General features: G+C 50.6%; 1 protein-coding gene and 4 pseudogenes across 4 annotated transcripts; 1 reads left to right on the forward strand and 4 right to left on the reverse strand.

The window, feature by feature from the left end:
- Positions 1-2,184: 2,184 nt before the first annotated feature.
- Positions 2,185-36,016, reverse strand: LOC147118920 (uncharacterized). 3 transcript variants are annotated; one of them, XM_085984670.1, is made up of 2 exons: positions 35,932-36,016; positions 2,185-2,696 (listed from the first exon to the last, which is right to left on the reverse strand). In XM_085984670.1, the coding sequence occupies exon 2, from the start codon at positions 2,586-2,588 to the stop codon at positions 2,274-2,276; it is 315 nt and encodes a 104-aa protein (XP_085840796.1). In that variant the 5' UTR covers positions 2,589-2,696; positions 35,932-36,016; the 3' UTR covers positions 2,185-2,273. The 3 variants fall into 3 exon arrangements, with proteins under 3 accessions (XP_085840796.1, XP_085840795.1, XP_085840797.1); XM_085984669.1 differs by lacking the exon at positions 35,932-36,016 and adding an exon at positions 35,417-35,708; XM_085984671.1 differs by lacking the exon at positions 35,932-36,016 and adding an exon at positions 21,397-21,607.
- LOC147118921 (uncharacterized) lies at positions 24,151-30,917 on the reverse strand (annotated as a pseudogene).
- An 11,156-nt stretch (positions 36,017-47,172) lies between the features above and the next one.
- Positions 47,173-202,591, forward strand: LOC147118922 (uncharacterized; annotated as a pseudogene).
- Positions 64,905-67,062, reverse strand: LOC147118923 (uncharacterized; annotated as a pseudogene). The gene is made up of 2 exons (XR_015077965.1): positions 66,932-67,062; positions 64,905-66,377 (listed from the first exon to the last, which is right to left on the reverse strand). The product of XR_015077965.1 is annotated as an uncharacterized LOC147118923 (transcript).
- On the reverse strand, positions 112,105-113,519 carry LOC147118924 (uncharacterized; annotated as a pseudogene).
- Positions 202,592-256,903: the final 54,312 nt, after the last annotated feature.

Raw genomic sequence — 256,903 nt, forward strand, 5'->3', positions numbered from 1 at the left:
TGAAACACATACTTTGTTTGTGGCCCAGTGCACTGACACAAAGTTCCTTCACAACTGTAACAATTTTATTACGGTTGCTGTGAAGGCTGCGCTCACTCTGCTCGTACAGCTGGTCTCCAAAGGAGGCAAAACAGGACTAATGCTGCCGAGCTCAGCTCTCCATGTCTTTCCAGTGGCTGAAGGGTCTGTAACCCTGTTAGGGGCGCCCCGGCCACAGGACTCAATATCCACCCCCTCCACCATTGCTGCACTGTGTCTGCAGTGTGTACGGTCTACAAGGTGACCACGGTCAGGCCGTGTGGAGTCAAGGGCCAGGCAGCAGAATGGATGGAAAGATCGCAACAAACTTCCCTTAACTCCAACCCTCTGTTTTCTGTTTTGTATCCATCTTTCCATCCATTCTCTTGCCTGGCCCTTCACTCCACACGGCCTGACCTTGGTCATCTTGTCGATCTTACAGACTGTTATGGATAGCAAGCTGGTTACAAAACAGGAAACAGTAGGGGTTGGGAGTAGCTACTCAGACTAGCAAAAGGTGGGAAGTGGTGTTCCACAGGGATTGGTGCTAGGATCACTGTGGTTCATAAACAATTTGGACTCGGGAATCAGAAGAACAATTTCAAAGTTTGTCGATAACACCAAATTGGTAGAGTTAATACTGAGGAAGACAAAATGCAAGAAGATGTTAATAAATTTCAGAATGGGTGTGTAATTGGCAAATGAATTTCACTATAGATCAGTGTGAGGTGGTGTGTTTTGGTGGGAAGAATAAGGAGGCCACACACTACTTGGACAAGGGGGAGAAATTGGGTTGCTTTGCACCTCCCATGGTATTCAGCGGGAGGTTAGCGGTGGCGGTAACCGGTAGCACCCCGCAGCACTGCACCACCGGCAATGACGTCATCGCCATGCACAGTGCCCGGCTGCAACCTTGGGTTGTGACCCCTGACCTATCAACGGACGATATGTGTCAGGGGTCGTTCTTGCAGCCACGGCGACGCCACTTAGAGGTGGCGGGCGGCAACTTTTTATTTTGGCTGACTGCCAGCACCTGCCCCCTTCCCCTTTCTTCTTCAGGGTGCCGGCCGCGATCGCTCAGCCCGGCGCTCCTCTTGATCCGACACCCCGCTCCCCGGTGGTCCAGCAGGGCCCTGGTGTGCGCAGTGCTAGGCCCCTCCCCTTTAATCAGGGAGGGAGGTCTGCTATGACGTGGTGCTATGTGCCGACAGGCGTGGCGCTGTTACACGAAGTGCCGTGAAATTCACTGGTAGCGTCCCACGAGGGAGGGGAGCGCTTCCAGTAGCACCCCGCCTCCTGCCTGGGGCGCTACCACTGAATTTAATGCACAGGGGCGCTAACTTTTTCGGGGTGCTAAAATTAGCCCCGGCGACGTTAGCGACCCAAAGGGGGTGCAACCGAATTTTCCCCCTAAGAGTCTAAATGGGCTGGAGGAGCAGAGGGATCCAGGGATACAGATACACAAATCACTAAAAGTAGCGACACATAAGGCCATTAAAAGAAAAAGTACTGAGGTACATTCCTAAAGGAGCCTCCTGTTCCGTTCCTAGGAGCTCTGAACCATGGCAGAGAGCGGCTGGGACACATTTCTCACACGCCTCGAGATTAACCCACACGGGGACTTTGCTGTCAGTGAAGAGAGACGAGAAAGACCAAAGTGCCGTTTGCCCCTCTCAGTGTGGCCCTGAAGGACTGTGTCCAGGCTGAAGTTCTGTTCCCGCCGTACGATCCTCCCCCAGATTGTCCTTTCTGAGCTCCAGCCAGGTGATGCTAAACACTCAGGTGGGAAAGACAATAATCTGCAACAATGTGTTTAAAACAAAGTTGGTTTATTTGACATCTATCCAGAATATTAAACTCCAGCCCAGTTACAGGAGTTAATAACATCAGCAGAAACAAAACCCAATTGTCAGAATGATCATGGTTCAGTCCTGGATGTGATTAACAGCAGCAATAACAGCAGAATCCAACCCCTGCAGTCACACATGAACTCGCTGGTGTCTCAGCTGGTGGGATGATTGAGTGAATCCCTTCCCACACACGGAGCAGGTGAACGGTCTCTCCCCAGTGTGAACTCGCTGGTGTCAGCAGGGTGGATGAACGAGTGAATCCCTTCCCACACACACAGCAGGTGAATGGCCTCTCTGCAGTGTGAGTCCGCTGGTGTACAGTGAGTTCAGTTGATCGCTTGAACCCAGTCCCACAGTGAGAGCAGCTGAACGGCCTCTCCCCAGTGTGAACACGTTGATGGCGTGTCAGTTCCCCGGAGCTTTTATAACACTTCCCACAGTCCGAGCATTTAAAAAGTCTCTCATCAGTGTGCGTGCGCTGATGATTCCCTTCCCACACACAGGGCAGGTGAACGACCTCTCCCCAGTGTAAACTCGCTGGTGACTCAGCAGGTTGGATGACTCAGTGAATCCCTTCCCACACACAGAGCAGGTGAACGGCCTCTCCCCGGTGTGAATGCGCTTGTGTCTCGATAGGCCAAAGGATCGGCTGAAGCCTTGTCCACATACAGAACACGTGTACGGTTTCTCCCCGCTGTGAACGGTGCTTCTTGCTTCCATGTTCAGAGGCCGGTGATATTCAGATCCGATGAATCGAGTGACTCTGTCAGATCTTGACGTGATGTGTGGTTTGAGTTTCCTGTCTGCAAATCCTCCTCTACTAATGCCCTGTAAAATTAATATAAGACAGGGAGCGTGAGAGAGAACCCACAAGAAAACAAATGCAGGTTGTGAAATTGAGCTCAATGAATTTGGTCATCTGTGGGGCCAGCCCAAGAAAAAAGTGAGCATGAAAGCTGCCAGATTATCATAAAAACCCAACTGGTTCACTAATGTCCTTCAGGGAAGGGAATCTGCCACCTGGTCTGGGCCTACACAAGACTCTGATCTCTATGGGAGGAGAGAGAGAGAGAGAGAGAGAGGTGGGAGTGGGAGGAGTCGAAGGAAATTAACTTTATACATCTGCAACTCGACCAGAACTTTGACAGAACATCCAAAAGCTGCAACCAGCACCACCTAGAAGGACAAGGGCAGCTGTTGCATGGGAGCACCATCATCTCCAAGTTCCCTTCCATGTCACACATCATCCTGACTTAGACATATTCATTGTTGCTGGGTCAAAATCCTGGAACTCCTCACTGAACAATATTGTGGGAGTACCTTCACCACACAGACTGCAGCAGTTCAAGGCGGCGACTCACCACCCCATTCTCAACGGGAAACTGAGGATTGGCAATATATCCTGCTCTTGCGAGCGACGCCCACATCCCAAGAATGAATTAATCAAGTTTACATCTACAGATTTGTTTTAACAGCCTGCACAGAAATACTTGTTCCAAAAACAATACTCTTTTAAACTGTAGGGACAGTGTCTGTGTAGCAACCTAATCTCCCCTAGAATCCACCTCCCTTGACAGTCCCACATTGGAAATTGTTGAGTCCTCCTGGGCTCAGAAGTGCTGGGGGTTAAACCCAGCAGCTTCTCCTCCATCTCCACTTCAGCTCAAACTGAAGCAATGAAAAGACCTACACTGGCGACCAGGGACCTACCTTCTGTCAGCCTGCAATAAAACTCTTCCCCACAGCCGCTGACTAATGGCGGCCGCAGCACCCACAATTCCCCGCGCCCCAGAAACCGCTCTATCCAACGCACTGATTTCCCCGCTGAGAGTGCGCATGCTCCCCTGGGCCGCAGGCCATTCTGGGAGCCTAGCTCCTGTCCTTTTCCCGAGTCGGACTTGATGGAACCGGCTGAAGAAACTGGGAAGCGGCGGCTCGGATGGGGGAGGCGCTGCACCCTGGGTTTCCTGGTGCCGGGTCCTGGCCGCACGTCCGCCGGGCCCGGCCGCTCTGATTCTGATTGAGTTTTTTGATGAGGTAACAGAGAGGGTTGATGAGGGCAATGCGGTTAACGTGGTGTACCTGGATTTCCAAAAGGCGTTCGACAAGTGCCACATAATAGACTTGCCAGCAGGGTTGAAACCCATGGAATAAAAGGGACAGTGGCAGCATGGATAGGAAATTGGCTAAGTGACAGAAAACAGAGAGTAGTGGTGAACGGTTGTTTTTCGGACTGGAGGAAGGTACACAGTGGTGTTCCCCAGGGGTCGGTACTAGGATCACTGCTTTACTTGATATATATTAATGACTTAGACTTGGGTGTACAGGGAACAGTTTCAAAATTTGCAGATGACACAAAACTTGGAAGTATAGTGAACAGTGAGGAGGATAGTGATAGACTTCAAGAAGACATAGACAGGCTGGTGGAATGGGCGGACACGTGGCAGATTAAATTTAACGCAGAAAAGTGTGAAGTGATACATTTTGGTAGGAAGAATGAGGAGAGGCAATATAAACTAAAGGGTACAATCCTAAAGTGGGTGCATGAACAGAGAGACCTGGGGGTATGTGTGCACAAATCGTTGAAGGTAGCAGGGCAGGTTGAGAAAGTGGTTAAAAAAGCATATGGGATCCTGGGCTTTATAAATAGAGGCACAGAGTCCAAAAGCAAGGAAGTTATGATGAACCTTTATAAAACACTGGTTCGGCCTCAACTGGAGTATTGTGTCCAATTCTGGGCACCGCACTTTATGAAGGATGTGAAGGCCTTAGAGAGGGTGCAGAAAAGATTGACAAGAATGGTTCCAGGGATAAGGGATGAGGGACTTCAGTTACGTGGATAGACTGGAGAAGCTGGGGTTGTTCTCCTTAGAGCAGAGAAGGTTGAGAGGAGATTTGATAGAGGTGTTCAAAATCATAAGGGGTCTGGACAGAGTAGATAGAGAGAAACTGTTCCCATTGGTGGAAGGGTCGAGAACCAGAGGACACAGATTTAAGGGGATTGGCAGAAGAGCCAAAGGCGACATGAGGAAGAACTTTTTTACGCAGCGAGTGGTTAGGATCTGGAATGCACCGCCTGAAAGGGTGGTGGAGGCAGATTCAATCACGGCTTTCAAAAGGGAATTCCATAGAAACATATAAGATAGGAGCAGGAGTAGGCCATTCGGCCCCTCGAGCCTGCTCCGCCATTCACTGCGATCATGGCTGACCATCCAAATTCAGTACCCTGTCCCTACCTTCTCCCCATATCCCTTGATCCCTTTAGCCTTAAGAAATATATCTAACTCCTTCTTGAATATATTTAATGAATTGGCCTCTACTGCCTTCTGTGGTAGAGAATTCCACAGGTTCACCACTCTCTGGGTGAAGAAATTCCTCCTCATCTCTGTCCTAAATGGCTTACCCCTTATCCTTAGACTGTGACCCCTGGTTCTGAACTCCCCCGCCATCGGGAACATCCTTCCTGCATCTAGTCTGTCTAGTCCTGTTAGAATTTTATAAGTTTCAATGAGATCCCCTCTCATTCTTCTAAACTCCAGCGAGTATAAGCCCAATCGACCCAATCTCTCCTCATACTTCATTCCTGCCATCCCAGGTATCAGCCTGGTGAATCTTCGCTGCACTCCTTCCATGGCAAGAACATCCTTCCTCAGATAAGGTGACCAAAACTGCACACAATACTCAAGATGTGGTCTCACCAAGGCCCTGTACAACTGCAGAAAGACATCCTTGTTCCTGTACTCAAACCCTCTCACTACGAAGGCCAACATACCATTAGCTTTCTTAACCGCCTGCTGCACCTGCATGCTTACCTTCAGCGACTGATGCACAAGGACACCCAGGTCTCGTTGCACTTCCCCTTCTCCCAACTACTGCCATTCAGATAATAATCTGCCTTCTTGTTTTTGACACCAAAGTGGATAACCTCACATTTATCCACGTTATATTGCATCTGCCATTTTTCTGCCCAATCACCCAACCTATCCAAATCATACTGGAGTTTCTCGGCATCCTCCTCACAGCACACACGCCCACCCAGCTTTGTGTCGTCTGCAAACTTGGAGATATTACATCTAGTTCCCTCATCCAGATCATTAATATATAGTGTGAATAGCTGGGGTCCTAGCACCGATCCCTGCGGTACCCCACTAGTCACTGCCTGCCACTTGGAAAAAGACCCGTTTATTCCAACTCTTTGCTTTCTGTCTGTCAACCAGTTCTCTATCCAAGTCAATACCTTGCCCCCAATCCCATGTGCCTTAACTTTACACGCCAATCTCTTATGCGGGACCTTATCGAAAGTCTTTTGAAAGTCCAAATACACCACGTCCACTGGTTCTCCCTTATCTATTTCACCAGTTACATCCTCAAAAAATTCCAGTAGATTAGTCAAGCACGATTTACCTTTTGTGAATCCATGTTGACTTTGTCCGATCCTGTCACTGTTTTCCAAGTGCTCTGCTATTACATCTTTTATAATGGACTCTAGCATTTACCCCACTACCGAGGTCAGGCTTACCCGTTTTCTCTCTACCACCTTTTTTGAATAGTGGGGTAACATTAGCTACCCTCCAATCCATGGGTACTGTTCCAGATTCTATCGAATGTTGGAAGATGACCAGCAATGCATCTACTATTTCTAGGGCCACTTCCTTAAGTACCCTAGGATGTAGATTATCAGGCCCTGGGGATTTATCGGCTTTCAATCCCGTCAATTTCTCTAACACCATTTCCCTACAAATACTGATTTCTATCAGTTCCTCCCATTCATTAGACCCGATGTTCCCCGCCATCTCTGGGAGGTTATTTGTGTCCTCCTTTGTGAAGACAGAACCGAAGTATGTATTTAATTGGTCTGCCATTTCTTTGTTCCCCATTATAAATTCCCCTGATTCTGACTGCAAGGGACCTACGCTTGACTTCACCAATCTTTTTTTCTTCACATATCTATAAAAGCTTTTACAGTCAGTTTTTATGTTCCATGCAAGCTTACTCTCATACTCTATTTTCCCCCTCTTAATTAATCCCTTCCTCCTCCTCTGTTGAATCCTAAACTGCTCCCAATCCTCAGGTTTACTGCTTTTTCTGGCCAATTTATATGTCTTCTTCTTGGATCTTATGCTATCTCTAATTTCCCTTTTTAGCCACGGTTGAGTCACCCTTTTTGTTTTATTTTTATGCCAAACAGGGATGAACAAATTCTGTAGTTCATCCATGCGATCTTTGAATGTTTGCCATTGCCTATCCACCGTCAACCCTTTGAGTGACATTCCCCAATCAATCCTACCCAACTCGCGCCTCATACCATCGTAGTTTCCTTTATTTAAATTCAGGACCCTAGTCTCTGAGTCAACTACTTCACTCTCCATCTTAATGAAGAATTCTATCATATTATGATCATTCCGACACAAAGGTCCTCGCACAAGATTGCTAATTAATCCTTTCTCATTACATAATACCCAGTCTAAGATGGCCTGATCTCTAGTTGGTTCCTCGACATATTGGTCCAGGAAACCATCCCGTATACACTCCAGGAATTCCCCCAAAGCTGTAACTCCCCGTCCCACACACTCTCCCTCCTCCCTGTGCTGAAATCCAAACCCATCGCACCATCTCCAACATTTCTTTCCTCCACTCCCAGTTTTCTCCCTCCCTCTACTCTGGTTGGGTTCAGTTCTCCACCCGCTGTGTGCAGACTGAGAATAAAATCAATGAGTCAATGATTGTCTCTCCTGGTCACTGGGACTCTGAAGCCCCGCCCACTCTCTGTTCCTGACCAAGATGGCTGCGCATGCGCCGTGATCCCACCCTGTCCAAGATGGTGGCCAGTGACCCCGCTGACCCGGGCGGTCGGGCCTGTCACCGCGGGGTAAACCCAGGGCCTGTGGTCTCTTATTCGGGGCCGGAGGCCTACACCAGGTGTTTATGAAGCTTTCCAGCCTATCCACGGATCGAATTGCTCCCCGAGCCCAAGATACCCTACTGCCTCCCGGGAGCGTGTCTTCTGACTCACTCCGTCTCTAACACTCGCACTGCGCATGTTCAGAGCACAGCCCGTCCTGCGCCTGCGCACTGGGCTCCTGTAGTCATTGATAGGGCACATTCTGCCACGCGGGGGATTCTGGGTTACTAGGCTGCTGTTGAAAGCGCAATTGGTGAAAAAAATAATTTATTGTCATCCGATTGAGATCGGCCCTTTTTTGACTACCGGTAGGGGTGACATTAAGTAGTCCCACTGTCACCAGACTGGAACAACAGCCGTTTAGGCAAGAGCCCTAGTGCACCACAAATAAAAAACAAACAGTAATAACTATGCAAAAGCAAAATACTGCGGATGCTGGAAATCTGAAATAACAACAGAAAATGCTGGAAATACTCAGCAGGTCAGGCAGCATCCGTGGAGAGAGAAACAGAGTTAACGTTTCAGGTCGATGACCCTTCGTCAGAACTGGAAAAAGTTGGAGATGTAACAGGTTTTAAAGCAAGTGTAGGGGCAGGGAAAGGGGGGAGGGGAGGAAAGAACAAAAGGGAAGGTCTGTGATAGGGTGGACGGCAGGAGAGATTAAGAGACAAAAGGGATGATGGTGCAAGGCAAAAGGAGATGGTAATGGGACAAGTTAAGAAACAAAAGATGACTCTAGATGAAGTGTAAATGGCAATGGCAGGATCATCAACAGCTGCCATGTGAGAGAGAGAAAACATGATGGGGCTGAGGTTATGATCTGAAATTGTTGAACTCGATGTTGAGTCCAGAAGGTTGTAAAGTGTCTAATGGAAAGATGAGGTGCTGTTCCTCGAGCTTCCGTTGAGCTTCATTGGAACAGTGTAAGAGGCCGAGGACGATGAGGTCAGAGTGGGAATGGAGTGGAGAATTAAAGTGACAGGCGACCGGAGGCTCGGGGTCACCCTTACGGACTGAACAGAGGTGTTCCGCAAAGCGGTCATCCAAACTCCATTTGGTCTCCCCAATGTAGAGGAGACCGCATCGTGAGCAGCGAATACAGTATATTAAATTGCAAGAAGTACAAGTAAATCACTGTTTCACCTGGAAAGAGTGGTTGGGGCCCTGGACAGTTGGAAGAGAGGAGGTAAAAGGGCATGTGTTGCATCTCCTGCGCTTGCACGGGATGGTGCCAGGGGAAGGGATGTTGGGGGTGATAGAGAAGTGGACCAGGGTGTTGTGGATGGTGCGGTCCCTTAGGAATGCTGAAAGGGGAGGTGAGGGGGAGATGTGTTTGGTGGTGGGATCACGCTGGAGGTGGTGGAAATGGCGGAGGATGATCCGTTGAATGTGGAGGTTGGTGGGGTGAAAGGTGAGGACAAGGGGAACCCTATCGTGGTTCCGGGAGGGAGGGAGGGGCAGGGGTGAGAGCAGAAGTGCGGGAAATAGAATGGACACGGTCAAGGGCCATTTCAACCATGGTAGAGGGGAATCCTCGGTTGAGGAAAAAGGAAGACATGTCGGAAGCACTGGTATGGAAGGTGGCATCGTCAGAGCAGATGCGGCGGAGATGGAGAAACTGGGAGAATGGAATAGAGTCTTTACAGGAAGCGGGGTGGGAGGAAGTGTAGTCCAGGTAGCTGTGGGAGTCAGTGGGCTTGTAGTATGTAGTATACAGCGACACACACAAATACGACAGAAAGATGGCTAGCAACTTCCCTTAACTCCCTTAACTCCAACCCTCTGATTTTTGTTTTGTAACATCTTTCCATCCATTCTGCTGCCTGGCCCTTCACTCCACACGGCCTGACCTTGGTCATCTTCTAGATCTTACATACTGTTATGGATAGCAAGCTGGTTACAAAACAGAAAACAGAGAGTATGGGTTAGGAGTAGCTACTCAGACTGGCAAAAGGTGGAAAGTGGTGTTTCACAGGCTGGGCCCACTGTTTACATAAACGATTTGTACTCAGGAATCAGAAGAACAATTTCAAAATTTGTTGCTGGCACCAAGTTGGAGGGTAAAGTTAATACTGAGGAAGACTGCGACAAAATACAATATATTAATACCTTTGCAGAACGGGCATGTAATTGGCAAATGAATATCAATATAGATAAGTGTGAGGTGGTGTATTTTGATAGGAAGAATGAGGAGGCCACAAACTACTTGCAACACAAGAGTTTAAATGGGGTAGAGGAGCAAAGGGATCTCGGGTTCCAAATACACAAATCACTAAAAGTAACGACGCAGCTTAATAAGGCCATAAAAGGAGCAAACAATGAACTGGGGTTCTTCTCTAGAGGGATAGAATTGAACAGCAGCGAAGTTATGTTAAACTGGTGCCGAACCTTAGTTAGCCTACACTTGGAGAATTGTGCCCAGTTTTGGTCTCCATATTATAAAAAGTAGAGGCATTGGAGAAGGTGCAAAAAAGATTTGCAAGGATGATCGTAGACCTACAGACCTACAGATGATTGTCCAACAGTTACGAGGTTCTTACTCTCTGTGTGGGCGAGAGCAGGGACTGCAGTGAGGATGAGCAAACTGACCACAGCACCGTGGTACAGGGAGCCTTTCAAGTTGGGGGAGTAAAAAGAAATGTGGTAGTGGTAGGGGACAGTATAGTTAGGAGGATAGACACTGTTCTCTGCAGCCAAGAGTGTGAGTCCCAAAGGCTGTGTTGCCTGCCCAGTGCGAGGGAAAAGGACATCTCCTCTGGGCTGGAGAGGAACTTAGAGTGGGAGGGGAAAGATCCAGTTGTCGTGGTCCATGTAGGTACCAACGACATAGGTAGGACAAAGAAAGAGGTTCTGCTGAGGGAGTATGAGCAGCTAGGGGCTAAATTAAAAAGCAGAACCACAAAGGTAATAATCTCTGGATTACTACCTGAGCCACGTGCAAATTGACATAGGGTAAATAAATCAGAGAGATGAACGAGTGGCTCAAAGATTGGTGTGGGAGAAATGGGTTTCAATTCTTGGGGCACTGGCACCAGTACTGGGATAAGAGGGAGCTGTTCCTTCGGGACAGGTTTCATTTGAACCAGGCTGGGACCAGTGTCCTGGCAAATCGCATAACTAGGGCTGTAGATAGGGCTTTAAACTAAATAGTGGGGAGGAGGGATATGCTGAGTTAAAGAAAAATGCGAAGGCAAAAGTGCAGGGTAGCGATAGGGGTAATGATAACCAGAGTGTGACAGGAAGGGACAGAACGTATACACATAAGAGTGCATCTGAAAGAGGGGTCAGAGTTGGGAAAAATGGTAAAAAGACAAAATTAAAAGCTCTATATCTGAACGCACGCAGCATTCATAACAAGATAGATGAGTTGACAGCAGAAATAGAAATAAATGGGTATGATCTGATAGCCATTACAGAGATGTGGTTGCAAGGTGACCAAGGCTGGGAACTGAATATTCAGGGGTATTTGCCATTTCTTATGGATAGGCAGAAAGGGAAAGGAGGAGTGTAGCTCTGTTAATGAGGGATGAGATCAGTGCAGTAATGAGAAATGATATTGGCCTAGAAGAGCAAGATGTAGAATCAGTTTGGGTGGAGATAAGAAATAATAAGGGTAAGAAGTCACTGGTGGGAGTGGTCTATAGGCCCCGAAACAGTAGCTACACTGTAGGACAGAATATAAATCAAGAAATAATACAGGCTTGTAGGAAAGGTATGGCTATAATCATGGGAGATTTTAATCTTCATATTGATTGGACAAAGCATATTGGCAACGGTAGACTTGAGGAAGCGTTCTTAGAATGTATAAGGGATGGTTTCTTGGAACAATACTGATGTGCCTTCAATAACCACAAAACTAGAAGTTATAGACCTTAACAAGTTGGCTTTTAATCACTAAGATCAGAGCTAACATCTCAACACACTGACTGGCTCACAGGAATGAGTCATACAGATCCTGAGGTCTTTAAGTAAGAGAAGTCAGGGGCAGAGCCAAGAGCCAAGACCTGGAACCTTCCAGGTTAGTCAGGAAAGAGGAAGTGAAACTATACACCGTGTGGGGGAGGGTAATATACATGAGTGCAAAACGGATACAGGCAAGACAAACAGATTTCATTACAAATACGTTATGGAACCAACCAGGGAGAAGACTATTTCAGATCTGGTAATGTGTAACGAGGCTGGATTAATTAATGATCTCAAAGTGAAGGATCCTCTTGGGAAGAGTGATCATAGCATGGTAGAATTTCAAATTCAGTTTGAGGGTGAGAAAGCTAGGTCTCAAACTAGTGTCCTGAACTTAAACAAAGATAATTACAAAGGTATGAAGGCAGACTTGGTTAAAGTGGGCTGGGAAAATATATTCCAGGGTAAGACTGTAGAAAAGCAGTGGCAAACATTTAAGGAGATATTTCATAACTCTCAGCAAAGATATATTCCAGAGAGAAAGAAAGACTCTAAGAGAAGGCTGAACCATCCGTGGCTAACTAAGGAAGTAAAGGATGGTATCAAATTGAAAACCAAAGCATACAATGTTGTGAAGAATAGTGGAAGGCCTAGGATTGGGAAATTTTTTTAAACTAGCAAAGGACGACTAAAGAAATGATAAAGAGAGAGAAGATAGCTTATGAGAGTAAGCTAGCAAGAAATATAAAAACAGACAGTAAGAGCTTCTACAGGTATATAAAAAGGAAGAGAGTAGCTAAAGTAAACATTGGTCCCCTAGAGAATGAGTCTGGGGAATTAATAATGGGAAACAGGGAAATGGCGGAGACTTTGAACAAATATTTTGTATCAGTCTTCATGGTAGAAGACACTAAAAGCATCCCAATAATGGATAGTCAAGGGGCAATTCGGGTGGGGGGGATTTAAAACATCACTATCACTAGAGAGAAAGTACCAGGCAAACTAATGGGACTAAAGGTGGACAAGTCTCCTGGACCCGATGGCCTGCATCCTAGAGTCTTAAAAGAGGTGGCTGCAGAGATAGTGGATGCATTGATTTTGATCTTCATTAAGGAAGTGGTAGCAGGACATTTAAAAAATCATAATATAATCAAGCAGAGTCCGCATGGTTTTATGAAAGGGAAATCACGTTTGACAAATTTGCTGGAGTTCTTTGGGAATGTTACGAGCAGGGAGGATAAAGGGGAACCAGTGAATGTGGTGTATTTGGATTTCCAGAAGGCATTCGACAAGGTGCCACATAAAAGGTTACTGCACACGATAAGAGCTCACGGGGTTGGGGGTAATATATTAGCATGGATAGAGGATTAGCTAACTAACAGAAAACAGAGAGTCGGGATAAATGGGTCTTTTTCAGGTTGGCAAACTGTAACTAATGGGGTGCCACAGGGATCAGTGCTGGGGCCTCAACTATTTACAATCTATATTAATGACTTGGATGAAGGGACCGAGTGTAATGTAGCCAAATTTGCTGATGACACAAATATAGGTGGGAAAGCAAATTGTGTGGAGAATGCAAAGAATCTCCAAATGGATACAGACAGGCTAAGTGAGTGGGCAGGAATGTGGCAGATGGAGTATAATGTGGGAAAATGCGAGGCTATCCACTTTGGTAGGAAAAATAAAAAGGCAAATTATTATTTAAATGGAGAGAGATTACAAAATGCTACAGTACAGAGGGATCTGGGGGACCTTGTACATGAAACGCAAAAAGTTAGCCTGCAGGTACAGCAAGTAATCAGGAAGGCAAATGGAATGTTGGCCTTTATTGCAAGGGGGCTGGAGTATAAAAGTAGGGAAGTCCTGCTACAACTGTACAGGGTATTGGTGAGACCACACCTGGAGTACTGCGTACAGTTTTGATCTCCTTATTTAAGGAAAGATATACTTGCATTGGAGGCAGTTCAGAGAAGGTTCACGAGGTTGATTCTTGAGATGAAAGGGTTGACTTATGAAGAAAGGTTGAGCAGGCTGGGCCTATACTCATTGGAGTTTAGAAGAATGAGAGGGGATCTTATTGAAACATACAAGATACTGAGGGGGCTCGACAAGGTAGATGCAGAGAGGATGTTTCCCCTCGTGGGGGAATCTAGAACTTGGGGACATAATTTCAGAATAAGGGGTCACCCTTTTAAATCGGAATTGAGGAGGAATTTTTCCTCTCAGAGGGTCATGAATCTGTGGAATTTTCTTCCCCAGAGAGCTGTGGAGGCTGGGTCATTGAATATATTTAAGGTGGGGATAGACAGATTTTTGAACGATAAGGGAGTGAAGGGTTATGGGGAGCGGGCAGGGAAATGGAGTTGAAGCCAAGATCAGATCAGCCATGATCTTATTGAATGGCGGAGCAGGCTCGAGGGGCCAAATGACCGACTCCTGCTCCTACATCTTATGTCCTTATGACCCAACAGGATATACTTATCAGGAAAGGCTGAACAAGAATGGCCTCGCCTCTCCCTAACTCGATCATCTTCTCCAGCCCCACAACCATCCGAGTTATCTGCACTTCTCTAATTCAGGCCTTTTGAGCATCCCCGGTTTTAATCGCTCAACCATTGGTGGCCGTGCCTTCAGCTGCCTGGGCCCCAAGCTCTGGAATTCCCTCCCTAAACTGCTCTGCCTCTCTTGAGACTCCTTAAAACCTACCTCTTTGCCCGAGCTTTTGGTCACCTGCCCTAAAACCTCCTTATGTGGCTCGGTGTCAAATTTAAATTTATAACGCCGTGAATCTCCTTGGGTTGTTTTACTGTTAAATGTGCTGTAAAACAACAACAACTTGTATTTATATAGCGTCTTTAACGTAGTAAAATGTTCCAAAGCGCTGCACGGGAATATTTTAAGACAAAAATTTTTACATCGAGCCACATAAGGATAAATTAGGGCAGGTGACCAAAAGCTTATTCAAAGAGGTAGATTTTAAGGAGCATCTTAAAGGAGGAACGAGAGGTGGAGAAGTTTAGAGAGGGAATTCTAGAGCTTCGGGCCTCGACAGCTGAAGGCACGGCCGCCAAAGGTGGAGCGATTAAAATCAGGGATCCTCAAGAGGGCAGAATTAGAGGAGCGCTGATATCTCGGGGCGTTGTGGGGCTGGAGGAGATTAGAGAGATAGAATACAAGTTGTTGTTGTGGTAACTCTGTGACTCTGCCTTCTGCCTCCTGACGTAGTTGGAAAAGCTTTTACTATTATTACCACAATTGTGCACAGTCTTTTCCAAAGATCTCTGAGCCTCTCTAATGGCTGCTTTTGTCTCCCTCAATTGTGGGTGATATTTGTCCCTATTCTCCTATAAACTGAACTCACCTTGATCTGAACTGGGTTCAATGTAAGAGAGTTCGGGGAGTCAGGAATCATTCATCCCGAGACCTATGCTGGCCGGTAAAACCCCAGACGGTTCCTCAGTAAGGATTCCTCTGGTTCCTCGCCATATATTTGTCAGGATACTGAAACCCAGCTTCCTTACCGTCCACTCCTGGAGGCCCCACTCCCCAAGCCTACAACTTTCAGCGGGGTCAGTGTTGGAGTTCCACAGCGGGAGTGATCCCAGAGTAACTGTCGGGATCACACCCCGTGGATGTTCCGGGTCATGTATTTTTAGTTATCCTGGTATCTAACACACACATCAATAAAACAGGGAATTCCTGGAAACACGCTGCAGGTCCTTCTTTATCGGGAGATCAAATGTCTGTTGTATAATTGTACCAGCAGTTAACAGGCTCCTGTGAATTCCTCTCTGCTATTTTAGTGTAGGCTTTAGTCAACTTACTTTAACCAAATTAATGCCTGCCTTAAAATGGTAGACTCAGGACTGTCCCACAAACACGTTAAATCTTCATAGAATAATTGCCAGTCATTTTTAGACTGGAAACATAAACCTGCCATTTCACTTTCAGTCAGGAACAGATCGCAGTTTTACACCAATCTCTGATTTGACAGCACGTTTCCAGCATTCACCGTTGTTCTTCCCGACTCTAAACACAGTTGTAAAGGAGCCTTCTGTTCCGTGCCTAGGAGCTCTGAACCATGGAAGAGAGCGACTGGGACACATTTCTTACAGGCCTCAGGATTAACCCACACGGCGACTTTGCTGTCAGTGAAGAGAGACGAGAAAGACCAAAGTGCCATTTGCCCCTCTCAGTGTGGCCCTGAAGGACTGTGTCCAGGCTGGAGTTCTGTTCCCGCCGTACGACCCTCCCCCAGATTGTCCTTTCTGAGCTCCAGCCAGGTGATACTAAACACTCAGGTGGGAAGGAAGAAAATCTACAACAATGTGTTTAAAACAAAGCTGGTTTATTTGACATTCATCCAGAATATTAAACTTCAGCCCAGGTTATTGACATCAGCAGAAACAAACCCCAACTGTCAGAATGAACATGGTTCAGTCCTGGATGTGATTAACAGCAGCAATAACAGCAGAATCCAACCCCTGCAGTCACTTGTGAACTCGCTGGTGTCTCAGCAGGTTGGATGACTGAGTGAATCCCTTCCCACACACGGAGCAGGTGAATAGTCACTCCCCGGTGTGAGTGCGCCGATGAGTTTTCAGCTCAGACGGGAAATTGAATCCCTTCCCACAGTCCCCACATTTCCACGGTTTCTCCATGGTGCGGGTGTCCTCGTGTCTCTCTAGGTTGGATGATCAATTGAAGCCTCGTCCACACACAGAACACGTGTACGGTTTCTCCCCGCTGTGAATGGGGTGATGTTTTTTCAGGCTGTGTAACTGGTTAAAGCTCTTTCCACAGTCAGTGCACTGGAACACTCTCACTCGGGTGTGTGTGTCTCGGTGCTTTTCCAGTCACACTGATGTTTGAAATCTTTTCTAACAGACAGAACAAACATTTCTCCTTCCACATTCAAAGGCCGATGATATTCAGGTCCTGATGAATGGAGTGACTGTCAGATCTTGATGTGACATTTGGTTTGAGTTTGCGGTGTGTAAATGCTGCCCTTCTCACAGCCTGTAAAAGGAGTTTACAAAAGCCATCACTGAGTCCAGGATAGAAATTGACAAGATTCTCTCCTCCTGGTTCCTGGCCAAGGGGGCCGCGCATGCGCCCTGCTGCCCCGAGCCTCTCAAGATGGCGGCCGTTACCCCGGGCCTGTCACCGGGAGAAAGCTGCCGCCCCGCTCGGGGCAAACGCCCAGCCCGGAGGCTCTTGTTCGGGGCCTGAGGCCCACCCCGGGTGTGTGTGAAGCGGATAATGTTGAGTGTTTTAATAATGGGGCCTGGGGCCGCACTCGGGGTGTGCGCAGCCAGCGTCCCCCCGGTGTTTATTAACCCGCTCCCTCCACCCATCTCTCACCTGCTGCTTCACCCACAGTCGCCACTGCCATCCACGCATGCTCAGCTCACACTGCCCGGGTGATTGACAGGAGCTCCGGACCAATAGGAAGAGCGGGGCGGGGCTGGAGGACCGAGCGGGCGGTTGGTCTTCCGCCCACTAAGGGGCACAATGGACATGATCTTCACCGCATGTCAATTACAAGAGAAATACAGGGAACAGCACCAACAGCTGTACATGGCCTTATTTGATCTCACAAAGGCCTTTGACACTGTCAACCATGAGGGATTATGGAGTGTCCTCCTCAAATTCGGCTGCCCTCAAAAGTTTGTCACCATCCTCTACCTGCTTCACGACGACATGCAAGCCGTGATCCTGACCAACAGTTCCACCACAGACCCAATTCATGTAGGGACCGGGGTCAAGCAAGGCTGTGTCATCGCACCAATGCGCTTCTCGATCTTCCTTGCCGCAATGCTTCATTTGACCTTCAGTAAGCTCCCCACTGGAGTGGAGCTAATTTACAGAACAAACGGGAAACTGTTCAAACTCCGTCGCCTCCAGTCCAGATCCAAGGTCGTCCCATCCTCTCTCGTCGAATTACAGTATGCAGACGACGCTTGCGTCTGCGCTCACTCGGAGGTCGAACTCCAAACCATCGTCAACACCTTGACTGAAGTGTACGAGAGCATGGGCCTTACACTAGACATCCATAAGACAAAGGTCCTCTTCCAACCTGCCCCCGCCACACAGTACTGCCCCCCGGTTATCAAAATCCACGACAAGGCCTTGGACAACGTGGACCACTTTCCATACCTCAGGAGCCTACTGTCAACAAGGGCAGACGTCGATGACGAAGTCCAACACCGCCTTCAGTGTGCCAGTGTAGCCTTCGGTCGCCTGGGGAAGAGAGTGTTTGAAGACCAGGACCTTAAACCCGGCACTAAGCTCATGGTCTACAGAGCAGCAGTGATACCCGCCCTGCTGTATGCCTCAGAGACATGGACCATGTACAGCAGGCACCTCAAAGCACTGGAGAGTTACCACCAATGCTGCCTCCACAAGGTCCTGCAAATCTATTGGCAGGATAGGCGCACCAACGTCAGTGTTCTCGCTCAGGCCAATATCCCCAGCATCGAAGCTTTGACCACGGTCGATCAGCTCCGATGGATGGGTCACATTGTCCGCATGCCCGATACGAGACTCCCAAAACATGCGCTCTACTCGGAGCTCCGGCACGGCAAGAGAGCCCCAGGTGGGCAGAGGAAACACTTCAAGGACACCCTCAAAGCCTCCTTGAAAACGTGCAACATCCCCACCGACACCTGGGAATCCCTGGCCCAAGACCCCACAAAGTGGAGGAGAAGCATCCGGGAAGGCGCCGAACACCTCGAGTCTCTTCGCCGGGAGCAAGCGGAAGCCAAGCACAAACAGCGCAAGGAGCGCACGTCAACCCAAGCTCCCCACCCACCCGCCCCTTCAACCACCGTCTGCCCCACCTGTGACAGAGACTGTAGGTCCCGCATTGGACTCATCAGTCACCTGCAAACTCATTTTTAATGTGGAAGCGTCATCCTCGGTTCCGAGGGACTGCCTAAGAAGAAGCAGCCGCCTCACCCAAAGTCGCCACTGCCGCCCGCACATGCTCGGCTCTCACTGCCCGATTGATTGACGGGAGCTCCGGACCAATAGGAAGAGTGGGGCGGGGCTGGAGGACCGAGTGGGCGGTTGGTCTTCCAGCCAATCGGAGCCTGAGGGGGGCGGGGCTTACGGCACCCAGTGGGCGGGGCTCAGCCTGGAGCTCCCTCATTGGCTGAAACTCTGCATCATTTTCAAAGCTGATTTCTCGCAAACTCCCGGAGAAAACTGGACCTTTCTGTTGTGGCTTTAAACAGATGGAACCCTGTGGTGTGGAGCAAACATTGCAAAATTTGGTAGTGACATGGATTCATTCAGGACAGACAGCAGGGATTATTTCAGGAAATAACACCGTGTAGTGAGAAAGGAAATGCAGTGGATGTTGTGTAGATGGATTGTCTAAAGGTGTTTGATAAGGTGCCGGACAGGAGGCTTGTTGATCAAATTAAGGCTCACGGTATTAAAGGGAGTGGGGCAGCGTGGATAGGAAGTTGGGTAAAGGGCAGAAAACAGAGAGTAGTGGTTAATGGATGTTTTTCAGACTGGAGGGGTGTAAACAGTGGTGTCCCCCAGGGTCAGTGTTGGCACCATTTCTCTTCTCAATATAGAGGAATGATCTGGGCTTGGGTTTAGGGTCAAAAGATCAAAATCTCCAGATGAGACCAAAACAGGGAGCGTGGGGAACTGTGAAAAGCACTACAAGTGACTTCAGTGTGAATACACAGGTTAGTAAATGGGGCATGGAGATGATAGATGACATTTTACACAGAGAAATGTGAGGTCATACATTTTGGGAGGAAGATAATCGTAGGAAATGTACATTAAATGGTAAAATAAAAGCAGCAGAGGAGTAGAACAGTAAAGAGGTGTAAGATTCGAGCTAATGCCTTGTCTTATTCATTAGCAGGTTCAAGAGTCTAGTGTCAGCATCTTTAACACCTCATTAAGAAATAGAAGATGAACAGATTCTCTGTCCTCTACAAATCATCAATTTAAATAAAGGAAACTACGATGGTCTGAGGAGCGAGTTGGGTAGGATTGATTGGGGAATGGCACTCGAAGGGTTGACGGTGGATAGGCAATGGCAAACATTCAAAGACCGAAAGGATGAACTACAGAATTTGTTCATCCCAGTTTGGCATAAAAATAAAACCAAAAAGGTGACTCAACCGTGGCTAAGAAGGGAAATTAGGGATAGCATAAGGTCCAAGGAGAGGGCATATAAATTGGCCAGAAAAAGCAATAATCCTGAGGATTGGGAGCAGTTTAGGATTCAACAAAGGAGGACAAAGGGATTAATTAAGAAGGGGAAAATAGAATATAAGAGTAAGCTTTCAGGGAACATAAAAACTGACTGTAAAAGCTTTTATAGATATGTGAAGAGAAAAAGATTGGTGAAGTCAAGCATAGGTCCCTTGCAGTCAGAATCAGGGGAATTTATAATGGGGAACAAAGAAATGGCAGACCAATTAAATACATATTTTGGTTCTGTCTTCACAAAGGAGGACACAAATAACATCCCAGAGATGCCAGGGAACATAGGGTCTGATGAAAGGGTGGAACTGAAAGAAATCAGTATTTGTAGGGAAATGGTGTTTGGAAAATTGATGGGACTGAAGGCCGATAAATCCCCAGGGCCTGATAATCTACATCCCAGGGTACTTAAGGAAGTGGCCCCAGAAATAGTAGATGCATTGCTGGTCATCTTCCAGAACTCGATAGACTCTGGAACAGTACCCATGGATTGGAGGGTAGCTAATGTTACCCCACTATTCAAAAAAGGTGGTAGAGAAAAAGCAGGGAATTATAGACCGGTAAGCTTGACATCGGTAGTGGGGAAAATGCTAGAGTCCATTATAAAACATGTAATAGCAGACCACTTGGAAAGCAGTGACAGGATCGGACAAAGTCAACATGGAATTACAAAAGGTAAATCATGCTTGACTAATCTACTGGAATTTTTTGAGGATGTAACTGGTAAAATAGATACGGGAGAACCAGTGGATGTGGTGTATTTGGACTTTCAGAAGGCTTTCGATAAGGTCCCGCATAAGAGATTAGCGTGCAAAATTAAGGAACATGGGATTGGGGGCAAGGTATTGACTTGGATCGAGAACTGGTTGGCGGACAGAAAGCAAAGAGTTGGAATAAATGGGTCATTTTCCGAGTGGCAGGCAGTGACTAGTGGGGTACCACAAGGATTGGTCCTAGGACCCCAGCTGTTCACAATATATATTAATGATCTGGACGAGGGAATTGGATGTAATATCTCCAAATTTGCAGACGACACAAAGCTGGGTGGGAGGGTATGCTGCGAGGAGGATGTCGTGAAACTCCAGTACGATTTGGACAGGTTGGGTGATTGGGCAGAAACATGGCAAATGCACTATAATGTGGATAAATGTGAGGTTAGACTGAATGTTAGACTGAAATGAGGAGGAATTTGTTCACCCAGAGAATGGTGAACCTGTGGAATTCTCTGCCATAGAGGGCAGTGGAGGCCAATTCATTAAATATATTCAAGAAGGAGTTAGATATATTTCTTAAGGCCGAAGGGATCAAGGGATATGGGGAGAAGGCAGGGACAGGGTACTGAATTTGGATGATCAGCCATGATCTCATTGAATGTCGGAACAGGCTCGAGGGGCCGAATGGCCTACTCCTATCTTCTATGTTTCTATACCTTACATTGATCCACTATCAGAGTAAACATGCAAGTCCCACGTGTCCACAGTAACTTACACGAGGTCAGCCCGCTGGATGGAACCTCGGGCGCCCTGAGCTTGATCTCCGGTGTCTCCAGTCCCGACTGCCCCCTTACATCAGGATCCCCTCACTTTTATACCCTGCAGTGATCCATCTCTGGCACCGGACTCTTCTTTGTCTTCTCTGCTGGGTTTTGGCAGGAAGTGAGGAAAAGACAGCTGGAATTTCTCTAATCTGTGATTTACAAGGACACATTCCCTGGTTCCCAGCAGTTACTTTTCTTCAGTAATGTTCTCATTATCCCTAAACTACCCTGCCTGCTGTTAATTATGTTATTTCTTATAGTTCCACAATTATAGGTATAAACATCACACAGTATAATCTAGTCTATTCTGTTACTCACTCTGCTTTAAGCATATATTGTGGTTAATAACAGACAAACCCTGTACTTTCCCCTGATCTGATTACGATTCAGTGAATGGAATGTCTTATCAGTGTTGCCATGGCGACCTGTCTGCAGTGAAACACCTGTTTGAGTTTCTAACTCAGACTAAACTTCTCTTTCCCATAATACACATTATATCAGACATTTGATCTCAATGTATTTTAACTATGTTATGTTAATATCTCTAAAATCTACAGGGAGATCAGATACACAAATCTTTAAAAGTTGGAGGACAAGTTTATAAAACGGTTTAAAAATGTTACCCGAGGTTTTTTATAAATGGGGCGTAGAAAACAAAACCATCGGTTCGGCTGCAGTTAGAATAAGTTTTGGGCATCTTACACTAGGAAGGATGTCAAGGCCACAGAGAGGCTGCAGAATAAATTCACTGAGGTTATACCATGGATGAGAGGCTTTAGTTATCAGAGAATCAGAGAATGAAACAGCACAAAAGGCAGCCATTCGGCCCATCATGCTTGTGCCAGCTCTTTGGGAGAGCTATCCAATTAGTCCCACTCCCTTGCTCTTTCCCCATATCCCGGTAAATGTTTTCCCTTCAAATATTTATCCAATTCTCTTTTGAAAGTTACTCTTGAATCTGCTTCCTCCACCCTTTCAGGCAGTGCATTTCAGATCATAATAACTCGCTGGGTAAAGAAATGTTTCCTCATGATGACCTGTCTGCAGTGAAGCGCCTGTTTGAGTTTCTAACTGAGGCGAACTTCTCTTTCCCAGGAGAGACGAGAGAAACTGGGGCACTTCTCATTAGAACAAAGCAGGGTGAGAGGAGATGTGAACGAGGTGTTTAAACTTGATCAACGACACCGACCAAAATATCAGAGACACTCCCTGTCCCTCAGGACCTGTGTCCAGGGGAGAAGCTGATGGGTTTATCAGATCATCTTTGGGTTAAATGTTGTGGTCGTGGAGCTGAGCCCCTAGTGTCAGCATCAAACACTCTCCAGTCGGGTACAGCACGGATTAGATACAGAGTAAACCCATCAGCCGCTCCCCGACACAGATACCGAGGGACAGGGAGTGTCCGGAACAATGACATTTCTCACTCAATAAGGTATAAATTGATCCTGTACCTCTCCCCATTAATCCTGGGCTCCACACGGGGCGAATCCTGCTCCTGTTTCCCTTCCTGTAACAGCACTGAGCTAAACCCAGCCCATAATGAGCAGGGCTCAGGGGGGCTGGTTGCTAGGCACTGCAGTGATGTCATAAAGCAGGGCCATTCAGCCCAGCTGGTCGTCTCCTTGTCCCTTTAAAGGTGGAGAGCCGGGACACCCTGTCTCCAAACACATCCCACCTGTTCATACTGAGAATCCCCGGGGAAGGCCCAAGGCCCAGAGTGTGGAACACAACCAAGGGGGAAAGAGGAGGAGAGAAGGGGAGGTAAATCAAGGAGTCGGGACTGAGGGACACAGAGCTTCAGTTTTAGAGCCTGTAGACTTCAGGAGGGAAAGAGTGAGTTCAGTAGTTTTAGGATCCAGGGAGAGAACAAGGAGCAGATGGGGAGACTGGTGTGGATTCCAGCACAGTGAGGATGTCAGGGGAGGGAGATTGTGTCGGGCCGTGTATTAGGGGTGTAGGAGGTACAAGAGAGGAAAGGTCAGAGGAGCAATTACTGCAGCAGTGCCCATAAATAGTGAGAGAGAGAAGGTGGGGGTTCGAGTGGACCAGGGACAGTCTGTTAAACTCTCTGTTTGCTGTGACCAGTTTTCCTTCAGTTAAAAATGGCCTCCTGTAGCCCAGTGACGCAAACAGCCCATTAAACTCCACCAATGGCCTTTGGTCTGGTGAGGTCTCCCTTTGTGAAACATCGGCTGTTGTTAAAGCTTTTCATTCTGACACGCTCACACTGAGAAATGAGCTGCAGAACTGCCGACACCGTCAGCTTTAAGGAGACATTTCCCTTTGGAGATCGGATTGTCCATTGAGTTTGATTAAATTTATGTTAAAGTAACAAGGCTGCTTTGCCCCGTGACAATAACAGATTATCAGAATATTTCCCATAGGTTAAAATCCAATATTACAGGGCTCACTGCCCTGGAGGGTTGAAATGGACCCTGTGATATAATAGAATTTTCTGTCCGGTCAGACTTGGACATCTTGTAGATCCATCTTTTAACAAGTTGTGGGAACTCAGTTCTCAGATGGATTCCACTCAGTTTGTAACAAATCCTCAATCAGCTCGTCTTATTGTCGAGATATCAAGGACCCGACACACTGCGCGTGTGTGAAACAAAGCTAATTTATTTGACATTGCTACAGATTAAACTCCAGCCCAGTTATAGGGGTTACTAACATCAGCTGAAACAAACCCCAACTGTCAGAATGAACGTGGTTCAGTCCTGGACGTGATTAACAGCAGCAATAACAGCAGAATCCAACCCTGCCGTCACTTGTGAACTCGTTGGTGTGTCAGCAGGTGGTGTGACAGAGTGAATCCCGTCCCACACACGGAGCAGGTGAACGCCCTCTCCCCAGTGTGAACTCACTGGTGTGTCCGCAGGTTGGATGATAGACTGAATCCCTTCCCGCACATGGAGCAGGTGAACGGCCTCTCCCCAGTGAGAGAGTGTGTTGGTGTGTCCGCAGATACTTTGCACTTTCAAGAAGTCAAACAGGCGTTTCACTGCAGACAGGTCGCCATGGCAACACTGATAGGACAGGATATTCCACTGAATCGACTGGTTGGAAACTGTAATCAGGTCAGGAGAAACAACAGTGTCCCGTTATTAACCACAATATAAGCTTAAACCAGAGTAATACATTAAATTATGTGTGATGAAAGGTTCTGACGGAAGGTCAGTGACCTGAACCAACCCTGTTTCTCTCTCCGCAGACGCTGCCTAGCCTGCTGAGGATTTCCAGCATTTTCTCTCTTTATTTCAGATTTCCAGCATCCGCAGTATTTTGCTTTTGTAATTGGATGGATCTTTCAGAGAGCCGCACAGGCACGATGGGCCAAATGGCCTCCTTCTGTGCTGTATCATTCTAGGATTCCGTGTAGTGTCGGTTAATGCAATTTAAGAAGCATCAAAGGGTTTGTGTCAGAATTTAACTGAGTATCGAGCCAACATGTCCAGGTTATGTAAACTGGGCCTGTTCACACTGGAAAGAGAAGGTGGAGAGGTGATAGGATTGCTGTTTTGAGGATTCCAAAAAGGGACTGGATAATGTAGAGCACGACAAGTTATTTCACCCTGTCCAGAACAGTAGAACCAGAGGACACGGCCTGCGCTTGAAGGGGGTAAATTCAAATCCAATCTGTGGAAACAATATTTCAGTGAGTGAGTGGTCAATCTATGGGACAGGCTCCCTAGGGAGACGGTGGAAGCAGTTAGTGTTGATTCATTCCAATGTAAATTGGACCGATTTCATTCATAGAATAAGATTGGAGAATGAAGTAGTTGACTCGGAGACTAGGGTCCTCAATTTAAATAAAGGAAACTATGATGGTCTGAGGAGCGAGTTGGGTAGGATTGATTGGGGAATGGCACTCGAAGGGTTGACGGTGGATAGGCAATGGCAAACATTCAAAGACCAAATGGATGAACTACAGAATTTGTTCATCCCAGTTTGGCATAAAAATAAAACAAAAAAGGTGACCCAACCGTGGCTAAGGGAAATTAGGGACAGCATAAGGTCCAAGGAGAGGGCATATAAATTGGCCAGAAAAAGCAATAATCCTGAGGATTGGGAGCAGTTTAGGATTCAACAAAGGAGGACAAAGGGAAAATAGAATGAGAGTAAGCTTGCAGAGAACATAAAAACTGACTGTAAAAGCTTTTATAGATATGTGAAGAGAAAAAGATTGGTGAAGTCAAGCATAGGTCCCTTGCAGTCAGAATCGGGGGAATTTATAATGGGGAACAAAGAAATGGCAGACCAACTAAATACATATTTTGGTTCTGTCTTCACAAAGGAGGACACAAATAACCTCCCAGAGATGCCGGGGAGCATAGGGTCTGATGAAAGGGTGGAACTGAAAGAAATCAGTACTTGTAGGGAAATGGTGTTAGGAAAATTGATGGGACTGAAGGCCGATAAATCCCCAGGGCCTGATAATCTACATCCCAGGGTAATTAAGGAAGTGGCCCTCGAAATAGTAGATGCATTGCTGGTCATCTTCCAGAACTCGATAGACTCTGGAACGGTACTCATGGATTGGCTGGTAGCTAATGTTACCCCACTATTCAAAAAAGGTGGTAGAGAAAAGGCGGGGAATTATAGACCGGTAAGCTTGACATCGGTAGTGGGGAAAATGCTAGAGTCCATTATAAAAGATGTAATAGCAGAGCACTTGGAAAGCAGTGACTGGATCGGACAAATTCAACATGGATTTACAAGGTAAATCATGCTTGACTAATCTACTGGAATTTTTTGAGGATGTAACTGGTAAAATAGATACGGGAGAACCAGTGGATGTGGTGTATTTGGACTTTCAGAAGGCTTTCGATAAGGTCCCGCATAAGAGATTAGCGTGCAAAATTAAGTCACATGGGATGGGGGGGCAATGTATTGACTTGGATAGAGAACTGGTTGGCGGACAGAAAGCAAAGAGTTGGAATAAACGGGTCATTTTCCGAGTGGCAGGCAGTGACTAGTGGGGTACCGCAAGGATCGGTCCTAGGACCCCAGCTGTTCACAATATATATTAATGATCTGGACGAGGGAATTGGATGTAATATCTCCAAATTTGCAGACGACACAAAGCTGGTGGCGGGGGGGGGGAGGGTATGCTGTGAGGAGGATGTCGTGAAACTCCAGCACGATTTGGACAGGTTGGGTGATTGGGCAGAAACATGGCAAATGCACTATAACATGGATAAATGCGAGGTTATCCACTTTGGTGGCAAAAACAGGAAGGCAGATTATTATTTGAATGGCAATAGATTGGGAGAAGGGGAAGTGCAAAGAGACCTGGGTGTTGTTGTACACCAGTCGCTGAAGGTAAGCATGCAGGTGCAGCAGGCCGTTAAGAAGGCAAATGGTATGTTGGCCTTCGTAGCAAAAGGGTTCAAGTACAAGAACAAGGATGTCTTGCTGCAGTTGTGCAGGGCCTTGGTGAGACCACACCTTGAGTATTGTGTGCAGTTTTGGTCGTCTTACCTGAGGAAGGACGTTCTTGCCATGGAAGGAGTGCAGCGAAGATTCACCAGGCTGATACCTGGGATGGCAGGAATGACGTATGAGGAGAGATTGTGTCGATTGAGCTTATACTCACTGGAGTTTAGAAGATTGAGAGGGGATCTCATCGAAACCTATAAAATTCTGTCAGGCCTGGACAGACTAGATGCAGGAAGGATGTTTCTGATGGCCGGGGAGTCCAACACCAGGGGTCATAGTCTAAGGAGTAAGCCATTTAGGACTGAAATGAGGAGGAATTTCTTCACCCAGAGAGTGGTGAACCTGTGGAATTCTCTGCCACAGAAGGCAGTGGAGGCCAATTCGTTAAATATATTCAAGAAAGAGTTGGATATATTTCTTCAGGCTAAAGGGATCAAGGGATATGGGGAGAAGGCAGGGACAGGGTACTGAATTTGGATGATCAGCCATGATCTCATTGAATGGCGGAGCAGGCTCGAAGGGCCGAATGGCCTACTCCTGCTCCTATCTTCTATGTATCTATGTATCTATGACAGTGTGTGAGTAATTTGAGACATGACGTGTGGTCAGTGTAGAATGCTCGGGAGGAAGAGGTGACTTTGGTCCGATGGCTCCTAAAGCTCTGCACCACTGGGGTTTTCCTCACCTCATGTCTGGGTCTGTTGTAGACTCATTGATAGAGATTGATCGCTGTGATTAGTCAACAATTCCATTATCGTTGTATCGTGGGACTCCCAGGATGGTAGAAGGCCGATTAGATCAGAACCGAAATAATCCAAAGAAAGGAGAAACAGCCCAAAAATGGAGCAGTCAGTAACAGGACATCAATTAGTCTCCTCTTATCATGGAGACATCACAGACTCGACAGAGTGTGTTTGAAACAAAGCTGATTTATTTGACATTTATCCAGAATATTAATAACCCTATAACTGGGCTGGAGTTTAACATCAGCAGAAACAAACCCCAATTGTCAGAATCATCCTGGTTCAGTCCTGGATGTGATTAACAGCAGCAATAACAGTAGAATCCAACCTCTGCAGTCGGTTGTGAACTCGCTGGTGTCTCAGTAAGGAGGATGACTGGGTGAATCCCTTCCCACACACGGAGCAGGTGTACGGCCTCTCACCGGTGTGAACTCGCTGGTGTGTCAGCAGGTTGGATGAATCAGTGAATCCCTTCCCACACATGGAGCAGGTGAATGGCCACTCCCCAGTGTGAACAGGTTGGTGTGCCAACAGGTTATAGGAATCCGTGAATCCCTTCCCACACGTGGAGCAGGTGAACGCCTCTCTCCAGTGTGAACTCGCTGGTGTGTCAGCAGGTAGGATGAATCAGTAAATCTTTTCCCACATATGGAGGTGAATGGGCTCTCCCCAGTGTGAGTGCGTTGGTGTTTCAGCAGACCACTTGTGCTTTTAAAGCTGTTCTCACAGTCAGAACATTCAAAAGGTCTCATCAGTGTGAACATGTCGGTGTTCGGTGAGGTGGGATGACTGAGTGAATCCCTTCCCACACAGTGAGCAGGTGAACGGCCTCTCCCCAGTGTGAACTTGTTGGTGTGTCAACAGATCCTTTGTGCTTTTAAAACTCTTCTCACAGTCAGAACATTTAAAAAGGTCTCTTATCAGTGTGAACTCGCTGGTGTGTGACGAGGGTTGATAAAGCAGTAAATCCCTTCCCACATTCAATGGAGGTGAACAGTCGCTCTCCAGTATGAACTCGCTGGTGTGTATAGAGGCTGGATGACTGAGTGAATCCCTTCCCACACACGGTGCAGGTAAACGGCCTCTCCCCAGTGTGACTGCGTCGATGTGTTTCCAGCTCAGATGGATAATTGAATCCCTTCCCACAGTCCCCACATTTCCAGGGTTTCTCCATGGTGTGGGTGTCCTTGTGTCTCTCCAGGTTGGACGATCAGTTGAAGCCTCGTCTGCACACACAACACGTGTACGGTTTCTCCTCACTGTGAATAATGGGGTGATATTTTTCAGGCTGCGTAACTGGTTAAAGCTCTTTCCACAGTCAGTGCACTGGAACACTCTCACTTGGGTGTGAGAGTCTTGGCGCTTTTCCAGTCACACTGATGTTTGAAATCTTTTCCCACAGACAGAACAGACAAATATTTCTCCTTCCACATTCAAAGGCCGATGATATTCAAAGGCCGATGATATTCAGGTCCTGATGAATGGAGTGACTCTGTCAGATCTTGATGTTTGGTCTGAGTTTGCGGTGTGTAAATGCTGCCCTTTTCACAGCCTGTAAAAGGAGTTTACAAAAGCCATCACTGCGAGTCCAGGATAGAAATTGACAAGATTCTCTCCTCCTGGTTCCTGGCCAAGGGGGCCGCGCATGCGCCCTGCTGCCCCCTAAGCCTCTCAAGATGGCGGCCGTTAACCCGGGCCTGTCACCGGGAGAAAGCCCTGCAACTGCCGCCCCGCTCGGGGCAAACGCCCGGCCCGGAGGCTCTTGTTCGGGGCCTGAGGCCCACCCCGGGTGTTTATAAAGCCTCCCCGCTGGTTCGATTGCTCCCCTGCGCTCCGCCACCTCCTTCCCGCTCCGGAATCTTCTCTCCACCTTCCACCACCATTACCCGACTGGCGGCACTGCGTACGCGCGGGACCCGCCCCGCACCGTGCCCTCCCCGCGCCTGCGCACAGCGACCCTGCAGCATTGATAGGGCCTATTCTCGTGCGGAGTGTTCTGGGTAACATCTACCGCCATTTTAGTCAAAGAATGTGGAGGAAAAGTGAGTGGAATAGCTGAGGTCAGAGATACCTTTGGAGGAGGGAACAAGAGGAGGATGAGCGGTGTGGCACAGAGCTGGAGAATCTACTAAACGGAGTGGCTTGCTAAACAGAGTGGTAAGGGGAATTTGGTGAGAATGGGAATTGGATGCTGAGGGGGAAGGAGGTGCTCAGTAATTTAAACCAGGAGCAACAGTAAATAATAAATAATCGCACCGGAGGACACTGAAAAAGTGACGTTATAATCAACACACAGCAGAGCAAATTAACATAAGTATATCAGTAAGAGCAGCAATATCCCTTTGTGTGTTTAGTCTCTAGTGGTTAGTGTTAAGCTTGACTTAGTAAGAATTTATTAGTGCAAGTAAGTGTAAGTCAAAGGAAAATGAGGTAAGTGTTTAAATTCTAACTGCTTTTAAAGATGCTCATAACTGATAAATAGCAAAGTAATTAATCACAGTTCAAGAAGTAAACTACAGATAACAAAAAATGAATTCATTCATTAATAAAGCCCAGGCAGTGTGTGGGGATTGTAGTATGTGGGAGTTTGTGAACAACGAGACTGTCCCAGACTGCCACATCTGCAGCAAATGTCTCTGCCTCATGACATTCCAGCTCAGAGTCAGTGAGCTGGAGTCCGAGCTAGAGACACTCCGACATATAAAGGGAGGAGCAGGAATTACTGGATAATTTACTCGAGTACAGTCACACACCAGAAGAAAGCACAGGTGCAGGAAGGGGAGAGTGTGACTGTCAGTCAGCCGGGTAAGGGGAATGTAGGAGAAGTAGTGAAGGAAGTCCAGCAGACACTGCGCCTGTCCAACAGGTACAAAGTACTCAATACCTGTGAGGATCAGGAGAAAGACTGGGAAGGACAGCTAGAATGCTGCCCAAGGCACCGTGGAACAGGAGGCTGTCCAAGGGGTGGAGGAGCAGAGTGGAAACATTGTCATATAGGGGATTCTATAATTAGAAGGATAGATAGTAGTCTTTACAGTCAGGATCGAGAGTCCCGGAGGGTGTATTGCTTTTCTGTTGTCAGGTAAGGGATATCTCAAAATGGCTGGAAATGAATCTGGACACCAAATCCAGGGACCCACGTTGAAAGAATTCATGCACAGGCATCTCCCACCCTTTAAAATGAAGTTCGGGACCTGGAACGTCAGGAGCCTCATGGACAGCCCCAACAGTGACAGACCGGAACACCGTACTGCTATCGTTGTCCGGGAGCTCAGTCGTTTCGACATTGCCGCCCTAAGTGAGACCCGGCGGGCAGGGGAAGGCCAGCTCAAGGAGCAAGGTGGTGGCTACACCTTCTTCTGGAAAGGCAAACTTGAAGAAGAACGCCGCCTCCATTGGGTAGGCTTAGCCATAAAAAATGAACTAGTTGGGAGTCTCAGAGACTCTCCTAGCAGTATAAACGTGTGCCTCATGACTCTTCAGCTCACCCTAGCCCGGAAACAGTGTGCTGCGGTCATCAGTGCGTACACCCCAACACTGGAAGCCACAGACAAGACCAAAGAGGAATTCTACTCCAGCCTCGAACAATCCCTGACCCGAGTCCCAACGGGCGACAAGCTGATCCTCCTTGGCGACTTTTAACGCCAGAGTTGGAAAGGACACAGACCTCTGAGGTGGTGTGATCGGCAGAGAGGGGGTAGGGAAAGCCAACTCCAATGGTACCCTCCTCCTGTCGAAATGCTCAGAACATGGCCTTGTCATAACCAACACCTTGTTCCATCAGAGAGACAAGTACAAGGCTTCATGGCCGCACCCTCACTCCAAGCACTGGCATCTGCTGGACTGTGTCATCGTCCGAGCGAGGGACCGCAAGTACGTCCTCATCACCCGTGCCATGACAGGAGCTGATGACTGCTGGACAGACCACCGCCTAATCCGCTCTGTCATTTCCATCAATGTAGCCCCAAAACAGCGGTGGCAACAGAAACAATGCCGCAGGAAAATTAACGCCAGAGCACTCAAAGACCCCGCTAAGAAAGCCCTATTCAGCCTGCGCCTCACAAACAACCTGACGACTCCCAGTGATGCAGAGACACAGTGTCCACAGTGCCTGGTCTCCACTCAAGGCCTCCATAATCAGCACCTGTGAAGAGACGCTCGGTCACTCGACCAGAAAACACCAAGACTGGTTCGAAGAGAACAACCAGGAGATCCAGGAGCTAATAAGCCGCAAGCGCAAGGCATTCCTGATCTGGAAACAGCAACAGAACTCAAGAGCAAGAAAGCAGCTCTGCAGACGCCTGAAGGCTGAGGTCCAACAAAAAACTTGCGACCTAAAGAACAGATGGTGGGTGGAGAAAGCGCAGGAGATCCAGCAGCTAGCCGACAAACATGACGTGCGTGGATTCTTTAGCGCAGTCAAGACCATCTACAGCCCAAGTACCCAAGGCCCTACCCCTCTGCGGGCCAAGAACGGAGAGGTACTCATCAAGGAAAGAGAGGCAGTCAGTGCCCACTGGAAGGAGCACTTCGAAGATCTCCTTAACCACGACTCTGTCTTCGACGCGAGTGTCCTCAACTCCATCCCGCAGCATGCTACCCGCCACCATTTCAGCACAACCCCAGCCCGGCATGAGGTTGAAAAGGCCATCTGACAACTGAAGAACAACAAGGCCTCAGGAGCAGATGGAATCCCCGCCGAGGCACTAAAGCATGGCGGAGAAGCACTACTGGCGTGAATTCATTAACTCATTTCTCTTATCTGGAAGGAGGAGAGCATGCCAGGGGATCTCAGACGCCGTAATTGTGACCATCTTCAAGAAAGGTGACAAGTCCGATTGCGGTAACTACAGAGGAGTTTCCCTGCTGTCTGCCACAGGGAAAGTCATTGCAAGAATCCTCCTCAATCGCCTGCTCCCAGTGGCCAAAGAGCTCCTCCTAGAGTCGCAATGTGGATTCCGCCCACTAAGGGGCACAATGGACATGATCTTCACCGCACGTCAATTACAAGAGAAATGCAAGGAACAGCACCAACTGCTGTACATGGCCTTCTTTGATCTCACAAAGGCCTTCGACACTGTCAATCATGAGGGATTATGGAGTGTCCTCCTCAAATTCGGCTGCCCTCAAAAGTTTGTCACCATCCTCCGCCTGCTTCATGACGACATGCAAGCCATGATCCTGACGAACGGTTCCACCACAGACCCAATTCACGTACGAACCGGGGTCAAGCAAGACTGTGTCATCGCACCAACGCTCTTCATCTTCCTTGCTGCAATGCTCCATCTCACACTCAGTAAGCTCCCCACTGGAGTGGAGCTAATTTACAGAACGGGAAACTGTTCAACCTCCGTCGCCTCCAGTCCAGATCCAAGGCCGTCCCATCCTCTGTCGTCGAATTACAGTATGCAGATGACGCTTGCGTCTATACACACTCCGAGGTCGAGCTCCAAACCATCATCAACACCTTCACCGAAGCGTACGAGAACAAGGGCCTTACACTAAATATCTGGAAGACAAAGGTCCTCTACCAACCTGCCCCCACCACACAGTACTGCCCCCCGGTTATCAAAATCCACGACAAGGTCTCGAACAACGTGGACCACTTTCCATACCTCGGGAGCCTGTCAACAAGGGCAGACGTCGACAACGAAGTCCAACACCGCCTTCAGTGTGCCAGTGCAGCCTTCGGTCGCCTGAGGAAGAGTGTTTGAAGACCAGGATCTCAAACCCAGCACTAAGCTCATGGTCTACAGAGCAGCAGTAATACCCACTCTGCTGTGTGCCTCAGAGACATGGACCATGTACAGCAGGCACCTCAAAGCCACCAACGCTGCCTCCGCAAGATCCTGCAAATCCATTGGCAGGAGAGGCGCACCAACATCAGTGTTCTTGCTCAGGCCAACATCCCCAGCATCGAAGCTTTGACCACGCTCGATCAGCTCCGATGGACGGGTCACATTGTCCGCATGCCCGATACGAGACTCCCAAAACAAGCGCTCCACTCGGAGCTCCGGCACGGCAAGAGAGCCCCAGGTGGGCAGAGGAAACGCTTCAAGGACACCCTCAAAGCCTCCTTGAAAAAGTGCAACATCCCCACCGACACCTGGGAATCCCTGGCCCAAGACCGCACAAAGTGGAGAAGCATCCGGGAAGGCGCCGAACACCTCGAGTCTCTTCACCGGGAGCAAGCGGAAGCCAAGCGCAGGCAGCGCAAGGAGCGCACATCAACCCAAACACCCCACCCACCCGCCCCTTCAACCACCGTCTGCCCCACCTGTGACAGAGACTGTAGGTCCCGCATTGGACTCATCAGTCACCTGCAAACTCATTTTTAATGTGGAAGCAAGTCATCCACGGTTCCGAGGGACTGCCTGAGGAGGAGGAGCAGAGTGGAAACATTGTCGTATAGGGGATTCTATAATTAGAAGGATAGATAGTAGTCTTTAGTCAGGATCGAGAGTCCCGAAGGGTGTGTTGCCTTTCTGTTGTCAGGATAAGGGACATCTCAAAATGGCTGGAAATGAATCTGGACACCAAATCCAGGGACCACTTTCACTGAGACTATAAATGGAAATCAGAGAGCCTCAGTATGGAGAATGGTCATGGTGGTGAAAAGTGCTCCAGTGAGGGTGAAAGGCGGGTAATAGATGAAGATAGGACAGTGGATTCAGATGGTGACAGGTTATTTTCAGAAGCCGTTTTCAGGCAGGCTGATGATTGGGATGTAACCAGCCCAACACCTGGATCCGCCTGTTCTTGTTCCCAAATCCCAAAGTGTATGTATTTTTCTGAGAACTGTAGAGATGTGAAAGGAGAGAAAAATCAGGCTCCAGCCAGAAAGAAGGTTCCTTGAATGAACAATTCATGAGGCTGTTTTGTGACTCGTCTGTGTGAGGTTAAAAAACATGAAATGAAAAAAGATGCATCCAGTGACACCTGTGTTGTTAATAGTGGTTTCTAACCCTAATCACTAATGCCCAAGTCTAACCTCCAAATGACTACCCCCAACCACTAGCCCCAATCCTAACCAATAACCACTAACCCCAACCACTAACCCCAATCCTAACCAATAACCATTAGCCCCAACCACTAACCCCACTCCTAACCAATAACCACTAGCCCCAACCACTAACCCCACTCCTAACCAATAACCACTGGCCCCAACCACTAACCCCAATCCTAACCAATAACCACTAGCCCCAACCACTAACCCCACTCCTAACCACAACCACTAACCCCAACCACTAACCCCAATCCTAACCAATAACCACTAGCCCCAACCACTAACCCCACTCCTAACCACAACCACTAACCCCAATCCTAACCAATAACCAAGAGCCACAAACGCTAACCCCTAAACCTACACCCTAACGCCAGCCCCTAACAAAGGATCATTAACAGGGATCAATAGAGCAGCTAAAGACCTGATAATGGAAGTATTTGAAATAATTATCTCGAAGAAAGAAATAGTGCAAGGTATGTTAGTAACAAGAGATTAAATCAATGAGACCATCAAGCTCAGAAATTACAATTACAAAGATCAGAACCTTTCAAAGGTTATCACGTGCAGTACTTGTGGAAGAGTTTTACTAACTCAAATCCACAAAGGGTAAAATTATACAGATAATAACAGATTTCAAAACTTATGCAAGATTGTTTTTGTTCTATAAAGCTATGGTTCAAAGGAATTGCAGCTGAGTGTACTCTTTTGTGCTAACAAACAAACTGTAACTTAACTTAAAACATTAAAGGAAACTTAATAATTAAATTAACATTTCATTACCTGTGGTGATAAGCACTCCAGTCCCTGCGGTGTGCAGATGAGTTTACTCTTTTGTCGGGACCACAAACAAATAAACTGTAACTTAAAAAAACATTAAATGAAACTTAACAAATTAAATTAAAATTTAGTTGGCCACCCTATGCCTGAGACAAAGAGCCTTGTGTCCAATAAGGGGAATAAAGGCCCAGCCGCCCCGGGCCCGGAACAAGGGACTGGAGAAACTCGCTGCCCTGCGGATCAGACAATCAGCCGGCGCTAGTCCCGCCCCTCGAGCTCCCCGATTGGTTGGAGGACACGCCGCCGCCTCGCTCCCTATTGGTCGGAAGCTCCCGTCAATCAGGCCGTGGGCCCGGGTCACGTGTCCCCGAGGAGATCACGTGCACCTTCCAACTGACGCCGCTTAGTCCGGGGCCTCGCGGACTCTCAGGTTTTTCTATTTCACTTTATTCTCTCCCGATCCACCCCTCCCCCCACCCCGCGCGATTCTCCACCCAATCGGAGCGGGGAAAACTCACTTTGCGTCACCGATCGCGACTCTGGAACTGACACCAAGGCCTTTCCCGGAATGCTTCGCACCGACTCCGTCCGACTGGATCCGAGTGCGCAGGCGTAGCTCCGAGTGGGGGAGGGGGGTTGGTGTCCTCTGAGCATGCGCGGTTGTTGCCCTTGGTGACGGGGAGGGGTCGCTGTGCCGGACTGACCCAAACCGCCGCTCCGTGTGCGCATGCGCGGACTCTCGCTGTCCCCAGTCGGAGCAGGAGTGGCCATTCGGCCCCTCGAGCCTGCTCCACCATTCAATGAGATCATCGCTGATCATCACCTCAACCCCATTCACCGGCCCTATCGCCACATCCCTTGATTCCCTTACTGGTCAGAAATCTATCGACTTCTGTTTTGAATACACCCAATGACTGAGCCTCCACAGCCCTCTGGGGTAGAGAATTCCAAAGATTCACCGCCCTCTGTGTGAAGAAATTTCTTCTCATCTCAGTCCTGAATGGCCAACCCTTTATCCTGAGGCTGTGGCCCCTGGTTCTAGACTCCCCAGCCAAGGGAAACATTCTCCCAGCATCCACCCTATCAAGCCCTGTAATAATTGTGTATGCTTCAATGAGATCCCCTCTCATTCTTCTGAATTCAAGAGAATACAAGCCTATTTACTCAATCTCTTCTCATACAACATAGAAACATAGAAGATAGGAGCAGGAGTGGCCATTCAGCCCCTCGAGCCTGCTCCGCCATTCAATGAGATCATGGCTGATCATCCAAACTCAGTACCCTGTCCCTGCTTTCGCCCCATACCCCTTGATCCCTTTAGCCTTAAGAAATATATCTCACTCCTTCTTGAATATATTTAATGAATTGGCCTCAACTGCCTTCTGTGGTGGAGAATTCCACAGGTTCACCATTTTCTGGGTGAAGAAATTCTTCCTCATCTCTGTCCTAAATGGCTTACCCCTTATCCTTAGACTGTGACCCCTGGTTCTGGACTCCCCCACCATCGGGAACATCCTTCCTGCATCTAGTCTGCCTAGTCCTGTTAGAATTTTATAAGTTTCAATGAAATCCCCTCTCATTCTTCTAAACTCCAGTGAGTATAAGCCCAATCGACCCAATCTCTCCTCATACGTCATTCCTGCCATCCTAGGTGGCAGTGAATCTTCGCTGCACTCCCTCCATGGCCAGAACATCGTTCCTCAGATAAGGCGACCAAAACTGCACACAATACTCAAGGTGTGGTCTCACCAAGCCCTGTACAACTGCAGTAAGACATCCTTGTTCCTGTACTCGAACCCTCTTGTTACGAAGACCAACAGACCATTTGCCTTCTTAACCGTCTGCTACACCTGCATGCTTACCTTCAGTGACTGGTGCACAAGGTCTCACGGTCTCGTTGCACTTCCCCTTCTCCCAATCTATTGCCGTTCAGATAGTAATCTGCCTTCCTGTTTTTGCCACCAATGTGGATAACCTCGCATTTATCCACATTATAGTGCATCTGTGATGCAATCGCCCAATCACCCAACCTGTCCAAATCATACTGGAGTTTCTCGGCATCCTCCTCACAGCACACACGCTCACCCAGCTTTGTGTCATCTGCAAACTTGGGGCTATTACATCTAGTTTCCTAATCTAGATCATTTATATATATTGTGAATAGCTGGGGTCCTAGGACCGATCCCTGCAGTACCCCACTAGTCACTGCCTGCCACTCGGAAAAAGAGCCGTTTATTCCAACTCTTTGCTTCCTGTCTGCCAACCACTTCTCTATCCAAGTCAGTACCTTGCCCCCAATCCCATGTGCCTTAACTTTACATGCTAATCTCTTATGCGGGACCTTATCAAAAGCCTTCCGAAAGTCCAAATACACCACATCCACTGGTTCTCCCTTATCTATTCGACTAGTTACATGCTCAAAAAATTCCAGTAGATTAGTCAAGCACGATTTACCTTTTGTGAATCCATGTTGACTTTGTCCGATCCGGTCACTGTTTTCCAAGTGCTCTGCTATTACATCTTTTATAATGGACTCTAGCATTTTCCCCACTACCAATATCAGGCTTACCGGTCTATAATTCCCCGTTTTCTCTCTACTACCTGACAGTCCTGCCATCCCAGGAATCAATCTCATGAACCTTCATTGCACTCCCTCTATGGCAAGTATATCCTTCCTTAGGTAAGGAGACCAAAATTGTACACAGTACTCCAGGTGTGGTCTCACCAAGGCCCGATATAATTGGAAATAACAACAGCGAATGCTGGAGAAACTCACCAGGTGGAGAGAAATTTGAGTTGATGTTTCGGGTTGAAACCCTTCAAAACTGGAAAGAAAATAAAAAGATCGAAGGCAAAGCTGCGATCAAACAAAAGAAGAAAAGGAGACAATAAAAGGTATGCGAAGCCAGATGAGATGGTAATGGGCTCGTGGAGACAAAAGGCAGCTGAGATTAGGTGTGAGGTGTACTGGCAGGATAAGGACAGCTGCCAGGTGAGAGAGAGAAACAAAAGGAAAGGGGGGGGGGGAGAAAAAAAAGGACCCAAAACAAAGGGGTGGAAAAAATTAAAAGGAAAAAAGTAATAGGGGCCGAGGTTATGATCTGAAATTATTGAACTTGATATTGAGTCCGGAAGGCTGCAGAGTGCCTAATCAGAAGATGAGGTGCTGTTCCTCGAGTTTACGTTGAGCTTCCGTGGAACAATACAAGAGGCCAAGGACGGTGAGGTCCGAGTGGGAATGGAGCGGTGAATTAAAATGACAGGCGACCGGAAGCTCGGGGTCACCCTTACGGACTGAACGGAGGTGTTCCGCAAAGCGGTCACCCAATCTGCGTTTGGTCTCCCCAATGTAGAGGAGACCGCATCGTGAGCAGCGAATACAGTATACTAGATTGCGAGAAGTACAAGTGAATCGCTGTTTCACCTGGAAGGGGTGTTTGGGGACCTGGACAGTGGGAAGGGGGGAGGTATAAGGGCAGGTGTTACATCTCCTGCGCTTGCACGGGAAGGTGCCAGGCGAAGGGGAAGGGCTGTTGGGGGTGATAGAGGAGTGGACTAGGGTGTCACGGAGGGAGCGGTCCCTACGGAATGCTGAAAGGGGAGGGGAGGGGAAGATGTGTTTGGTGGTGGGATCACTTTGGAGGTAGCGGAAATGGCGGAGGATGATCTGTTGAATGTGGAGGCTGGTGGGGTGAAAGGTGAGGACAAGGGGAACCCTATTGTGGTTCCAGGAGGGAGGGGCAGGGGTGAGGGCAGAAGTGCGGGAGATAGAACGGACACGGTCGAGGGCAGTGTCAACCACGGTAGAGGGGAATCCTCGGTTGCGGAAAAAGGAAGACATGTCGGAAGCACTGGTATGGAAGGTGGCATCGTTGGAGCAGATACGGCGGAGGCGGAGAAACTGGGAGAATGGAATAGAGTCCTTACAGGAGGCGGGGTGGGAGGAAGTGTAGTCCAGGTAGCTGTGGGAGTCAGTGGGCTTGTAGTGAATATTGGTCAATAACCTATCCCCAGAGATGGAGACGGAGAAGTCGAGGAAGGGAAGGGAGAAGTCAGAGATGGACCATGTGAAGGTGAGGGAAGGGTGGAAATTGGAGGCAAAGTGAATGAAATTGTCAAGTTCGGGACGAGAGCAGGAAACGGCACCGATACAGTCATCAATGTATCGGCAAAAGAGGTGAGGGAGGGGACCCGAGTAGGACTGGAACAAAGAGTGTTCCACATAGCCCACGAAAAGGCAGGCATAGCTAGGACCCATGCGGGTACCCATGGCAACACCTTTGATTTGGAGGAAATGAGTGGAGTTAAAGGAGAAGTTGTTCAATGTGAGAACAAGTTCAGCCAGGCGGAGGAGGGTGGTGGTGGATGGGGACTGGACGGGCCTCTGTTCAAGGAAGAAGCGGAGCGCCCTCAGGCCATCCTGGTGGGGGATGGAGGTGTAGAGGGATTGTACGTCCATGGTGAAAAGGAGGCGGTTGGGGCCAGGAAACTGGAAACTGTTAAAGTGGCGGAGGGCGTCCGAAGAGTCGCGGATGTAGGTGGGAAGAGACTGGACAAGAGGAGAAAAGATAGAGTCGAGATAGGAAGAGATGAGTTCCGTGGGGCAAGAACAGGCTGAAACGATGGGTCTACCAGGGCAGTCCTGTTTGTGGATCTTGGGAAGGAGGTAGAAGCGGGCTGTGCGGGGTTGGGGAACTATGAGGTTGGTGGCAGCGGGGGGAAGATCTCCAGAGGAGATGATGTCAGTGACAGTCTTGGAAACGGTGGTTTGATGTTCGGTAGTGGGGTCATGGTCCAGGTGGAGGTAGGAGGAGGTGTCGGAGAGTTGTCGTTCAGCTTCCGCTAGGTAGAGGTCTGTACGCCAAACAACAACAGCACCACCCTTGTCAGCAGGTTTAATGACAATGTCGGGTTGGATCTGAGAGAATGGAGTGCTGCAAGTTCAGAGGGAGGTAGGTTGGAGTGAGTGAGGGGAGCAGAGAAATGGAGACGGCCGATGTCGCGGCGGCAGTTAGCGATGAAAAGCTCTAGAGAGGGTAAGAGGCCAGGGGGAGGGGTCCAGGTAGAACGGGAATTCTGAAAGCAGGAGAAAGGGTCAGCCGTGCGGGGGGAAGACTCCTGGCCAGAGAAGTGGGCACGGAGCCGAAGGCGGCGGAAAAAGAGCTCAGCATCGTGCCGAGCTCGAAATTCATTGAGGTGGGGACGTAAGGGGATGAAGCTCAGGCCTTTGCTGAGGACTGATTGTTCGGGGTCAGAGAGGGGAAGTTCAGAGGGGATAGTGAAAACGTGGCAGGGGGTGAGATTGGGAGAAGGGGGGTCAGAGGAAAGTGAAGGGGAAGAAGGTTCCGGAGGGGCGTTGGTGTCCAAGAGTTGATGAAGCTTGCGATCCTTGACATCAGAAAGGAAGAGAAAAAGCTTTTTGTTGAAGCGTCGGATGAGTCGAAGGATGAAATGGAACTGTGGACCCGGACAGCTTTGAGATAGAGTGTGTGGGTGCTGCTGAACAGAGAGGTTGAGAGTGTTCATGTGGCACCGCATGGCGTTGAGTGTGGATCTCAAGATGCGGCAAGAGCAATAGTTCGAGGAACGATGAATATCTTGGAGATATTTGTAATCCTGGGTGGATCTGAAACACGAAGGGTGGAAGTTTAGTTGGAATCCACGTGGAATAAGTCGGAACCGGAGACAGTTGCTGAGGAAAATTATGTGGCTGTGAAACCGAGTCTTGGCAGATACCTGATCAAACACGAGAAGAGGACTGAAAGTAATGAAGATGAACAAGGTTGAAGAGATTCTCTGTTGTTATTTTGGATTTCCAGCATCTGCAGTATTTTGCTATCGTACCTATATAATTGGAGTAAGACTTCTTTAGTCCTGTACTCAAATCCTCTTGTAATGTCGCGGGCTCCTGACTACCAATCAACCAACAGCCAGAAGAGGTCGCTGGTGAGACCAGTGAAGAAAGAAAGACTTGCATTTATAGAGTGCCTTTCACCACTACCGGACATCCTAAAGCGCTTTACAGTCAATTAAGTACTTTTTGAAGTGTAGTCACTGTTGTAATGTAGGAACCGCGGAAGTCAATAATCGCACATCAAGCTCCCACAAACAGCAATGTGATAATGACCAGATAATCTATCTTTTTGTTAAGTTAATTGAGGGATACACATTGGCTAGGACACCGGGGATAACTCCCCTGCTCTTTCCCACATTATAACAGTGACTACACTCCAAAAGTACCTCGTTGGCTGTAAAGCACTTCAAGACGTCTGCTGGTCATGAAAGCACCATATAAATGCAAGCCTATCTTTCTCGAAATAGTGCCATGGGATCTTTTATATCCACCTGAGAGAGCAGACAGGGCCTCAGTTTAACGTCTCATCAAAAAAACAGCAGCTCTGACTGTGCCGCACTCCCTCAGCACTGCACTGGAGTGTCAGCCTAGATTTCTATGCTCCAGTCTCTGGAGTGGGACTTGAACCACAACTTTCTGACTCAGAGGCGAGAGTGCTACCCACTGAGTCACAGCTGACACTAAAGAACAAGCAGTTCTGCCGAACGGTCATCGACCTGAAACGTTAACTCTGTTTCTCTCTCCACAGATGCTGCCTGACCTGCTGAGTATTTCCAGCATTTTCTGTTTTTATTAAAGAAACGAGGGAGTGATTGCTGAGAGGAAGAATGTTGGGTCGTCCTGCACATGCGCACCTCCCTGGTGATATACCTATCAATTCCTCCAATAAAAGGCGAAGAGTTACGAAGGTGACTAAAGGTTTTTATTGACTAAATAACAGAGCCCACTCTCGTGGGTGATCCGATCCAAGCAGGAGGAATACCAGCCAGTCGCTCACCTTTATACCTGGCCTGGTGGGTGGAGCCAAGGCGGAGTCGGCAGTGGTCATCCCAGGTATAGCAGTGTGGCAAGAGGCGACCTCGTACCGTGATACAATAGTGGTCAGTGATACAGTTATAACGAACAGTGGTGAACAGTGCTAACTACTAACAGTGATACGATAGTGAACGTGGTTTACCACATTCACCCCTTGTTTAGAATTAAGTCCGGCGGGGTGAAGTGTACTACCAATTCTGGTAGGTCAGTCTGTCCGGAGGCTTCGTAAGCCTCTCCGATCGCCGCAGCGGTGGTGTTGCCTTATCCGGTGCTGGTGCCTTATCCGGTGTTGATGCTGGTGTTTGCGTGGTCGGCGAGGGCTCGTGGGGTTCCGGCATGCCGTCTACCTGGGCTGAGGTTGGGGGGGGTGGTGGCGGTGTTTCCGGATCGGCTGAGGGTGCGAGGTCTCGTAGGGAGACAGTGTCCTCCCGCCCGTCTGGGTACGCCACGTAGGCGTACTGGGGGTTGGCGTGCAGGAGGTTCACCCTCTCGACCAGGGGGTCCGTTTTATGGGCCCTCACGTGTTTCCGCAGCCAGACCGGCCCCGGGGCGGTCAGCCAGGTTGGTAGAGTGGTTCCCGTAGTCGACTTCCTGGGGAAAACGAACATTCGTTCATGGGGGGTGGTGTTAGTGGCCGTGCAAAGTAATGACCGGATGGAGTGCAGCGCTGTCGGGAGGACTTCTTGCCAGCGGGAGGTTGGGAGGCCCTTAGACTTTAAGGCTAAGAGGACGGCCTTCCATACCGTCGCGTTCTCTCTTTCCACCTGACCGTTACCTCTGGGGTTGTAGCTGGTGGTCCTGCTTGCTGCAATACCTCTCTCTAGGAGGAATTGCCGGAGTTCCTCGCTCATGAAGGAGGAGCCCCGGTCGCTGTGTATATAGTTCGGGAACCCGAACAAGGCGAAGAGGGCATTCAGGCACTTAATGACCGTGCTACTGGTCATGTCGGGGCAGGGGAAGGCAAAGGGGAAACGGGAGTACTCATCAACGATGTTGAGGAAGTACACATTACGGTCAGAGGACGGGAGGGGCCCCTTAAAGTCGATGCTCAGGCGCTCGAAGGGGCGGGTGGCCTTGATCAGGCTTGCTCGGTCCGGCCTATAGAAGTGCGGTTTGCACTCCGCACAGGTCTGGCAGTTCCTGGTCATGGTCCTGACCTCCTCGATGGAGTAGGTCAGGTTGCGGGCCTTAATGAAATGGTAGAGTCTGGTGACTCCAGGGTGGCAGAGCTGGTCGTGGAGGGTCTGAAGCCTATCGATATGCGCGCTGGCGCATGTCATTCGTGAAAGGGCATCAGGGGATTCGTTCAGCTTGCCTGGCCGGTACAAGATCTCATAATCATAGGTGGAGAGCTCGATTCTCCATCTCAAAATCTTGTCATTCTTGATTTTGCCCTTCAGCTTGTTATTAAACATGAAAGCCACCGAACGCTGGTCGGTGAGGAGGGTAAATCGTTTGCCTGCCAGGTAGTGCCTCCAGCGCCGTACTGCCTCCACGATCGCCTGGGCCTCTTTCTCGACCGATGAATGTCGGATCTCGGGGCCCTGTAGGGTCCTTGAGAAGAAGGCCACTGGCCTTCCCTCCTGGTTTAGGGTGGCGGCTAAGGCGAAGTCGGATGCGTCGCTCTCCACCTGGAAGGGGATGGACTCGTCCACTGCGTGCATCGTGGCCTTGGCTATGTCTCCCTTAATGAGGGAGAAGGCCGCGCACGCCTCCTCCGTGAGGGGGAAGGAAGTGGCTTTCAGGAGGGGTCTGGCTTTGTCCGCGTAATTGGGTACCCATTGGGCATAGTAGGCGAAAAGCCCCAGGGTTCTCCTAAGTGCTTTAGGGCAGTGGGGGAGGGGTAGCTCCATGAGGGGGCGCATTCTTTCTGGGTCGGGGCCGATGATTCCGTTCTCCACTACGCAGCCGAGGATGGCAAGGCGCGTGGTGTTAAACACGCATTTCTCCTTATTGCAGGTGAGGTTCAGCCGTTGGGCCGTACGGAGGAATTTCTCCAGATTCGCGTCATGTTCCTGCCGGTCGCGGCCGCAGATAGTGACGTTATCTAGGTAGGGGAATGTAGCCTGCAGTTCGTTCTGGTCAACCATCTGGTCCATCTCCCTTTGGAAGACCGAGACCCCATTAGTGACACCGAAGGGGACCCTAAGGAAGTGGTATAGGCGCCCATTCGCCTCGAAGGCGGTATACTGGCGGTCCTCAGGGTGGATAGGGAGTTGGTGGTAGGCCGACTTCAGGTCGATGGTCGAGAATACTTTATACTGTGCAATCTGATTGACCATGTCAGATATGCGGGGGAGGGGGTATGCGTCCAGCTGGGTATATCTGTTTATGGTCTGGCTGTAGTCGATGACCAGGCGGTTTTTATCGCCGGTCTTTACGACTACGACCTGGGCACGCCAGGGGCTGCTGCTCCCCTCGATAATGCCCTCTTTCAGGAGGCGCCGCACCTCAGAGCTAATGAAGGCTCTGTCCCCGGCGCTATACCGCCTGCTCTTGGTAGCGACGGGTTTGCAGTCAGGGGTAAGGTTAGCAAACAGAGAGGGTGGCGGGACCTTGAGGGTGGAGAGGCTGCAGGTGTTACGCGGTGGGCGGTTTAACGTTTGCTGGTTGTTGACTGTGAGTGGGGGGAGGGGTCCACCGTATGCTAGGGTTATGCTTTGGAGGTGGGATTGGAAGTCCAGCCCTAGTAGGACGGCAGCGCAGAGATGGGGGAGGACGAGGAGTTTAAAGTTTTTATACTCCGTGCCCTTAACCGACAGGGTCACGACACAGTAGCCGCTGATGTCCGTGGCGTGGGACCTCGATGCCATCGAGATTTGGCTGCGCGTTGGTAGGACAGAGAGGGAGTAGTGGCTCACCGTGTCTGGGTGGATGAAGCTCTCCGTGCTTCCGCTGTCGAACAGGCAGGTCGTGGCGTGGCCGTTCACTTTGATGTCCATCATTGACTTGGACAGATGGTGCGGGCGGGCTTGGTCCAGGGTGACGGAAGCTAGTGTGTAGCTGAGCGAGTCGTTGTCATCTGCGGGCGAGGCGGTCGGGCGTGGTGAGTAAAATGGCGTCTCCCACGAGGTAGGGCAAAATGACGGAGAAGATGGCTGCCCCCGTAGCTCACATGAGGCACTATTGGGGTCGGTTGCCTTAATCAAAGATGGCCGCCCCCATGACTCATGTGTGGGGATGCTGGCCTCAGTTGCCCTAAACGAAGATGGCCGCCCCCATAGTTCGCATGCGGCACTGCTGGCCTCTGAGGATCCGCTCCTGCAGGCCTTGGAGAGGTGGCCTTTCTTCAGGCAGGTTTTGCATATGGAGTTCTTGGCTGGGCAGCGCGACCTCGGGTGCTTCTCCTGGCCACAAAAAAAACAGCCGGCGGCCCGATCGCGGATGCCCGATGTCGGGGCCGGTGCCGGGGGTGGCGGGGCCGGTCGGGTCCGGGACGCCGACGCAGAGGTAGGTCCCGGGGGCGGCGCTGGGAAGGGTGCTGTGGTAGGGGTCGGGCCCGAGTCCCAGGGTCGCGAGCAGTACCTGGTGAATGCTTCCTGATCTTGGTGGGCCACTTCCAGGGAGATAGCGAGGGCTTCAGCTTTTTCCATGCTGAGGTCTTTAGCTTCCAGCAGTCTTTGCCGTGAGTACTCGGACCGTAGGCCTTTCAGGAATGCGTCGCGGATATTATCTTCAGTATTTTCGGCTGCCGACACCGATTTAAAGTCACAGTTCCTGGCGAGTGCATATAGCGCCTGTGAGAATTCAGCTACTGATTCTCCTGGCTGTTGCGGCCGTGATCTTAGGAGGTGCCTAGCGTACATGTAGTTTACCGGGGTCCGGTACTTCTGTTTCAGCAGGTTGATGGCGGTCTCGTAGGTAGTCATGTCCTCGATGAGAGTGTATACTCTCGGGCTCAGTTGTGCCTGCAGGACACTTAGTTTGGATGCCTGAGGGACGCTGGATTCTCTCAGGTATGATTCGAAGCAGACCAGCCAGTGTTTAAAGTCTGCGGCTGAGTTTGCTGCTCGTGGGTTCAGGTCCAGGTACGGCGGTCTGAGGGCTCGCAGCCAAGCTGGCTGGTGTGGCTGTGCTCCTGGGAGCTGCGCTGGTGGCTCCTCCGCCGGTTGTGACTCGTTGTCGGACATCATTAAATTTAGTCAATAAAATTGATATACCTATCAATTCCTCCAATAAAAGGCGAAGAGTTACGAAGGTGACTAAAGGTTTTTATTGACTAAATAACAGAGCCCACTCTCGTGGGTGATCCGATCCAAGCAGGAGGAATACCAGCCAGTCGCTCACCTTTATACCTGGCCTGGTGGGTGGAGCCAAGGCGGAGTCGGCAGTGGTCATCCCAGGTATAGCAGTGTGGCAAGAGGCGACCTCGTACCGTGATACAATAGTGGTCAGTGATACAGTTATAACGAACAGTGGTGAACAGTGCTAACTACTAACAGTGATACGATAGTGAACGTGGTTTACCACACCTGGCGGCTGAGGTGAAACACCGACTCGCCCCCGCCTGAGCCCTGCACACGTACCAGATGTTGCGGCTCCGCATGCGCGCCCGGTGTTCCAACCGCGGGGTTTTGTGTGCTGAGCATGCGCGTTGTGGACCGATCGGGACGGGCGTTTGTGGAGCAGGAGGGAGAGCGCGGGGGCCATGAGCACATGCGCGGGACTCAGAGTCAACAGAGCAGTTTCTGGAGCGCGGGGCCTTGTGGGTATTACAGCCGCCATTACCGCCGCCATTACTGTTGATCCTTTCAACCAACCTGTGCAGCAGCTGGGGCCTGAAAATCAGCTTCACTGCCCCTAGGGTCGGAAAGGGGAAAATTAAACAACAGTTTGCCTCTGATCCTTTTCTGATCTCAATTTACAGGGTTATAGAAGTGGAGCAGTTACAGGTGGGAAGCTCGGACCAAACATCACGTCAAGATTTGACAGGGTCGCTCGATTCATCAGGACCTGAATATCATCGGCCTTTGCACATGGAAGGAGAAAGCAGCGATCGCAGCGCTGACAAACCGCACACGTGTTCGGTGTGTGCACGTGCATTCAGCCGATCGCCTGACCTGGCGAGACACGTGCACCGTCACACCAGGGAGAAACCGGGTAAAGGTGGGGACGGCGGGAAGGGATTCAGTTCCCCGTCTGCAATAGAAGTTCAACGGCGCAGTCGCACCAGGGACAGTCCGTTCACCTGCACCGTGTGTGGAAAGGGATTTGTTTGTTCATCCCACCTGCAAGCACACCAGAGAGTTCACACTGGGGAGAGACCCTTTCAGTGTTCTGACTGTGGGAAGAACTTTAAAAGCCCTGGGGAACTGAAGGGACACCAGCTTGTTCACACAGATGAGAAACCATTTCAATGTTCTGACTGTGGGAAGAGCTTTAAAAGCCCCCAGTATCTGAAGCAACACCAGCGAGCTCACACTGATGAGAGGCCGTTCAACTGTCCTGACTGTGGTAAGAGCTTTAAAAACTCCGGGGAGCTGAAGGGACACCAGCGAGTTCACACTAACGAGAGACCCTTTAAATGTTCTGAGTGTGGGAAGAGTTTTAAAATCCCCCGGGAGCTCAAGCAACACCAGCGCCTCCACACTGGGGAGAGGATATTCATCTGTTCTGAATGTGGGAAGGGATTCACTCAGTCATCCAAACTGCAGACACACCAGCTTGTTCACACTGATGAGAGACCCTTTAAATGTTCTGACTGTGGGAAGAGCTTTAAAAGCTCCGGGGCGCTGAAGAGACACCAACACCTACACACTGGGGAGAGGCCGGTCACCTGCTCCGTGTGTGGGAAGGGATTCACTCAGTCATCCCACCTGCTGGCACATCAGCGAGTTCACACTGGGGAGAGGCCGTTCGCCTGCTCCGTGTGTGGGAAGGGATTCGCTCAGCCCTCCAACCTGCTGGTACACCAGCGAGTTCACACTGACGAGAGACCCTTTAAATGTTCTGACTGTGGGAAGAGCTTTAAACGCTCCGGGGAGCTGAAGGGGCACCAGCGAGTTCACACTGGGGAGAGACCCTTTAAATGTTCTGAGTGTGGGAAGAGTTTTAAAAGCCCCCGGGAGCTCAAGCAACACCAGCGCCTCCACACTGGGGAGAGGATATTCATCTGCTCTGAATGTGGGAAGGGATTCACTGAATCATCCCACCTGCTGGTACACCAGCGAGTTCACACTGACGAGAGACCCTTTAAATGTTCTGACTGTGGGAAGAGCTTTAAAAGCTCCCAGGAGCTGAAGCGACACCAACACCTACACACTGAGGAGAGGCCGTTCACCTGCTCCGTGTGTGGGAAGGAATTCACTCATTCATCCAACCTGCTGGCACATCAGCGAGTTCACACTGGAGAGAGACCATTCACCTGCTCCGTGTGTGGGAAGGGATTCACTCATTCATCCCACCTGCTGCCACATCAGCGAGTTCACACTGGAGAGAGACAATTCACCTGCTCCGTGTGTGGAAAGGGATTCACTCAGTCATCCCACCTGCTGGTACATCAGCGAGTTCACACTGACGAGAGACCCTTTAAATGTTCTGGCTGTGGAAAGATCTTTAAAAGCTCCGGGGAGCTGAAGGGACACCAACACCTCCACACTGGAGAGAGACCGTTCACCTGCTCCGTGTGTGGGAAGGGATTCACTCAGTCATCCACCCTCCTGTCACACCAGCTTGTTCACACTGACGAGAGACCCTTTAAATGTTCTGACTGTGGGAAGAGCTTTAAAAGCTCGAAGCGCCTTAAGGGACACCAGCGTGTTCACACTGATCATAGAATCTAACAGCACAGAAGGAGGTGATTCGGCCCATCGTGTCTGTGCCGGCTCTTTGAAAGAGCTGTCCAATTTAGTCCCAAACCCCAGCTTTATCCCCAGAACTCTGCAAACTAGTCCTCTTCAAGTACACGTCCAATTACCGTTTGAAAGTTCCTGTGGAACCTGATTCTAGCATCCTTTCAGATGGTGCGTTCCAGACCTTAACCACCCTCTGTGTGAAAACAATTCTCCTCATTTCCCCTCTAGTTCTTTTAGCAACTATTTTAAATCTGTGACCATTGGTTACCGACCCACTTGCCAGAGTGAACAGTTTCTCCCTACTTGCTCGATCAAAACCCCTCATCATTTTGAACACCTCTATTAGGTCTCCTCTTAACTTTCTCTGCTCTAAGGGGAACAATCCCAGCTTCTCCAATCTCTCCACATAACTGAAGTCCCTCATCCCTGGTACCATCCTGGTCAACCTCCTCTGCACCCTCTCCAAGGCCTTGACATCCTTCCTAAAGTGTGGTGCCCAGAACTGTACACAAGACTCCAGCTGAGGCCAAAACCCTGCAGCTGTACAAAACCCTGGTTAGACCACACCTGGAGTACTGTGAGCAGTTCTGGGCACCACACCTTAGGAAGGATATATTGGCCTTGGAGGGAGTGCAGCGTAGGTTTACCAGAATGATACCCGGACTCCAAGGGTTAAGTTACGGGGAGAGATTACACAAATTAGGGTTGTATTCCCTGGAATTTAGAAGGTTAAGGTGTGATCTGATCGAAGTTTTCAGGATATTAAGGGGAACAGATAGGGTAGATAGAGAGAAACTATTTCCGCTGGTTGGGGACTCTAGGACTGGGGACATAGTCTAAAAATTAGAGCCAGACCTTTCAGGAGTGAAATTAGGAAACACTTCTACACACAAAGGGTGGTAGAAGTTTGGAACTCTCTTCCGCAAACGGCAATTGATGCGAGATCAATTGTTAATTTTAAATCTGAGATTGATAGGTTTTTGTTACCCAAAGGTATTAAGGGATATGGGCCAAAGGCAGGTGTATGGAGTTAGGTCGCAGATCAGTCATGATCTCATTGAATGGTGGAACAGGCTCGAGGGGCTGAATGGCCTCCTCCTGTCCTATGTTCCTAACTAGTGATTTGTAAAGGTTTAGTGTAACTTCCTTGTTTTTGTATTCAATGGCCCTATTTACAAAGCCAAGTATCCCATACGCTTTCTGAACCGCCTCACCAACTTGCCGCGGCACTTTCAAAGATTTGTGAATATGGACCCCCAGGTCCCTCTGCTCTTGCACCCCCTCAAAATAGTCCCATTTAGATTATACGGCCTCTCCCTGTTGTTTCTCCCAAAGTGCATCACTTCACACTTATCCTCATTTAATTTCATCTGCCTTGTGTCTGCTCATTTCACAGTCTGTCTCTGTCCTCCTGAAGTCTGCTACTACTATGCTCACTATTTACTACGTTGCCAAGTTTTGTATCATCCGTAAACTTCAAACTTGTACACCTATACCCAAGTCCAGGTCAGTTATATATAACAAGAAAAGCAATGGTCCTAATACCGACCCCTGGGGGAACCCACTGCATACTTCCCTCCAGTCAGAAAAACATCGCTCAGCACTGCTCACTGTCTCCTCTCCCTTAGACAATTATATACCCAAATTACCATCAGCCCTTTAATTCCCTGTGCTTCTATTTTCCGAGTAAGTCTCTTATGTGGTACTTTATCAAATGCCTTTAGAAAGTCCATATATACAACATCTGCTGCACTACCTTCATCAACCCTCTGTTACTTCATCAAAGAACTCAATCAGGTTAGTCAGACACGATTTACCTTTAACAAATCCATACTGGCGGCCCCTTATTAACCCATGCTTCTCCAAGTGAGAATTAATTTTGTCCTTGACAGTGGTCTCTAGTCGTTCACCCACCACTGACATTAGACTGATTGGCCTTTAGTTACCAGGTTTATCCCTCTCCCCTTTTTTAAACAGGGTGTAACATTTGCAATCCTCCAGTCCTTTGGCACCACTCCCATATATCTGAGGGAGATTGAAAGATTGTGGTCGGAGCTTCTGCTATCTCCACCCTAGCTTCCCTCAGCAATCTAGGATGCATCCCATCTGGACCGGGTGACTTGTTAACTTTGAGTGATGACAACCTATTGAGCACCTCCTTTCTATCCATTTTTATCCAATTTCTCTACTCCCCCCTCCTCTACTGCGACATTAACTTCATCCTCTTCTTTTGTGAAGACAGATGCTAAGTACTCATTCAGTACCTCAGCCACGCCCTCTGCCTCCGTATGATGAGCTCCTATTTGGTCCCTAATCGGCCCCACCATTCCTTTAACTATCCTTTTACTTTTGATACATTTATAAAAGATTTTTGGGTTCCCTTTTACGTTACCCAGTAATCTTTTCTCGTATTCTCCCCCTTGTGGCTCAGTGGGTAGCACACTCGTCTCTGAGACAGAAGGTTGTGGGTTCTAGTCTCACTCCAGGGACTTGAGCACATAAAGCTAGGCTGACACTGCAGTGCAGTGCTGAGGGAATGCTGCACTGTCAGAGGTGCCGTCTTTGTGATGAGACTTTAAACTGAGATCCCGTCTGCCCTCTCAGGTGGATGTAAAAGATCCCATGGCACTATTTTGAAGAAGAGTAGGGGAGTTATCCCCGGTGTCCTGGCCAATATTTATCCCTCAACCAACAGAACAAAAACAGATAATCTGGTTATTATCACATTGCTGTTGGTGGGAGCTTGCTGAGCACAAATTGGCTGCTGCGATTCCCACATTACAACAGTGACTCCACTTCAAAAGTACTTCATTGGCTGTAAAGAGCTTTGAGATGTCCGGTGGTCATGAAAGGCGCTATATAAATGCAAGTCTTTCTTTCATATATCCTTTTTCAATTTCCCCCGCACTCTGTATTCTCCTGGTTTTTGACTGTATTCTGTACCTGATATTTGTCATAAACCTCCTTTTTCTGTTTTATTCTAACCTCTACATCCTTTATCATCCAGGGAGCTCGAGCTTTGGACGCCCCATCTTTCCTCCTTATGGGAATATGCTCGGTTTGTACCCGGTGTCAAATTTTGTTTTATAACGTGAAGCGTGTTGGGACATTTAACTACATTAAAGACGTTATATAAATACAAGTTGTTGTTATTGTCTGAAACTAACAAATTCCACAGAGGAAAAATAACAGTATTTTTTCTCCCAAATATTAAATATTTTGTTCCACGGGGTTTATTTGCTTTTATTCATGAATTTAATAAGTCTCTATTAAAACCTGAGCCAGTGTGTTGTGAGACAAAGAGCCTTGTGTCCAATAAGGGGAATAAAGGCCCACAGCCTCCCCTAGCCCTGGGCCCTGAACAAGGGACTGGAGAAACTCGCTGCCCTGCGGATCAGACAATCAGCCGGCACTAGTCCCGCCCCTTGGGCTCCCCGATTGGTTGGAGGACCCGCCGCCGGCTCGCTCCTCCAGCCAACATACCATTTGCTTTCTTAACCGCCTGCTGCACCTGCATGCTTACCTTCAGCGACTGGTGCACAAGGACACCCAGGTCTCGTTGCACTTCCCCTTCTCCCAATCTATTGCCATACAGGTAATAATCTGCCTTCCTGTTTTTGACACCAAAGTGGATAACCTCGCATTTATCCACGTTATATTGCATCTGCCATGCTTCTGCCCAATCACCCAACCTGTCCAAATCATACTGGAGTTTCTCGGCATCCTCCTCACAGCATACACGCCCACCCAACTTTGTGTTGTCTGCAAACTTGGAGATATTACATCTAGTTCCCTCGTCCAGATCATTAATATATATTGTGAATAGCTGGGGTCCAAGGACTGATCCCTGTGGTACCCCACTAGTCACTGCCTGCCACTCGGAAAAAGACCCGTTTATTCCAACTCTTTGCTTTCTGTCTGCCAACCAGTTCTTTATCCAAGTCAATACCTTGCCCCCAATCCCATGTGCCTTAACTTTACACGCTAATCTCTTATGCGGGACCTTATCGAAAGCCTTTTGAAAGACTTAATCGTCAAATAACTATTTGTTTCAAAATATAAAGCAGTGATTTGAAATGGAAATACTTGCATTTATAGAGAGGCTACTGTAATCTCAGGATGTCCCAAAGCGCTCTACAGCCAATGAATACTTGTGTTGTGTTACAGGGGGTCCGGGGAATTTTTATAACACAGGAGGGGCCTCAGAGCAAAAAGTTTGAGAACCCCGGATCTACCCTGTCCCATCAAACGCTCCCAGGACAGATACAGCACGGGTTAGATACAGAGTAAAGCTCCCTCTAAACTGACCCATCAAACACTCCCAGGGCAGGTACAGCACGGGTTAGATACAGAGTAAAGCTCCCTCTACACTGTCCCATCAAACACTCCCAGGGCAGGTACAGCATGGGTTAGATACAGAGTAAAGCTCCCTCTACACTGACCCATCAAACACTCCCAGGGCAGGTACAGCACGGGTAAGATACAGAGTAAAGCTCCCTCTACACTGTCCCATCAAACACTCCCAGGGCAGGTACAGCACGGGTAAGATACAGAGTAAAGCTCCCTCTACACTGTCCCATCAAACACTCCCAGGGCAGGTACAGCACGGGTAAGATACAGAGTAAAGCTCCCTCTACACTGACCCATCAAACACTCCCAGGGCAGGTACAGCACGGGTAAGATACAGAGTAAAGCTCCCTCTACACTGCCCCATCAAACACTCCCAGGGCAGGTACAGCATGGGTTAGATACAGAGTAAAGCTCCCTCTACACTGTCCCATCAAACACTCCCAGGGCAGGTACAGCACGGGTTAGATACAGAGTAAAACTCCCTCTACACTGTCCCATCAAACACTCCCAGGGCAGGTACAGGGGCATGTTACCAATACCTCCCCTGGATACCAAGGCTTGGAGAGGCACTTTGGATGATATGGATAGCTGGGACATGTACATGAGAGTAACTGAAGGTATGAGAACTGAAATAATCCAGAGTAATGATCGGGTGTTAGCCGTGGCTCAGTTGGAGCACTCTCTCTCTCTCTCTCTCTCTCTCTCCCTCTTGTCTCTGAGTCAGGCGGTTGTGGGATCAAATCCACCTCCAGAGACTTGAGAACACAATCTAGGCCGACACTCCAGTGAGTACTGAGGGAGCGCTGCACTGACAGAGGTGCCGTCTTTGGATGAGATGTTCAAGCGAGGCCCCATCTGCCGTCTCAAGTGGACGTAAAAGATCCCATGATGTTATTTCGAAGAGCAGGGGAGTTCTCCCTGGAGCCCTGGCCAACATTTCTCCCTGAACCAACATCACTAAAACAGTTCATCTGGTCATTATCACATTGTTGTTTGTGGGACCTTGCTGTGCACAAATTGCCTGCTGCATTTGCTACATTACAACAGTGACTGCTCTTCAAAAGTACTTCATTGGCTGTAAAGTGCTTTGGGATGTCCTGAAGTGGTGAAAGGTGCTGTATGAATACAAGTCTTTCTTTAACATAGGAGAAAAGGCCCAAAATGGAACAGTCAGTAATAGGGCATCAATTAGTCTCATCTTAGAGACGCCAAGGACTCGATACAAAGTGTGTTTGAAACAAAGCAGATTTATTTGACTTATTTCTAGAATATTAAACTCCAGCCCAATTAGTGGGGTTATTAACATCAGCAGAAACAAATCGATTCAATCCAGCCCGCCAAGGCCTGGCTTCGAGGCCGAACATCTGCCGCGCCCGACCCCAGCCTGACCCCAGCCCACGTAACGTCAGGAGGCGGGTCATTGTCTCTGAGGCAGCAGGGGAGTCACAACCACAAACAGAAGCGGGCAAATGGAATCTGCCGTTTGCTGCATCAATGTGTCTGGCTCTGTTCCATGGAGGAGCCGGCAGATTTCCAGTTTCACCCACCCCCTGCCCTCGAGCTGCAAGCTCCCTGTCAGTCCTGGTTTAGCGGTTGGAGCTGGATATTGCACAGATTAGGCCCGGCCATCAAAATGGCTGGGTCCTCTCACCGAGGACATTGGACAGGCAGCACCATTGCACCGCTCACCCGATGTCCACCCAGAATGAAAATCAGCCCCAAGAAGTCTAAGCTCAGCAATCTCAGCAATGTCAAACACATCCAAGATCCCCGATCAGCTGCAGGAGAAGGATCGACATTCCATTCTTGCCCATGTGCCAGTTGCAATTGAGCGTTTCTTTGAAATGAGCCTGACTGAATGATCTGATCTGTGGTGTTTAATGGACTTGGGAAGCCAATCATATTTGGAAATATGAAACTGAACCCTGTATTTATTGAAAATATCAAATCTACCTTATTCAGCTGACTGATGCATCTTAATGGCAAGAGCATTGCGATAATAAAGGTTTGCAAATCACAGCTGAATTTGATATTTCCAATAAAATCAACCTCAATGTTTCACAAATCCGAGATGTTCCAAGAGTTTTCAATGCGGAGGACCAGACTGGATGGTGATAAATATTTGGACATCTCCAAGCACACTGCCTGACACTAGATTGTCCTCCACATTACAAGCTGTCTTATCCTCTTCAGCAATGCACATCTTCAAATGAGAGAAAAGGTCGTCGTGTGTCTGGGTTTCTTCCTGCACAATGGACCTCCAGTTTGTTCCCATTTGCTCACTGCATGTGAAGAGATCACTGCTTTGCTGTCAGATCACAGGCCAAATGTCAGAATTAAAGCAATTGTGGTGATAAGAGTAGCTGGAACATTATTAAGGATCAGAACCAAACTATTGTCAGGGGAAATTTGCTTGGGTTGTGTTTGGAAACAGCAGGGGGTGATTTTAACCTCACGCACCCGATGGGAAACTAATGCGATCAGATCAGCCACTTGTTTTACACCCGCCCGATTTCATTTTCGACTGAAATCATTGGAAAGCAAAATCGGGGAAGGTGTAAAACGGGCAGGAAATTCAATCCCGTCAGGTGGAGGAGGTTCAAATTACCCCCCGCATATCTGAACTAGAAGGACAACTACTAAAAATGGCCAAAAAGGACAATAAAGTAACGATGGAAACAGCCTGAGCAGTTCCGCAGCAACACGAATCCTCAAATGGGAAGCTTTCTGCTTTTTAACCTCGTTATGTGGCGTTGCCACATTGTGGAAACACTGTGTGTATGTAGATAAACCTGTATAATCCCCTTTTAACTGCTGTATTCCCCTCCCCCCGCAAGACAGTTGCAAGCTGAGAGGAATAAGGCATGTTCAGACTTGCCTGCTGCTGAGAGAAGGAAAACCAATCAGGTTCCAGCAGGTGACCAATCCGTGAGTCATCACAGGCTCGCGGGCTTTACGAATTCAGTACTGTATTGTGAGAGTTGGAGTAAAGACCTATTTCTTGTAGCTCGCTGTGTTGCCTATTTCTTTACGCAGGAGACTGTAGTCTCCCACATTGGTGACCCCGAATGTCGACGGCCGAAGCCCCCGACTCACGTAGCCCTACAGAGGCCAGCAACGACCCGACGGCAACCAGCAGCAGCCCGATGTCGGCCGGCGCCGCATCCTTGAAGCTCCCCACCTTCTGGGAACACCAAGCACCAGCTTGGTTCGCGCACACGGAGGCCCAATTCACCCTTCGCAGGGTTCAAGATGATGAAGAAAGGTACCTCCACGTAGTCTCAGCACTAGCAAGCTCCACCGCCGCCGAAGTTCTCGACCTGCTGGGGAACCCACCACAGACCGGCAAGTACTCAACCATTAAGGGCCACTTGCTGCAGGCTTACGGCCTGTCTGGGGAGGAGAGGGCCCGTAGGCTTCTTTCACTACCAGGCCTCGGCGACTCTACCCCGACCCAGTTGATGAGCCGGATGCTTGCGCTCCTGGGCTCTGAACCGCAGTGCTTCTTGTTTCGGGCCCTTTTCCTCAGCCTGCTTCCTCAGCAGGTACAGACTGCCCTCGCGGGGTCCCCGATCACGGACTGCGTACAACTGGCAGCCGCCGCGGACAAAGTCTTCGCCGTCGCCCAACTCGGCTGTGCAGCCGCGAGACTCCCCGACACCACCGAGCGCGCGCCGCCACGCCAGGCCGCAGAACTATGCTACTACCACGCGCGTTTTGGCCACAAGGCCCAACGCTGCAGAGCACCCTGCACTTACGATCAAACCAAGATGGCCACCCGGCCCAACACGCCAGCCCCGCGCCGCCGTCTAGGCCCACTCGACCGCACCCCCGCCGCCACGATGGCCATCGGCACCGCAGGTAAACTGCTGTACATAACCGACTCCCTTTCAGGGCGCAGATTCCTTTGCAACACCGGAGCCCAATGCAGCATAATTCCTGCCTCCCAGCTCGACATCCAGGCAGGCTGCAGCGGCCCACCCCTCGTGGCGGCAAATGGCGCAGCCATCGCTACTTTTGGAAAGCGACGGGCCGAGGTTTGTTTCAACGGCCAGCGATTTACATGGGATTTCGTGACGGCCTCCGTGGCACATCCCTTGCTGGGCGCCGATTTTCTTTGCACCCACAGACTCCTGGTCGACGTCCGCGACAGGCGCCTGATCGATGCAGCAACTTTTGCTTCACTGGCCTGCCAGCAGAGCAACAGCCCAGCCCTCGTCGGGTCCTGCTCTGCCCCGGCGGATGACGACTACACCCGCCTACTCGCAGATTTCCCGAGGCTCACACAACCGACCTTCTCAGCCGCGGCAGCCAAGCATGGTGTCGAGCACCACATCGCCACTACGGGACCACCAGTGTTCGCCCGAGCCAGACGCCTGGACCCAGCCAAGATGGCGGTGGCCAAGGAAGAATTCGCCACGATGGAGAAACTGGGCATCATCTGCCGCTCGAACAGCCCCTGGTCGTCCCCCCTCCACATTGTGCCCAAGCCGGGCGGTGGCTGGCGCCCCTGCGGCGACTACAGACAGCTCAATGATGAAACCACGCCTGATAGATACCCCATTCCACACATCCAAGACTTCTCGGCACACCTAGCAGGAAAGTCCGTCTTTTCCAAGGTCGACCTGATTCGCGGCTACCATCAGGTCCCCGTCCACCACGCAGATGTCCAGAAGACGGCGGTCATCACCCCCTTCGGACTGTTCGAGTTCCTGCGCATGCCCTTCGGGCTCAAGAATGCCACACAGGCCTTCCAGCGGCTCATGGATTCCGTCCTACGGGACCTGAGCTTCCTGTTCGTCTATCTGGACGATATCCTCATGGCCAGCACCAGCAAGGCCGAGCACATCGCGCATTTGCGCTCTCTTTTCCAGCGCCTCAGCCAACACGGGCTAATCGTCAACCCGGCCAAATGCCAGTTCGGAGCAGCCCAAATTGACTTTCTCGGCCACAGAATCTCGCCAAGGGGAGCCATTCCCCTACTTTCCAATGTGCAGGCGGTGGCGGACTTTCCCCAGCCCACCTCGGTCAAGGCACTGCAGGAATTTTTGGGGATGGTCAATTTCTATCACCGTTTCGTGCCCAAGGCCGCCTCACTCATGCGCCCCCTCTACGAAGCCACCAGGGGCAAAACGGGCAAAGAGCAACTCACCTGGTCCAGTGAGATGGCGACAGCCTTCCACCAGACCAAAAGCACCTTGGCCAACGCCACACTACTGGCCCACCCCATCCCGGGTGCCAAGACTGCCCTCACCACGGACACCTCGGATCATGCCGTCGGCGCTGTCCAGCAACAGTGGGTCGAAGGTGCGTGGCAGCCACTGGCATTTTTCAGCCGACAGCTGCGCAAGAACGAGCAGGCCTACAGCACGTTCGACAGAGAGCTCCTGGCCCTGTTCCTGGCAATCCGACACTTCCGTTTCCTCCTGGAAGGCCGGCCATTCACCGCATTCGTGGACCACAAGCCGCTCACTTTCGCCATGGCCAAAGTAACCGAACCCTGGTCCGCGCGCCAACAGCGCCAACTCAACTTCATCTCGAAGTTCACCACGGACATCCGCCACGTCGCCGGCAAGGACAATTTGGTGGCCGACTGCCTCTCAAGACCCTCGCTCCACGCAGTGCACCTAGGCGTCGACTACGCCAGCATGGCGAGAGACCAGGCCGCCGACGCGGATATCCAGGCCCTCAGGACGTCAACCACCAGCCTCACTCTGGCCGACATCCACTTCCACGCAGCCGGCACAACCCTCCTGTGCGACATCTCAGTCCCCTCGCCTAGGCCAGTCGTCCCATCCGCCTGGCGCAAGCGAGTTTTCGACATCATCCACGGCCTCTCACATCCAGGGATGCGTGCGTCTCAGAAACTCATGTCCGCCAAGATCGTCTGGCCTGGACTCCACAAGGATGTGAGAGACTGGACCAACACATGTGTGGCGTGTCAGTGCGCTAAGGTCCAGCAGCACACCAAAGCGCCATTGGAGTGTTTCCCGGTGCCCGAGAGGCGTTTCGACCACGTCCACGTCGATCTGGTAGGCCCCTTGCCGCCGTCGCACGGTTTCACACACCTGCTCACGATCGTCGACCGCACCACCAGATGGCCCGAGGTGGTTCCCCTCGCCTCCACCACCATGACCGACGTCGCGCGAGCATTTGTCTCGACATGGGTGGCCCGGTTCAGCGTGCCGACCGACATATCCTCGGACAGAGGCCCCCAGTTCACCTCCCACTTGTGGAATGCCATCACCGCCGGCCTCGGCACCAAGTTGCACAGGACAACAGCCTACCACCCACAGGCCAACGGGCTCTGCGAGCGCTTTCATCATTCCTTGAAAGCCTCCCTCCGCACCAGCCTGGCCGACACCAGCTGGATCGACAAACTACCCTGGGTCCTCCTGGGATTGTGCACCACGCCCAAAGAGGACCTCCGTGCCTCCGCGGCTGAGATGGTCTACGGCCAACCGCTCAGAGTACCAGGCGACTTCCTCCCCCTGACAACGGAGCCATGGTCGGCCACCAGACAGCTTTCCCTGCACCAGGACGCGGCCCAGCAATTCCGTCCAGTGCCCACTTCGCAACACGGCCCGCAGCCGTCCTACGTGCCTCGGGACTTACGACATGCGGAGTTCGTCTTCGTGCGCCGGGATGCGCACAGAGGCCCGCTGCAGGCACCATACACCGGCCCCTTCTCAGTATTGGAGATGGGGGACAAAGCTTTTCTTATCGACGTCGGCGGGAAGCCGGACCTTATTTCAGTAGACCGCCTCAAACCGCCGCACCTGGACCTCAGCTTCCTGTTTCGTCCGGCTCTTCCCCCACGGCGGGGCAGACCTCCCGCATTGGCGGCGGCCCCACAAGAGGACCAAGACACGACATAACCTTACTTCCCGGCCGCCGCCCCACCTTCGCCGGCAGCCAGTCCAGCCAGCCCACCGGCAGACCAGCTGCCAGACCAGCCGACGAACCAACCGGCCGACCTCCCAGACAGCCCTCCTCACACGCCAGATGGCTACTACAGCTGCTACAGCCATTTGGTCAAACCTCCACGGAGACTGACTTTTACAGTTAACGAGGATTCTGGGGGGGCGTATGTGGCATTGCCACATTGGGGAAACACTGTGTGTATGTAGATAAACCTGTATAATCCCCTTTTAACTGCTGTATTCCCCTCCCCCCGCAAGACAGTTGCAAGCTGAGAGGAATAAGGCATGTTCAGACTTGCCTGCTGCTGAGAGAAGGAAAACCAATCAGGTTCCAGCAGGTGTCCAATCCATGAGTCATCACAGGTTCGCGGGCTGTACGAATTCAGTACTGTATTGCGAGAGTTGGAGTAAAGACCTATTTCTTGTAGCTCACTGTGTTGTCTATTTCTTTACGCGGGAGACTGTAGTCTCCCACAATACACTATTTATCTACAAAGTACATCTCTAATTATCATCAACAGCAAGCTGCAATATCACTTATTGGAATATGATTGTTTGACTAAGTAAGAGTTTATCTAAAGAACTACCTGCAGTTATTTTACAAATATTGTATTTTCTTACTTTAAGCAAACCCTTTGAAGTTTTCTTTTGCCTTTTATTTTTTGTTGTGTGTGTTTTTTTCTCTTTAGGTCCCTGCACACAACCAAAGCATTCTCAGCTGAGGGAACAGGTGGGCAGCTTGCTCTGACCCTGCCGTTCTACTGTGACCCGTGGGGTCTCACCCTCCAAATGTACTTCCTTGTGGGGACACACTCACTTTCTGTTGACCCCCCTCTTTCTTCCCGACAGTCCAGTGGAGATTAAGGATTTGCAGTGCGAGGGAGAATGGGCATAAACCCACATCCCACCATTCTTTGGTGCCAGTTGTTGAGCTGGCATGCTGTGCCTGTCTCCATTAATGGCTTCTGATGTTCTTCAGTTTTTTGAAGCAGAAACAGTGTCCACAAAGAGCTACTGGTGCTTCAAAAGACTCGAGCCGCTCGGCCAAACAGCCACGTGGATTTTCAGTACAACATATAATCGATCGATCGATCGATCGCTCACTCATTTCATTCATTTAGTAACGGCACATTCTGTGTATTTAAGATAGTACCTGATGACTAGATGAATTTATGTTGATAAATTATTGGGAGGGTAGAAGTGGTGCGATGCTCAACACTAAGAGTCGGACTGTTTCCGATTACCAATTGAACACATTGCTCTCACCAACGTGCGCGGTTTCTCTCCCAGTGGCAGGAGCTGGTGAGCAGCCTGCACGGGGCCTCGCCATTGCTGCGCCACCGTGCAGCCACGCACCTTAGGGGCAACATTGGTATGCGGCCCTCAACAGCTCACCACAACTTGTTTAGTGGCCCTCCAGCCCAAATCATTGCCCAGCCCTGCCCGAAACCATCTTTAACGGGATTCTGCCTCCTGACGGAGCTGGAAAGATTTTGCCATTATTACCACAATTGTGCACCATCTTCTTTCCCAAAGATCTCTCAGCTTCTCTAATGGCTGCTTTTGTCTCCCTCAACTGTGGGTGATATTTCTCTCTATTCTCCTGTAAACTGAATTTATCTTGATCTGAACTGGGTTCAATGTAAGACAGTTCAGGGAGTCAGGCATCATTCACCCCTAGACCTACGCTGGCCAGTAAAACCCCAGTCATTTCCTTAGTAAGGATTCCTCTGGTTCCTTGCCATATATTTGTCAGGATACCGAAACCCAGCTTTCTTACCGTACACTCCTGGAGGCCCCACTCCCTGAGCCTACAAGCTTCAGCAGGGTCAGTGTTGGAGTTCCACAGCAGGAGTGAATCCAACTGTCAGAATGAACAGGGTTCAGTCCTGGATGTGATTAGCAGCAGCAATAACAGCAAAATCCAACCCCTGCAGTCACTTGTGAACTTGCTGGTGTGTCAGCAGGTTGTATGACCGAGTGAATCCCTTCCCACACTCGGAACAGGTGAACGGCCTCACCCCAGTGTGAGTGCGCTGGTCTCTCAGCAGGATGGAGTTCTCAGTGAATCCCTTCCCACACACTGAGCAGGTGAACGGCCTCTCCCTAGAGTGAACTCGCTGGTGTGACAGCAGGCTGGATTCCTGAATTAATCCCTTCCCACACTGAGCAGGTGAATGGCCTCTCTCCGGTGTGAACTCGCTGGTGTGTCAGTAGGTGGGATGAATTTGTGAATCCCTTCCCACACACGGAGCAGGTGAATGGCCTCTCCCCAGTGTGAACTCGCTGGTGTGTCAGAAGGGTGGTTGCATTTGTGAATCCTTTTCCACACTCAGAGCAGGTGAATGGCCTCTCCCCGGTGTGACTGCGCTTTTCCAGCTCAGACGGGTAATTGAATCCTTTCCCACAGTCCCTACATTTCCAGGGTTTCTCCCCGGTGTGACTGCACTTGTGTTTTGCCAGGCCAGAGGATCGACTGAATCCTCGTCCACACACAGAACACGTGTACGGTTTCTCGCCGCTGTGAATGGTGCTTTTTGCTTCCATGTTATGTCTGATGATATTCAGGTCCCGATGAATTGAGTGACTTGGTCAGATCTTGATGTGATGTTTGAGTTAAATTTCCCATCTACAAATCCTCCCCTTCGAATACCCTGTAAAATGAATATAAAACAGGAAAAAATGGAGCGTGAGAGAGAACCCACAAAAACACAAAGACAGGTTGTAAAATTGAACTCAATGAATCTGGGAATTTGTGGGGCCGGTACTAGAAAAAAAGTCATGATGAAAGCTGCCGGATTGTCATTAAAATCCCAACTGGTTCACTAATGTCCCTCAGGGATATGGGGATCGGTGGGAAAGTCAAGTTGAGGTCGAAGATCAGCCATGACCTTATTGAATGGCAGAGCAGGCTCGAGGGGCCAAATGGCCTACTCCTGCTCCTAATTCTTGTGTTCTTATGGAAGGGAACCTGCCACCCTACCTGTCCCACGACTTCTACTGCCTAGAAGGAAAAGAGCAGCAGGTGCATGGGAACACCATCATCTGCAAGTCACACACATAGAAACATAGAAGATAGGAGCAGGAGTAGGCCATTCGGCCCCTCAAGCCTGCTCCACCATTCGATGAGATCATGGCTGATCATCCAAGCTCAGTACCCCGTACCTGCCTTCTCCCCATATCCCTTGATACCTTTAGCTCTAAGAAATATATCTAACTCCTTCTTGAATATATTTAAAGACTTGGCCTCAACCGTCTTCTGTGGTAGAGAATTCCACAGGTTCACCACTCTCTGGGTGAAGAAATTCTTCCTCATCTCTGTCCTAAATGGCTTACCCCTTATCCTTAGACTATGACCCCTGGTTCTGGACTCTCCGACCATCGGGAACATTCTACCTGCATCTAGTTTGTCCAGACCTGTCAGAATTTTATAAGTTTCGATGAGATCATCCTGACTTAGACATATATCGTCATTCCTTCATTGTCACTGGGTCAAAATCCTGGAACTCCCTCCCTAACAGCACTGTGGGAGTACTTTCACCACACGGACTGGTTCAAGAAGGTGGCTCACCACCACCTTCTCAAGGGCAACTAGGGATGGGTAATAAATATTGGCCTTACCAGTGACGCCCACATCTCAAGAATGAATAAAAACATCTGCATATATAAAATAGATTAAAAGCCTTTACAGAAATACTTGTTCCTCAAACAATACTCTTCTGGGGCAGGTGTCGGGCGGCAACACTTTTTTTTGGCCAACTTCCAGCACCTGCCCCCTTCGCCTTTCTTCTTCGGGGTGGTGGCCGCTATCGCTCAGCCTGGCGCTCCTTTTGATCCGATTCCCCGCTCCCCGGTGGTCCAGCAGGGCCCCGGTGTGTGCAGTGATAGGCCCCTCCCCTTTAATCAGGGAGGGAGGTCTGCTATGACGCGGTGCTATGTGCCGACGGGCGTGGCAGTTGCATGAAGCGCCGCGAAATTCACTGGTAGTGCGTCAAGAGGGAGGGGAGCGCTTCCAGTAGCACCCCGCCTCCTGCTTGGGGCGCTACCACTGAATTTAATGCACAGGGGCGATAACTTTTTCGGGGGGGCTAAAATTAGCCCCGGCGACGTTAGCGACCCAAAGGGGGCGCCACCGAATTTTTCCCCCTAAGAGTCTAAATGGGCTGAAGGAGCAGAGGGATCCAGGGCTACAGATACACAAATCACTAAAAGTAACTACACATGTTAATAAGGTCATTAAAAAAAAAGCACTGAGGTACATTCCGAAAGGAGCCTTCTGTTCCGTGCCTAGGAGCTCTGAACCATGGCAGAGAGCGGCTGTGACACATTTCTTACAGGCCTCGAGATTAACCCGCACGGTGACTTTGCTGTCGGTGAAGAAAGACGAGAAAGACCAAAGTGCCGTTTGCCCCTCTCAGTGTGGCCCTGAAGGACTGTGTCCAGGCTGAAGTTCTGTTCCTGCCGTACGATCCTCCCCCAGATTGTCCTTTCTGAGCTCCAGCCAGGTGGGAAAGACAATAATCTACAACAATGTGTTTAAAACAAAGTTGATTTATTTGACATTTATCCAGAATATTAAACTCCAGCCCAGTTACAGGAGTTATTAACATCAGCAGAAACAAACCCCAACTGTCAGAATGAACATGGTTCAACCTGGATGTGATTAACAGCAGCAATAACAGCAGAATCCAACCCCTGCAGTCACTTGTGAACTCACTGGTGTCTCAGCAGGTTGGATGACCAAGTGAATCCTTTCCCACACTCAGAGCAGCTGAACGGCCTCTCCCCAGTGTGAACTCGCTGGTGTCTCAGCAGGGTGAATGACTGAGTGAATCTCTTACTACACACGGAGCAGGTGAACGTCCTCTTCCCAGTGTGAGTGTGCTGATGTACATTTAGTTCAGATGACTGCCTGAACCCAGTCCCACAGTGAGAGCACCTGAATGGTCTCTCGTCAGTGTGAACACGTTGATGGCATGTCAGTTCCCCGGAACTTTTATAGCACTTCCCACAGTCCGAGCATTTAAAAGGTCTCTCATCAAAGTGAACTCGCTGGTGATTCAGCAGGGTGGATGACTGAGTGAATCCCTTCCCACACTCAGGGCAGGTGAACGGCCTCACCCCAGTGTGAACTCTCTGGTGTCTCAGCAGATGCGTTTTGCTTTTAACTCTCTTCTCACAGTCAGAACATTTAAAAGGTCTCTTATCAGTGTGAACAAGTTGGTGTGCAAGCAGGTGGGATGAACGAGTGAAACACGTCCCACACTCAGAGCAGGTGAATGGCCTCTCCCCAGTGTGAACTCGCTGGTGTGTCTGAAGGTCGGATGACTGAATGAATCCCGTCCCTCACTCGAAGCAGGTGAATGGTCTCTCCACAGTGTGAACTCGCTGGTGTTTCAGCAGGGTGGATGACTGAGTGAATCTCTTCCCACACGCGGAGCAGGTGAATGGCCTGTCTCCAGTGTGAACTCGCTGGTGTACAGTGAGTTCAGATGACCGCCTGAACCCAGTCCCGCAGTGAGAGCAGCTGAACGGTCTCTCCCCAGTGTGAACACGTTGAAGGCACTTCAGTTCCCCAGAACTTTTATAGCACTTCCCGCAGTCCGGGCACTTAAAAGGTCTCTCATCAGTGTGAACTCGCTGGTGATTAAGCAGGTTGGATGGCTGAGTGAATCCCTTCCCACACATGGAACAGGTGAACAATCTCTCCCCAGTGTGAACTCGCTGGTGTCTCAGTAGGTAAGATGAATTAGTGAAACCTTTCCCACACTCAGAGCAGATGAACGGCCTCTCCCCAGTGTGACTGCACTTGTGTGTTGATAGGCCAGAGGATCGGTTGAAGCCTTGTCCACACACAGAACACGTGTATGGTTTCTCCCCACTGTGAACGGTGCTTTTTGCTTCCATAGTCAAAGGCTGATGATATTCAGGTCCTGATGAATCGAGTGACTCTGTCAGATCTTGATGCGGTGTTTGGTTTGAGTTTCCCGTCTGCAAATCCTCCCCTTCTAATACCATGCAAAATGAATTTAAAACAGGAAAAAGGAAGTGAGAGAGAACCCACAAAAAGAGGCAGATTGTGAAATTGAGCTCAATGAATCTGGTAATTTGTGGGGCTGGCACTAGAAAAAAGTGACCATGAAAGCTGCCGGATTGTCATAAAATCCCACTGGTTCACTAGTTCACTGGAACCCACCATCCGGTCTGGGCCTACACAAGAACTCTGGCCTCTATGTGAGGAGAGAGAGGCGCCAGGGGGAGGGGCGAAGGAGAGGGTCTTTATACATCTGCAACTCGACTCAAACTTTGACAGAACCTCCCAAACCCCAGACCTCCACCACCTAGAAGGACAAAGGCAGAAGGTGCATGGGAACACCATCTCCTCCAAGTTCCCCAAGTCACAAACCATCCTGCCTTGGAAATGATGGCCTTGCGAGCGACACACTAAGCCCAAGAATGAATAAAAAATCTGTAGATGTAAAATAGATTAAAACCTCTACAGAAATACTTGGTCCTTAAACAATACTCTTTTACATTGTAGGGACAATGTCTGTTTAACAACCTAATCTCCCTTGACAGTCCCACATTGGAAATTGTTGGGTCCTCCTGGGCTCAGAAGTACTGGGGGTTAAACCCAGCACCTTCTCCTCCATCTCCACTCCAGCTCAAACTGAAGCAACAAAAAGACCTACACAGGCGGCCAGGGAGCGACTTCCGCATCCAGCGCCCGCCCTGATACAAGCCGGCTCTGGATTGGCGGCTCTGCTGTGTCGATCCAGTTGTGGTTTCTCCTGTCCGGTCACTCCCGCGCATGCTCAGCTCACACTGCCTGGGTGATTGACGAGAGCTCCGGACCAATAGGAAGACAGGGGCGGCGGGTCCTCCAACCAATCGGGGAGCCCGAGGGGCGGGACTAGCGCCTGCTGATTGTCTGATCCGCAGGGCAGCGAGTTTCTCCAGTCCCTTGTTCAGGGCCCGGGGCCAGGGGAGGCTGTGGGTCTTTATTCCCTTTATTGGACACAAGGCTCTTTGTCTCACAACACACTGGCTCAGGTTTTAATAGAAACTTTTTAAATTCGTCAATAAAAGCAGATAAACCCCGTGCTTCTGTAGAACAAACCTTTTAATATTTGGGAGTAAAAGTACAAGTTTTTTTCCCTCTGGGGAATTTATTACTAGTTTCAGGAAACAACAATAACCACTTGTATTTATAAAGCGCCTTTAATGTAGTAAAACATCCCAAGGTTCTTCACAGGAGTGTTAGAAAAGGTCAAAGAGATAGGTTTTAAGGAGGGTCTTAAAGAAGGAGAGAGAGGTAGAGAGATGGAGAGGTTTAGGGAAGGAATTCCAGGGCAACTGAAGGCACGGCCACCAATGGTGGAGCGATTAAAATCGGGGATGCTCAAGAGGGCAGAATTAGAGGAGCGCAGATATCTCGGGCCGGGGGGGGGTTGTGGGACTGAAGGCGATTACAGAGATTGGGAGGGGTGAGGCCATGGAGGGATTTGAAAACAAGGTGGAGAATTTTAAGGATGAGACACTTGAGGAAAAGCAGGGTGTGGTGGAGGGTCAAGCCCTTATGGGACAGGGTCATTAATTGTGTTCTGTGACAGTTACTGGGACAGACTGTATCTCCCCCTCTCTTCCACACAGGGGTTTGTGGTAGTTAACGGGAGTGATTCTCCTTGTTCTGTGAGATTGTAATTAAAGAGTCACTACTCTGAGATGGTGAGGAACCGTTAGTGCCACCAGCACCTTCCTTTATTTGACGATCTGTGTGAACTCGCTGGTGACTCAGCAGGTTGGATGAACTCTGAAACCTCTTTGCACAATCAGAACATTTAAAGGGTCTCTCATCGGTTCTGGGGCAGGAGCAATCTGGTTAACAGTGATCACAATATCATTAGGTTTAAAGTAGTTATGGAAAGGAAAACAGTGAATGACCAATGGCAGGCCTTCAAGGCTGAGATAGTTCGGGTACAAACCAAGCATATTCCCATAAGGAGAAAAGATGGGCAAGCCAAAGCTAGAGCTCCCGATGACGAAGGATATCGAGGTTAAAATAAAACAGAAAAAGGTTTACCACAAATGTCAGGTACAGAATACAGTCAAAAACCAGGCAGAATACAGAGAGTGCGGGGGAAATTGAAACAGGATGTAAGAAGGGTAAAGAGACAGTATGAGAAAAGATTAGCGGGTAACATAAAAGAGAACCCAAAAATCTTTTATAAACATATGAAAAGTAAAAGGATAGTTAAAGGAATGGTGGGGCTGATTAGGGACCAAATAGGAGCTCATCATACGGAGGCAGAGGGCGTGGCTGAGGTACTGAATGAGTACTTAGCATCTGTCTTCACAAAAGAACAGGATGAAGTTAATGTCGCAGTAGAGGAGGGGGGAGTAGAGAAATTGGATAAAAATAGATAGAAAGGAGGTGCTAAATAGGTTGTCATCACTCAAAGTTAACAAGTCACCCGGTCCAGATGTGATGCATCCTAGATTGTCGAGGGAAGCTAGGGTGGAGACAGCAGAACCGCCGAGCACAATCTTTCAATCTCCCTCAGATATATGGGAGTGGTGCCAGAGGACTGGAGGATTGCAAATGTTACACCCTGTTTAAAAAAGGGAGAGGGATAAACCTGGTAACTACAAGCCAATCAGTCTAATGTCAGTGGTGGGTGAACGACGAGAGACCATTGTCAAGGACAAAATTAATTCTCACTTGGAGAAACATGGGTTAATAAGGGGCAGCCAGTATGGATTTGTTAAAGGTAAATCGTGTCTGACTAAACTGATTGAGTTCTTTGATGAAGTAACAGAAGGTTGATGAAGGTAGTGCAGTAGATGTTGTATATATGGACTTTCAAAAGGCATTTGATAAAGTACCACACAAGAGACTTACTCGGGGAATAGAATCACGGGGAATTAAAGGGCTGATGGTAATTTGGGTATAATTCGCTAAGGGAGAGGAGGCAGTGAAGCAGTGCTGAGGGATGATTTTCTGACTGGAGGGAAGTATGCAGTGGGGTCCCCCAGGGGTTAGGATTAGGACCATTGCTTTTCTTGTTATATATAACTGACCTGGACTTGGGTATAGGTGTACAAGTTTGAAGTTTACGGATGATACAAAACTTGGCAACGTTGTAAATAGTGAGCATAGTAGTAGCAGACTTCAGAAGGACAGAGACAGACTGTGAAATGAGCAGACACAAGGCAGATGAAATTAAATGAGGATAAGTGTGGTGATGCACTTTGGGAGAAACAACAGGGAGAGGCCGTATAATCTAAATGGGACTATTTTGAGGGGGTGCAAGAGCAGAGGGACCTCGGGGGCCATATTCACAAATCTTTGAAAGTGCCGCGGCAAGTTGGTGAGGCGGTTCAGAAAGCGTATGGGATACTTGGCTTTGTAAATAGTGCCATTGAATACAAAAACAAGGAAGTTACACTAAAACTTTACAAATCACTAGTTAGGAACATAGGACAGGAGGAGGCCATTCAGCCCCTCGAGCCTGTTCTGCCATTCAATGAGATCATGGCTGATCTGTGACCTAACTCCATACACCCGCCTTTGGCCCATATCCCTTAATACCTTTGGTTAACAAAAACCTATCAATCTCAGATTTAAAATTAACAATTGATCTCGCATCAATTGCCGTTTGCGGAAGAGAGTTCCAAACTTCTACCACCTTTTGTGTGTAGAAGTGTTTCCTAATTTCACTCCTGAAATGTCTGGCTCTAATTTTTAGACTATGTCCCCAGTCCTAGAATCCCCAACCAGCGGAAATAGTTTCTCTCTATCTACCCTATCTGTTCCCCTTAATATCCTGAAAACTTCGATCAGATCACACCTTAACCTTCTAAATTCCAGGGAATACAACCCTAATTTGTGTAATCTCTCCCCGTAACTTAACCCTTGAAGTCCGGGTATCATTCTGGTAAACCTACGCTGCACTCCCTCCAAGGCCAATATATCCTTCCTAAGGTGTGGTGCCCAGAACTGCTCACAGTACTCCAGGTGTGGTCTAACCAGGGTTTTGTACAGCTGCAGGGTTTTGGCCTCAGCTGAAGTCTTGTGTACAGTTCTGGGCACCACACTTTAGGAAGGATGTCAAGGCTTTGGAGAGGGTACAGAGGAGGTTGACCAGGATGGTACCAGGGATGAGGGACTTCAGTTATGTGGAGAGATTGGAGAAGTTCGGATTGTTCCCCTTAGAGCAGAGAAAGTTAAGAGGAGACCTAATAGAGGTGTTCAAAATGATGAGGGGTTTTGATCGAGCAAGTAGGGAGAAACTGTTCACTCTGGCAAGTGGGTCGGTAACCAAAGGTCACAGATTTAAAATAGTTGCTAAATGAACTAGAGGGAAATGAGGAGAATTGTTTTCACACAGAGGGTTGTTAAGATCTGGAACGCACCATCTGAAAGGATGCTGGAATCAGGTTCCACAGGAACTTTCAAACGGCAATTGGACGTGTACTTGAAGAGGACTAGTTTGCAGAATTCTGGGGATAAAGCTGGGGTTTGGGTCTAAATTGGACAGCTCTATCAAAGAGCCGGCACAGACACGATGGGCCGGATCACCTCCTTCTGTGCTGTTAGATTCTATGATCAGTGTGAACACGCTGGTGTCTCTTAAGGATGTTAGAGCTTTTAAAACTCTTCCCACAGTCAGAACATTTAAAGGGGTTCGCTCCAGTGTGAACTCGCTGATGTGCCAGCAGGTTGGAGGACCGAGCGAATCCCTTCCCACACACGGAGCAGGTGAACGACCGCTCCCCAGTATGAACTCGCTGGTGTTGCTTGAGCTCCCAGGACCTTTTAAAACTCTTCCCACACTCAGAACATTTAAAGGGTCTCTCGTTAGTGTGAACTCGCTGGTGTCCCTTCAGATCCCCGGAGCTTTTAAAGCTCTTCCCACAGTCAGAACATTTAAAGAATCTCTTGTCAGTGTGAACAAGCTGGTGTCTCTGCAGGTTGGATGACTGAATGAATCCCTTCCCACATTCGGAGCAGGTGAATATCCTCTCCCCAGTGTGGAGGCACTGGTGTGTCTGCAGGTTGGATGACTGAGTGAATCCCTTCCCGCACTCGGAGCAGTATGGAGGAGCTGGTGTCTCTTCAGATCCCTGGAGCATTTAAATCTCTTCCCACAGTCAGAACATTTAAAGGGGTTCTCTTCAGTGTGAACTCGGAGCAGCAGGGAGCAGCGAGGAGGAGCCCGGCTTAAAAACCGGCGGCAGTTGCGAGGCCCGACCACTCGGAGCAGCAGAGAGCAGCGAGGAGGAGCCCGGCTTAAAAACCGGCGGCAGTTGCGAGGCCCGACCACTCGGAGCAGCAGAGAGCAGCGAGGAGGAGCCCGGCTTAAAAACCGGCGGCAGTTGCGAGGCGTACCAAATCAACAGCAGAGGAGAGGGGAAAATAGTAATCAGTGTGTGACGTCACCAGGGAGCAGCTGGTGCAGTCGGGAGAGCAGGAGGCCAGTAACTCTTATATAGGTGGAGCTGTTGCTAAACCCGAAACACTACAGTGTAGTGTCTCCCACCCTTCCACCTCCTCTAACCTTTTAGGGGTTAGGGGAAGTTGAAAAGGTAGGTTCAATTTATTTTATTTCAGGAGCCTAACCTAGGTGGAAAAGGTTCCAGGACAGGAGGCGGCAGTGAAAATACAACACCAGAAAACAGGTAGGTGACTGGTTGGTGAGTACTTTCACAAACTTATTCTAAGTAGAATTCAATAATTAAGCTAAATCGTAGTAAATAAAAGGGTATTGTAAGGGTTAAGTCATGGAAGGGCAGCTCGGACCCGTGTCATGCTCCTCCTGTGCCATGTGGGAAATCAGGGACACTGTCCCTGACAACTATGTGTGCAGGAAGTGTGTCCAGCTGCAGCTCCTAGCGGACCGCATGGCGGCGCTGGAGCTGCGAATGGACTCACTCTGGAGCATACGCGATGCTGAGGATGTTGTGGATAGCACATTCAGTGAGTTGGTCACACCGCAGGTAAAGGCTAGCTCAGACAGTAAATGGGTGACCAAAAGGCAGGGTAAAGGCAGGATGGTAGTGCAGGAGTCACCTGCGGTCATCTCCCTCCAAAACAGGTTTACCGTTTTGGGTACTGTTGGGGGAGATGACTTATCAGGGGAAGGCACCAGCAGCCAGGTTCAGGGCACCATGACTGGCTCTGCTGCACAGAAGGGCGGGAAAAAGAGGGATAGGGCTATAGTGATAGGGGATTCAATTGTAAGGGGGATAGATAGGAGTTTCTGTGGCCGAGACCGAGACTCCAAGATGGTATGTTGCCTCCCTGGTGCAAGGGTCAAGGATGTCTCGGAGCGGGTGCAGAGCATTCTGAAGGGGGAGGGGGATCAGCCAGTTGTCGTGGTACATGTAGGTACCAACGATGTAGGTAAAAAGAGGGAGGAGGTCCTACAAGCTGAATTTAGGGAGTTAGGAGCTAAATTGAAAAGTAGGACCTCAAAGGTAGTAATCTCTGGATTGCTACCAGTGCCACGAGCTAATAAGTTTAGAGAGAGTAAGATAGATAAGCTAAATACGTGGCTTGAGCAGTGGTGCAAGGGAGAGGGATTTAAATTCTTGAGGCATTGGAACCAGTTCTTGGGGAGGAGTGACCTGTACCAAGGGGACGGTCTACACCTGAACTGTGAGGGAGCCGATGTCCTCGGGGTAATATTTTCTAGGGCGGTTCGGGAGGATTTAAACTAATTTGGCAGGGGGATGGGAACCTAGGTAGTGGAAAAGAGGGAAGTCATATGAAGTCAGAAATAGATGGTAGAAAGGTGAGAAGCAATAAGCAAAGGAGAGAAACACAAAGGGCCAAACTAATTCATAATGAGAGTGTGAAAAAAGCAAGCCTGAAGGCTTTGTATCTTAATGCTAGAAGCATTAGGAACAAGGTGGATGAATTAGTTGTGGAAATAGAGGTAAACAAGTATGATTTGATTGGGATTACAGAAACGTGGCTGCAGGGTGGGCAAGGCTGGGAACTTAACATCCAGGGATATACAATATTTAGGAAGGATCGGCAAAAAGGTAGGGGAGGTGGGGTAGCATTGCTGGTAAAGGAGGGGATTAATGCAATGGAAAGGAAGGATATTAACTCGGATGAAACGGAATCTGTATGGGTAGAAATGAGAAATAGCAAGGGGAGGAAAACGTTAGTGGGTGTGATATATAGGCCTCCAAATAGTAATATGGAGGTGAGGGAAGGCATAAAAAGGGAAATTAGAGAAGCGTGCGATAAGAGCACAGCTGTCATCATGGGTGACTTTAATTTACATATTGATTGGACTACCCAAATTAGTAAAAATTCTGAGGAGGAGGAATTCCTGGAATGTTTTCGGGACGGTTATCTGGACCAATATGTCGAGGAGCCGACTCGAGATCAGGCCATTTTAGACTGGGTATTGTGCAATGAGAAGGGACTTATCAACAATCTTCTTGTACGAGGCCCCTTGGGTCAGAGCGATCATAATATGATCGAGCTCTCAGTCGAGATGGAGAGTGAGGAAATTGAATCAGAGACTAAGGTCCAGAACTTAAATAAAGGGAATTACGAGGGTATGAGACGGGAATTGGGTAAGATTGATTGGGTGGTGTTTCTGGGGGGATTGACAGTGGATAGACAATGGCAAGCATTCAAAGATAGAATGGAAGAATTCCAGAACATGTTTATACCGGTTTGGCATAAAAATAAACCTAAAAAGGTGACTCAACCGTGGATAACGAGGGAAATTAGGGACAGCATAAAATCAAAAAAAAGGGCATATCAACTGGCAAAAAAAAGCACCAGACCGGAAGATTGGGGGCAGTACAGGATACAGCAAAAGAGGACAAAGGGATTAATCAGGAAGGGGAAAATAGAATACGAAAGTAAACTTGCAGCAAACATAAAGACAGACTGCAAAAGCTTTTATCGGTATATCAGGAGGAAAAGACTGGTAAAATCCCAAGTCGGTCCCTTGCAGTCCGATTCGGGAGAATATATAATGGAGAATAAGGAAATGGCAGACCAATTAAACTCATACTTTGGTTCTGTATTCACAAAGGAGGACACAAATAACCTCCCAAGAATATCGGCAAACATAGGGACTAATGAGAGGGAGGAGCTGACAGAAATGAGTATCTCTAGGGATATGGTGTTGGGTAAGTTGAGGGGACTGAAGGCCGACAAATCCCCGGGGCCTGATAAACTACATCCTAGGGTACTTAAGGAGGTGGCCCTGGAGATAACAGATGCTCTAAGGATCATCTTCCGGAACTCCATTGACTCGGGAACAGTACCCGTGGATTGGAGGGTAGCTAATGTTACCCCAATATTTAAAAAGGGGGGTAGAGAGAAAGCAGGGAATTATAGACCAGTAAGCCTTACATCGGTTGTGGGCAAAATGCTAGAGTCCATTATTAAGGATAAAATAGCGGAGCACTTGACAAATGGGGAAAGGATCGGACAGAGTCAACATGGATTTACAAAGGGTAAATCGTGTTTGACTAATCTGCTGGAATTTTTTGAGGAAGTAACTGGTAAAATAGATGGGGGAGAGCCAGTGGATGTGGTGTACCTTGACTTCCAGAAAGCCTTCGATAAGGTTCCACACAAAAGATTATCATGCAAAATTAAGGCTCATGGAATTGGGGGCAAAGTATTAACGTGGATAGAGAACTGGCTGGCGGATAGAAAACAGAGAGTTGGAATAAACGGCTCGTTTTCAGAGTGGCAGGCAGTGACCAGCGGGGTGCCGCAAGGATCTGTCCTGGGACCCCAGCTGTTCACAATATATATAAATGATCTGGATCAGGGAATTGGATGCAATATTTCCAAATTCGCTGACGACACTAAACTAGGAGGAGGGGTGGGCTCTGATGAGGATGTCAGGAGGCTACAGTGCGATTTGGACAGGTTGGGGGAATGGGCGGATACGTGGCAGATGCACTATAATGTGGATAAATGCGAGGTTATCCACTTTGGGGGTAAAAACAGGAGGGTAGATTATTATCTAAATGGCAATAGATTGGGAGATGGGGAAGTGCAGAGGGACCTGGGTGTTCTTGTGCACCAGTCACTGAAGGAGAGCATGCAGGTGCAACAGGCGATTAAGAAGGCAAATGGTATGTTGGCCTTCATATCAAGGGGGTTCGAGTATAGGAATAGGGATACCTTACGACAGCTGTACAAGGTGCTGGTGAGACTGCATCTGGAGTATTGTGTACAGTTTTGGTCGCCCCATCTGCGGAAGGATGTTCTTGCCATGGAAAGAGTGCAACGGCGATTCACCAGGCTGATACCTGGAATGGCGGGAATGACCTACGAAGAGAGATTAAATAGTTTGGGCTTGTACTCACTGGAGTTTAGAAGATTGAGAGGGGATCTCATCGAAACATATAAAATTATGGCAGGCCTGGACAGGCTGAATTCAGAGAGAATGTTTCCAATGGCCGGGGAGCACAGAACCAGGGGCCACAGTCTAAAAATAGCGGGCAAATCATTTAAAACAGAGATGAGGAAGAATTTCTTCACTCAAAGAGTGGTGAGCCTGTGGAATTCCCTGCCACAGAGGGCTGTGAAGGCTAATTCAATAAATATTTTCAAGAGAGAATTGGATATATTTCTGAAGGCTAAGGGGATTAAGGGTTACGGAGAAAAGGCGGGGACGGGGTACTGAACTGGTAAGATCAGCTATGATCTCAGACGAAGATCAGCCATGATCTCATTGAATGGCGGAGCAGGCTCGAAGGGCCGAATGGCCTACTCCTGTTCCTATCTCTATGTTTAACTCGCTGATGTGCCAGCAGGTTGGAGGACCGAGCGAATTCCTTCCCACACACGGAGCATGTGAATGGTCTCTCCCCAGTGTGAACTCGCTGGTGTTGCTTGAGTTCCCAGGGGATTTTAAAACTCTTCCCACACTCAGAACATTTAAAGGGTCTCTCATCAGTGTGAACTCGCTGGTGTCCCTTCAGCTCCCCGGGGCTTTTAACACTCTTCCCACAGTCAGGACAGTTAAACGGTCTCTCGTCAGTGTGAACAAGCTGGTGTGTCAGCAGGGTGGTGGACTGAGTGAATCCCTTCCCACATTCGGAGTAGGTGAATGGCCTCTCCGCAGTGTGAGCTCGCTGGTGTCCCTTCAGATCCCCGGATCTTTTAAAGCTCTTCCCACAGTCAGGACAGTTAAATGGCCTCTCATCAGTGTGAGCTCGCTGGTGTCCCTTCAGTTCCCTGGAGCTTTGAAAGCTCTTCCCACAGTCAGAACACCGAAATGGTCTCTCCCCAGTGTGAACTCGCTGGTGTGTTTGCAGGTGGGATGAACAAACAAATCCCTTTCCACACACGGAGCAGGTGAACGGACTGTCCCTGGTGCGACTGCGACATTGAACTTCTATTGCAGATGGGGAACTGAATCCCTTCCTGCCGTCCCCACCTTTACCCGGTTTCTCCCGAGTGTGATGGTGCACGTGTCTCACCAGGTCACGCAATCGGCTGAATCCGCGTCCACACACTGAACACGTGTGCGGTTTGTCATCGCTGCGATCACTGCTTTCTCCTTCCATGTGCAAAGGCCAATGATATTCAGGTCCTGATGAATCCAGCGACTCTGTCAGATCTTGACGTGATGTTTGGTCTGAGCTTCCCGCCTGTAACTGCTCCACTTCTATAACCCTGTAAATTGAGATCAGAAAAGGATCAGAGGCAAACTGTTGTTTAACTTTCCCCTTTCTGACCCTAGGGGCAGTTAAGCTGATTTTCAGGCCCCAGCTGCTGCACAGGTTGGATGAAATGTTCAGTAGTAATGGCGGCTGTAATACCCACAAGCCCCTGCACTCCAGAAAGCGCTCTGTTGACTGAGTCCCTCGCATGTGCTCATGGCACCCTCACTCTCCCTCCTGCTCCACAATCGCCCGTCCCGATCGGTCCGCAACGTGCATGCTCAGTGCACAAAACCCCATGGTTGGAACATCGGGCGCGTATGTGGAGCCGCAACATCTGGTACGTGTGCGCGGCTCAGGTGGGGGCGGGTCGGTGTTTTGCCTCAGCCGCCAGGGAGGTGCACATGCGCAGGACGACTCAACATTCTTCCTGTCAGCAATCACTCCCTCGTTTCTTTATTAAAAACAGAAAATGCTGGAATCAGCAGGTCAGACAGCATCTGTGGAGAGAGAAACAGAGTTAACGTTTCAGTTCAATGACCTGTCGTCAGAACTGCTTGTTCTTTAGTGTCAGCCAGTGGTTCAGTTGGTAGCACTCTCGCCTCTGAGTCAGAAAGTTGTGGGTTCAAGTCCCACTCCAGAGACTTGAGCACAAAAATCTAGGCTGACACTCCAGTACAGTGCTGAGGGAGTGCGGCACTGTCGGAGGTGCCGTCTTTCGGAGGAGACGTTAAACCGAGGCCCTGTCTGCTCTCTCAGGTGGATATAAAGATCCCATGGCACTATTTCCATAAAGATAGGCTTGCATTTATATGGTGCCTTTCATGACCACCGGACGTCTTGAAGTGCTTTACAGCCAATGAAGTGCTTTTGAGGTGTAGTCACTGTTGTAATGTGGGAAAGAGCAGGGGGGTTATCCCCGGTGTCCTAGTCAATGTTTATCCTTCAATCAATGTAACAAAATGATAGATTATCTGGTCATTATCACATTGCTGCTTGTGGGAGCTTGCTGTGCGCTAACTGACTGCGGCATTTCCTACATTACAACAGTGACTACACTTCAAAAGTACTTCATTGGCTTTAAAGCGCTTTGGGACGTCTGGTGGTGGTGAAAGGCGCTATAGAAATGCAAGTAACAACAGGAAATGCTGGAAAAACTCAGCAGGCCAGGCAACATCCGTGGAGAGAAATTAGAGTCAACGTTTCGGGTCTCTAATGTCTCGAGTGCGAGTCATCAAAGCGTGCTGTGAGTTTGGGTAAGTGTGAGAGTTCTTAAATTGTTATTTCTCTTTAAATCATTCTTGATAAGATTGCTTAAGCAGTTTAAGTAAAGGGGAAAAGTTAAATATTTGGGATTCTGTTGGTTTAAGAAGAGTAAAACAAGGTTACACTGCAGTAGGAGTAAATTGGCACAGCAGGCAGTGGAAACCAGCTTTCTAACCAATCAGCAGGGGTGACTCATTTGGCTGTAAACAAACAAACAGTATAAAAAGACCAGTCCTAGTGCGAGCAAGCACTGAGTGTGAGTCAGCAGAGAGTGCTGTGAGTTTGGGGAAGTGTGAGTTAGGGTAAGTGGGGTGTTAGGTGCTCTTTTCAAACTTTAACTCTGTGGGTTGTAGTTAATAAGGCCTTTCTGGTGAAGAGTGACTGTTGGTCAACCATTTAACTGGTGTAACTAGAGGGATTGATTTAATTTAAATCCAATTAATTAAAGGGGATACTAGCATCTAAAATCGGGCAGAGGGTGTCCATAACTAACAATAAAAATTTAATTAATTACATAGAATGGAGCAGGTGATGTGTTACTGTTGCAAGATGTGGGAGCCGGTGAACCCCATTGAGGCTCACGGTGATTACGTCTGTGACAAGTGTCTGCTGCTACAGGAACTCCAGCTCCGTGTTGATGAGCTGGAGTCTGAGCTTCAGACACTGCGACACATCAGGGAGGGGGAGAAGTACCTGGACTCTCTGTATCAGGAGGTGGTCACACCTATCAAGTTAATAAATTCGGATGTAGCCCATGGTCAGGGACAGGACGGTGTGACTACGAGTGAGGCAGGTATGGGGATCCAGGAGGTAGAGCTGGAGGAGCCGCAGCCCTTGCTCTTGTCCAACAGGTTCGAGGTTCTTACTCCCTGTGGGGACAGGAGCAGGGACTGCAGGGAGGATGAGCAACCTTGCCACAACACCGTGGAACGGGGGGCCATTCAAGAGGGGGGAGTAAATAGAAATGTTGTAGTGGTAGGGGATAGTATTATTAGGGGGATAGATAGAGTTCTCTGCAGCCGAGAGCGAGAGTCCCGAAGGCTGTGTTGCCAGGGTTAAGGACATCTCCTCTGGGCTGGAAAGAAACTTGCAGTGGGAGGGGGTGGAGCCAGTTGTCATGGTCCATGTTGGTACAAACGACGTAGGTAGGACTAGGAAGCCAGTTCTGTTAAAGGAGTATGAGCAGCTAGGGGTCAAATTAAAAAACAGAACTTCAAGGGTAATAATCTCTGGATTATTACCTGAGCCACGAGCGAATTTGGCTAGGACAAATAAAATTAGAGAGTTAAATGCGTGGCTCAAAGACTGGTGTGGGAGAAATGGGTTTTGCTTCCTGGGACACTGGCACCAGTACTGGGGCAGGAGGGAGCTGTTCCATTGGGACGGGCTTCACTTGGCCAGTGCTGGGACTAGAGTCCTGGCGGATCACATAACTAGGGCTGTAGAGAGGGCTTTAAACTAACTAGTGGGGGGGAGGTTCCTAGAGAGCAAATAATAAAAATGACAACAGAGATGGTCATAGACTTAGGTAGCAGTGGGGAAATTAAAAACCAGAGCGTGTCAGGAAGGGGCAGAAGGTATGGAGTAAAAGGTAAAGTAATAAAAAGGGCAAAAGCAGGAACTAAGTGTCACAAAACATATTTGAAAGTTCTCTATCTGAATGCACATAGCATTCGTAACAAAATAGATGAGTTAATGGCACAAATAACTACATATGGGTATGATCTAGTGGCCATTACAGAAACATGGCTGCAGGGTGACAATGCCTGGGAATTAAACATACCAGGTTATTTAACAATCAGGAAGGACAGACAGGAAGGAAGGGGAGGTGGGGTGGCTATGTTAATAAAGGAAGGAATCACTGTAATACAGAGAAATGATATTGGGTCAAAAGATCAGGATAATGAAACAGTTTGGGTGGAGGTAAGGAATAATAAGGGGAAAAAAACACTAGTGGGCATAGTCTATAGGCCTCCGAACAGTTGCAACTCTGTTGGATGGAGTATCAATCAGGAAATAGTTGAGGCTTGTAATAAGGGAACATCTATAATTATGGGGGATTTTAACTATCATATTAATTGGACAAATCAAATTGGGCAGGGCTGCCTTGAGGATGAGTTCATTGAGTGTATTAGGGGTGGGTTTCTTGAGCAGTATGTAACTGAACCGACCAGGGGGCAAGCAACCTTAGATCTGGTCCTGTGTAACGAGACAGGATTAATTAAAAATGTCCTAGTAAAGGATCCCCTTGGAATGAGTGACCATAACATGGTTGAATTCCATATTCAATTAGAGGGTGAGAAGGTTGGATCTCAAACAAGCGTGCTAAGCTTGAATAAAGGAGACTATGAAGGTATGAGAGCGGAATTGAGTAGAGTGGATTGGGAAAATAGATTAAAGGGTAAGACGATACATGATCAGTGGTGTACATTTAAGGAGTTATTTTACAACTTCCAAAAAATATATCTTCCACTGAGAAGAAAAGGGTGTAAAAGAAAAGACAGCCATCCGTGGCTAAGTAAAGAAATTAAGGATAGTATTCGACTAAAAACAAGGGCATATAAGGTAGCCAAATCTAGTGGGAGGATAGAGGATTGGGAAAACTTTAAAAGACAGCAAAAAATAACAAAAAGATTGATTAAAAAAGGGAAGATAGATTATGAAAGTAAATTAGCAAAAAATATAAAAACAGATAGTAAGAGTTTTTATAGTTATATAAAAAGAAAAAGGGTGGCTAAAGTTAATGTTGGTCTCTTAGAGGATGGGACCGGGAAATTAATGGTGGGAAATATGGCGATGGGAAAAACACTGAATGAATATTTTGTATCAGTCTTTACAGTAGAGGACACTAAGAATATCCCAACACTGGACAAACAGGGGGCTATAGGGGGGGAGGAGCTAAACACGATCAAAATCACTAAGGATGTGGTACTCGGTAAAATAATGGGACTCAAGGCGGATAAATCACCTGGACCTGATGGCTTACATCCTAGGGTCTTGAGGGAAGTGGCGGTAGGGATTGTGGATGCATTGGTAATAATTTTCCAAAACACCCTGGACTCAGCAAAGGTCCCGGCAGACTGGAAAACTGCTAATGTAACACCCTTATTTAAAAAGGGCAGTAGACAGAAGGCTGGAAACTATAGACCGGTTAGCCTAACATCTGTGGTAGGTAAAATTTTGGAGTCCATTATTAAGGAGACAGTAACAGGACATTTGGATAATCATAATTTAATAGGACAAAGTCAGCATGGTTTTATGAAGGGGAAGTCATGTTTGACAAATTTGCTGGAGTTCTTTGAGGAAGTAACATATAGGGTGGATAAAGGGGAACCAGTGGACGTAGTGTATTTAGACTTCCAAAAGGCATTTGACAAGGTGCCACACAAAAGATTATTGCTTAAGATAAAAAATCACGGGATTGGGGGTAATATTCTGGCATGGATAGAGGATTGGCTATCTAACAGAAGGCAGAGAGTTGGGATAAATGGTTCATTCTCAGACTGGCAATCAGCAACTAGTGGTGTTCCGCAGGGGTCGGTGCTGGGTCCCCAACTCTTTACAATCTATATTAATGATTTGGAGGAGGGGACCGAGTGTAACATATCAAAGTTTGCAGATGATACTAAGATGGGAGGGAAAATAGTGAGTGAGGAGGACATAAAAAACCTGCAAGGGGACATAGACAGGCTAAGTAAGTGGGCAGAGATTTGGCAGATGGAATACAATACTGGAAAGTGTGAGGTTATGCACTTTGGCAGGAAAAATCGTAGAGCAAGTTATTATCTTAATGGCAAGAAACTGGAAAGTACTGAAGTACAAAGGGATCTGGGGGTCCTGGTGCACGAAACTCAAAAGGTTAGTATGCAGGTGCAGCAAGTGATTAAGAAGGCCAATGGAATGTTGGCTTTCATTGCTAGGGGGATAGAATATAAAAGTAGGGAGGTATTGCTTCAGTTGTACAAGGTATTGGTGAGACCGCACCTGGAATACTGCATACAGTTTTGGTGTCCATACTTAAGAAAAGACATACTTGCTCTCGAGCCAGTACAAAGAAGGTTCACTCAGTTAATCCCGGGGATGAGGGGATGGACATATGAGGAGAGGTTGAGTAGATTGGGACTCTACTCATTGGAGTTCAGAAGAATGAGAGGCAATCTTATTGAAACATATAAGATTGTGAAGGGGTTGGATCGGGTGGATGTGGGGAGGATGTTCCCGATGATGGGTGAAACTAGAACTAGGAGGCATAGTCTTAGAATAAGGGGCTGCTCTTTCAAAACTGAGATGAGGAGGAACTACTTCACTCAGAGGGTGGTAGGTCCATGGAATATGCTGCCCCAAAAAGCTGTAGAAGCTACATCATTACATAAATTTAAAACAGAAATAGACAGTTTCCTAGAAGTAAAGGGAATTAAGGGTTACGGGGAGCGGGCAGGAATTTGGACATGAGTCCAGGTTCGGATCGGACATGGCCCTGTGGGTAGCGGAGCGGGCCCAGGGGCCATGTAGCCTGATCCTGCTGCTATTTCGTGTGTCTAATTCTGTTAAGGAGATGGTTCTGTGATAGTAGATTGGCGGTTAGGATCAGATCAGCCATGATCTTATTGAATGGCAGAGCAGGCTTGAGGGGCCGATTGGCCTACTCCTGCTCATATTTCTTATGTTCTTATGTTCTTAAAACCCTTTTGACTCCACACGGCCTGACTGGTCATCTTGTAGACCGTACATACTGCAGACACAGTGCACCAGTGGTGGAGGGGGTGGATATTGAGTCCTGTGGCAGGGGCGCCCCTGGCAGGGTTACATACCCTTCAGCCACTGGAGAGACATGGAGAGCTGAGCTCAGCAGCATTAGTCCTTGTTATAAATCTCATCATCATAAAGAAACTACTCATGAAATAACACTGGACGGCCAGCTGGTGGCGCCGTCCAAGGAGTATAAATACTCGGGCGTGGGTCCAGCTTGCTCAGGTACATTTTGTAAGACAGGATCTAGTGATGTACAACTAGACCTCCATGTTTTGAAACAAGTTGATTAAAGCCTTGCTTTATACTCAAACCAAGTGCGTAGTGAGTTTTATTATGTCAGTCCTGTTTTGCCTCCTTTGGAGACCAGGTGTACGAGCAGAGTGAGCGTAGCCTTCACAGCAACCGCAATAACATTGTTACAGTTGTGAAGGAACTTTGAGTCAGTGCACTGGACCACAAACAAAGTATGTGTGTCGATTATTGTCTGACTGCAACACTGTGACGTTTTAAAGGTGCTATATAAAGGTACGTTGATGTTGGTTTGAGTTTACAGTGTGTATGTGGAACCAGTGGATGTGGTGTATTTGGACTTTCAAAAGGCTTTCGATAAGCTCCCGCATAAGAGATTAGCGTGTAAAGTTAAGGCACATGGGATTGGGGGCAAGGTACTGACTTGGATAGAGAACTGGCTGGCAGACAGAAAGCAAAGAGTTGGAATAAACGGGTCTTTTTCCGAGTGGCAGGCAGTGACTAGTGGGGTACCGCAGGGATCGGTCCTTGGACCCCAGCTATTCACAATGTATATTAATGATCTGGACAAGGGAACTAGATGTAATATCTCCAAGTTTGCAGACGACACAAAGCTGGGTGGGCGTGTGTGCTGTGAGGAGGATGCCGAGAAACTCCAGTATTATTTGGACAGGTTGGGTGATTGGGCAGAGGCATGGCAGATGCAATATAACATGGATAAATGTGAGGTTATCCACTTTGGTGTCAAAACTAGGAAGGCAGATTATTATCTGAATGGCAATAGATTGGGAGAAGGGGAAATGCAACGAGACCTGGGTGTCCTTGTGCACCAGTCGCTGAAGGTAAGCATGCAGGTGCAGCAGGCGGTTAAGAAGGCAAATGGTATGTTGGCCTTTGTAGCGAGAGGGTTTGAGTACAGGAACAAGGATGTCTTGCTGCAGTTGTACAGGGCCTTGGTGAGACCACACCTTGAGTATTGTGTACAGTTTTGGTCACCTTATCTGAGGAAGGATGTTCTTGCCATGGAGGGAGTGCAGCGAAGATTCACCAGACTGATACCTGGGATGGCAGGAATGACGTATGAGGAGAGATTGGGTCGATTGGGCTTATACTCGCTGGAGTTTAGAAGAATGAGAGGGGATCTCATTGAAACTTATAAAATTCTGACAGGACTGGACAGACTAGATGCAGGAAGGATGTTCCCGATGGTCGGGGAGTCCAGAACCAGGGGTCACAGTCTAAGGATAAGGGATAAGCCATTTAGGACAGAAATGAGGAGGAATTTCTTCACCCAGAGAATGGTGAACCTGTGGAATTCGCTACCACAGAAGGCAGTAGAGGCCAATTCATTAAATATATTCAAGAAGGAGTTAGATATATTTCTTAAGGCTAAAGGGATCAAGGGATATGAGAAGGCAGGGACAGGGTACTGAATTTGGAAGATCAGCCATGATCTCATTGAATGGTGGAGCAGGCTCGAGGGGCCAAATGGCCTACTCCTGCTCCTATCTTCTATGTTTCTAAATGCTGCCCTTCTCACAGCCTGTAAAAGGAATTTACAAAAGCCATCACTGTGAGTCCAGGATAGAAATTGACAAGATTCTCTCCTGGTTCCTGGCCAAGGGGGCCGCGCATGCGCCCTGCTGCCCCCTGAGCCTCTCAAGATGGCGGCCATTAACCTGGGCCTGTCACCGGGAGAAAGCCCCGCAGCTACCGGCCCGCTCGGGGCAAATGCCCGGCCCGGAGGCTCTTGTTCGGGGCCTGAGGCCCACCCCGGGTGTTTGTGAAGTAGATAACATTGAGTGTTTTAATAATGGGGCCTGGGGCCGCACTTGAGGTGTGAGCAGCCCGCGTCCCCCCGGGGTTTATTAACCTGCTCCCTCCACCCATCCCTCACCTGCTGCCTCACCCACAGTCGCCACCGCCGCCCGCGCATGCTCAGCTCACACTGCCCGGGTGATTGACGGGAGCTCCGGACCAATAGGAAGAGCGGGGCGGGGCTGGAGGACCGAGCGGGCGGCGGGTCCTCCAACCAATCGGAGTGTATGAAGGGCGGAGCTTGCGGCAACCAGTGGGCAGGGCTCAGCCCGGAGCTCCCTCATTGGCTGAAACTCTACGTCATTTTCAAACCTGATTTCTCTCAAACTCCAGGAGAAAACTGGGCCTTTCTGTTGTGGCTTTAATATAAGACAGTTCGGGGAGTCAGGCATCATTCACCCCGAGACCTACGCTGGCCGGTAAAACCCCAGACGATTCCTCAGTCAGGATTCCTCTGGTTCCTCAGCATTTATTTGTCAGGGTACTGAAGCCCAGCTTTCTTACTGTCCACTCCTGGAGGCCCCACTCCCTGAGCCTACAACCTTCAGCAGGGTCAGTGCTGGAGTTCCACAGCGGGAGTGATCCCAGAGTAACTGTCGGGATCGCACCCCGTGGATGTTCCGGGTCGTGTATTTTTAGTTATCCTGGTGTCTAACACACACACATCAATAAAACAGGGAATTCCTGGAAACACTCTGCAGGTCCTTCTTTATCTGGAGATCAAATGTCTGTTGTATAATTGTACCAGCAGTTAACAGGCTCCTGTGAACTCCTCCCTCTGCTATTTTAATGCAGACTTTAACCAATTTATTTTAAACAGGTGTATTTTAAATGAGTTAGCGCCTGCCTTAAAATAGTAGACTCAGGACTGTCCCACAAACACGTTAAATCTACATAGAATAATTACCAGTCATTTTTAGACTGGAGACTTAAACCTGCCATTTCACTTTCAATCGGGAACAGATCGCAGTTTTACACCAATCTCTGATTTGACAGCACATTTGCAGCATTCACCGTTGTTCTTCCTGACTCTAAACACAGTTGTAAAGGAGCCTTCTGTTCCGTGTCTAGGAGCTCTGAACCATGGAAGGGAGCGGCTGGGACACATCTCTTACAGGCCTCAAGATTAACCCACACAGAGACTTTGCTGTCAGTGAAGAGAGACGAGAAAGACCAAAGTGCAATTTGCCCCTCTCAATGTGGCCCTGAAGGACTGTGTCCAGGCTAAAGTTCTGTTCCTGCCGTACGATCCTCCCCCAGATTGTCCTTTCTGAGCTCCAGCCAGGTGATACTAAACACTCAGGTGGGAAAGACAAAATCTACAACAATGTGTTTAAAACAAAGCTGATTTATTTGACAAATATCAAGAATAATAAACCCCAGCCCAGTTATAGAGTTCATTAACATCAGCAGAAACAAACCCCAACTGTCACAATTAACATGGTTCAGTCCTGGATGTGATTAACAGCAGCAATAACAGCAGAATCCAACCCCTGCAGTCACTTGTGAACTCGCTGGTGTTTCAGCAGGTTGGATGACTGAGTGAATCCCTTCCCACAGACGGAGCAGGTGAATGCCCTCTCCCCAGTGTGAACTCGCTGGTGTCTCAGCAGGTTGGATGACTGAGTGAATCCCTTCCCACACACGGAGCAGGTGACTGGTCTCTCCCCAGTGTGAACTCGCTGGTGCTTCACCAGGTGGGATGACAGAGGGAATCCCTTCCCACACATGGAGCAGGTGAACGGCTTCTCCCTGGTGTGAGTGCATTGGTGTCTCAGCAGACCATTTGCGCTTTTAAAGCTCAGCTCACACTTGGAACATTTACAAGGTTTCTTATCAGAGTGAAGAAGTTGATGTATCAGCAGGTTGGATGATTGAGTGAATCCCCTCCCACACATGGAGCAGGTGAATGGCCTCTCCCCAGTGTGAACTCGCTGGTGTGCCAGCAGGTGAGATGACACAGTGAATCCTTTCCCACACATGGAGCAGGTGAACAGTCTGTCCCCGGTGTGACTGCATCGATGGATTTCCAGCTTGGATGGGTAATTGAATCCCTTCCCACAGTCCCCACATTGCCAGGGTTTTTCCGTGGTGCAGGTGTCCTTGTGCCTCTCCAGGTTGGATGATCAGTTGAAGCCTCGTCCACACACATGTTGGACTGCAAAAATAGGCCTGTGAACCAAAGCCTGAATCCTCTAGTCTTTAAATACATTAACCAAAACTGTAGGGAGGCCTGTAGTACTAGAAATCCTATTTAAAGGATGTTTAGCTTCACTTATTAAGAAATATATGTATTAAAAGCGTACATGTAGCATTTAGGTAGCTGCAAAGCATGATGGGATACTTGACCAGCATATTAACCCTTTTTAACAAAGTACTGTAGAAATTGCAGACCACAGCATATTTGCAAGACTCTTGGTCTCCGTCTTTACTGATCCCAAAACATCTCGGAATGTTGTTATCCATGTTACAGAAGCAGTGTTTAATGCAGCTGGCTTTCTGAGAGATAAGGGAAACTGAACTTCACAGGGAGTCGGCCATTTCTACCTTTGCCTCAAACACCTTATCTCCCTTTGGAATGTCTGCTTAAAACCAAAAGCTGACATTGTTTATAATGAGCTTTTCTCAAGAATTAATGAAGTATTGGTTAGGTATAACAGCATAGGGAGGGAAAGATAAGCCTGGTACGACCTCGCTCGCAGAGATTAGATGGAGCCTGGTACGACCTTGCTCACAGAAGCTAGATGTAAGCCATGTCTAAAAACTATGTTATGTTTAATGTCATAGAAGACTTCAGGGCGGCTCCCAACATTGAGTGACTAATCACGCCAACCAATAAGAGAGGAACTGTAGTGACGTTGTCTGTATGCGTACGCCCACTTTTGTAACCAGTGGGTGTTGCTTATTAAAAGGTATATCAATGCTTGTATGCTGCTTCTCCCTTGAGAGCTAGGTGCGAGTCGGAGGAGGCTTCCTTCTCTCCCTTTGTGCACAAGGCCTCCCGGCCGCTTTCCAATAAACTTTAACTTTGTCAGCAGTTCCGTCTCTCCGTCTGATTTTGCTCTGAAAATTTGAATCTAACACACAGAACATGTGTACGGTTTCTCCCCGCTGTGAATGGTGCGATGTTTTTTCAGGCTGTGTAACTGGTTAAAGCTCTTTCCACAGTCAGTGCACTGGAACACTCTCACTCGTGTGTGGGTGTCTCGATGCTTTTCCAGTCACACTGATGTTTGAAATCTTTTCCCACAGACAGAACAGACAAACATTTCTCCTTCCACATTCAAAGGCCGATGATATTCAGGTCCTGATGAGTCGAGTGACTCCGTCAGATCTTGATGTGATGTTTGGTTTGAGTTTCCTGTCTGCATATCCTCCCCTTCTAACACCCTGTAAAAGGAGTTTACAAATCACTGTAGATAGCAACATAGGAACAGGAGTCGGCCATTCAGCCCCTCAAGCCTGTTCCGCCATTCTATTAGATCATGGCTGGTCTGTATCTTACCTCCATTTACCCACCGCGGTTCTGTAACCTTTAGTACCCTTGCCTAACAAAGATCTAGCACACTCAGTTTTGAAACTATCAATTGACCCTCAGCCTCGACAGCTTTTTTTTTAATTTAAAATTTGAACATTTTATTTACAGTTAATGACATTACAGAGCTCGGGTCTCAGCTCTTTGTACAAAGTCATAAGCCATCATTCCCTGTAAGGCAGCAGTCCCAGTCTCTTCAAGTTGGTGATGTGATCTCCAAGCTTCTTGATCATCTTCACTTGGGGGGGAGAGTTCCAGATTTCCAATACTCTTTGTGTGAAGATGTGCTTCCTGAAAATCACCCCTGAATGGCCGAGCTCTAGTTGGAAGGTTGTGTCCCCTTGTTGTGGACTCTCCCATCAGAGGAAACCGTTTCTCTCTATCTACCCTGTCAACTCCTTTAATCATCTTAAACACCTCAATTAGATCACCCCGTAATCTTCTATATTCAAGGGATACAAGCCCAGTCTGTGCAACTTGTCCTCATAACTTTACATCGAGTTACGGACAGGATAGAAATTCTGAACAGACAGTACTCATTTCCCTGCAACATTCTCCCAGTTACTGTCTGCCCTCCAGTACCTCACCAAGTGGTAATTCTGAGCTGTGAGCCTATACTGAAGGTGCTGCCTGATGGCGGGGTTCGGCCCCAGTCACTGTCTGCCCTCCAGTACCTCACCAAGTGGTAATTCTGAGCTGTGAGCCTATACTGAAGGTGCTGTGTGACGGTGGGGTTCGGCCCCAGTCACTGTCTGCCCTCCAGTACCTCACCAAGTGGTAATTCTGAGCTGTGAGCCTATGCTGAAGGTGCTGTGTGATGGTGGGGTTCGGCCCCAGTCACTGTCTGCCCTCCAGTACCTCACCAAGTGGTAATTCTGAGCTGTGAGCCTATACTGAAGGTGCTGTGTGATGGTGGGGTTCGGCCCCAGTCACTGTCTGCCCTCCAGTACCTCACCAAGTGGTAATTCTGAGCTGTGAGCCTATACTGAAGGTGCTGTGTGATGGTGGGGTTCGGCCCCAGTCACTGTCTGCCCTCCAGAACCTCACCAAGTGGTAATTCTGAGCTGTGAGCCTATACTGAAGGTGCTGTGTGATGGTGGGGTTCGGCCCCAGTCACTGTCTGCCCTCCAGTACATTGCTAATTCTGAGCTTGTGAGCCGATACAGCGAGCTGCCAACATTTCGACCATGGGGAGCAGCACAGCCGCCATCCCTGGCTGATCCTGTCTGGCAAAGCTGAAGCCAATGGTAGCACAGCAACAACAACTTTCATTTACATAGCGCCGATAACGTAGTAAAACCTTCCAAGGAGCTTCACTCGAGCGGAATCAGTCAAAAACTGACAGCGAGACAAAGGAGGAGACTTTAGACAATGTGGAAAATTGCCCAGGTATGTCCTGTCCACAAAAAGCAGGACAAATCCAATCCGGCCAATTACTGTCCCATCACACTACTCTCAATCATCAGCAAAGTCATGGAAGGTGTCATCGACAGTGCTATCAAGCGGCATTTACTCACCAATAACCTGCTCACCGGTGTTCCGTTTGGGTTCCACCACGACCACTCGGCTCCAGACCTCATTACAGCCTTGGTCCAAACATGGGCAAAAGAGCTAAATTTCAGAGGTGAGGTGAGAGTGACTGCCCTTGACACAAGGCAGCATTTGACCGAGTGTGGCATCAAGGAGCCCGAGTATAACTGGAGCCAATGGGAATCAGGCAGAAAACTCTCCACTGGCTGGAGTCACACCGAGCACAAAGGAAGAGAGTGCTTGAAGACCAGGACCTCAAACCCAGCACCAAGCTCATGGTCTACAGAGCAGCAGTGATACCCGCCCTGCTGTATGCCTCAGAAACATGGACCATGTACAGCAGGCACCTCAAAGCACTGGAGAGGTACCACCAACGCTGCCTCCGCAAGATCCTGCAAATCCATTGGCAGGATAGGCGCACCAACGTCAGTGTTCTTGCTCAGGCCAACATCCCCAGCATTGAAGCTTTGACCATGCTCGATCAGCTCCGATGGATGGATCACATTGTCCGCATGCCCGATACGAGACTCCCAAAACAAGTGCTCTACTCGGAGCTTCGGCACGGCAAGAGAGCCCTAGGTGGGCAGAGGAAATGCTTCAAGGACACCCTCAAAGTCTCCTTGAAAAAGTGTAAGATCCCCACCGACACCTGGGAATCCCTGGCCCAAGTCCGCACAAAGTGGAGGAGAAGCATCCAGGAAGGCTCCGAACACCTCGAGTCTCTTCGCCGGAGCAAGCGGAAGCCAAGCGCAGGCAGCGCATGTCAACCCAAGCACCCCACCCACCCGCCCCTTCAACCACTGTCTGCCCCACCTGTGACAGAGACTGTAGGTCTCGCATTGGACTCATCAGTCACCTGCGAACTCATTTTTATTGTGGAAGGAAGTCATCCTCGGTTCCGAGGGACTGCCTAAGAAGAAGAAGAAGAAGAAGAAGTTTCTGCTGAGGTTAATAACCCCTATAACTGGGCTGGATTTTAATATTTTGATACCTGTCAAATAAATCAGCTTTGTTTCAAACACACAGTGTGTCGAGTCCTTCATTTCTCCAAGCAAACAGGAGACTAATTGATGTCCTGTTACCGACTGCTACATTTTTGGGCCTTTTCTCCTTTCTATCTCTAGATTATTTCACTTCTCATACCTTCGGTTACTCTCATGGACAAGTCCCAGCTCCCCATACATTCCAGAGTGCCTCTCCTAGCCTTGGTATCCAGGGAAGGTATCGGTAACACGCCCGGGATCACTAAACACAAAACCCAGTCTGTTAATCACTTTCAGCGACTGGACTTAGCGTGTGCCCCACAGCATCTCTCTCACCTTCGATGTGTGAATAGAGAATCACGCCTGCAAACCTGGTTTTCAATTTAAATGCACTCAGTAAATGTATTGAACAAGAGATGAACAAGTAAACAGATCAGGGCCCAATCCTCCAGCTCTATATTGTAGGCCGATGAGACTCTGTTAAGGTGCCATGTGCTGCTGGACCGCTCTGCATTGTGCCTGTAATGGAAAATGACTGAAGATTTGTCCCAGTGTAACCTTTGCTGTCATGAAATGAGTGTGTCTTTGAATGAGCCTCACGTCCTTGCTCATGTCAGCTGCAATTGTGTAGAAAGGGGATGTGTAAAGAGATGGTCTGTGTATGGAGATGTGAAAGAAGGAAACGGTGTGTGTGTGTGATAGTGACACAGCCTTGTGGTCACAGTCAGAACAATGACAGATATCCTTGTGGTTATGGTTTGGGCAGGGTCAGATCAATAATGTAGTAAACAAGTTAAATATAAATATCACCAGTGTAGTCGCAGCTTGTTAGAACAGACCTGGGGAGAAGCGAGCTCTGAATCCACTGTATTATCCCTGTTCTCCGGGTCGGGTAACTGTACTCTGTCTGTATCTTTGCAGTGCTGTTAATAAAGTCAGTGAAAGACAATCTGTTGCTGTGAGCTTGATCATCTGGTGTCTGAAACCACAAGACTCAAATTTTAAAGTCAACAAGATGAACACCAAACACATCACTGCCCAATACTCCAGCTCTATATTCACAGGAGAAAGTCTGTTATCACACTCCTCGAGTGGACAGAATAAAGAAAGATCCCAACTCAAAGAACCTCCAGAATCATTTGTAAATACGAGGGAGTGGTTGGAGAGTTGGGGTGAGGGGGATTGGAGAGTAGGGGTGAAAGAGGAGTTGGAGTGAGGGGTGTTGGAGAGTAGGGGTGAAAGAGGAGTTGGGGTGAGGGGGGTTGGAGAGTAGGGGTGAAAGAGGAGTTGGGGTGAGGGGGGTTGGAGAGTAGGTGTGAAAGAGGAGTTGGGGTGAGGGGGTTTGGAGAGTAGGGGTGAAAGAGGAGTTGGGGTGAGGGGGGTTGGAGAGTAGGGGTGAAAGAGGAGTTGGGGTGAGGGGGTTGCAGAGTAGGGGTGAAAGAGGAGTTGGGGTGAGGGGGTTGCAGAGTAGGGATGAAAGAGGAGTTGGGGTGAGGGGGGTTGGAGAGTAGGGGTGAAAGAGGAGTTGGGGTGAGGGGGCTGGGGAGTAGAGTTGAAAGGAGTTGGGGTGAGGGGGGTTGGAGAGTAGGGGGTGAAAGAGGAGTTGGGGTGAGGGGGTTGGAGAGTAGGGGTGAAATAGGAGTTGGGGTGAGGGGGGTTGGAGAGTAGGGGTGAAAGAGTAGTTGGAGTGAGGGGGGTTGGAGAGTAGGGGTGAAAGAGGAGTTGGGTGAGGGGGTTGGAGAGTAGGGGTGAAAGAGGAGTTGGGGTGAGGGGGGTTGGAGAGTAGGGGTGAAAGAGGAGTTGGGGTGAGGGGGGTTGGAGAGTAGGGGTGAAAGAGGAGTTGGGGTGAGGGGGGTTGGAGAGTAGGGGTGAAAGAGGAGTTGGGGTGAGGGGGTTGCAGAGTAGGGGTGAAAGAGGAGTTGGGGTGAGGGGGGTTGGAGAGTAGGGGTGAAAGAGGAGTTGGGGTGAGGGGGCTGGGGAGTAGAGTTGAAAGGAGTTGGGGTGAGGGGGGTTGGAGAGTAGGGGGTGAAAGAGGAGTTGGGGTGAGGGGGTTGCAGAGTAGGGGTGAAAGAGGAGTTGGGGAGAGGGGTTGGAGAGTAGGGGTGAAAGAGGAGTTGGGGTGAGGGGGGTTGGAGAGTAGGGGTGAAAGAGGAGTTGGGGTGAGGGGGGTTGGAGAGTAGGGGTGAAAGAGGAGTTGGGGTGAGGGGGTTGGAGAGTAGGGGTGAAAGAGGAGTTGGGGTGAGGGGGGTTGGAGAGTAGGGGTGAAAGAGGAGTTGGGTGAGGGAGTTGGAGAGTGGGGTGAAAGAGGAGTTGGGGTGAGGGGGTTGCAGAGTAGGGGTGAAAGAGGAGTTGGGGAGGGGGGTTGGAGAGTAGGGGTGAAAGAGGAGTTGGGGAGGGGGGTTGGAGAGTAGGGGTGAAAGAGGAGTTGGGGTGAGGGGGTTGCAGAGTAGGGGTGAAAGAGGAGTTGGGGAGAGGGGTTGGAGAGTAGGGGTGAAAGAGGAGTTGGGGTGAGGGGGTTGGAGAGTAGGGGTGAAAGAGGAGTTGGGTGAGGGAGTTGGAGAGTAGGGGTGAACGAGGAGTTGGGGTGAGGGGGGTTGGAGAGTAGGGGTGAAAGAGGAGTTGGGGTGAGGGGGTTGCAGAGTAGGGGTGAAAGAGGAGTTGGGGAGAGGGGTTGGAGAGTAGGGGTGAAAGAGGAGTTGGGGTGAGGGGGTTGGGAATTCGGGGTGAAAGAGGAGTTGGGGTGAGGGGGTTGGAGTGTAGGGGTGAAAGAGGAGTTGGGGTGAGGGAGTTGGAGAGTAGGGGTGAAAGAGAAGTTGGGGTGAGGGGGGTTGGAGAGTAGGGGTGAAAGAGGAGTTGAGGTGAGGGGGGTTGGAGAGTTGGGGTGAGTGGGTTGGAGAGTAGGGGTGAAAGAGGAGTTGGGGTGAGGGGGTTGGAGAGTAGGGGTGAAAGAGGAGTTGGGGTGAGGGGTTGGAGAGTAGGGGTGAAAGAGGAGTTGGGGTGAGGGGTTGGAGAGTAGGGGTGAAAGAGGAGTTGGGGTGAGGGGGGTTGGAGAGTAGGGGTGAAAGAGGAGTTGGGGTGAGGCGGGTTGGAGAGTAGGGGTGAAAGAGGATTTGGGGTGAGGGGGGTTGGAGAGTAGGGGTGAAAGAGGAGTTGGGGTGAGGCGGGTTGGAGAGTAGGGGTGAAAGAGGATTTGGGGTGAGGGGGGTTGGAGAGTAGGGTGAAAGAGGAGTTGGGGTGAGGGGGTTGGAGAGTAGGGGTGAAAGAGGAGTTGGGGTGAGGGGGGTTGGAGAGTAGGGGTGAAAGAGGAGTTGGGGTGAGGGGGGTTGGAGAGGAGGGGGGTTGGAGAGTAGGGGTGAAAGAGGAGTTGGGGTGAGGGGGTTGGAGAGTAGGGGTGAAAGAGGAGTTGGGGTGAGGGGGTTGGAGAGTAGGGGTGAAAGAGGAGTTGGGGTGAGGGGGGTTGGAGAGTAGGGGTGAAAGAGGAGTTGGGGTGAGGGGGGTTGGAGAGTAGGGGTGAAAAAGGAGTTGGGGTGAGGGGGTTGGAGAGTAGGGGTGAAAGAGGAGTTGGGGTGAGGGGGATTGGAGAGTAGGGGTGAAAGAGGAGTTGGGGTGAGGGGGTTAGAGAGTACGGGTGAAAGAGGAGTTGGGGTGAGGGGGGTTGGAGAGTGGGGGTGAAAGAGGAGTTGGGGTGAGCAGGGTTGGAGAGTAGGGGTGAAAGAGGAGTCGGGGTGAGGGCGGTTGGAGAGTAGGGGTGAAAGAGGAGTTGGGGTGAGGGGGGTTGGAGAGTAGGGGTGAAAGAGGAGTTGGGGTGAGGGGGTTGGAGAGTAGGGGTGAAAGAGGAGTTGGGGTGAGGGGGTTGGAGAGTTGGGGTGAAAGAGGAGTTGGGGTGAGGGGTGTTGGTGAGTAGGGGTGAAAGAGGAGTTGGGGTGAGGGGGTTGGAGTGTAGGGGTGAAAGAGGAGTTGGGGTGAGGGAGTTGGAGAGTAGGGGTGAAAGAGAAGTTGGGGTGAGGGGGTTGGAGAGTCGGGGTGAAAGAGGAGTTGGGGTGAGGGGGGTTGGTGAGTAGGGGTGAAAGAGGAGTTGGGGTGAGGGGGTTGGAGTGTAGGAGTGAAAGAGGAGTTGGGGTGAGGGAGTTGGAGAGTAGGGGTGAAAGAGAAGTTGGGGTGAGGGGGGTTGGAGAGTAGGGGTGAAAGAGGAGTTGAGGTGAGGGGGTTGTAGAGTCGGGGTGAAAGAGGAGTTGGGGTGAGGGGGTTGGAGAGTAGGGGTGAAAGAGGAGTTGGGGTGAGGGGGTTGGAGAGTAGGGGTGAAAGAGGAGTTGAGGTGAGGGGGTTTGGAGAGTAGGGGTGAAAGAGGAGTTGGGGTGAGGGGTGTTGGAAAGTAGGGGTGAAAGAGGAGTTGAGGTGAGGAGGGTTGGAGAGTGGGGGTGAAAGAGGAGTTGAGGTGAGGGGGGTTGGAGAGTAGGGGTGAAAGAGGAGTTGGGGTGAGGGGGGTTAGAGAGTAGGGGTGAAAGAGGAGTTGGGGTGAGGAGGGTTGGCGAGTGGGGGTGAAAGAGGAGTTGGGGTGAGGGGGTTGGAGAGTAGGGGTGAAAGAGGAGTTGGGGTGAGGGGGGTTAGAGAGTAGGGGTGAAAGAGGAGTTGGGGTGAGGAGGGTTGGCGAGTGGGGGTGAAAGAGGAGTTGGGGTGAGGGGGTTGGAGAGTAGGGGTGAAAGAGGAGTTGGGGTGAGGGGGGTTGGAGAGTAGGGGTGAAAGAGGAGTTGGGGTGAAGGGGGTTGGAGAGTAGGGGTGAAAGAGGAGTTGGGGTGAGGGGCGTTGGAGAGTAGGGGTGAAAGAGGAGTTGGTGTGAGGGGGTCGGAGAGTAGGAGTGAAAGAGGAGTTGGGGTGAGGGGGGTTGGAGAGTAGGGGTGAAAGAGGAGTTGGGGTGAGGGGGGTTGGAGAGTAGGGGTGAAAGAGGAGTTGTGGTGAAGGGGGGGTTGGAGAGTAGGGGTGAAAGAGGAGTTGGGGTGAGGGGGTTTGAGAGTAGGGGTGAAAGAGGAGTTGGGGTGAGGGGGGTTGGAGAGGGGGTGAAAGAGGAGTTGGGGTGAGGGGGTTTGGAGAGTAGGGGTGAAAGAGGAGTTGGGGTGAGGGGGGTTGGAGAGTAGGGGTGAAAGAGGAGTTGGGGTGAGGGGGGTTGGAGAGTAGGGGTGAAAGAGGAGTTGGGGTGAGGGGGATTGGAGAGTAGGGGTGAAAGGAGTTGGGGTGAGGGGGTTTGGAGAGTAGGGGTGAAAGAGGAGTTGGGCTGAGGGGGGCTGGAGAGTAGGGGTGAAAGAGGAGTTGGGGTGAAGAGTAGGGGTGAAAGAGGAGTTGGGGTGAGGGGGGTTGGAAAGTAGGAGTGAAAGGAGTTTGGGTGAGGGGGGTTGGAGAGTAGGGGTGAAAGAGGAGCTGGGGTGAGGGGGGTTGGAGAGTAGGGGTGAAAGAGGAGTTGGGGTGGGGGGGTTGGAGAGTAGGGGTGAAAGAGGAGTTGGGGTGAGGGGGGCTGGAGAGTAGGGGTGAAAGAGGAGTTGGGGTGAGGGGGGCTGGAGAGTCGGGGTGAAAGAGGAGTTGGGGTGAGGGGGGTTGGAGAGTAGGGGTGAAAGAGGAGTTGGGGTGAGGGGGGTTGGAGTGTCGGGGTGAAAGAGGAGTTGGGGTGAGGGGGGTTGGAGAGTAGGGGTGAAAGAGGAGTTGGGGTGAGGGAGTTGGGGAGTAGGGGTGAATGAGGAGTTGGGGTGAGGGGGATTGGAGAGTAGGGGTGAAAGAGGAGTTGGGGTGAGGGGGTTGCAGAGTAGGGGTGAAAGAGGAGTTGGGGAGAGGGGTTGGAGAGTAGGGGTGAAAGAGGAGTTGGGGAGGGGGGTTGGAGAGTAGGGGTGAAAGGAGTTGGGGTGAGGGGGGTTGGAGAGTAGGGGTGAAAGAGGAGTTGGGTGAGGAAGTTGGAGAGTAGGGGTGAAAGAGGAGTTGGGGTGAGGGGGTTGCAGAGTAGGGGTGAAAGAGGAGTTGGGGAGAGGGGTTGGAGAGTAGGGGTGAAAGAGGAGTTGGGGTGAGGGGGTTGGAGAGTAGGGGTGAAAGAGGAGTTGGGTGAGGGAGTTGGAGAGTAGGGGTGAACGAGGAGTTGGGGTGAGGGGGGTTGGAGAGTAGGGGTGAAAGAGGAGTTGGGGTGAGGGGGTTGCAGAGTAGGGGTGAAAGAGGAGTTGGGGAGAGGGGTTGGAGAGTAGGGGTGAAAGAGGAGTTGGGGTGAGGGGGTTGGGAATTCGGGGTGAAAGAGGAGTTGGGGTGAGGGGGTTGGAGTGTAGGGGTGAAAGAGGAGTTGGGGTGAGGGAGTTGGAGAGTAGGGGTGAAAGAGAAGTTGGGGTGAGGGGGGTTGGAGAGTAGGGGTGAAAGAGGAGTTGAGGTGAGGGGGGTTGGAGAGTTGGGGTGAGTGGGTTGGAGAGTAGGGGTGAAAGAGGAGTTGGGGTGAGGGGGTTGGAGAGTAGGGGTGAAAGAGGAGTTGGGGTGAGGGGTTGGAGAGTAGGGGTGAAAGAGGAGTTGGGGTGAGGGGTTGGAGAGTAGGGGTGAAAGAGGAGTTGGGGTGAGGGGGGTTGGAGAGTAGGGGTGAAAGAGGAGTTGGGGTGAGGCGGGTTGGAGAGTAGGGGTGAAAGAGGATTTGGGGTGAGGGGGGTTGGAGAGTAGGGGTGAAAGAGGAGTTGGGGTGAGGCGGGTTGGAGAGTAGGGGTGAAAGAGGATTTGGGGTGAGGGGGGTTGGAGAGTAGGGTGAAAGAGGAGTTGGGGTGAGGGGGTTGGAGAGTAGGGGTGAAAGAGGAGTTGGGGTGAGGGGGGTTGGAGAGTAGGGGTGAAAGAGGAGTTGGGGTGAGGGGGGTTGGAGAGGAGGGGGGTTGGAGAGTAGGGGTGAAAGAGGAGTTGGGGTGAGGGGGTTGGAGAGTAGGGGTGAAAGAGGAGTTGGGGTGAGGGGGTTGGAGAGTAGGGGTGAAAGAGGAGTTGGGGTGAGGGGGGTTGGAGAGTAGGGGTGAAAGAGGAGTTGGGGTGAGGGGGGTTGGAGAGTAGGGGTGAAAAAGGAGTTGGGGTGAGGGGGTTGGAGAGTAGGGGTGAAAGAGGAGTTGGGGTGAGGGGGATTGGAGAGTAGGGGTGAAAGAGGAGTTGGGGTGAGGGGGTTAGAGAGTACGGGTGAAAGAGGAGTTGGGGTGAGGGGGGGTTGGAGAGTGGGGGTGAAAGAGGAGTTGGGGTGAGCAGGGTTGGAGAGTAGGGGTGAAAGAGGAGTCGGGGTGAGGGCGGTTGGAGAGTAGGGGTGAAAGAGGAGTTGGGGTGAGGGGGGTTGGAGAGTAGGGGTGAAAGAGGAGTTGGGGTGAGGGGGTTGGAGAGTAGGGGTGAAAGAGGAGTTGGGGTGAGGGGGTTGGAGAGTCGGGGTGAAAGAGGAGTTGGGGTGAGGGGTGTTGGTGAGTAGGGGTGATAGAGGAGTTGGGGTGAGGGGGTTGGAGTGTAGGGGTGAAAGAGGAGTTGGGGTGAGGGAGTTGGAGAGTAGGGGTGAAAGAGAAGTTGGGGTGAGGGGGTTGGAGAGTCGGGGTGAAAGAGGAGTTGGGGTGAGGGGGGTTGGTGAGTAGGGGTGAAAGAGGAGTTGGGGTGAGGGGGTTGGAGTGTAGGGGTGAAAGAGGAGTTGGGGTGAGGGAGTTGGAGGGTAGGGGTGAAAGAGAAGTTGGGGTGAGGGGGGTTGGAGAGTAGGGGTGAAAGAGGAGTTGAGGTGAGGGGGTTGTAGAGTCGGGGTGAAAGAGGAGTTGGGGTGAGGGGGTTGGAGAGTAGGGGTGAAAGAGGAGTTGGGGTGAGGGGGTTGGAGAGTAGGGGTGAAAGAGGAGTTGAGGTGAGGGGGTTTGGAGAGTAGGGGTGAAAGAGGAGTTGGGGTGAGGGGTGTTGGAAAGTAGGGGTGAAAGAGGAGTTGAGGTGAGGAGGGTTGGAGAGTGGGGGTGAAAGAGGAGTTGAGGTGAGGGGGTTGGAGAGTAGGGGTGAAAGAGGAGTTGGGGTGAGGGGGGTTAGAGAGTAGGGGTGAAAGAGGAGTTGGGGTGAGGAGGGTTGGCGAGTGGGGGTGAAAGAGGAGTTGGGGTGAGGGGGTTGGAGAGTAGGGGTGAAAGAGGAGTTGGGGTGAGGGGGGTTAGAGAGTAGGGGTGAAAGAGGAGTTGGGGTGAGGAGGGTTGGCGAGTGGGGGTGAAAGAGGAGTTGGGGTGAGGGGGTTGGAGAGTAGGGGTGAAAGAGGAGTTGGGGTGAGGGGGGTTGGAGAGTAGGGGTGAAAGAGGAGTTGGGGTGAAGGGGGTTGGAGAGTAGGGGTGAAAGAGGAGTTGGGGTGAGGGGCGTTGGAGAGTAGGGGTGAAAGAGGAGTTGGTGTGAGGGGGTCGGAGAGTAGGAGTGAAAGAGGAGTTGGGGTGAGGGGGGTTGGAGAGTAGGGGTGAAAGAGGAGTTGGGGTGAGGGGGGTTGGAGAGTAGGGGTGAAAGAGGAGTTGTGGTGAAGGGGGGGTTGGAGAGTAGGGGTGAAAGAGGAGTTGGGGTGAGGGGGTTTGAGAGTAGGGTTGAAAGAGGAGTTGGGGTGAGGGGGGTTGGAGAGGGGGTGAAAGAGGAGTTGGGGTGAGGGGGTTTGGAGAGTAGGGGTGAAAGAGGAGTTGGGGTGAGGGGGGTTGGAGAGTAGGGGTGAAAGAGGAGTTGGGGTGAGGGGGGTTGGAGAGTAGGGGTGAAAGAGGAGTTGGGGTGAGGGGGATTGGAGAGTAGGGGTGAAAGGAGTTGGGGTGAGGGGGTTTGGAGAGTAGGGGTGAAAGAGGAGTTGGGCTGAGGGGGGCTGGAGAGTAGGGGTGAAAGAGGAGTTGGGGTGAAGAGTAGGGGTGAAAGAGGAGTTGGGGTGAGGGGGGTTGGAAAGTAGGAGTGAAAGGAGTTTGGGTGAGGGGGGTTGGAGAGTAGGGGTGAAAGAGGAGTTGGGGTGAGGGGGGTTGGAGAGTAGGGGTGAAAGAGGAGTTGGGGTGGGGGGGTTGGAGAGTAGGGGTGAAAGAGGAGTTGGGGTGAGGGGGGCTGGAGAGTAGGGGTGAAAGAGGAGTTGGGGTGAGGGGGGCTGGAGAGTCGGGGTGAAAGAGGAGTTGGGGTGAGGGGGGTTGGAGAGTAGGGGTGAAAGAGGAGTTGGGGTGAGGGGGGTTGGAGTGTCGGGGTGAAAGAGGAGTTGGGGTGAGGGGGGTTGGAGAGTAGGGGTGAAAGAGGAGTTGGGGTGAGGGAGTTGGGGAGTAGGGGTGAATGAGGAGTTGGGGTGAGGGGGATTGGAGAGTAGGGGTGAAAGAGGAGTTGGGGTGAGGGTGTTGGAGAGTAGGGGTGAAAGAGGCATTGGGGTGAGGGGGGTTGGAGAGTATGGGTGAAAGAGGAGTTGGGGTGAGGGGGGTTGGAGAGTGTAGTGTATGTACCTTTAAGAGGAACTATGTTTTTGAAGTCCTTGTATACTGTAGTACCAGTAGTGACCACTCGGGTATATAAGCCTGTGTAGCGTCTTGTGTTGTTAGTTCACCTCCAGACTTTGTTCAGTAAACACTTGTTAAATCAACTCCTGCATTCCGTGTCTCCATTAACACACGGATCTAACAGTGGCGACGAGTTAGAAATGAACTTACCTGCAATTCGGCAGCACCACAAGGGGATCGAATCCTCAGACGAAGGTCGAAGCCAGAAGCAAGAAAAATAAATAAATAAATAACTCGAAGAAACTCGAAAACGAGGGCCAGGCTTGGTCTCCAGTCTGTGGTTTCCCCAGCTAAACGGGCTGGTGGCAGGTAGTGCACTGATCCTTCCTGGGCTGCGGCGGGCTAGAGCTCGGTCGGGTGGCTCTGCAACGGGGCCGGGCAGCAAGTCGGGAAGCAGAAGCAAAGAGAGAGGGTGGAGCACTCAGGGCGCGGCCGGTGGTGCAAAGCAGGTCGGCATTCGGACCGAGCAGAGGGAGGGGAAAGTCCCAGAGGTTCCACTCCACGACGGGAACGGTTCTCCAAGTAACGGAGAAACCATTGAAGCGATATATAAAATAAATAGAAATACCGCGAAAAGCTGCAGGTCGCAACGGGAACCGCGGAGAACAGCGTTGGCAGCAGCGGCAGCGGCGGGAAAGCGCGGGAGGCGCCATCTTACCTCGGCGGGGAAGAAAGAAAAGCGCGGGAAGTGCCATTTTAGATTTTCAAGATGCCGAAGACTGGCAATATTCCTGCTTTCGATCGTGATATAGAAGATTGGACCACATATGTGGAAAGAGTGGAGGTATATTGCAAGGCGAATGAAGTAGCGGATGATAAAAAGGCATCGGTACTTCTAAATCTGATGGGCGCAAGGACATACGGGCTGTTACGAAACTTGATCACTCCAGCCAAACCGATGGACAAGAATTTTAAGGAGATTGTTGATACCTTACAGGAGCACTTAAACCCAACACTGCTGCTGATAGCGGAACGATTCAAATTCTTCAGGAGGAATCAGCACAAGAATGAAAGTAACGCTGATTACCTCACCGAATTAAGAAAGCTGTCAAAGCACTGCCAATTCGGGGCAGGACTGGCAGATTCTCTACGAGACAAATTCGTCTGCGGTCTCCTAAGCGAAGGAACACAGAAAACACTACTTTCTGAGAAAGATTTGACACTGGACAAGGCTTTCAGTGTGGCTGTATCATACGAAGCAGCAGCAAGAGGAGCTGCAGAGATACAGCAAAAGCCACAGGACTTCGGCACCCATGAAATGACACGGGGTTTCGAGAGATGTTATCGCTGCGGCAGATCCACCCATGACCAGAAGGACTGCTGGTTCAAGGACAAAGCATGCAGGCAATGCGGAAAGATGGGACACATTGCACGTGTATGCAGATCTGGAAAGAAATCCGCTGACAGTAAAAAGGTCAATAAGGAAAAGTACAGAAAGGTACAAATGATGACGGACAGTAGCTCTGAAGACCAGAAGAGCGATAGCGACTCCGGAAACAAGAGACTAAGCTGTCTCAAATTACATAATGTAATTGCCAAAGAAGATTACCAGACCATTTGGGTTACCCTCACGATTGCAGGGTCCCCAGTCAAAATGGAGCTAGATACAGGATCAGCTCTGACCGTCATGAGTCGATGGGATTACGAGCGGCTATTTCCGCATATACCTTTGAAAGACACATCCATTGTCTTGAAGGCATATACGGGGCAGAAAGTATACCCCAGAGGGAAAATAAGGGTGCCTGTTGTATACAACAGCAAGGAAATACAGAAGTTGTATTTATACGTTCTGCAAGATGGTGGTCCACCGTTGTTGGGATGTGAATGGATCAGAAAGATACGTTTAGACTGGCACTCCATTCAGGCACTGACGGTGACCAGTAAGAAAAAAAACGATGATGACGTCATACCTGGACGATTAAAAGAAATCTTAGCTAACGCCAAAGAAGTGTTTCAACAGGAACTAGGAACCCTGAAAGGCGCCACCACCTCAATAGAAGTGGAAGATGCGGCAATTCCCAAGTTTTTTAAGGCAAGGCCGGTGCCATACGCAATTCGTCCAGCCGTCGAGGCAGAGCTGGAGAATTTGGAAAAAGCAGGCGTGTTATCCAAGGTAGATTGGAGCGAGTGGGCAACACCCATTGTCCCGGTCATGAAGAAAACGTTGAATAATGATAAATCTGAAGAACAGAGAAAAGTTCGCATCTGTGGGGACTTCAAGGTGACTGTAAACCCGGTTCTTCACACGGTACAGTATCCTCTTCCGAGGATAGAAGATATTTTCGCCTCACTATCTGGAGGGAAACGTTTCACCAAAATTGACTTAGCACAGGCATGTCTACAGATGGAGGTTGAGGAGGCCTCTAAAAAGTATCTCACGATAAACACACACAAAGGCCTGTACCAGTACAATCGACTGGTTTTCGGAGTGGCATCAGCTCCGGCTATCTGGCAAAGAGCTATGGAGCAAGTCCTGCAAGGGATTCCGGGGACTCAATGCTACCTAGACGACATCCTTGTAACAGGAGAAAACGACAACGAGCACCTTGCCAACTTGGAGCAGTTGCTCACGAGGCTGAGAGAACGGGGCCTACGAGCAAATCGCCCCAAATGCGAATTTTTCCAGAAACAAATATCATATTGTGGCCATGTCATTAACGAAGAAGGGTTGCATAAGTCACCTGAAAAAATTGAAGCGGTCGTAAAGGCCCCAGCGCCTGAAAATGTCTCACAATTAAGGTCGTTCCTGGGATTAGTGAATTACTATCATAAATTTTTACCAAACTTGTCGACGGATCTGCACCTGCTTAATGCACTGCTACAAACGGGAGTAGTTTGGAAATGGAGCGAAGACTGTAAACGTGCCTTCCATAAATGCAAAGGCTTGATCGCGTCCAGGGAAGTGTTGGCTCATTACAACCCATCACTGCCAATCAGACTGGCATGCGATGCATCCCCTTACGGCGTGGGAGCGGTATTATCGCATAGATTCCCCGATGGCTCGGAGCGGCCGATAGCTTTTGCGTCATGCTCATTGAACTCAGCTGAGCATAACTATGCCCAGATCGACAGGGAGGCACTCAGCCTGGTGTGGGGGGTGAAGAAATTCAACCATTACCTACACGGACAAAATTTTACCTTGTTGACTGACCATCAACCTATCGTCTCCATATTCAACCCTAAAAAGGGCGTTCCCATTATGACAGCGCAAAGGCTACAGAGGTGGTCCCTTTTCCTAGGGGCACACCAATATGACATAGAGTACAAAGGAACAAAACAGCATGGGAATGCTGATGGGTTATCGCGCCTACCGTTGCCAACGGTGGAAGAGGCGCCTACAGTGGAGATATTCCACTCGACCATAGTGGAATGTCTACCAGTGACAAATTCTACCATTGAAAAGGAAACGCGAAATGACCCGACTCTCTCACGAGTCTACGATTTAACGGTGACAGGATGGCCAGCACATGGCGAACCACTGTTGCCAGCATTCTTGCAAAGAAGAGAACAGCTGTCAGTGTGCCGAGGAACCTTGATGTGTGGATCCAGAGTGGTGATTCCACCCAAACTCAAGGATAAAGTGCTAAAGGAGCTTCACGAGGGGCATCTGGGTGGAGTGAAAATGAAGAACTTAGCCAGAGCGTTTGTGTGGTGGCCAGGTATCGATGGAGACATCGAAGAAATGACCAAGAGCTGTCTAGGATGCCAGAAGGTCCCAAACGCCCCACCACAAGCCCCTCTACATCCATGGGAGTGGCCCTCATCTCCATGGCAAAGGGTACATATCGACTTTGCTGGTCCATTTATGGACTCAATGTTCTTAATCGCGGTGGATGCACACTCCAAGTGGCCAGAGGTACTAAAGATGTCCTCCACCACCACGGAAAAAACCATCACAGTATTAAGGACCATATTCGCCAGGAATGGGCTGCCTGAACAGATCTGTTCTGATAATGGACTGCAATTTGTATCCGAAGAATTCAGGAAGTTCTTAAAAAACAATGGGGTTAAGCACTACACGTCCGCCCCATACCATCCCGCCACCAATGGATTGGCTGAAAGGTTTGTCCAGACCTTCAAGAAGGCCATAAAGGCCATGGGTAATGAAGACATAAATCTACAACATAAGGTAGATAACTTCTTGTTTGCATACAGGAATGCAACACATGTGGTTACAAACCAAACCCCCGCCATGATGTTTTTCAATAGAAGACTAAGATGCCGGCTGGATTTGGTCAAGCCAAACGTCAGAAGGGACATAGAGAACCGGCAATTTCAAAGCATGAATGAAAGGCCAACTAGAACCTTCCAGATAGGTCAACCAGTTTTGGCCCGGGACTACCGTACCGAGAAATGGCAGCCTGGAACTATTTGCACACGACTAGGACCGCTGATGTATACCGTGGACATTGGAGAAAGCATAATAAGGCGCCATGCTGACCAGATCATAGAGTCATCCGAAAAAGGACAACCTACACCACAACTCTATATGCCTAGTGATGAAGCAGATATACCCATAGTATCTACCTCCGATCCAGTGATACTGGAACCAGATGAACCCGACACTAGCATTGAAGCCGAATCGACCTTGCCAAAAGAACCTACTACACCACCGAGGCGTTATCCGGACCGAGTCAGGGAGCCTCCAGAGAGACTGAATTTGTAATTGATTAACTTCAGCAAATGTGTATATTATTGTTCTTGTAAAAATGTTATTTAATGACTACTTAAAATGTTATGTACTATTTATCTAAAAGGGGAGGAATTGTAGTGTATGTACCTTTAAGAGGAACTATGTTTTTGAAGCCCTTGTATACTGTAGTACCAGTAGTGACCACTCGGGTATATAAGCCTGTGTAGCATCTTGTGTTGTTAGTTCACCTGCAGACTTTGTATAGTAAACACTTGTTAAATCAACTCCTGCATTCCGTGTCTCCATTAACACACGGATCTAAGAGAGTAGGGGTGAAAGAGGAGTTGGGGTGAGGGGGTTGGAGAGTAGGGGTGAAAGGAGTTGGGGTGAGGGGGGTTGGAGAGTAGGGGTGAAAGAGGAGTTGGGGTGAGGGGGTTGGAGAGTAGGGGTGAAAGAGGAGTTGGGGTGAGGGGTGTTGGAGAGTAGGGGTGAAAGAGGAGGTGGGGTGAGGGGGGTTGGAAGATATGTGTGAAAGAGAACTTGGCCTTAAGCTCTGGAATTCCCTCCCTAAAACTCTCTGCCTCTCCCTCTTTCTCTCGTCCTTTAAGATGCTCCTTAAAACCTACCTCTTTGATAAAGCTTTTGGTCATCTTTCCTGCTATCCCCTTCTGTGGCTCGGTGTCAAACATGTTTTCTTTACATTGCTCTTGTTGAGTGCCTTGGGACCTTTTATTACTGTAATGTGCTATAAAAATGTAAGTTGTTGCTGATATCAAATCCACAAATCCACCCCAAATCCACTTACACAGTAATACCAAATCCAGGGACCAATTACAGTGTGACATCAAATCCAGGGTCCACTTATACAAAGACACCAAATCCAGGGACTACTTAAATTGAGACACCAAATCCAGGATTACTTACACTGTGACAAAAACATCCGGGACCACTTACAGTGTGACACCAAATCAAGGGACAATTTACAGTATGACACCAAATCTACGAGGCCACTTATACAATGATACCTAATTGAGTAAACATTTACACTGAGACACCAAATCTAGGATCACTTACACTGTGACAGAAACATCTGGGACCACTTACACTCTGACACCAAATCCAGGGGCCATTAACACTATGACACCAAACCCAGGGACCATTTACACTCTGACACCAAACTCAGACTAGATTTATGATGGGACAACAAACCCAGGGACTATTTGCACTGCGACACTAAATTCAGGGACCACAAGTACAATCCCAGGGTTGGAATCCACATGTACAGTCCCAGGGTTAGAATCCCCATGTACAGTCCCAGGGTTAGAATCCCCATGTACAGTCCCAGGGTTAGAATCCCCATGTACAGTCCCAGGGTTAGAATCTCCACGTACAGTCCCAGGGTTAGAATCCCCATGTACATTCCCAGGGTTAGAATCCCCATGTACAGTCCCAGGGTTAGAATCCCCATGTACAGTCCCAGGGTTAGAATCCCCATGTACAGTCCCAGGGTTAGAATCCCCATGTACAGTCCCAGGGTTAGAATCCCCATGTACAGTCCCAGGGTTAGAATCCCCATGTACAGTCTCAGGGTTAGAATCCCCATGTACAGTCCCAGGGTTAGAATCCCCATGTACAGTCCCAGGATTAGAATCCCCATGTACAGTCCCAGGGTTAGAATCCCCATGTACAGTCCCAGGGTTAGAATCCCCATGTACAGTCCCAGGGTTAGAATCCCCATGTACAGTCCCAGGGTTAGAATCCCCATGTACAGTCCCAGGGTTAGAATCTCCATGTACAGTCCCAGGGTTAGAATCCCCATGTACAGTCCCAGGGTTAGAATCTCCACGTACAGTCCCAGGGTTAGAATCCCCATGTACAGTCCCAGGGTTAGAATCCCCATGCACAGTCCCAGGGTTAGAATCCCCATGTACAGTCCCAGGGTGAGAATCCCCATGTACAGTCCCAGGGCTGGAATCCCCATGTACAGTCCCAGGGTTAGAATCCCCATGTACAGTCCCAGGGTTAGAAACCCCACGTACAGTCCCAGGGTTAGAATCCCCATGTACAGTTCCAGGGTTAGAATCCCCATGTACAGTCCCAGGGTTCGAATCCCCATGTACAGTCCCAGGGTTAGAATCCCCATGTACAGTCCCGGGGTTAGAATCCCCATGTACAGTCCCAGGGTTAGAATCCCCATGTACAGTCCCAGGGTTAGAATCCCCATGTACAATCCCAGGGTTAGAATCACCATGTACAGTCCCAGGGTTAGAATCCCCATGTACAGTCCCAGGGTTAGAATCCCCATGTACAGTCCCAGGGTTGGAATCCCCATGTACAGTCCCAGCTTTAGAATCCCCATGTACAGTCCCAGGGTTAGAATCCCCATGTACAGTCCCGGGGTTAGAATCCCCATGTACAGTCCCAGGGTTAGAATCCCCATGTACAGACCCAGCGTTAGAATCCCCATGTACAGTCCCAGGGTTAGAATCCCCATGTACAGTCCCAGGGTTAGAATCTCCACGTACAGTCCCAGGGATAGAATCCCCATGTACAGTACCAGGGTTAGAATCCCCATGTACAGTCCCAGGGTTAGAATCCCCACGTACAGTCCCAGGGTTAGAATCCCCATGTACAGTCCCAGGGTTAGAATCCCCATGTACAGTCCCAGGGTTAGAATCCCCATGTACAGTCCCAGGTTTAGAATCCCCATGTACAGTCCCAGGGTTAGAATCCCCATGTACAGTCCCAGGGTTGGAATCCCCATGTACAGTCCCAGGGTTAAAATCCCCATGTACAGTCCCAGGGTTAGAATCCCCATGTACAGTCCCAGGGTTAGAATCCCCATGTACAGTCCCAGGGTTAGAATCCCCATGTACAGTCCCAGGGGTAGAATCCCCAGGTACAGTCCCAGGGTTAGAATCCCCAGGTACAGTCCCAGGGTCAGAATCCCCATGTACAGTCCCAGGGTTAGAATCCCCATGTACAGACCCAGGGTTAGAATCCCCATGTACAGTTCCAGGGTTCGAATCCCCATGTACAGTCCCAGGGTTAGAATCCCCATATACAGTCCCAGGGTTAGAAACCCCACGTACAGTCCCAGGGTTAGAATCCCCACGTACAGTCCCAGGGTTAGAATCCCCATGTACAGTCCCAGGGTTCGAATCCCCATGTACAGTCCCAGGGTTAGAATCCCCATGTACAGTCCCGGGGTTAGAATCCCCATGTACAGTCCCAGGGTTAGAATCCCCATGTACAGTCCCAGGGTTAGAATCCCCATGTACAATCCCAGGGTTAGAATCCCCATGTACAGTCCCAGGGTTAGAATCCCCATGTACAGTCCCAGGGTTAGAATCCCCATGTACAGTCCCAGGGTTAGAATCCCCATGTACAGTCCCAGGGTTAGAATCCCCATCTACAGTCCCAGGGTTAGAATCCCCATGTACAGTCCCAGGGTTAGAATCCCCATGTACAGTCCCAGGGTTGGAATCCCCATGTACAGTCCCAGGGTTAGAATCCCCATGTACAGTCCCAGGGTTAGAATCCCCATGTACAGTCCCGGGGTTAGAATCCCCATGTACAGTCCCAGGGTTAGAATCCCCATGTACAGACTCAGCGTTAGAATCCCCATGTACAGTCCCAGGGTTAGAATCCCCAGGTACAGTCCCAGGGTTAGAATCTCCACGTACAATCCCAGGGATAGAATCCCCATGTACAGTACCAGGGTTAGAATCCCCATGTACAGTCCCAGGGTTAGAATCCCCACGTACAGTCCCAGGGTTAGAATCTCCATGTACAGTCCCAGGGTTAGAATCCCCATGTACAGTCCCAGGGTTAGAATCCCCATGTACAGTCCCAGGGTTAGAATCCCCATGCACAGTCCCAGGGTTAGAATCCCCATGTACAGTCCCAGGGTGAGAATCCCCATGTACAGTCCCAGGGCTGGAATCCCCATGTACAGTCCCAGGGTTAGAATCCCCATGTACAGTCCCAGGGTTAGAAACCCCACGTACAGTCCCAGGGTTAGAATCCCCATGTACAGTTCCAGGGTTAGAATCCCCATGTACAGTCCCAGGGTTCGAATCCCCATGTACAGTCCCAGGGTTAGAATCCCCATGTACAGTCCCGGGGTTAGAATCCCCATGTACAGTCCCAGGGTTAGAATCCCCATGTACAGTCCCAGGGTTAGAATCCCCATGTACAATCCCAGGGTTAGAATCACCATGTACAGTCCCAGGGTTAGAATCCCCATGTACAGTCCCAGGGTTAGAATCCCCATGTACAGTCCCAGGGTTGGAATCCCCATGTACAGTCCCAGCTTTAGAATCCCCATGTACAGTCCCAGGGTTAGAATCCCCATGTACAGTCCCGGGGTTAGAATCCCCATGTACAGTCCCAGGGTTAGAATCCCCATGTACAGACCCAGGGTTAGAATCCCCATGTACAGTCCCAGGGTTAGAATCCCCATGTACAGTCCCAGGGTTCGAATCCCCATGTACAGTCCCAGGGTTAGAATCCCCATGTACAGTCCCAGGGTTAGAATCCCCATGTACAGTCCCAGGGTTAGAATCCCCATGTACAGACTCAGCGTTAGAATCCCCATGTACAGTCCCAGGGTTAGAATCCCCAGGTACAGTCCCAGGGTTAGAATCTCCACGTACAATCCCAGGGATAGAATCCCCATGTACAGTACCAGGGTTAGAATCCCCATGTACAGTCCCAGGGTTAGAATCCCCACGTACAGTCCCAGGGTTAGAATCTCCATGTACAGTCCCAGGGTTAGAATCCCCATGTACAGTCCCAGGGTTAGAATCCCCATGTACAGTCCCAGGTTTAGAATCCCCATGTGCAGTCCCAGGGTTAGAATCCCCATGTACAGTCCCAGGGTTGGAATTCCCATGTACAGTCCCAGGGTTAGAATCCCCATGTACAGTCCCAGGGTTGGAATCCCCATGTACAGTCCCAGGGTTGGAATCCCCATGTACAGTCCCAGGGTTAAAATCCCCATGTACAGTCCCAGGGTTAGAATCCCCATGTACAGTCCCAGGGTTAGAATCCCCATGTACAGGCCCAGGGTTAGAATCCCCATGTACAGTCCCAGGGGTAGAATCCCCATGTACAGTCCCAGGGTTAGAATCCCCAGGTACAGTCCCAGGGTCAGAATCCCCATGTACAGTCCCAGGGTTAGAATCCCCATGTACAGTCCCAGGGTTGCAATCCCCATGTACAGTCCCAGGGTTAGAATCCCCATGTACAGTCCCAGGGTTAGAATCCCCATGTACAGTCCCAGGGTTAGAATCCCCATGTACAGACAAAGGGTTAGAGTCCCCATGTATAGTCCCAGGGTTAAAATCCCCATGTACAGTCCCAGGGTTGGAATCCCCATGTACAGTCCCAGGGTTCGAATCCCCATATACAGTCCCAGGGTTAGAATCCCGATGTACAGTCCCAGGGTTGGAATCCCCACGTACAGTCCCAGGGTTAGAATCCCCATGTACAGTCCCAGGGTTAGAATCCCCATGTACAGTCCCAGGGTTAGAATCCCCATGTACAGTATCAGGTTTAGAATCCCCATGTACAGTCCGAGGGTTGGAATCCCCATGTACAGTCCCAGGGTTAGAATCCCCATGTACAGTCCCAGGGTTAGAATCCCCATGTACAGTCCCGGGGTTAGAATCCCCATGTACAGTCCCAGGGTTAGAATCCCCATGTCGAGACCCAGCGTTAGAATCCCCATGTACAGTCCCAGGGTTAGAATCCCCAGGTACAGTCCCAGGGTTAGAATCCCCATGTACAGTCCCAGGGTTAGAATCCCCATGTACAGTCCCAGGGTTAGAATTCCCACGTACGGTCCCAGGGTTGGAATCCATGCGTTGGCAATGAGCTTGGACCCCAGTAAAATCCAGGCCAACGGCAGGCCCACTGTGCCCTCTCTGAACCCGGTTTGCTGCTCCCTCTGTGCCCAGCACTGCCTGCACCCCTGACGCATGGAAGTGGAATTTCAGCCTCAGTGTTACAAGTTTCATCGGTTACAGGCTGGAGAGAGGGCTAGTTCAATCTGACCCAGAGCTGTGTGATTGGTTCAGTCTGTATATCACCGACAGGCCCTTTTAAATTTGAGTGGTCAGGTATTTAAATTCCCGTAAACTCTAATCCCGGATATAAAAGAGGGGAGAGCTGTGTTTAAATCAGAGTCCCCTTGGAGATTCTCTGAGCGAAGGAACTGGTCTGATTGAAATTCGAATCAGAAAAATCAGTGAGAAATTTCCAATTAGCAGATTTTGGCCATAGAGTCAATGATTACAGCACAGAAGGAGGCCATTCGGCCCGTCGAGCCCGTGCCGAAACAGCGTAGCTCATCAGGACGGGGATTGAACCCGTGACATTGGCGTTATTAGCACCATGCTCGAACCATCTGAGCAAACTGACCAACATCAACTCCCACACGGATGGGGAATTCGAGAATAAGGAGGAACCGGTCACGATTTGAAAGGTATTAAAGTATTCGAGGGGCCCTTACATTTGGGATCTTTCTTTATTTTGTCCACTCGAGCAGTTAGATAACAGGCTTCCTCCTGTGAATGTAGAGCTGGATTATTGGGTTGTGATGTGTTTCCTTGTTGATCTTCTGTTAAATACATTTCCTGAGTTAATTTAAATATAAACCAGATTTGCAGGCGTGATGCTCTATTCACACATCGAAGGTGAGAGAGATGCTGTGGGTCACACGCTAAGCCCAGCAGCTGAAAGTGATTAACAGACTGGGTTTTGTGTTTAGTGATCCCGGGCGTGTTACCGATACCTTCCCTGGATACCAAGGCTAGGAGATGCACTCTGGAATGTATGGCGAGCTGGGACTTGTCCATGAGAGTAACCGAAGGTATGAGAACTGAAATAATCTAGAGTTAGAAAGGAGAAAAGGCCCAGAAATGTAGCAGTCGGTAGCAGGACATCAATTAGTCTCCTCTTATCTTGGAGACGTTAGGGACTCGACACACTGTGTGTTGGAAACAAAGCTGATTGATTTGGCATATATCCAGAAGATTAAACTCGAGCCCAGTTAGGGAGTTATTAACATCAGAAACAAACCCCAACTGTCAGAATGAATATGGTTCAGTCCTGAACATGATTAACAGCAGCAATAACAGCAGAATCCAACCCCTGTAGTCAGTTGTGAAATCGCTGGTGTTTCAGTAGGCTGGATGACTGAGTGAATCCCTTCCCACACTCAGAGCAGGTGAACGGCCTCTCCCCGGTGTGAACTCGCTGGTGTTTCAGCAAAACCCTTGTGCTTTTAAAGCTCTTCTCACATTCAGAACATTTAAATGGTCTCTCATCAGTGTGAACAAGCTGGTGTTCAGTGAGTGTGACTGACCGAGTGAATCCCTTCCCACACACGGAGCAGGTGAACGGCCTCTCCCCAGTATGAGTGCATTGGTGTCTCAGCAAGTGGGGTGAACGAATGGATCTCTTTCCACACACAGTGCAGGTGAACGGCCTCTCCCCAGTATGAGTTCGTTGGTGTGCCAGCAGATCATTTTTCCTTTTAAAGGTCTTCTCACAGTCAGAACATTTAAAAGGTCTCTTATCAGTGTGAACAACTTGGTGTGAAGTGAGGTCAGCTGATGAAGCGAATCCCTTCCCAAACACCGAGCAGGTGAATGGCCTTTCCCCTGTGTGAGTGCATTGGTGTGCCAGCAAAGAATTTCTGTTTTTAAAGCTCTTCTCAAACTCAGAGCATTTCAAAGATCTATCATCAGTGTGAACAAGGAGGTGTTTAGCGAGGTGGGATGAAGAAATGAATCCCTTCCCACACACGGAGCAGGTGAACGGCCTCTCCCCGGTGTGAATACGCTGGTGTTCAGTGAGGCTCCATGAACGAGTGAATCCCTTCCCACACACGGAGCAGGTGAACGACCTCTCCCCGGTGTGAATACGCTGGTGTTCAGTGAGGTTCCTTGAACGAGTGAATCCCTTCCCACACACGAAGCAGGTGAACGGTCTCTCCCCAGTGTGATTGCGCCGATGAGCTTCCAGCTTAGATGGGCAAGAGAATCCCTTCCCACAGTCCCCACATTTCCAGGGTTTCTCCGTGGAGCGGGTGTCCTTGTGTCTCTCCAGGTTGGACAATCGGTTGAAGCCTCGTCTACACACAGAACACATATATGGTTACTCCCCGCTGTGAAAATTTTCCTTATATAACAGATTCTACAAACAAATACTAATTATGATATTCATACAATATTATAGTTGTGCAGTAAAGTTCTTCTGACAGGCAGTGTCCACCAACTGAGCAGACCGATAGTTAGCAGATCTGGGAGGCACCACAAGATGTTCCACCTTGACTGCAGCAGCCAGCTTTCTTATCCCCGGGGTACGGACTCTCAACTAAGCTGCAAACTGCAAGATGGGAAAAGAGAACGGAATAATAGTGAAAAATGGAAAATAAAAGGAAGATAAAAGGCAAAACAAAGTAATATCGGCAAGGAATAATGAATGTCTTGATGGCTGGGTCCTGTGGGTGATAACAGCAAGAAGGAAATTTGAGTAGTCGTTTTCTTCTTTTACGGGATTTGAGAAAGTGGTCGGCTTCTTTTCTGTGGAAAAGTTGAAGACTGTGGACAAGGATCATGACATTATATGGTTGGATAACATCAAGTGAAGACGAGGAGTTATTAGAGTGCCAATAGGATTGGCGTAGAACTGGTATTTACTTGTTTTGTTGAAGAAGTTTCGGGTTTCTGGTTAAAAGTAGTTTACTTGAAGTTTTAATTGATTTCTGATATGGTTATGGGACTTTGTAAATTGTGGTGTTATTTAGTGTTAAAGCCTTCCTTAATCGAACGAACGAACGCTCAAGTGAATGCACGCATGCGGACACAAATAATATGCACGCACACACAATGGATCTTACGTTCGACCGAATGAAGGGCCTTCGCTCCCCAGGATGAAAGCGGGCATCCTATTGGGTGAACGTGAAGCCTGCCTGGACGAATGAATGAACGCATGCATGCACGCAGGTAGACAAATGACATGCACGCACGCAGACATGCACAATGGAATTTACACTTGAGTGAACGAACGAACGGCGGAATGAATGACTGAATGATTGAGCGATGCCAGTAGGACTGGCGTATACGGGTTCTTTCTTTTCTTGGTTTATTAAATAGTGGCAGTTTGTACTGTAAACATTATTGATTTACCTGTAAAAATTTATTAAAGCCCAAAAAGTAGAGCCTGCGTGATTCTTGTTACATCTGTGAATCAGATCATCCTGCTGAAGGAAAGTTACAGAACAAACAACCTCAAACTAAACTTACAATTAATGAACTAACAAAGGGCCTCCATCGAACTGCAAGGAATATTACTTCCAGCTGCATTCCTTTTACAGATGTGCTCGCTCTAACTCGATCTTCCGTAGACATAGGCTTGGCAGATTGTTTTTGTAACTAACAGCTCCTTCAGTATATTTTCTTCCCACAATTGAGTGCTGTGCCTCAGGAGTTAATTGGAACTATAAACTTCTTAAATTGATAAGACAGATGGCTTTGCCCGTTGCCAAGACAGCACAATGATGTTTATGGACATCTCCAACAGGGAAGGTCTCTGTGTCGAGAATAACAACAACTTGTATTTATGTAGCACCTTTAACATAGTAAAATGTCCCAAGGTGCTTCACAGGAGCGTTATCAAACAAAATTTGACACCAAACAGCATAAGGAGATATCAGCGCAAAAGAGGTAGGTTTGAAGGAGCGGCTTAAAAGAGGAGAGTCGGGGAGTTTGGGGGAATGAATTCCAGAGCTTAGGGCCCAGTAGCTGAAGGCACATAGAAACATAGAAGATAGGAGCAGGAGTAGGCCATTCGGCCCTTCGAGCCTGCTCCGCCATTCAATGAGATCATGGCTGATCATCCAAATTCAGTACCCTGTCCCTGCCTTCTCCCCATATCCCTTGATCCCTTTAGCCTCAAGAAATATATCCAACTCTTTCTTGAATATATTTAATGAACTGGCCTCCACCGCCCTCTGTGGCAGAGAATTCCACAGGTTCACCACTCTCTGGGTGAAGAAATTCCTCCTCATTTCAGTCCTAAATGGCTTACCCCTTATCCTTAGACTATGACCCCTGGTTCTGGACTCCCCGGCCATCATAAACACGGCCGCCAATGGTGGAGCGATTAAAACTGGGGACGTGCAAGAGGCCAGTATTGGAGGAGCGCAGCAATCTGGGAGGGTTGTAGGGCTGGAGGAGGTTACAGGGATAGGGAGGGGTGAAGCCAAGGAGGAATTGAAAAAAAGCTTCAATTAAAGACTTTCTGGGCAGTTAGTCTTTTAATTCAGAATCAAGCAGCCTCTATGTAAACATACAATAGCAAAATACTGTGAATGCTGGAAATCTGAAATAAAGAAAATCTGTCTTGTGTTTAGAATTTCATTTTAAATCTAATTTAATAGTGACAATATTTTCATTTTCATTCCGGACTTCTAAAACCCCCTTTTCCACACTCGGTCCCTCCCTATAAACTGTCCCTGTGTAATATTTCTCAGATTAGGTGAAGGACGCTCCCTGACCAGTCTCCATTTCTCCTCCATTTACAGATGCTCCCTGTCCAGTTTCCATCTCTCCTTTCATTACAGACGCTCCCTGATAAGTCACCATTTCTGCTCCATTTACACACGCTCCCTGACCAGACACCATTTCTCCTTCATTTACAGACACTCCCTGACTAGTTTCCATTTCTCCTTTCATTACCGACACTCCCTGATCAGTCACCATTTCTGCTCCATTTACAGACGCTCCCTGACCAGTCTCCATTTCTCCTTTCATTACAGACGCTCCCTGACCAGTCACCATTTCTCCTTCATTTACAGATGCTCCCTGACCAGTCTCCATTTCTCCTTTCATTACAGACGCTCCCTGACCAGTCACCATTTCTCCTCCATTTACAGACACTCCCTGACCAGTTTCCATTTCTCCCTTCATTGGACGCTCCCTGATCAGTCACCATTTCTGCACCATTTACAGATGCTCCCTGACCAGTCTCCATTTCTCCTTTCATTACAGACGCTCCCTGACCAGTCACCATTTCTCCTCCATTTACAGACGCCCCCTTACCAGTCACCATTTCGCCTTCATTTACAGACACTCCCTGACCAGTTTCCATTTCTCCCTTCATTAGACGCTCCCTAGTCAGTCACCATTTCTGCACCATTTACAGATGCTCCCTGATCAGTCACCATTTCTGCACCATTTACAGATGCTCCCTGACCAGTCACCATTCCTCCTTCATTTACAGACGCTCCCTGACCATTCACCATTTCTCCTCCAGTGACAGGCGCTCCCTGACTCACTTCCTGTCTGTCCCGGAGTTTGGCGCTTTAAGATTCGGGCCGGAGTGAAACGGGAACCCGCGGGTGGGGGCGGATAATGTTCACTGCTCTTATAATCGGGCCTGGGGCCGCACTCGGGGTGTGAGCGGCCTGCGTCCCCCCGGGGTTCATTAACCCGCTGCCCTCTGACCTGCTGCAGCCTCGCCAACCGCGCATGCTCAGCTCACACAGCCCAACAATCAGCCTCTCCCGCGCATGCTCAGCTCACACTGCCCAACAATCAGCCTCTCCCGTGCATGCTCAGCTCACACGGCCCAACAATCAGCCTCTCCCGCGCATGCTCAGCTCACCTTCTGTTGTTCAGTTTTGAAGGTCAAGCCCCGCCCCTCACTCACTCTGGTTGGTTGGAGGACCCGCCGCCCGCTCGGTCCTCCAACCCCGCTCTTCCTATTGGTCTGGAGCTCCCGTCAATCACCCGGGCAGTGTGAGCTGAGCATGCGCGGACCTTGGCAGCAGCCGCTGACACATCAGGTGAGAGAGCTCAGGGAGCGGGTTCATGAACCCCGGGGGGACGCGGGCCACTCACACCACGAGCTCGGGGAGCGGGTTCATGAACCCCGGGGGGCCGCGGGCCGCACACACCACGAGCTCGGGGAGCGGGTTCATGAACCCCGGGGGGACGCGGGCCGCACACACCACGAGCTCGGGGAGCGGGTTCATGAACCCCGGGGGGACGCGGGCCGCACACACCACGAGCTCGGGGAGCGGGTTCATGAACCCCGGGGGGACGCGGGCCGCGCACACCCCGAGCTCGGGGAGCGGGTTCATGAACCGCGGGGGGACGCGGGCCGCTCACACCCCCAGCTCGGGGAGCGGGTTCATGAACCCCGGGGGGACGCGGGCCGCTCACACCCCCAGCTCGGGGAGCGGGTTCATGAACCCCGGGGGGACGCGGGCCGCTCACACCCCGAGCTCGGGGAGCGGGTTCATGAACCCCGGGGGGACGCGGGACGCTCACACCCCGAGCTCGGGGAGCGGGTTCATGAACCCCGGGGGGACGCGGGCCGCTCACACCCCGAGCTCAGGGAGCGGGTTCATGAACCCCGGGGGGACGCGGGCCGCTCACACCCCGAGCTCAGGGAGCGGGTTCATGAACCCCGGGGGGACGCGGGCCGTTCACACCCTGAGTGCGGCCCCAGGCCCCATTATTAAAACACTCAACATTATCCGCTTCACACACACCCGGGGTGGGCCTCAGGCCCCGACCAAGAGCCTCCGGGCCAGGCGTTTGCCCCGAGGGGGGCGGCAGCTGCGGGGCTTTCTCCCGGTGACAGGCCCGGGGTAACGGCCGCCATCTTGAGAGGCTCGGGGCAGTAGGGCGCATGCGCGCCCCCCTTGGCCAGGAACCAGGAGGAGAGAATCTTGTAAATTTCTATCCTGGACTCACAGTGATGGCTTTTGTAAACTCCTTTTACAGGCTGTGAGAATGGCAGCATTTACACACCTCAAACCAAACAACAACTTACCTTTATATAGCACCTTTAAAACGTCACAGTAGCGCAGTCAGACAATAATTGACAGACATACTTTGTTTGTGGTCCAGTGCACTTACTCAAAGTTCCTTCACAACTGTAACAATTTTATTGCGGTTGCTGTGAAGGCTGCGCTCACTCTGCTCGTACACCTGGTCTCCAAAGGATGCAAAACAGGACTAATGCTGCCGAGCTCTGCTCTTTTTGATCAGAAAATATCAACCGTTTAGCCCACCAGGAAATGCACAAAAGAGGCAGCAGTGCTCATTGGCTGCCCAGGAAAGTCCTATTTAGATTAAACTCTTTCACCCAGAAACATAGAAGATAGGAGCAGGAGTAGGCCATTCGGCCCCTCGAGCCTGCTCCACCATTCAATGAGATCATGGCTGATCATCCAAATTCAGTACCCTGTCCCTGCCTTCTCCCCATATCCCTTTAGCCTTAAGAAATATATCTAACTCCTTCTTGAATATATTTAATGAATTGGCCTCAACTGCCTTCTGAGGTAGAGAATTCCACAGGCTCACCACTTCCTGGGTGAAGAAATTCCTCCTCATCTCTGTCCTAAATGGCATACCCCTTATCCTTAGACTGTGACCCCTGGTTCTGGACTTCCCGGCCATCGGGAACATACTTCCTGCATCTAGTCTGTCTAGTCCTGTTAGAATTTTATAAGTTTCAATGAGATTCTCACTCATTCTTCTAAACTGCAGCGAGTATAAGCCCAATCGACACAATGTCTCCTCATACGTCATTCCTGCCATCCCAGGTATCAGCCTGGTGAATCTTCGCTGCACTCCTTCCATGGCAAGAACATCCTTCCTCAGATAAGGCGAAGAAAACTGCACACAATACTCAAGATGTGGTCTCACCAAGGCCCTGTACAACTGCAGCAAGACATCCTTGTTCCTGTACTCGAACCCTCTCGCTATGAAGGCCAACATACCATTTGCCTTCTTAACCGCCTGCTGCACCTGCATGCTTACCTTCAGCAACAGGACACCCAGGTCTCGTTGCACTGCCCCTTCTCCCAATCTATTGCCGTTCAGATAATAATATGCCTTCCTGTTTTTGCCACCAAAGTGGATAACCTCGCATTTATCCACATTATACTGCAACTGCCATACTTCTGCCCAATCACCCAACCTGTCCAAATCATACTGGAGTTTCTCGGCATCCTCCTCACAGCACACACGCCCACCCAGCTTTGTGTCGTCTGCAAACTTGGAGATATTACAGCTAGTTCCCTCGTCTAGATCATTTATATATATTGTGAATAGCTGGGGTCCTAGGACCGATCCCTGCAGTACCCCAGTAGTCACTGCCTGCCACTCAACAAAAGACCCGTTTATTCCAACTCTTTGCTTCCTGTCTGCCAACCAGTTTTCTATCCAAGTCAGTACCATGCCCCCAATCCCATGTGCCTTAACTTTACACGCTAAGCTCTTATGTGGGACCTTATCGAAAGCCTTCTGGAAGTCCAAATACACCACATCCACTGGTTCTCTCTTATTTATTTTACCAGTTACATCCTCAAAAAATTCCAGTAGATTAGTCAAGCATGATTTACCTTCTGTAAATCCATGTTGACTTTGTCCGATCCTGTCACTGTTTTCCAAGTGCTCTGCTATTACATCTTTTATAATGGACTCTAGAATTTTCCCCACTACCGATGTCAGGCCTACCGGTCTATAATTCCCCATTTTCTCTCTACCACCTTTTTTGAATAGTGGGGTAACATTAGCTACCCTCCAATCCATGGGAACTGTTCCAGAATCTATAGAATTTTGGAAGATGACCAGCAATGCATCTACTATTTCTAGGGCCACTTCCTTAAGCACCCTAGGATGTAGATTATCAGGCCCTGGGGATTTATCGGCCTTCAATCCCGTCAATTTCCCTAACACCATTTCCGTACAAATACTGATTTCTTTCAGTTCCTCCCTCTCATTAGACCCTATGTTCCCCGACATCTCTGGGAGGTTATTTGTGTCCTCCTTTGTGAAGACAGAACCAGAGTATGTATTTAATAGTCTGCCATTTCTTTGTTGCCCATTATAAATTCCCAATTCTGACTGCAAGGGACCTACACTCGACTTCACCAATCTTTTTCTCTTCACATGTCTATAAAAGCTTTTACAGTCAGTTTTTATGTTCCACGCAAGTTTACTCTCATACTCTATTTTCCCCCTCTTAACTTATTCCTTTGTCCTCCTTTGTAAAATCCTAAACTGCTCCCAATTCTCAGGTTTGCTGCTTTTTCTGGCCAATTTATATGTCCTCTCCTTGGATCTTATGCTATCCCTAATTTCCCTTGTTAGCCACGGTTGGGTCACCTTTTTTGTTTTATTTTTATGCCAAACAGGGATGAACATGCGATCCAGAGAGTGGTGAGAATGTGGAACTTGCTGCCACAGGGAGTAGTTGAGGCGACGAGCATCGATGTATTTAAGGGGAAGCTGGATAAACACATGGGAGAAAGGAATAGAAGGAGATGCTGATAGGGTGAGATGAAGAGAGATGGGAGGAGGCTCGTGTGGAGCAGAAACACCGCATGGACCAGTTGGGCCGATTGGCCTGTTTCTGTGCTGTACAATCTATGTAATTCTAGGTAATAAGAGAGGAAAGAATGTTCCATAGAAACTAGAATTATCTGTTCTGCACTTTTTTCCTGAACTTAGTGATCTCTTTTGTAAACGGCTTTTACAGGGAATATCATCAGCCTTTGAATGTGGAAGGAGAAATGTTTGTCTTTTCTGTCCATGGGAAAAGATTTCAAACATCAGTGTGACTGGAAAAGCACCGAGACACACACCCATCGTTCACAGCGGGGAGAAACCGTACACGTGTTCTGTGTGTGGACGAGGCTTCAACTGATCGTCCAACCTGGAGAGACAGGAGGACACCCGCACCATGGAGAAACCGTGGCAATGTGGGGACTGTGGGAAGGGATTCAGCTCCCTGTACCAGCTGGAAACTCATCGGCGCAGTCACACCGGGGAGAGACCGTTCACCTGCTCCACGTGTGGGAAGGGATTCAGTCAGTCATCCCAGCTGGTGAGACACCAGCGGGTTCACACTGGGGAGAGGCCGTTCACCTGCACTGTGTGTGGGAAACAATTTGCTCGATTAACCAACCTCACCGAACACCAACTTGTTCACACTGAAAAGAGACCCTTCAAATGTTCTAAGTGTGAGAAGATCTTTAAAAGCACAATAGATCTGCTGAGACACCAGCGAGTTCACACTGGGGAGAGGCCATTCACCTGCTCCATGTGTGGGAAAGGATTCATTCGGTCATCCCAACTGCTGAGACACCAGCGAGTTCACACCGGGGAGAGGCCGTTCACCTGCTCCGTGTGTGGGAAGGGATTCATTGATTCATCCACTCTGCTGAGACACCAGCGAGTTCACACTGGGGAGATGCCATTTACCTGCTCAGACTGTGGGAAGGGATTCACTCAGTTATCCAACCTGCTGAGACACCAGCGAGTTCACACTGGGGAGAGGCCGTTCACGTGCTCGGTGTGTGGGAAGGGATTCACTCGGTATTCCAACCTGCTGGCACACCAGCGAGTTCACAAGTGACTGCAGGGGTTGGATTCTGCTGTTATTGCTGCTGTTAATCACATGCAGGACTGAACTATGTTCATTCTAACAGGTAATGTTTGTTCCTGCTGATGAGAATAAGTCCTGTAACTGGGCTGGAGTTTAATATTCTGGATAAATGTCAGATACACAGCATTGAGTATATCTTTCCTCCAAGGTAAGAGGAGACTAATTGATGTCCTGTTACCGACTGTTCCATTTTTGGGCCCTTTCTCCTTTCTAACTCTAGATTATCTCAGTTCTAACACCTTCAGTTACTCTCAAGTCCCAGCTCCCCACACCTTCCAGAGAGCCTGTTATAGAAAATGACTGAAGATTTATCCCAGTGTAACAATTGCTGTTATCCAAGGAAAAAGACTTGTATTTCTATCGCACCTTTCGCAACCTCAGGACGTCCCAAAGTGCTTTACACACAAGTAGGGTTGCAAAGGGGTGGAAAGTTTCCGGTAAATTTCCAGAAATTTTCCACGGGAAGTTTAGCTTGGGAATTTTGCCCAAAAAAGCACATGCTAGCATAATATTGTTTTTTTTGTATTTCTTTTTTTTCCACAGGTCCTCTCTTAAAATTACTAACAGAGATGGAATCTTAATTATTAAGGAATTTCTTAATCAATATATGTTTATCTTCTTACTTGGCTTGTTTTAATAATTACAAGTTTTGTGTGTGACTGTGAACAAATGTGTCCTGATTGGTTGGATGAGTGGATGAGCGATTAGCTCCCTCTATTTGTAATATTTGCATATCGAATTGTGATTGGCCTGCAGGCATCTGTAAGACTGCTATAGTTTTTTTAAGATCCAGGTTAGGGGTCCTGAGGGAAGTCATTTTGTTTTCTGCTGATGTTGTGATGATGCAGTAAGTAAATCAGACTTTATACCAAATAAACCAGTTACTTGTTGAACTCTGTTGTCCTTCAATTTAAAATATACAAAATAATACACTATTGGCGATGTAGCGTCGTGTGTGTACAGGTCATGCTTCCATCACATGGAGCATCAGCAAAAATGTACTCACCCTGTTACAGAGATGAATGCCCTTTATTTCTTTGCATAGAACAATGCCACGTTTACCGTCGGATGTGTGGAAGCATTTTACCCCAGGCATTAAAGATGGAAAGACTGTGTACATGTGCAAACACTGTAGAAAGCCATATGTAAAGAATGCCACAAAAATGCAGCAGCATTTATCCAAATGCAACAACTTCACTCATATTACGTCTATTGGGTGCGCAGCTCATGGGCTTAACCTGCTCCTCAAGGACATCATGGGTTTGAGAACCATGGAAGCACTGTACAAGAGAGCCAAGCAATTTGTTAAGTATGTCAGGGGAAAACAGGTAGTTGCAGCAACCTACAACTCCAAGCAAATGACAAAGAACAAGAACACCACACTGAAGCTGCCCAACAACACTAGATGGGGTGGTGTTGTCATAATGTACAACAGCCTTCTGGAGGGTAAGGAGTCGCTGCAAGAAATGGCAATATCCCAGTCTGGGGATATGGAAACCACCATCGAGAAAATACTGCTGGATGATGTGTTTTGGGAGAGAGTGGTTAGCAGCCTTAAACTACTCTCACCAGTAGCATCTGCAATTGCTCAGATTGAAGGAGATGATGCTGTCTTGTCAGATGTTATCAGGCTTTTTACTGATTTAAAAGAACAAATCAGCATTGCCCTACCCACATCCCTGCTGCTCAAAGCAGAGGAGAAGGCAATTGTTCAATTCATACAGACGCGTCAAGAATTTTGTGTCAAGCCGATTCATGCTGCAGCATACATGCTGGACCCAAAGCATGTTGGGAGACCAATACTTTCTGGAGAACAGATCAACAGCGCTTACAGTGTGATTTCTACCCTCTCACACCATCTCAATCTGGATGTGGGCAAAGTTCTCTACCAAGCAAGGTCTTTGGAATGGGGATGGGATATGGGAATCATGCAAGCATATCAGTGCACATACCTGGTGGAAGGGACTTTGTGCATCTGAGGCCCTGTCACCTATTGCATCGGTGATACTCCAAATCCCATCTTCATCAGCGGCCTCTGAACGAAACTGGTCACTTTTTGGGAATACGCATACAAAGGTGCACAACAGGCTGACTAACAAGAGAGTGGAGAAACTGGTGGCTATCCGGGCGAACCTACAACTTATTGAGCCAGATACAGAAGTGTCCACCACACAGCTAGACACTGACACAGAGGAGGAAATGGACACGTCAGAGCCAGAGTCAGAGAATCAGGAGGAGCAATGAGGAGTAGAAGACTCAGAAGACTCATGAGTAGAAGACTCAAAGGGACAAAATAAGGACAAATTATAGGCTAAATAAGCTGACGCTCTTATTTTATTTTAGATGGGTCTTTTTTGTGGGGGTTCAATAAAGTTCAAAATTATAACCTAAATAAAGTTTTGAAAGCCTGTTTTTATTTGTATGGAACAGTATGTCTATTTTGACGACAAAGATAATATAAGGGTCAGAGACAAAAACCATCAGTGTGCAAAAAAACTCTAAATTCCCATGGAAAGTTTCCTCTTTTAAAAATTCCCAGAATTTTGCAACCCTACACACAAGGAAGTACTTTTGAAGTGTAGTCACTGTTCTAATATAGGAAATTTCTGCACAGCAAGCTCTCACAAACAGCAATGTGATATTGACCAGATAATCTATTTTTCAATGACGTTGATTGAGGATAGAAGGGGATGTGTAAAGAGATGGTCTGTGTATGGAGATGTGAAAGAAGGAAACGGTGCGTGTGTGTGATAGTGACACAGCCTTGTGGTCACAGTCAGAACAATGCACAGATATCCTTGTGGTTATGGTTTGGGCAGGGCCAGATCAATAATGTAGTAAACAAGTTAAATATAAATATCGCCAGTGTAGTCGCAGCTTAGAAACATAGAGAAACATAGAAAAATAGGAGCAGGAGTAGGCGATTCGGCCCTTCGAGTCTGCTTCGCCATTCAATATGATCATGGCTGATCCACTATCTCAATACCATATTCCCGCTCTCTCCCCATACCCCTTGATGTCTTTTGTGTCTAGAAATCTATCTATCTCCTTCTTAAATATATTCAGTGACTTGGCCGCCACAGCCTTCTGTGGTAGAGAATTCCACAGGTTCACCACCCTCTGAGTGAAGAAATTTCTCCTCATCTCAGTCCTAAATGTCCTCCCCCATATCCTGAGACTGTGACCCCTCATTCTAGACCACCCAGCCAGGGGAAACATCCTCCAGTCTGATATGCCTATCAATTAGTCCAATAAAAGGCGACGAGTTAAGAACGTAACTGAAGGTTTTTATTGGCTAAATAACAGAGCCCACCCTCGTGGGTGATCCGATCCAACAGGGAGGAATACTAGCCAGTCAGCTACCTTTATACCTGGGCAGGTAATGGGCGGAGTCGGAGGTGGTCAGCCCAGGTATAACAGTGCGACAAGAGGCGACCTCGTGTAGTGATGTGACAGTGAGAACAGTGAGAACAATATACAGTGATAACTATAACAGTGGTTTACCACATTCACCCCTTGTTTAGATTAGAGTCCGGCGGGGTGAAGTGTATTACCAGCTCTGGTATGTCAGTCTGTCCGGAGGCTTCGTTAGCCTCTCCGATCGTCGCAGCGGCGGTGTTACATTATCCGGTGTTAAAGCTGGTGTCTGCGTCGTCGGCAAAGGCTCGTGGGGTTCCGGCATGCCGTTTACCTCGGCTGGACTCGGGGGGTTGGGAGGGGGGGGTGAGGGTGCGAGGTCTCGTAAGGAGACAGTGTCCTCCCGTCCGTCTGGGTAAGCCACATAGGCGTACTGGGGGTTGGCGTGCAGGAGGTTCACCTTCTCGACCAGGGGGTCCGTTTTATGGGCCCTCACGTGCTTTCGCAGCAAGACGGGTCCCGGAGAGGTCAGCCAGGTTGGTAGGGTGGTTCCCGTAGTCGACTTCCTGGGGAAGACAAACATTCGGGCATGGGGGGTGGTGTTAATGGCAGTGCAAAGTAGTGACCGGATGGAGTGCAGCGCAATCGGGAGGACCTCTTGCCAGCGGGAGGTTGGGAGGCCCTTAGACTTTAAGGCTAAGAGGGTGGCCTTCCATACCGTCGCGTTCTCTCTTTCCACCTGGCCGTTCCCTCGGGGGTTGTAGCTGGTGGTCCTGCTTGCTGCAATACCCCTCTCCAATAGGAACTGACGGAGTTCCTCGCTCATGAAGGAGGCGCCCCGGTCACTATGTATATAGTTCGGGAACCCGAACAAGGCGAAGAGTTTGTTCAGGCATTTAATGACCGTGTTACTGGTCATGTCTGGGCAGGGGAAGGCAAAGGGGAAACGGGAGTACTCATCAACGATGTTGAGGAAGTACACATTACGGTCGGATGACGGTAGGGGCCCCTTGAAGTCGATGCTCAGACGCTCGAAGGGGCGGGTGGCCTTGATCAGGCTTGCTCTGTCCGGCTTATAGAAGTGCGGTTTGCACTCAGCACAGATCTGGCAGTTCCTGGTCATGGTCCTGACCTCCTCGATGGAGTATGGCAGGTTGCGGGCCTTAATGAAATGGTAGAGTCTGGTGACTCCGGGGTGGCAGAGGTCATTGTGGAGGGTCTGAAGTCTATCACTTTGCGCGCTGGCGCATGTAATGCGTGAAAGAGCATCAGGGGGGTCGTTCAGTTTACCGGGCCGGTACAAGATCTCATAATCATAGGTGGAAAGCTCGATTCTCCACCTCAAGATTTTGTCGTTCTTGATCTTGCCCCTCAGCTTGTTATTAAACATGAAGGCAACCGAGCGTTGGTCGGTGAGGAGGGTAAATCGTTTGCCTGCCAAGTAGTGCCTCCAGCGCCGTACTGCCTCCACAATTGCCTGGGCTTCCTTCTCGACCGACGAGTGTCGGGTCTCGGGGCCCTGTAGGGTCCTTGAGAAGAAGGCTACCGGCCTACCCTCCTGGTTAAGGGTAGCGGCTAGGGCGAAGTCGGATGCATCGCTCTCCACTTGGAAGGGGATTGACTCATCCACTGCGTGCATTGTGGCCTTGGCTATGTCTCCCTTAATGAGGGAGAAGGCCGCGCACGCCTCTTCCGTGAGGGGGAAGGATGTGGTTTTCAGGAGGGGTCTGGCTTTGTCCGCATAATTGGGTACCCATTGGGCATAGTAGGCGAAAAGCCCCAGGGTTCTCCTAAGTGCTTTTGGACAGTGGGGGAGGGGTAGCTCCATGAGGGGGCGCATTCTTTCGGGGTCGGGGCCGATGACTCCGTTCTCTACTACACAGCCAAGGATGGCAAGGCGCGCTGTGTTAAACACGCATTTCTCCTTATTGTAGGTGAGGTTCAGCCGTTGGGCCGTACGGAGGAATTTCTCCAGATTCACGTCGTGGTCCTGCCGGTCGCGGCCGCAGATGGTGACGTTATCTAGGTAGGGGAATGTGGCCTGCAGTCCGTTCTGGTCAACCATCCGGTCCATCTCCCTTTGGAAGACCGAGACCCCGTTGGTGACACCGAAGGGGACCCTAAGGAAGTGGTATAGGCGCCCATTCGCCTCGAAGGCGGTGTACTGGCGGTCCTCGGGGTGGATAGGGAGTTGGTGGTAGGCCGACTTAAGGTCGATGGTCGAGAATACGCGGTATTGTGCAATCTGATTGACCATGTCAGATATGCGGGGAAGGGGGTATGCGTCCAGCTGGGTGTATCTGTTTATGGTCTGGCTGTAGTCGATGACCAGGCGATTTTTATCGCCGGTCTTAACGACCACGACCTGGGCACGCCAGGGGCTGTTGCTCCCCTCGATGATGCCCTCCTTCAGGAGACGCTGCACCTCAGAGCTAATGAAAGCTCTGTCCCCAGCGCTGTACCGCCTGCTCTTGGTAGCGACGGGTTTGCAGTCGGGGGTGAGGTTAGCGAACAGGGAAGGTGGCGGCACCTTGAGGGTGGATAGGCTGCAGGTGTTACGCGGTGGGCGGTTTAACCTTCGCTGGTTGTCGACTGTGAGTGGGGGGAGGGGTCCACCGTATGCTAGGGTTACACTTTGGAGGTGGGATTGGAAGTCCAGCCCTAGTAGGACGGCAGCGCAGAGCTGGGGGAGGACGAGGAGTTTAAAGTTTTTATACTCTGTACCCTTAACCGACAAGGTCACAGCACAGTAGCCGCTAATGTCCGTGGCGTGGGACCTCGATGCCATCGAGATTCGGTTGCGCGTTGGCAGGACAGGGAGGGAGTAGTGGCTCACCGTGTCTGGGTGGATGAAGCTCTCCGTGCTTCCGCTGTCGAACAGGCAGGTCGTGGCGTGGCCGTTTACTTTGATGTCCATCATCGACTTGGACAGGTGGTGTGGGCGGGCTTGATCCAGAGTGACGGAGGCTAGCGTGTAGTCGTTGTCGTCTGCGGGCGAGGCGGTCGTCGGGTCCGGGGGCCCGGTGGCAGTCGGGCGTGGTGTGTAAAATGGCGTCTCCCACGAGGTAGGACAAAATGGCGGAGAAGATGGCTGCCCCCATAACTCACATGAGGCACTATTGGGGTCGGTTGCCTTGATCAAAGATGGCCGCCCCCATGACTCACGTGTGGGGATACTGGCCTCAGTTGCCGTGAAAGAAGATGGCCGCCCCCACAGTTCGCATGAGGCACTGCTGGCCTCTGAAGATCCGCTCCTGCAGGCCTTAGAGAAATGGCCTTTCTTCCTGCAGGTTGTGCAGGTAGAGTTCCTGGCTGGGCAGCGCGACCTCGGGTGCTTCTCCTGGCCGCAAAAGAAGCAGCCGGCGGCCCGATCGCGGGTGCCCGATGTCGGAGCCGGTACCGGGGGTGGCGGGCCCGGTCGGGTCCAGGACGCCGACGCTGAGGTAGGTCCCGGGGGCGGCGCTGCGAAGGGTATTGCGGTAGGGGTCGGGCCCGAGTCCCAGGGTCGCGAGCAGTACCTGGAAAACGCCTCCTGGTCCTGATGGGCCACCTCCAGGGAGAGAGCGAGGGCTTCAGCTTTGTCCAGGTCGAGGTCTTTAGCTTCAAGCAGTCTTTGCCGTGAGTAGTCGGACCGTAGGCCTTTCACAAAGGCATCGCGGATATTATCTTCCGTATTTTCAACAGCCGTCACCGCTTTAAAGTCACAGTTCCTGCCGAGTGCTCTTAGCGCCCGTAAAAATTCAGCTACAGACTCTCCTGGCTGTTGCGGGCGGGATCTTAGGAGGTGCCTGGTGTACATGTAATTTACCGGGCTGCGGTACTGCTGTTTCAGTAGGTTGATAGCGGCCTCGTACGTAGTCGTGTCCTGTATGAGTGCGTATACTCTCGGGCTCGCTTGGGCGTTCAGAAGTCTTAGTTTGGATCTCTGCGGGGCGCCGGATTCTTCCAGGTAGGATTCGAAGCAGTCCAGCCAGTGTTTGAAGTTGAGGGCTGCGTTTGGTGCCTGTGGGTTTAGATCCAGGTATGGTGGTTTCAAGGCTTGCAGCCAAGCCGGCTGGTGTGGCCCGTTGTCTGGAGGCTGCTGTTGCTGTGCTGCTGGGTGAGCTCCTTGCTGTTGCTGTTCATTATCAGACATCTTTAAAATTTAGCCAATAAAATTGATATGCCTATCAATTAGTCCAATAAAAGGCGACGAGTTAAGAACGTAACTGAAGGTTTTTATTGGCTAAATAACAGAGCCCACCCTCGTGGGTGATCCGATCCAACAGGGAGGAATACTAGCCAGTCAGCTACCTTTATACCTGGGCAGGTAATGGGCGGAGTCGGAGGTGGTCAGCCCAGGTATAACAGTGCGACAAGAGGCGACCTCGTGTAGTGATGTGACAGTGAGAACAGTGAGAACAATATACAGTGATAACTATAACAGTGGTTTACCACACAGTCTGTCTAGCCCTGTCAGAATTTTGTACGCTTCAATGAGATCCCCTCTCATTCTTCTAAACTCTAGTGAATACAGACCTAGTCGACCCAATCTCTCCTAATACGACAGTCCTGCCATCCCAGGAATCAGTCTGGTGAACCTTCGCTGCACTCCCTCTATGACAAGTATATCCTTTCTTAGATAAGGAGACCAAAACTGCACACAGTACTCCAGGTGTGGTCTCACCAAGGCCCTGTATAACTGCAGTAAGACATCCTTGCTCCTGTACTCAAATCCTCTTGCAATGAAGACCAACATACCATTTGCCTTCCTAACTGCTTGCTGCACCTGCATGTTTGCTTTCAGTGACTGGTGTACAAGGACACCCATGACCCTCTATACATCAACATTTCCCAATCTATCACCATTTAAATAATACTCTGCCTTTCTGTTTTTCCTACCGAAGTGGATAACTTCACATTTATCCATGTTATACTGCATCTGCTATGTATTTGCCCACTCACTCAAATTGTCTAAATCGCCTTGAAGCCTCTTTGCATCCTCCTCACAACTCACAATCCCACCTAGTTTTGTGTCGTCAGCAAACTTGGATATATTACGTTTGGTTCCCTCATCCAAATCATTGATATATATTGTGAATAGCTGGGGCCCAAGCACTGATCCCTGCGGTACCCCACTAGTCACCGCCTGCCACCCTGAAAAAGACCCATTTATTCCTACTCTGTTTCCTGTCTGTTAACCAATTTTCAATCCATGCCAGTATATTACCCCCAATCCCATGTGCTTTAATTTTGCACACTAAACTCTTATGTGGGACTTTATCAAAGGCCTTCTGAAAATCCAAATACACCACATCCACTGGTTCTCCCTTATCTATTCTACCAGTTACATCCTCAAAAAACTCCATTGGTTTGTCAAACACGATTTCCCTTTCATAAATCCAGGTTGACTTTGTCTAATCCTATTGATATTTTCTAAGTGTCCTGTTATCACATCCTTTCTAATAGACTAGCATTTTCCCTACTACTGATGTTAGGCTAACCGGTCTGTAGTTCCCTGTTTTCTCTCTCCCTCCTTTTTTAAATAGTAGGATTACATTTGCCACCCTCCAATCTGCAGGAACTGTTCCATAATCTATAGAATTTTGGAAGATGACAGTTGGTAGCACTCTCGCCTCTGAGGCATAAGGTTTGAGGAAATCTACATGATATAAGGGGTTAATTTCAAGTGCTTGCTGGGTAAAAGTTTTCAGACTTGACACTGGGCAAGTGTCGATGTGTAACTAGAGCTATTGCACGTACTCGAACTACAGCCAAGAACAGATGCCTGCCCACCTAATGAGAATGTAGAAGTGGAATAATGAGTTTCTTTGATGTACCAATGACCTGATAACTTGTGACCGAAAGCAAAGCTTGCCTCCCTTATATATGATTAAAGAGGACCTCCGGTTACACGATTCATGCCCTGTTATAGATTAACGGTTGACTTATGTGTCCAGGATCCTTCTGTCAATATGTTATTTCTACCTGATGATTAATCTAAAATGTATCCTGATAGAGGAACAAAGGGATTTCAATCAAACTTGTTTGTTACACTGTATAAATATAGAACGTTTACACTGTATCATTGGAATAGTAGCCTCACCCCTTGAGTGGAGGTGCTGATTCCCCTTGCAAGAGAAGTAAAATAAAAGGCCTGTCCGTCTGACGAATCCAAGTGTGTATTGAGTCATTACCCAGAGCTAAGAAGTAAGGCACTTCTACAGGTTGTCAGTTCACGTCCCACTCCAGAGACTTGAGCACAAAAATCCAGGCTGACACTCCAGTGCAGTACTGAGGCAGTGTCAGAGGTGGCGTCTTTCGGATGAGACATTAAACTGAGGCCCTGTCTGCTCTCTCAGGTGGATGTAAAAGATCCCATGACACTATTTTGAGAAAGAAAGACTTGCATTTATATAGTGCTTTCATGACCAGCAGACGTCTTGAAGTGCTGTACAGCCAATAAAGTACTTTTGAGGTGTAGTCACTGTTGTAATGTGGGAAAGAGCAGGGGAATTATCCCCGGTGTCCTAGCCAATGTTTATCCCTCAATCAACATAACAAAAGGATAATAGTAAAATACTGCGGATGCTGGAAATCTGAAATAACAACAGAAAATGCTGGAAACACTCAGCAGGCCAGGCAGCATCCGTAGAGAGAGAAACAGAGATAACAAAATGATAGATTATCTGGTCATTATCACATTGCTGTTTGTGGGAGCTTGCTGTGCGCTAATTGACTGCCGCATTTCCTACATTACAACAGTGACTGTACTTCAAAAGTACTTAATTGGCTGTAAAGCGCTTCAAGACGACTGGTGGTTATGAAAGGCGCTATATAAATGCACCAGAGACCGCATCTGGCTGATTGATAGCTCAGAGTCCGCGCATGCGCACGCGGGACGGCGGTTTGGGCCGAGTCCTGCACAGCGACGCCTCCCGGTCACCAAGGGTATTAACTGCGCATGTCCAGAGGAGACCAAACCCCTCCCCCACTCGGAACTGCGCAGGCGCACTCGGGTCCTGTCGGACGGAGCCGGCGCGGGTCATTCCGGGAAAGGCCTTGGTGTCGGTTGCAGAGTCGCGATCGGTGACGCAAAGTGAGTTTTCTCCGCTCCGATTGGGTGGAGAATCGCGCGGGGTGGGGGGAGGGGTGGATCGGGAGCGAATAAAGCGAAATAGAAAAACCTGAGAGTCCGCGAGGCCCCGGATGAGCGGCGTCGGTTGGACGAATTCGTGATCTCCTCGGGGCACGTGACCCGGGCCCACGGCCTGATTGACGGGAGCTTCCGACCAATAGGGAGCGAGCGGGGCGGGGCTGGAGGTGCGAGCCGGCGGCGGGTCCTCCAACCAATCGGGGAGCCCAAGGGGCGGGACTAGCGCCGGCTGATTGTCTGATCCGCAGGGCAGCGAGTTTCTCCAGTCCCTTGTTCAGGGCCCGGGGCCAGGGGAGGCTGTGGGCCTTTATTCCCCTTATTGGACACAAGGCTCTTTGTCTCACAACACACTGGCTAAGGTTTTAATAGAGACTTTTTAAATTAATCAATAAAGGCAGATAAAACCCGTGCTTCTGTGGAACAAACTTTCTAATATTTTATAGAATCATAGAATGGTTACAGCACAGAAGGAGGCCATTCGGCCCGTCGAGCCCATGCCGGCTCTCTGCAAGATCACTTCAGCGAGTCCCACTCCCCGCCCTTTCCCCGTAACCCTGCAAATGTCTTTCCTTCAGGTACTTATCCAATTCCCTTTTGAAAGCCGTGATTGAATCTGCCTCCACCACCCTTTCAGGCAGTGCATTCCAGATCCTAACCACTCGCTGCATAAAAAAGTTTTTCCTCATGTCGCCTTTGGTTCTTCTGTCAATCACCTTAAATCTGTGTCCTCTGGTTCTCGACCCTTCCGCCAATGGGAACAGTTTCTCTCTACTCTGTCCAGAACTCTCATGATTTTGAACACCTCTATCAGATCTCACCTCAACCTCCTCTGCTCTAAGGAGAACCACCCCAGCTTCTCCAGTATATCCACGGAACTGAAGTCCCTCATCCCTTATCCCTGGAACCATTCTTGTAAATCTTTTCTGCACCCTCTCTAAGGCCTTCACATCCTTCATAAAGTGCGGTGCCCAGAATTGGACACAATACTCCAGTTGAGGCCGAACCAGTGTTTTATAAAGGTTCATCAGAACTTCCTTGCTTTTGGACTCTCTGCCTCACCACTTTCTCAACCTGCCCTGCCACCTTCAACGGTTTGTGCACACATACCCCCAGGTCTCTCTGTTCATGCACCCACTTTAGAATTGTACCCTTTATTGCCCCTCCTCGTTCTTCCTAACAAAATGTATTACTTCGCACTTTTCTGCATTAAATTTCATCTGCCACGTGTCCGCCCATTCCACCAACCTGTCTCTGTCCTCTTGAAGCCTATCGCTGTCCACCCCACTGTTCACTATACTTTCAAGTTTTATGTCATCTGCATATTTTGAAATTGTGTCCTGTACACCAAGTCTAAGTCATTAATATATATCAAGTAAAGCAGTGATCCTAGTACTGACCCCTGGGGAACACCACTGTGTACCTTCCTCCAGTCCAAAAACAACCGTTCACCACTATTCTCTGTTATCTGTCACTTAGCCAATTTCGTATCCATGCTGCCACTGTCCCTTTTATTCCATGGGCTTCAACTTTGCTGGCAAGCCTATTATGTGGCACTTGTTGAACGCCTTTTGGAAATCCATGCACACGATAACCGCATTGCCCTCATCAACCCTCTCTGTTACCTCATCAAAAAACTCAATCAGAATCAGAGCGGCTGGGCCCGGCAGACGTGCGGCCAGGGCCCCGGCACCAGGAAACCCAGTGTTTCTTCAGCCGGTTCCACCGAGTCCGACTTGGGGCAAAGGACAGGAGCCAGGCTCCCAGAATGGCCCGCGGCCCCGGGGAGCATGCACACTCTCAGCGGGGAAATCAGTGCCTTGGATAGAGCGGTTTCTGGGGTGCGGGGAATTGTGGGTGCTGCGGCCGCCATTAGCCAGTGGCTGTTGGGGAGAGTTTTATTGCAGGCTGACGGAAGGTAGGTCCCTGGCCGCCTGTGTAGGTCTTTTTGTTCCTTCAGTTTGAGCTGGAGTGGAGATGGAGGAGAAGCTGCTGGGTTTAACCCCCAGTACTTCTGAGTCCAGGAGGACCCAACAATTTCCAATGTGGGACTGTCAAGGGAGGTGGATTCTGGGGGAGATTAGGTTGTTACACAGACACTGTCCCTACAATGTAAAAAAGTATTGTTTTAGGAACAAGTATTTCTGTAAAGGCTTTTAATCCGTTTTACATACAGATTTTTAAAATTAATTCTTGGGATATGGGCATCGCTAGCAAGGCCAGCATATATTGTCAATCCCCAGTGTCCCGTTGAGAAGGTGATGGTGGGCCTTCTTCTTGAACGACTGCAGTCCGTGTGGTGAAGGTACTCCCACAATGCCAGGTGTTACCAGATTTTGACTCAGCAGCGAACGGTGATATTTGTCCAAGTCAGGATGGTGAGTGACTTGGAGGGGAACTTGGTGGTGATTGTGTTCCCATGTACCTGCTTCCCTTGTCCTTCTATGAGCTGGAGGTTGCGGGTTTGGGAGGTTTTGTCAAAGTTGTTGTCGAGCTGCAGATGTATAAAGTCTCTCTCCTTCGACCCCTCGCCCTCCCACATCTCTCTCTCTCTCTCTCTCCTCCCATAGAGGCCAGAGTCGTGGGTAGGCCCAGACCAGGTGGTGGATTCCCTTCCCTGAAGGACATCAATGAACCAGTTGGGTTTTTACGACAATCCGGCAGCTTTCATGGTCACTTTTTTCTGGTGCCAGCCCCACAAATGACCAGGTTAATTCAGCTCAATTTCATAACTTGCCTTTGTGGTTTTTGTGGGTTCTCTCTCACACTCCCTTTTTCCTGTTTTAAATTCGTTTTATAGGGCATTAGAAAGGGAGGATTTGAAGACAGGAAACTCAAACAAAACATCACATCAAGATCTGACAGAGTCACTTGATTAATCGGGACCTGAATATCATCAGCCTTTGAACATGGAAACAAAAAGCACCATTCACAGCGGAGAGAAAATGTACACATGCTCTGTGTGTGGACAAAGCTTCCGCCGATCATCCAACCTGGAAAGACACAAGCGCAGTCACACCGGGGAGAGGCCATTCCCCTGCTCTGAGTGTGGGAAGGGATTCACTAATTCATCCCACCTCCTGACACACCAGCGAGTTCACACTGGGGAGAGGCCGTTCACCTGTTCCGTGTGTGGGAAGGGTTTCACTCGTTCATCCCACCTACTGACACATCAGCGAGTTCACACTGGGGAGAGGCCATTCACCTGCTCCATGTGTGGGAAGGGATTCGCTCAGTCATCCACCCTGCTGGCACACCAGCGCATTCACACTGGGGAGAGGCCGTTCACTTGCTCTGAGTGTGGGAAAGGATTCACTCAGTCATCCAATCTGCTGAATCACCAGCGAGTTCACACTGACGAGAGACCTTTTAAATGCCCGGACTGTGGGAAGTGCTATAAAAGTTCCAGGGAACTGACGTGCCATCAACATGTTCACACTGACGAGAGACCGTTCAGGTGCTCTCACTGTGGGACTGGGTTCAGGCAGTCATCCGACCTCACTGTACACCAGCACACTCACACTGGGGAGAGGCCGTTCAAATGCTCACACTGTGGCACTGGGTTCAGGCGATCATCTGAACTCACGATACACCAGCGCACTCATTCTGGGGAGAGGCCGTTCACCTGCTCCGTCTGTGGGAAGGGATTCACTCAGTCATCCTACCTTCTGATGCACCAGAGAGTTCACACTGGAGAGAGACGGTTCACCTGCTCCACGTGTGGGAAGGGATTCACTCAGTCATCCAACCTTCTGAAACATCAGCGAGTTCACAATGGGGAGAGGCCGTTCATCTGCACTGAGTGTGGGAAGGGATTTACTCAGTCATCCGACCTTCTGATACACCAGCGAGTTCACACTGGGGAGAGGCCTTTCACCTGCTCTGTGTGTGGGAAGAGATTCACTCTGTCATCCACCCTGCTGACACACCAGCGAGTTCACACTGGGGAGAGGCCATTCACCTGCTCCGTGTGTGGGAAGGGATTCACTCGGTCCTCCCACATGCTGAGACACCAGCAAGTTCACAAGTGACCGCAGGAGTTGGATTCTGCTGTTATTGCTGCTGTTAACCACATCCAGGACTGAACCATGTTCATTCTGACAGTTGGAGTTTGTTTCTGCTGATGTTAATAATTCCTTTAACTGGGCTGGAGTTTAATATTCTGGATATATGTCAAATATATTAGCGTTGCTTTCAAAACATTGTTGTAGATGTTTGTCTTTCCCACCTGAGTGTTTAGCATCACCTGGCTGGAGCTCAGAAAGGACAATCTGAGGGAGGATCGTACGGCAGGAACAGAACTTCAGCCTGGACACAGTCCTTCAGGGCCACACTGAGAGGGGCAAACGGCACTTTGGTCTTTCTCGTCTCCCTTCATTGACAGCAAAGTCTCCGTGTGGGTTAATCTTGAGGCGTGTAAGAAATGTGTCCCAGCCGCTCCCTTCCATGGCTCAGAGCTCCTAGACACGGAACAGAAGGCTCCTTTACAACTGTGTTTAGAGTCAGGAAGAACAACGGTGAATGCTGGGAACGTGCTGTCAAATCAGAGATTGGTGTCAAACTGCAATCTGTTCCTGACTGAAAGTGAAACGGCAGGTTTAAGTTTCCAGTCTAAAAATTACAGTGGTAATTATTCCACAAAGATTTAACATGTTTGTGTGACAGTCCTGACTCTAACGTTTTAATGCAGATGTTAACTCATTTTAAATAAACCCATATAAAATAAATTGGTTAAAGTCTGCATTAAAATAGCAGATAGAGGAGTTCACCGGAGCCTGTTAACTGCTGGTACAATTATACAACAGACATTTGATCTCCAGATAAAGAAGGACCTGCAGCGTGTTTCCAGGAATTCCCTGTTTTATTGATGTGTGTGTGTTAGACGCCAGTATAACTAAAAATACACGACCCGGAACATCCACGGGGAACCCAGTTCAGATCAAGGTAAGTTCAGTTTTTGGAGAATAGGGACAAATATCACCCACAATTGAGGGAGACAAAAGCAGCCATTAGAGAAGCTCAGAGATCTTTTGGAAGATGGTGCTCAATTGTGGAAATAATAGTAAAAGCTTTTCCAGCTGTGTCAGGAGTCAGAAGACATAGTTACACAGAGTTACATAGAATTACAGAGTCTACAGCACAGGAACAGGCCATTCGGCCCAACTGGTCAATGCCGGTGTTTCTGCTCCACACGAGTCTCCTCCCACCACTCTTCATCTAACCCTATTAGCATATCCTTCTATTCCTTTCTCCCTCATGGGCTTATCTACCTTCCCCATGAATGTATTTGTGCGATTCGCCTCAACTACTCCTTGTGGTAGCACGTTCCACATTCTGACCTCTCTTTGGGTAAAGAAGTTTCTCCTGAATTCCCCATTGGATTTATTAGAGACTGTGTTATATTTATGACCTGTAGTTTTGGACTCCCCCACAAGTGGAAACATTTTCTCCAGGTCCACCCGATATAACCTTTTCATAATCTTAAAGACCTTTATCAGGTCACCCATCGGCCTTCTCTTTATTCTAGAGAAAAGAGCCCCAGCCTGCTCAGCCTTTGCTGATAAGTATAACATCTCAGTTCTGGGATCATCCCTGCAAAGTCTTTTTCCACCTTCTCCAGTGCCTCTATATCCTTTTTATAATCTGGAGACCAGAACTGTTCACAGTACGCCAAGTGTGGTCTAACCAATGTTCTATACAAGTTTAACATAACTTTTCTGTTTTTCAATTCTATCCCTCTAGAAATGATCCCCAGTCCATTGTTTGCTCCTGTTATGGCCTCATTAACCTGCGTCGCTACTTTTAGTGATTTGTGTATCTGGACCCCCAGATCCCTTTGCTCTTCTACCCCATTTAGATTCTTATGTTACAAGTAGTGTGTGGCCTTATTATTCCTACCAAAATGCACCACCTCACACTTAGCTATATTGAAATTTATTTACGAATTACCCTCCCATTCTGCTAGCTTATTAATGTCTTCTTGCATTTTCTCGCAGTCTTCCTCAGTATTAACTATACCCCCCAATTTGGTGTCAGAGACTAATTTTGAAATTATACTTCTGATTCCCGAGTCCAAATCCTTTATGTAAATGGTGAACAACAGTGATCCCAGCACCAATCCCTGTGGAACACCACTTCCCACCTTTTGCCAGTCGGAGTAGCTACTCCTAACCCCTGCTCTCTGTTTTGTAACCAGCTTGCTATCCATACCAGGATGTACAATCTACAAGATGACCAGGGTGTGGAGTTTGTTTGATCTGTAAATCCTCCCCTTCTAATCCCCTGTAAAAAGAGTTTACAAAAGTCAGCACTGGAAGTCCAGGATAGAAACTCAGAACAGACAATTTGCATTTATATGGATCATTACTCTCTCCTGTTCCTCTGAAACTAAATCCCAGTCCCACACACTCTCCCTCATCCCTGTGCTGAAATCCAAACCCATCGCACCATTTCCAAACTGTCCCACTATTCTGGCTGGGTTCAGTTCCATACCCACTGGTGTAGGGATACAGATATTCCAGTGATTTAGTGGAACTGGACATTAGGCAGTCAAAGAAAGACACACTGCTCTGGACTTTAGTTAATCAAAAGTTACCTTTAATCATTTAACAGTTCACACAAGCATCAAGCAACAGATAAATGTGAAGAACAAGTGTAGGGTTCTCAAAATTCCCACATTCCCCAAAGTAATTAATAAAGGGACCCTAAAGGACAAGTTATTAATAAGCGTACCCTAAAGGAAATGGCTTCTGGACCTTGTGGCAAAAACCTGCAAGATTGAAAGCAGGACCCTGCAAAACAGCAGGTCAAGTTGAAAAAGGCTTTGAAAAACCTGACATGCCTGGGCCTGTGGGAGACTTGTTATTTTTGAAGCCAGACAACTAGATAATACAGAATACGCATTCTTCATTTTGAAACAAATCAACTCAGGAAAGACTTAATCTCGAACCCATCAAATCTTTGCATAAATAATCGCTTACAGTTTAAACTAGCTACCAAGCCAGGAAGATACCAATTCACATTATGCATAACAAACACCGAGACATTAAAGACCATTTAGCAACGGGGCAACCACCCAAAAAGCAGTTAAGGTGAACGACTATAATCACCTTAGACAAGCCTGCCAAAAATTAGACAAAGAACTAGCCCTGATTTGGCGCGCAGATAACAACTTCCAAAAGAGTACAATTGTAGGCCCACCAGTAGCCAAGGAAAAGCAGATGAAAGCAGGCAAAAGGGGAGACGAACTGCTACGGAGACGAGCAAGCAGAGAAGGGCAGTGTGGTAAAGCGTTGGGGACAAGCAGGCACACGCTCAAGTCCAGGTTACTCAAAACGCAAAGAAGCAGACCGGAAGGCTCACGGAACATCGCGACGAGGGGGGCACATGGGGCAGGCTAGACCGAAGGCGACTAGGCCGCAACTGCAGCCTTACACGAGGAACGACCACGAGCACCGCGGTAACAAAGGGCCGGGTAAACCATACCTTCAGATCATTACCACTGCACAGGTAATGATCTAGGCCACCGCGACCGAGCTGACACCGAAGACTGCCAACCGAACCCCAACTGCAACAAAACCTCGACGACCAGACCACCACTAGAAGAACAAAACCCGAAGTTTTCCACTCTACAAGATAAAGTACCCAACAAAGACTTTACTCCCTATCTCTAACGGAGAAAAGAGGGTACTTTACTCAGACAAATCCACCACCGCGCCCTGGGACCATGTGGCAATGGCAGGCCCCAAAGAGCGAACCCCAAAACCGCAACCGGCTTAATCGACAGGATTCAACCTGTCAAGAAACCCTTGTGGGTGAGCATAATCCCTGGCCCCTTATAGCACAATTTAGTTAGATATTGGGGGTGGGACAAGGATAGGGGGATTATTAATGTGATTTTTCTCTCGTTGTGCCGTGTGTTCCCTATTCTTAATTAAGTGTACGTTTATATGCCTGTAACTATTCCAGTAATTTTCAGTGTTGTAATTTTATTGTGCCTTTAATAAAATACGGTTTTCTTGCACCAAACCAGTTGTCTACTCCAATTTGTATCGCAACCTGTACCTAAGTCCGGAGTCTAGAACCACAGGGGTGTGGGAGCGATTCGAACCGCTCAAAAGCAGTCAGGGGCAAGCTGACTGCGTACACCAAAACCCCTACACAAGGATTTCAGCGTTAAGGTGGGAGAGCGATCAGCTCTTGTCACACTGGAGGTTCTGCTTCTGTTTGGATGACTTCTTCCAGGCGAAGCTTCTTCCGCCATCATCACCTAGTCATGGAGCAATGGGCGGCCTTAAAAGAGGAGGTGGTTCGGGTACAGTTTTGGTTCAAGGGGGAAAGGGAGAGCAACCAAAGCCAGAGCTCCCTGAATGAGGAAGGAGTTAGAGAGTCGGATGAAGCAGAAAAAGGGGCATATAACAGATGTCAGCTTGATAATACAAGGGAGAATCAGGCTGAATATAAAAAGTACAGAGGACAAGTGAAAAAGAAAATAAGAGGGGCAATGAGACAGTATGAGAATAGATTAGCAGCTAACATAAAAGGGAATCCAAAGGTCTTCTACAGACATATTAACAGTAAAATAGTAGTCAGAGGAATGGTGGGGCTGATTAGGGACCAAAATGGAGATCTGTTGGTGGAGGCAGAAGGCATGGCTGAGGTACTAAATGAGTACGATAGCAAAATACTGCAGATGCTGGAAATCCGAAATAACAACAGAAATTGCTGGAAAAACTCAGCAGGTCAGGCAACATCCGTGGAGAGAAATTTGAGTTGACGTTTCGGGTCGAACCCTTCTTCAAAACTGGAAAGAAAAGAAAATAGGTCGAAGGCAGGGCTGCGGTCGAACAAAAGAAGTAAAAGAGACAATAAAAGGTATTCGAAACCAGACGAGATGGTAATAGGCCTGCCTATCCTGCCAGTACACTTCACACCTAATCTCAGCTGTCTTTTGTCTCCACTGGCCTATTACCATCTCGTCTGGTTTCGAATACCTTTTATTGTCTCTTTTACTTCTTTTGTTCGATCGCAGCCCTGCCTTCGATCTATTTAATTTTCTTTCCAGTTTTGAACAAGGGTTTCGACCCGAAACGTCAACTCAAATTTCTCTCCACGGATGTTGCCTGACCTGCTGAGTTTTTCCAGCATTTTCTGTTGTTATACTAAATGAGTACTTTGTATCGGTGTTTACCAAGGAAGAGGACTTTGCCAAAGCTATGGTAAACAAGGAGGTTGCTGGGATACAGGATGAGATAAAAACAGATAAAGAGGATGTACTAGAAAGACTGGCGGCTCTTAAAGTGGATAAGTCACCGTCCGGATGGGATGCAGTCGAGGTAGCTGAGGGAAGGGTAGAAATTGCAGAGGAGCTGGCCACAATCTTCCAATCCTCCTTAGAGACAGGGGCGGTGCCAAAGGACTGGAGGACTGAAAATGGTGCACCCTCGTTCATAAAAGGGGAGAAGGATAAACCTGACAATTACAGGCCAGTCAGTTTAACATTGGTGGTGGTGGAGGATAAATCTGGCGATTACAGGCCAGTCAGTTTAACATTGGTGGTGGAGAAGGATAAACCTGACAATTACAGGCCAGTCAGTTTAACATTGGTGGTGGAGAAGGATAAATCTGGCGATTACAGGCCAGTCAGTTTAACATTGGTGGTGGAGAAGGATAAATCTGGCGATTACAGGCCAGTCAGTTTAACATTGGTGGTGGAGAAGGATAAATCTGGTGATTACAAGGCAGTCAGTTTAACATTGGTGGTGGAGAAGGATAAATCTGGTGATCACAGACCAGTCAGTTTAACATTGGTGGTGGAGAAGGATAAATCTGGTGATTACAGGCTCGTCAGTTTAACATTGCTGGTGGAGAAGGATAAATCTGGTGATTACAGGCCCGTCAGTTTAACATTGGTGGTGGAGAAGGATAAATCTGGTGATTACAGGCCAGTAAATTTAACATTGGTGGTGGAGAAGGATAAATCTGGTGATTACAGGCCAGTCAATTTAACATTGGTGGTGGAGAAGGATAAATCTGGTGATTACAGGCTCGTCAGTTTAACATTGGTGGTGGAGAAGGATAAATCTGGTGATTACAGACCAGTCAGTTTAACATTGGTGGTGGAGAAGGATAAATCTGGCGATTACAGGCCAGTCAGTTTAACATTGGTGGTGGAGAAGGATAAATCTGGCGATTACAGGCCAGTCAGTTTAAAATTGGTGGTGGAGAAGGATAAATCTGGTGATTACAGGCCAGTCAGTTTAACATTGGTGGTGGAGAAGGTTAAATCTGACAATTACAGGCCAGTCAGTTTAACATTGGTGGTGGAGAAGGATAAATCTGGCAATTACAGGCCAGTCAGTTTAACATTGGTGGTGGAGAAGGATAAATCTGGTGATTACAGGCTCGTCAGTTTAACATTGGTGGTGGAGAAGGATAAATCTGGTGATTACAGGCCAGTCAGTTTAACATTGGTGGTGGAGAAGGATAAATCTGGCAATTACAAGCCAGTCAGTTTAACATTGGTGGTGGAGAAGGATAAATCTGGTGATTACAGGTCAGTCAGTTTAACATTGCTGGTGGAGAAGGATAAATCTGACAATTACAGGCCAGTCAGTTTAACATTGGTGGTGGAGAAGGATAAATCTGGCGATTACAGGCTCGTCAGTTTAACATTGGTGGTGGAGAAGGATAAATCTGGCGATTACAGGCCAGTCAGTTTAACATTGGTGGTGGAGAAGGATAAATCTGGTGATTACAGGCCAATCAGTTTAACATTGGTGGTGGAGAAGGATAAATCTGGCGATTACAGGCCAGTCAGTTTAACATTGGTGGTGGAGAAGGATAAATCTGGTAATTACAGGCCAGTCAGTTTAACATTGGTGGTGGAGAAGGATAAATCTGGCAATTACAGGCCAGTCAGTTTAACATTGGTGGTGGAGAAGGATAAATCTGGTGATTACAGGCCAGTCAGTTTAACATTGGTGGTGGAAAAGGATAAATCTGGTGATCACAGGCCAGTCAGTTTAACATTGGTGGTGGAAAAGGATAAATCTGGTGATCACAGACCAGTCAGTTTAACATTGGTGGTGGAGAAGGATAAATCTGGTGATTACAGGCCAGTCAGTTTAACATTGGTGGTGGAGAAGGATAAATCTGGCAATTACAGGCCAGTCAGTTTAACATTGGTGGTGGAGAAGGATAAATCTGGCGATTACAGGCCAGTCAGTTTAAAATTGGTGGTGGAGAAGGATAAATCTGGCGATTACAGGCTCGTCAGTTCAACATTGGTGGTGGAGAAAGATAAATCTGGTGATTACAGGCCAGTCAGTTTAACATTGGTGGTGGAGAAGGATAAATCTGGCAGTTACAGGCCAGTCAGTTTAACATTGGTGGTGGAGAAGGATAAATCTGACAATTACAGGCTCGTCAGTTTAACATTGGTGGTGGAGAAGGATAAATCTGGTGATTACAGGCCAGTCAGTTTAACATTGGTGGTGGAGAAGGATAAATCTGGCAGTTACAGGCCAGTCAGTTTAACATTGGTGGTGGAGAAGGATAAATCTGGTGATTACAGGCTCGTCAGTTCAACATTGGTGGTGGAGAAGGATAAATCTGGTGATTACAGGCCAGTCAGTTTAATATTGGTGGTGGAGAAGGATAAATCTGGCGATTACAGGCCAGTCAGTTTAACATTGGTGGTGGAGAAGGATAAATCTTGCAATTACAGGCCAGTCAGTTCAACATTGGTGGTGGAGAAGGATAAATCTGGCAATACAGGCTCGGCAGTTTAATATTGGTGGTGGAGAAGGATAAATCTGGCAATTACAGGCCAGTCAGTTTAACATTGGTGGTGGAGAAGGATAAATCTGGTAATTACAGGCCAGTCAGTTTAACATTGGTGGTGGAGAAGGATAAATCTGGCAATTACAGGCCCGTCAGTTTAACATTTGTGGTGGAGAAGGATAAATCTGTCAGTTACAGGCCAGTCAGTTTAACATTGGTGGTGGAGAAGGATAAATCTGGTGATTACAGGCCAGTCAGTTTAACATTGGTGGTGGAGAAGGATAAATCTGGCGATTACAGGCTCGTCAGTTTAACATTGGTGGTGGAGAAGGATAAATCTGTCAGTTACAGGCCAGTCAGTTTAACATTGGTGGTGGAGAAGGATAAATCTGGTGATTACAGGCCAGTCAGTTTAACATTGGTGGTGGAGAAGGATAAATCTGGTGATTACAGGCCAGTCAGTTTAACATTGGTGATGGAGAAGGATAAATCTGGCGATTACAGGCTCGTCAGTTTAACATTGGTGGTGGAGAAGGATAAATCTGGTGATTACAGGCTTGTCAGTTTAACATTGGTGGTGGAGAAGGATAAATCTGGCAATTACAGGCCCGTCAGTTTAACATTGGTGGTGGAGAAGGATAAATCTGGTGATTACAGGCCAGTCAGTTTAACATTGGTGGTGGAGAAGGATAAATCTGGCGATTACAGGCCAGTCAGTTTAACATTGGTGGTGGAGAAGGATAAATCTGGCGATTACAGGCCAGTCAGTTTAACATTGGTGGTGGAGAAGGATAAATCTGGCGATTACAGGCTCGTCAGTTTAACATTGGTGGTGGAGAAGGGTAAATCTGGTCATTACAGGCCAGTGAGTTTAACATTGGTGGTGGAGAAGGATAAATCTGGTGATTACAGGCTCGTCAGTTTAACATTGGTGGTGGAGAAGGATAAATCTGGTCATTACAGGCCAGTGAGTTTAACATTGGTGGTGGAGAAGGATAAATCTGGTGATTACAGGCTCGTCAGTTTAACATTGGTGGTGGAGAATCTTTTAGAAACAATAATCCAGGAGAAAACTAACAGCCACTTGGATAAGTCTGGACTAATAAAGGAGAGCCAGCAGGGATTTGTTAAAGGCAAATCATGTTTGATGGTGTTGACTGAGTTTTTTGATGAGGTAATGGAGGGTGAAGGTGTAAAATGGGCAGGAAGTTCAATCCCGTCAGGTGGGGGAGGTTCAAATTACCCCCAGCATATCTGAACTAGAAGGACAACTACTAAAAATGGCCAAAGGGACGATAAAATAACTATGGAAACAGCCTGAGCAGTTCCGCAGCAACAGGAATCCCCAAATGGGAAGCTTTCTGCTTTTTAACCTCGTACACTATTTATCTACAAAGTACATCTCTAATTATCATCAACAGCAAGCTGCAATATCACTTATTGGAATATGATTGTTTGACTAAGTAAGAGTTTAGCTAAACACCTGCAGTTATTTTACAAATATAGTATTTTCTTACTTTAAGCAAATCCTTTGAAGTTTTCTTTTGCCTTTTACTTTTTGTCGTGTGTTTTTTTCTCTTTAGGTCCCTGCACACAACCAAAGCATTCTCAGCTGAGGGAACAGGTGGGCAGCTTGCTCTGACCCTGCCGTTCTACTGTGACCCGTGGGGTCTCACCCTCCAAATGGACTTCCTTGTGGGGACACGCTCACTTTCTGTTGACCCCCTCTTTCTTCCCGACAGTCCAGTGGGGATTAAGGATTTGCAGTGTGAGGGAGAATGGGCATAAACCCACATCCCACCATTCTTTGGTGCCATTTGTTTAGCTGGCATGCTGTGCCCATCTCCGTTAATGAATTCTGATGTTCTTCAGTTTTTTGAAGCAGACACAGTGTCCACAAAGAGCTACTTGTGCTTCAAAAGACTCGAGCCGCTCGGCCAAACAGCCACGTGGACTTTCAGTCCAACATATAATCCATCCATCGATTGATCACTCATTTCATTCATTTAGTAACGGCAGATTTTACTATCTTACACCACATTCTGTGTATTTAAGATAGTATCTGATGACTATCTGAATTGATGTTGATAAATTATTGGGAGGGTAGAAGTGGTGCGATGCTCAACACTAAGAGTCGGACTGTTTCCGATTCACCAATTGAACACTTTGCTCTCACCAACGTGCGCGGTCCCTTTAAATATGCTGCGCGGTTTCTCTCCCAGCGGCAGGAGCTGGTGAGCGGCCTGCGCGGGGCCTCGCCATTGCTGCGCCACCGTGCAGCCGCGCACCTTAGGGGCAACATTGGTGTGCGGCCCTCAACAGCTCACCACAACTTGTTCAGTGGCCCTCCAGCCCAAATCATTGCCCACCCCTGCCCGAAACCATCTTTAACGGGATTCTGCCTCCTGACGGAGCTGGGAAAGATTTTGCCATTATTACCACAATTGAGCAGCATCTTCTTTTCCAAAGATCTCTGAGCTTCTCTAATGGCTGCTTTTGTCTCCCTCAACTGTGGGTGATATTCTTTATTCTCCTGTAAACTGAATTCCTCTTGATCTCAACTGTGTTCAATGTAAGATAGTTCAGGGAGTCAGGCATCCTTCACCCCTAGACCTACGCTGGCCGGTCAAACCCCAGTCATTTCCTCAGTAAGGATTCCTCTGGTTCCTCGCCATATATTTGTCAGGATACTGAAACCCAGCTTTCTTACCGTCCACTCCTGGAGGCCCCACTCCCTGAGCCTACAACCTTCAGCAGGGTCAGTGCTGGAGTTCCACAGCAGGAGTGAACCCAACTGTTAGAGTGAACATGATTCAGTCCTGGATATGATTAACAGCAGCAATAATAGTAGAATCCAACCCCTGCAGTCGCTTGTGAACTCGCTGGTGTGTCAGCAGGTTGCATGACCGAGTGAATCCCTTCCCACACTCGGAACAGGTGAATGGCCTCTCCCCAGTGTGAGTGCGCTGGTGTCTTAGCAGGTTGGAGCTCTGAGTGAATCCCTTCCCACACACTGAACAGGTGAATGGCCTCTCCCTAGAGTGAACTTGCTGGTGTGCCAGCAGGCTGCAGTTCTGAGTGAATCCCTTACCACACACTGAGCAGGTGAACAGTTTCTCCCTGGTGTGAACTCACTGGTGTGTCAGCAGGCTGGAGTTCTGAGTGAATCCCTTCCCACAAACTGAGCAGGTGAACAATTTCTCCCCGGTGTGAACTCGCTGGTGTAAGAGCAGGCTGGAGTTCTGAGTGAATCCCTTCCCACACACTGAGCAGGTGAATGGCCTCTCCCCGGTGTGAACTCACTGGTGTATCAGTAGGTGGGATGAATTTGTGAATCCCTTCCCACACACGGAGCAGGTGAACGGCCTCTCCACAGTGTGAACTCGCTGGTGTGTCAGAAGGGTGGTTGAATTCGTGAATCCTTTTCCACTCAGAGCAGGTGAACGGCCTCGCCTCAGAATGAATTTGCTGGTGTGTCAGTGATATACCTATCAATTCATCCAATGAAAAGCGACGAGTTAAGAAAGTAACTATAGGTTTTTATTGGCTAAATAACAGAGCCCACCCTCGTGGGTGATCGGATCCAACAAGGAGGAATACCAGCCAGTCGACCACCTTTATACCTGGGCAGGTAGGTGGAGCCATGGGCGGAGTCAGCAGTGGTCAGCCCAGGTATAACAGTGTGACAAGAGGCGACCTCCTATAGTGATACAACAGTGTGAACAGTGATAACCATAGAGTAACGATATAACAGTGATAACTATAGTGTAACGATAGTGAACGATAAAAGTGGTTTACCACATTCACCCCTTGTTTAGATTTGAGTCCAGCGGGGTGAAGTGTACTACCAGTTCTGGTATGTCAGTCTGTCCGGAGGCCTCGTAAGCCTTTCTGATCGTCGCAGCGGCGGTGTTGCATTATCCGGTGTTAATGCTGGTGTCTGCGTGGTCGGCGAAGGCTCGTGGGGTTCCGGCATGCCGTCTACCTGGGCTGGAATTGGGGGGGTGGGGGGGGGGTGAAGGTGGTGTCTCCGGAGTGCCCGAGGGTGCGAGGTCTTGTAAGGAGACTGTGTCCTCCCGCCCGTCTGGGTATGCCACATAGGCGTACTGGGGGTTGGCGTGCAGGAGGTCCACCCTCTCGACCAGGGGGTCTGTTTTATGGGCCCTCACGTGCTTTCGCAGCAAGACTGGCCCCGGAGAGGTCAGCCAGGTTGGTAGAGTGGTTCCCGTAGTCGACTTCCTGGGGAAAACAAACATTCGTTCATGGGGGGTGGCGTTAATGGCAGTGCAAAGTAGTGACCGGATGGAATGCAGCGCTGCCGGGAGGACTTCCTGCCAGCGGGAGGTTGGGAGGCCCTTAGACTTTAAGGCTAAGAGGACGGCCTTCCATACCGTCGCGTTCTCTCTTTCCACCTGGCCGTTCCCTCGGGGGTTGTAGCTGGTGGTCCTGCTTGCGGCAATACCTCTTGCTAGTAGGAACTGACGGAGTTCCTCGCTCATGAAGGAGGAGCCCCGGTCACTATGTATATAGTTTGGGAACCCGAACAAGGCGAAGAGGTCGTTCAGGCATTTAATGACCGTGGTACTGGTCATGTCTGGGCAGGGGAAGGCAAAAGGGAAACGGGAGTACTCATCAACAATGTTGAGGAAGTACACATTACGGTCAGAGGACGGGAGGGGCCCCTTAAAGTCGATGCTCAGGCGCTCGAAGGGGCGGGTGGCCTTGATCAGGCTTGCTCTGTCCGGCCTAAAGAAGTGCGGTTTGCACTCGGCACAGGTCTGGCAGTTCCTGGTCATGGTCCTGACCTCCTCGATGGAGTAGGGCAGGTTGCGGGCCTTAATGAAGTGGTAAAGTCTGGTGACCCCGGGGTGGCAGAGGTCGTTGTGGAGGGTCTGAAGTCTATCACTTTGCGCGCTGGCGCATGTAATTCGTGACAGAGCATCAGGGGGTTCGTTCAGCTTACCTGGCCGGTACAAGATATCATAATCATAGGTGGAGAGCTCGATTCTCCACCTCAAGATCTTGTCATTCTTGATTTTGCCCCTCAGCTTGTTATTAAACATAAAAGCGACCGAACGCTGGTCGGTGAGGAGGGTAAATCGTTTGCCTGCCAGGTAATGCCTCCAGCGTCGTACCGCCTCCACAATCGCCTGGGCCTCCTTCTCGACCGACGAGTGTCGGATCTCAGGGCCCTGTAGGGTCCTTGAGAAGAAGGCCACTGGTCTCCCCTCCTGGTTAAGGGTAGCGGCTAGGGCGAAGTTGGATGCATCGCTCTCCACTTGGAAGGGGATGGACTCATCCACTGCATGCATTGTGGCCTTGGCAATGTCTCCCTTAATGAGGGAGAAGGCTGCGCATGCTTCCTCCGTAAGGGGGAAGGATGTGGACTTCATGAGGGGTCTGGCTTTGTCTGCATAATTGGGCACCCATTGGGCATAGTAGGCGAAGAGCCCCAGGGTTCTCTTCAGAGCCTTTGGACAGTGGGGGAGGGGTAGCTCCATGAGGGGACGCATTCTTTCGGGGTCGGGGCCGATGACTCCGTTCTCTACTACACAGCCGAGGATGGCAAGGCGCAAGGTGTTAAACACACATTTCTCCTTATTGTAGGTGAGGTTCAGCCGTTGGGCCGTACGGAGGAATCTCTCCAGATTAACATCATGGTCCTGCCGGTCGCGGCCGCAGATGGTGACATTATCTAGGTAGGGGAACATGGCGTGCAGCCCGTTCTGGTCAACCATCCGGTCCATCTCCCTTTGGAAGACCGAAACCCCGTTGGTGACGCCGAAGGGAACCCTAAGGAAGTGGTAGAGGCGGCCATTCGCCTCGAAGGCGGTATACTGGCGGTCCTCAGGGCGGATAGGGAGTTGGTGGTAGGCCGACTTAAGGTCGATGGTAGAGAATACCCGGTATTGTGCGATCTGATTGACCATATCAGATATGCGGGGAAGGGGGTATGCGTCCAGCTGGGTGTACCTGTTTATGGTCTGGCTGTAGTCGATGACCAGGCGGTTTTTATTGCCGGTCTTAACGACCACGACCTGGGCACGCCAGGGGCTGGTGCTCCCTTCGATGATGCCCTCCTTCAGGAGACACTGCACCTCAGAGCTAATGAAAGCTCTGTCCCTGGCACTGTACCGCCTGCTCTTGGTAGCGACGGGTTTGCAGTCGGGGGTGAGGTTAGCGAACAGGGAAGGTGGCGGGACCTTGAGGGTGGATAGGCCGCAGGTGTTACGCGGTGGGCGGTTTAAAATCTGCTGGTTGTCGACTGTGAGTGGGGGGAGGGGTCCGCCGTATGCTAGCGTGACGCTTTGGAGGTGGGATTGGAAGTCTAGCCCTAGTAGGACGGCAGCGCATAGCTGGGGCAGGACGAGGAGTTTAAAATTTTTATACTCCGTACCCTTAACCAACAGGGTCACAACACAGTAGCCGCTGATGTCTGTGGCGTGGGACCTCGATGCCATCGAGATCCGGTTGCGCGTTGGCTGGACAGGGAGGGAGTAGTGGCTCACTGTGTCTGGATGGATGAAACTCTCCGTGCTTCCGCTGTCGAACAGGCAGGTCGTGGCGTGGCCGTTTACTTTGATGTCCATCATGGACTTGGACAGGTGATGCGGGCGGGCTTGGTCCAGTGTGACGGAGGCTAGTGTATAGCTGAGCGAGTTGCTGTAGTCTGCGGGTGAGGCGGTAGTCGGGTCTAGAGGCACGGTGGCGGTCGAGCGTGGTGGGTAAAATGGCGTCTCCCACGAGGTTGGACAAAATGGCGGAGAAGATGGCTGCCCCCGTAACTCACATGAGGCACTGCTGGTGTCGGTTGCCTGGATCAAAGATGGCCACCCCCATGACTCACATGTGGGGATGCTGGCCTCTGTTGCCTTGATGGAAGATGGCCGCCCCCACAGCTCGCATGAGGCACTGCTGGCCTCTGTTGATCCCCCTCTGCAGGCCTTTGCGAAGTGGCCTTTCTTCAAGCAGGTCGAGCAGGTCGCGTTTTTGGCAGGGCAGCGCGACCTTGGGTGTTTCGCCTGGCCGCAGAAGAAGCAGCTGGCGGCCCGATCGCGGGGGTCCGATGTCGGAGCCGGTACCGGGGGTGGCGGTCTCGATCGGGTCCGGGACGCCGACGCTGAGGTAGGTCCCAGGGGGGGTGCTGCGGGGGGTATTGCGGTCGGGGTCGGTCCCATGTCCCAGGGTCGCGAGTTACAGTACCTTGAGTATGCCTCGAGGTCCCGATGGGCCACTTCTAGAGAGCGAGCGAGGGCTGCAGCTTTGTCCAGGTCGAGGTCCTTTGCTTCCAGTAGTCTTTGCCGTGAGTAGTCGGACCGCAGGCCTTTCACAAAGGCATCGCGGACATTGTCTTCAGTATTTTCTGCCGCCGTTACCGCTTTAAAGTTACAGACTCTGCCGAGTGCTTGTAGCACCCGTAAAAATTCATCCACGGGCTCTCCTGGCTGTTGCGGGCGGGATCTTAGGAGGTGTCTGGCATACATGGAATTTACCGGGCTCCGGTACTGCTGTTTCAGCAGGTTGATGGCGTCCTCGTATGTTTTAAGGTCCCGGATGAGTGCGAATACTTTAGGGCTCAGTTGGGCGGTCAGAACTCTTAGCTTGGATCTCTGAGGCACGCCGGATTCTCCCAGGTAGGATTCGAAACAGCTCAGCCAGTGTTCGAAGTCGAGGGCTGAGTTTGCAGCCTGTGGGTTTAGATCCAGGTACGGTGGTCTGAGGGCTCGCAGCCAGGCCGGCTGCTGTGGCTGTTGTAGCTGGGCGTCTGGCTGGTCGTTTGGCTGCTCGCTTTGCTGCTCAGGGAACGACATTTTAAAATTTAGCCAATAAAATTGATATACCTATCAATTCATCCAATGAAAAGCGACGAGTTAAGAAAGTAACTATAGGTTTTTATTGGCTAAATAACAGAGCCCACCCTCATGGGTGATCGGATCCAACAAGGAGGAATACCAGCCAGTCGACCACCTTTATACCTGGGCAGGTAGGTGGAGTCATGGGCGGAGTCAGCAGTGGTCAGCCCAGGTATAACAGTGTGACAAGAGGCGACCTCCTATAGTGATACAACAGTGTGAACAGTGATAACCATAGAGTAACGATATAACAGTGATAACTATAGTGTAACGATAGTGAGCGATAAAAGTGGTTTACCACAGTCAGCAGATCCCTTTTGCTTTTAAAGCTTTTCTCACAGTCAGAACATTTAAAAGATCTCATGTTTGTGTGAACAATTTGGTGTCTCAGTAGCTGGGATGACTGAGTGAATCCATTCCCACACACTGAGCAGGTGAACGGTCTCTCCCCAGTGTGACTGCGCCGATGGGTTTCCAGCTGATACGGGTAATCAAATCCTTTCCCACAGTCCCCACATTTCCATGGTTTCTCCCCGGTGTGACTGTGCTTGTGTTTCACCAGGCCAGAGGATCGACTGAATCCTCGTCCACACACAGAACACGTGTACGGTTTCTCCCCGCTGTGAACGGTGCTTTTTGCTTCCATGTTATGTCTGATGATATTCAGGTCCCAATGAATAGAGTGACTGTCAGATCGTGATGTGATGTTTGAGTTAAATTTCCTGTCTACAAATCCTGCCCTTCGAATACCCTGTAAAATGAATATAAAACAAAAAAAAGGGAGCGTGAGAGAAAACCCACAAAAACAAAAAGACAGGTTGTGAAATTGAGCTCAATGAATCTGGGAATTTGTGGGGCCGGTACTAGAAAAAAAGTAACGATGAAAGCTGCTGGATTGTCGTAAAATCCCAACTGGTTCACTGATGTCCCTCAGGGATATGGGGATCGGGCGCGAAAGTCAAGTTGAGGTCGAAGATCAGCCATGACCTTATCCAGTGGCGGAGCAGGCTCGAGGGGCCGTATGGCCTACTCCTGCTCCTAATTCTTGTGTTCTTATGGAAGGGAACCTGCCACCCTACCTGTCCCACGACTTCTACCGCCTAGAAGGAAAAGAGCAGCATGTGCATGGGCACACCAGCATCAGCAAGTCACACACCATCCTGACTTAGACATATATTGTCATTCCTTCATTGTCACTGGGTCACAATCCTGGAACTCCCTCCCTAACAGCACTGTGAGAGCACCTTCACCACACGGACTGCAGTGTTTAAAGAAGGCGGCTCACCACCACCTTCTCAAGGGCAACTAGGGATGGGTAATAAATGCTGGCCTTACCAGCGACGCCCACATCCTCGGTCCCAGGGACCGCCTCAGAAGAACAAGAAGATGGTGGTGCATAACCCGGGCTGTCACAACTGCCGTCCGGCAGAACATAGCCCGGGCCGCGGGATCTCATTCAGGCCTGAGGCCATTCTCCAACTTTATAAACCCTGCGGTGCGGCCCACCCGCAGTTTATTAATCTCCCGACCCCGCTCCCGCCGACCTGCAGCTCCGCCCAGCGACCGCACGAGGCTTTCTTTGTAAAGTCAGAGAGGGACACGTGACCCGGTCCCGCAGCCTGATTGACGGGAGCTTCCGACCAATAGGGAGCGAGCGGGGCGGGGCTGGAGGAGCGAGCCGGCGGCGGGTCCTCCAATCAATTGGGGAGCCCGAGGGGCGGGACTAGCGCCGGCTGATTGTCTGATCCGTAGGGCAGCGAGTTTCTCCAGTCCCTTGTTCAGGGCCCGGGGCCAGGGGAGGCTGTGGGCCTTTATTCCCCTTATTGGACACAAGGCTCTTTGTCTCACAACACACTGGCTCAGGTTTTAATAGAGACTTTTTAAATTCATGAATAAAAGCAGATAAACCCCGTGCTTCTGTAGAACAAACTTTTTAATATTTGGGAGTAAAAGTACAAGTTTTTTTCCCTCTGGGGAATTTATTATTAGTTTCAGGAAACAACAACAACCACTTGTATTTATAAAGCGCCTTTAATGTAGTAAAACATCCCAAGGCTCTTCACAGGATCGTTATAAAACAAAATTTGACACCGAGCCACATAAGGAGATAGTCGGGCAGATGACCAAAGCTTGGTCAAAGAAATAGGTTTTAAGGAGCATCTTAAAGAAGGAGAGAGGTAGAGAGATGGAGAGGTTTAGGGAAGGAATTCCAGAGCTTAGGGCCCAGGCAACTGAAGGCACGGCCGCCAATGGTGGAGTGATTAAAATTGGGGCTGCTCAAGAGGCCAGAATTAGAGGAGCGCAGATATCTCGGAAGGTTGAGGGGCTGGAAGAAATTACAGAGATAGGGAGGGGCAAGGCCACGGAGGGATTTGAAAACAAGGATGAGAATTTTAAGGATGAGACACTTGAGGAAAAGCAGGGAGTGGGGGAGGGTCAAGCCCTTATGGGACAGGGTCGTTAATTCTGTTCTGTGACAGTTACTAGGACAGACTGTATCTCCCCCTCTCCTCCACACAGGGATTTGTGGTAGTTAAAGGGACAGTGATTCTCCTTGTTTTGCGAGATTGTAATTAAAGGGACACTACTCTGAGATGGCTGCGAATCTTTAGTGCTGCCAGTCTTTCTAAAACATCCTCCTTTCTTTTAAGATCTGTGTGAACTCGCTGGTGACTCAGCAGGTTGGATGAACTCTGAAACCTCTTTGCAGTCAGAACATTTAAAGGGTCTCTCATCGGTTCTGGGGCAGGAGGGATCTGGTTAACAGTGATCACAATATCAGTAGGTTTAAAGTAGTTATGGAAAGGGACAAAGAAAAATCAACGGTGAAAATACCCAACTGGAAAAGAGCCAATTTCAGTGATTTGAGAAGGGATTGAGCACAGGTGGACTGGAAACAAAGATTGTCCAGGAAAACAGTGAATGACCAATGGCAGGCCTTCAGGGCTGAGATAGTTCGGGTACAAACCAAGCATATTCCCATAAGGAGGAAAGATGGGCCATCCAAAGCTGGAGCTCCCGATGACAAAGGATATCGAGGTTATAATAAAACAGAAAAAGGAGGTTTACGACAAATGTCAGGTACAGAATACAGTCAAAAACCAGGCACAATACAGAGAGTGCGGGGGAAAATGTAACAGAATATAAGAAGGGCAAAGAGACAATATGAGAAAAGATTAGCGGGTAATATAGAAGAGAACCCAAAAATCTTTTATAAATGTATCAAAGGTAAAAGGATAGTTAAAGGAATGGTGGGGCCGATTAGGGACCAAATAGGAGCTCATCATACGGAGGCAGAAGGCGTGGCTGAGGTACTGAATGAGTACTTAGCATCTGTCTCCACAAAAGAAGAGGATGAAGTTAATGTCGCAGTAGAGGAGGGGAGAGTAGAGAAATTGGATAAAAATGGATAGAAAGGAGGTGCTCAATAGGTTGTCATCACTCAAAGTTAACAAGTCACCCGGTCCAGATGCGATGCATCCCAGATTGCTGAGGGAAACTAGGGTGGAGATAGTAGAAGCTCTGACAACAATCTTTCAATCTCCCTCAGATATATGGGAGTGGTGCCTGAGGACTGGAGGATTGCAAATGTTACACCCTGTTTAAAAAAGGGGAGAGGGATAAACCTGGTAACTACAGGCCAATCAGTCTAATGTCAGTGATGGGTGTACGACTAGAGACCATTGTCAAGGACAAAATTAATTCTCACTTGGAGAAGCATGGGTTAATAAGGGGCAGCCAGTATGGATTTGTTAAAAGTAAATCGTGTCTGACTAAACTGATTGAGTTCTTTGATGAAGTAACAGAGTGTTGATGAAGGTAGTGCAGTAGATGTTATATATGCGGACTTCTAAAAGGCATTTGATAAAGTACCACATAAGAGACTTACTCGCAAAATAGAAGCACAGGGAATTAAAGGGCTGATGGTAATTTGGGTATATAATTGGCTAAGGGAGAGGAGACAGTGAGCAATGCTGAGGGATGTTTTTCTGACTGGAGGGAAGTATGCAGTGGGTTCCCCCAGGGGTCGGGATTAGGACCATTGCTTTTCTTGTTATATATAACTGACCTGGACTTGGGTATAGGTGTACAAATTGGAAGTTTACAGATGATACAAAACTTGGCAATGTAGTAAATAGTGAGCATAGTAGTAGCAGACTTCAGAAGGACAGAGACAGACTGTGAAATGAGCAGACACAAGGCAGATGAAATTAAATGAGGATAAATGTGAAGTGATGCACTTTGGGAGAAACAACAGGGAGAGGCCGTATAATCTAAATGGGACTATTTTGAGGGGGTGCAAGAGCAGAGGGACCTGGGGATCCATATTCACAAATCTTTGAAAGTGCCACGGCAAGTTGGTGAGGCGGTTCAGAAAGCGTATGGGATACTTGGCTTTGTAAATAGGGCCATTGAATACAAAAACAAGGAAGTTACACTAAACCTTTACAAATCACTAGTTAGGAACATAGGACAGGAGGAGGCCATTCAGCCCCTCGAGCCTGTTCCGCCATTCAATGAGATCATGGCTGATCTGCGACCTAACTCCATACACCCGCCTTTGGCCCATATCCCTTAATACCTTTGGGTAACAAAAACCTATCAATCTCAGATTTAAAATTAACAATTGATCTAGCATCAATTGCCGTTTGCGGAAGAGAGTTCCAAACTTCTACCACCCTTTGTGTGTAGAAGTGTTTCCTAATTTCACTCCTGAAAGGTCTGGCTCTAATTATTAGACTATGCCCCCAGTCCTAGAATCCCCAACCAGCGGAAATAGTTTCTCTCTATCTACCCTATCTGTTCCCCTTAATATCCTGAAAACTTCGATCAGATCACACCTTAACCTTCTAAATTCCAGGGAATACAACCCTAGTTTGTGTAATCTCTCCCCGTAACTTAACCCTTGAAGTCCAGGTATCATTCTGGTAAACCTACGCTGCACTCCCTCCAAGGCCAATATATCCTTCCTAAGGTGTGATGCCCAGAACTGCTCACAGTACTCCAGGTGTGGTCTAACCAGGGTTTTGTACAGCTGCAGGGTTTTGGCCTCAGCTGGAGTTTTGTGTACAGTTCTGGGCACCACACTTTAGGAAGGATGTCAAGGCCTTGGAGAGGGTGCAGAGGAGGTTGACCAGGATGGTACCAGGGATGAGGGACTTCAGTTATGTGGAGAGATTCGAGAAGCTGGGATTGTTCCCCTTAGAGCAAAGAAGGTTAAGAGGAGACCTAATAGAGGTGTTCAAAATGATGAGGGGTTTTGAACGAGCAAGTAGGGAGAAACTGTTCACTCTGTCAAGTGGGTCGGTAACCAAAGGTCACAGATTGAAAATAGTTGCTAAAAGAACTAGAGGGGAAATGAGGAGAATTGTTTTCACACAGAGGGTTGTTAAGATCTGGAACACACCATCTGAAAGGATGCTGGAATCAGGTTCCACAGGAACTTTCAAACAGTAATTGGACGTGTACTTGAAGAGGAATAGTTTGCAGAGTTCTGGGGATAAAGCTGGGTTTTGGGACTAAATTGAACAGCTCTTTCAAAGAGCCGGCACAGACACGATGGGCCGAATCACCTCCTTCTGTGCTGTTAGATTCGATGATCAGTGTGAACACGCTGGTGACTCTTAAGGATCTTAGAGCTTTTAAAGCTCTTCCCACAGTCAGAACATTTAAAGGGTCTCTCGTCAGTGTGAACAAGCTGGTGTGTCAGCAGGTGGGATGACTGAGTGAATCCCTTCCCACACACGGAGCAGGTGAATTGTCTCTCTCCAGTGTGAACTCGCTGATGTGCCAGCAGGTTGCATGACTCAGTGAATCCTTTCCCACACACGGAGCAGGTGAACGGCATCTCCCCAGTGTGTAGGTGTTGGTGTCTCTTCAGCTCCCGGGTGCTTTTGAAGCTCTTCCCACAGTCAGAACATTTAAAGGGTCTCTCGTCAGTGTGAACTCGCGATGTGACAGCAGGCTGGAGTGATGAGCAAATCCTTTCCCACACATGGAGCAGGTGAATGGTCTCTCTCCAGTGTGAACTCGCTGATGTGCCAGCAGGTTGGAGGGCTGAGCGAATCCCTTCTCACACACGGAGCAGGTGAGCGGCCTCTCCCCAGTGTGTAGGTTTTGGTGTCTCTTCAGCTCCCCGGAGCTTTTAAAGCTCTTCCCGCAGTCAGAACATTTAAAGGGTCTCTCATCAGTGTGAACAAGCTGCTGTCCCTTCAGTTCCCCTGGGGCTTTTAAAGCTCTTCCCACAGTTAGGACACTGAAATGGTCTCTCATCAGTGTGAACAAGCTGGTGTTCCTTCAGATCCCTGGCGCTTTTAAAGCTCTTCCCACAGTCAGAACACTGAAATGGTCTCGCATTAGTGTGAACAAGCTGGTGTCGCTTCAGTTCCCCGGGGCTGTTAAAGCTCTTCCCACAGTCAGAACACTGAAATGGTCTCTCCCCAGTGTGAACTCGCTGGTGTCTTTGCAGGTGGGATGAACAAACAAATCCCTTTCCACACACAGAGCAGATGAACGGACTGTCCCTGGTGCGACTGCGCCGTTGAACTTCCAATGCAGACGGGGAACTGAATCCCTTCCCGCCGTCCCCACCTTTACCCGGTTTCTCTCCGGTGTGGCAGTGCACGTGTCTCGCCAGGTCAGGCAATCGGCTGAATCCGCGTCCACACACTGAACACGTGTATGGTTTGTCATCGCTGCGATCACTGCTTTCTCCTTCCATGTGCAAAGGCCGGTGATATTCAGGTCCGGATGAATCGAGTGACTCTGTCCGATCTTGACGTGATTTTTGGTCTGAACTTCCCGCCTGTAACTGCTCCACTTCTATAACCCTGTAAATTGAGATCAGAAAAGGATCAGAGGCAAACTGTTGTTTAATTTTCCCCTTTCCGACCCTAGGGGCAATGAAGCTGATTTTCAGGCCCCAGCTGCTGCACAGGTTGGTTGAAAGGATCAGCAGCAATAGCGGCTGCAATACCCACAAGCCCCGGCGCTCCAGAAAGCGCTCTGTTGATGCTGAGTCCCGCGCATGTGCTCATGGCCCCTGCGCTCTCCCTCCTGCTCCACAATCGCCCATCCCAATTGGTCCGCAACGCGCATGCTCAGCGCACAAAACCCCGCGGTTGGAACACTGGGCGTGCATGCGGAGCCGCAACATCTGGTACGTGTGCACGGCTCAGGTGGGGGCGAGTCAGTGTTTCGCCTCAGCTGCCAGGGAGGTGCACATGCGCAGGACGACCCAACATTCTTCCTGTCAGCAATCACTCCCTCGTTTCTTTAATAAAAACAGAAAATGCTGGAAATACTCAGCAGGTCAGGCAGCATCTGTGGAGAGACAAACAGAGTTAACGTTTCAGGTCGATGACCTTTCGTCAGAACTGCTTGTTCTTTAGTGTCAGCCAGTGGCTCAGTTGGTAGCACTCTTGCCTCTCAGTCAGAAAGTTGTGGGTTCAAATCCCACTCCAGAGACTTCAGCACAAAAATCTAGGCTGATACTCCAGTGCAGTGCTGAGGGAGTGCTGCAGTGCCGGAGGTGCCGTCTTTCAGATGAGACATTAAACTGAGGCCCTGTCTGCTCTCTCAGGTGGATGTAAAAGATCCCATGACACTATTTCGAGAAAGATAGACTTGCATTTATACAGTGCTTTCATGACCAGCAGACGTCTTGAAGTGCTTTACAACCAACGAGGTACTTTTGGAGTGTAGTCACTGTTGTAATGTGGGAAAGAGCAGGGGAGTTACCCCCGGTGTCCTAGCCAATGTGTATCCCTCAATTAACATAACAAAAAGATAGATTATCTGGTCATTATCACATTGCTGTTTGTGGGAGCTTGCTGTGCGATTATTGACTTCCGCGTTTCCTACATTACAACAGTGACTACATTTCAAAAGTACTTCATTGATTGTAAAGCGCTTTGGGACGTCCGGTGGTGGTGAAAGGCGCTATATAAATGCAAATCTTTCTTTCTTCACTGGCCTCACCAGCGACCTCTTCTGGCTGTTGGTTGATTGACAGCCGAGAGTCCGTGCATGCGTACGCGGGATGCCGGTTTGGGCCGAGTCCGACACAGCGGCCCCTCCCGGTCACCAAGGGTAATAACCGCGCATGCCCAGAGGACACCAACCCCCCCTTCCCCACTCGGAGCTGCGCCTGCACATTCGGATCCTGTCGGAAGGAGTCGGCGCGGGGCATTCCGGGGAAAGGCTTTGGTGTCCATTCCAGAGTCGCGATCGGTGACGCAAAGTGAGTTTTCTCCGCTCTGATTGGGTGGAGAATCGCGCGGGGTGGGGGGAGGGGTGGATCAGGAGAGAATAAAGAGAAATAGAAAAACCTGAGAGTCCGCGAGGCCCCGGACCGAGCAGCGTCAGTTGGACGGTATGGTGATCGCCTCGGGAACACGTGACCCGGGCCCATGGCCTAATTGACGGGAGCTTCCGACCAATAGAGAGCGAGCGGGGCGGGGCTGGAGGAGCGAGCCGGCGGCGGGTCCTCCAACCAATCGGGGAGCCCGAGGGGCGGGACTAGCGCCGGCTGATTGTCTGATCCACAGGGCAGCGAGTTTCTGCAGTCCTTTGTTCGGGGCCAGGGGAGGCTGTGGGCCTTTATTCCCCTTATTGGACACAAGGCTCTTTGTCTCACAACACAGTGGCTCAGGTTTTAACAATCGGTTTGCAGGAAATAGTGAATTGAAAATTGCAAAACTGAGATTGTTAGTTTTACACAGGATTACACAGGATATACGGCACAGAAACAGGCCATTCGGCCCAACCAGTCCATGCCGGTGTTTATGCTCCATACATAGAAACATAGAAGATAGGAGCAGGAGTAGGCCATTCGGCCCCTCGAGCCTGCTCCGCCATTCAATGAGATCATGACTGATCATCCAAATTCAGTACCCTGTCCCTGCTTTCTCCCCATACCCCTTGATCCCTTTAGCCTTAAGAAATATATCCAACTCCTTCTTGAATATATTTAATGAATTGGCCTCAACTGCCTTCTGTGGTTGCCTCAGTCGAGCCTCCTCCCGTCTTTCCTCATCTAAATCTATCACCATAACCCTCTATTCCCTTCTCCCACATATGCTTGTCCAGCCTCCCCTTAAATAATCGATACTATTCGCTTCAACCACTCCCTGTGGTAGCAAGTTCCACATTCTCACCACTCTCTGGGTAAAGAAGTTTCTTCTGAATTCCCTGTTGGATTTCTTGGTGACTGTCTTATATTGATGACCTCTAGTTATGCTCTTCCCCACAAGTGGAAACATTCTCTCTTTATCCACTCTTATCAAAAACATTTCATAATTTTAAGAACCTCTATTAGGTCACCCCTCAGCTTTTTTTCAAGAGAAAGGAGACCCAGCCTGTTCATTCTTTCCTGATCTGTATACCCTCGCATTTCTGGTATCGTCCTTGTAAATCTTCTCTGCACCCTCTCCAGTGCCTTTATATCCTTTTTATAATATGGTGACCAGAACTGGACGCAGTTCTCTAAGGGCTGAATTTTGCTGGTGCTCAGAGTGTGGGTTTGGAGGCGAGTCCGCTGTCAAAACCACAAAAACTGACAGCGGGTCGGTACCCTGCTCTGAACCGCCTCCTTGTGAGTTTCCTAAGTGTCGGGTCTGTCATCCCTGAACAGACCTGACACCAAGCAGCAGGTCAGTCAATTTAGATACTTTAAAGCTTGATAAAAGGTAGTTAAGCATCATTTTCCCAAGTACTTACCATTTCCCCAGTTTTTAACGAGGCTCCCGGAGAGCGGATATCACATCAGGTAAGTATGTCGGGTTCTCAATGACTGTGGATTGCTGTGAATAGGTGAAAGCTGCAGAAGTGGTCTAAAACCTACCATTTCACAGCTGTTCACTTCCCAATCTTAGAAGTTGGAGCATTAATGATTTGGAACCCACTTTGGAGCTTTATACAAACACGATTTCCCTTCATAAAACCATGTTGACTCTGCCTAATCATATCATCATTTTCTAAGTGCCCTGTTCCACTTCCTTAATAATGGATTCCAGCATTTTCCCGAGGACTAATAAGAACATAAGAAGTAGGAGCAGGAGTAGGCCATACGGCCCCTCGGGCCTGCTCCGCCATTCAATAGGATCATGGCTGATCTGAATCTAGACTCACGTCCTCTTCCCTGCCCGCTCCCCGTAACCCCTAATTCCCTTATCAGCTAGGAAACTGTCTCTCTCCATTTTAAATTTATTTAATGTTGCAGCTTCCACAGCTCTCTGGGGTAGCAAATTCCATAGATTCACTACCCTCTGAGTGAAGAAGTTTCTCCTCATCTCAGTTTTGAAAGGGCAGCCCCTTATTCTTAGATTATTCTGATGTCAGGTTAACTGGCCTGTCGATCCCTGTTTTCTCTCTCCCTCCTTTCTTGAATAGCGGGGTTACATTTGCTACCTTCCATTCCATGAGGACCATTCCAGAATCTAGGGAATTTTGGAAGATCACGACCAATGCATCCACTATCTCTGCAGCCACCTCTTTTAGAACCCTCGGATGTCGGCCGTCAGGTCCAGGGGATTTGTTGGCTTTTAGTTCCGTTAGTTTCTCAAGTACTTTTTCTGGACTGATATGAATTACTTTAAGTTCCTCACTCTCATTAGCCCCTTGGTTCCCACTATTTCTGGAATCTCAACCTTCTCCAGTGTAGCTCACGTGGCTCCAGCTCACGCAGCCTAAGCCTGGGCTGTCTGCAGTGCGGCTGCAACATGCCCGTAGACTTGTACGAGTGGTTGGGACCTCTCGCCCTGACCGAGGTGGACAAGAAGCCTGCGCAGCCCCTCCATGTCAAGTATGACAACGTGGACAGAGATGTGCTGGGTAAAGTGCAGAGCCCGGCCCAGGTACTGACTGCAGCTGAGAGCCGAACACACAGGAACTGTTCCAGTGCCTGGAGCCAGCAACAAGAGGCAACAAAAGCAAGGAAGGCACAGAGTCCAAAAGCAAGGAAGTTATGATGAACCTTCAGAAAACGCTGGCTCGGCCTCAACTGGAGTACTGTGTCCAATTCTGGGCACCGCACTTTAGGAAGGATGTGAAGGCCTTAGAGATGGTGCAGAAAAGATTTACAAGAATGGTTCCAGGGATGAGGGACTTCAGTTACGTGGATAGACAGAAGAAGCTGGGGTGGTTCTCCTTAGAGCAGAGAAGGTTGGGAGGAGATCTGATAGAAGTGTTCAAAATCACGAGGGGTCTAGACAGAGTAGAGAGAGAGAAACTGTTCCCATTGGCAGAAGGGTCGATAACCAGAGGACACAGATTTAAGGTGATTGGCAGAAGAACCAAAGGCGACATGAGGAAAAACTTTTTTATGCAGCGAGTGGTTAGGATCTGGAATGCACTGCCTGAAAGGGTGGTGGAGGCAGATTCAATCACGGCTTTCAAAAGGGAATTGGATGAGTAGCTGAAAGAAAAACATTTGCAGGGCTACGGGGAAAGGGTGGTGGAGTGGGACTAGCTGAAGTGCTCTTGCAGAGATCCAGCACGGGCTCAATGGGCCGAATGGCCTCCTTCTGTGCTGTGACCATTCTCTGATTCGAAGCTTATATTGTGGTTAATAACAGACAAACTCTGTTCTTTCCCCTGATCTGATTACAGATTCCAACCAGTCGATTCAGTGATAACAACAGAAAATGCTGGAAAAACTCAGCAGGCCAGGCAACATCCATGGAGAGAAAATAGAATGGAATGTCTTATCAGTGTTGCCATGGCGACCTGTCTGCAGTGAAACACCTGTTTGAGTTTCTAACTCAGACTAAACTTCTCTTTCCCATAATACACATTATATCAGACATTTGATCTCAATGTATTTTAACCATGTTATGTTAATATCCCTAAAATCTACAGGGATATAAGATACAAAAACCTGTAAAAGTTGGAGGACAAGTTTATAAAGTGGTTTAAAAATGTTACCCGAGGTTTTTTATAAATGGGGGGTAGAAAACAAAACCATCGGTTCGGCTGCAGTTAGAATAAGTTTTGGGCATCTTACACGAGGAAGGATGTCGGGGCCACAGAGAGGCTGCAGAATAAATTCACTGAGGTTATACCACGGATGAGAGGCTTTAGTTATCAGAGAATCAGAGAATGATACAGCACAAAAGGCGGCCATTCGGCCCATCATGCTTGTGCCAGCTCTTTGGGAGAGCTATCCAATTAGTCCCACTCCCTTGCTCTTTCCCCATATCCCGGTAAATGTTTTCCCTTCAAATATTTATCCAATTCCCTTTTGAAAGTTACTCTTGAATCTGCTTCCTCCACCCTTTCAGGCAGTGCATTTCAGATCATAATAACTCGCTGGGTAAAGAAATGTTTCCTCATGATGACCTGTCTGCAGTGAAGCCCCTGTTTGAGTTTCTAACTGAGGCGAACTTCTCTTTCCCAGGAGGAGAGACGAGAGAAACTGGGGCACTTCTCATAAGAACAAAGCAGGGTGAGAGGAGATGTGAGCGAGGTGTTTAAACTTGATCAATGAGACCAACCAAAATAACAGAGACACTCCCTGTCCCTCAGGACCTGTGTCCAGGGACGAAGCTGATGGGTTTATCAGATCATCTTTGGGTTAAATGTTGTGCTCGTGGAGCTGAGGCCCTAGTGTCAGCATCAAACACTCTCCAGTCGGGTACAGCACGGGTTAGATACAGAGTAAACCCATCAGCCGCTCCCCGACACAGATACCGAGGGACAGGGAGTGTCCGGGACAATGACATTTCTCACTCAATAAGGTATAAATTGATCCTGTACCTCTCCCCATTAATCCTGGGCTCCACACGGGGCGAATCCTGCTCCTGTTTCCCTTCCTGTAACAGCACTGAGCTAAACCCAGCCCATAATGAGCAGGGCTCAGGGAGGCTGGTTGCTAGGCACTGCAGTGATGTCATAAAGCAGGGCCATTCAGCCCAGCTGGTCGTCTCCTTGTCCCTTTAAAGGTGGAGAGCCGGGACACCCTGTCTCCAAACACATCCCACCTGTTCATACTGAGAATCCCCGGGGAAGGCCCAAGGCCCAGAGTGTGGAACACAACCAAGGGGGAAAGAGGAGGAGAGAAGGGGAGGTAAATCAAGGAGTCGGGACTGAGGGACACCAAGCTTCAGTTTTAGAGCCTGTAGACTTCAGGAGGGGAAGAGTGAGTTCAGTAGTTTTAGGATCCAGGAGAGAACAAGGAGCAGATGGGGAGACTGGTGTGGATTCCAGCACAGTGAAGATGTAGGGGGAGGGAGATTGTGTCGGGCCGTGTATTAGGAGTGTAGGAGGGACAAGAGAGGAAAGGTCAGAGGAACAATTACTGCAGCAGTGCCCATAAATAGTGAGAGAGAGAGAAGGTGGGGGTTCGAGTGGACCAGGGACAGTCTGTTAAACTCTCTGTTTGCTGTGACCAGTTTTCCTTCGGTTAAAAATGGCCTCCTGTAGCCCAGTGACACAAACAGCCCATTAAACTCCACCAATGGCCTTTGGTCTGGTGAGGTCTCCCTTTGTGAAACATCGGCTGTTGTTGAAGCTTTTCATTCTGACACAACTCCCCTGAAGGTGCTGACTCTGGCTGGGTTCAGTTCTACACTCACTGGTTCCCCTCTCTCTCCTCCCCTGAAGGTGCTGACTCTGGCTGGGTTCAGTTCTACACTCACTGGTTCCCCTCCCTCTCCTCCCCTGAAGGTGCTGACTCTGGCTGGGTTCAGTTCTACACTCACTGGTTCCCCTCCCTCTCCTCCCCTGAAGGTGCTGACTCTGTTTGGATTCAATTCTACACTCACTGGTTCCCCTCCCTCTCCTCCCCTGAAGGTGCTGACTCTGGCTGGGTTCAGTTCTACACTCACTGGTTCCCCACCCTCTCCTCCCCTGAAGGTGCTGACTCTGGCTGGGGTCAGTTCTACACTCACTGGTTCTCCTCCCTCTCCTCCCCTGAAGGTGCTGACTCCGGCTGGGTTCAGTTCTACACTCGCTGGTTCCCCTCCCTCTCCTCCCCTGAAGGTGCTGACTCTGGCTGGGTTCAGTTCTACACTCACTGGTTCCCCTCTCTTCCCCTGAAGGTGCTGACTCTGGCTGGGGTCAGTTCTACACTCACTGGTTCCCCTCCCTCTCCTCCCCTGAATGTGCTGACTCGGGCTGGGTTCAGTTCTACACTCACTGGTTCATAAGAACATAAGAAATAGGAGTAGGAGTGGGCCATTTGGCCCTTTGAGCCTGCTCCGCAATTCAATAAGATGATGGCTGATCTTCTACCTCATCACCACTTTCCTGCACTATCCCCATATCCCTTGATTCTCTTAATATTCAAAAATCTATCGATCTCTGTCTTGAATATACTCAACGACTGAGCCTCCACAGCCCTCTGGGGTAAAATAATTGCAAAGATTCACCACAATCTGTGAAGAAATTCCTCCTCATCTCAATTCTAAATGGCCGACCCCTTATTCTGAGACTGTGACCCCTGGTTCTAGACTCCCCAGCCAGGGGAAACATCCTCCCTGCATCTAACCTGTCAAGCTCTGTAAGAATTTTGTATGTTTCAATGAGATTACCTCTCATTCTTCTAAACACTTGAGAATGTAGGCCCGTTCTACTCAATCTGTCCTCATAGGACAATAACCCCATCCCAGGAATCAGTCTGGTGAACCTTCGTTGCACTCCCTCTATGGCAAGTATATCCTTCCTTAGGTAAGGAGACCAAAACAGTACACAGTATTCCAGGTGTGGTCTCACCAGGGCCCTTATATAATTGCAGTAAGGCATCTTTACTCTTATACTCAAATCCTCTTGTAATTAAGGCCCACCTTTCATGAACTGCTTTGGCCACTTTGTTAAACACACACACAGCAGAAGCACATTAATCTGATGGGAGATCACTGACACACGAGCAGGCAGCGGTGTGGAACCTCCTGAGAGTCCGGCCCCTTTACAGCCAGTATTTACAGGAGCTGGGACACAAAGAGTCTCATTAAAATCACTGATATATTTGTTCACACAAACCAACCCCCAAAATACTGAGTCATTTCCCCTTCATTTACAGACGCTCCCTGACCAGTCCCCATTTTCCTCCATTTACAGACGCTCCCTGACCAGTTACCATTTCTCCTCCATTTACAGACGCTCCCTGACCAGTCACCATTTCTCCTTCATTTACAGACATTCCCTGACCAGTCTCCATTTTTCCTTCAGTTACAGATGCTCCCTGACCAGTCCCTATTTCTCCTTCATTTACAGACGCTCCCTGACCAGTCCCCATTTCTCCTTCATTTACAGGCGCTCCCTGACTAACCACCATTTCTCCTCCATTTACAGATGCTCCCTGACCAGTCTCCATTTCTCCTCCATTTACAGACGCTCCCTGACCAGACATCATTCCTCCTCCATTTACAGACGCTCCCTGACTCGTTGGGGATTTCCCAGCACTTCCTGGTTGTCCCGGAGTTTGTGTCTTAAACTGGCGGGTAGTTGTGGGGAGGCGGATAATGTTGAGTGTTTTAATAATGGGGCCTGGGGCCGCACTCGGGGTGTGAGCAGCCCACGTCCCCCCGGGGTTCATGAACCCGCTCCCTGAGCTCGGGGTGTGAGCGTCCCGCGTCCCCCCGGGGTTCATGAACCCGCTCGCTGAGCTCGGGGTGTGAGCGGCCCGCGTCCCCCCGGGGTTCATGAACCCGCTCCCTGAGCTCGGGGTGTGAGCGGCCCGCGTCCCCCCGGGGTTCATGAACCCGCTCCCTGAGCTCGAGGTGTGAGCGGCCCGCGTCCCCCCGGGGTTCATGAACCCGCTCGCTGAGCTCGGGGTGTGAGCGGCCCGCGTCCCCCCGGGGTTCATGAACCCGCTCCCTGAGCTCGGGGTGTGAGCGGCCCGCGTCCCCCCGGGGTTCATGAACCCGCTCCCTGAGCTCGGGGTGTGAGCGGCCCGCGTCCCCCCGGGGTTCATGAACCCGCTCCCTGAGCTCGGGGTGTGAGCAGCCCGCGTCCCCCCGGGGTTCATGAACCCGCTCCCTGAGCTCGGGGTGTGAGCAGCCCGCGTCCCCCCGGGGTTCATGAACCCGCTCCCCGAGCTCGGGGTGTGAGCAGCCCGCGTCCCCCCGGGGTTTATTAACCCGCTTCCTGAGCTCGGGGTGTGAGCGGCCCGCGTCCCCCCGGGGTTCATGAACCCGCTCCCTGAGCTCTCACTCAGTGGATAAATGCAAGGTTATCCACTTTGGTGGGAAAAACAGGAAGACAGATTATTATCTGAACGGCAATAGATTGGGAGAATGGGAAGTGCAACGAGACCTGGGTGTCCTTGTGCACCAGTCGCTGAAGGTAAGCGTGCAGGTGCAGCAGGAGGTTAAGAAGGCAAATGGTATGTTGGCCTTCATAGCGAGAGGATTTGAGTACAGGAACAAGGATGTCTTGCTGCAGTTGTACAGGGCCTTGGTGAGACCACACCTTGAGTATTGTGTGCAGTTTTGGTCACCTTATCTGAGGAAGGATCTTCTTGACATGGAGGGAGTGCAGCGCAGATTCACTAGACTGATACCTGGGATGACAGGAATGACGTATGAGGAGAGATTGGGTTGACTGGGCTTGTATTCGCTAGAGTTTAGAAGAATGAGAGGGGATCTCATTGAAACTTATAAAATTCTAACAGGACTTGACAGACTAGATGCAGGAAGGATGTTCCCGATGGTCGGGGAGTCCAGAACCAGGGGTCACAGTCTAAGGATAAGGGGTAAGCCATTTAGAACAGAGATGAGGAGGAATTTCTTCATCCAGAGAGTGACGAACCTGTGGAATTCTCTACCACAGAAGACAGTTGAGGCCAACTTATTAAATATATTCAAGAAGGAGTTAGATATATTTCTTAAGACTAAAGGGATCAAGGGATATGGGGAGAAAGTAGGGACAGGGTACTGAATTTGGATGATCAGCCATGATCTCATTAAATGACAAGGCCTTGGACAATGTGGACCACTTTCCATACCTTGGGAGCCCACTGTCAACAAGGGCAGACGTCGACAACGAAGTCCAACACCACCTTCAGTGTGCCAGTGCAACCTTCGGTCGCCTGATGAAGAGTGTTTGAAGACCATGAACTCAAACCCGGCACTAAGCTCATGGTCTACAGGGCAGCAGTGATACCCGCCCTCCTGTATGCCTCAGAGAGATGGACCATGTACAGCAGGCACCTCAAAGCACTGGAGAGGCACCACCAACGCTGCCTCTGCAAGATCCTGCAAATCCATTGGCAGGATAGGCGCACCAATGTTAGTGTTCTTGCTCAGGCCAACATCCCCAGCATCGAAGCTTTGACCACGCTCGATCAGCTCTGATGGACGGGTCACATTGTCCGCATGCCCGATACGAGACTCCCAAAACAAGCACTCTACTCGAAGCTCCGGCACGGCAAGAGAGCCCCAGGTGGGCAGAGGAAACGCTTCAAGGACACCCTCAAAGCCTCCTTGAAAAAGTGTAACATCCCCACCGACACCTGGGAATCCCTGGCCCAAGACCGCACAAAGTGGAGGAGAAGCATCCGGGAAGGCGCTGAACACCTCGAGCCTCTTCGCCGGGAGCAAGCGGAAGCCAAGCGCAGGCAGCGCAAGGAGCGCACGTCAACCCAAGCTCCGCACCCACCCGCCCCTTCAACCACTGTCTGCCCCACCTGTGACAGAGGCTGTAGGTCCCGCATTGGACTCATCAGTCACCTGAGAACTCATTTTTAATGTGGAAGCAAGTCATCCTCGGTTCTGAGGGACTACGTAAGAAATGGCGGAGCAGGCTCGAAGGGCCGAATGGCCTACTCCTGCTCCTATCTTCTATGAATCTATGTTTGACCTGATGTGTAAGCGGCTGCTGCCAAGGTTCGTGCATGCTCAGCTCACACTGCCCGGGTGATTGACGGGAGTCCCGGACCAATAGGAAGAGCAGGGTGGGGCTGGAGGACCGAGTGGGCGGCAGGTCCTCCAACCAATCGGAGTGAGTGAGGGGCGGGGCTTGACCTTTAAACCTGAACAACAGAAGGTGAGCTGAGCATGCGCGGCCCTTGGCAGCAGCCGCTGACACATCAGGTGAGAGTGCTCAGGGAGTGGGTTCATTAACCCCGGGGGGACGCGGGCTGCTCACACCCCGAGTGCGGCCCCAGGCCCCATTATTAAAACACTCAACATTATCCGCTTCACAAACACCCGGGGTGGGCCTCAGGCCCCGAACAAGAGCCTCCGGGCCGGGCGTTTGCCCCGAGCGGGGCGGCAGCTGCAGGGCTTTCTCCCGGTGACAGGCCCGGGTTAACGGCCGCCATCTTGAGAGGCTCAGGGGGCAGCAGGGCGCATGCGCAGCCCCCTTGGCCAGGAACCAGGGGGAGAGAATCTTGTCAATTTCTATCCTGGACTCACAGTGATGGCTTTTGTAAACTCCTTTTACAGGCTGTGATAAGGGCAGCATTTACACACCGCAAACTCAGACCAACAACAACAACTTACCTTTATATAGCACCTTTAAAATATCACAGTATTGCAGTCAGACAATAATCGACACACATACTTTGTTTGTGGTCCAGTGCACTGACACAAAGTTCCTTCATAACTGTAACAATTTTATTGCGGTTGCTGTGAAGGCTGCGCTCACTCTGCTCATACACCTGGTCTCCAAAGGAGGCAAAACAGGACTAATGCTGCCGAGCTCAGCTCTTTTTGATCAGAAAATATCAACTGTTTCGCCTCGCCAGGAAATGCACAAAAGAGGCAGCAGTGCTCATTGGCTGCCCAGGAAAGTCCTATTTAGATTAAACTCCTTCACCCAGAGAGTGCTGAGAATGTGGAACTTGCTGCCACAGGGAGTAGTTGAGGCGAAGAGCATGGATACATTTAAGGGGAAGCTGGATAAACACATGGGAGAAAGGAATAGAAGGAGATGCTGATAGGGTGAGATGAAGAGAGATGGGAGGAGGCTCGTGTGGAGCATAAACACCGCATGGGCCAGTTGGGCCGAATGGCCTGTTTCTGTGCTGTACAATCTATGTAATTCTATGTAATAAGAGAGGAAAGAATGTTCCAGAGAAACTGTAATTATCTGTTCTGCATTTTAATCCTGAACTTAGTGATCTCTTTTGTAAACTGCTTTTACAGGGAATATCATCGGCCTCTGAATGTGGAAGGAGAAATGTTTGTCTGTTCTGTCTGTGGGAAAAGATTTCAAACATCATTGTGACTGGAAAAGCACCGAGACACACACACCCAAGTGAGAGTGTTCCAGTGCACTGACTGTGGAAAGAGCTTTAACCAGTTACACAGCCTGAAAATACATCGCACCATTCACAGTGGGGAGAAACCGTACATGTGTTCTGTGTGTGGAAGAGGCTTCAACTGATCATCCAACCTGGAGAGACACAAGGGCACCCGCACCACAGAGAAACCGTGGAAATGTGGGGACTGTGGGAAGGGATTCAGCTCCCCATCCCGGCTGGAAACTCATTGGCGAAGTCACACTGGAGAGAGGCCGTTCAAGTGCACTGTGTGTGGAAAAGGATTTCCTCAATTAACCAACCTCACTGAACACCAATTTGTTCACACTGAAAAGAGACCCTTCAAATGTTCTGACTGTGGGAAGAGCTTTAAAAGCAGAAGAGATCTGCTGACACACCAACACACTCACACCGGGGAGAGGCCGTTCACCTGCTCAGTGTGTGGGAAGGGATTCACTAATTCATCCCACCTGTTAACACACCAACGCACTCACACTGGGGAGAGGCCATTCACCTGCTCCGTGTGTGGGAAGGGATTCATTGATTCATCCACTCTGCTGAGACACCAGCGAGTTCACACTGGGGAGATGCCATTTACCTGCTCTGACTGTGGGAAGGGCTTCACTCAATCATCCAACCTGCTGAGACACCAGCGAGTTCACACTGGGGAGAGGCCGTTCACCTGCTCGGTCTGTGGGAAGGGATTCACTCAGTCATCCAACCTGCGGACACACCAGCGAGTTCACAAGTGACTGCAGAGGTTGGATTCTGCTGTTATTGCTGCTGTTAATCACATCCAGAACAGAACCATGTTCACTCTGACAGGTGAGGTTTGTTCCTGCTAATGAGAATACCTCCTGTAACTGGGCTGGAGTTTAATATTCTGGATAAATGTCAGATACACAGTGTCGAGTATTTCTTTAATAAGAACATAAGAACATAAGAAGTAGGAGCAGGAGTAGGCCATACGGACCCTCGGGCCTGCTCCGCCATTCAATAGGATCATGGCTGATCTGAATCTAGACTCACGTCCACTTCCCTGCCCTCTCCCCGTAACCCCTAATTCCCTTATCTGCTAGGAAAATGTCTATCTCCATTTTAAATTTATTTAATGCCGCAGCTTCCACAGCTCTCTGGGGTAGCAAATTCCATAGATTTACTACCCTCTGAGTGAAGAAGTTTCTCCTCATCTCAGTTTTGAAACGGCAGCCCCTTATTCTAAGATTATGCCCCCTAGTTCTAGTCTCACCCATCAGTGGAAACATCCTCACCGCATCCACCCGATCAAGCCCCCTCACAATCTTATATGTTTCGATAAGATCGCCTCTCATTCTTCTGAACTCCAATGAGTAGAGTCCCAACCTACTCAACCTTTCCTCATACGTCAACCCCCTCATCTCTGGAATCAACCGTGTGAACCTTCTCTGAACCGCCTCGAGAGCAAGTATATCTTTTCTTAAATATGGAAACCAAAACTGCACGCAGTATTCCAGGTATGGCCTCACCAATACCCTGTATAACTGCAGCAAGACTTCCCTGTTTTTATACTCCATCCCCCTTGCAATAAAAGCCAAGATTCCATTGGCCTTCCTGATCACCTGCTGCACCTGCATACTAACTTTTTGTGTTTCATGCACCAGGACCCCCAGATCCCTTTGTACTGTAGCACTTTGCAGTTTCTCTCCATTTAGATAATAACTTGCTCTTTGATTTTTTCTGCCAAAGTGCATAACCTCACACTTTCCAACATTATATTGCATCTGCCAAATCTCTGCCCACTCACTTAGCCTGTCTATGTCTTTTTGCAGGTTTTTTATGTCCTCCTCACTCACTGCTTTCCTCCCCATCTTTGTATCGTAGGCAAACTTGGATATGTTGCACTCGGTCCCTTCCTCCAAATCGTTAATATAGATTGTAAAGAGTTGGGGTCCCAGCTCTGACCCCTGCGGAACACCACCAGTTACTAATTGCCAGCCCGAGAATGAACCATTTATCCCAACTCTCTGTTTTCTGTTAGATAGCCAATCTTCCACCCATGCCAGTATATTACCCCCAATCCCGTGATTTTTTATCTTGATCAGTAATCTTTTGTGTGGAACCTTGTCAAATGCCTTTTGGAAGTCCAAATACACTACATCCACTGGTTCCCCTTTATCCACCCTGTATGTTACATCCTCAAAGAATTCAAGCAAATTTGTCAAACAGTAGATGTGGTGTACCTGGACTTCCAAAAGGCCTTCGATAAGGTCCCACATAAAAGATTAGCATGGAAAATTGAGGCTCATGGGATAAAGGGGAAAGTTTTGGCGTGGATAGGGAACTGGCGTGGATAGGGAACTGGCTGTCAGATAGAAAACAGAGAGTTGGAATAAACGGCTCATTTTCTGAATGGCAGGCAGTAACAAGTGGGGTACCACAGGGATCTGTCCTGGGCCCCCAGCTGTTCACAATTTACATTAATGACCTGGATCAGGGAGTCGGATGCAGCATTTCCAAATTTGCAGACGACACTAAACTAGGAGGTGGGGTGGGCTCAGAGGAAGAGACCAGGAAGCTCCAGAGCGATTTGGACAGACTGGGCGATTGGGCGGATAAATGGCAGATGCACTATAATGTGGACAAGTGCGAAGTTATCCACCTTGGGTGCAGGAACGGGAGGGCAAATTATTATTTAAATGGCAATAGATTGGGAGAGGGGGAAGTACAGAGAGACCTGGGTGTTCTTGTACACCAGTCACTGAAGGCGAGCATGCAGGTGCAACAGGCGGTCAAGAAGGCAAACGGTATGCTGGCCTTCATAGCAAAAGGGTTAGAATACAGGAACAGGGATACCTTGCTGCAGCTGTACAGGGCACTGGTGAGACCACACCTCGAGTACTGTGTACAGTTTTGGTCGCCTCATCTGAGGAAGGATGTTCTTGCCATGGAGGGGGTGCAGCGGCGATTCACCAGGCTGATACCAGGAATGGCGGGAATGACCTATGAGGAGAGACTATGTAGTTTAGGGATGTACACACTGGAGTTTAGAAGATTGAGAGGGGACCTCATAGAAGTGTATAAAATTCTGACAGGTCTAGACAGACTGGATGCAGAAGGAATGTTTCCCTTGGCGGGTGAGAACAGAACTAGAGGACATAATTTAAGGATAAGGGCTAAACCATTTAGGACAGAGATGAGGGGGAATTTCTTCACTCAGAGAGTGGTGAACCTGTGGAACTCATTGCCACAGAGGGCAGTGTACGCCAGCTCATTAAATATATTTAAGAGGGAATTAGATATATTTCTACGGGCAAAAGGGGTTAAGGGTTACGGAGAGAAGGCGGGGACGGGATACTGAATTAAAGGATCAGCCATGATCTCATTAAATGGCGGAGCAGGCACGAAGGGCCGAATGGCCTACTCCTGCTCCTATCTTCTATGACTTCCCCTTCGTAAAACCATGCTGACTCTGTCCTATTAAATTATGTTTATCCAAATGCTCTGTTACTGTTTCCTTAATAATGGACTCCAACATTTTGCCAACCACAGATGTTAGGCTACCTGGTCTATAGTTTCCAGCTTTTTGTCTACTTCCCTTCTTAAATAAGGGTGTTACATTAGCAGTTTTCCAATCTGCCGGGACCTTTCCTGAGTCCAGTGAGTTCTAGAAAATGATCACCAATGCATCCACAATCCCTACCACCACTTCTCTTAAGACCCTAGGATGTAGGCCATCAGGTCTGGGGATTTATCCACCTTAAGTCCCATTATTTTACTCAGTACCATCTCCTTAGTGATTTTAATCGTGTTTAGCTTCTCCCCCCCCATTGCCCCCTGTTTGTCCAGTGTTGGGATATTTTTAGTGTCCTCTACTGTAAAGACTGATACAAAATATTTGTTCAGCGTCTTTGCCATCTCCATGTTCCCCACCACTAGTTTCCCGGTCCCATCCTCTAAGGGACCAACGTTCACTTTAGCCACCCTTTTTCTTTTTATATAGCTGTAGAAACTCTGGCTATCTGTTTTTATATTTTTTGCTAGTTTACTTTCAGAATCTATCTTCCCTTTCTTAATTAATCTTTTAGTTATTGTTTGCTGGCTTTTAAATGCTTCCCAATCTTCTATCCTCCCACTAGATTTGGCTAATTTATATGCCCTTGTTTTCAGTCGAATACTATCCTTTATTACTTTACTAAGCCATGGATGGCTGTCTTTTCTTTTACTCCCCTTTTTCCTCAGTGGAATATATTTTTCTTGAAAGATGTGAAATATCTCCTTGAATGTAGACCACTGCTCTTGTACCGTCTTACACTTTAATCTGTTTTCCCAGTCCACTTTAGTCAATTCTACTCTCATACCTTCATAGTCTCCTTTATTTAAGCTTAGTACGCTGGTTTGAGATCCAACTCTCTCACCCTCAAACTGAATTTGGAATTCAACCATATTATAGTCACTCATTCCAAGGGGATCCTTTACTAGGACATTTTTTATTAATCCTGTCTCATTACACAGGACCAGATCTAAGATTGCCTGCCCCCTGGTTGGTTCAGTTACATACTGCTCAAGGAACCCGTCCCTAATACACTCTATGAACTCTTCCTCAATGCTGCCATGCCCAATTTGATTAGTCCAGTCAATATGAAAGTTAAAATCCCCCATGATTATAGCTGTTCCCTTATTACAAGCCCCAACTATTTCCTGATTTATACTCCGACCAACAGAGTTGCAACTGTTAGGAGGCCTATAGACTACGCCCACTAGTGACTTTTTCCCCTTATTATTCTTTATCGCCACCCAAACTGTTTCACTATCCTGATCCTTTGACCCAATATCATTTCTGACTATTGCAGTGATTCCATCCTTGATTAACATAGCAACCCCACCTCCCTTTCCTTCCTGTCTGTCCTTCCTAATTGTCAAATACCCTTGTATGTTTAGTTCCCAGTCATGATTATCTTGCAGCCATGTTTCCGTAATGGCCACCAGATCATACCCATGTGTAGTTATTTGCACCGTCAACTCGTCAATTTTGTTACGAATGCTGCGTGCATTCAGATAAAGAACTTTCAAATATGTTTTCTGACAATTTATTCCTGCTTTTACCCCTTTTACTACTTTACCTTTATCATTATACATTCTGTCCCTTCCTGACACGCTCTGGTTTTTAATTCCCCCACTGCTACCTTGCTCTATTGCCTTTTCCGCTGTCAATTTTATTTTTCGCTCTCTTAAAACCTCCCCCCCACTAATTAGTTTAAAGCCCTCTCTACAGCCCTAGTTATTCGATTCGCCAGGACTCTAGTCCCAGCACTGGCCAAGTGAAGTCCGTCCCAATGGAACAGCTCTCTCCTGTCCCAGTACTGATGCCAGTGCCCCAGGAAGCAAAACCCATTTCTCCCACACCAGTCTTTGAGCCACGCATTTAACTCTCTAATTTTATTTACCCTAGCCAAATTTGCACGTGGCTGAGGTAGTAATCCAGAGATTATTACCCTTGTGGTTCTGCTTTTTAATTTGGCCCCTAGCTGCTCAAACTCCCTCAGCAGAACCTCCTTCCTTGTCCTATCTATGTCGTTGTTACCAACATGGACCATGACAACTGGATCCTCCCCCTCCCACTCCAAGTTTCTCTCCAGCCCAGAGGAGATGTCCTTAACCCTGGCACCGGGCAGGCAACACAGCCTTCGGGACTCTCGCTCTCGGCTGCAAAGAACTCTATCTATCCCCCTAACGATACTATCCCCTACCACTACAACATTTCTTATAACTCCCCCCACTTGAATGGCCCCCCGCTCCACAGAGCTGTGGCCAGGTTGCTCATCCTCCCCGCAGTCCCTGTTCCCATCCTCACAGGGAGTAAGAGCCTCAAACCTGTTGGACAAGAGCAAGGGCTGCAGCTCCTCCAACACTACCTCCTGGATCCCCGTACCTGCCTCACTTCTAGTCACACCATCCTGACCCTGGCCACGGACTACATCTGAATTAATTAATCTAATTGGTGTGACTACCTCCTGATACACAGAGTCCAGGTAACTCTCCCCCTCCCTGATGTGTCTCAGTGTTTGAAGCTTGGACTCCAGCTCTTCAACACGGAGCCGGAATTCCTCGAGCAGCCAACACTTACTGCAAATGTGATCACCGTTAGCATCAATGGTGTCCACGAGCTCCCACATATTGCAGCAGCAACACATCACCTGATCTCCCATTCTATGTAATTAATTAAAATTTATTAATATTATTTTTAAATACCCTCTGCACCGATTCTAGATGATGAATATCACACCTTAGAAACTATAAACCACAGAGTTTAAGCTTAAAAAAGAGAGAAATACTCACCAACCAATCACTTACCTGCTTTCTGGTGACGTCACACTTGGATTACTTTTTACCTCTCTCCTTCCCTCCGAGTTCGGAGACTGGAGACTGGTGAACCTTACCTGGTCTCTGGGACCTTTTATAGACCCGCTCTGCCGCTCGAGATTCCCGCCGACGCTGTGAGGCCTTACCTGGTCTCTGGGCCTTCTATAGCCCCGCTCTGCCGCTCGAGATTCCCGCTGACGCTGTGGGCCTTACCTGATCTCTGGGGCCTTTTATAGCCCCGCTCTGCCGCTCGAGATTCCCGCCGACGCTGTGGGCCTTACCTGGTCTCTGGGGCCTTTTATAGCCCCGCTCTGCCGCTCAAGATTCCCGCTGATGCTGTGAGGCCTTACCTGGTCTCTGGGCCTTCTATAGCCCCGCTCTGCCGCTCGAGATTCCCGCCGACGCTGTGGGCCTTACCTGGTCTCTGGGGCCTTTTATAGCCCCGCTCTGCCGCTCGAGATTCCCGCTGATGCTGTGAGGCCTCACCTGGTCTCTGGGGCTTTTATAGCCCTGCTCTGCCGCTCGAGATTCCCGCCGACGCTGTGAGGCCTTACCTGGTCTCTGGGGCTTTTATAGCCCCGCTCTGCCGCTCGAGATTCCCGCCGACGCTGTGAGGCCTTACCTGGTCTCTGGGGACTTTTATAGCCCCGCTCTGCCGCTCGAGATTCCCGCCGACGCTGTGAGGCCTTACCTGGTCTCTGGGACTTTATAGCCCCGCTCTGCCGCTCGAGTTTCCCGCCGACGCTGTGAGGCCTTACCTGGTCTCTGGGACTTTTACAGCCCCGCTCTGCCGCTCGAGATTCCCGCCGATGCTGTGAGGCCTTACCTGGTCTCTGGGGCCTTTTATAGCCCCGCTCTGCCGCTCGAGATTCCCGCCGATGCTGTGAGGCCTTACCTGGTCTCTGAGGACTTTTATAGCCCCGCTCTGCCGCTCGAGATTCCCGCCGATGCTGCGAGGCCTTACCTGGTCTCTGGGGCCTTTTATAGCCCCGCTCTGCCGCTCGAGATTCCCGCCGACGCTGTGAGGCCTTACCTGGTCTCTGGGCCTTTTATAGCCCCGCTCTGCCGCTCGAGATTCCCGCCGATGCTGTGAGGCCTTACCTGGTCTCTGGGGCCTTTTGTAGCCCCGCTCTGCCGCTCGAGATTCCCGCCGACGCTGTGAGGCCTTACCTGGTCTCTGGGCCTTTTATAGCCCCGCTCTGCCGCTCGAGATTCCCGCCGACGCTGTGAGGCCTTACCTGGTCTCTGGGCCTTTTATAGCCCCACTCTGCCGCTCGAGATTCCCGCCGACGCTGTGAGGCCTTACCTGGTCTCTGGGGCCTTTTATAGCCCCACTCTGCTGCTCGAGTTTCCCGCCGAGATTAGAGGAGACTAATTGATGCCCTGTTACCGACTGTTCCATTTTTGGGCCTTTTCTCCTTTCTAACTCCAGATTATCTCAGTTCTAACACCTTCAGTTACTCTCAAGTCCCAGCTCCCCACACCTTCCAGAGAGCCTGTAATAGAAAATGACTGAAGATTTATCCCAGTGTAACTATTGCTGTTATTCAAGGAAAAAGGCTTGTATTTCTATCGCACCTTTCACAACCTCAGGACGTCCCAAAGTGCTTTACAGACAAGGAAGTACTTTTGAAGTGTAGTCACTGTTCTAATGTAGGAAAACCAGCAGCCAATTTGTGCACAGCAAGCTCCCACAAGCAGCAATGTGACATTGACCAGATAATCTATTTTACTGACGTTGATTGAGGATGGAAGGGGATGTGTAAAGAGATGGTCTGTGTATGGAGATGTGAAAGAAGGAAACGGTGTGTGTGTGAGACAGTGACACAGCCTTGTGGTCACAGTCAGAACAACGACAGATATCCTTGTGGTTATGGTTTGGGCAGGGCCAGGTCAATAATGTAGTAAACAAGTTAAATATAAATATCACCAGTGTAGTCACAGCTTAGAAACATAGAAAAATAGGAGCAGGAGTTGGCCATTCGGCCCTTCGAGCCTGCTCCGCCATTCAATATGATCATGGCTGATCCTCTATCTCAATACCATATTCCCGCTCTCTCCCCATACCCCTTGATGCCTTTTGTGTCTAGAAATCTCTCTATCTCCTTCTTAAATATATTCAGTGACTTGGCCTCCACAGCCTTCTGTGGTAGAGAATTCCACAGGTTCACCACCCTCTGAGTGAAGAAATTTCTCCTCATCTCAGTCCTAAATGTCCTACCCCGTATCCAGAGACTGTGACCCCTTGTTCTAGACCCCCAGCCAGGGGAAACATCCTCCCTGCATCCAGACTGTCTAGCCCTGTCAGAATTTTATACATTTCAATGAGATCCCCTCTCATTCTTCTAAACTCTAGTGAATACAGGCCTAGTCGACCCAATCTCTCCTAATACGACAGTCCTGCCATCCCAGGAATCAGTCTGGTGAACCTTCGCTGCACTCCCTCTATGGCAAGTATATCCTTTCTTAGATAAGGAGACCAAAACTGCACACAGTACTCCAGGTGTGGTCTCACCAAGGCCCTGTATAACTGCAGTAAGACATCCTTGCTCCTGTACTCAAATCCTCTTGCAATGAAGGCCAACATGCCATTTGCCTTCCTAACTGCTCGCTGCACCTGCATGTTTGCTTTCAGTGACTGATGTACAAGGCCACCCAGGTCCCTCTGTACATCAACATTTCCCAATCTATCACCATTTAAATATTACTCTGCCTTTCTGTTTTTTCTACCGAAGTGGATAACTTCACATTTATCCACGTTATACTGAATCTGCTATGTATTTGCCCACTCACTCAACTTGTCTAAATCGCCTTGAAGCCTCTTTGCATCCTCCTCACAACTCACAATCCCACCTAGTTTCGTGTCATCAGCAAAATTGGAAATATTACATTTGGTTCCCTCATCCAAATCATTGATATATATTGTGAATAGCTGGGGCCCAAGCACTGATCCCTGTGGTACCCCACTAGTCACCGCCTGTCACCCTGAAAAAGACCCATTTATTCCTATTCTCTGTTTCCTGTCTGTTCTCAATTTTCAATCCATGCCAGTATATTACCCCCAATCTCATGTGCTTTAATTTTGCACACTAACCTCTTATGTGGGACTTTATCAAAGGCCTTCTGTGTGGTAAACCACTGTTTGTATTCCACTGTGTACATGCCGGGACATGCCTCGGCTGACTCCTCCCACAAGTCCTAGTATAAAGGTGACTGCTCCCCAGCCCCTTTGTATTTCTGGACCGGTCGACCACTCGAGGCAGACCTTCAATCTTTTGTTAATAAAAGCCTTTAGTTACTCTCTTAACTCTCAGTCTTTTATGAGTAATTGATAGCGCATCAATTTTATTAACAACATTTTTATAATGGAGAAGATCCTCACACCAGCATGCCTGGACTTAGATCATCGGGAGGCGGACTCAGCCACCAAGTTTACTCACTGGCTTAAGTGTTTCGAAAAATTCCTGACCGCCTCCGCAGCAATCAAATCGGACGAGGACAAACTGGATGTCCTGACCTCCAAAGTGAACCACCGAGTGTACTCGGTCATCCAAGACGCGACCTCGTACGCGGACGCTATCAAGCGCCTCAAGGACCAGTACACGCGCCCAGTGAACGAAGTGTACGCCAGGCACCTTCTGGGGAGTCGTAAGCAACAACCTGGGGAATCGACCGTGGAATACCTTCAGGCACTGTCTGTGCTTGGCCGGGCCTGTGGTTGTAAGGATGTAAAGGCCGCCGTGTACACAGAGGAACTTATCCGGGACGCTTTTGTAGCGGGCCACAGATCCAATTACACCCGACAGCGACTGTTGGAGCAGAGTGACCTCAACCTCAACAAGGCCTCTGAACTCGCACTATCATTGGATGCAGCCTACCGGGGCATGGATGCCGACTCCTCTGCATCGTGGACGCCGCAGGGAACGACAGCCTGGGACACGGTAGGACCGCCTCATAGCGCCGTGCCACCCCAGCCACACCCCAGCAATGTCCCAACTACCGCAGCAGTGTCCCAAGGCCAGACAGCAGTGCTCCAAGGCCAGAAATGCTACTTCTGTGGCCAGGCAAAACACCCCAGAGCGCGCTGCCCGGCGAAAAACACGATCTGCTCGGGCTGCGGGAAGAAGGGACACTACGCTAACGTCTGCAGGGCCAAAGCCACCCCGAACCCCAGCAGCGCCGCGTGTGGGCCATGCGGGCCGCCATCTTGGGCCTCCCCGGCCATGTGCAAACCACCGGTACAGCAGCCATTTTGGACGCCTCCAGCCACATGGGGATCATGGACGCCGCCATCTTGGACGACAGCCGGAACGCAGCAGGCCCCCAACACCGCCTCATCTGATACCCGCAGCGACACACCGACCCCTACGCTGGCATCCGTTACACTGGACCAAGCGAGACCGCACCAGCTGGCCAGTTCCACAATGGACATTAAGGTAAACGGCCACGATACAATCTGCCTTTTTGACTCTGGGAGCACGGAGAGCTTCATCCACCCCGACATGGTGCGGCGTTGCTCTCTCCCAGTCCTGCCTGCGCACCAGCGGATTTCTATGGCCTCCGAGTCCCAGTCGGTGGACATCGGCGGCTACTGCGTAGTGACACTCGTAGTAGACGGGACCATGTACGATCATTTTAAACTTCTGGTCCTGCCCGACCTCTGCGCTGCCGTCCTGCTGGGGTTAGATTTTCAGTGCCACCTTAAAAGCGTTACGATGGCGTACGGTGGACCCCTACCCCCACTCACAGTCCGCAGCCAGCAGCTTCCAAATTGCACGCCGCGCACCAGGTGCAACGTCTCCACACTCAGAGTCACCCCCCCCCCACTGTTTGCTAACCTCACCCCCGACTGTAAGCCCATCGCCACAAAGAGCAGGCGATACAGTGCCGGGGACAGGGTTTTCATTAAAACCGAAGTGGAGCGGCTCCTGAAGGAAGGGATTATTGAGGGCAGCACCAGCCCCTGGCGAGCCCAGGTTGTGGTCGTTAAGACCGGCGAGAAGCAGCGCCTGGTCATCGACTACAGCCAGACAATAAATCGCTACACCCTGCTGGACGCCTACCCACTCCCCCGCATAGCTGATATGGTCAACCAGATCGCGCAGTACCGCGTCTTCTCGACCATTGACCTGAAATCAGCGTACCACCAGCTCCCTATCCGCCCTGAGGACCGCCAGTATACTGCCTTTGAGGCAAACGGCCGCCTCTATCACTTCCTTAGGGTTCCCTTTGGCGTCACCAACGGGGTCTCCGTCTTCCAAAGGGAGATGGACCGGATGGTAGATCAAAATGCGTTGCAGGCCACTTTCCCATATCTGGACAATGTGACCATCTGCGGCCGTGACTTGCAGGACCATGACGCAAACCTCGAAAAATTCCTCCGCACCGCCCAACTCCTGAACCTGACATATAACAAGGAGAAGTACATATTCCGCACAAACCGCCTCGCCATCCTTGGCTGTGTTGTGGAACACGGGGTCATCGGCCCCGACCCCGACCGGATGCGTCCCCTTATGGAACTCCCACTGCCCCACTGCCTCAAGGCCCTGAAGAGGTGCCTCGGGTTTTTCTCCTATTATGCCCAGTGGGTCCCCTACTATGCGGACAAGGCCCATCCGCTGATCAAGTCCACCTCTTTTCCCTTGACGGCAGAGGCCCGCTTAGCCTTCCACCGTATCAAGGAAGACATTGCCAAAGCCACCATGCACGCAGTGGACGAATCCATCCCCTTCCAGGTGGAAAGCGACGCGTCCGACTTTGCCCTGGCCGCTACCCTCAATCAGGCGGGGAGACCCGTGGCCTTCTTTTCACGAACCCTCCAAGGCCCGGAGACCAGACACTCCGCTGTTGAGAAGGAGGCCCAGGCGATTGTGGAGGCTGTGCATCATTGGAGGCACTACCTGGCCGGAAAACGATTTACCCTGCTCACTGACCAACGTTCAGTTGCTTTCATGTTTAACAACAAACAGAGGGGCAAAATCAAAAATGACAAGATCTTGAGGTGGAGAATCGAACTTTCCACCTACAATTACGAGATCTTGTACCGGCCCAGGAAGCTCAATGAACCCCCGGATGCGCTATCGCGTGGCACCTGCGCCAGCGCGCAGATCGATAGACTGCGGGCCCTCCACAATGACCTCTGCCACCCGGGGGTCACCAGGTTCTTCCACTTCACCAAGGCCCGCAACCTGCCTTACTCTATTGAGGAGGTCAGGACCATGACCAGGAACTGCCAAGTCTGCGCTGAGTGCAAACCGCACTTTTATAGACCAGACAGGGCCCACCTGATAAAAGCCACTCGCCCCTTCGAGCGCCTGAGCGTTGATTTTAAAGGGCCTCTCCCCTCCTCCGACCGCAATGTGTACTTCCTCAATATTATTGATGAGTACTCCCGTTTCCCGTTCGCCATCCCCTGCCCGGACATGACCAGTGCCACGGTCATTAAATGTCTGAACGACCTCTTCACCCTGTTCGGTTTCCCCAGCTATATCCATAGCGACCGGGGCTCATCGTTTATGAGTGACGAACTCCGTCAGTACCTGCTAACTAGGGGTATTGCCACAAGCAGGACCACCAGTTACAACCCCCGGGGGAACGGACAGGTGGAAAGAGAAAATGCGACAGTTTGGAAGGCCGCCCTGCTAGCCTTAAAGTCTAGGGGCCTTCCAACCTCCCGCTGGCAGGATGTGCTCCCCGATGCGCTCCACTCTATTCGGTCACTGCTCTGCACTGCCACTAACGCCACCCCTCATGAGAAAATGTTTGTCTTCCCAAGGAAGTCCACATCGGGGACATCGCTACCGCCATGGCTGACGTCCCCAGGGCCGGTCCTACTGAGAAGGCACGTGAGGACCCATAAAACAGACCCCCTGGTCGAGAGGGTCGACCTCCTCCACGCCAACCCCCAGTATGCTTACATTGCATACCCGGACGGGCGGGAGGACACAGTCTCCATAAGAGACCTTGCACCCTCGGGGGCCGCAGTAACCCACTACTCACTACCACCCCCCCCCACGATCCGATATCCAGCCCCAGCAGACGGCAGGCCTGGGCCCAGCGACCCGCTCGACATCTACGAGGACGACACGCCTGTGCCACAGCCTACGCGGGACTCGACGCCGGAAGCTCCACTACCCCTGCCGTCGCCACGCCGATCACAGCGGCAGACAAGACCTCCGGAGAGACTCCAATACACTAACTTTTAATACACTTCACCCCGCCGGACTCAATTTTAAACAAGGGGTGAATGTGGTAAACCACTGTTTGTATTCCACTGTGTACATGCCTGGACATGCCTCGGCTGACTCCTCCCACAAGTCCTAGTATAAAGGTGACTGCTCCCCAGCCCCTTTGTATTCTGGACCGGTCGACCACTCGAGGCAGACCTTCATTCTTTTGTTAATAAAAGCCTTTAGTTACTCTCTTAACTCTCAGTCTTTTATGAGTAATTGATAGCGCATCATTCTGAAAATCCAAATACACTACATCCACTGATTATCCCTTATCTATTCTACCAGTTACATCCTCAAAAAACTCCAGTAGGTTTGTCAAACACGATTTCCCTTTCATAAATCCATGTTGACTTTGTCTAATCCCGTTGATATTTTCTAAGTGTCCTGTTATCACATCCTTTATAATGGAGTCTAGCATTTTCCCTACTACTGATGTTAGGCTAACCGGTCTGTAGTTCCCTGTTTTCTCTCTACCTCCTTTTTTAAATAGTAGGATTACATTTGCCACCCTCCAATCTGCAGGAACTGTTCCATAATCTATAGAATTTTGGAAGATGACAGTTGGTAGCACTCTCGCCTCTGAGGCATAAGGTTGTCAGTTCACGTCCCACTCCAGAGACTTGAGCACAAAAATCCAGGCTGACACTGCAGTGCAGTACTGAGGCAGTGTCAGAGGTGGCGTCTTTTGGATGAGGCATTAAACTGAGGCCCTGTCTGCTCTCTCAGGTGGATGTAAAAGATCCTATGACACTATTTTGAGAAAGAAAGACTTGCATTTATACAGTGCTTTCATGACCACCAGACGTCTTGAAGTGCTTTACAGCCAATGAAGTACTTTTGAGGTGTAGTCACTGTTGTAATGTGGGAAAGAGCAGGGGGTTATCCCTTGTGTCCGAGCCAATGTTTATCCCTCAATCAACATAACAAAAGGATAATAGCAAAATACTGCAGATGCTGGAAATCTGAAATAACAACAGGAAATGCTGGAAACACTCAGCAGGCCAGGCAGCCTCTGTGGAGAGAGAAACAGACTTAACAAAAAGATAGATTATCTGGTCATTATCAGATTGCTGTTTGTGGGAGCTTGCTGTGCGCTAACTGACTGCTGCGTTTCCTACATTACAACAGTGACTACACTTCAAAAGTACTTCACTGGCTGTAAAGCGCTTTGGGACGTCCGGGGTGGTGAAAGGCGCTATAGAAATGTGTGGTGTATGTGCCTTTAAGAGCCCCCTGTGTACTGTAATGCCGGTAATGGCCACTCGGGCTATATAAGCCTGTATATTGTCTTGTATCTGTTAGTTCACCTCCAGACTTTGTCCAGTAAACACCTGTAAACCATCTCCTACATTCCGTGTCTTCATTAACACACGGACACAACAGTGGCGACGAATTGGAAATGGACTTACCTGCAATTCGGCAGCACCTCAAGGAGATCGATTCCTCAGACAAAGGAAGAAGAAAAAAAGAAAAAAAAACTGTGGTTTCACCAGCTAGCCAGGCTGGTGGCAGGTACTGCAATAATCCTTCCTGGGCGGCGGGCTAGGGCTCGATCAGCTGGCTCTACAGCGGGGCCAAGCAGTGAAGGCGCAGGCAAACAAATACGAAGGTTGGAGCACTCGGGAGATGGCCAGCTCTGCAAAGCAGGTCGGCGTTCGGACCACGCAGAGGGCGGGGAAAGTCCCAGAGAGTCCGGCGGGAACAAGTCTCCGACTATTAAAAATATTTGTACAAATAAAAACCGCGGAGAACAGCGTTGTCAGCAGCAACAGCGGCGGGAAAGCGACGGGAGGCGCCATTTTTTTTCAGCAAGGAAGAAAGGAAAGTGCGGGAGGCGCCATTTTTTTTTAGGATGCCTAAGACTGGCAACATTACTACTTTCGACAGTGATGTAGAGGATTGGGCCACATATGTGGAAAGAGTGGAAGTATATTGCACAGCGAATGAAATAAAGGATGATAAAAAGGCATCGGTACTTCTAAATCTAATGGGTGCAAAGACATACAGGCTGCTACGAAACTTAATCACTCCAGCCAAACTGATGGACAAGAATTTTAAGGAGATTGTTGATACCCTACACTGCCAATTCGGGGCAGGACTGGCAGATTCTCTACGAGACAAATTCGTCTGCGGTCTCCTAAGTGAAGGAACACAAAAAAGGCTACTTTCTGAGAAAGATTTGACACTGGACAAGGCTTTCAGTGTAGCTGTATCATACAAAGCAGCAGCAAGAGGAGCTGCAGAGATACAGCAAAAGCCACAGGACTGCGGCACCCATGAAATGACACGGGGTTTCGAGAGATGTTATCGCTGCGGCAGATCCACCCATGACCAGAGGGACTGCTGGTTCAAGGACAAAGCATGCAGGCAATGCGGAAAGATTGGACACATTGCACGTGTATGCCGGTCTGGAAACAAAAAATCCACTGACAGAAAAAAAATCAATAAGGAAAAGTACAGAAAGGTACAAATGATGATGGACAGTAGCTCCGACGACCAGAAGAGCAATAGCGACTCCGGAAACAAGAGATTAAGCTCTCTCAAATTACATAATGTAATTGCCAAAGAAGATTACCAGACCATTTGGGTTACCCTCACGATAGCCGGGTCCCCAGTTAAAATGGAGCTAGATACAAGATCAGCTCTGACCGTCATAAGTAGACAGGATTACGAGTGGCTATTTCCGCATATACATTTGAAAGACACATCCATTATCTTGAAAACATATACGGGGCAGAAAGTATACCCCAAAGGGAAAATAAAGGTGCCTGTTGTATACAACGGCAAGGAAATACAGAAGTTGTATTTATACGTTCTGCAAGATGGTGGTCCACCGCTGTTGGGACGTGAATGGATCAGGAAGATACGTTTGGACTGGCACTCCATTCAGGCACTGACGGTGACCAGTAAGAAAAAACATGATGATGACATCATACCTGAACGATTAAAAGACATCTTGGCCAACGCCAAAGAAGTGTTCCAACAGGAACTAGGAACCTTGAAAGGCATCACCGCCTCAATAAAGGTGGAAGATGCGGCAATTCCCAAGTTTTTTAAGGCAAGGCCGGTGCCATACGCAATTCGTCCAGCAGTCGAGGCAGAGCTGGAGAATTTGGAAAAGACAGGCGTGTTATCCAAGATAGATTGGAGTGAGTGGGCAACACCCATCGTCCCGGTCATGAAGAAAACGTTAAATAATGATAAATCTGAAGAACAGAGAAAAATTCGCATCTGTGGGGACTTCAAGGTGACTGTAAACCCAGTCCTTCACACGGTACAGTATCCTCTTCCGAGGATAGAAGATATTTTCACCTCACTATCCGGAGGGAAACGTTTCACAAAAATTGACTTGGCACAGGCATATCTACAGATGGAGGTTGAGGAGGCCTCTAAAATGTATCTCACAATAAACACACACAAAGGCCTGTACCAGTAAAATCGACTGGTTTTCGGAATAGCATCAGCTCCAGCTATCTGGCAAAGAGCTATGGAACAAGTCCTGCAAGGGATTCCTGGGACTCAATGCTACCTAGACGACATCCTTGTAACAGGAGAAAACGACAATGAACATCTTGCCAATTTGGAGAAGGTGCTCACTAGGCTGAGAGAACGGGGCCTACGAGCAAACCACCCCAAGTGCGAATTTTTCCAGAAACAAATATCATATTGTGGCCACATAATTAATGAAGAAGGGTTGCATAAGTCCCCTGAGAAAATTGAAGCGGTCATAATAGCACCAGCACCTGAAAATGTCTCACAATTAAGGTCGTTCCTGGGATTGATAAATTACTACCATAAATTTTTACCGAACTTGTCAACTGTTCTGCACCCTCTTAACGAACTGCCACAAACGGGAATAATTTGGGAATGGAGCGAGGACTGTAAACGTGCCTTCCATAAATGTAAAGGCTTGATCACGTCCAAGGAAGTTTTGGCTCATTACAACCCATCACTGCCAATCAGACTGGCGTGCGATGCATCCCCTTACGGCGTAGCAGCGGTATTATCACATAGATTCCCCGATGGCTCAGAACGGCCGATAGCTTTTGCGTCACGCTCATTGAACTCAGCTGAGCGTAACTATGCCCAGATCGACAGGGAAGCAGTCAGCCTGGTATGGGGAGTGAAGAAATTCAACCATTACCTACACGGACAAAAATTTACCTTGTTGACTGACCATCAACCCCTCATCTCCATATTCAACCCTAAAAAGGGTGTTCCCATTATGACAGCGCAAAGGCTACAGAGGTGGTCCCTTTTTCTAGGGGCACACCAATACAACATAAAATACAAAGGATCAAAACAGCATGGGAATGCTGACGGTTTATCGTGCCTACCATTGCCAACGGTAGAAGAGCAACCTACAGTAGACCCAGTGGAGATGTTCCTCACAACCATAGTGGAATGTCTACCAGTAACAAATTCTACCATTGAAAATGAAACGAGAAATGAACCGACTCTCTCACGAGTCTACGATTTAACGGTGAAGGGATGGCCAGCACATGGCGAACCACTGTTGCAAGCATTCTCGCAAAGAAGAGAACAGCTGTCAGTGTGCCGAGGAACCTTGATGTGTGGATCCAGAGTGGTGATTCCACCCAAACTCCAGGATAAAGTGCTAAAGGAGCTTCACGAGGGGCATCTGGGTGGAGTGAAAATGAAGAACCTAGCCAGAGCGTTTGTGTGGTGGCCAGGTATCGATGGAGACATCGAAGAAATGATCAAGAGCTGCCTAGGATGCCAGAAGGTCCAAAACGCCCCACCACAAGCCCCTCTACATGTGGCCCTCATCTCCATGGCAAAGAGTACACATCGACTTTGCTGGTCCATTTATGGACTCAATGTTCTTAATCGCGGTTGATGCACACTCCAAGTGGCTGGAGGTAATAAAGATGTCCTCCACCACCACGGAAAAAACCATCACAGTATTAAGGACCATATTTGCCAGGAATGGGCTGCCTGAACAGGTCTGTTCTGATAATGGACTGCAATTTGTGTCCGAAGAATTCAGGAAGTTCTTAAAAAACAATGGGGTTAAGCACTACACGTCCGCCCCATACCATCCCGCCACCAATGGATTGGCTGAAAGGTTTGTCCAGACCTTCAAGAAGGCCATAAAGGCCATGGGTAATGAAGACATAAAACTTCAGCATAAGGTAGATAACTTCTTGTTTGCATACAGGAATGCAACACATGTGGTTACAAACCAAACTCCCACCATGATGTTCTTCAATAGAAGCCTAAGATGCCGGCTGGATTTGATCAAGCCAAACATCAGAAGGGATGTGGAGAACCGGCAATTTCAAGGCATGAATGAAAGGCCAACTAGAACCTTCCAGATAGGTCAACAAGTTTTGGCCCGGGACTACCGTACCGAGAAATGGCAGCCTGGAACTATTTGCACACGACTAGGACCACTGATGTATACCGTGGACATTGGAGAAAGCATAATAAGGCGCCATGCTGACCAGATCATAGAGTCATCCGAAAAGGGACAACCTACACCACAACTCTATACGCCTAATGATGAAGTAGAGATACCCATAGTATCTACCTCCGATCCGGTGATACTGGAACCAGATGAACCCGACACTGGCATTCAAGCCGAATCAGCCTTGCCAAAAGAACCTACTACATAAGAACATAAGAAATAGGAGCAGGAGTAGGCCAATCGGCCCCTCGAGCCTGCTCCGCCATTCAATAAGATCATGGCTGATCTGATCCTAACCGCCAATCCACTATCACAGAACCATCTCCTGAATCTAACAGAATTAGACACACGAAATAGGAGCAGGATCAGGCTACACGGCCCCTGGGCCCGCTCCGCTACCCACAGGGCCATGACCGATCCGAACCTAGACTCATGTCCAAATTCCTGCCCGCTCCCCGTAACCCTTAATTCCCTTTACTTCTAGGAAGCTGTCTATTTCTGTTTTAAATTTATGTAATGATGTAGCTCCTACAGCTTTTTGGGGCAGCATATTCCATGGACCTACCACCCTCTAAGTGAAGTAGTTCCTCCTCATCTCAGTTTTGAAAGAGCAGCCCCTTATTCTAAGACTATGCCCCCTATTTCTAGTTTCACCCATCATCGGGAACATCTTCCCCGCATCCACCCGATCCAACCCCTTCACAATCTTATATGTTTCAATAAGATCGCCTCTCATTCTTCTGAACTCCAATGAGTAGAGTCCCAATCTACTCAACCTCTCCTCATATGTCCATCCCCTCATCCCCGGGATTAACCGAGTGAACCTTCTTTGTACTGACTCGAGAGCAAATATGTCCTTTCTTAAGTATGGACACCAAAACTGTACGCAGTATTCCAGGTGCGGTCTCACCAATACCTTGTACAACTGAAGCAATACCTCCCTATTTTTATATTCTACCCCCCTAGCAATAAAAGCCAACATTCCATTGGCCTTCTTAATCACTTGCTGCACCTGCATACTAACCTTTTGAGTTTCGTGCACCAGGACCCCCGATCCCTTTGTACTTCAGTACTTTCCAGTTCCTTGCCATTAAGATAATAACTTGCTCTACGATTTTTCCTGCCAATGTGCATAACCTCACACTTTCCAGTATTGTATTCCATCTGCCAAATCTCTGCCCACTTACTTAGCCTGTCGATGTCGCCTTGCAGGTTTTTTATGTCCTCCTCACTCACTACTTTCCCTCCCATCTTAGTATCATCTGCAAACTTTGATATGTTACACTCGGTCCCCTCCTCCAAATCGTTAATATAGATTGTAAAGAGTTGGGGACCCCGCACTGACCCCTGCGGAACACCACTAGTTACTACACCGCCAGAAACTACTACACCACCGAGGCGTTATCCGGACTGAGTCAGGAGGCCTCCAGAGAGACTGACTTATAATTGATTAACTGCAGCAATGTGTAGATTATTGTTCTTGTAACATGTTAGTTAATGATTACTTAAAATATTATGCACTGGTTGTCTAAAAGGGGAGGAATTGTGGTGTATGTGCCTTTAAGAGCCCCCTGTGTACTGTAATGCCGGTAATGGCCACTCGGGCTATATAAGCCTGTATATTGTCTTGTATCTGTTAGTTCACCTCCAGACTTTGTCCAGTAAACACCTGTAAACCAACTCCTGCATTCCGTGTCTTCATTAACACACGGATACAACAAAATGCAAGTCTTTCTTGCTTCAGTGTTCTCACCAGCGACCTCTTCTGGCTGTTGGTTGATTGACAGTCAGGAGCCCGTGCATGCACAGGCAGGATGGTGGTTGGGGCCGAGTTCAGCACAGCGACCCCTCCCATTCACCAAGGGTAATAACCGCGCATGCCCAGTGGAGACCAAGCCCTCCCCCACTCGGAGCTGCGCCAGCGCACTCGGATCCTGTCGGACGGAGTCGGCGCGGGGCATTCCGGGAAAGGCCTTGGTGTCGGTTCCAGAGTCGCGATCGGTGACGCAAAGTGAGTTTTCTCCGCTCCGATTGGGTGGAGAATCGCGCGGGGTGGGGGGGAGGGGTGGATCGGGAGAGAATAAAGAGAAATAGAAAAACCTGAGAGTCCGCGAGGCCCCGGACCGAGCGCAGTCAGTTGGACGGGGCACGTGATCTCCTCGTGGACACGTGACCCGGGCCCGCGGCCTGATTGACGGGAGCTTCCGACCAATGGGGAGCGAGCGGGGCGGGGCTGGATGTGCGAGCCTGTGGCGGTTCCTCCAACCAATCGGGAAGCCCGAGTGGCGGGACTAGCGCCGGCTGATTGTCTGATCCGCAGGGCAGCGAGTTTCTCCAGTCCCTTGTTCAGGGCCCGGGGCCAGGGGAGGCTGTGGGCCTTTATTCCCCTTATTGGACACAAGGGCCTAGAAATTGGGTTTTGGCGCAGCGACGGCTTTAGCGCCGGAAGTTAGTGCCGGAGCTAAGTCGCGCTGGGCGGGCCAAAAATTCAATAGTTCTGCGCCCAAACGGCTGCCGGCGCTGCTGAGAGCTGTTTGCGCCTGAAAACTGGCGCTACGCGCTGAATATCGGCGCTATTCCGGCGCTGCGGCGCCCGCTGCGGTGCGGCAGGTTCGGGAAGTGCAGGCCTCCTCCTTCCCTTAAGGAGGAGCTGCCTGCACCCGGCCGCGGCCCGCGAAAATCTTTTTAAAAATGAGCCCGGCACCTCGGACAAGTGCCGGGCTTGCTTCTGTTCCGGGGGGGGGGGGGCGGAAGTCCGGGGAGGGAGCTGCGGCCAGGCGGCCGGCGGGAAAGCGGCCAGCCGCCGCGGGGCCTTTAATGCGCCGGCGCAAAGTCATGTAAGACTCTGTTGCCAGAGTCTTAGTTGCGGCTGCCACGGGCGAGGCGGCCGCAACTGAATTTCGGCGCTGGGGCCCGTCGGCATGGCAACCGGGACGCTGCGCACACCGATGACGTCATCGGTGCCGGCGCAGCGCTACCGGTCTACCGCGGCGGAAGGGCCCCAGGCAATTTCGGCGCCGGCGCCAATTGCAGCGCTAGGCCCTCTAGCGCCGCAAAATCGGCGCTAAGGGCACTGAATTTCTAGGCCAAGGTTCTTTGTCTCACAGCACACTGGCTCAGGTTTTAATAGAGACTTTTTAAATTAATCAATAAAGGCAGATAAAGCCCGTGCTTCTGTGGCACAAACTTTCTAATATTTTATAGAATCATAGAATGGTTACAGCACAGATGGAGGCCATTCGGCCCGTCGAGCCCGTGCCGGCTCTCTGCAAGACCACTTCAGCGAGTCCCACTCCCCGCCCTTTCCCCGTAACCCTGCAAATTTCTTTTTCCTTCAGGTACTCATCCAATTCCCATTTGAAAGCCGTGATTGAATCTGCCTCCACCACCCTTTCAGGCAGTGCATTCCAGATCCTACTGTGGGAGACTACAGTCTCCCGCGTAAAGAAATAGGCAACACAGCGAGCTACAAGAAATAGGTCTTTACTCCAACTCTCACAATACAGTACTGAATTCGTAAAGCCCGCGAACCTGTGGTGACTCACGGATTGGTCACCTGCTGGAACCTGATTGGTTTTCCTTCTCTCAGCAGCAGGCAAGTCTGAACATGCCTTATTCCTCTCAGCTTGCAACTGCCTTGCAGGGGAGGGGAATACAGCAGTTAAAAGGGGATTATACAGGTTTATCTACATACACACAGTGTTTCCCCAATGTGGCAACGCCACATACGCCCCCCCAGAATCCTCATTAACTGTAAAAGTCAGTCTGTGCGGAGGTTTGACCAAACGGCCGTAGCGGCTGTAGTAGCCATCTGGCGTGTGAGGAGGGCTGTCTGGGAGGTCGGCCAGTTGGTTCATCGGCTGGTCTGGCGGCTGGTCTGCCGGTGGGCTGGCTGGACGAGCTGCCGGCAAAGGTGGGGCGGCGGTCGGGAAGTAAGGTTCTGGCGTGTCTTGGTCCTCTTGTGGGGCCGCCGCCAACGCGGGAGGTCTGCCCCGCCGTGGGGGAAGAGCCGGACGAAACAGGAAGCTGAGGTCCAGGTGCGCCGGTTTGAGGCGGTCTACTGAAATAAGGTCCGGCTTCCCGCCGACGTCGATAAGAAAAGCTTTGTCCCCTGTCTCCAATACTGAGAAGGGGCCGGTGTATGGTGCCTGCAGCGGGCCTCTGTGCGTGTCCCGGCACACGAAGACGAACTCCGCATGTCGTAAGTCCCGAGGCACGTATGACGGCTGCGGGCCGCGTTGCGAAGTGGGCACTGGACGGAATTGCTGGGCCGCGTCTTGGTGCAGGGAAAGCTGTCTGGCAGCCGACCACGGCTCCGTTGCCAGGGGGAGGAAGTCGCCTGGTACTCTGAGCGGTTCGCCGTAGACCAACTCGGCTGCGGAGGCGCGGAGGTCCTCTTTGGGCGCGGTGCGCAATCCCAGGAGGACCCAGGGTAGTTTGTCGATCCAGCTGGTGTCGGCCAGGCTGGCGCGGAGGGAGGCTTTCAAGGAACGATGAAAGCGCTCGCAGAGCCCGTTGGCCTGCGGGTGGTAGGCTGTTGTCCTGTGCAACTTGGTGCCGAGGCCGGCGGTGATGGCATTCCACAAGTGGGAGGTGAACTGGGGGCCTCTGTCCGAGGATATGTCGGTCGGCACGCCGAACCGGGCCACCCATGTCGAAACGAATGCTCGCGCGACGTCGGTCGTGGTGGTGGAGGCGAGGGGAACCGCCTCGGGCCATCTGGTGGTGCGGTCGACGATCGTGAGCAGGTGTGTGAAACCATGCGATGGCGGCAAGGGGCCTACCAGATCGATGTGGACGTGGTCGAAACGCCTCTCAGGCACCGGGAAACACTCCAGTGGCGCCTTGGTGTGCTGCTGGACCTTAGCGCGCTGACATGCCACGCATGTGTTGGTCCAGTCTCTCACATCCTTGTGGAGTCCAGGCCAGACGAACTTGGCGGACATGAGTTTCTGAGACGCACGCATCCCTGGATGTGAGAGGCCGTGGATGATGTCGAAAACTCGCTTGCGCCAGGCGGATGGGACAACCGGCCTAGGCGAGGGGACTGAGACGTCGCACAGGAGGGTTGTGCCGGTTGCGTGGAAGTGGATGTCGGCCAAAGTGAGGCTGGTGGTTGACGTCCTGAGGGCCTGGATCTCCGCGTCGGCGGCCTGGTCTCTCGCCATGCTGGCGTAGTCGACGCCCAGGTGCACTGCGTGGAGTGAGGGTCTTGAGAGGCAGTCGGCCACCAAATTGTCCTTGCCGGCGACGTGGCGGCTGTCCGTGGTGAACTCCGAGATGAAGTTGAGTTGGCGCTGTTGGCGCGCGGACAAGGGTTCGGTTACTTTGGCCATGGCGAAAGTGAGCGGCTTGTGGTCCACGAATGCGGTGAACGGCCGGCCTTCCAGGAGGAAACGGAAGTGCCGGATTGCCAGGAACAGGGCCAGGAGCTCTCTGTCGAACGTGCTGTAGGCCTGCTCGTTCTTGCGCGGCTGTCGGCTGAAAAATGCCAGTGGCTGCCACGCGCCTTCGACCCACTGTTGCTGGACAGCGCCGACGGCGTAATCCGAGGCATCCGTGGTGAGGGCGGTCTTGGCACCTGGGATGGGGTGGGCCAGTCGTGTGGCGTTGGCCAAGGCGCTTTTGGTCTGGTGGAAGGCTGTCGCCATCTTGCTGGACCAGGTGAGTTGCTCTTTGCCCGTTTTGCCCCTGGTGGCTTCGTAGAGGGGGCGCATGAGTGAGGTGGCCTTGGGCACGAAACGGTGATAGAAATTGACCATTCCCAAAAATTCCTGCAGCGCCTTGACCGAGATGGGCTGGGGAAAGTCCGCCACCGCCTGCACCTTGGAAGGTAGGGGAATGGCTCCCCTTGGCGAGATTCTGTGGCCGAGAAAGTCAATTTGGGCTGCTCCGAACTGGCATTTGGCCGGGTTGACGATTAGCCCATGTAGGCTGAGGCGCTGGAAAAGAGAGCGCAAATGCGCGATGTGCTCGGCCTTGCTGGTGCTGGCCACGAAGATATCGTCCAGATAGACGAACAGGAAGCTCAGGTCCCGTAGGACAGAATCCATGAGCCGTTGGAAGGCCTGTGCGGCGTTCTTGAGCCTGAAGGGCATGCGCAGGAACTCGAACAGTCCGAAGGGGGTGATGACCGCCGTCTTCTGGACGTCTGCGTGGTGGACGGGGACCTGATGGTAGCCGCGAATCAGGTCGGCCTTGGAAAAGACAGACTTTCCTGCTAGGTGTGCCGAGAAGTCTTGGATGTGCGGAATGGGGTATCTATCGGGCGTGGTGGCGTCGTTGAGCCGTCTGTAGTCGCCGCAGGGGTGCCAGCCACCGCCCGGCTTGGGCACAATGTGGAGGGTGGACGACCAGGGGCTGTTCGAGCGGCGGATAATGCCCAGTTTCTCCATCGTGGCGAATTCTTCCTTGGCCACAGCCACCTTGGCTGGGTCCAGGCATCTGGCTCGGGCGAACACTGGTGGTCTCGTAGTGGCGATGTGGTGCTCGACACCATGCTTGGCTACCGCGGCTGAGAAGGTCGGTTGTGTGAGCCTCGGGAAATCTGCGAGTAGGCGGGCGTAGTCGTCATCCGCCGGGGCAGAGCAGGACCTGACGAGGGCCGGGCTGTTGCTCTGCTGGCAGGCCAGTGAAGCGAAAGTTGCTGCGTCGATCAGGCGCCTGTCGCGGGCGTCGACCAGGAGTCCGTGGGCACAAAGAAAATCGGCGCCCGGCAAGGGATGTGCCACCGAGGCCGTCACGAAATCCCACGTAAATCGCTGGCCGTTGAAACAAACCTCGGCCCGTCGCTTTCCAAATGTAGCGATGGCTGCGCCATTTGCCGCCACGAGGGGTGGGCCACTGCAGCCTGCCTGGATGTCGAGCTGGGAGGCAGGAATTATGCTGCATTGGGCTCCGGTGTTGCAAAGGAATCTGCGCCCTGAAAGGGAGTCGGTTATGTACAGCAGTTTACCTGCGGTGCCGATGGCCATCGTGGCGGCGGGGGTGCGGTCGAGCGGGCCTTGACGGCGGCGCGGGGCTGGCGCGTTGCGCCGGGTGGCCATCTTGGTTTGATCGAAAGAGCAGGGTGCTCTGCAGCGTTGGGCCTTGTGGCCGAAACGCGCGTGGTAGTAGCATAGTTCTGCGGCCTGGCGTGGCGGCGCACGCTCGGTGGTATCGGGGAGCCTCGCGGCTGCACAGCCGAGTTGGGCGACGGCGAAGACTTTGCCCGTGGCGGCTGCCAGTTGTCCGCAGTCCGTGATCGGGGACCCCGCGAGGGCAGTCTGTACCTGCTGAGGAAGCAGGCTGAGGAAAAGGGCCCGAAACAAGAAGCACTGTGGTTCAGAGCCCAGGAGCGCAAGCATCCAGCTCATCAACTGGGTCGGGGTAGAATCGCCGAGGCCTGGTAGTGAAAGAAGCCTACGGGCCCTCTCCTCCCCGGACAGGCCGTAAGCCTGCAGCAAGCGGCCCTTAATGGTTGAGTACTTGCCGGTCTGTGATGGGTTCCCCAGCAGGTCGAGAACTTTGGCGACGGTGGAGCTTGCTAGTGTTGAGACTACATGGAGGTACCTGCAAAGGGTGAATTGGGCCTCTGTGTGCGCGAACCAAGCTGGTGCTTGGTGTTCCCAGAAGGTGGGGAGCTTCAAGGACACGGCGCCGGCCGACATCGGGCTGCTGCTGGTTGCCATCGGGTCGTTGCTGGCCTCTGTAGGGCTATGTGAGTTGGGGGCTTCGGCCGCCGACATTCGGGGTCACCAATGTGGGAGACTACAGTCTCCTGCGTAAAGAAATAGGCAACACAGTGAGCTACAAGAAATAGGCCTTTACTCCAACTCTCACAATACAGTACTGAATTCGTAAAGCCCGCGAGCCTGTGATGACTCACGGATTGGTCACCTGCTGGAACCTGATTGGTTTTCCTTCTCTCAGCAGCAGGCAAGTCTGAACATGCCTTATTCCTTTCAGCTTGCAACTGTCTTGCGGGGGGAGGGGAATACAGCAGTTAAAAGGGGATTATACAGGTTTATCTACATACACACAGTGTTTCCCCAATGTGGCAACGCCACACTACCACTTGCTGCGTAAAAAAGTTTTTCCTCATGTTGCCTTTGGTTCTTCTGTCAGTCACCTTAAATCTGTGTCCTCTGGTTCTCGGCCCTTCCACCAATGGGAACAGTTTCTCTCTATCTACCCCTCATGATTTTGAACACCTCTATCAAATCTCCTCTCAACCTTTTCTGCTCTAAGGAGAACAACCCCAGCTTCTCCAGTCTATCCACGTAACTGAAGTCCCTCATCCCTTATCCCTGGAATCGTTCTTGTAAATTTTTTCTGCACCCTCTCTAAGGTCTTCACTTCCATCATAAAGTGCGGTGCCCAGAATTGGACACAATAATCCAGTTGAGGGTGAACCAGTGTTTTATAAAGGTTCATCATAACTTCTTATCTGAATGGCAATAGATTGGGAAAAGGGGAAGTGCAAAAAGACGTGGGTGTCCTTGTGCACCAGTCACTGAAGGTAAGCATGCAGGTGCAGCAGGTGGTTAAGAAGGCAAATGGTATGTTGGCCTTCATAGCGAAAGGATTCGAGTACAGGAGCAAGGATGTCTTGCTGCAGTTGTACAGGGCCTTGGAGGGACCACACCTTGAGTATTGTGTGCAGTTTTGGTCACCTTATCTGAGGAAGGATGTTCTTGCCATGGAGGGAGTGCAGTGAAGATTCACCAGACTGATACCTGGGATGGCAGGAATGACGTATGAAGAGAGATTGGGTCGATTAGGCTTATATTCGCTAGAGTTTAGAAGAATGAGAGGGGATCTCATTGAAACTTATAAAATTCTAACAGGACTAGACAGACTAGATGCAGGAAGGCTGTTCCCGATGGCGGGGGAGTCCAGAACCAGGGGTCACAGTCTAAGGATAAGGGGTAAGCCATTTAGGACTGAGATGAGGAGGAATTTCTTCACCCAGAGAGCAGTGAACCTGTGGAATTCTCTACCACAGAAGGCAGTTGAGGCCAATTCATTAAATATATTCAAGAAAGAGTTAGACATATTTCTTAAGGCGAAGGGGATCAAGGGATATGGGAAAAAGCAGGGACAGGGTACTGAATTTGGATGATCAGCCATGATCGCATTGAATGGGGGAGCAGGCTCGAGGGGCCGAATGGCCTACTCCTGCTCCTATCTTCTATGTTTCTATGTTTCTTCCTTGCTTTTGTTCTCTCTGCCTCTATTTATGAAGTCCAGGATCCCGTATGCTTTTTTAACCACTTTCTCAACCTGCCCTGCCACCTTCAACGATTTGTGCACACATACCCCCAGGTCTCTCTGTTCATGCACCCACTTTAGAATAGTACCCTTTAGTTTATATTGCCCCTCCTCGTTCTTCCTTCCAAAATATATTACTTCGCACTTTTCTGCATTAAATTTCATCTCCCACGTGTCCACCCATTCCACCAGCCTGTCTATGTCCTTTTGAAGTCTATCACTATCCTCCTCACTGTTCACTATACTTCCAAGTTTTGTGTCATCTACAAATTTTGAAACTGTGCCCTGTACACCCACATCCAAGTCTTTAATATATATCAAGAAAAGCAGTGATCCTAGTACCGACACCTGGGGAACACCACTGTGTACCATCCTCCAGTCCGAAAAACAACCGTTCACCACTACTCTCTGTTCTCTGTCACTTAGCCAATTTCGTATCCATGCTGCCACTGTCCCTTTTATTCCATGGGCTTCAACTTTGCTGGCAAGCCAATTATGTGGCACTTTGTCAAACGCCTTTTGGAAATCCATGTACACCACGTTAACCGCATTGCCCTCATCAACCCTCTCTGTTACCTCATCAAAAAACTCAATCAGAATCAGAGCGGCCGGGCCCGGCGGACGTGCGGCCAGGGCCCCGGCACCAGGAAACCCAGGGTGCAGCGCCTCCCCCTTCTGAGCCACCGCTTCCCGGTTTCTTCAGCCGCTTCCACCGAGTCCGACTCGGGAGAAAGGACAGGAGCCAGGTTCCCAGAATGGCCCGCGGCCCTGGGCAGCATGCGCACTCTCAGCGGGAAAATCAGCGCGTTGGATTGAGTGGTTTCTGGGGTGCGGGGAATTGTGGGTGCTGCGGCCGCCATTAGTCAGTGGCTGTCGGGAAGAGTTTTATTGCAGGCTGACGGAAGGCAGGTCCCTGGCCGCCTGTGTAGGTCTTTTTGTTGCTTCAGTTTGAGCTGGAGTGGAGATGGAGGAGAAGCTGCTGGGTTTAACCCCCAGTACTTCTGAGCCCAGGAGGACTCAACAATTTCCAATGTGAGACTGTCAAGGGAGGTGGATTCTAGGGGAGATTAGCTTGTTAAACAGACACTGTCCGCACAATATAAAAGAGTATTGTTTTAGCAACAAGTATTTCTGTAGAGGCTTTTAATCCAGTTTACATATACAAATTTTTAAAATTCATTCTTGGGGTGTGGGCGTTGCTAGCAAGAGCAGCAAATATTGCCAATCCCCAGTTGCCCGTTGAGAAGGTGGTGGTGAGTCGCTTTCTTGAACTGCTGCAGTCCGTGTGGTGAAGGTACTCCCACAATGTTGTTCAGTAAGGAGTTCCAGGATTTTGACCCAGCAACGATGAATATGTCCAAGTCAGGATGGTATGTGACTTGGAGGGGAACTTGGAGGTGATGGTGCTCCCATGCAACAGCTGCCCTTGTCCTTCTAGGTGGTGGAGGTTGCGGGTTTTGGAGGTTCTGTCAAAGTTCTGGTCGAGTTGCAGATGTATAAAGTTCCTTTCCTTCAACCCATCCCCCTCCCACCTCTCTCTCTCTCCTCCCATAGAGGCCACAGTCGTGTGTAGGCCCAGACCAGGTGGCGGATTCACTTCCCTGAGGAACATTAGTGAACCAGTTGGGTTTTTATGACAATCCAGCAGCTTTCATGGTCACTTTTCTCTAGTGCTGGCCCCCCAAATGACCAAATTCATTGAGCTCAATTTCACAACCTGCCTTTGTTTTTCTGGGTTGTCTCAAACGCTCCCTGTTTTAAATTAATTTTACAGGGTATTAGAAGGGGAGGATGTACAGACGGGAAGCTCAAACCAAACATCACGTCAAGATCTGACAGAGTCACTCGACTCATCGGATCTGAATATCATCGGCCTCTGAACATGGAAGCAAAAAGCACCGTTCACAGCGGGGAGAAACCATACACGTGTTCTGTGTGTGGATGAGGCTTCAGCCGATCCGCTGGCCTATTGACACACAAGCGCATTCATACCAGGGAGAGGCCATTCACCTGCTCTAAGTGTGGTAAAGGATTCACTAATTCATCCCACCTATTGAGACACCAGCATGTTCACACTGGGGAGAGGCCGTTCACCTGCTCCGTGTGTGGGAACGGATTCACTCAGTCATCCAACCTGCTGAGTCACCAGCGAGTTCACACTGATGAGAGACCTTTTAAATGCTCGGACTGCGGGAAGTGCTATAAAAGTTCCGGGGAACTGACATGCCATCAACGTGTTCACACTGGGGAGAGACCGTTCAGGTGCTCTGACTGCGGGACTGGGTTCAGGCGATCATCTGAACTCACTGTACACCAGCGCACTCACACTGGGGAGAGGCTGTTCACCTGCTCCGTGTGTGGGAAGGGATTCACTCAGTCAGCCACCCTGCTGAAACACCAGCGAGTTCACACCGTAGAGAGGCCGTTCACCTGCTTTGAGTGTGGGACGGGATTCATTCAGTCATCCGACCTTCAAACACACCAGCGAGTGCACACTGGGGAGAAGGCGTTCACCTGCTCCGAGTGTGGGACGTGTTTCACTCGTTCATCCCACCTGCTGACACACCAACTTGTTCACACTGATAAGAGACCTTTTAAATGTTCTGACTGTGAGAAGAGATTTAAAAGCAAAAAGCATCTGCTGAGACACCAGAGAGTTCACAATGGGGAGAGGTGTTCACCTGCTCTGTGTGTGGGAAGGGATTCACTCAGTCATCCACCCTGCTGAATCATCAGCGCGCTCACACTGATGAGAGACCCTTTAAATGCTCGAACTGTGGGAAGTGCTATAAAAGTTCCGGGGAACTGATGTGCCATCAACGTGTTCACACTGACGAGAGACCGTTCAGGTGCTCTCGCTGCGGGACTGGGTTCAGGCAGTCATCTGAACTCACTGTACACCAGCGCACTCACGCTGGGGAGAGACCGTTCACCTGCTCCGTGTGTGGGAAGGGATTCACTCAGTCATCCACCCTGCTGACACACCAGCGCATTCACACTGGGGAGAGGCCGTTCACCTGCTCCGTATGTGGGAAGGGATTTGCTCAGTCATCCACCCTGCTGAAACACCAGCGAGTTCACACTGGGGAGAGGCCGTTCACCTGCTCTGAGTGTGGGAAGGGATTCACTCGTTCATCCAACCTGCTGACACACCAGCGAGTTCACACTGGGGACAGGCCATTCACCTGCTCCGTGTGTGGGAAGAGATTCACTCAGTCATCCAACCTGCTGACACACCAGCGAGTTCACAAGTGACTGCAGGGGTTGGATTCTGCTGTTATTGCTGCTGTTAATCACATCCAGGACTGAACCATGTTCATTCTGACAGTTGGTGTTTGTTTCTGCTGATGTTAATAACTCCTGTAACTGGGCTGGAGTTTAATATTCTGGATAGATGTCAAATTAACCAGCTTTGTGTTAAACACATTGTTGTAGGCTTTCTTCTTTCCCACCTGAGTGTTTAGCATCACCTGGCTGGAGCTCAGAAAGGACAATCTGGGGGAGGATCGTACGGCGGGAACAGAACTTCAGCCTGGACACAGTCCTTCAGGACCACACTGAGAGGGGCAAATGGCACTTTAGTCTTTCTCGTCTCTCTTCACTGACAGCAAAGGCTCCGTGTGGGTTAATCTCGAGGCGTGTGAGAAATGTGTCCCAGCCGCTCTCTGCCATGGTTCAGAGCTCCTAGGCACGGGACAGAAGGCTCCTTTAGGAATGTAGCCCAGTGCTTTTTTTTTAATGGCCTTATTAACGTGTGTCGCTACTTTTAGTGATTTGAGTATCTGTATCCCGGGATCCCTCTGCTCCTTCAGCCCATTTAGACTCTTTGGGGGAAAATTCGGTGGCACCCCCTTTGGGCCGTTAATGTTGCTGGGGCTAATTTTAGCCCCCCGAAAAAGTTAGCGTCCCTGTGCATTAAATTCAGTGGTAGCGCCCCAGGCAGGAGGCGGGGTGCTACTGGAAGCGCTCCCCTCCCTCGTGGGGCGCTACCAGTGAATTTCGCAGCACTTCATGCAACAGCGCCACACCCGTCGGCACATAGCACTGCGTCATAGCAGATCTCCCTCCCTGGTTAAAGGGGAGGGGCCTAGCACTGCGCACACTGGGGCCCTTCTGGGCCACTGGGGAGTGGGGTGTCGGATCAAGAGGAGTACTGGGCTGAGCGATCGCGGCCGACACCCCGAAGAAGAAAGGGGAAGGGGGCAGGTGCTGGCAGTCGGCCAAAATAAAAAGTTGCCGCCCGACACCTGCCCTTTAAGTGGCGCCGCCACGGCTGCAACATCGACCCCTGACCCTGTCGGATATATCGTCCGGCGATAGGTCAGGGGTCGCAACCCAAGGTTGCAGCCGGGGTGCTGCGCACAGTGATGACGTCATTGCCGGCGGTGCAGTGCTGCGGGGCGTTACCGGCTACCACCACTGCTAACCTCTCGCTGAATACCGCAGGAGGCGCAAAGCAACCCAATTTCACCCCCTTGTCCAAGTAGTGTGTGGCCTCCTTATTCTTCCCACCAAAACACACCACCTCACACTGATCTATAGTGACATTCATTTGCCAATTACACGCACATTCTGAAATTTATTAATGTCTTCTTTCATTTTGTCCTCCTCAGAATTAACTCTACCTCCCAATTTAGTGTCCTCGACAAATTTTGAAATTGTACTTTCAATTCCCGAGTCCAAATTGTTTATGTAAATGGTGAACACAGTTGTCCCAGCACCGATCCCTGTGGAACACCACTTCCCACCTTTTGTCAGTCTGAGTAGCTACTTCCAACCCCTACTCTCTGTTTTCTGTTTTGTAACCAGCTTGCTATCCATAAACAGTTTGTACGATCTAGAAGATGACCCAGGTCAGGCCGTGTGGAGTGAAGGGCCAGGCAGCAGAATGGATGGAAAGATGGCTACAAAACAGAAATCAGAGGGTTGGAGTTAAGGGAAGTTTGTTGCGATCTTTCCATCCATTCTGCTGCCTGGCCCTTGACTCCACACGGCCTGACCGTGGTCATCTTGTAGACCGTACATACTGCAGACACAGTGCACCAGTGGTGGAGGGGGTGGATATTGAGTCCTGTGGCAGGGGCGCTGATGAAGTGGATTTCTCTGTCCGTGAGTTTTGAGGCATTGCCAGTGGTATTTTTCACCACTTTCCACCTTTAACATAAAATCTTATTGCCAGTTTATTAAAGTCTCTCCGGTAGGTCACACAAAAAAATTGAGGCCTTGTAACTTTCCCTCAGAATGACAGGCCTGAACCTGAGTTAGAAAACATTTAGTAATTAAACCAGACTGGGCGGGGCCTGAGGTGCGAGTTAGTAACGGAAAATTGGTGGCCAGCGTACTTCACACCAGGGCTGAGGACCCGGGGATCGGGTTTCTGCATAATTTATTGATTAATTTAGTTTGTTGCCCAATCTCAATCAGACTGGCGGGTCATCTTGCTGTCCGCCGGAGGCGAGGTTCCCCAATGGAGGGCTCTCTACGCGGGGGTCCTTTCCCGCACCATTGGGGATCTGGAGTGGAGACTGTGGCAAGGAGCTGTTGTGTGCAACAGTTTTTAAGCTGCTTTCTGGACTCCAATGTCAGATGTGATGAAGGATTGAAGAAAAAGTTCATAATTTTATTGTAAAATAATTCAGGGACTCTAATCAGAAATTAAGGGGAAAGATGAGACAGCGGTTCTTAAATAAACACTGCAGCCCCGACAACTCAATCAGCTATATATCCAGAATATTAAACTCCAGCCCAGTTATAGGGGTTATTAATATCAGCAGAAACAAACCCCAATTGTCAGAATGAACATGGTTCAGTCCTGGATGTGATTAAGAGCAGAATCCAACCCCTGCAGTCACATGTGAACTCGCTGGTGTGTCAGCAAGTTGCATGAATGATTAAATCCCTTCTCACACACAGAGCAAGTGAATAGCCTCTCCACAGTGTGAAATGGCTGGTGTGTTAGCAGGTGGGATGACCGAGTGAACCCCTTCCTGTAGTGTATGTGCCTTTAAGAGCCCCATGTGTACTGTAATGCCGGTAAAGGCCACTCGGGCTATATAAGCCTATATATTGTGTTGTATCAGTTAGTTCCCCTCCAGACTTTGTTTAGTAAACACCTATGAAACCAACTCCTGTCTTCAGTGTCTCTATCAACACACAGACACAACAGTGGCGACGAATTGGAAACGGACTTACCTGCAATTCAGCAGCACCTCAAGGACATCGATTCCTCTGACGTCCAAAGTTGAAGAAAAATCAAGAAAAAGAAAAAGCTGTAGTTTCACCAGCTAGCCAAGCTGGTGGCAGGTACTGCAATAATCCTTCCTGGGCATCGGGCTGGGGCTCCAGCGGCTGGCTCTACAGCTGGGCCAAGCAGCGAAAGCGGAGGCAAGCAGTAACAAACGGGGAGGGAGCACTCGGGAGACGGCTGGCGCTGCGAGCAGGTCGGCGTTCAGACCTAGAGAGAGAGTCCGGCGGGAACGAGTCTCCAACTGTAAATAAATAAATAAAAAGAACGAAAACCGCGGGAAACAGCGTTGTCATCGGCAGCAGCGGCGGGGAAGCGCGGGAAGCGCCATATCTTTACTGCAGAAAAGAAAGAAAAGCACGGGAAGCGCCATTTTTTTTCTAGGATGCCTAAGTCTGGCAATATTGATGCTTTTGATAACGAGATAGAGGATTGGACCACATATGTAGAAAAGGTGGAGGTATATTGCACCGCAAATGGAATAGAAGATGAAAAAAAAGCTTCAGTACTACTAAATCTAATGAGCGCAAAGACATACGGGCTGTTACGAAATTTAATCACTCCAGCCAAACCAAAGGACAAGAATTTTAAAGAAATTGTTGATACCCTACAGGAGCACTTAAACCCAACACCGCTGCTGATAGCGGAAAAATTCAAATTCTTCAAGAGAAATCAACACAAGAATGAAAGTAACGCTGATTACCTCACCGAATTAAGAAAGCTATCAAAACACTGCCAATTCGGGGCAGGACTAGCAGATTATCTTCGAGACAAATTCGTCTGCGGTCTCTTAAGTGAAGGAACACAGAAAAGGCTGCTTTCTGAAAAAGATTTAACACTGGACAAGGCTTTCAGTATGGCTGTATCATACGAAGCAGCCGCAAGAGGAGCTGCAGAGATACAACAAAAGACAAAGGACTTCAGCACCCATGAAATGACACAGGGTTTCGAGAGATGTTATCGCTGCGGCAGATCCACCCATGACCAGAGGGACTGCTGGTTCAAGGACAAAGCATGCAGGCAATGCGGAAAGATTGGACACATTGCACGGGTATGCCGATCTGGACAAAAAAAATCCACAGACAGGAAAAAAAAAATCAATAAAGAAAAGTACAGAAAGGTACAAATGATGACGGACAGTAGCTCCGAAGACCAGAAGAGCGATAGCGACTCCAAAAACAAGAGACTAAGCTGTCTCAAATTACATAATGTAATTGCCAAAGATGATTACCAGACCATTTGGGTTACCCTCACGATAGCAGGGTCCCCAGTTAAAATGGAGCTAGATGCAGGATCAGCTCTGACCGTCATAAATCGACAGGATTGCAAGCGGCTATTTCCGCATATACCTTTAAAAGACACATCCATTATCTTGAAAACATATACGGGGCAGAAAGTATACCCCAAAGGAAAAATAAGGGTGCCTGTTGTATACAACGGCAAGGAAATACAAAAGTTGTATTTATACATTCTACAAGATGGTGGTCCACCGCTGTTGGGACGTGAATGGATCAGGAAAATACGTTTAGACTGGCACTCCATTCAGGCACTGACGGTGACCAGTAAGAAAAAAAACGATGATGACGCCATACCTGAACGATTAAAAGACATCTTGGCCAATGCCAAAGAAGTGTTTCAAGAGAAACTAGGAACCTTGAAAGGCATCACCGCCTCAATAAAAGTGGAAGATGCAGCAATTCCCAAGTTTTTTAAGGCAAGACCAGTGCCATACGCAACTCGTCCAGCAGTCGAGGCAGAGCTGGAGAATTTGGAAAAGGCAGGCGTATTATCCAAAATAGATTGGAGCGAGTGGGCAACACCCATCGTTCCAGTCATGAAGAAAGCATTGAATAATGATAAATCTGAAGAACAGAAAAATTCGCATCTGTGGAGACTTCAAGGTGACTGTAAACCCGGTCCTTCACACGGTACAGTATCCTCTTCCGAGGATAGAAGATATTTTCGCCTCACTATCCAGAGGGAAACATTTCACCAAAATTGACTTGGCACAGGCACACCTACAGATGGAGGTTGAAGAGGCCTCTAAAAAATATCTCACGATAAATACACACAAAGGTCTGTACCAGTACAATCGACTGGTTTTCGGAGTAGCATCCGCTCCAGCTATCTGGCAAAGAGCTATGGAGCAAGTCCTCCAAGGGATTCCGGGGACTCAATGCTACCTAGACGACATCCTTGTAACAGGAGAAAACGACAACGAGCACCTTGCCAATTTGGAGCAGGTGCTCACTAGGCTGAGAGAACGGGGCCTACGAGCAAATTGCCCCAAGTGCAAATTTTTCCAAAATCAAATATCATATTGTGGCCACATAATTAATAAGGAAGGGTTGCATAAGTCACCTGAAAAAATTGAAGCGGTCATAAAAGCCCCAGCACCTGAAAATGTTTCACAATTAAGGTCGTTCCTGGGATTAATAAATTACTATCATAAATTTTTACCAAACTTATCAACTCTTCTACACCCTCTTAATGAACTGCTACAAACAGGAGTAATTTGGAAATGGAGCGAAGACTGTAAACGTGCCTTCCATAAATGCAAAGACTTAATCACATCCAAAGAAGTTTTGGCTCATTACAGCCCATCACTGCCAATCAGACTGGCGTGCGGTGCATCCCCTTACGGCGTAGGAGCAGTATTATCGCATAAATTCCCTGATGGCTTGGAACGGCCGATAGCTTTTGCATCACGCTCATTGAACTCAGCTGAGTGTAACTATGCCCATATCGACAGGGAAGCACTCAGCCTGGTATGGGGAGTGAAGAAATTCAACCATTACCTACACGGACAAAAATTTACCTTGTTGATTGACCATCAACCCCTCATCTCCATATTCAACCCTAAAAAGGGTGTTCCCATTATAACAGCGCAAAGGCTACAGAGGTGGTCCCTTTTTCTAGGGGCACACCAATACAACATAGAATACAAAGGATCAAAACAGCATGGGAATGCGGACGGGTTATCGCGCCTACCATTGCCAATGGTAAAAGAAGCACCTACTGTAGACCCAGTGGAGATTTTCCACCCTACCATAGTCGAATGTCTACCAGTAACAAATTCTGCCATTGAAAGGGAAACCAGAAATGACCCGACTCTCTCACGAGTCTACGATTTAACAGTGAAGGGATGGCCAGCACATGGCGAACCATTGTTGCCAGCATTCTCACAAAGAAGAGAACAGCTGTCAGTGTGCCGAGGAACCTTGATGTGTGGATCGAGAGTGGTGACTCCACCCAAACTCCAGGATAAAATTCTAAAGGAGCTTCACGAGGGGCATCTGGGTGGAGTGAAAATGAAGAATCTAGCCAGGGCGTTTGTATGGTGGCCAGGTATCGATGGAGACATCGAAGAAATGACCAAGAGCTGCCTAGGATGCCAGAAGGTCCAAAACGCTCCACCCCAAGCCCCTCTACATCCATGGGAGTGGCCCTCATCTCCCTGGCAAAGGGTACACATCGACTTTGCTGGTCCATTTATGGACTCAATGTTCTTAATCGCGGTTGATGCACACTCCAAGTGGCCGGAGGTAATAAAGATGTCCTCCGCCACCATGGAAAAAACCATCACAGTATTAAGGACCATATTTGCCAGGAATGGGCTGCCTGAACAGATCTGTTCTGATAATGGACCGCAATTTGTGTCCGAAGAATTCAGGAAGTTCTTAAAAAACAATGGGGTTAAGCACTACACGTCCGCCCCATACCATCCCGCCACCAATGGATTGGCTGAAAGGTTTGTCCAGACCTTCAAGAAGGCCATAAAGGCCATGGGTAATGAAGACATAAAACTTCAGCACAAGGTGGATAACTTCTTGTTCGCATACAGGAATGCAACACATATGGTTACAAACCAAACTCCCGCCATGATGTTCTTCAATAGAAGCCTAAGATGCTGGCTGGATTTGATCAAGCCCAACATCAGAAGGGACGTGGAGAACCGGCAATTTCAAGGCATGAATGAAAGGCCAACTAGAACCTTCCAGATAGGTCAACAGGTTTTGGCCCGGGACTACCGTACTGAGAAATGGCAGCCTGGAACTATCTGCACACGACTAGGACCGCTGATGTATACCGTGGACATTGGTGAAAGCATAATAAGGCGCCATGCTGACCAGATCATAGAGTCATCCGAAAAGGGACAACCTACACCACAACTCTATACGCCTAACAATGAAGTAGAGATACCCATATCTACCCCCGATCCGGTGATACTGGAACCCGATGAACCCGACACTGGCATTCAAGCCGAATCAGCCTTGCCAAAAGAACCTACTACACCACCAGAAACTACTACACCACCGAGGCGTTATCCGGACCGAGTCAGGAAGCCTCCAGAGAGACTGACTTATAATTAATTAACTGCAGCAATGTGTAGATTATTTTTCTTGTAACATGTAATTAATAATTACTTAAAATATTATGTACTGGTTGGCTAAAAGGGGAGGAATTGTAGTGTATGTGCCTTTAAGAGCCCCATGTGTACTGTAATGCCGGTAATGGCCACTCGGGCTATATAAGCCTGCATATTGTGTTGTATCAGCTAGTTCCCCTCCAGACTTTGTTTAGTAAACACCTATGAAACCAACTCCTGTCTTCAGTGTTTCTATCAACACACAGACACAACACTTCCCACACACGGAGCAGGTGAATGGCCTCTCCCCAGTGTGACTGCATTGATGAGTTTCCAGCTGAGACGGGTAATGGAATCGCTTCCCACAGTCCCCACATTTCCACAGATTCTCCGTGGTGCGGGTGTCCTTGTGTCTCTTCAGGTTGGACAATCGGTTGAAGCCTCATCCACACACAGAACACGTGTAAGGTTTCTCCCCACTGTGAATGGTGCGATGTTTTTTCAGGCTGTGTAACTGGTTAAAGCTCTTTCCACAGTCAGTGCACTGGAACACTCTCACTCGGGTGTGAGAGTCTTGATGCTTTTCCAGTCACACTGATGTTTGAAATCTTTTCCCACAGACAGAACAGACAAACATTTCTCCTTCCACATTCAGAGGCCGATGATATTCAGGTCCTGATGAATGGAGTGACTCTGTCAGATCTTGATGTGATGTTTGGTTTGAGTTTGCGGTGTGTAAATGCTGCCCTTCTCACAGCCTGTAAAAGGAGTTTACAAAAGCCATCACTGTGAGTCCAGGATAGAAATTGACAAGATTCTCTCCTCCTGGTTCCTGGCCAAGGGGGCCACGCATGCACCCTGCTGCCACCTGAGCCTCTCAAGATGGCGGCTGTTACCCCGGGCCTGTCACCGGGAGAAAGCCCCACAGCTGCCGCCCCGCTCGGGGCAAATGCCCGGCCCGGAGGCTCTTGTTCGGGGCCTGAGGCCCACCCCGGGTGTTTGTGAAGTGGATAATGTTGAGTGTTTTAATAATGGGGCCTGGGGCCGCACTCGGGGTGTGAGCAGCCCGCGTCCCCCCGGGGTTTATTCAATTTTGTTAAAATTCAAACATTCAAGTACAACAGTACTTATACAACTCATCAATTACACAGTAAATCCATTACATTCATTGACCACAATAAAAAGGATAAAGCCTCAAAACAGCTTTATGGTCAACAATATATATACAATAATACATTTTTACAGGTAAATCAATAATGTTTACAGTACAAACTGCCACTATTTAATAAACCAAGAAAAGAAAGAACCCGTATACGCCAGTCCTACTGGCATCGCTCAATCATTCAGTCATTCATTCCGCTGTTCGTTCGTTCGCTCAAGCGTAAATTCCATTGTGCATGTCTGCGTGCGTGCGTGTCATTTGTCTACCTGCGTGCATGCGAGCGTTCGTTCATCCGTCCAGACAGGCCTCACGCTCACCCAATAGGATGCCCACTTTCATCCTGGGGAGCGAGGGCCCTTCATTCGGTCGAACGTAAGTTCCATTGTGTATGTGTGTGTGCGTGCGTATTATTTGTGTCCGCATGCGTGCGTTCACTTGAGCGTTCGTTCGTCCGTACATTGAGGAAGGCTTTAACACTAAATAACACCACAATATATAATGTCATGATCCTTGTCCACAGTCTTCAACTTTTCCACAGAAAAGAAGCCGACCACTTTCTCAAATCCTGTAAAAGAGGAAAACGACTACTCAAATTTCCTTCTTCTTGCTGTTATCACTCACAGGACCCAGCCATCAAGACATTCGTTATTCCTCGCTGATATTACTTTGTTTTGCCTTTTATCTTCCTTTTTTCCTTTTGCACTTTTATTCCGTTCTCTTTTCCCATCTTATGGCCACTCAAGCGCCATACTATAGAAAATGCCAAGGTCTGCGCATGCTCAGCTCACCTTCTGTTGTTCAGGTTTAAAGGTCAAGCCGCGCCCCTCACACACTCCGATTGATTGGCGGACCCGCCGCCCGCTCGGTCCTCCAGCTCCGCCCCCTCTTCCTATTGGTCCGGAGCTCCCGTCATCTTACCTTCAGCGACTGGTGCACAAGGACACCCAGGTCTCGTTGCACTTCCCCTTCTCCCAATCTATTGCCATTCAGATAATAATCTGCCTTCCTGTTTTTGACACCAAAGTGGATACCCTCGCATTTATCCACATTATACTGCATCTGCCATGCTTCTGCCCAATCACCCAACCTGTCCAAATCGTACTGGAGTTTCTCGGCATCCTCCTCACAGCACACACGCCCACCCAGCTTTGTGTCGTCTGCAAACTCGGAGATACTACATCTAGTTCCCTCGTCTAGATCATTAATATATATTGTGAATAGCTGGGGTCCTAGCACCGATCCCTGTGGTACCCCACTAGTCACTGCCTGCCACTCGGAAAAAGGACCATTTATTCCAACTCTTTGCTTCCTGTCTGCCAGCCAGTTCTCTATGCAAGTCAGTACCTTACCCCCAATCCCATGTGGCTTAACTTTACAAGCTAATCTCTTATGCGGGACCTTATCAAAAGCCTTCTGAAAGTCCAAATACAACACATTCACTGGTTCTCCTTTATCTATTTTACCAGTTACATCCTCAAAAAATTCCAGATTAGTCAAGCAGGATTTACCTTTTGTAAATCCATGTTGACTTTGTCTGAACCTGTCACTGTTTTCCAAGTGCTCTGCTATTACATCTTTTATAATGGACTCGAGCATTATCCCCACTACCGGTGTCAGTGATCTCCCATCAGATTAATTAGCTTCTGCTGTGTGTGTGTTTAGCAAAGTGCCCGAAGCAGTTCATAAGGTGGGGAACCAGTGAGTGTAGAACTGAACCCAGCCAGAGTCAGCACCTTCAGGAGAGGAGAGGGAGGGGAACCAGTGAGTGTAGAACTGAACCCAGACAGAGTCAGCACCTTCAGGGGAGGAGAGGGAGGGGAACCAGTGAGTGTAAAACTGAACACAGCCAGAGTCAGCACCTTCAGGGGAGGAGAGAGCGGGAACCAGTGAATGTAGAACTGAACCCAGCCAGAGTCAGTACCCTTCAGGGGAGGAGAGGGAGGGGAACCAGTGAGTGTAGAACAGAACCCAGCCAGAGTCAGCACCTTCAGGGGAGGAGAGAGAGGGGAACCAGTGAGTGTAGAACTGAACCAAGCCAGAGTCAGCACCTTCAGGGGAGCAGAGGGAGGAGAAGCATTGAGTGCAGAACTGAACCCAGCCAGAGTCAGCACCTTCAGGGGAGGAGAGGGAGGGGAACCAGTGAGTGTCGAACTGAGCCAAACCCGAGTCAGTACCTTCAGGGGAGGAGAGGGAGGGAAACCAGTGAGTGTAGAACTGAACCCAGCCAGAGTCAGCACCTTCAGGGTAGGAGAGGGAGGGGAACCAGTGAATGTGGAATTGAATCCAAACAGAGTCAGGACCTTCAGGGGAGGAGAGAGAGGGGAACCAGTGAGTGTGGAACTGAACCTAGCCAGAGTCAGCACCTTCAGGGGAGGAGAGGGAGGACAGCCAGTGAGTGTAGAACTGAACCCAGCCAGATTCAGCACCTTCAGGGGAGGAGAGGGAGGATAACCAGTGAGTGTAGAACTGACCCCAGCCAGAGTCAGCACCTTCAGGGGAGGATAGCGAGGGGAACCAGTGAGTGTAGAACTGAACCCAGCCAGAGTCAGCACCTTCAGGGGAGGAGAGGGAGGGGAACCAGTGAATGTAGAACTGAGCCCAGCCAGAGTCAGCACCTTCAGGGGAGGAGAGGGAGGGGAACCAGTGAGTTTAGAACTGAACCAAGCCAGAGTCAGCACCTTCAGGGGAGGAGAGGGTGGGGAACCAGTGAGTGTGGAACTGAACCCAGCCAGAGTCAGCACCTTCAGGTGAGGAGAGGGAGGGGAACCAGTGAGTGTAGAACTGAACCCAGCCAGAGTCAGCACCTTCAGGGGAGGAGAGGGAGGGGAACCGTTGAGTGTAGAACTGAACCCAGCCAGAGTCAGCACCTTCAGGGGAGGAGAGGGAGGGGAACCAGTGAGTGTAGAACTGACCCCAGCCAAAGTCAGCACCTTCAGGGGAAGTGAGCGAGGGGAACCACAGATGTAGAACTAAACCCAGCCAGAGTCAGCACATTCAGGGGAGGAGAGGGAGGGGAACCAGTGAGTGCAGAACTGAACCCAGCCAGAGTCAGCACCTTCAGGGGAGGAGAGGGAGGGGAACAAGTGAGTGTAGAACTGAATCCAGCCAGAGTCAGCACCTTCAGGGGAGGAGAGGGAGGGGAACCAGTGAGTGTAGAACTGAACCCTGCCAGAGTCAGCACATTCAGGGGAGGAGAGGGAGAGGAACCAGTGAGTGTAGAACTGAGCCAAGCCCGAGTCAGCACCTTCAGGGGAGGAGAGGGAGGGGAACCAGTGAGTGTAGAACTGAACCCAGCCAGAGTCAGCACCTTCAGGGGAGGAGAGGGAGGGGAACCAGTGAGTTTAGAACTGAACCAAGCCAGAGTCAGCACCTTCAGGGGAGGAGAGGGTGGGGAACCAGTGAGTGTGGAACTGAACCCAGCCAGAGTCAGCACCTTCAGGTGAGGAGAGGGAGAGGAACCAGTGAGTGTAGAACTGAACCCAGCCAGAGTCAGCACCTTCAGGGGAGGAGAGGGAGGGGAACCGTTGAGTGTAGAACTGAACCCAGCCAGAGTCAGCACCTTCAGGGGAGGAGAGGGAGGGGAACCAGTGAGTGTAGAACTGAACCCAGCCAGAGTAAGCACCTTCAGGGGAGGAGAGGGAGGGGAACCAGTGAGTGTAAAACTGAACCCAGTCAGAGTCAGGACCTTCAGGGGAGGAGAGAGAGGGGAACCAGTGAGTGTAGAACTGAACCCAGCCAGAGTCAGCACCTTCAGGGGAGGAGAGGGAGGGGAACCAGTGAGTGTAGAACTGAACCCAGCCAGAGTCAGGACCTTCAGGGGAGGAGAGAGAGGGGAACCAGTGAGTGTAGAACTGAACCCAGCCAGAGTCAGCACCTTCAGGGGAGGAGAGGGAGGGGATCCAGTGAGTGTAGAACTGAACCCAGCCAGAGTCAGCACCTTCAGGGGAGGAGAGGGAGGGGATCCAGTGAGTGTAGAACTGAACCCAGCCAGAGTCAGCACCTTCAGGGGAGGAGAGGGAGGGGAACCAGTGAGTGTGGAACTGAACCCAGCCAGAGTCAGCACCTTCAGGGGAGGAGAGGGAGGAGAACCAGTGAGTGTAGAACTGAACCCAGCCAGGATCAGCACCTTCAGGGGAGGAGAGGGAGGGGAACCAGTGTGTGTAGAACTGATACCAGACAGAGTCAGCACCTTCAGGGGAGGAGAGAGAGGGGAACCAGGAAGTGTAGAACTGAACCCAGCCAGAGTCAGCACCTTCAGTGGAGGAGAGGGAGGGGTACCAGTGAGTGTAGAACTGAACCGAGCCAGAGTCAGCACCTTCAGGGGAGGAGAGGGGGGGAACCAGGAAGTGTAGAACTGAACCCAGCCAGAGTCAGCACCTTCAGGGGAGGAGAGGGGGGGAACCAGTGAGTGTAGAACTGAACCCCCCCAGTCAGCACCTTCAGGGGAGGAGAACCAGTAAGTAAAGAACTGAACCCAGCCAGAGTCAGCACCTTCAGGGGAGGAGTGGGAGGGGAACCAGTGAGTGTAGAACTGAACCCAGCCAGAGTCAGCACCTTCAGGGGAGGAGAGGGAGGGGAACCAGTGAGTGTAGAACTGAACCCAGCCAGAGTCAGCACCTTCAGGGGAGGAGAGGGAGGGGAACCAGTGAGTGTAGAACTGAACCCAGCCAGAGTCAGCACCTTCAGGGGAGGAGTGGAAGGGGAACCAGTAAGTAAAGAACTGAACCCAGCCAGAGTCAGCACCTTGAGGGGAGGGAGAGAGAGGAACCAGTGAGTGTAGAACTGAACCCAGCCAGATTCAGCACCTTCAGGGGAGGAGAGGGAGGGGAACCAGTGAGTTTAGAACTGAACCCAGCCAGAGTCGGCACCTTCAGGGGAGGAGTGGAAGGGGAACCAGTGAGTGTAGAACTGAACCCAGCCAGAGTCAGTACCTTCAGGGGAGGAGAGGGAGGGGAACCAGTGAGTGTAGAACTGAACCCAGCCGGAGTCAGCACCTTCAGAGGAGGAGAGGGAGGGGAACCAGTGAGTGTAGAACTGAACACAGCCAGAGTCAGCACCTTCAGGGGAGGAGAGGGGGGAGAACCAGTGAGTGTAGAACTGAACCCAAACAGAGTCAGCACCTTCAGGGGAGGAGAGGGAGGGGAACCAGTGAGTGTAGAACTGAACCCAAACAGAGTCAGCACCTTCGGGGAGTGAGAGGGAGGGTAACCAGTGAGTGTAGAACTGAACCCAGCCAGAGTCAGCACCTTCAGGGAAGGAGTGGGAGGGGAACCGGTGAGTGTAGAACTGAACCCAGCCAGAGTCAGCTCCTTCAGGGGAGGAGAGAGTGGAACCAGTGAGTGTGGAACTGAACCCAGCCAGAGTCAGCACCTTGAGGGGAGGGAGAGAGAGGAACCAGTGAGTGTAGAACTGAACACAGCCAGATTCAGCACCTTCAGGGGAGGAGAGGGAGGGGAACCAGTGAGTGTAGAACTGAACCCAGCCAGAGTCGGCACCTTCAGGGGAGGAGAGGAAGGGGAACCAGTGAGTGTAGAACTGAACCCAGCCAGAGTCAGCACCTTCAGGGGAGGAGAGGGAGAGGAACCAGTGAGTGTAGAACTGAATCCAGCCAGAGTCAGTACCCTCAGGGGAGGAGAGGGAGAGGAACCAGTGAGTGTAGAACTGAACCCAGCCAGAGTCAGCACCTTCAGGGGAGGAGAGGGAGGGGAACCAGTGAGTGTAGAACTGAACCCAGCCAGAGTCAGCACCTTCAGGAGAGGAGAGAGAGGGGAACCAGTGAGTGTAGAACTGAACCCAGCCAGAGTCAGCACCTTCAGAGGAGGAGAGGGAGAGGGAGGGGAACCAGTGAGTGTAGAACTGAACCCAGCCAGAGTCAGCACCTTCAGGAGAGGAGAGAGAGGGGAACAAGTGAGTGTAGAACTGAACCCAGCCAGAGTCAGCACCTTCAGGGGAGGAGTGGGAGAGGGAGGGGAACCAGTGAGTGTAGAACTGAACCCAGCCAGAGTCAGCACCTTCAGGGGAGGAGTGGGAGAGAGAGGGGAACCAATGAGTGTAGAACTGAACCCAGCCAGATTCAGCACATTCAGGGGAGGAGAGGGAAGCCGAGCCAGAAGGAAAAGAACATTGGAGATGGTGCGATGAGTTTGGATTTCAGCGCAGAGGGAGGTAGAGCGAGTGAGAGGAGAATTTACGGTTTTGGGGAACAGGACAGGGAAGAATGTCCTGAATTTCTATCCTGTACTTACAGGGCTGCCTTTTGTAAACTCCTTTTACAGGGTATTAGAAATATGGGAAAATATGCAAACGGGAAACGTTGGCCTTTATTACAGGAGGATTTGAGTATAAGAGTAAAGACGTCTTACTGCAATTATATCGGGCCCTGGTGAGACCACACCTGGAGTACTGTGCACAGTTTTGGTCTCCTTACCTAAGGAAGGATATACTTGCCATAGAGGGAGTGCAACAAAGGTTCACCAGACTGGTTCCTGGGATGGGGATATTGTCCTATGAGGAGAGATTGAGTACACTCGGTCTATATTCTCTAGAGTTTAGAAGAATGAGAGGTGATCTTATTGAAACACACAAAACTCTCGCAGGGATTGACAGGGTAGATGCAGGGAGGAAGTTTCCCCTGGTTGGGGAATCTAGAACCAGGAGTCACAGTCTCAGAATAAGGGCTCAGCCATTCAGGACTGAGTTGAGGAGAAATTTCTTCACTCAGAGGGCAGTGAATCTTTGGAATTCTCTACCCCAGAGGGCTGTGGAGGCTCAGTCATTGAGTATATTCAAGACAGAGATCGATAGATTTTTGAATATTAAGGGAATCAAGGGATATGGGGATAGTGCAGGAAAGTGGAGATGAGGTAGAAGATCAGCCATGATCTTATTGACTGGTGGAGCAGGCTCGAGGGGCCGAATGGCCTATTCTTGCTCCTATTTCTTATGTTCTTTTGAAACTCAAACCAAACATCACGTCAAGATCTGACAGTCACTCGATTCATCAGGACCTAAATATTATCAGCCTTTGAATGTGGAAGGAGAAATATTCGTCAGGTCTGTCTGTGAGAAAAGATTTCAAACATCAGTGTGACTGGAAAAGCACCGAGACACACACACCCGAGTGAGAGTGTTCCAGTGCACTGACTGTGGAAAGAGCTTTAACCAGTTACACAGCCTGAAAAAACATCGCACCGTTCACAGCGGGGAGAAACCGTACACGTGTTCTGTGTGTGGACGAGGCTTCAACTGATCGTCCAACCTGGAGAGACACAAGGACACCCGCACCACGGAGAAACCGTGGAAATGTGGGGATTGTGGGAAGGGATTCAATTACCCGTCCAAACTGGAAATTCATCGACACAGTCACACCGGGGAGAGGACGTTCACCTGCTCTGTGTGTGGGAAGCGATTCACTCGGTCATCCACCCTCCATGGACACCAGCGAGTTCACAAGTGACAGCAGTGTAGTGTCCGCGTATCAATAATACACGGACTGCAGGAGAACAATCATAACAGGTATTTACTGAACAGAGGGTAAGCTTAAACTGAAAATACAAAAGCCTGCTATGGCTTTATATACAGGTGTGGTCACTGCCAGTACTACAATATAAAATCAGTTCTCTCTTAAAAGGTACATACACAACAATTCCTCCCCTTTTAGATAAACAGTACATAACATTCATTTAACAATTAAATAATAACTAATTACAATTACAATTTTCTCTGTACTATATACATCAACTGAAATAATCATTTATAAGTTCAGTCTTTGAGGAGGCTTCCTGATCCTGTCTGGATAGCGCCTTTCTCGAGTATCCTGTTCTTGCGGTGGAGTCGATTCTGGCTCATTGTCATTGGTTGGTTCGTCAGCTTCCAATACCACTGATTCTGAGGTAGACGCAATCTGTACTTCGGATTCATTACCAGGTGCACATGCTCGTGGTATAGGTTTGACTTGTTCCTGTGACTCTAGAATCTGGTCAGCATGGCGTCTCACGATGCTCTCTCCAACGTCCACTGTGTACATTAGTGGTCCCTGCTGTGTGCATATCGTTCCTGGCTGCCATTTTTCTGTCGGAGCAAATCTGTTCTGGCAAGCCATTCCTGGCGAAGATGGTCCGTAGGACTGCAATAGTTTTCTCCATGGTGGTGGAGGACATTTTGATGACCTCTGGCCATTTCGAATGGGCATCCACGGCGATTAAAAACATTGAGTCCATAAATGGACCAGCAAAATCAATGTGTACCCGTTGCCATGGAGATGAGGGCCACTCCCATGGGTGTAGCGGGGCCTGTGGTGGAGCGTTTTGGACCTTCTGGCATCCTGTGCATCTCTTGGTCATATCCTCGATTTCTTTATCGATTCCCGGCCACCACACAAACGCCCTGGCTAGGCTCTTCATTTTCACCCCTCCCAGACGACCCTCATGAAGCTCATTGAGCACTCTATCTCTCAACTTGGGTGGAATTACCACTCGGGATCCACACATCAAGGTCCCCCGGCACACTGACAGCTGTTCTCTCCTTGGCGAGAATGCAGGCAACAGTGAGTCACCATGTGCTGGCTATCCCTTCACCGTCAAATCATAGACCCGAGAGTGTGTCGGGTCATTTTGGGTTTCCTTCTCTATACTTGAGTTTGTAACAGGTAGACATTCGACTATGGTCGAATGGAATATCTCAACAGGGTCCACTGCAGGTGCTTCCTCTACCGTAGGCAACGGTAGACGCGACAGCCCATCAGTGTTTCCATGCTGTTTCGTACCCTTGTACTCTATGTCGTACTGATGTGCCCCTAGAAAAAGTGACCATCTTTGCAGCCGTTGCGCCGTCATCACCGGAACACCCTTCTTTGGGTTAAAAATGGAGCCCAGAGGCTGATGATCAGTCAGTAGGGTGAATTTCTGCCCGTGCAGATAGTGATTGAACTTCTTCACCCCCCACACCAGGCTGAGGGCCTCCCTGTCAATCTGGGCATAGTTACGCTCGGCTGAGGTTAACGAGCGCGACGCAAAGGCTATTGGCCTCTCTGAACGATCAAGGAATTTGTGTGACAGCACCGCTCCAATGCTGTAGGGAGATGCATCACATGCCAACCGAATCGGTAGTGTTGGATTGTAGTGGGCCAATACTTCTTTTGAAGTGATTAGGCATTTACATTTCTGAAAGGCACGCTTACACTCATCACTCCATTTCCATGTTACTCCAGTTTGCAGCAGGGCGTTCAGTGGGTGCAGAATTGTAGATAAATTCGGCAAGAACTTATGGTAGTAGTTCACCAACCCGAGGAACGACCTCAGTTGCGACAAATTTTCCGGTGCTGGAGCCTTCACTACTGCCTCAATCTTGTCTGGGGACTTATGCAACCCTTCCTCATCAATCATGTGGACACAATACGAGATTTGTCTCCTGAAGAACTCACATTTGGGGCGGTTGGCTCGTAGCCCATATTCCTGTAATCTAGTGAGCACCTGCTCCAGGTTGGCAAGGTGTTCACTGTCATTTTCACCCGTAACCAGGATGTCGTCCAAATAACACTGGGTCCCCGGGATCCCTTGCAGGACTTGTTCCATCGCCCTCTGCCAAATAGCCGGGGCTGATGCTACCCCGAATACCAGTCGATTGTACTGGTAAAGACCTTTGTGAGTGTTTATCGTAAGGTATTTCCCAGATGCTTCTTCCACCTCCATTTGTAGATACGCTTGGGCCAGATCAATCTTCGTAAAGCGTTTCCCTCCAGATAGTGAGGCGAAAATATCTTCTATCCGTGGAAGTGGATATTGTACTGTGTGCAGGACTGGGTTCACAGTTACCTTGAAGTCCCCACAGATTCGAACCTTCTTTGGCTCCCCAGGCGTGCTGCTCAATGATTTCTTCATTACAGGAATGATGGGTGTGGCCCACTCGCTCCAGTCCACCTTGGACAGCATACCTGAACGCTCCAGACTCTCCAGCTCTGCTTCAACAGCTGGGCAGATCACGTACGGTACCGGCCTGGCCTTAAAAAATTTTGGGTTTGCGTTATCTTCAATTTTTATCGTTGCCGTTACTCCTTTTAGAGTCCCAAGTCCTTGTTGGAACAGCTCTTTTGCGTCAGTTAGAATTTTTGACAGTCGTCCAGGTGTGACGTCGTCATCCTTTTTGTCAGTCACAGTTAGCGCCTGAATGGAATGCCAATCCAATTGTATTTTTCGGATCCATTCACGTCCCAATAATGGTGGTCCTCCATCTTGTAGTATATATAGATGCAGTTTCTGTGTTTCCTTGCCGTTGTATTTAACTGGCACCCTTATTTTTCCTCTGGGGTAGACTTTTTGCCCTGTGTATGTCTTCAATACAATGGACGTGTCCTTCAAGGGTATGTGTGAGAATAGCCGCTCATAGTCTCGTCGATTCATGACAGTTAGGGCTGATCCTGTGTCCAATTCCATCTTTACTTGGGACCCTGCTATCATGATGGTGACCCAAATAGTTCGGTGATCCTCCTTTGCGATCACGTTGTGTAACTTTAGACAACTTAGTCTCCTGCTCCCGGAGTCATTATCACTCTCCTGATCTTCTGAACTACTGTCTGTCATTTTTTTTACTTTCTTGTACTTTTCCTTAGTAGTTCATTTAGTGTTGGTTTTCTTTCCCGACCTGCAGACTCTTGCTATGTGTCCCATTTTCCCACATTGCCTGCATACTTTGTCCTTAAACCAGCAGTCCTTCTGATCATGGGTTGTTCTGCTGCAGTGATAGCACTTTTCTGCTCCATATGCCATTTCGTTAGTGCTGTATTCTTGTGGTTTCTGTTGTATTTCCGCAGCTCCCCGTGCTGCTGCTTCGTAGGATACTGCCACGCTGAAAGCCTGTTCTAGCGTCAGGTCCTTTTCCGAAAGTAGTCGTTTCTGGGTTCCTTCACTCTGGAGCCCGCAGACAAACTTATCCCTTAAGGTGTCTGCCATTCCTGCTCCAAACTGGCAGTGCTTCGATAACTTGCGTAGTTCCGTAAGATCATCAGCATTGCTCTCATCTTTGTGCTGGTTTCTTTTATGGAACTTGAATCTTTCTGCTATCAGCAGCGGTGTAGGGTTTAGGTGTTCCTGTAAGATATTAACAATCTCTTCAAAACTTTTCTCTGATGGTTTAGCTGGGGTAATTAAATTCCGCAATAGGCCGTACGTTCTCATGCCCATCAAATTTAATAATACCGATGCCTTCTTTCCATCAGCCACCTCATTTGCCTTACAGTACACTTCAATTCTTTCCACATACGTGGTCCAGTCTTCTACCTCGTTGTCGAAAGCCGTGATACTGCCACTCTTCGGCATCTTGGGTGGTTTAAAATGGCGCCTCCCGCGCTTTTTCTTCTTCCCCAATGGATTATAATGGCGCCTCTCGTGCTTTTCCTTCTTCCCCAATGGGATAAAATGACGCTTCCCGTGCTTTTCCTTCTTCCCCTTGCTGCCAACACTGCTCCTAGCGTTCTACAGGGTAATGGCGGCGACTCGCGGCTTCGGCGCGTCTCACTTTTCCTTCCCCTCATTTAATTTTCTCTACGTTGCCCGGTTCTTGAGCACTGACTGCGCCCTCTGCGCTCCACCCTCTCTCTCTCTCTTTTCCTCCCTACGACGCTGCACGGCTCCTTTTGCAGAGCCGCTCGATCGAGCCCGAGCCCGAGCCCGCCGCAGTCCGGAAGGGTCAGCGCACTACCTGCTACCAGCACGATTTGCTGGAATGCCTTGACTGGGGAGCCAAGCCCAGCTCTCCACAGCCTCCCCTGCAATTCTCCGAACTCCGATGGATCCCTGGGCGGTTGCCCGCGGTCGACGCCCGTTGCTCTGACTTCGACCTCCAAGAAGCTTCTTTTCAGGGAAAGATCCCCGTGAGGTGATGCAGTACTGCAGTTGAGTTCGAACCTGCTCGTCGCCAGCGTAGTGTCCGCGTATCAATAATACACGGACTGCAGGAGAACAATAATAACAGGTATTTACTGAACAGAGGGTAAGCTTAAACTGAAAATACAAAAGCCTGCTATGGCTTTATATACAGGTGTGGTCACTGCCGGTACTACAGTATAAATCAGTTCTCTCAAAGGTACATACACAACAAGCAGGGGTTGGATTCTGCTGTTATTTCTGCTGTTAATCACATCCAGGACTGAACCATGTTCATTCTGAGAGTTGGAGTTTGTTTCTGTTGATGTTAATAACCCTATAACTGGGCTGGAGTTTAATATTTTGATATCTGTCAAATAAATCAGCTTTTTTTCCAAACACACAGTGTGTCGAGTCCTTGATTTCTCCAAGATAAGAGGAGACTAATTGATGTCCTGTTACCGACTGCTCCATTTTTGGGCTTTTTCTCCTTTCTAACTCTAGATTATTTCAGTTCTCATACCTTCGGTTACTCTCATGGACAAGACCCAGCTCCCCAAACCTTCCAGAGTGCCTCTCCTAGCCTTGGTGTCCAGGGAAGGTATCGGTAACACGCCCGGGATCACTGAACACAAAACCCAGTCTGTTAATCACTGCCAGCGACTGGACTTAGTGTGTGCCCCACAGCATCTCTCTCACCTTCGATGTGAGAATAGAGGATCACGCCTCAGAACCTGGTTTTAAATTTAATTCCACTCAGAAAATATATTTCACAAGTAAACACGTCACGTCAAATAATGGACAAAAAGCCAGAGGGGAGATGAGCTATTTTTCACTCAGTGAGTTGTGATCTGGAATGCACTGTCTGAAAGGGGGTGGATGCAGATTCAAATGTAACTTTCAAAAGGGAATTGGATCTACTTAAAGGAAAAGTTTGCAGGGCTGTGCGGAAATGGCCGGGGAGTGGGATTAATTGGCAGCTCTTTCAAAGATGATCACGGCCCGATAAGGCGGCTCTATATTCACAGGAGAAAGGCTGATATCTAACTCCCCGAGAACAGGGAAAGATCCCAACTCTCTGAAAACACCTTGAATTCTTTCTAAAAGTCTTTCACATGCTGACAGATTCCTTTCTTCTTTTGAAATTCCACTGCCGTGTGCCGGGGGTGCAGGCAGTGCTGGGCACAGAAAGAGCAGCAAACCGGGTTCAGAGTGGGCTCGCTGGGTGTGCCATACCCGGGGTTTTCCGATGGAGAAACCGGGTTCAGAGTGGGCTCGCTGGGTGTACCTTACCTGGGGTTTTCCGATGGGCAAACCGGGTTCAGAGTGGACTCACTGGGTGTACCTTACCCGGGGTTTTCCGATGGAGAAACCGGGTTCAGAGTGGGCTCGCTGGGTGCACCTTACCCGGGGTTTTCCGATGGGCAAACCGGGTTCAGAGTGGGCTCGCTGGGTGCACCTTACCCGGGGTTTTCCGATGAGCAAACTGGGTTCAGAGTGGGCTCGCTGGGTGTACCTTACCCGGGGTTTTCCGATGAGCAGCAAACCGGGTTCAGAGTGGGCTCGCTGGGTGTACCTTACCCGGGGTTTTCCGATGAGCAACAAACCTGGTTCAGAGTGGGCTCGCTGGGTGTACCTTACCCGGGGTTTTCCGATGAGCAGTAAACCGGGTTCAGAGTGGGCTCGCTGGGTGTACCTTACCCGGGGTTTTCCGATGAGCAAACCGGGTTCAGCGTGGGCTCGCTGGGTGTACCTTACCCGGGGTTTTCCGATGAGCAGTAAACCGGGTTCAGAGTGGGCTCGCTGGGTGTACCTTACCCGGGGTTTTCCGATGAGCAGTAAACCGGGTTCAGAGTGGGCTTGCTGGGTGTACCTTACCCGGGGTTTTCCGATGAGCAGCAAACCAGGTTCAGAGTGGGCTTGCTGGGTGTACCTTACCCGGGGTTTTCCGATGAGCAGGAAACCGGGTTCAGAGTGGGCTCGCTGGGTGTACCTTACCCGGGGTTTTCCGATGAGCAGTAAACCAGGTTCAGAGTGGGCTCGCTGGGTGTACCTTACCCGGGGTTTTCCGATGAGCAGTAAACCTGGTTCAGAGTGGGCTCGCTGGGTGTACCTTACCCGGGGTTTTCCGATGAGCAGTAAACCGGGTTCAGAGTGGGCTCGCTGGGTGCACCTTACCCGGGGTTTTCCGATGAGCAGTAAACCGGGTTCAGAGTGGGCTCGCTGGGTGCACCTTACCCGGGGTTTTCCGATGAGCAGTAAACCGGGTTCAGAGTGGGCTCGCTGGGTGTACCTTACCCGGGGTTTTCCGATGAGCAGTAAACCGGGTTCAGAGTGGGCTCGCTGGGTGTACCTTACCCGGGGTTTTCCGATGAGCAAACCGGGTTCAGAGTGGGCTCGCTGGGTGCATCCTACCCGGGGTTTTCCAATGAGCAAACCAGGTTCAGAGTGGGCTCGCTGGGTGTACCTTACCCGGGGTTTTCCGATGAGCAAACCGGGTTCAGAGTGGGCTCGCTGGGTGTACCTTACCCAGGGTTTTCCGATGAGCAGTAAACCGGGTTCAGAGTGGGCTCGCTGGGTGCACCTTACCCGGGGTTTTCCGATGAGCAGTAAACCGGGTTCAGAGTGGGCTCGCTGGGTGCACCTTACCCGGGGTTTTCCGATGAGCAGTAAACCGGGTTCAGAGTGGGCTCGCTGGGTGTACCTTACCCAGGGTTTTCCGATGAGCAGTAAACCGGGTTCAGAGTGCGCTCGCTGGGTGTACCTTACCCAGGGTTTTCCGATGAGCAGTAAACCGGGTTCAGAGTGGGCACGCTGGGTGTACCTTACCCGGAGTTTTCCGATGAGCAGTAAACCGGGTTCACAGTGGGCTCGCTGGGTGTACCTTACCCGGGGTTTTCCGATGAGCAACAAACCAGGTTCAGAGTGGGCTCGCTGGGTGTACCTTACCCGGGGTTTTCCGATGAGCAGTAAACCGGGTTCAGAGTGGGCTCGCTGGGTGTACCTTACCCGGGGTTTTCCGATGAGCAAACTGGGTTCAGAGTGGGCTCGCTGGGTGCACCTTACCCGGGGTTTTCCGATGAGCAAACCGGGTTCAGAGTGGGCTCGCTGGGTGCACCTAACCCGGGGTTTTCCGATGAGCAGTAAACCGGGTTCAGAGTGGGCTCGCTGGGTGCACCTTACCCGGGGTTTTCCGATGAGCAACAAACCGGGTTCAGAGTGAGCTCACTGGGTGTACCTTACCCGGGGTTTTCCGATGAGCAAACCGGGTTCAGAGTGGACTCGCTGGGTGCACCTTACCCGGGGTTTTCCGATGAGCAGTAAACCGGGTTCAGAGTGGGCTCGCTGGGTGTACCTTACCCGGGGTTTTCCGATGAGCAACAAACCGGGTTCAGAGTGGGCTCGCTGGGTGCACCTTACCCGGGGTTTTCTGATGAGCAAACCGGGTTCAGAGTGGGCTCGCTGGGTGTACCTTACCTGGGGTTTTCTGATGAGCAGCAAACCGGGTTCAGAGTGGGCTCGCTGGGTGCACCTTACCCGGGGTTTTCCGATGAGCAGCAAACCGGATTCAGAGTGGGCTCGCTGGGTGCACCTTACCAGAGGTTTTCCGATGAGCAGTAAACCGGGTTCAGAGTGAGCTCGCTGGGTGTACCTTACCCGGGGTTTTCCGATGAGCTACAAACCGGGTTCAGAGTGGGCTCGCTGGGAGCACCTTACCCGGGGTTTTCCGATGAGCAAACCAGGTTCAGAGTGAGCTCGCTGGGTGTACCTTACCCGGGGTTTTCCGATGAGCAACAAACTCGGCTCAGAGTGGGCTCGCTGGGTGTACCTTACCCGGTGTTTTCCGATGAGCAGCAAACCGGGTTCAGAGTGGGCTCGCTGGGTGTACCTTACCCGGGGTTTTCCGATGAGCAGTAAACCGGGTTCAGAGTGGGCTCGCTGGGTGCACCTTACCCGGGGTTTTCCGATGAGCAGTAAACCGGGTTCAGAGTGGGCTCGCTGGGTGTACCTTACCCGGGGTTTTCCGATGAGCAGTAAACCGGGTTCAGAGTGGGCTCGCTGGGCGTACCTTACCCGGGGTTTTCCGATGAGCAGTAAACCGGGTTCAGAGTGGGCTCGCTGGGTGTACCTTACCCGGGGTTTTCCGATGAGCAAACCGGGTTCAGAGTGGGCTTGCTGGGTGTACCTTACCCGAGGTTTTCCGATGAGCAGTAAACCGGGTTCAGAGTGGGCTCGCTGGGTGTACCTTACCCGGGGTTTTCCGATTAGCAGTAAACCGGGTTCAGAGTGGGCTCGCTGGGTGCACCTTACCCGGGGTTTTCCGATGAGCAACAAACCGGGTTCAGTGTGGGCTCGCTGGGTGTACCTTACCCGGGGTTTTCCGATGAGCAGTAAACCGGGTTCAGAGTGGTCTCGCTGGGTGTACCTTACCTGGGGTTTTCCGATGAGCTACAAACCGAGTTCAGAGTGGGCTCGCTGGGTGCACCTTACCCGGGGTTTTCCGATGAGCAGTAAACCGGGTTCAGAGTGGGCTCGCTGGGTGTACCTTACCCGGGGTTTTCCGATGAGCAGCAAACCGGGTTCAGAGTGGGCTCGCTGGGTGTACCTTACCCGGGGTTTTCCGATGAGCAGTAAAACGGGTTCAGAGTGGGCTCGCTGGGTGTACCTTACCCGGGGTTTTCCGATGAGCTACAAACCGGGTTCAGAGTGGGCTCGCTGGGTGCACCTTACCCGGGGTTTTCCGATGAGCAGTAAACCGGGTTCAGAGTGGGCTCGCTGGGTGTACCTTACCCGGGGTTTTCCGATGAGCAGCAAATCGGGTTCAGAGTGGGCTCGCTGGGTGTACCTTACCCGGGGTTTTCCGATGAGCTACAAACCGGGTTCAGAGTGGGCTCGCTGGGTGTACCTTACCCGGGGTTTTCCGATGAGCAACAAACTCGGTTCAGAGTGGGCTCGCTGGGTGTACCTTACCCGGTGTTTTCCGATGAGCAGCAAACCGGGTTCAGAGTGGGCTCGCTGGGTGTACCTTACCCGGGGTTTTCCGATGAGCAGTAAACCGGTTTCAGAGTGGGCTCGCTGGGTGTACCTTACCCGGGGTTTTCCGATGAGCAGTAAACCGGGTTCAGAGTGGGCTCGCTGGGTGCACCTTACCCGCGGTTTTCCGATGAGCAACAAACCAGGTTCAGAATGGGCTCGCTGGGTGTACCTTACCTGGGGTTTTCCGATGAGCTACAAACCGGGTTCAGAGTGGGCTCGCTGGGTGTACCTTACCCGGGGTTTTCCGATGAGCAGTAAACCGGGTTCAGAGTGGGCTCGCTGGGTGTACCTTACCCGGGGTTTTCCGATGAGCAGTAAACCGGGTTCAGAGTGGGCTCGCTGGGTGTACCTTACCCGGGGTTTTCCGATGAGCAGTAAACTGGGTTCAGAGTGGGCTCGCTGGGTGTACCTTACCCGGGGTTTTCCGATGAGCAGTAAACCGGGTTCAGAGTGGGCTCGCTGGGTGTACCTTACCCGGGGTTTTCCGATGAGCAACAAACCGGGTTCAGAGTGGGCTCGCTGGGTGCACCTTACCCGGGGATTTCCGATGAGCAGTAAACCGGGTTCAGAGTGGGCTCGCTGGGTGTACCTTACCCGGGGTTTTCCGATGTGCAAACCGGGTTCAGAGTGGGCTCGCTGGGTGTATCTTACCCGGGGTTTTCCGATGAGCAAACCGGGTTCAGAGTGAGCTCGCTGGGTGTACCTTACCCGGGGTTTTCCGATGAGCAAACCGGGTTCAGAGTGGGCTCGCTGGGTGTACCTTACCCGGGGTTTTCCGATGAGCAAACCGGGTTCAGAGTGGGCTCGCTGGGTGTACCTTACCCGGGGTTTTCCGATGAGCAAACCGGGTTCAGAGTGGGCTCGCTGTGTGTACCTTACCCGGGGTTTTCCGATGAGCAGTAAACTGGGTTCAGAGTGGGCTCGCTGGGTGTACCTTACCCGGGGTTTTCCGATGAGCAGTAAACCGGGTTCAGAGTGGGCTAGCTGGGTGCACCTTACCCGGGGTTTTCCGATGAGCAGCAAACCGGGTTCAGAGTGGGCTCGCTGGGTGTACCTTACCCGGGGATTTCCGATGAGCATTAAACCGGGTTCAGAGTGGGCTCGCTGGGTGTACCTTACCCGGGGTTTTCCGATGAGCAACAAACTCGGTTCAGAGTGGGCTCGCTGGGTGTACCTTACCCGGTGTTTTCCGATGAGCAGCAAACCGGGTTCAGAGTGGGCTCGCTGGGTGTACCTTACCCGGGGTTTTCCGATGAGCAGTAAACCGGGTTCAGAGTGGGCTCGCTGGGTGCACCTTACCCGCGGTTTTCCGATTAGCAACAAACCAGGTTCAGAATGGGCTCGCTGAGTGTACCTTACCTGGGGTTTTCCGATGAGCTACAAACCGGGTTCAGAGTGGGCTCGCTGGGTGTACCTTACCCGGGGTTTTCCAATGAGCAGTAAACCGGGTTCAGAGTGGGCTCGCTGGGTGTACCTTACCCGGGGTTTTCCGATGAGCAGCAAACCGGGTTCAGAGTGGGCTCGCTGGGTGCACCTTACCCGGGGTTTTCCGATGAGCAGTAAACCGGGTTCAGAGTGGGCTCGCTGGGTGTACCTTACCCGGGGTTTTCCGATGAGCAACAAACCGGGTTCAGAGTGGGCTCGCTGGGTGTACCTTACCCGGGGTTTTCCGATGAGCAGTAAACCGGGTTCAGAGTGGGCTCGCTGGGTGTACCTTACCCGGAGTTTTCCGATGAGCAGTAAACCGGGTTCAGAGTGGGCTCGCTGGGTGTACCTTACCCGGGGTTTTCCGATGAGCAGCAAACCGGGTTCAGAGTGGGCTCGCTGGGTGTACCTTACCCGGGGTTTTCCGATGAGCAGGAAACCGGGTTCAGAGTGGGCTCGCTGGGTGTACCTTACCCGGGGTTTTCCGATGAGCAGTAAACCGGGTTCAGAGTGGGCTCGCTGGGTGCACCTTACCCGGGGTTTTCCGATGAGCAGGAAACCGGGTTCAGAGTGGGCTCGCTGGGTGCACCTTACCCGGTGTTTTCCGATGAGCAATCCGGGTTCAGAGTGGGCTCACTGGGTGTACCTTACCCGGGGTTTTCCGATGAGCAGTAAACCGGGTTCAGAGTGGGCTCGCTGGGTGTACCTTACCCGGGGTTTTCCGATGAGCAGTAAACCGGGTTCAGAGTGGGCTCGCTGGGTGCACCTTACCCGGGGTTTTCCGATGAGCAGTAAACCGGGTTCAGAGTGGGCTCGCTGGGTGCACCTTACCCGTGGTTTTCCGATGAGCAGTAAACCGGGTTCAGAGTGGGCTCGCTGGGTGTACCATACCCGGGGTTTTCCGATGAGCAACAAACCGGGTTCAGAGTGGGCTCGCTGGGTGTACCTTACCCGGGGTTTTCTGATGAGCAGCAGTCCGGGTTCAGAGTGGGCTCGCTGGGTGTACCTTACCCGGGGATTTCCGATGAGCAGCAAACCGGGTTCAGAGTGGGCTCGCTGGGTGCACCTTACCCGGGGTTTTCCGATGAGCAACAAACCGGGTTCAAAGTGGGCTCGCTGGGTGCACCTTACCCGGGGTTTTCCGATGAGCAACAAACCGGGTTCAGAGCGGGCTCGCTGGGTGCACCTTACCCAGGGTTTTCCGATGAGCAAACCGGGTTCAGAGTGGGCTCGCTGGGTGTACCTTACCCGGGGTTTTCCGATGAGCAGTAAACCGGGTTCAGAGTGGGCTCGCTGGGTGTACCTTACCCGGGGTTTTCCGATGAGCAGCAAACCGGGTTCAGAGTTGGCTCGCTGGGTGTACCTTACCCGGGGTTTTCCGATGAGCAGACCGGGTTCAGAGTGGGCTCGCTGGGTGCACCTTACCCGGGGTTTTCCGATGAGCAGTAAACCGGGTTCAGAGTGGGCTCGCTGGGTGTACCTTACCCGGGGTTTTCCGATGAGCAACAAACCGGGTTCAGAGTGGGCTCGCTGGGTGTACCTTACCCGGGGTTTTCCGATGAGCAACAAACCGGGTTCAGAGTGGGCTCACTGGGTGTACCTTACCCGGGGTTTTCCGATGAGCAGTAAACCGGGTTCAGAGTGGGCTCGCTGGGTGTACCTTACCCGGGGTTTTCCGATGAGCAGTAAACAGGGTTCAGAGTGGGCTCGCTGGGTGTACCTTACCCGGGGTTTTCCGATGAGCAGTAAACAGGGTTCAGAGTGAGCTCGCTGGGTGTACATTACCCGGGGTTATCCGATGAGCAAACTGGGTTCAGAGTGGGCTCGCTGGGTGTACCTTACCCGGCGTTTTCCGATGAGCAAACCGGGTTCAGAGTGGGCTCGCTGGGTGTACCTTACCCGGCATTTTCCGATGAGCAAACCTGGTTCAGAGTGGGCTCGCTGGGTGTACCTTACCCGGGGTTTTCCGATGAGCAGTAAACCGGTTTCAGAGTGGGCTCGCTGGGTGTACCTTACCCGGGGTTTTCCGATGAGCAAACCGGGTTCAGAGTGGGCTCGCTGGGTGTACCTTACCCGGGGTTTTCCGATGAGCAGCAAACCGGGTTCAGAGTGGGCTCGCTGGGTGTACCTTACCCGGGGTTTTCCGATGAGCAGTAAACCGGGTTCAGAGTGGGCTCGCTGGGTGCACCTTACCCGGGGTTTTCCGATGAGCAAATGGGGTTCAGAGTGGGCTCGCTGGGTGCACCTTACCCGGGGTTTTCCGATGAGCAACAAACCGGGTTCAGAGTGGGCTCGCTGGGTGCACCTTACCCGGGGTTTTCCGATGAGCAGTAAACCGGGTTCAGAGTGGGCTCGCTGGGTGTACCTTACCCGGGGTTTTCCGATGAGCAAACAGGGTTCAGAGTGGGCTCGCTGGGTGCACCTTACCCGGGGTTTTCCGATGAGCAGTAAACCGGGTTCAGAGTGGGCTCGCTGGTTGTACCTTACCCGGGGTTTTCTAATGAGCAGCAAACCGGGTTCAGAGTGGGCTCGCTGGGTGTACCTTACCCGGGGTTTTCCGATGAGCAGTAAACCGGGTTCAGAGTGGGCTCGCTGGGTGCACCTTACCCGGGGTTTTCCGATGAGCAACAAACCGGGTTCAGAGTGGGCTCGCTGGGTGTACCTTACCCGGGGTTTTCCGATGAGCAAACAGGGTTCAGAGTGAGCTCGCTGGGTGTACCTTACCCGGGGTTTTCCGATGAGCAAACCGGGTTCAGAGTGGGCTCGCTGGGTGTACCTTACCCGGCGTTTTCTGATGAGCAAACCGGGTTCAGAGTGGGCTCGCTGGGTGCACCTTACCCGGGGTTTTCCGATGAGCAGCAAACCGGGTTCAGAGTGGGCTCGCTGGGTGCACCTTACCCGGGGTTTTCCGATGAGCAAACGGGGCTCAGAGTGGGCTCGCTGGGTGTACCTTACCCGGGGTTTTCCGATGAGCAGCAAACCGGTTTCAGAGTGGGCTCGCTGGGTGTACCTTACCCGGGGTTTTCCGATGAGCAGCAAACCGGGTTCACAGTGGGCTCGCTGGGTGTACCTTACCCGGGGTTTTCTGATGAGCAAACAGGGTTCAGAGTGGGCTCGCTGTGTGCACCTTACCCGGGGTTTTCCGATGAGCAGTAAACCGGGTTCAGAGTGGGCTCGCTGGGTGTAGCTTACCCGGGGTTTTCCGATGAGCAAACCGGGTTCAGAGTCGGCTCGCTGGGTGTACCTTACCCGGGGTTTTCCGATGAGCAGCAAATCGGGTTCAGAGTGGGCTCGCTGGGTGTACCTTACCCGGGGTTTTCCGATGAGCAACAAACCGAGTTCAGAGTGGGCTCGCTGGGTGCACCTTACCCGGGGTTTTCCGATGAGCAGTAAACCGGGTTCAGAGTGGGCTCGCTGGGTGTACCTTACCCGGGGTTTTCCGATGAGCAGCAAACCGGGTTCAGAGTGGGCTCGCTGGGTGCACCTTACCCGGGGTTTTCCGATGAGCAGTAAACCGGGTTCAGAGTGGGCTCGCTGGGTGTACCTTACCCGGGGTTTTCCGATGAGCAGCAAACCGGGTTCAGAGTGGGCTCGCTGGGTGTACCTTACCCAGGGCTTTCCAATGAGCAAACCGGGTTCAGAGTGGGCTCGCTGGGTGTACCTTACCCGGGGTTTTCCGATGAGCAAACCGGGTTCAGAGTGGGCTCGCTGGGTGTACCTTACCCGGGGTTTTCCGATGAGCAGCAAACCGGGTTCAGAGTGGGCTCGCTGGGTGTACCTTACCCGGGGTTTTCCTATGAGCAAACCGGGTTCAGAGTGGGCTCGCTGGGTGTACCTTACCCGGGGTTTTCCGATGAGCAGTAAACTGGGTTCAGAGTGGGCTCGCTGGGTGCACCTTACCCGGGGTTTTCCGATGAGCAGGAAACCGGGTTCAGAGTGGGCTCGCTGGGTGCACCTTACCCGGGGTTTTCCGATGAGCAAACCGGGTTCAGAGTGGGCTCGCTGGGTCTACATTACCCGGGGTTTTCTGATGAGCAGTAAAGCGGGTTCAGAGTGGGCTCGCTGGGTGCACCTTACCCGGGGTTTTCCGATGAGCAGGAAACCGGGTTCAGAGTGGGCTCGCTGGGTGCACCTTACCCGGGGTTTTCCGATGAGCAAACCGGGTTCAGAGTGGGCTCGCTGGGTGTACCTTACCCGGGGTTTTCCGATGAGCAGGAAACCGGGTTCAGAGTGGGCTCGCTGGGTGCACCTTACCCGGGGTTTTCCGATGAGCAAACTGGGTTCAGAGTGGGCTCGCTGGGTGCACCTTACCCGGGGTTTTCCGATGAGCAAACCGGGTTCAGAGTGGGCTCGCTGGGTGTACCTTACCCGGGGTTTTCCGATGAGCAAACCGGGTTCAGAGTGGGCTCGCTGGGTGTTCCTTACCCGGGGTTTTCCGATGAGCAAATCGGGTTCAGAGTGGGCTCGCTGGGTGTACCTTACCCGGGGTTTTCCGATGAGCAGTAAACCGGGTTCAGAGTGGGCTCGCTGGGTGTACCTTACCCGGGGTTTTCCGATGAGCGGTAAACCGGGTTCAGAGTGGGCTCGCTGGGTGTACCTTACCCGGGGTTTTCCGATGAGCAGTAAACCGGGTTCAGAGTGGGCTCGCTGGGTGTACCTTACCCGGGGTTTTCCGATGAGCAGTAAACCGGGTTCAGAGTGGGCTCGCTGGGTGTACCTTACCCGGGGTTTTCCGATGAGCAACAAACCGGGTTCAGAGTGTGCTCGCTGGGTGTACCTTACCCGGGGTTTTCCGATGAGCAAACCGGGTTCAGAGTGGGCTCGCTGGGTGCACCTTACCCGGGGTTTTCCGATGAGCAGTAAACCGGTTTCAGAGTGGGCTCGCTGGGTGTTCCTTACCCGGGGTTTTCCGATGAGCAGCAAACCGGGTTCAGAGAGGGCTCGCTGGGTGTACCTTACCCGGGTTTTCCGATGAGCAGTAAACCGGGTTCAGAGTGGGCTCGCTGGGTGTACCTTACCCGGGGTTTTCCGATGAGCAGTAAACCGGGTTCAGAGTGGGCTCGCTGGGTGCACCTTACCCGGGGTTTTCCGATGAGCAAACCGGGTTCAGAGTGGGCTCGCTGGGTGCACCTTACCCGGGGTTTTCCGATGAGCAGTAAACCGTGTTCAGAGTGGGCTCGCTGGGTGTACCTTACCCGGGGTTAACCGATGAGCAGTAAACCGGGTTCAGAGTGGGCTCGCTGGGTGTACCTTACCCGGGGTTTTCCGATGAGCAGCAAACCGGGTTCAGAGTGGGCTCGCTGGGTGTACCTTACCCGGGGTTTTCCGATGAGCGGTAAACCGGGTTCAGAGTGGGCTCGCTGGGTGCACCTTACTCGGGGTTTTCCGATGAGCAAACCGGGTTCAGAGTGGGCTCGCTGGGTGTACCTTACCCGGGGTTTTCCGATGAGCAGGAAACCGGGTTCAGAGTGGGCTCGCTGGGTGCAACTTACCCGGGGTTTTCCGATGAGCAAACTGGGTTCAGAGTGGGCTCGCTGGGTGCACCTTACCCGGGGTTTTCCGATGAGCAAACCGGGTTCAGAGTGGGCTCGCTGGGTGTACCTTACCCGGGGTTTTCCGATGAGCAAACCGGGTTCAGAGTGGGCTCGCTGGGTGTTCCTTACCCGGGGTTTTCCGATGAGCAAATCGGGTTCAGAGTGGGCTCGCTGGGTGTACCTTACCCGGGGTTTTCCGATGAGCAGTAAACCGGGTTCAGAGTGGGCTCGCTGGGTGTACCTTACCCGGGGTTTTCCGATGAGCGGTAAACCGGGTTCAGAGTGGGCTCGCTGGGTGTACCTTACCCGGGGTTTTCCGATGAGCAGTAAACCGGGTTCAGAGTGGGCTCGCTGGGTGTACCTTACCCGGGGTTTTCCGATGAGCAGTAAACCGGGTTCAGAGTGGGCTCGCTGGGTGTACCTTACCCGGGGTTTTCCGATGAGCAACAAACCGGGTTCAGAGTGTGCTCGCTGGGTGTACCTTACCCGGGGTTTTCCGATGAGCAAACCGGGTTCAGAGTGGGCTCGCTGGGTGCACCTTACCCGGGGTTTTCCGATGAGCAGTAAACCGGTTTCAGAGTGGGCTCGCTGGGTGTTCCTTACCCGGGGTTTTCCGATGAGCAGCAAACCGGGTTCAGAGAGGGCTCGCTGGGTGTACCTTACCCGGGGTTTTCCGATGAGCAGTAAACCGGGTTCAAAGTGGGCTCGCTGGGTGTACCTTACCCGGGGTTTTCCGATGAGCAGTAAACCGGGTTCAGAGTGGGCTCGCTGGGTGCACCTTACCCGGGGTTTTCCGATGAGCAAACCGGGTTCAGAGTGGGCTCGCTGGGTGCACCTTACCCGGGGTTTTCCGATGAGCAGTAAACCGGGTTCAGAGTGGGCTCGCTGGGTGTACCTTACCCGGGGTTATCCGATGAGCAGTAAACCGGGTTCAGAGTGGGCTCGCTGGGTGTACCTTACCCGGGGTTTTCCGATGAGCAGCAAACCGGGTTCAGAGTGGGCTCGCTGGGTGTACCTTACCCGGGGTTTTCCGATGAGCGGTAAACCGGGTTCAGAGTGGGCTCGCTGGGTGCACCTTACTCGGGGTTTTCCGATGAGCAAACCGGGTTCAGAGTGGGCTCGCTGGGTGTACCTTACCCGGGGTTTTCTGATGAGCAAACCGGGTTCAGAGTGGGCTCGCTGGGTGCACCTTACCCGGGGTTTTCCGATGAGCAGCAAACCGGGTTCAGAGTGGGCTCGCTGGGTGTACCTTACCCGGGGTTTTCCGATGAGCAAACCGGGTTCAGAGTGGGCTCGCTGGGTGTACCTTACCCGGGGTTTTCCGATTAGCAAACCGGGTTCAGAGTGGGCTCGCTGGGTGTACCTTACCCGGGGTTTTCTGATGAGCAGTAAACCGGGTTCAGAGTGGGCTCGCTAGGTGTACCTTACCCGGGGTTTTCCGATGAGCAACAAACCGGGTTCAGAGTGGGCTCGCTGGGTATACCTTACCCGGGGTTTTCCGATGAGCAGTAAACCGGGTTCAGAGTGGGCTCGCTGGGTGCACCTTACCCGGGGTTTTCCAATGAGCAAACTGGGTTCAGAGTGGGCTCGCTGGGTGCACCTTACCCGGGGCTTTCCGATGAGCAGCAAACCGGGTTCAGAGTGGGCTCGCTGGGTGTACCTTACCCGGGGTTTTCCTATGAGCAAACCGGGTTCAGAGTGGGCTCGCTGGGTGTACCTTACCCGGGGTTTTCCGATGAGCAGTAAACTGGGTTCAGAGTGGGCTCGCTGGGTGCACCTTACCCGGGGTTTTCCGATGAGCAGGAAACCGGGTTCAGAGTGGGCTCGCTGGGTGCACCTTACCCGGGGTTTTCCGATGAGCAAACCGGGTTCAGAGTGGGCTCGCTGGGTCTACATTACCCGGGGTTTTCTGATGAGCAGTAAAGCGGGTTCAGAGTGGGCTCGCTGGGTGCACCTTACCCGGGGTTTTCCGATGAGCAGGAAACCGGGTTCAGAGTGGGCTCGCTGGGTGCACCTTACCCGGGGTTTTCCGATGAGCAAACCGGGTTCAGAGTGGGCTCGCTGGGTGTACCTTACCCGGGGTTTTCCGATGAGCAGGAAACCGGGTTGAGAGTGGGCTCGCTGGGTGCACCTTACCCGGGGTTTTCCGATGAGCAAACTGGGTTCAGAGTGGGCTCGCTGGGTGCACCTTACCCGGGGTTTTCCGATGAGCAAACCGGGTTCAGAGTGGGCTCGCTGGGTGTACCTTACCCGGGGTTTTCCGATGAGCAAACCGGGTTCAGAGTGGGCTCGCTGGGTGTTCCTTACCCGGGGTTTTCCGATGAGCAAATCGGGTTCAGAGTGGGCTCGCTGGGTGTACCTTACCCGGGGTTTTCCGATGAGCAGTAAACCGGGTTCAGAGTGGGCTCGCTGGGTGTACCTTACCCGGGGTTTTCCGATGAGCGGTAAACCGGGTTCAGAGTGGGCTCGCTGGGTGTACCTTACCCGGGGTTTTCCGATGAGCAGTAAACCGGGTTCAGAGTGGGCTCGCTGGGTGTACCTTACCCGGGGTTTTCCGATGAGCAGTAAACCGGGTTCAGAGTGGGCTCGCTGGGTGTACCTTACCCGGGGTTTTCCGATGAGCAACAAACCGGGTTCAGAGTGTGCTCGCTGGGTGTACCTTACCCGGGGTTTTCCGATGAGCAAACCGGGTTCAGAGTGGGCTCGCTGGGTGCACCTTACCCGGGGTTTTCCGATGAGCAGTAAACCGGTTTCAGAGTGGGCTCGCTGGGTGTTCCTTACCCGGGGTTTTCCGATGAGCAGCAAACCGGGTTCAGAGAGGGCTCGCTGGGTGTACCTTACCCGGGGTTTTCCGATGAGCAGTAAACCGGGTTCAGAGTGGGCTCGCTGGGTGTACCTTACCCGGGGTTTTCCGATGAGCAGTAAACCGGGTTCAGAGTGGGCTCGCTGGGTGCACCTTACCCGGGGTTTTCCGATGAGCAAACCGGGTTCAGAGTGGGCTCGCTGGGTGCACCTTACCCGGGGTTTTCCGATGAGCAGTAAACCGGGTTCAGAGTGGGCTCGCTGGGTGTACCTTACCCGGGGTTATCCGATGAGCAGTAAACCGGGTTCAGAGTGGGCTCGCTGGGTGTACCTTACCCGTGGTTTTCCGATGAGCAGCAAACCGGGTTCAGAGTGGGCTCGCTGGTTGTACCTTACCCGGGGTTTTCCGATGAGCGGTAAACCGGGTTCAGAGTGGGCTCGCTGGGTGCACCTTACTCGGGGTTTTCCGATGAGCAAACCGGGTTCAGAGTGGGCTCGCTGGGTGTACCTTACCCGGGGTTTTCTGATGAGCAAACCGGGTTCAGAGTGGGCTCGCTGGGTGCACCTTACCCGGGGTTTTCCGATGAGCAGCAAACCGGGTTCAGAGTGGGCTCGCTGGGTGTACCTTACCCGGGGTTTTCCGATGAGCAAACCGGGTTCAGAGTGGGCTCGCTGGGTGTACCTTACCCGGGGTTTTCCGATTAGCAAACCGGGTTCAGAGTGGGCTCGCTGGGTGTACCTTACCCGGGGTTTTCTGATGAGCAGTAAACCGGGTTCAGAGTGGGCTCGCTGGGTGTACCTTACCCGGGGTTTTCCGATGAGCAACAAACCGGGTTCAGAGTGGGCTCGCTGGGTATACCTTACCCGGGGTTTTCCGATGAGCAGTAAACCGGGTTCAGAGTGGGCTCGCTGGGTGCACCTTACCCGGGGTTTTCCGATGAGCAAACTGGGTTCAGAGTGGGCTCGCTGGGAGCACCTTACCCGGGGCTTTCCGATGAGCAGCAAACCGGGTTCAGAGTGGGCTCGCTGGGTGCACCTTACCCGGGGCTTTCCGATGAGCAAACCGGGTTCAGAGTGGGCTCGCTGGGTGTACCTTACCCGGGGTTTTCTGATGAGCAGCAAACCGGGTTCAGAGTGGGCTCGCTGGGTGTACCTTACCCGGGGTTTTCTGATGAGCAGCAAACCGGGTTCAGAGTGGGCTCGCTGGGTGTACCTTACCCAGGATTTTCCGATGAGCAAACCGTGTTCAGAGTGGGCTCGCTGGGTGTAACTTACCCGCGGTTTTCTGATGAGCAGCAAACCGGGTTCAGAGTGGGCTCGCTGCGTGCACCTTACCCGGGGTTTTCCGATGAGCAATCCGGGTTCAGAGTGGGCTCGCTGGGTGTACCTTACCCGGGGTTTTCCGATGAGCAGTAAACCGGGTTCAGAGTGGGCTCGCTGGGTGTACCTTACCCGGGGTTTTCCGATGAGCAACAAACCGGGTTCAGAGTGGGCTCGCTGGGTGTACCTTACCCGGGGTTTTCCGATGAGCAACAAACTCGGTTCAGAGTGGGCTCGCTGGGTGTACCTTACCCGGGGTTTTCCGATGAGCAGTAAACCGGGTTCAGAGTGGGCTCGCTGGGTGTACCTTACCCGGGGTTTTCCGATGAGCAACAAACCGGGTTCAGAGTGTGCTCGCTGGGTGTACCTTACCCGGGGTTTTCCGATGAGCAAACCGGGTTCAGAGTGGGCTCGCTGGGTGCACCTTACCCGGGGTTTTCCGATGAGCAGTAAACCGGTTTCAGAGTGGGCTCGCTGGGTGTTCCTTACCCGGGGTTTTCCGATGAGCAGCAAACCGGGTTCAGAGAGGGCTCGCTGGGTGTACCTTACCCGGGGTTTTCCGATGAGCAGTAAACCGGGTTCAGAGTGGGCTCGCTGGGTGTACCTTACCCGGGGTTTTCCGATGAGCAGTAAACCGGGTTCAGAGTGGGCTCGCTGGGTGCACCTTACCCGGGGTTTTCCGATGAGCAAACCGGGTTCAGAGTGGGCTCGCTGGGTGCACCTTACCCGGGGTTTTCCGATGAGCAGTAAACCGGGTTCAGAGTGGGCTCGCTGGGTGTACCTTACCCGGGGTTATCCGATGAGCAGTAAACCGGGTTCAGAGTGGGCTCGCTGGGTGTACCTTACCCGGGGTTTTCCGATGAGCAGCAAACCGGGTTCAGAGTGGGCTCGCTGGGTGTACCTTACCCGGGGTTTTCCGATGAGCGGTAAACCGGGTTCAGAGTGGGCTCGCTGGGTGCACCTTACTCGGGGTTTTCCGATGAGCAAACCGGGTTCAGAGTGGGCTCGCTGGGTGTACCTTACCCGGGGTTTTCTGATGAGCAAACCGGGTTCAGAGTGGGCTCGCTGGGTGCACCTTACCCGGGGTTTTCCGATGAGCAGCAAACCGGGTTCAGAGTGGGCTCGCTGGGTGTACCTTACCCGGGGTTTTCCGATGAGCAAACCGGGTTCAGAGTGGGCTCGCTGGGTGTACCTTACCCGGGGTTTTCCGATTAGCAAACCGGGTTCAGAGTGGGCTCGCTGGGTGTACCTTACCCGGGGTTTTCTGATGAGCAGTAAACCGGGTTCAGAGTGGGCTCGCTAGGTGTACCTTACCCGGGGTTTTCCGATGAGCAACAAACCGGGTTCAGAGTGGGCTCGCTGGGTATACCTTACCCGGGGTTTTCCGATGAGCAGTAAACCGGGTTCAGAGTGGGCTCGCTGGGTGCACCTTACCCGGGGTTTTCCAATGAGCAAACTGGGTTCAGAGTGGGCTCGCTGGGTGCACCTTACCCGGGGCTTTCCGATGAGCAGCAAACCGGGTTCAGAGTGGGCTCGCTGGGTGTACCTTACCCGGGGTTTTCCTATGAGCAAACCGGGTTCAGAGTGGGCTCGCTGGGTGTACCTTACCCGGGGTTTTCCGATGAGCAGTAAACTGGGTTCAGAGTGGGCTCGCTGGGTGCACCTTACCCGGGGTTTTCCGATGAGCAGGAAACCGGGTTCAGAGTGGGCTCGCTGGGTGCACCTTACCCGGGGTTTTCCGATGAGCAAACCGGGTTCAGAGTGGGCTCGCTGGGTCTACATTACCCGGGGTTTTCTGATGAGCAGTAAAGCGGGTTCAGAGTGGGCTCGCTGGGTGCACCTTACCCGGGGTTTTCCGATGAGCAGGAAACCGGGTTCAGAGTGGGCTCGCTGGGTGCACCTTACCCGGGGTTTTCCGATGAGCAAACCGGGTTCAGAGTGGGCTCGCTGGGTGTACCTTACCCGGGGTTTTCCGATGAGCAGGAAACCGGGTTCAGAGTGGGCTCGCTGGGTGCACCTTACCCGGGGTTTTCCGATGAGCAAACTGGGTTCAGAGTGGGCTCGCTGGGTGCACCTTACCCGGGGTTTTCCGATGAGCAAACCGGGTTCAGAGTGGGCTCGCTGGGTGTACCTTACCCGGGGTTTTCCGATGAGCAAACCGGGTTCAGAGTGGGCTCGCTGGGTGTTCCTTACCCGGGGTTTTCCGATGAGCAAATCGGGTTCAGAGTGGGCTCGCTGGGTGTACCTTACCCGGGGTTTTCCGATGAGCAGTAAACCGGGTTCAGAGTGGGCTCGCTGGGTGTACCTTACCCGGGGTTTTCCGATGAGCGGTAAACCGGGTTCAGAGTGGGCTCGCTGGGTGTACCTTACCCGGGGTTTTCCGATGAGCAGTAAACCGGGTTCAGAGTGGGCTCGCTGGGTGTACCTTACCCGGGGTTTTCCGATGAGCAGTAAACCGGGTTCAGAGTGGGCTCGCTGGGTGTACCTTACCCGGGGTTTTCCGATGAGCAACAAACCGGGTTCAGAGTGTGCTCGCTGGGTGTACCTTACCCGGGGTTTTCCGATGAGCAAACCGGGTTCAGAGTGGGCTCGCTGGGTGCACCTTACCCGGGGTTTTCCGATGAGCAGTAAACCGGTTTCAGAGTGGGCTCGCTGGGTGTTCCTTACCCGGGGTTTTCCGATGAGCAGCAAACCGGGTTCAGAGAGGGCTCGCTGGGTGTACCTTACCCGGGGTTTTCCGATGAGCAGTAAACCGGGTTCAGAGTGGGCTCGCTGGGTGTACCTTACCCGGGGTTTTCCGATGAGCAGTAAACCGGGTTCAGAGTGGGCTCGCTGGGTGCACCTTACCCGGGGTTTTCCGATGAGCAAACCGGGTTCAGAGTGGGCTCGCTGGGTGCACCTTACCCGGGGTTTTCCGATGAGCAGTAAACCGGGTTCAGAGTGGGCTCGCTGGGTGTACCTTACCCGGGGTTATCCGATGAGCAGTAAACCGGGTTCAGAGTGGGCTCGCTGGGTGTACCTTACCCGTGGTTTTCCGATGAGCAGCAAACCGGGTTCAGAGTGGGCTCGCTGGTTGTACCTTACCCGGGGTTTTCCGATGAGCGGTAAACCGGGTTCAGAGTGGGCTCGCTGGGTGCACCTTACTCGGGGTTTTCCGATGAGCAAACCGGGTTCAGAGTGGGCTCGCTGGGTGTACCTTACCCGGGGTTTTCTGATGAGCAAACCGGGTTCAGAGTGGGCTCGCTGGGTGCACCTTACCCGGGGTTTTCCGATGAGCAGCAAACCGGGTTCAGAGTGGGCTCGCTGGGTGTACCTTACCCGGGGTTTTCCGATGAGCAAACCGGGTTCAGAGTGGGCTCGCTGGGTGTACCTTACCCGGGGTTTTCCGATTAGCAAACCGGGTTCAGAGTGGGCTCGCTGGGTGTACCTTACCCGGGGTTTTCTGATGAGCAGTAAACCGGGTTCAGAGTGGGCTCGCTGGGTGTACCTTACCCGGGGTTTTCCGATGAGCAACAAACCGGGTTCAGAGTGGGCTCGCTGGGTATACCTTACCCGGGGTTTTCCGATGAGCAGTAAACCGGGTTCAGAGTGGGCTCGCTGGGTGCACCTTACCCGGGGTTTTCCGATGAGCAAACTGGGTTCAGAGTGGGCTCGCTGGGAGCACCTTACCCGGGGCTTTCCGATGAGCAGCAAACCGGGTTCAGAGTGGGCTCGCTGGGTGTACCTTACCCGGGGCTTTCCGATGAGCAAACCGTGTTCAGAGTGGGCTCGCTGGGTGTAACTTACCCGCGGTTTTCTGATGAGCAAACCGGGTTCAGAGTGGGCTCGCTGGGTGTACCTTACCCAGGATTTTCCGATGAGCAAACCGTGTTCAGAGTGGGCTCGCTGGGTGTAACTTACCCGCGGTTTTCTGATGAGCAGCAAACCGGGTTCAGAGTGGGCTCGCTGCGTGCACCTTACCCGGGGTTTTCCGATGAGCAAACCGGGTTCAGAGTGGGCTCGCTGGGTGTACCTTACCCGGGGTTTTCCGATGAGCAGTAAACCGGGTTCAGAGTGGGCTCGCTGGGTGTACCTTACCCGGGGTTTTCCGATGAGCAAACCGGGTTCAGAGTGGGCTCGCTGGGTGCACCTTACCCGGGGTTTTCCGATGAGCAGTAAACCGGGTTCAGAGTGGGCTCGCTGGGTGTACCTTACCCGGGGTTTTCCGATGAGCAAACCGGGTTCAGAGTGGGCTCGCTGGGTGCACCTTACCTGGGGTTTTCCGATGAGCAGTAAACCGGGTTCAGAGTGGGCTCGCTGGGTGCACCTTACCCGGGGTTTTCCGATGAGCAGGAAACCGGGTTCAGAGTGGGCTCGCTGGGTGCACCTTACCCGGGGTTTTCCGATGAGCAAACTGGGTTCAGAGTGGGCTCGCTGGGTGCACCTTACCCGGGGTTTTCCGATGAGCAAACCGGGTTCAGAGTGGGCTCGCTGGGTGTACCTTACCCGGGGTTTTCCGATGAGCAAACCGGGTTCAGAGTGGGCTCGCTGGGTGTTCCTTACCCGGGGTTTTCCGATGAGCAAATCGGGTTCAGAGTGGGCTCGCTGGGTGTACCTTACCCGGGGTTTTCCGATGAGCAGTAAACCGGGTTCAGAGTGGGCTCGCTGGGTGTACCTTACCCGGGGTTTTCCGATGAGCGGTAAACCGGGTTCAGAGTGGGCTCGCTGGGTGTACCTTACCCGGGGTTTTCCGATGAGCAGTAAACCGGGTTCAGAGTGGGCTCACTGGGTGTACCTTACCCGGGGTTTTCCGATGAGCAGTAAACCGGGTTCAGAGTGGGCTCGCTGGGTGTACCTTACCCGGGGTTTTCCGATGAGCAACAAACCGGGTTCAGAGTGTGCTCGCTGGGTGTACCTTACCCGGGGTTTTCCGATGAGCAAACCGGGTTCAGAGTGGGCTCGCTGGGTGCACCTTACCCGCGGTTTTCCGATGAGCAGTAAACCGGTTTCAGAGTGGGCTCGCTGGGTGTTCCTTACCCGGGGTTTTCCGATGAGCAGCAAACCGGGTACAGAGTGGGCTCGCTGGGTGTACCTTACCCGGGGTTTTCCGATGAGCAGTAAACCGGGTTCAGAGTGGGCTCGCTGGGTGTACCTTACCCGGGGTTTTCCGATGAGCAGTAAACCGGGTTCAGAGTGGGCTCGCTGGGTGCACCTTACCCGGGGTTTTCCGATGAGCAAACCGGGTTCAGAGTGGGCTCGCTGGGTGCACCTTACCCGGGGTTTTCCGATGAGCAGTAAACCGGGTTCAGAGTGGGCTCGCTGGGTGTACCTTACCCGGGGTTATCCGATGAGCAGTAAACCGGGTTCAGAGTGGGCTCGCTGGGTGTACCTTACCCGGGGTTTTCCGATGAGCAGCAAACCGGGTTCAGAGTGGGCTCGCTGGGTGTACCTTACCCGGGGTTTTCCGATGAGCGGTAAACCGGGTTCAGAGTGGGCTCGCTGGGTGCACCTTACTCGGGGTTTTCCGATGAGCAAACCGGGTTCAGAGTGGGCTCGCTGGGTGTACCTTACCCGGGGTTTTCTGATGAGCAAACCGGGTTCAGAGTGGGCTCGCTGGGTGCACCTTACCCGGGGTTTTCCGATGAGCAGCAAACCGGGTTCAGAGTGGGCTCACTGGGTGTACCTTACCCGGGGTTTTCCGATGAGCAAACCGGGTTCAGAGTGGGCTCGCTGGGTGTACCTTACCCGGGGTTTTCCGATGAGCAAACCGGGTTCAGAGTGGGCTCGCTGGGTGTACCTTACCCGGGGTTTTCTGATGAGCAGTAAACCGGGTTCAGAGTGGGCTCGCTGGGTGTACCTTACCCGGGGTTTTCCGATGAGCAACAAACCGGGTTCAGAGTGGGCTCGCTGGGTGTACCTTACCCGGGGTTTTCCGATGAGCAGTAAACCGGGTTCAGAGTGGGCTCGCTGGGTGCACCTTACCCGGGGTTTTCCGATGAGCAAACTGGGTTCAGAGTGGGCTCGCTGGGTGCACCTTACCCGGGGCTTTCCGATGAGCAGCAAACCGGGTTCAGAGTGGGCTCGCTGGGTGCACATTACACCGGGTTTTCCAATGAGCAAACCGGCTTCAGAGTGGGCTCGCTGGGTGTACCTTACCCAGGATTTTCCGATGAGCAAACAGGGTTCAGAGTGGGCTCGCTGGGTGCACCTTACCCGGGGTTTTCCGATGAGCAACAAACCGGGTTCAGAGTGGGCTCGCTGGGTGTACCTTACCCGGGGTTTTCCGATGAGCAGTAAACCGGGTTCAGAGTGGGCTCGCTGGGTGTACCTTACCCGGGGTTTTCCGATGAGCAACAAACCGGGTTCAGAGTGGGCTCGCTGGGTGTACCTTACCCGGGGTTTTCCGATGAGCAACAAACTCGGTTCAGAGTGGGCTCGCTGGGTGTAGCTTAACCGGGGTTTTCCGATGAGCAGTAAACCGGGTTCAGAGTGGGCTCGCTGGGTGTACCTTACCCGGGGTTTTCCGATGAGCAAACCGGGTTCAGAGTGGGCTCGCTGGGTGCACCTTACCCGGGGTTTTCCGATGAGCAGTAAACCGGGTTCAGAGTGGGCTCGCTGGGTGTACCTTACCCGGGGTTTTCCGATGAGCAAACCGGGTTCAGAGTGGGCTCGCTGGGTGCACCTTACCCGGGGTTTTCCGATGAGCAGTAAACCGGGTTCAGAGTGGGCTCGCTGGGTGTACCTTACCCGGGGTTTTCCGATGAGCAACGAACCGGGTTCAGAGTGGGCTCGCTGGGTGTACCTTACCCGGGGTTTTCCGATGAGCGGTAAACCGGGTTCAGAGTGGGCTCGCTGGGTGTACCTTACCCGGGGTTTTCCGATGAGCAACAAACCGGGTTCAGAGTGGGCTCGCTGGGTGCACCTTACCCGGGGTTTTCCGATGAGCAGTAAACCGGTTTCAGAGTGGGCTCGCTGGGTGCACCTTACCCGGGGTTTTCCGATGAGCAACAAACCGGGTTCAGAGTGGGCTCGCTGGGTGCACCTTCCCCGGGGTTTTCCGATGAGCAGTAAACCGGGTTCAGAGTGGGCTCGCTGGGTGTACCTTACCCGGGGTTTTCCGTTGAGCAAACCGGGTTCAGAGTGGGCTCGCTGGGTGCACCTTACCCGGGGTTTTCCGATGAGCAAACCGGGTTCAGAGTGGGCTCGCTGGGTGTACCTTACCCGTGGTTTTCCGATGAGCAGTAAACCGGGTTCAGAGTGGGCTCGCTGGGAGTACCTTACCCGGGGTTTTCCGATGAGCAGTAAACCGGGTTCAGAGTCGGCTCGCTGGGTGTACCTTACCCGTGGTTTTCCGATGAGCAAACTGGGTTCAGAGTGGGCTCGCTGGGTGTACCTTACCCGGGGTTTTCCGATGAGCAGTAAACCGGGTTCAGAGTGGGCTCGCTGGGTGTACCTTACCCGGGGTTTTCCGATGAGCAGTAAACCGGGTTCAGAGTGGGCTCGCTGGGTGTACCTTACCCGGGGTTTTCCGATGAGCAGTAAACCGGGTTCAGAGTGGGCTCGCTGGGTGTACCTTACCCGGGGTTTTCCGATGAGCAGCAAACCGGGTTCAGAGTGGGCTCGCTGAGTGTACCTTACCCGGGGTTTTCCGATGAGCCAACTGGGTTCAGAGTGGGCTCGCTGGGTGTACCTTACCCGGGGTTTTCCGATGAGCAACAAACCGGGTTCAGAGTGGGCTCGCTGGGTGTACCTTACCCGGGGTTTTCCGATGAGCAGTAAACCGGGTTCAGAGTGGGCTCGCTGGGTGTACCTTACCCGGGGTTTTCTGATGAGCAAACCGGGTTCAGAGCGGGCTCGCTGGGTGTACCTTACCCGGGGTTTTCCGATGAGCAGTAAACCGGGTTCAGAGTGGGCTCGCTGGCTGCACCTTACCCGGGGTTTTCCGATGAGCAAACCGGGTTCAGAGTGGGCTCGCTGGGTGCACCTTACCCGGGGTTTTCCGATGAGCAAACTGGGTTCAGAGTGGGCTCGCTGGGTGCACCTTACCCGGGGCTTTCCGATGAGCAGCAAACCGGGTTCAGAGTGGGCTCGCTGGGTGCACCTTACCCGGGGCTTTCCGATGAGCAGCAAACAGGGTTCAGAGTGGGCTCGCTGGGTGCACTTTACACCGGGTTTTCCAATGAGCAAACCGGCTTCAGAGTGGGCTCGCTGGGTGTACCTTACCCAGGATTTTCCGATGAGCAAACCGTGTTCAGAGTGGGCTCGCTGGGTGTAACTTACCCGCGGTTTTCTGATGAGCAGCAAACCGGGTTCAGAGTGGGCTCGCTGGGTGCACCTTACCCAGGATTTTCCGATGAGCAAACCGTGTTCAGAGTGGGCTCGCTGGGTGTAACTTACCCGCGGTTTTCTGATGAGCAGCAAACCGGGTTCAGAGTGGGCTCGCTGGGTGCACCTTACCCGGGGTTTTCCGATGAGCAAACCGGGTTCAGAGTGGGCTCGCTGGGTGTACCTTACCCGGGGTTTTCCGATGAGCAGTAAACCGGGTTCAGAGTGGGCTCGCTGGGTGTACCTTACCCGGGGTTTTCCGATGAGCAACAAACCGGGTTCAGAGTGGGCTCGCTGGGTGTACCTTACCCGGGGTTTTCCGATGAGCAACAAACTCGGTTCAGAGTGGGCTCGCTGGGTGTAGCTTAACCGGGGTTTTCCGATGAGCAGTAAACCGGGTTCAGAGTGGGCTCGCTGGGTGTACCTTACCCGGGGTTTTCCGATGAGCAAACCGGGTTCAGAGTGGGCTCGCTGGGTGCACCTTACCCGGGGTTTTCCGATGAGCAGTAAACCGGGTTCAGAGTGGGCTCGCTGGGTGTACCTTACCCGGGGTTTTCCAATGAGCAGTAAACCGGGTTCAGAGTGGGCTCGCTGGGTGCACCTTACCCGGGGTTTTCCGATGAGCAGGAAACCGGGTTCAGAGTGGGCTCGCTGGGTGCACCTTACCCGGGGTTTTCCGATGAGCAAACTGGGTTCAGAGTGGGCTCGCTGGGTGCACCTTACCCGGGGTTTTCCGATGAGCAAACCGGGTTCAGAGTGGGCTCGCTGGGTGTACCTTACCCGGGGTTTTCCGATGAGCAAACCGGGTTCAGAGTGGGCTCGCTGGATGTTCCTTACCCGGGGTTTTCCGATGAGCAAATCGGGTTCAGAGTGGGCTCGCTGGGTGTACCTTACCCGGGGTTTTCCGATGAGCAGTAAACCGGGTTCAGAGTGGGCTCGCTGGGTGTACCTTACCCGGGGTTTTCCGATGAGCGGTAAACCGGGTTCAGAGTGGGCTCGCTGGGTGTACCTTACCCGGGGTTTTCCGATGAGCAGTAAACCGGGTTCAGAGTGGGCTCACTGGGTGTACCTTACCCGGGGTTTTCCGATGAGCAGTAAACCGGGTTCAGAGTGGGCTCGCTGGGTGTACCTTACCCGGGGTTTTCCGATGAGCAACAAACCGGGTTCAGAGTGTGCTCGCTGGGTGTACCTTACCCGGGGTTTTCCGATGAGCAAACCGGGTTCAGAGTGGGCTCGCTGGGTGCACCTTACCCGGGGTTTTCCGATGAGCAGTAAACCGGTTTCAGAGTGGGCTCGCTGGGTGTTCCTTACCCGGGGTTTTCCGATGAGCAGCAAACCGGGTTCAGAGTGGGCTCGCTGGGTGTACCTTACCCGGGGTTTTCCGATGAGCAGTAAACCGGGTTCAGAGTGGGCTCGCTGGGTGTACCTTACCCGGGGTTTTCCGATGAGCAGTAAACCGGGTTCAGAGTGGGCTCGCTGGGTGCACCTTACCCGGGGTTTTCCGATGAGCAAACCGGGTTCAGAGTGGGCTCGCTGGGTGCACCTTACCCGGGGTTTTCCGATGAGCAGTAAACCGGGTTCAGAGTGGGCTCGCTGGGTGTACCTTACCCGGGGTTATCCGATGAGCAGTAAACCGGGTTCAGAGTGGGCTCGCTGGGTGTACCTTACCCGGGGTTTTCCGATGAGCAGCAAACCGGGTTCAGAGTGGGCTCGCTGGGTGTACCTTACCCGGGGTTTTCCGATGAGCGGTAAACCGGGTTCAGAGTGGGCTCGCTGGGTGCACCTTACTCGGGGTTTTCCGATGAGCAAACCGGGTTCAGAGTGGGCTCGCTGGGTGTACCTTACCCGGGGTTTTCTGATGAGCAAACCGGGTTCAGAGTGGGCTCGCTGGGTGCACCTTACCCGGGGTTTTCCGATGAGCAGCAAACCGGGTTCAGAGTGGGCTCACTGGGTGTACCTTACCCGGGGTTTTCCGATGAGCAAACCGGGTTCAGAGTGGGCTCGCTGGGTGTACCTTACCCGGGGTTTTCCGATGAGCAAACCGGGTTCAGAGTGGGCTCGCTGGGTGTACCTTACCCGGGGTTTTCTGATGAGCATTAAACCGGGTTCAGAGTGGGCTCGCTGGGTGTACCTTACCCGGGGTTTTCCGATGAGCAACAAACCGGGTTCAGAGTGGGCTCGCTGGGTGTACCTTACCCGGGGTTTTCCGATGAGCAGTAAACCGGGTTCAGAGTGGGCTCGCTGGGTGCACCTTACCCGGGGTTTTCCGATGAGTAAACTGGGTTCAGAGTGGGCTCGCTGGGTGCACCTTACCCGGGGCTTTCCGATGAGCAGCAAACCGGGTTCAGAGTGGGCTCGCTGGGTGTACTTTACACCGGGTTTTCCAATGAGCAAACCGGCTTCAGAGTGGGCTCGCTGGGTGTACCTTACCCGGGGTTTTCCGATGAGCAAACCGGGCTCAGAGTGGGCTCGCTGGGTGTACCTTACCCGGGGTTTTCCGATGAGCAAACCGGGTTCAGAGTGGGCTCGCTGGGTGCACCTTACCCGGGGTTTTCCGATGAGCAGTAAACCGGGTTCAGAGTGGGCTCGCTGGGTGTACCTTACCCGGGGTTTTCCGATGAGCAACAAACCGGGTTCAGAGTGGGCTCGCTGGGTGTACCTTACCCGGGGTTTTCCGATGAGCAGTAAACCGGGTTCAGAGTGGGCTCGCTGGGTGTACCTTACCCGGGGTTTTCCGATGAGCAACAAACCGGGTTCAGAGTGGGCTCGCTGGGTGTACCTTACCCGGGGTTTTCCGATGAGCAACAAACTCGGTTCAGAGTGGGCTCGCTGGGTGTAGCTTAACCGGGGTTTTCCGATGAGCAGTAAACCGGGTTCAGAGTGGGCTCGCTGGGTGTACCTTACCCGGGGTTTTCCGATGAGCAAACCGGGTTCAGAGTGGGCTCGCTGGGTGCACCTTACCCGGGGTTTTCCGATGAGCAGTAAACCGGGTTCAGAGTGGGCTCGCTGGGTGTACCTTACCCGGGGTTTTCCGATGAGCAAACCGGGTTCAGAGTGGGCTCGCTGGGTGCACCTTACCCGGGGTTTTCCGATGAGCAGTAAACCGGGTTCAGAGTGGGCTCGCTGGGTGTACCTTACCCGGGGTTTTCCGATGAGCAACGAACCGGGTTCAGAGTGGGCTCGCTGGGTGTACCTTACCCGGGGTTTTCCGATGAGCGGTAAACCGGGTTCAGAGTGGGCTCGCTGGGTGTACCTTACCCGGGGTTTTCCGATGAGCAACAAACCGGGTTCAGAGTGGGCTCGCTGGGTGCACCTTACCCGGGGTTTTCCGATGAGCAGTAAACCGGTTTCAGAGTGGGCTCGCTGGGTGCACCTTACCCGGGGTTTTCCGATGAGCAACAAACCGGGTTCAGAGTGGGCTCGCTGGGTGCACCTTCCCCGGGGTTTTCCGATGAGCAGTAAACCGGGTTCAGAGTGGGCTCGCTGGGTGTACATTTCCCGGGGTTTTCCGTTGAGCAAACCGGGTTCAGAGTGGGCTCGCTGGGTGCACCTTACCCGGGGTTTTCCGATGAGCAAACCGGGTTCAGAGTGGGCTCGCTGGGTGTACCTTACCCGTGGTTTTCCGATGAGCAGTAAACCGGGTTCAGAGTGGGCTCGCTGGGTGTACCTTACCCGGGGTTTTCCGATGAGCAGTAAACCGGGTTCAGAGTCGGCTCGCTGGGTGTACCTTACCCGTGGTTTTCCGATGAGCAAACTGGGTTCAGAGTGGGCTCGCTGGGTGTACCTTACCCGGGGTTTTCCGATGAGCAGTAAACCGGGTTCAGAGTGGGCTCGCTGGGTGTACCTTACCCGGGGTTTTCCGATGAGCAGTAAACCGGGTTCAGAGTGGGCTCGCTGGGTGTACCTTACCCGGGGTTTTCCGATGAGCAGTAAACCGGGTTCAGAGTGGGCTCGCTGGGTGTACCTTACCCGGGGTTTTCCGATGAGCAGTAAACCGGGTTCAGAGTGGGCTCGCTGGGTGTACCTTACCCGGGGTTTTCCGATGAGCAGGAAACCGGGTTCAGAGTGGGCTCGCTGAGTGTACCTTACCCGGGGTTTTCCGATGAGCCAACTGGGTTCAGAGTGGGCTCGCTGGGTGTACCTTACCCGGGGTTTTCCGATGAGCAACAAACCGGGTTCAGAGTGGGCTCGCTGGGTGTACCTTACCCGGGGTTTTCCGATGAGCAAACCGGGTTCAGAGCGGGCTCGCTGGGTGTACCTTACCCGGGGTTTTCCGATGAGCAGTAAACCGGGTTCAGAGTGGGCTCGCTGGCTGCACCTTACCCGGGGTTTTCCGATGAGCAAACCGGGTTCAGAGTGGGCTCGCTGGGTGTACCTTACCCGGGGTTTTCCGATGAGCAGTAAACCGGGTTCAGAGTGGGCTCGCTGGGTGTACCTTCCCCGGGGTTTTCCGATGAGCAAACCGGGTTCAGAGTGGACTCGCTGGGTGCACCTTACCCGGGGTTTTCCGATGAACAGTAAACCGGGTTCAGAGTGGGCTCGCTGGGTGCACCTTACCCGGGGTTTTCTGATGAGCAAACCGGGTTCAGAGTGGGCTCGCTGGGTGTACCTTACCCGGGGTTTTCCGATGAGCAACAAACCGGGTTCAGAGTGGGCTCGCTGGGTGTACCTTACCCGGGGTTTTCCGATGAGCGGTAAACCGGGTTCAGAGTGGGCTCGCTGGGTGTACCTTACCCGGGGTTTTCCGATGAGCAACAAACCGGGTTCAGAGTGGGCTCGCTGGGTGTACCTTACCCGGGGTTTTCTGATGAGCAAACCGGGTTCAGAGTGGGCTCGCTGGGTGTACCTTACCCGGGGTTTTCCGATGAGCAGTAAAGCGGGTTCATAGTGGGCTCGCTGGGTGTACCTTACCCGGGGTTTTCCGATGAGCAGACCGGGTTCAGAGTGGGCTCGCTGGGTGTACCTTACCCAGGGTTTTCCGATGAGCAGCAGCCCGGGTTCAGAGTGGGCTCGCTGGGTGCACCTTATCCGGTGTTTTCCGATGAGCAGGTGAATAAGGCAGTTAAAAATAGCAAACCAAGCACTGGGCTTCATTTCTAGAGGGATAGAATTGAAAAGTCGAGAAGTTCTGTTAAACTTGTGTCGAACCTTAGTTGGCCCACACTTGGAGAACTCTGCACAGTTCTGGTCTCCATATTATAAAGAGGATATAAAGGCACTGGAGTCGGTGCAAAAAAGATTCACAGGGTTATACCAGAACTGAGAGGATGTACTTATCAGGAAAGAGTGGACAGGCCGGGGCTCTTTTCTCTCGACCTGATAGAGGTCTTTAAAACTGTGAAGAGGTTCAATAGGGTGGACGTAGAGAAGATGTTTCCTCCTGTGGGGGAATCCAAAACTAGGTGCCATAAATATAAGACGGTCACCAGTAAATGCAATGTGGAATTCTTTACCCAGAGAGTGGTGAGAATGTGGGACTCACTGCCACATGGAGTGGTTGTGGTGAATAGCACGGATACATTTCAGGGGAAGCTCGAGAAGTACACGATGGAGAAAGGAATAGAAGGATCTGCTGATAGGTTTGGATGAAGAGGAGCAGGAGGAGGCTCGTGTGGAGCCGAAACACCGGCACGGACCAGTTGGGCCGAATGGCCTGTTTCTGTGCTGCAGACTCTCTGTAACTCTGTGAATTCCTCATCCCTGTGGGAGCCGATATTGGTCAAAAACTGCTTCTTGGGCATTTCTGACAGTCAATATTAGTGGAGACTGAACCAATCACACGGCTCGGTGACAGATTGAATGATTCCTCTCTCCAGCCTGTAACCAATGAAACTTGTAACACCGAGGCTGAAATTCCACTGCCGTGTGCCGGGGGTGCAGGCAGTGCTGGGCACAGAGGGAGCAGCAAACCGGGTTCAGAGAGGACACGCTGGGTTTGCCCTTGACCTGGGCTTTCCGTTGAGCATGTGCTGGGGCCCAGTGGGATTTCACTGCTCCGGGGCATTTCTGAGTAGGTCACAGGAACATTAGGAACAGGAGGAGGCCATTCAGCCCCTCGAGCCTGCTCCACCATTCAATTAGATCAGGGCTGATCCATATCTTAACTCCATTTACCCGCCTTTATTCCACATCCCTTGTGTTGTGTATGTAACCTGTTCCACCTTAAGAGAGCTTAAGCCTGTTCCACCTTAAGAGATGGACTACTTTCTCAGGCTGCTGTAGACGTAATACCGGGGGTGAACACACCGGTATATAAGCACTGTGCAGTAATCTTGTATTCAGTATAGTCCCTACCTCCAACCAGTAAAGACCTGTTTTTATTGTTACTCATTAGTCTGTGTTTTAATTAACTAAATAACTCACAGACTTAACACTGGCGACGAGTCAGGTTCTTACCCTGCGGCAGTTATTCCACGGCGGTTGAAGAGAGGTTTCAAACCTCACCACTCACCACCCCACTGGACGCGACAGGCATTAGGACCCTGAAGCCTCCATCAGCTTGTGAACCGGAGTAGAAGACAGGACTGGGGAAGAGAGAGGTACAGGGCGATAGCGATTGGCAGATAAGGGCCGGGCCGCTTTCAAGTGCGAGGCGCAGCCGGGCCATCGATCGCATCCGCTGATAAGGGCCGCACTCGGGCGATCGCGGCGAAGATAAGGGCCGCACTCGGGGGCTGAAGGGAGACGGCGTCGGGGGACAGGTGAAGACCGCCAAGCACGGGAAAACCGCCATTTTGTGGGCGGAGGACGACGGCAAGAGCGGGAAGCCGCCATCTTTGATAACAAGTAAAGAAAATAAAATCTGAGAAATTGCAAATCTACAATGCCTAAACACGGGAATATTAGCACCTTTGATAGTGACCTCGAAGATTGGGCCATATATGTTGAAAGAGTAAAAAATTATTGTAAGGCCAATAAAATTCGTGACCAAGATAAAGCTCTAACATTATTAAATTTAATGGGTGCGAAGACATACGGGCAATTGAAACACCTGTTATCACCAGATGAACCGGCGGATAAGACGTTCGATGAGATTGTTACTGTCCTGAAAGATCATCTAAGCCCCACGCCGCTGATGCTAGCGGAACGATTTAAATTTTACGACAGAAGGCAGCTACAGCATGAAAGCAATGCTGAATATTTGCTGGAATTGCGTAAATTAGCGAAATATTGTCAGTTTGGAACGGGACTGACAGATGCACTACGAGACAAATTTGTGTGTGGTTTATTTAAACAGGATACACAAAAGCGACTGCTCGAGGAGAATGAGCTGACGCTTGAGAAGGCGGTCACTATGGCAGCAGCACACGAAACCGCAGTGAGAGGCACGGCAGTAATGCAGCTACGGTCACCGGAGCTCAGTGCACACAAATTGGGTGAGTTCTGGCAAATGTTATCGTTGTGGAAAGACAACGCATGATCAGAACCAGTGTTGGTTTAAAAACCAAGAATGTAGAACTTGTGGTAGGCTTGGACATATAGCTAGAGTATGCAGGTCAGCGAAGAAGACCAGCAACAAGAAGTCACCGCAAGGGAAATACGCAAAGGTACACAAGGTGGCCGAACAGGAGTCCGATTCAGACGCAAGCAGTATTGAACTGGCTAGCTTAAGGGTACTCAACGTTGGTAAGGGTGCAGACCTCCAGACAATTTGGGTTACTCTTCAGATAGAAGGAGTCCAAGTAAAAATGGAATTGGACACTGGATCGGCATTGTCGGTCATGAATAAGAAAGATTACAGAAGGTTATTCCAACATATTCCCCTACAGGATACGGAGATTATATTGACAACCTACACGGGGCAGAGAGTGTACCCCATCGGGACAATAAAGGTTGCAGTGGCCAACAAGGGCGAAGGAAGTCAAATAATGGACTTATATGTGCTACCGGAGGGAGGTCCACCACTACTAGGCCGGGAGTGGTTTAGAAACATAAATATGGACTGGCATTCGCTAAAAGCCATAAAGAGTGAGAACTCGGTGCAGATAATCAGCCCAGACTCTAGAACTGATGATGGTAAGACCAACCCATGTGCAAAAGACAAAGTTTCAGCACAGAATTCCACTGAGCAACAACAACATAGTTTAACAGAGAATTCTGAGTCTGTCAAGTCTACTGATATGCACATTTTTGAGGGACACTGGGCTCGAACTCAACTCCATTTCAAACTACAACAGCAATTAGAACAAATGATTCGCCGTTTTGAGCAAGAGATGAATGAAATAAAAAAGTTCTTTGTTACAGAGTGGGAGAATCTGGAAAGTCAACAGAAGCAACTGATGGAGAAAATGGAGCAGGAGCACACCAACCATCTGCGCGAGGAGGCCGAACGAATCAAAGCTGATTCAGGTTCTGAAGGTGCGTGCCATAATCTGGTGTCAGAAGAGTTAACGGTCAGCCAACTCCTTCATATGCTGAGGGACAAGACTCTGAAATGGGAAAAACTTGAACACGAGCTGCGATCTTCAAAGGAAAAGGGTTCGGAGCTCTCAAAAGTCATTGAGATGGTTGATGTGACGACACAGACTGAAATGACTGCAACAGAGCAGCCATTGGATGCCAAAAGTACGCTGACTCACGTCAATGTAGAACAACAGACCGCTGAAACAGCTGCTCCGGTAGAGGGATTGCATAGTCCGAGCAATCAATCTCCAAAGGAAGTTGAAGTATTAAAATCACAAATGAGGTCACTAGTAAACGACTTGCTGAAAGCCCAGAAAAAGCTGGATGCAGAGGTACACATGAAGAAGTCTCTTCAGGAAAGATGTCTGGATTTGGAACAAGAGCTGGCTAACGTCCAGCTGGGTATGGAGGAAATAGACGACCCTCTCACTGGTCTAGCTCAGGACGACACCGAATATTACTATGACCTGGTGGACGACACCGAATATTATGATGTCCTGTCCTGCCCAGCTTGTAACTTCGACTCCCAAAGTGCAGAAATCATGGAGGAGCACCAAAAGTCTACGGAACATCGGGAGAAGCTGGCTCTACGACGGAAACAGGAGGAAGAGAAGGAGGAACTGCGCATGCAGCTGGCAGCTGTGGCAGCTGACAATGGAGCCCAAAGAGTCTCCAAGAAGCAGAAAAGGAAAAGTAAAAACAGAAGATGACCCATCTGAACCATTATCACCTCTACCAGATCACACACGTGGTCCCTCCGAACGGAGCCAAATCAGTTCGGAAGTTCAAGCTGTTAAATCCATGAAAGGACTATTGAATGAGTAACGTGAACCGACTACACCACAGAGATTGAATCTGTGAACTGTTTTCCGCAGAGAATGAATCTGTGATATGTTACGTTAAACATGAAGTTATATATGTATATATGTTATTACGTTATGTTAAATGGGGGGATGACTATAAAGCTAAGAAGGGAGGAGTGTTGTGTATGTAACCTGTTCCACCTTAAGAGAGCTTAAGCCTGTTCCACCTTAAGAGATGTACTACTTTCTCAGGCTGCTGTAGACGTAATACCGGGGGTGAACACACCGGTATATAAGCACTGTGCA

Source organism: Somniosus microcephalus, chromosome 4 (assembly GCF_052327205.1).
Source record: "Somniosus microcephalus isolate GS21.2 chromosome 4, FLI_Smic_1.0, whole genome shotgun sequence".
NCBI lineage: Eukaryota > Metazoa > Chordata > Chondrichthyes > Squaliformes > Somniosidae > Somniosus > Somniosus microcephalus.

What these genes read in the sequence shown, in the direction of transcription:
- LOC147118920 (XM_085984670.1), bottom strand. Translation starts at nt 2,588, where the DNA reads ATGGAAGCAAGAAGCACCGTTCACAGCGGGGAGAAACCGTACACGTGT.